The sequence below is a fragment of the Plectropomus leopardus genome, chromosome 19 (genome assembly GCF_008729295.1).
Source record: "Plectropomus leopardus isolate mb chromosome 19, YSFRI_Pleo_2.0, whole genome shotgun sequence".
Lineage (NCBI taxonomy): Eukaryota > Metazoa > Chordata > Actinopteri > Perciformes > Serranidae > Plectropomus > Plectropomus leopardus.
In genome coordinates this window covers 15,612,038-15,886,654 of record NC_056481.1, presented here as the reverse complement: position 1 = coordinate 15,886,654, position 274,617 = coordinate 15,612,038, and the positions used below count along the sequence as shown (strand labels likewise).

The 274,617-nt window shown below is 39.2% G+C and overlaps 16 protein-coding genes and 3 long non-coding RNA genes across 25 annotated transcripts; 11 read left to right on the top strand and 8 right to left on the bottom strand.

The window, feature by feature from the left end:
- Window positions 1-9,237: 9,237 nt before the first annotated feature.
- On the bottom strand, window positions 9,238-10,166 carry LOC121958445. Its single transcript, XR_006106852.1, has 3 exons — window positions 10,070-10,166; window positions 9,507-9,644; window positions 9,238-9,273 (listed from the first exon to the last, which is right to left on the bottom strand). It is a non-coding gene; the product is annotated as an uncharacterized LOC121958445 (long non-coding RNA).
- A 5,569-nt stretch (window positions 10,167-15,735) lies between these two features.
- LOC121958481 (carnitine O-palmitoyltransferase 1, liver isoform-like) lies at window positions 15,736-36,656 on the top strand. Its single transcript, XM_042507426.1, is given in 20 exon segments — window positions 15,736-15,895; window positions 21,861-22,009; window positions 23,679-23,818; window positions 24,323-24,494; window positions 25,351-25,452; window positions 25,878-26,023; window positions 26,261-26,333; window positions 27,792-27,833; window positions 27,836-27,901; window positions 28,331-28,418; window positions 29,981-30,176; window positions 30,270-30,458; window positions 31,534-31,639; window positions 31,724-31,840; window positions 32,578-32,742; window positions 32,874-33,002; window positions 33,209-33,364; window positions 34,013-34,123; window positions 35,034-35,126; window positions 35,248-36,656. Coding segments are annotated over 19 exon segments (2,361 nt in total). The 5' UTR covers window positions 15,736-15,895; window positions 21,861-21,865; the 3' UTR covers window positions 35,374-36,656.
- A 3,418-nt stretch (window positions 36,657-40,074) lies between these two features.
- On the bottom strand, window positions 40,075-58,394 carry LOC121959197 (serine/threonine-protein kinase BRSK1-like). Its single transcript, XM_042508418.1, has 19 exons — window positions 57,119-58,394; window positions 55,690-55,784; window positions 55,375-55,460; window positions 54,807-54,947; window positions 53,573-53,689; window positions 53,293-53,326; window positions 52,775-52,843; window positions 52,472-52,618; window positions 51,426-51,457; window positions 51,103-51,267; window positions 49,743-49,840; window positions 48,337-48,490; window positions 48,163-48,223; window positions 44,853-45,483; window positions 43,920-43,968; window positions 43,685-43,808; window positions 43,146-43,356; window positions 41,923-42,009; window positions 40,075-41,531 (listed from the first exon to the last, which is right to left on the bottom strand). Exons 1-19 carry the CDS (start codon window positions 57,201-57,203, stop codon window positions 41,317-41,319), a joined length of 2,601 nt encoding a protein of 866 aa, XP_042364352.1. The 5' UTR covers window positions 57,204-58,394; the 3' UTR covers window positions 40,075-41,316.
- A 3,029-nt stretch (window positions 58,395-61,423) lies between these two features.
- LOC121958416 lies at window positions 61,424-63,938 on the bottom strand. Its single transcript, XR_006106846.1, has 3 exons — window positions 63,828-63,938; window positions 62,848-62,961; window positions 61,424-61,689 (listed from the first exon to the last, which is right to left on the bottom strand). It is a non-coding gene; the product is annotated as an uncharacterized LOC121958416 (long non-coding RNA).
- Window positions 63,939-67,732: 3,794 nt separating this feature from the next.
- LOC121958415 (proline-rich protein 12-like) lies at window positions 67,733-86,980 on the top strand. The gene is made up of 15 exons (XM_042507320.1): window positions 67,733-68,923; window positions 70,695-70,852; window positions 71,293-71,454; window positions 72,076-76,814; window positions 77,800-78,027; window positions 78,176-78,866; window positions 79,075-79,568; window positions 79,888-80,004; window positions 80,640-80,773; window positions 82,209-82,681; window positions 82,782-82,901; window positions 83,482-83,579; window positions 84,211-84,342; window positions 85,864-85,959; window positions 86,730-86,980. The coding sequence occupies exons 1-15, from the start codon at window positions 68,841-68,843 to the stop codon at window positions 86,862-86,864; spliced, it is 7,860 nt and encodes a 2,619-aa protein (XP_042363254.1). The 5' UTR covers window positions 67,733-68,840; the 3' UTR covers window positions 86,865-86,980.
- A 2,205-nt stretch (window positions 86,981-89,185) lies between these two features.
- irf3 (interferon regulatory factor 3) lies at window positions 89,186-98,132 on the top strand. Of its 3 annotated transcripts, none has more exons than XM_042507754.1 (11): window positions 89,186-89,310; window positions 90,937-91,103; window positions 91,181-91,352; window positions 92,624-92,697; window positions 92,801-92,846; window positions 93,398-93,463; window positions 93,586-93,831; window positions 94,048-94,138; window positions 95,446-95,732; window positions 95,833-95,951; window positions 96,435-98,132. In XM_042507754.1, the coding sequence occupies exons 2-11, from the start codon at window positions 90,939-90,941 to the stop codon at window positions 96,546-96,548; spliced, it is 1,380 nt and encodes a 459-aa protein (XP_042363688.1). In that variant the 5' UTR covers window positions 89,186-89,310; window positions 90,937-90,938; the 3' UTR covers window positions 96,549-98,132. The 3 variants fall into 3 exon arrangements, with proteins under 3 accessions (XP_042363688.1, XP_042363689.1, XP_042363690.1); XM_042507755.1 differs by having other exon boundaries at window positions 89,186-89,314; XM_042507756.1 differs by lacking the exon at window positions 96,435-98,132 and having other exon boundaries at window positions 95,833-96,067.
- On the bottom strand, window positions 97,820-105,812 carry LOC121958670 (synembryn-A-like). Its single transcript, XM_042507753.1, is given in 14 exon segments — window positions 97,820-98,286; window positions 98,860-99,139; window positions 99,388-99,532; window positions 99,641-99,736; window positions 99,883-100,033; window positions 101,451-101,545; window positions 101,635-101,823; window positions 103,050-103,185; window positions 103,466-104,070; window positions 104,166-104,255; window positions 104,347-104,364; window positions 105,587-105,634; window positions 105,724-105,773; window positions 105,776-105,812. Coding segments are annotated over 14 exon segments (2,079 nt in total). The 3' UTR covers window positions 97,820-98,147.
- A 9,038-nt stretch (window positions 105,813-114,850) lies between these two features.
- On the top strand, window positions 114,851-135,603 carry LOC121958632 (transient receptor potential cation channel subfamily M member 4-like). Of its 3 annotated transcripts, none has more exons than XM_042507690.1 (28): window positions 114,851-115,086; window positions 117,432-117,493; window positions 117,601-117,778; window positions 118,184-118,364; window positions 120,846-121,015; window positions 121,556-121,733; window positions 122,792-122,856; window positions 122,952-123,185; window positions 124,776-124,878; window positions 125,663-125,784; window positions 125,969-126,265; window positions 126,383-126,484; window positions 126,633-126,761; window positions 127,092-127,221; window positions 127,590-127,735; window positions 128,867-128,979; window positions 129,065-129,181; window positions 129,355-129,404; window positions 129,518-129,756; window positions 129,945-130,060; window positions 130,895-131,027; window positions 131,123-131,297; window positions 132,489-132,654; window positions 132,755-132,936; window positions 133,071-133,203; window positions 133,301-133,373; window positions 134,803-134,896; window positions 135,073-135,603. In XM_042507690.1, exons 1-28 carry the CDS (start codon window positions 115,021-115,023, stop codon window positions 135,102-135,104), a joined length of 3,786 nt encoding a protein of 1,261 aa, XP_042363624.1. In that variant the 5' UTR covers window positions 114,851-115,020; the 3' UTR covers window positions 135,105-135,603. The 3 variants fall into 3 exon arrangements, with proteins under 3 accessions (XP_042363624.1, XP_042363626.1, XP_042363625.1); XM_042507691.1 differs by lacking the exon at window positions 114,851-115,086 and adding an exon at window positions 115,620-115,648; XM_042507692.1 differs by lacking the exons at window positions 129,945-130,060; window positions 132,755-132,936; window positions 133,071-133,203; ... (1 more) ...; window positions 134,803-134,896; window positions 135,073-135,603 and having other exon boundaries at window positions 132,489-132,626.
- Window positions 135,604-138,772: 3,169 nt separating this feature from the next.
- Window positions 138,773-142,317, top strand: LOC121959350 (cilia- and flagella-associated protein 251). The gene is made up of 6 exons (XM_042508619.1): window positions 138,773-139,297; window positions 139,378-139,638; window positions 141,779-141,820; window positions 141,938-142,009; window positions 142,113-142,167; window positions 142,277-142,317. Exons 1-6 carry the CDS (start codon window positions 138,773-138,775, stop codon window positions 142,315-142,317), a joined length of 996 nt encoding a protein of 331 aa, XP_042364553.1.
- Window positions 142,318-143,889: 1,572 nt separating this feature from the next.
- Window positions 143,890-163,896, top strand: LOC121959349 (carbonic anhydrase 4-like). Its single transcript, XM_042508618.1, has 18 exons — window positions 143,890-143,972; window positions 147,334-147,396; window positions 147,763-147,795; window positions 147,895-148,071; window positions 148,920-149,071; window positions 149,176-149,265; window positions 149,533-149,599; window positions 150,097-150,260; window positions 155,275-155,368; window positions 155,446-155,475; window positions 155,577-155,753; window positions 156,737-156,888; window positions 156,984-157,073; window positions 158,863-158,881; window positions 158,918-158,997; window positions 159,078-159,147; window positions 159,240-159,403; window positions 163,142-163,896. Exons 2-18 carry the CDS (start codon window positions 147,342-147,344, stop codon window positions 163,298-163,300), a joined length of 1,773 nt encoding a protein of 590 aa, XP_042364552.1. The 5' UTR covers window positions 143,890-143,972; window positions 147,334-147,341; the 3' UTR covers window positions 163,301-163,896.
- A 3,600-nt stretch (window positions 163,897-167,496) lies between these two features.
- On the top strand, window positions 167,497-170,120 carry ca15b (carbonic anhydrase XVb). Its single transcript, XM_042507861.1, has 9 exons — window positions 167,497-167,546; window positions 167,950-168,019; window positions 168,151-168,177; window positions 168,275-168,445; window positions 168,731-168,879; window positions 168,968-169,063; window positions 169,309-169,387; window positions 169,488-169,651; window positions 169,744-170,120. The coding sequence occupies exons 2-9, from the start codon at window positions 167,950-167,952 to the stop codon at window positions 169,927-169,929; spliced, it is 942 nt and encodes a 313-aa protein (XP_042363795.1). The 5' UTR covers window positions 167,497-167,546; the 3' UTR covers window positions 169,930-170,120.
- A 3,696-nt stretch (window positions 170,121-173,816) lies between these two features.
- Window positions 173,817-185,117, bottom strand: mmp25b (matrix metallopeptidase 25b). Of its 2 annotated transcripts, XM_042508228.1 has the most exons (11): window positions 185,054-185,117; window positions 184,834-184,925; window positions 182,594-182,726; window positions 182,294-182,438; window positions 179,523-179,827; window positions 179,165-179,344; window positions 178,590-178,674; window positions 178,246-178,328; window positions 177,226-177,378; window positions 176,427-176,720; window positions 173,817-174,859 (listed from the first exon to the last, which is right to left on the bottom strand). In XM_042508228.1, the coding sequence occupies exons 2-11, from the start codon at window positions 184,915-184,917 to the stop codon at window positions 174,612-174,614; spliced, it is 1,710 nt and encodes a 569-aa protein (XP_042364162.1). In that variant the 5' UTR covers window positions 184,918-184,925; window positions 185,054-185,117; the 3' UTR covers window positions 173,817-174,611. The 2 variants fall into 2 exon arrangements, with proteins under 2 accessions (XP_042364162.1, XP_042364161.1); XM_042508227.1 differs by lacking the exon at window positions 185,054-185,117 and having other exon boundaries at window positions 184,834-185,019.
- Window positions 185,118-186,506: 1,389 nt separating this feature from the next.
- Window positions 186,507-194,610, top strand: LOC121959304. The gene is made up of 4 exons (XR_006106892.1): window positions 186,507-186,611; window positions 192,420-192,494; window positions 194,086-194,228; window positions 194,505-194,610. It is a non-coding gene; the product is annotated as an uncharacterized LOC121959304 (long non-coding RNA).
- Window positions 192,115-197,600, bottom strand: pax10 (paired box 10). Its single transcript, XM_042508552.1, has 7 exons — window positions 197,495-197,600; window positions 197,127-197,321; window positions 194,824-194,906; window positions 194,565-194,721; window positions 194,128-194,201; window positions 192,430-192,562; window positions 192,115-192,299 (listed from the first exon to the last, which is right to left on the bottom strand). The coding sequence occupies exons 1-7, from the start codon at window positions 197,598-197,600 to the stop codon at window positions 192,199-192,201; spliced, it is 849 nt and encodes a 282-aa protein (XP_042364486.1). The 3' UTR covers window positions 192,115-192,198.
- Window positions 197,601-206,024: 8,424 nt separating this feature from the next.
- zgc:92313 (uncharacterized protein LOC436869 homolog) lies at window positions 206,025-212,190 on the top strand. The gene is made up of 6 exons (XM_042507281.1): window positions 206,025-206,315; window positions 206,504-206,616; window positions 206,787-206,866; window positions 209,010-209,281; window positions 210,770-210,930; window positions 211,935-212,190. The coding sequence occupies exons 1-6, from the start codon at window positions 206,270-206,272 to the stop codon at window positions 212,187-212,189; spliced, it is 927 nt and encodes a 308-aa protein (XP_042363215.1). The 5' UTR covers window positions 206,025-206,269; the 3' UTR covers window position 212,190.
- Window positions 212,191-212,905: 715 nt separating this feature from the next.
- mapk7 (mitogen-activated protein kinase 7) lies at window positions 212,906-223,311 on the bottom strand. Of its 2 annotated transcripts, none has more exons than XM_042507279.1 (7): window positions 223,223-223,311; window positions 220,886-221,166; window positions 220,572-220,737; window positions 218,108-219,660; window positions 215,941-217,052; window positions 215,292-215,422; window positions 212,906-213,072 (listed from the first exon to the last, which is right to left on the bottom strand). In XM_042507279.1, exons 2-7 carry the CDS (start codon window positions 221,160-221,162, stop codon window positions 212,925-212,927), a joined length of 3,387 nt encoding a protein of 1,128 aa, XP_042363213.1. In that variant the 5' UTR covers window positions 221,163-221,166; window positions 223,223-223,311; the 3' UTR covers window positions 212,906-212,924. The 2 variants fall into 2 exon arrangements, with proteins under 2 accessions (XP_042363213.1, XP_042363214.1); XM_042507280.1 differs by lacking the exon at window positions 223,223-223,311 and adding an exon at window positions 223,078-223,206.
- A 1,716-nt stretch (window positions 223,312-225,027) lies between these two features.
- On the top strand, window positions 225,028-226,924 carry vkorc1 (vitamin K epoxide reductase complex, subunit 1). The gene is made up of 3 exons (XM_042507283.1): window positions 225,028-225,312; window positions 226,154-226,263; window positions 226,461-226,924. Exons 1-3 carry the CDS (start codon window positions 225,143-225,145, stop codon window positions 226,670-226,672), a joined length of 492 nt encoding a protein of 163 aa, XP_042363217.1. The 5' UTR covers window positions 225,028-225,142; the 3' UTR covers window positions 226,673-226,924.
- Window positions 226,925-233,546: 6,622 nt separating this feature from the next.
- On the top strand, window positions 233,547-250,097 carry LOC121958385. Its single transcript, XM_042507278.1, is given in 32 exon segments — window positions 233,547-233,616; window positions 234,692-234,712; window positions 235,767-235,929; window positions 236,155-236,423; window positions 236,672-236,817; window positions 236,906-237,239; window positions 241,086-241,248; window positions 241,372-241,640; window positions 241,736-241,881; window positions 241,970-242,279; window positions 242,713-242,875; window positions 243,000-243,081; window positions 243,083-243,269; window positions 243,365-243,510; window positions 243,598-243,907; window positions 244,343-244,505; window positions 244,630-244,898; window positions 244,994-245,139; window positions 245,228-245,537; window positions 245,976-246,138; window positions 246,257-246,525; window positions 246,622-246,767; window positions 246,856-247,165; window positions 247,599-247,761; window positions 247,879-248,147; window positions 248,243-248,388; window positions 248,477-248,675; window positions 248,678-248,782; window positions 248,884-249,055; window positions 249,152-249,417; window positions 249,583-249,692; window positions 249,805-250,097. Coding segments are annotated over 32 exon segments (6,228 nt in total). The 5' UTR covers window positions 233,547-233,561; the 3' UTR covers window positions 250,063-250,097.
- A 1,203-nt stretch (window positions 250,098-251,300) lies between these two features.
- On the bottom strand, window positions 251,301-271,031 carry LOC121958475 (integrin alpha-X-like). Its single transcript, XM_042507419.1, has 30 exons — window positions 270,865-271,031; window positions 267,804-267,906; window positions 267,539-267,636; window positions 266,392-266,462; window positions 266,102-266,216; window positions 264,823-264,947; window positions 264,493-264,641; window positions 263,603-263,753; window positions 263,359-263,509; window positions 262,382-262,455; window positions 262,021-262,138; window positions 261,292-261,428; window positions 261,007-261,159; window positions 260,689-260,904; window positions 260,456-260,589; window positions 259,116-259,258; window positions 258,875-259,029; window positions 257,839-257,964; window positions 257,347-257,420; window positions 255,288-255,429; window positions 255,085-255,183; window positions 254,916-254,995; window positions 254,735-254,821; window positions 254,557-254,626; window positions 254,359-254,457; window positions 254,114-254,194; window positions 252,894-253,004; window positions 252,586-252,696; window positions 252,376-252,486; window positions 251,301-252,147 (listed from the first exon to the last, which is right to left on the bottom strand). The coding sequence occupies exons 1-30, from the start codon at window positions 270,899-270,901 to the stop codon at window positions 252,058-252,060; spliced, it is 3,411 nt and encodes a 1,136-aa protein (XP_042363353.1). The 5' UTR covers window positions 270,902-271,031; the 3' UTR covers window positions 251,301-252,057.
- Window positions 271,032-274,617: the final 3,586 nt, after the last annotated feature.

Genomic DNA, 274,617 nt, shown 5'->3' with positions numbered 1-274,617 from the left:
CCATGTTGGCAACTGACGCTGCCCATCTGAGTATCATACTGCCGTGGCCACTGCAACCTGGCCGTTCTATGGCGTACACAGCCCAACCCAATTACTCAAATGGTTCTGTCCAGGCTCATTCTCAGCTAATTCTGTCCAGTGGCGTATCATGCAGACACTAAAGTTGGCTTTTTGCATCGAGATCTTACACTGAGAGCACTGCAAAAGCAACAGTATGTAACTACTTTGGAATAAGAACGGGCTGTAGCGTCACAACTGTACAAGATGTTGTAACAAAATAGAGGCAGAGTTTAAAATGGACATGGTCCAAGCAAGGGAGCTGGAAGTATTGAGGGGAGCGGCATAGCCCCCCATACTTTGCGTCCAGGGCCCACATCGCTGTGTTGCAGCTGGAGTGATCCCTTCGTCAGATGGTCTCTAGTTTGTGGCGCGACATCTGGCCTTGAACAGGCTGTGTAAATGTGACTATGGTCTAAGCATAAATCAGCAGTATCTCAACTAAACATTTGACTATGCATGTAATTTAAATTACTATTTAATTCTGGAACTTCTAATAAATGTTTGCATGCCACTCCAGGTGGTTTTAATAGTTATAAAAGCCTCTGTCTCCTGATGTCAAAAAAATTAAATAGTGAGCAAATTTCATGACTTATGAGCTGTCCATTGGAGATGCATCACATATTCAATCCCGCCCAGTGCTTTTGTTCAAAGAATAAGTTAAGGCCATTTGTTAATGATCTAGGAATAGAAGAGGCCAGAGGGACTGTGGGCCGGAGCCCTGTCACCCAGGATAAGAGTGGGGTATCAGCTGGCCAATCCTTGTTTAATTCGATTTACAAGAGAGAATGTGGGATGGAGAGATTGAGCTGGTCGGCTGGCTGCTATTAACACCAGCCAAGTCCTCTATTATCATTTGATCTACTCGCAGTCTCTCTGAAGTGAAGGGTATTTAAATGTGCGTGGAGCCCCATAAATATTTTTGTATTCCTAACCATTACTCCAGCAACTTATATTTGGATTCCAGTGGGACTTGTTACAGGAGATACACTATTATAAATTTACAGAGTTCAAAGTTTGACGAGCTTCAGTTAAAAGCAAATTTAAGAGAGAAATGGGTTTTTGGGTAGACATAGCTACAATAAAACTATTTTATAAACACTATTTTCAATGCAAACAACTGGACAACCTCCCACACCGCCCGTCTTTGATCAAGCACTGAGGCCGCCCACGTCTCTCATCCCTTCATTGTTAGTTTTTAGCCGAGGTGTCAGAGCATGAGCATGTGAATCTGAACAAACACGGGCACATGGACAAAAAACAAATGAGGGATTGGGAGAGGAATTCATCACATCGCGTCACTGTTGAATGTTTCTGGCCAAAAGGACGGACGCAGACAGACAGAGAGGCCAAGGGTACTAAGAATAACTTTTCATGAGGGAGCATTCCTAATTCCAGTAATACCGCACCTTTATCAGCACCCACCTGAATTACATTATAATTTAGTGGAAATCCAGAGGTTTCTAAAGGAGCCAAATACTGCAGGCCTATAATGTGTATGAAGTGAACATAAGCCCTCAAGATATTTCTATTTGGTCTACCTGTGCATTTTGGACTTATATGTTTCTCTCATTATTAACATGGCATTAATGAGCAACTGGAACAACAACATTTTTAATATTTATGACAATGTGCAATGGAACAAATCTGAGGATGTCAGTGTTCAAACTAAAGAAAGAGCCATTTATGAATCATTGTCGAAAACAGTTTTTTGTCAGCTTCTGCCTTTATTTGGATAGTATACTATCCAATGTCATTTGTTTTAGAGCATTCATGTAATCAGCTGTTTATTTGCTATTATTCAAATCCTAAAAGTACAATTAGTTTTTTTTTCTTTTGGACACTTGCAGGCAATGGAAACAAGCTGTGAGCACTGACACCTTTTAAGCTAATATGGTGTACTTGTTAACACACAGCTGTCATTTCCACATGCAGCAGACACTGGGCAACATTATCATTTATTTGGAGTCATGTTTCAGGCCACGTAATGGCTTTAAGTCCCATATTCAGCCTTCTTTTTGCTCTGAATTTGGTCTCTACCAACTCCTGGGGGAAAATTAACTAATTTCATCTACTGTTTTCATTTTTTTTTTATTATAGCAGCTTTAAAAAGCTAATTTTACCAAAGCCATTCACGTCCTTGAAATCCACCGAACAATAAGGTAATTTAAAATGTTCACAGTTCATAAATGACATTAGTGGAAGAAGTATTCAGATATTTTACCTAAGTAACAATACAACAGTATAGAAGTGTTTTGTTACAACAAAGTACTGATAAAAGCCCTGCATTGAAAATCTTACTTAGAGTTTTTCTATCTATTTTCAGAAATGGTGTATAGTATTATTATATACACTATTGTGTTTTCATTAGTGTAAAACTACCTGAAACTAAGATCGTTGTATTTTTGTTACCTTATAATGAGCCATTATTATCTACATATGAAGCAGATCCTCTTCTACAGAGTCGAACAAACAAATCAAACATTGGCTCTACATAGGGCCGTCTGTGTTTTTGTGTCAGCAGTCATAGTTCTCCTACACACATGGCAGAAGTTTCAGTTGGTTGTAATGTGCAACTTAACCACTAGATGCCACTAAATCTTGCACAATGCTAACTTAATGCTAATATTTTTGTACTTTATGTTAAAGCTTTAGACCTTTAACTTTAAGTACAAAAATACTTGCATTGAAATATACACAAAATACAAAAAGTAAAAGTATTAGTCATGAAGACTGGCCAATTTTGGTTCTATAATATAGGCTATTGTATTACTGAATTATAATTATTGATGAATAAAAGTAAAGTATCACTCTAATTTTGTAGCTGGTAAAGGTGGGCTAATCTTTTATCATATACAGACTACTACCGACTGTGAATGTGTGAATTTCACCAAGAAATCAATTAAGTTGTGTCTTTATCCATAAAATACATCGGAATTCATTTGTTGATTATATTTGTATTCGTAATCTGAATCTGCAAAATAACTAATGTTGTCGTTTAAATGTAGTAGAGTAACAAAAGGATAATACTGGCTTCCAAAATGTAGGGGATTAGAAGTATAAAGTGGCAAAAGAAAATGAAATAATAAGGTAAAGTACCTCAGTCCAAACTTGGCTTTAACTTTTTGACTGACTGTATATATCTGTGGAGGACTGAAACTTACTAGATGGACAAATATTTCACATATTGCAGCAGGATACAAGAACAAACACCATGATTTAGAAAGAACAGTGTAGAGGAAAGGTCAAAGCACATACCTGAACAGCAAAAGGACCTTTCGGTGATGATGAAAAAAAAGCAGAGAAGTAACAACTAGAGGGGAGACAGAGCTTTATATAAGAGGTCCTTTGGGGTGATGCATGTGCGTGTGTCAAAATTTAGAAAAGAGGGACAGGGGACTGTATGTGGATTATTGGTGGCTTTTGGGAGCATAAGCTGAAGTCTGACAGGCAGGATAATGAGCGAAGGGTTTGCTGATGACCTCACAGCTGAAACAAGAGACAGGGAGACAGGTGGCCGGAGATATACAGAGACAGAGGAGGAAGAATAAGGAGGCAAAACAAATTAAGTTCAGTCAGGACACACAGACCCCTTTTACACGTGGTATTAACATGTGTTTAGGTAATTCGAAAATAAGCGGACAGCCACGACACAATACAGTTTGTACCTTTGTCTATCATGTGTCTCCAGCTGAACACTCATGCTCTGATTTTGTTACTGCCGAAAGAAAGTCAGGGAGCACAGTTATCATGTTCACTAGCTGCGCACTAGTATGATCACTAGTTGCGTTGGCAGTTATGCCGGTACATTCGAGATATTGCTGTCCCCCTCCGTAGGGCAAAAATGGACAGTCACGCAACACTTTGTCCAACCTATCATAAAATTGGCATGTTGTAGAACAGGGGCGTGTCTAGGGATTGGCCTGGGGAGGCACAGGCCACCCCTGAAATCTAATTGGCCACCCCAAATGCCAACCCATTATGACTGGCTTTCTGCCCAGTCAGTTTGAATTTTTTGAAGAGAAAAATGAATTTTTGTTTATAGGTGCAATTCACTCAAAAACTAAACTATAAACAAGAATGTAAGACACTGCAATGTTAGTAAAAGTTAAAGTAGGTATTGGTGCTGGAGACAAAAACTCTAAATTACAGCTACGCTGATATGTGTGCCCGCAGCAGAGCTCATACTTCATGTCACCCCTGCAAGTCAGCCACCACAATCACTGAAGACAAATGTTAATACCAGATATAAACAGACTCAGAGACCTGAGTTCCAGTTAAAAGGAGATTCAGTGGAGGCAACAAAAAATCATAATTATCCATGATATAGATGTTTTTATCCATCTATCTATATATTCCAGGTAACAAGAGCAGGTCATACACATAACACTAACGTCAGCCTGCTGTAACCACACAACTTCACTTGTTTCTTAAAGATATTGTGGTGAAATGCAAATATGCCCTTTGCGATGGTCAAATGCAAATAGCATTTCCATAAAGACAAATATGAAAGCCCTTTGAGGACAACTGAAACACAACAGGTGTGAAGAGTGGGCGAAAGAAACAATAACAACCTGCAGAGGTGCAGTTTATCTCTTATGAGGAAACTTCTGTGCATCAGGTAAGGAGAATTATGTGAATTTTTAGAATTGTTTACAATATCGAGACCTATTTTAGTCAAAATATCTAAATTTTAAAATATGTATATATGGAAGTGTAGATTCATTGATGATGTCAATATTTTTTAATCTTGCCTCAAACTCAGCTGTATGCTACAGATATTTTCATCCATTTGATAATAAAAGACAGTATTATGATGGAAATATTTTATTATTATTGATATCGGATTTTATTTCTGATATTTTTGATAACCTGCACTGCCTGGCAACCAGAAGGGAGGCACAGCTGGGTATCCTTGTTTTTTTGATAATATTTCTTTTTTACTAAAGACACCTACAGTCCAAAAATGTATTTTTTTAACTCATATCTTTTCTGGGAACAATAAAGTTATCCGTACACAAGATAATAATTTGTTCTCTCAAAAAGTGTCATCTTTAAAATAAAACAAAAAATTAAAATAAATAAATACCAAACTGTATCTTTTGGGACTTAAGGGGCACTGTACATTGTGGCTGAAACTTATAATTATTTTAATTATCAAACAATTTGTAGGACATTTTCTCAATAAATCTAATTTTTTCTCTTGCATCATCAAATGTCTTGGTTTGTCCTATCAGTAGTCCAAACCCCCCAAAATTTAGCTTAAAATGATATAAAGCAGCAATCTGCAGTAAATAGATATATTGGGCTAACTAGCTAGATTTTTTTGTCTATCAACTAATAGATTAAATGACTTTTTTGATGCAGCTCCTTTGCTGTCTATAAATTAATTAAAGGGACATTTAATTTCAACATTTATCCTTTTATATCCTAGAAAAAATATGCTCCATTTGGTGATTCTGCTGCTGGCTTCAGGTGAGTGTATTTGTGAAAAAATGCTGAAATTAAAATACACTGTTACAGTTATTATGCCTGCTTTATTTGATGTTTTGGTGGGTGTCCCTCCGCAGGTTGCATCTCCTTGTGTTCACACATTTATCGAGAGTATCACCTGATAGATGAGGCTAAGAGCTGGAATGAGGCCCAGAGTTACTGCAGAGAGTACTACACTGACCTGGCAACCGTTGGCAACCGTGATGACATGAAGAGGCTGGTGGAGTTGACAGAAGCCAGCGGTGTGACAGGAGAGCTCTGGATTGGTCTGAGAGAGACTGGGATGACGTCCTGGCTGTGGTCTGTGGGAGAAACCCAGCCCAGTCATGAATTAGCAGAATACACTAACTGGGCCAGTTCACCTGTTTGGTCTCACCGCTGCGGAGGCATGAGGGGTGATGGGAAATGGGTCAGTGCACTCTGCGAGACAACACTTCCTTTTGTCTGTCAGGAAGGTAAGATGACTACTTTGTCAAGCAGTGTTATATAAAGTGATGCCGCCCTCCTGATGCTCAGCTGCATACAGGTTGTTTCTTACCGAGACATTTTTGCATTTCCTGCCAAGATAGAGTGACAAAAAGCAGGGTTTTTTAAGCTAAAACATGATTTTTTTCTTAACTATAACAAATTAGCTTTTCTACACAAACCTAACCACCTGTTGACCAAAGCATTGTTAAAATAAAAAAAAAAAACTGGATATGCTTGAGTCTCTTGAGGACGTCTCATCGCTCATCCAAGAGGCGTCTTCAGTTCAAACAGGCTGGTTGAGAGTGGCAGGCTTTAAGACCTTAAGCCTCATTCCCACTACACAAAAAAAAAAACACCCTCAACCATGCTAACACCCACTAATGTCTGGCTTTTTAATGCAATACGAATGCGTGTGATGAACATTCACACCCGGTTCAAATGACTCTGCAGTAGACGCTGGTTTTCATCATCTCCGCTTTGATTGGCATCGATGAGAACGCAACATCCGGGTGATGCATTAATTTCAGCTCCTTAACCAGCGAGATGAAATAACGTCTGCCATTTATCACCTTCCGTGTCCTCCTAAGCAGCGTTAAAACACTGATCCAAACACATCTGCACCAACTTTAAAAGACAGAATGAAAAAGTAAGAGATATATAAAGAGAATAAAACCACTGAGAAGGTTTCAGAAAATCCAAGCTTTATCAAAGTGCAGTACTAAATGACTGGAGTATCTCTTCAATGCACCTTTAGGCGCACCTATTTTTCCTCTCCAGACCTTTTAATCTCGACAGTGTATTTTGCTGCATCCACAGATAACGGGTCTGGTAGGATGTATGTTGTTCTTCAAGAGAAGTCATGGCAGCAAGCCAAAGAGTACTGTCGACTGAACGATTCTGACCTGGCCAGCGTGAGGAGCCAGACCGAAAACCAGGTATTACAGGAGGTAAATAATGAAAATGTGCCATCACAGTCCTTGGTCTGGATCGGTTTGTTCAGAGATGAGTGGAGCTGGTCGGACCAGAGCGACAGCTCCTTCAGAGACTGGGAAGGCTCTCAGCCCAATGATGATGGATCCTGTGTATTGTATTCGGCCTCTAAAAAGAAGTGGTACGACAGAGGGTGCAATTACCCATTTAAGTTCTACTGCTATAAAGGTAATATAATATCTTTTACAGTCTGATTCTATCAAACACATTCTATCATTGTTTTTAAAATGTGCTCCTCAAGGTGCAAACTGAAAATGCATACTCGATGTATCGTTTCTGTTTGTTTAGCCATAGAAAAGAAAAAAAGGTGGATTGTGAGGGTGGAAATGACATCAAATTCGAACTTCGGTGACTCTGCTGTGAGCGAAGCCATTTTGGAACAAGTACGTTACTGTAATCAGGAAGTTGTCTTCTGACTATCAGTGTACACAGGTGATTGTCATAATAACACAATAACTAGCTCATGTGTATACAATGTTGTATACAATGTTTTTTTTCCTCGCTTCCATAGGTCCAAAAAGAGTATGAGGAGGTTAAACTTCAGTGGAGAGTCCAGCCAGATGGGAAGATTCTCCATAAAAAAGAAAAAAAGAACAGCAAGTAAGCCTGTTAGGTGCCACTATGTAAAGACCTGCAGTGCGAAAAAGGACATTACAACTACCCCTGAACATCTGTGTTTTGTGTATTATTCTATGTGTGTTTGACTACTTACAATTTTCTGTGCAAGTGGCTAGTGGTTGATATACATTTTGAGGCTGCCTCCATCCACGGCAGTACAGACTTTTTGATGCAGGTATGAAAAGCCAACGGGGATTGCTGCCAACAAAGGAAAGAAAATAGACATTAGTTAGAGACAGACTGTTTCCAGAAACCCAGACAGACCTGAGATGAGAGCAGCAGACAAGAGGAGACAGATGAGAGATGACAGGATGGCCTTGTACAGCAGACATACTATGACTCAGTGAATCCCGCCACCTTGTTTATTGAGACCACACACTCAAGCATACACACACACACACACACACACACACACACACACACACACACACACACACACACACACACACACACACACACACACACACACACACACACACAGACACACACAGTCTTTCACACAGTTTTCTATCCAACGCTTAAACTCCAGAGGGCTCAAACACCTTCAGTATGCCTCATCATCTCTGAAACACAGGGTGTGTTGGCATTGCTCACTTTGCTACCTGCTGCTCATGTTCAGACAATGTCATGTATCATATATCAGCACTGTGATGCCACAGTGTGTGTGTGTGTGTGTGTGTGTGTGTGCGTCTCGTTACCGGCTTCCTTTCCAGGAGTGCGTGTGGTGTTGAATGTTCTCTCACACTGAGCTGATTACAGATGGACAAATGGACAGGAAAAGACGATGGCAAGGGCACAGGGACAAGAAGGAGGAGAGCAGTGGAGGGAATCACAAAATGATTAATACAATAAATATCACAAAATGTGTTGCCATAGCAAAGAGACATGAATAATGAATGCCTCCATGTAGAAAGGGCAGCTAGGGTTGACTGGCGGCTAAACTCACAGGCTGAAGCTCTTCTTTGTTGAGTTTGCGGAGGTACTGGAAGAATCCGTAGATGCTGTTGCCCGCCCTCGCCGCCTGAATGGGTGTGGGTGTCACATACATGTAGTCCTGAGGAGAAAACGCACAGAGACAGGAAGTCAGTGATGTTTGGAGTTGTATGAATGTAGGCATGGGCATTGCTGACAACAAAGATAGATTGTTGGTTGTTAATAAAAAGGTAAAAAAACAATGTCTTAGTCTAACAGTAACATGATTATATGCATTATTTTTCTCTTATAGCAAACACGTCATCAAATTATTCACATGTATCTGTAAATATCTTAATGCCCATAAACAGAAAAAGTAACCTTGAAATGCAACAGATCTTCGTAAAATACAGATTTGCAGCTGAGAAGATGTTTTATTCCGATATCCTTGAGACTTAATCAGAAAGTATCTGAAATGTTTAGATGTATTAAATTTATTACTCCATAACTTAACAATTTTTTGAAAATAGCAATATGTTTTGTACTTTTAACCGACTGTTATGATAGTCCAGCATCAAACAGAGTCAATCCAAAGTGAGAGAACTTCAGCAGGTCAGACCAGAAATTTCTTAACCAAAAAAAGATTTTCATACCATGCCATAATAGTTACTGTTGACCATTATTGGGCTCCGTCCACGTACGTAGACAGACATACTCCTCCCACCAGTCGCTAACCTGAAAAATGAAAACACACAGAGACACAATAAAATCTTTGTGAGAGAGCTAATATTGCAGTCGACTGGCAGTCACTCACATATTCAGACAGGATAAATAATTTAAACCACAGAACCTCAAAGAAATACATAATTAATAGAATTTTAAATTTCCTTTGGCCTGCTTTGCTTTGGACATTTACGTGACGCTTAAAGTAGCCTCACTTAACCAGAGCACTGAGGTCAACCACTTACGTAGTTGGTGGCCCAGAGAGCTTTGAGCTTGAGGTACCACTGCAGGCGGTTGCCGACGCCGCTCTCAAACTCTGCCGCCAGCTTGGTCATACGTTCGTACTCTGAGTCATCCATCAGTGGACGCACAGATTCCAAGTGCTAAACAAGAGATGTGCAAAAGAGGAGAATAATAAGCATCATGAGGCAGAAATGACATAAACAATAAGATTATATAGTCCATTAAAGACAGAAACTGAGAAAAAAATTACTAAATCAATAAATCAACTTAAATTTATGTCCCTGGTTGCTGATGGGAAACCAGTTCTGCTGCTACAACACCATTTGTCTTTTCCGTGCTCTCTCCTCATATGTGTCAAATATATGTCAATCTAAAAGGGTTTACAGATATCTTGCATTTTTATACATTTCTCAACCAGCTCGCAGCCAGACAAAACAATCAGACACTAACGAAGGGAATTTGGTGCAACAGAGGCAGAAACTGATGAACATGAGAAAGTGGTCCATCTGTTTCATGGTAAGTAATCAGCGTGCTGTCATTTCCTCTGCTTCGTGTGACGTCTCACCCTCTTGACCGTGTCCTTGATGGCAGGCACAGGCAGGTTTGGCAACGAACCCTGGTAGCTGTAGAGCAGAGGCTTCCTGCCAGAGAAGATCCGCACCAGCGCCTGGCGAATAAAACACAAGCATTCAAAAACAAACACACTTAAAATATTAAAGGGACTACATACATAGGACTAATTATTTTTGTAGTTATCTACCAATAGTTGTGCAGAATTTATTTTATAAAAATAAATAAGTTATAAAAAGCCATTTTAGAATTGGGGTGATTAGACACATTATATTACTTTTCCTCTTATCATCTATTTCAAAGTAAACTCATTTTAATGTCAAAGATATGTACAATCACATTTAAGACATTTTCAGACTTTTTCAGGACCTGCAGACAACCTGAATCAAAGAATGTGAAGACAATGAAAGGTATAGTTAGTCTAGTTTGGTACAGTAGAAACTTAAACCTTGATTTAATAATGTTTAAAAGTTAATTGTTGTTGGTGCAATCCAGCCTTTTACATGGACAGCCCAACAGACCAGAATAAAGAATAAAGAAAGGAGCAAAAGCAGTAATAACAAGGAGGAGACAAATGTGATTATTATAGACCAGTTTTGGGGCACGGACACAGAGGCGTGACAGCCAGAGTGGTTTACCTTAATTCAAATAATATAAATGTTTTTTCTTGAACAATCTATCTAAACAGTCAGCCAACAACCTCAAGGGAGGTAGGCATGTGTGTTAAACACAAACTGTTTAATCTCAAACACTTAAATCAAACACAAGAATACTAAATGAACATGTAAAATAACTGGTCACAGGTGAAAATGTAAATCATGCGCAAACAATTGCATTCTTAGGCAACAAACATTTGTGAACATCTGAAAGTGGACCCACCATGATGGACAAATACGCTTGTTTAAATGCCTGCAAATATGTAAGATTAGCATACAGGCAAACACGCATATGACCCAAGGTTGCTACATGTTCTTCTTAAATTAAGAAATTTTAGACAGCTTCATCTTTTGTAACAAAAACTTCTGTCAGACAAGTAAGATATTGTTAGGATAAATGACCGCTCTTTCACAGCTGTTTAGAAATTCCTGCTTGCTTTTGGAGTTTGTGGTTTGAAAAAAAAACCCATAACACTTCCACTGAGCCTCAACTGTCACATTTAGGTAACCAGCAGGCAGATTAGGACACTAACAATTGCATGAAAGCTATAAAAGAAAGAAAAATACACAAAAAGACCATGCAAACAGCCAACAGCAACATGATGCGTCACAATTCATAGGTGCGACTGCTCTGCAGCAGCTGATGGGAAACTGAGCCCTGAAGGTGGTAGCAAGAGCTGTGAAGGGACTTTACAGATGATTCATCAAACTGATGAAGAATTGCAAAAATTGTATGTGTATTACTTTGCAAAATACATTCATCTTATGCATGAGGGTTTTTAAGAGAAGCTCAAAAAGAGACACATTATTTATGAGTCCTTTCAAATGCAAAGTCAGCTTGAAACTGAAAGTTTGATGGCAAAGCGCTGACTGGCTGCTGATATCATTGGGTACATTTGTTTAAGGCAATAACTGCTTCTCGTCACACAGGGAATCGATTTTCCTCCACAAATAGCTATGGATAATGCCCTGAGGTGGAGTCCCTCTGACACTGGACAGCACCCCTGTGGATGCTACGTCTGCACTGACTGCCAGTGTCTAAAAAATGCGAAAACACACGCAATTCCCTTAGAGAGCTTAATCTGTATCGACTGTGTAGTAATCCCGAGCATCTCTGCAACTCTGAGTCACAATTTACTTAGAGCTCATGACTTTACAGCTGTTATAAAAAAAGACTGCCAGACAATGATACAGCTTAACAATGATATTTTAATTAAGCAGCAAATATAGTATAATTTGATAGAGTCATTAATTAGGGGAACTGGCTATAAATAGTTAATTCTGTGAAAAAAATGTTTTCTGAGGAAAACCCATAACCCTGAGTTTTTAACTTGGACTAAACCGCCACTAAACAAGTTTGCATTTTGATTTTTGGAAAAAATCCAGACAGAGAGCCGGTGGATCAATGTGAGACAGTGGGTCCAAAACAGGAAGAGGACAGGGAGAGACAGGGTCAGTATAAACTAGGTGACAGATGACACTCCTCTGTGGCGTTTAGATCTCCGAAACGTAAAAGCAAAATGTGCAAAATACCATAAGAACACCCAAATAACTGAACAGATAGTAACATTTAGAGAGTTTCTGACACACTTCGTCTTGAATTTTGAGCTCTGAAAGTACTGTTTTATGTTATTTTATGTTTAAATCTGCCAAAAAAAACCCAAATATATTGCACAATCCAAACATGTGACAAACAATACTATTAGTCAAGGTTGTATGCTGGCCACTGTGGACAGAAGCTGATATCACTATCACATAAAGCAGATTTGAATGAATCACATATTGTTTAAGTTAATCTACACCATGTGTCCTTGTTTCTGAGAGATGGATGTCAAAATGTCCTTCCCAGTGCTAACTTATCATCCAAGATACTTTTCTGGGTTACCCCGTATCTTATGCTCTCTTCTTGAATGAAACTGTGAACCTGTCCTAAACTAAAGGTCCAGTGTGTAAGATTTTGGGGGATATATTGGCAGAAACAGAATACAATATAATGAGTATGTTTTTTTTTTGTGTGTTTAATCACCTGAAAATAACAACTGCTGTGTTTTTGTTTCCATAAAATGACTTCTTCATATCTACGTACAAAGCGGATCCTCGTCTGTGGAGATCACCATGTTGTTGACAGAGCCACGTGCATTTTGGCATCGGCCGCCGTCGGTCTCTGACACACTTGGCACATGAGAGAAGTTTCAGGTGGTTGCAATCTGCAAACTTAGCTGCTAGATACCAATCAGTTCTAGTCACTAGACTAGACACTCGAGATGTGGGCATGATTGTTTTGATTCTCACCTCTCCTCAAGTGACATTGGTTACACAACCAGGATGTGAACGTAACCAACATTAGGTTAATTTTTAATAATTTGCAATTTTACTATACATCTATGAGGCAATCATACGGACTCTTAGACAAACAAAACCCCATTTGAACTCAGCAGTAAACATGCAGCATTACCTGAGTGTGACCTAACCCTAACATTAGATAAAAATGTATGGAAAAACTTCCATCACCCTTGAAAATCACTTTAAATGTAATGATTGTTTAGGATCTACTGGTTTTTTATGTTGTTTAGTAAAAAAAAAAACGTTAGAATGTTGTTTTTAGGAGTAATATATATATAAAGTTATCTATCCTTTGGTTTGTAAGATCTGACAAGTTGATTTAATTTTTTTTAATCAAGGAAACCAATTAATGTGAAAATGTAAGTAAATATAACTATTAATTTTAATTTATGTTTGTTGATTTTTAAGATTACTTAAAATGTAATTATATGTACTTAATTGTGAGACACCTGATTTGGGCATGATTGTTTTGATTCTCACCTCTCCTCAAGTGACATTGGTTACACAATCAGGATGTGAACTTCACCGACATTAGGTTAATTTTTAATAATTTCCAATATTATCTATTATCTATCTATGAAACAATTATATGGACTCTTCTCATGTGCACAGTAAACAAACACAGTTTTTTTATAGGAAACAACAATCACCAAAAAAATCTAAGCAAAACAGAGAGTTGTGAAAAAAAAAAAAACACCAAAAATTTTTTTTTAAGAAAAAAACAAATCGCCTAAAGCAAAAAAATGCATAAAGAAAAACAAAAGGCCAGGAGTTTTTTTTAAAAATCTCCAAAATCTTTAAGGACAATAATTGCCAAAAAGTTTAAAAGAAGAAAAAGCCAGAATTCTTTAAAGGCCCACAGGTTTGAATGGCATTTTTTCCACATTTTATTTTCTACAGAGGTTGGTGCTAAGCCCCCAATGTCTTCAAATCCTAGAAAAGTCCCTTGTTTTAAAATTTCACTTTATTCTTGCAATATGTTTTACTTCATTCTGTTTTAAGCCTACACGTTATTTACATTTTGTCAAATCAAACTGAGTATGTGGTAATTTATCTAATGTGCAGACCTTGAAACAATAACTAAGAAGAAATCTGGACCCAGTGGCTGGAGCTTGGGAAACACTGGTATAGAGTATAACTGTCACCTCTCAGTTTTCCAGTCATACCCACTTTATGCAATTCCAGAAATGTTTAGGGAAAACAGTACGCAGAAATATCAAATACACTGTTTTGACAAATGGTAAGGAACTGTACTTTATTTATCAGAGTATTGGGTGGCTGGTGTGTGATTTTTTTTTATAACCTTGACCCTCCCCTCTCTGAGTGACTGGGGAAAAATGCATCACCATCCCCATTATAATTTACCATATTTCACATTTCTTTTTAAGAAAACACACCTTTTAAAACAGTTGCAGGTTTTGAATACACAATACAACCACTTAAAGCTGACTCTGCCTTTGCTTAACCAGTTTAAAAACACATAACTCCCTATCCAGTGTTTAAAAAAATACCTGAAGCACCTCCCCTGATTTGCACCATTCTCTCCCCTCTGATAAATAACCAAACAGTCCCTAATGCCACTCTCCCCCCCTCATAAAGCATAACTTTGGCCCCTTTCTAGACAAGATAGCATAACTTGGTTGGTACCAATGCATGCCTTAGGCCATCTAATATAACGTGATATCTGTGTCAGCTAACTAGCTTTAAAACTAAGCCTACAACAGCAGGGCTTATTTGCTAACATCAGCCTGTCTACACCTCACCTGCAGCTCCACCTGTCTTACCTGGTCCTTCTTCACATCTTTTGGGCCTTTGTCTCTGTGCTTCTTTCATTTTCTAGTTCTCTCTGCACCCTAGCTTATCTTTTGGGGATTTTTGGTGAGGCATTTTGACTTAGCTGGTCAGGCTGCAGGTCATTTTACATCTTTACTGCTGTCCTCTTCTTCTTTTCCCAGTTTACTGGCACATCGCAAACAACTTAAAGGTGCATACCGCCACCTACTGTACAAGCGTGTAACATCACATCAGTTATCATCTAAAGTCCTCCCATTACAGTTTGACTCATTTGCTTGAACAGATTTGTCCACGCAAAGGTTTTCAAAACAGTTCACACACACAGACTTAAATGGAAAGTGTCTAGCCAAAATGACACATTTCCCTCACACTCACAAAACATTAAAAATATGAAGCAAAAGCAAATATTTCAATCATAAAAACTTATGTCAAATGAGTATACAATTATGTATTATATATATATTTTAATCTAAAAATAAAAAAAGTACAAAAAAAGGCAGAATAAATACTCTGGTAAATAACATTTCCACGCTGAAATGAAATATTTAACATTTCTATCAGCATTTAAACGCATGAGTTTATGTATGTATGTATTTATTTACTTGATTTATTTTTCTTTCTTTATTAATCTTTCCTGTAAAATAAAGGCTAAAAGAAAAAAAACAGATTTGTTAATAAATTTTATCCAAAACAACCGACAGTCAGACGATCAAACAAATTGATCTCACACAGAAAGTCACATAAATTCCAAACTGTCGGATTACTCTGACATGTTTACACGGGCTTCTCTGTGTCCTTAAACACAGCGCGGGCGGCAAACAACTCGCTGCCACTTCGTGATTACCACATTCCCGACGGTCAGTGAAGGCAGCACCAGCTGTAAACGTTAGTACGGTGCTGCTGGAGGAGAGGACAGGGCCGACATAACAGACACCACAGCGACAGACAGCGGGCACCTGGACGTCGTCAGAAGTTAACTGTCGTTTTGTTGATACCCTGTGTCCGTGAAATTTCCTGAACAACAACAGGTAAGCTAACAGGGCTGTGGCAATGTTTTGGTGCGTTGCAGTGAAGACCCAAACAGTAGCATCTCTCCGAAAGCGAAAGGGAGCCCCGTCAACTGCCGTTAGTGTTTAGCTAACATCATAATGGGCTGGACGCTCGGCTAGCAAACAATAGCAACTGCTAGCGTTAATTTTCACACCTACAGTAGTTACAAGCGTTAGCTAGCGTTAGCGTGCATCTCTTGGCTTTCCACATAATTAACATAATAGGCGAGGCTGAAGTTAGTTTTCGTTTCGTAGCTTCCGATTCAGCAGTTAAGGGGGAGAGTTAAGGAGAATGTAATTAGCAATGCTAGACGAAGGATTTTAGGCTTTAATGCACCTCCTTCTGTTTTAAAAGCCTCTTAGGCGTTTAAAGTAAAGACTCAACGTTGTCTGAAACCCACTTTCAAATTTGTGAAACTATTATGTTATTTGTGTAAAATGCAAAAAAGGGGGATTTCACTGCATTTTTCCTCATGTAGACCACATTGGATCAGGTCTCTCTTGAAAACAACTACACTTAAGCGAGTCAAATCTGGACTGGAATATCCCACGGAGGCTAAAGATTGATTGACCCATCTAAGTATAGTGGAATTTCCTCTATGTGCAGTGAAATCTCCATTTCACAAATGGACTATAAATTGCAAAAATCTGAAATTGTGTTGTAAATAATCTTTAGCCTCTCTGAGATAATAAAGTCAAGATTTGGACCAACTAAATATAGTGAGAGAGACCTGGTTCAGTGTGGTCTGTGCTAGTGGAGTCTCAATTTTTGGCATTTCCTATCAATAGAATATAGGTTTCATAAATCTGAAATTGTGTTGTAAATAATCGTTAGTCTCTCTGGGATAATCTAGTCAAGATTTGAAACATGTATATTAGTGGACTTGGTTCAATGTGGTCTACGTGTAGAAAAAACGCTGTGAAATCTCCATATTTGGCATTTTCATTAATAGAATATAGGGTTCACATCTCTGGATTAATCTAGTCTAGATTCGACCTGCCTAAATATTGTGGTTTTTGATGAGGACCTGGTCCAGTGTGGTCTACATGTGAAAATTTCAGTGAAACCTCCCTTTTTTTTGGCATAAAGGTTTCACAAATCTGAAAATGGGTTACAGACAACGTTGAAGCTATACTTAAAACTTAAAACATGCTTTCACCACAGTAGGAGGTCCAATCCTGAACATTACACATTTCCCTTAACTCTCCCCTCAACTGCTGAATGGGAAGCAACCATTGGAAACGGACTTCAGAGTCGTTCATCAAAGCTAACATGAATGTGGCGTTTTCAGATATAATAATACTACGAGATTGATGCGTAAAAACAATTAATATCACTGTCACCTCTGGTGAAACAAATTCTACTTTGTGTTCACAAATAAACTGCGTTTTTTGTACTAAGCTGTAATTGCAAGCAAGTTGTAACAACCCCCTTTTCACACTTCCTGTCTGCTCTATTTGAGCTGACTTGACTGAAAGCGCTGGAGGGTCGCCTTGACAGTTAACGTTATTTGCTCAACAAAAAGTTGTTTGCTTTGCCGCATACGCACAGTTAATGATACAGTGCATGCCTTTACTAATGTTTGTCTGTAGAGTTTACACAGTAGCCAGTCAAAGGTTTTCTGTCTGTGAAACATTGAAACATGCACAGCTCTTCCCAGACCTGCCTCATAAAACACACTGACGATAACTGAGGCTGTGGTTTATGGTGGCTTTGAAGGTCTGTCAAGTTAAAATGCCTGGGTGTAAAGGGCTTTACCACTCAAAAATAATTATGCACTCAATCCATGCAAGCTTGGACTGATACACTAGTGGGCACCCTTGCATCCCTCCATCACACTGTGAAATCACACAAGTTGATCTCATTTAAAATAATCTTGATAACTGATTTCCATAAAAAAAAAGTAAAGAAAATATAAAATCTAAATTTTAATTGTTTAAGTTTTAAGTTGACGTGAAATTTATTTTATTTACATAATTTTGTGACGTTTTTGCAATGTAAAAATGACCAGTGAAATTACCTTCTTTCCAAGTGTGGCCAAATTCAGTAAACCAGGTTAGTCCGACTTAACTTAAAGAGGATTCTGCCAATTATGAAAATAGGAGATTTGAGAGTTCTGTTTTTCTAACATGTTTAAAAATATAGTAATATGCTTCACTAGTATGCAACCAGCCAATACAGATATTTAATACAGATATTCAGTGTAGCTCAGTAAACTTGACTTACGGAAGTTGCTAAAACTTCGAAAGATTGGACAACTTAAACTTCACACAGTGCTGTACATTATTAAATTTTAAGTAAACCTAACAATTAACAACATAAATTAAGATTAATGGTTATATTTACTAACATTTTCAAGACAATTGGTTTCCTTGTTTTTTTTTAAAAGCAAAATCAACTTGTCAGATTTTGCAGTACAAAAGATAGATAACTTTTTTATATATTGCTCCCAAAAACAAAGTCATTAGGGTTTTTTTTACGAGACAAGATGAAAACCAAGTAGATCCTAAACTATCATAAAGTTTGATGTAATTTAAACGGAGATGGAATTTTTCCATACATTTTTATCTAATGTTAGGGTTAGGTCAGCTCAGGTAGTGCTGCATGTTTACTGCTGAGTTCAAATGGGGTTTTGTTTATCTAAGAGAGAGTCCATGATTGCCTCATAGATGTATAGTAAATTTGCAAATTATTAAAAATTAACCTAATGTTGGTTACGTTCACATCCTGGTTGTGTAACCAATGTCACTTGAGGAGAGGTGAGAATCAAAACAATCATGCCCACATCTCGAGTGTCTAGTCTAGTGACTAGAACTGATTGGTATCTAGCAGCTAAGTTTGCAGATTGCAACCACCTGAAACTTCTCTCATGTGCCAAGTGTGTCAGAGACCGACGGCGGCCGATGCCAAAATGCACGTGGCTCTGTCAACAACATGGTGATCTCCACAGACGAGGATCCGCTTTGTACGTAGATATGAAGAAGTCATTTTAAGGAAACAAAAACACAGCAGTTGTTATTTTCAGGTGATTAAACACACAAAAAAAAACATACTCATTATATTGTATTCTATTTCTGCCAATATATCCCCCAAAATCTTACACACTGGACCTTTAGTTTAGGACAGGTTCACAGTTTCATTCAAGAAGAGAGCATAAGATACGGGGTAACCCAGAAAAGTATCTTGGATGATAAGTTAGCACTGGGAAGGACATTTTGACATCCAACTCTCAGAAAAAAGGACACATGGTGTAGATTAACTTAAACAATATTCACTCAAATCTGCTTTATGTGATAGTGATATCAGCTTCTGTCCACAGTGGCCAGCATACAACCTTGACTAATAGTATTGTTTGTCACATGTTTGGATTGTGCAAATATATTTGGTTTTTTTTTGGCAGATTTAAACATAAAATAACATAAAACAGTACTTCAGAGCTCAAAATTCAAGACGAAGTGTCAGAAACTCTCTAAATGTTACTATCTGTTCAGTTATTTGGGTGTTCTTATGGTATTTTGCACATTTTGCTTTTACGTTTCTGGAGATCTAAACGCCACAGAGGAGTGTCATCTGTCACCTAGTTTATACTGACCCCGTCTCTCCCTGTCCTCTTCCTGTTTTGGACCCACTGTCTCACATTGATCCACCGGCTCTCTGTCTGGATTTTTTCCAAAAATCAAAATGCAAACTTGTTTAGTGGCGGTTTAGTCCAAGTTAAAAATCAGGGTTATGTCAGTTCTTCAGAAAACATTTTTTTCACAGAATTAACTATTTATAGCCAGTTCCCCTAATTAATGACTCTATCAAATTATACTATATTTGCTGCTTAATTAAAATATCATTGTTAAGCTGTATCATTGTCTGGCAGTCTTTTTTTATAACAGCCGTAAGTCATGCGTTCCAAGGAAATTGTGACTCAGAGTTGCAGAGATGCTCAGGATTACTACACAGTCGATACAGATTAAGCTCTCTAAGGGAATTGCGTGTGTTTTTTCGCATTTTTTAGACACTGGCAGTCAGAGCAGACGTAGCATCCACAGGGGTGCTGTCCAGTGTCAGAGGGACTCCACCTCAGGGCATTATCCATAGCCTATTTGTGGAGGAAAATCAATTCACTGTGTGACGAGAAGCAGTTATTGCCTTAAACAAATGTACCCAATGATATCAGCAGCCAGTCAGCGCTTTGCCATCAAACTTTCAGTTCAAGCTGACTTTGCATTTGAAAGGACTCATAAATAATGTGTCTCTTTTTGAGCTTCTCTTAAAAACCCTCATGCATAAGATGAATGTATTTTGCAAAGTAATACATATACAATTTTTGTAATTCTTCATCAGTTTGATGAATCATCTGTAAGTCCCTTCACAGCTCTTGCTACCACCTTCAGGGCTCAGTTTCCCATCAGCTGCTGCAGAGCAGTCGCACCTATGAATTGTGACGCATCATGTTGCTGTTGGCTGTTTGCACTGGTCTTTTTGTGTATTTTTCTTTCTTTTATAGCTTTCATGCAATTGTGTCCTAATCTGCCTGCCGGTTACCTAAATGTGACAGTTGAGGGCTCAGTGGAGTGTTATGGGTTTTTTTTTTTTTTTTAAACCACAAACTCCAAAAGCGAGCAGTAATGAATGCGGACAACACCATCATCATCGGCTGTATTCTGGGTTGGAAATTAATTTTTTCATCCACCTGCCACTGTGGCTGGTGGCCATTGTTTTTGTGGCTGATGAGTGAAGCAAATTTAGCAGCCACTTGCATATTTTACCAGCATTTGGCTGGTGCTTATTTCCAACCCTGGCCGTATTATAACGACGAGCGTACATACGGGGAGGAAATCAACAGTCTTGCAGAGCGGTGCACAGAGGACAACCTCCTGCTCAACGTCAGCAAAACCAAGGAGCTGATTGTTGATTTTAGAAAGGAGGCGGCAAAGACACACCCCCTGTCTACGTCAGTGGAGCAGATTTGGAGCAGGTGAACAGCTATAGGTTCCTTGGAATTACCATAGCTGAAAACCTGTCTTGGTCATCACACATCACCACCACCACCACAGAAAAGGCTCCACTTCCTTCGAAAACTTAGGAAGGCTAACTTCCAGAGCAAGATCCTGGTTAACATCTGCAGAGGATTGGGAACATCACACACTCGCATGGTTCTTGCACGGCCCAGGACAGGAAGGCTCTACATCGGATGATTAAAACTACCAGAACATCACTGGTTCCTATCTACAGAGCATCAGCGTCCTCGGTGAAGTGAGATGTCTGCTCAGACTCTAAAGGATACTGAAAGACAGCAGCCACAGTCTGTTCAACCTGCTGCCATCTGGGAAAAGATGCAGAAGTGTCCGCTGCCATACCACCAGACCACGGAGCAGCTTCTTTCACCAGGCTGTGAGAATCCTGAACTCCTCCTTCGACTTTAAAAGATGAAGCAGGATTTAAGGACAAATTTTAATTTCTTTTTTTTAAATGTAGTTTTAACAAAATGACTAATAGAGCTACCTCATACCTTGAATTTCTCAACAGCTGTGAAAGAAAGACAGTAATCTTAGTGCTCTGACAGAAGTTTTTGTTCCAAAAGATGAAGCTGTCCATAATTTCTTGATTTAAGAAGAACATGTAGCGACATTGGGCCATATGTGCATTTGCCTGTATGCTAATCTTACATATTTGCAGGCATTTAAACAAGTGTATTTGTCCATCGCTTTTTAAATGTTCACAAATGTTTGTTGCCTAAGAATGCAATTGTTTGCGCATGATTTAAATTTTCACCTGAGACCAGTTATTTCACATGTTCATTTAGTATTCTTGTGTTTGACTAAAGTGTTTGAGATTAAACAGTTTGTGTTTAACACACATGCCTACCTGCCTTGAGGTTGTTGGCTGACTATTTAAAATTGAATTGAGTTGAGTTTTCCTCTTCTTCTCTCTCCTTTACGTCATGCACAGTCATCATGGCGGAGGCCCACCAGGCCGTGGCCTTCCAGTTCACCGTCACCCCAGAGGGCATTGATGTGCAGCAGCTGTCCCACCAGGCCCTCACTGAGATCTACCTCTCAGGTGTTCGCTCCTGGAAGAAGCGTATTATCGGAATCAAGGTACCTCCACTCTGGCTATCATGCCCGTGTCCATGTCCCAAAACTGCCTATAATAATCATGTTTGTCTCCTCCTTGTTATTACTGCTTTTGGTCTTTTTTGTCCTTCTTTATTATTTATTCTGTTCTGTTGGGCTGTCCATGTAAAAGCAAACAGTGACTGAAGTCGGCACACTGAATGGATTCAGTGTGCCAACTGGATTGCACCGACAAGAATTAACTTTTAAACCCGATTCATTCATGGTTTAAGTTTAAGTTCGACTGCACCAAACTTTAAAGCCTCTAGAACTTTTGTGTTTAAACATTTCATTCTGAATTTCATGTAGATTGCACAATGAAAAAACTGCATTAGCCTGGTTCCTTGGTTTGCTATTAGCCTAGCGTTCACTACGCATTTCTGCCTTCTGCCAGCACGATTTCCTGGGAAAATGAAGGGTCTATTTATGGCACAAAGGGGAGTGTGTCAAACATTGTGCAACAAAAGCAGGAAGAGAACTATTTGCTTTATGAGGTCCAGTGCTAGCTGTCTGCAGCAAAGCAGTAATTTTGCAGTAACTGAGTGATTTTACAGTAGTCATTACTGTCCACAGTAATGATGGAAATGGTAGAGGGCGGAACAAGTAATGTAACTGTGTACTGTGTATCAAGTAATGTAACTACTACCCTGCAATTTAAACCTGTATTTGAGCTGCGTTTTTTTTTTTTTTTTTTTTCATGAAGAATGTAGATAATCTGTGACGAATGAATTTCCTAGCAACAGTCAAAATCAAGTAAAGCTAGTTGACAGAAACTATTGGTTGCTCTAATTTTAAAACAAATAAAATCTAACTTTCTAAAATGATTGCCAAATTGCTTTACCTTTTCAGTGAACATATTTTTTCTTCTCTCTTTAAAGTTGTGTGTATGTTGATGTTGTTTAGTGTCACTCGTCTGCGGATAATTGCTAAGCTCAGAGGAAAACTGAAGGCTTGTCTTCGCAAAAATTGAAACGTTGACAATTTATCGCTTTCCACTTTTCAACTGTATGTTAATTGGAATATTAATGGAATTTTCATTTTCATTAGTCATGTAAACAGCTTAGTAGGAATATTGTCTTTTAGGAATATGGGCTAAAATTAGAATATTTTTTGCATGTAAACACGCTGAATGCAACAGTGTTATCTTTAAATGTAGTCTTGTAACAATTGTTATTTTATTGCATCATCATCATTGTTAATTTGAAATGTTGTGTTTTGGTTTGGGTTGTATAAGCCTGTATGCAGGGAGCTCCTGAAAAAGAGAGCGTGCTGTCAGTGAGGGTTTTTTCCTGCCGTAATGTGTCGACTTCATCATCAATCAATAATGAATGCCGCACATAATGACACACTTTTTGCATGCGGGTATCCTCATTTCTGTGTTTGATCCTCACTTGCATCACTCATCAGTTTTCAGGAAGAAGTGGATCAGAATTAAAATGATGTTTGATGTGTAGACATTTAATACCAAGTCGCATCTGCTGCAAAATCCCTAAATTAACTGCAAATTCATGAAAGCTCAAATAAGTCAAGACTTGGAGCATTTAGATGTATTACTTTGATGTGATCATTGCAGAATCAGTGTGCATGTCCATGTACTGATTGTTAACAGGAAGAATGGGATCTCAAATCAATCTCTCTTCTCTCACGTTAACAGAACAGTGTGTTAACAGGGGTGTATCCTGCCAGTCCTTCCTCCTGGCTTTTTGTGGTCATAGCAATCCTGGCTACTATGTACACGCGCTCCGACCCCTCCATGGGACTCATAGCCAAGATACAGGAGCACCTGCCAGTCAGGTAACACATCTTGTGACTCCATGAAATGGTTAACAATTAATCCTTTGATTCACCAGACAGCCCTGCAGACACTAAATTTTCCCTGTCACAGAGAGATGGGTTTACTGTATGAATCGTTTGCCCCTTCCTGTTCTTCCTTTTTCATAGTCTACAGTAATATATATATATATATATATATATATATATATATATATATGTGTGTGTGTGTATTTTTCCTTTTTCATCATTCTTACAATTTTCTAGCATCAAAGCAAGTAACCCCCCCAAAAAAAGTATGAGCCTAAAGATTTGCGTGATATGGGACCTTTAAGGGATTTAGCTCACACAGCTTGATATTAGCACTGTGAAACAGCTAGTTCTTTTAATTTAAAAGTTTAAAAAGTAGTTTTCCCACTCAGTCATCATTGTTACTCTTGTCTCTAGTTAAATTTTTTATTGTATTTTTGTCACTCACTGTTCTTTTTCCCCTCTATCCACCTGTCCATCTTCTCCCACCATTTCCAGCCAGTCTATGAGCACCCAGTGCCAGGCACTGGTGTCAGCAGTTCTCTTCAGCACCATGCTGTGGCTCCTGCTCATCTTCACCATGCGCCTGTGCCTCAAGCAGCTTCTCTCCTACCACGGCTGGATGTTCGAGAAGCACGGCAAGATGTCCCACACCACCAAAGTCTGGGTGGTGAGTGTTGTGTCACACCTTTTCCACTTGTTACTGTGGACTAACTATACCTTTCTTTGTCTTCAAAGTCTTTGATCCAGGGTGTCTGCAGGTCCTTCAAGTCCGTAAATGTCTTCAATTCAAATTCATGAACATTATGCCCATAAGTCATTAAATTGTCTTGTCGCAGTTGTTGCAAACATTTTATCAAATGTAATTCGTCCCTTTAATTTCTTTTTGTCAAAATGAGTTGAGCTCTTCTGTGTGAATGTAGATATTTCTGATGCTACAAATCTTAAGACCTCCCACTGAACCGTCTTTCTACTTTACACTTGCACTTAACTTTTGCTAAAAATGCAATTTTACCAAACTAATAATCATCCTACATAAAACTTACCTCTGCACACAGCTACATGCATACTATTTATAGTTACCTTCCTTGAATAAGAAAAAGATAATTTGTCCAAAAATCAGTCTTAAATTTGGGTTCAAATTATCTTATAAAGGTCTTTCAAAATGTGTGTGAAGCCTGTAGACATCCTGTGATCTTTTGGTCACTAAATAGTGACACTTTTAGATGCTGTTGTTAAAAATACGGTTAGTATTTTATTAGTATTAAAGGTTTACATTGTTTTTAGTGGCCAGTTAGCAACATAGTTTATTCTCAAGAAAGAAAGAAAACAATATTAACTGTACTGTAAGTGAAGAGATAAATAAGAGAAGATAGTTTTGAATATATTTTATATCTTATTTATTTAATAAGTTATATTCTACACAACTAATGAAAGTAAACTACAAAAATAATTAGTCCTATGTATGTAGTCCCTTTAATATTTTAAGTGTGTTTGTTTTTGAATGCTTGTGTTTTATTCGCCAGGCGCTGGTGCGGATCTTCTCTGGCAGGAAGCCTCTGCTCTACAGCTACCAGGGTTCGTTGCCAAACCTGCCTGTGCCTGCCATCAAGGACACGGTCAAGAGGGTGAGACGTCACACGAAGCAGAGGAAATGACAGCACGCTGATTACTTACCATGAAACAGATGGACCACTTTCTCATGTTCATCAGTTTCTGCCTCTGTTGCACCAAATTCCCTTCGTTAGTGTCTGATTGTTTTGTCTGGCTGCGAGCTGGTTGAGAAATGTATAAAAATGCAAGATATCTGTAAACCCTTTTAGACTGAGATATATTTTACACATAAGAGGAGAGAGCATGGAAAAGACAAATGGTGTTGTAGCAGCAGAACTGGTTTCCCATCAGCAACCAGGGACATAAATTTAAGTTGATTTATTGATTTAGTAATTTTTTTCTCAGTTTCTGTCTTTAATGGACTATGTAATCTTATTGTTTATGTCATTTCTGCCTCATGATGCTTATTATTCTCCTCTTTTGCACATCTCTTGTTTAGCACTTGGAATCTGTGCGTCCACTGATGGATGACTCAGAGTACGAACGTATGACCAAGCTGGCGGCAGAGTTTGAGAGCGGCGTCGGCAACCGCCTGCAGTGGTACCTCAAGCTCAAAGCTCTCTGGGCCACCAACTACGTAAGTGGGTTGACCTCAGTGCTCTGGTTAAGAGAGGCTACTTTAAGCGTCACGTAAATGTCCAAAGCAAAGCAGGCCAAAGGAAATTTAAAATTCTATTAATTATGTATTTCTTTGAGGTTCTGTGGTTTAAATTATTTATCCTGTCTGAATATGTGAGTGACTGCCAGTCGACTGCAATATTAGCTCTCTCACAAAGATTTTATTGTGTCTTTGTGTGTTTTCATTTTTCAGGTTAGCGTTAGCGACTGGTGGGAGGAGTATGTCTATCTACGTGGACGGAGCCCAATAATGGTCAACAGTAACTATTATGGCATGGTATGAAAATCTTTTTTTGGTTAAGAAATTTCTGGTCTGACCTGCTGAAGTTCTCACTTTGGATTGACTCTGTTTGATGCTGGACTTTGGTCATTCCATACCAACTCACCGAGAACCTCCCAGTTCATGTCATCCATTTTTTTCTATTAAATTTATGGGACCTTGAAAATGCTATAGCTCTACTTTTAATACTTGTTTACGTATGACTTTTTAAAGTTAAAAATAAATATCTTACTTTTCACTGGATTGGGTTGAAATTTGTACTGTGTACGTATAAATAACTTTTAAAAGAAAAATACATGGGGCAAACTATCATTACAGTTTCTCGGATGTTCAGTACAAATTTCAACCCAAGCCTCTATGGATTCTTTGAGGACTTAAAGGTAACCTTTTTCCTTTTTATGACCTTTAAGATATTTACAGATTCCTTCTGTGAATAATTTGTGGCCATGTGTTTGCCATAAAAAGAGAAAAATAATGGATATAATCGTTTTACTGCTGGTATTATTATTTTTATTATATAAAAAAAAATTAATAAAAAGGGACAAACTTCCAGAAATCATAACAAAGATACGTATTTTGAGTAGAGCTTTAGGATTTTGCAATGCAATAGACATTTTTACTTTTTTTTTTTTTCCCCATGACTTGAACCAGGAAAATTCTTGAATTTTGGTTGGACTGGCATGGAATGACCCTTATGTTGATTGTACCAAGACTTGCAGGTTACTTTATTCTGTGTATGGACTTTGAGATATTCATGAATTCATTCTGTAAATGATTTGTGGCCGTGATTTTGCTGTAAGAGGAGAAAAAATAATGGATTAATTATGTCACTGCTTGTTAGACTACGACAATTAGAATATTTTTACTTTCTATCAAAAACCAACAATTTATATTCATTGTTGACAGAGCAGCACTGTTGCCTCACAACAAGAGGGTCCCTGGTTCAATCCCGTTGGAACGGGGTTCGGTCCGGGCAGGGGCCCTTCTGTGTGGAGTTTGCATGTTCTTGTCCGCGTTTTTCCGGGGTCTCCGGCTTCCTCCCACGGTCCAAAGACATGCAGCTCAGGTTAATTGATGACTCTAAATTGCCCTTAGTGTGATTGTGAGTGTGTAATCCTCATATGTGTTGGCCCTGCGATAGTCTGGCGAACTGTCCAGGGTGTACCCCGCCTTCCGCCCGATGACAGCTGGGATTGGCTCCAGCCCCCCGCGACCCTTACGAGGACAAGCGGTTACAGAAAATGACTGATGACTGACTGTTGACAGAGCTCATGTATTTATGCATACAACCTCAAACATATTCTGATATGAATGTGACTTTTTTTTAAAGATAAGACTTATAAAAAAAACAACTAATTCATCAATTTTTTAATTGTGTAATCCCAGGTGTGCTTACGGATCATTTTGTGTGGATGACAGTCACTGACTTCCTGTCTCTGTGCGTTTTCTCCTCAGGACTACATGTATGTGACACCCACACCCATTCAGGCGGCGGCGGGGCGGGCAACAGCATCTACGGATTCTTCCAGTACCGCCGCAAACTCAACAAAGAAGAGCTTCAGCCTGTGAGTTTAACTGCCAGTCAACCCTAGCTGCCCTTTCTACATGGAGGCATTCATTATTCATGTCTCTTTGCCATGGCAACATATTTTGTGATATTTCTCTGTGTCGTGACTGTGTGAGTAACATCCATTCATCATTGTTCGAGTGTCTTGACTGATAATAGTAGACAGAGTGTGGATCTCTGTTCATTTAAGTTTTCATTTTTATATGAAGACTTTCCCTCGTGTTCTCATACCATGCTCATCTCTCCCCCCTTTCCTTTGTACTTCTTTCAACCTCTTTCGCTTTGATTTCTCTTAATTTACTTCCCTTGCTTCCTTTCACTATGAAAAAAAAACTTCCTTCTTTTGTTATATTCTACATTCCCTCCACTGCTCTCCTCCTTCTTGTCCCTGTGCCCTTGCCTTCGTCTTCTCCTGTCCATTTCCCAGACCCGTATACCAGGCACTGTAGTCCCTCTGTGTTCAGCTCAGTGTGAGAGAACATTCAACACCACACGCACTCCTGGAGAGGAGGCCGGTAAAGAGACACACACACACGCACACACTGTGGCATCACAGTGCTGATATATGATACATGACATTGTCTGAACATGAGCAGCAGGTAGCAAAGTGAGCAATGCCAACACACCACTGTTTCAGAGATGATGAGGCATACTGAAGGTGTTTGAGCCCTCTCTGGAGTTTAAGCATTGGATAGAAAACTGTGTGAAAGACTGTGTGTGTCTGTGTGTGTGTGTGTGTGTGTGTGTGTGTGTGTGTGTGTGTGTGTGTATGCATGAGTGTGTGGTCTCAATAAACAAGGTGGCGGGATTCACTGAGTCATAGTATGTCTGCTGTACAAGGCCATCCTGTCATCTCTCATCTGTCTCCTCTTGCCTGCTGCTCTCATCTCAGGTCTGTCTGGGTTTCTGGAAACAGTCTGTCTCTAACTAATGTCTATTTTTTTCTGCCCACACATTTTTTTTCTTATCTTCTCCCTCTTCTCCTCTTTGGTCCTATTTCTATTTTATCCCAACACTCCTTTATTTGGTTTCTATCATCCTTTTTTTGTTTCCTCTCTTTTTCCCCATTTCTTTTTCACACTGGCCTATCCTCCTTTATCCTGCTCAGTTGTTGTTGAGGTCTGCAGTTCCTTGCTGTTCCTATCAGTATGAGCGGATGTTTGACACTTGTCGAATCCCTGGGACACTAACAGGTAGTATTTATACTTTATACAAAACTGGCCCCATCCTAGTTTTAGATCCTTGAATGTCAAACCAACATAGAAACAATAGAAATGTAATCGACATTTTCATTATGTTTCTTTAAGAATTGAAGTCACCCTGTTAACATTTCAAAAACCACAATGAAAAGAAACACAAAATGCATCCTGTCCTTCAGTATTGCACCACTGAGCTTCATTCAGGCATGCCTCCTTCAGTGTGTCTGCCATTTGTTAAATAGTCCTTAAAGGGAAATTTAAGTGTTTTTTAAACCTCCATGCTGGTGATAGCTGAGGACGGAAGCAATATGTTATTGGGTTTTCCGTCCATGTGTCCAGCACATTCTTGTGAACGCGATATTTCAAGAACACCTGAGGGGAATTTGTTCAAATTTGACACAAGCATTCACTTGGACTCTGTGATGAGTATATTAGATTTTGCTGGTCATAGGTAAAAGGAAAAGGTCTCTTTGACCTCATCCCTCTCATTCTTGTGAGGCAGTTTAGATCAAAGCCACCAGACTCCTTTGACAAAAACTGTGATTTTACCTCCCAGAAGACTTAAGCTGCTGGTCTTCTGTTGCCTTGACTGGACCCTTTAATTAACTAAAGTCTCACAGTAGCACAAACACACAAACAAACTACTCATTTGAGGCAGCTGTAAAGTTGTCTGACTGATGGTGCTGCAATCCCAACAAAAAAACAATTTGTGAGGAATCTGAGGAAAAACCCATGTCAACAGGACAGACATTATTCAAAGCACAAGGCACACACAATTTATGTGCATCCTCTGTGACATATTTGTGTTTCTATGCCATGCCTTTGACATATATTTATTTAAATATTTACGTTTATCCCTCTTTCTTTTATGTGCAAAGATATTGTGCAACATTGGCAGGACAGTGATTACATCGCGGTTTACCACAACGGTCGCTACTTCCGCCTTAAGATGTATCACGGCGGTCGACTCCTGTCGCCCAGAGAGATTGAATTCCAGATTCAGAGGATCCTTGATGACCCTTCACCTCCTTCCAAAGGAGAGGAAAAACTGGGAGCCCTGACAGCTGGAGACAGGTCAGTTTGATGAGCTACCGCTGCTTAAATCACATAGACCACACATAGCACTGCATTGTTAATGTAATGCCATCATTGTCTTCTGTTTCCCAGAATCCCATGGGCAAAAGCCAGGACGAAGTATTTCTGCAGTGGAGTCAATAAACGCTCCCTGGACTGCATTGAGAAAGGCGCCTTCTTTGTGGTCCTGGACGATGAGGAACATTGCGTGAAAGGAGATGACCCGGCAGATAGTTTAGATCGTTACGCCAAATCCTTGTTGCATGGGAAATGTTACAACAGGTGACAAGTTTATTAATTATTAATCATTTATTAATTATTATAATTTTACAATCAGTTCATATTTGTATTTTGGGTTTCTACTAGAACATGTTTACATGCTTTAATGGTAAAAAAAAAAAAAAAAAAAAAATCTCTGTCTGAGATGCTCCATATTAGCACCTGTCTCTTTAAGCCTCCCTCCCGAAAAGCCCAGACTGCTCTGATTGGTCAGCGTTTATGTGTCTTCTGCACCTCGTCTCTTTGCACAGTCATTGCAGCCTGGGAATGACAGTATAGCTGCACTTCCTACCATGAAAAATCATTAATAAAATAATCCAAGTGACCTGAAGCCCCGACATGCCAAGTTGTTTTGAAAAACATCACTGGCGTCACGTTTTTAGCCTTGTTGAAGCCGTTAGCTCCTTGTGTGGAAGCTGTGTTCAGGTGCGCATGCTTGCGCAAGACAAATAAGAGCTCGCAGAAGCCTCCCACACACACAGAAAAAGACCTCTAATTAGCTAGCACCAAGTGTTGTTGTCAGATTTAAAACTACTGTGTTTGCGGGAGGCTTCTAGGTACGATATAAACACTGGCGTGCAGATGCTGCAAGCTCTTGTTTGGTCTTGCACGAGCATGCGTACGTGAACACAGCTCCTACACAAGGACCTTCAGACTACATGCAACGTTTTAATGTTTGAATTCTGGTCAGTATTTGCCTCAATTGTTTGGGAGATGAGAACACCTTTTTCCCCATGAACCTCCGGCAGTGTTTTTTTGGACTATAAAACTTTGGCATGAGAGGGAGTAGATAATTACTGAATTTTCATTTTGGGGTGAACTATCCCTTTAAGCCAGCCGCCTCACCACAGCAACGTTTTAAGTTGGATATTTGACCGACATTCACTCTAGACCCAGCAGCATTGTTTATTTTGACCTCCTGTGTCCCCCTGGGGGCCAACATGGACCTTCAATTGTACTATAAATATATCCCCGTCCACGAGACCGCAGCTGTCCGTGGACATTTAATGAGGAAAGTATGTCTCAGTCTTCACAGGTCCCCTTTAACTTTTTTTTTTTTTTTAATTTTGTTATGCAGGTGGTATGACAAGTCCTTACAGGTTATTTTCTACAAGAATGGAAAATCAGGCTTCAATGCAGAGCACTCGTGGGCTGATGCACCTGTGTTGGCACACTTATGGCAGGTAAGGAACCTGAAAGAAAAGTCGGTTCCACACTGTTGTCGTGCGGTTCTGAGAGGTCATTAACTGGAATTATTGTGTTTCCAGGTTCAGCTGTCCAATGATGTTTTCCAGCTCGGTTACAACGCCGAGGGTCACTGCAAAGGAGAAGTGGATTCATCACTACCACGACCACAGAAGCTGAGCTGGGAAATCCCACCTGAAGTTAGTGATCCGTTCACATGTTCCCTTTAGTTCCCTTGCTCCTCCTTCAGTTCAAGTGTTTGTGAACTCTGTCCTCTATGTTGTGTGACTAACCAGGTACAGCCGCTCTGTCTTTGGCTCCGTTAGCCATTTATTCACAGAAACCTGTGCTGAAGACTGATCACAATAAAATCACGTTAGGACAGTGGATGTAATACCTGAAAGCCATACTGGAGTAAAAGTACAGATATGATACCAGAAAATGACTTTGGTAGATGTAAAAGTCACCAGTTAAGAGTTTTACTTGAGTAAAGTCTTTAAGTATCCGATATTTACAGCATTATAGCGTAAAATATACTTAAGTTTTTAAAATAATAATAAATGCATTTAATAAAAACAAGCAAGCAATCAAAATTTTGAGAATTATGAAATGTATATATTTGTAACATGTACACAACCGGAAAAGCAGAACCTACAATATGCTTTAAGGAAAAAACTTTTTTTCTTTTTTTTTTTTTTTTACCACTTTCCCTCCCATTCCTTAATTTGTCTGTCTCATCCCTTTCTCCCTTGCTTCCCTTTGAAGTGATTTGTGTATTAAAACATAATAATTTACATTTTCCTTGTGGCTAAAGATCACAATTACTCCAAACTCCCATTATTTGTAACTCATCGCCTCATAAGTTTGAAACCACAGTGCGATGATTCCAGATATCTCGGTGTTGATGATGTTGGCTGTTTGGTTGTGTCTGTCTCAGTGTGAGGAGCAGATCTCCCAGTCTCTGGCCGTGGCCCAGGCCCTGGCTGACGATGTGGACATGCACGTTTTTCAGTTCCAAGACTTCGGCAAAGGAAAGGTCAAAAAGTGTCGAGTCAGCCCAGATGCCTTCATTCAGATGGCTCTTCAGTTAGCCTACTACAGGGTGAGCCCCCCCACCGAAGAGCCGTGTGTGTGTGTGTGTGTGTGTGTGTGTTGGACTAAACTACATTTCAACACTGGACTTGTGACTGTCGTTATTATCTGTTACATGAGAGTTTTGTTTTTGTGTTCCAGGACCAGGGGAGATTGTGTCTGACGTACGAAGCCTCCATGACCCGTCTGTTCAAGGAGGGCAGGACTGAGACAGTTCGCTCATGTACCAATGAGAGCTCTGCTATGATCAGAGCGCTGGAGGGTGGAGAGGTGTGACCATGGCAACTTTCTTGATTTTCATCATTTTTGTACAGCGTTTGAGGACACTTTATGTGGAGAATATAATAGTAACTCAAAGCGGATGATTTAAGGTTCTTTGATGAAAATGTATAGTTTTGCAAATTATAACGTAGAGCTGATAATTTTCTTCGATGAATCATACATAATCTATTTTTAATGTGTCCATTCTCCACCAGGCAACAGACGTGTGCAGGCGTTTGTTCCACGAAGCGGCAGAAAAGCACCAGAATCTGTGCCGCATGGCTATGACCGGAGCTGGCATCGACAGACACCTCTTTTGCCTCTACGTGGTGTCCAAATACCTCGGAGTGGAGTCTCCTTTCTTGAAAGAGGTTTGTTTCTTTCTTTTGTCTTTTTTTTTTTTGTATTTCTGTCAGACTATCCAGTTCAGCATGAGTGTTTATCTCTACGCTGATGATACTGTCATGAGTATCTTCAGTTTGCATTTGCTAGAGTACAAGAACAACTTTGTCAGCTGCAACCTGTCATAAATGCAGGAAAAACAAAACATGCTTGTCCCTGTGTTAAGATCAGGAAACTTTAAACTGCCTGAGAAAAATCGACAAATCCAGCTGTGAATATGAAATATGGGAATTATAATCTCTGTTCTCTGGACTTTTTGAATCTTGAGCCAAAAGTCAGAACTGAAAAAGCTTTTAGTTTCTCTGCACGCACAGCAGAGAGAAACCTGCAAAATTCTGTTAAACTTCAACACATGGTGACCTTGAATGAGTTAAAAACCATGGGGAATATTGAGTCCGGGATGTCTATGTGCAACTGTTTCATTTTACTTGAATCTATGTGTTTTTAAGTGAAATGGATTTGTTGTGAAAACTCCGTGTTGCTGCTGTTCTTGGCCACGTCTCCTTTGTAAAACACGTTTGATCTCAGTGGGACAAACCTGGTTGAATAAAATTAAAAATGAAAAAGAATGAACACAGCAGCAAACTGATGCAAAATGCTTCTTGTGGGTTTTTCAGGTGCTGTCTGAGCCCTGGCGGCTGTCCACCAGTCAGTCTCCAATGCACGTGGAGATGTTTGACTTAGTCAACTACCCAGATTACGTGTCCTGTGGAGGAGGCTTTGGACCGGTGAGTGCTGTCCTCAATGCTTCAATCACCAAGTCATTAAACGGCTTTAAGGCCGACTACATCTGAGCTCCTTTTCAGGTGTTACTAATGGGAACGGCCACTTTGCAAAATCAGTGACGTAGGTTGGAGCACGGATAATAATAATAATTATAACTGAAAGGATTGTTCAGATTTGTTTTAAGCGGTGTTTTAAGAGGCACTCATCCACAGTCAGTGTATTACACACAGTAGAAGGCGGTCAGCGCAGTTTGGAGTAGCTGGCGGGAGTACCAGCAAGGAAGCTAAATAATGTACTGCTGTGGATGGCGGCAGCAGCAAAACATATTTTTGTCACTCAGGAAAGTCCTACTTAAAAAAAAAAAGTCTATCAATTTAAGTGTATGCAATATTTAGAATTGGGGCTGCGATTAAGGTCCAAACATAATGCTTTTTTTTCCCCAGTGGCATTAATCACATGCTGCTTTTTTGTCCCTTCGTCAAACTGCAGAAGAAATCTACAAGTTAAGATCAGAAAGTAAATTTCTTTGCATTCATTTGATTGACAATCAAGACACCTTGGTAGGGTTTGTTTCTTCTTGTTAATACGGACTTGAAGTTGACTGAAGTGCAAAATAATGTAATTTTATTGGTGCAACAAAAATGGGATTTATTGTGATTAACTATTGAAATTAAGCAAATAATCATGATTTAAAAACCAGCCCTTAAGAATATTCTTACCTTTAAACAATGCTTTCTCGGTAAATTTTGAGTTTTGAGAAATTACCACTTTGCTTATCTGTTTATTGGGAAGTCTTGACACTAAAAGTATATTAGCAAATATTTTAATATTTGTTTTGGAATATTTCTTGCACATACAACACAAGTTCCTCTTTAAAAAAGCAGCAATCGATTTAAATGTTGTCTGTTTCAGGTGGCTGATGACGGTTACGGGGTTTCCTACAACATTGTGGGAGAGGAATTATTAAATTTTCACATCTCATGCAAGAAATCGTGTCCAGACACTGTGAGTTTGATGAAAGCAGCATGGGTTTTTTCTGGGCCCAAACATTTTCTCTCTCTCTTTTTTTTCTTAATCTCACAGACACATTTATTTCCTTATTCTTTATCTACGTCTTCCTTTTCAGGGTTCTCGCAAGTTTGGTACTCAGATCAGAAAAGCCCTGAACGACCTGCTCCGGCTGCTCAGCCCCAACCAAACAGAGCCCAACAAGAGAGAGCAGAAGCAGCCAGAGGTGAAGAAAAACCTGTAGGCGGTTTCTCAGGAGAAAAGGATGCTGAAGGGAAGCTGTGCAAGCAGAAATGTTACACAGTGAAATGAGAAAAGACAGCGTTTTTTTCCTCATGCATTGGGAGAATTTTATAGCCAGCCAGATGACACTAAAGGGACAGCTTTATGGGGAAATGGATAAAAAGGAGGCGATGTTTTTACTGATATGCATCTGTATTGGTGTGTGTGTGTGTGTGTGTGTGTGTGTGTGTGTGTGTGTATATTAACTGTGTGATAGGTGTGTGAGAAGGAAAAGGGTCCATAGAATAACAAATCAAAAAGTTTGTTTGTTTAGTTTTATCAAACCAATGGAAAAAAAATATATAAGTTATTAACGTGATATGTTTTCATTATTTTAAAAAAGTCTAATATAAATTGCACCAGTCAACGTTAGGGGTAGAAATGCCTCACACTTCACCTTATTGCAGGGAGTATTTCAATATGAATTCAATTGCAGTATGTTTTGACACCGTTAGCGTGCCACACTTCTGTGCCAGTAATTATCTGTCGTATTATAAGAAAGCGTGATGCATCTTGAGTTCGGGCACATTCGCACAAGAGAGAAAACATGCAGGGCTGTTGAGGTGTTTCTAGCGTCTGAATGCAACATTGCCGTAACAGTGACACCACACATTTAAAAATCTCCGAAGTCTGCGACTTCTCAGTGTTTATGTACTCAGTATGTATAAATCTGCTTTCTACAAAAATACGATTGTAACGCTGTGCTGAGAGTGCCAAGCTGTTTATACATATAGTGAAATGACATGGCTGTTAAATTCATAGGTTGGCATTTTTGTTCAACTGGTATCATACTCAGTGCCGGCTTATCCAGGATATAACTTTGATTTTATGTTTAAAAACATATTCAAAATGTAATGTAGGTCAGTTTTTCTTTCAGCTATCAGTGGCATTTCAAGTTAAAAGTGTACTGTAATGAACTCCAGTTATTTCACTGCCACCTATAAATCCGTTTTGTATTTATTTTTATGGCTGTATTATTAAAGCAGCATCATGACAATGCAAGCTACATTATAAAGATTTTGTGCTGGTAGTTAGTCTTTAGTGGTGCTGCAGGTCAGATGTGGTCAGAGTGAAGCGGTTTGATTCAAAGGATGCTGTGAACCAGTGACGCAGATTTTGTTTATCTTCATTAATTATGCCTTTTTTGTTTTCAGTTGAGCTTGGCTCGTTGTGTTACTATTGTCAGCCTTTTTAATGCATTATTACGGGGGAACATAAAGTCATTCTTAAAGAAAAAAAAAGCCACAAAAGTGTTTGTTTTTGTTGCATTTTATTTTATTTAGATTTATTTACTGATTTAGCATTGCACTACCATGACAAAAAAAAGATCAAAATTGATAGAGCATAACAAGCAATATCTCAATTATGCATTTTTTTTAAATGCCCACTCCTTCCTTGTCAAAACCTGGTGCCTACATGACCCAAAAATTCGACTCTACAGTGAACATCACATGAATATATCATATTTTTGCACAGCTCCCTCTAGAGCCCCCAAAAGGTGTTGGAATTCCCTTTCAAGATAATGCCTTTCAAACTCAAGGGTATGTTTTTAAAAAAAAAATGACTTAATTTAAGATCAGCATTAAAATATGAACAAAACACAGCCATTTAAAAGAATCAATTTCCCATAAGCCAAAATTAAAAACATAAGTCCCTCCCCACTGCTTAAAAATATAATTTGACATGCCTCCCCCTTTTTGCACCACCCCTCCCCTCAAATAAACAGTTCTTTCAAAAATATGTGAAAAAGGGCAACGAGCAACTTGGTGTGTGTCGACCGCTCTGCTCCACAAGGTGTGCTGTTTTCCCGGCTGCTCTTTGTCTTGCAGGGAGGCCGAAAGTGTCGTCGTCAGGCTCATGGGCGACACCTGGGCCCAGTGTGGTCCAGGACATAAGAGGGCACCAACTTACACCAGATCTCTCTTCCCTCTTTGACACACACACTGTTCCTTTTCCTTACCATGCACGTTTTCACACACCCATAAACGCGCACAACTGACTGGAAAATCTTTAAAAAAAATTCTTTTGAAGCTAGGGAAAAATGTCAAGGGGAGAAAAAGCTATGGAAAAGTTAAATGTTTGCCTTTTTTTTTTTTTTTTAAACTTTATCTTTTTAATTCATTTTTTTCTTTCTAAAACTAATTTTGCCTTCTATCCACTTTTTTGGAAGAAATCAAGCCAATTTGCTCAGTTTTAACTACATGTTTTTGGAACATTCACCCACTTCTCACATTCTTATATTATGGTGGTGGTGAGTTTTCTACTGAGCTCTAAAAAAAACCCAATAAATAAAAATAAAAAATAAAAAAATGAGAAAACCATGATGTGATCAAAAGCTCCTTAAAAAAGCTTGTAAGTAGACCTTCAGACAGTTTTTATGCCAAAGTACTGTTCCATAGATCAAGAATGAACTTTGGTGCTGGTCTTTTTTTTATGTATCAACCATTTAAGTTCATGTTGTGATAGTTAAAGTATTTGATATTATAGCAAACACAATAACTAATGGCATTTTAACATTAATGCGAGGTAAAATAAACAGACACCTGCAATGAACAGACACCATTTTAACCCAGAAACTAAATCGACACACACATGAATTTAGGGTTTATTATTGTAACCATAACAATAAGGTGGATCTCTCTTTATTTTGACCATCAATTCAATCATAATTGTTCTTTTTATCACAGGCAATAGTTATAATAGTGCACTTTTTATATTTAAATTATGATACAGACATTTCTTTTTTTAAACACCTTATTCTACTGACCCTTATGAATGGAGAATAGTTTACAATCTTAGCCAGAGTTGGGTCAATGAAAAGTGAAGGTGATGTGGTGATGAGAACGATGAAACTGGTGACGGTGAGCAATCAAAGAGTGTGTACGGACGGTGAGGCAAACAACTCTGTACAGTTTCTCTTGTGGTGATGGCTACACAACAGGTGAAGAGGCAGACAGACAGGTCAAAGGGACAAAGGCGTCAAAGCAAGAGATGAAGCGAATCAGCAAGCATTTAATGTGCGTGAGAAATTATGCGCCCGTTAGGGTTCGGCTATGTAAGTTAATGCAGTGTTCCTGGGTCAGTTGAAATCTCTGCACGTGAAATCAGCTCCAAATGCATCTGCTGCAAAGTTTTCAGCTCACGCTCACTCAGCCGTCATCGACCCGTCTCACACACGTTCCAGTTATCAGAGATAAGCGTGATAGATAGAAGTATAAACAAAGATGAGAGGAACTTAAAGGGGTGGTTCAGATTCTTTGAAGTGGGTTTTGAATGAGGTTCTTATCTGTATTCAGTGTGTTACCAACAGTAGATGGCGGTCGACACACCCAACAGTTTGGAGAAGCAGGCTGCAGTTGGACACAGAAACTAAGTAATCTACTGCTGTGAATGGGGGTCAACAGCAAAACGTACTTTAGCCACCAAAAAAATTGATGTCATTTTAAGTGTGCGCTATATGTTGAGTATTTTCACCGATTTACTTTCCGTCAGACAGCACATTGCGACGGAGAAGCACTTCGGTTTCCCATTTTTGGTCTCGTCAAAGCCACCAGACTCCACTGACAAAAACAGGCATTTTAGCTCGCTGACCACAGGAGCTGCTGGTGTACTGCTGCTTTGAAAAGCTACTCACTTTGTGTAATTGTGTGACTTTGGTGAATCTAAATGAATCCTTTTAAACACCAAAGTCACAAAATAACAAAGAAGCTGATCGAGGCAACAGCAGACCAGCTGCTCCTGTGTTCAGCAACGTTAAATCACTATTTTTCTTCACGGAGTCTGGCTTTGATGAGAGCGACATAACAGCTTCATTTTCCAGTTGGAAATTTAAATAAACTGCTGAAAATACTCTACATATAGCAAAGACTTGAACTTATTTTTTTTTAGGTCTGACTTTTTACAAAAATGTATTCTCTTGTCGACCCCATCCGCAGCAATACATTGTTTAGCTTCTGAGTCGGAATCCAGCCTGCTTCTCCAAACTGGGGTCGAGCCAACCGCCATCCACCGTAGTCAATAATACAACGACTATGAACAAGTACCTCATACAACCCCTTTCAAAAAATCCGAAATATCCCTTTCAGTCGTTCTTATTAGCGGAAAGAGGCGCAAAAAAAAAAAAAAAAAAAGAGTGTCAACGAGAAATGAAATAGAACAAGTCTCTTGAATAAGCTCGAAATATTTTTGTCGGCATAAAATCTAAGTAAAACACGACAAGCACGTGACCAAATAAATACATGAATAAATAAATATAAAAAAATAAAATAAATAGATGGATAGGCAATTGGACAAATATAAAAACAAAAATAAATCCCATTAAATTAAAAAAAAAAAAAAAAGAGAACTGTAGCACTGTGTATCTCTCTGAAAACATTCTGCACTTTTGTTGCATATTGTGCTGTATGGAAGACTGGTGAAAAACATCGACTAGTCTGATAGAGTGCTGGAGTGATACATGACTGTCCGAGCTGCTACGTCTGCTTGCAGAATGGTGCGACTCTCGAGCGTGGGTGCAGTGATGGACTACTTGGCTTGTTGGTGAACACTGAAGTGAGGAGCACGGGGGGGTTAGGAGACTCTTCGCTTGCTTCCCATTTTGAAGTTCAACAAGGAATTGACATCACAAGCCTTTTCAGGTCCGGCATTATGAGAATGTCCATTGATGAATTTCCTCTTTTTTTTTTTGTTGTTTTGTTTTGAGTCAGTACATGAATACTATGGCATTAGGAGACAAGCTTGACGAGAAAGGTGGCGTCTGTTTGATCCACAGGCCAGGAATGCTCTTCTCATTCAATCTGGGCACAAACAGCTGTGATGAGGTTCATGGAACTATTCACGCATAGTTTTTTTTTTTTTTTTTCTTCTTCATATAGTAATGTTCATATTTCTGTTCAAATCAAAAAATACTTTTCTCCAGAGCAACAGGGGTCCAATGCGGAAAATCGTCGGTGCATTGTTTCATATTGTCTCTGAGTAAAAAGAAAATACAAAAGAATCAAAACTTTGAAATGAACGCCTTCTTTAAAAAAAAACGAAACAAAAAAAAAAAAATCCCCTCTCCGACACTGTTTTCAGTTAGTCTTTACTGCTCATCACTGTGCTACTAACATCCTCAAAAGAAATGTGTAAACAATAAATAAAAACTAAATAAAAAAATATGTTGTTTTTTTTCACATTCACTTACTTAGCTTACTTTGTTGGTTTTCTTTACCTCGGGAGAAGACGCCGCTGGGATTCCAGGACGTCGTCTCTCCTGAGAAAATCAGGACCTTTTTGTTTCAGCTCGTCACCGCTCGGTGAAGCGGGAGCAGGTTGCTAACTCTTAGGTTTCATCTGCTGCGATACATCTATTATTTCTTTCAGTATGGATTGGCAATTGCGTGTTGATAATGATATGAGCGGTTAATTTTAATCTTGAGAACCGTCACAAGACTGTTACTTCTTTTTGGTGTCAGATACTGTATTATGATGATATGGTAGGCTAGCCTATCTGATCGTTTCAGCATCCTTTAGCAGGCTGATTTGCTAACTGGCATGCACATTAGCACTTCAAAATTCCTAGTTTGATCTGTGAAGCTGTATCTATGATGGATACCAAACTGCTCATTCACATATTTTTTGTTTTTTTCATTAAAGGGTGATTCCTTAACACTTCATCTCATTTAAGGGTAGGAATCCTGGTGATCCAAACGTTGGTAAAAAAAATAAATTAAAAATTAAAAAAAGCATGACGGGGGGGGAAGAGGGGGGAGGCTCAATCCTTGCTAGGGTCAAGCACCTTCAATAACTTAGTCAAGGAAGAATAGGAGTCGCTCATGGCTTGCAGGGATACTTGGAGATGAAGTTGCGCTGTCTTCTGTCCGGTGTGGTTCAGGCATCCTGCTGCGCGGTCTCGCTTTCTATCCTACGGTTGGGATTGGGTTCCGTTGGAGGACAGCAGTCGGGTTCTCTCTTTCGCCGAGCCTCTGCGCTGCAGAACTCCTCCGCTGCCTCCTATGCCTCCGCCATCTGCACGGTCGCCCCACTCGCACCTGTCGCCCCCACCCTCCGAGCGCCTCGAGTTTTGGCGGGTGGGGGTCCCGTGGGGTCGACCGTTCTTCTCATCTGGGAAGGGATCAGGAGAGGAGAACAGGAAAGTGAGTATCGGTGTGTACATACAGTAGTCCTCTCTCACTGACAGAAGGGAACAAGACACTGCCTCCTTCATTATTTTATGTATCAAGTCCATTTTTCATCACACATGCTTACAGGAATTTTTATCCTTTCGAGGGCACTGTAAGGAAAAAAAAAAGTTGTTTGAATATGAGTATGCATTTAGTCTGAAAGTCGGTGTGGGAGCAGCATTAGCAGCACCACCCTCTTGTGTAAATACTTTAACATGTTTCCAGCACATGAAAAAGAAGTGCTGGTTATGTGGTTATAAGACTGCACCAAGAACAAAGTCAAAGGTGAAAGTTGCTAAATGTTTCCGTCCGGTGGGTGCACAAGTGTGTGAAAGCAGTCTCACCAGATAGGGCTTGCACCATGGGTTGATCATGGGAGCTGAGAAGCTGGGCTTGAATTGTTTCCACCACTCGTCTGAACCTGCGACTCGGACCTGGAGATGCATCAAGGAAGCACGTATAACGCGATACCTTCAGAACTTTGAGTAGCAAAACCTTAATTCTGCTTTTTTAAGATATTTTTTTAAAATGTGGTCAAATAGGCCACTGACTTATCAGATGTCAGTGCTCAATTCTACATAAAGTACGGCCTTAAAATTAAAAGAAACAAATTTATGCTGTCATTTCAGAAATGTCTTGCCGAAGATTAAGAAAATGAAATCGATTCAACTCCCACATCTGTCCGTTTACTTTTGACAAGCTCAGATTGTTATTATAAGTGTCTGACAGCGTTATGTAAGGGCCCTAGACTCCTGTGTGTCTGCGGGAGTGTGATTTTTGCTTCAATTTTCCAGTCACTTTTGTGTGTTTGGTGTGTGCCTGTCGTGTTTTGGTTTGGTCTCTCCTTTGTTCTCCTCTCACCTCTTGTCTGCACTCCTTCTCTCTACACACCTGGTGGCACTGATCAATCTACACCCCTGCCTGCAATCAAGCCTGCAAGCTGCAAGAGAGCTCGACAATCATTCCCTGCCAGATTGTTTCCGAACGCGATCAGTATCGACACAGGTCCGGCTCTGTTTCAGATCTTATCCGTTTTTTGCCCGCCTGCCTGTTTGCTTTTTACTTTGCTAAGACCCATTTTGTGCTCTCTGCCTGGACTCCAGCCATCCCGTCCACACCTCCAGCCAGAGAAAACCACAGAAACACTTTTTTTGTCTAACATCTGTCTGTTTGTCTTAAGCCAGAAATCAACCTTTTTTGTTAAGGAGTAAGATCCTTTTTGTTTAAACCAGAAACGGCACCAAAATTGCCATCGCCGGTTCCACCAGACTCCATTCAAATACAGTAGTTTTAGTGCGTATAGAGCCAGCGTATTTTCACATCTAAGTGGATGAGTGAAGGGGTTGATTTCAACCTAACCACAGTTGACGATTGTTTGAATTGTACGAGTAATCAACAGCAACGTGGAATTTTCATAGCTGATGATTTCAAATCAACTAAAATGTAGTAGATTCAAGGACAAATTTCAATTTCTAAAATAAATCTACCTTCTACCTATTACCAAAATATTAATAGTTCTGGATATTAATTCAATTCCTAAATAAAATGGTTGAATCCCGGCTCTGCTTGCCTGAAATGAGGGTGAACGTCACGCTGTAGATCCCCGTCTCCCTCCTTCCCTCCCTCTCGCTCCTCTCCCTGTCTCGCTCCCTCTCGCCTTCGGAGAAAGCAATGTCCACCTGGAACTTGACGGGCTTCTGGAAGACGGAGGGGCCGCCGGAGGACTTGTACTCGGCCCGAAAGCTGGTCTGCGAGAGGACGCTGTGACTGAGCGACGGGATCTGTGTGGTGGGGAGACAGAGAAGAAGCAGAGAGACCGACAGACTTACGAGGCGGGAGAGGTACGGGGATCAACGTGAGTATAGGGAGACAAAGGGTGAGGGTGAGGAGAGGAGAGAAAGAGTGAGCCATTGGTGAAAGCAAAGTGATCCGTCAACGTGCCACGAGTGAGCAAGATTGAAATCAAGAGAAAACTGAAATAATGAAAAGAAATGAAGTGCGTACAGTATGAAAGTGAAGTCCTTACAGCTTTGACAGTGAGCGCCATGCTTTCTACGAGCCAGCTTTGACAGTGAGAGACGTGAAAGACAGAGCACATCAGATACTCACAGACAGGAAGGCGTGGACGATGTCTGCTTTGACGGAACTCAGAGGTTTGTCTCTGATCACCACGAAGATCTGCTCCTCTTTCTCCAAGCCGATGAAGTTCCCAAACCACGACTTCTTAGCCAGCCTGGTGGCCAGACAGGAAATACACAGTAGGAACAAATACAGAGAAAACATCCCAAAACACACTTCAAAACAAGTGACACCTCAGCAATTTATCTCAAGGAGTGTGACTTACTCGGGGCTGGACTCTGGTGTTAGACTGGACATGTCTTCTGACGTAGGAACTGTAAGAGACGACTCACAATTAAAGGGACAGTTCACCCCAAAATCAAAAATATATATTTTTCCTCTTACCTATAGTGCTATTTATCAATCTGGATTGTTTTGGTGTAAGATACAGAGTGTTGGAGATATCTGTAACAGTCCACCATGGACTCTGCACTTCCTGTTTTATTTTGTTATCTCTGGTGCTTCCTTAACTGTTTACGAAACCGTCCATTCACTCACTCATGATTCTCTATGCAGTGTGCATTAAAAAGCGAACTATATAGGGGAATGACTGATCGAGATTTTGGACACGACGCTGGAATTTTCTTCCTCCTGAAATACACAAATGCATTGCATTGTGGTATACGGGAGTAAAATGTAGGGTGCATCATGTAAATGAAACTGCTCACGACAACGTCTGTAGATCATCTTGAGTAACGGGTCATGATTTCTGGAAAGAGACACTGCAGATGAGTTTTTAAAATGTATTGTTGATGCCTTGAGCACCTCACGCCGAATGTGACATTTCTATGACCGATCCCGCTAACACTCTGCAGTTCACACCAAAACAATCCAGACTGATAAACAGTAATACAGGTAAGAGGATTAATATGTATTTTTGATTTTGGGGTGAACTGTCCCTTTGACATTAACATTTTTGTACAATATTAGATCTTTAGCTGTAAATCAGAGGAAAATAATCATTTAGATGTAATTCATTGTCAATACAGAGATCTGCAATACTCTATGCTGGAGAGGAAAAATATTTTTTCAGTGTTAGAACAGAAGAACATTTTTAAAACGGATAACTTTCTTTAGCTTTGTTGTTTCACACCTTTTCCAATAGATAAAATAATGGCGTAAGTCCCAATCAATAGTGAGGTAAACACACAAAACTCACCTTGCAGTTTACGGCGATGGAAACGGGGCGAACCCAACAGGTTGTTCTTGAAAGAATTGAGGCGGGTCCTCCAGTGGGCGGAGCTGCTGGCTGCCATGCCGCTTCCCCCTCCAGGACTGGAGGGCGGGGTCAGCGAGAGTGAGCCCACCCCTCCCCCTCCCTCCGCCCGCGAGGAGGACGAGGACGAGGAAGAGGAGGGCGGGGTGGAGGAGGGGTGGTGAGGGTGGTGGACAGGGGTGCCCAAAGGTGTGGGCAACGGAGAGCCCTGGGGAGTTACCTGCGGCACAGAGTGGGCAGAGTTTGGGTAGAAGCTCTTAGTCACTGACTTTAGGACAGAGGACGAGGGGAAGAAGAAACGAGGGATGGGTGACAGGAGCGGAGAGGGGGAGGGTGAGCGGGAGGATGGGTTGTGCAGAGGCAGGGATTTGATGGGCTGCAGATGGGGTCGGTCTGCCGGTCCTTTGGTGGGCAGGGTCTGGGTCTTTGGGTTGGGGGGAGCTTTAGGCTTGTCATGAGCCCGTGCTGAGCGAGGAGTGGTGGCGTTTCCCTGTTTGGGCTCCTTTGTGAGGGGGGTAGCGGTGGCAGAGGTGACGTCTGATTGGCTGAAAGTGAAGACGGGGCTTTGATAGGACTGGAGAGTGGGTTTGTGGGGTGGGGGGGGTGGGGTGGGAGAGATGGATAACAAGAAAGAGAGGGGATGGAACATGGAGAAAGGATGGAAATGAATATCATGCTTCATGACAAAAGAGTGCATCTTGTGAGCAGTGAAAGTGTTAAATGCCATATTACAAGTGCTAAAGCTTTCATTTTCGCCTTCTAGTCTTTGGCGCCATTTGTATCTTATGAGAGTGAGTGTGTAGTGGCAGCAGTGACAGGGTTAAAAATGCAGTGACAAAGGACAGTGGCAGTGAAGTTGTTACTGTTCAGTGTTTGCTGGCAGTTAAGGTTCAATAATTTACCACATATAGACAGTTTTAATGCAGTTTGGAAACACTGAGCAAATACGGAAAGCAAATTATCCCATAAACCCAAATTAATCATCTCATTTAAACATTCTATTGTACATAAAACTAGTTCATGCATGGTAAGGAAGAGAAGTGACATGAAGACAGGAGAAAAATGACACAAAAACCTCCTGCTGGGTGAGAAATTGAATCTGAGGAACTGCTGTTGTGGTGATGTGTAAGAATGACTAAGAAGCTTGATAAATGGATATTTTAGGGAATTGTGAAGTGTGGTTAGAAATTTTAAAGCATTTTAATGCCCGGGTGGGCCATACCATCAAAAACATGTTTTGTTATAATTATCACAGCATACCAAAATAGATCATTTACAATCTAATCAGCAAAACAATCCAAATTTGGCAAACAACCAACAAAAAATGATGTTTCACAGTATTTAAGATGAAATTCTTAGCAACATATTGGTAAAAAAAATAGTAATCTGGCCTTTAAGCCATATGAACTGTGGTACAACATGTTGATATAGGCATATTGCCACAAAATGTATGAAGTAAATATATTACTGAATTATTGCCTAATCCAAGATTTATGTCAGCAATACTTTAAATTATCAAACTTCAAATTGTTAACAGTACTATCAATAACCTGGCTTTGTTGTCCTTACTGTATGTCTATTTCCATATATGTACATTGAGAGCACAAAAAACAGAGTCACATTTCATAAATGTGTACGCACTTATTTGGCCTTTAAAGCTCAGTCTAATTGTGCTGATTCTAACTGTTATAATGGCCTAAATATGAGCACAACAAAGTGCCCCAGGATTGAGTCATAGCTCCAGCAAATGAGTTAGCATTTTAGCACTCCTGGAAGTCAACGGGTTTTTAAGTTAGATGCCTAAAATAAGTTCTGTTAACACAAACCGAGGAGACTTTCACTTTTTGTTCTTTTGCATTAAAAATGTCAATAAATATCCCACTTTTGAATAGAAGGCAGTTGCCATAAGGTAGTTCAATGACACTACAAAGCATCATCATGTCATGTGACCGTAGTGTAGTTAGTTTATAGCCTAATGTTAGCTTTTTAATTCTGAATTTCTGCTTCAAAATTATAAGTTTGTGAGGACAATCTTGCTGACTATAACATGTGAGTGTAACAGAGGCAGTTCACAATTGTTCAAATGTGTCTTAAAACAACAGTCAGGTCCCCATATAAACATTATACAGGCTGTCTGTCCCTTCTGTTTACCCACATTCCCCACTCCTCCTATGTCCTCCATGTCCCCACTTTGCTTCTCTGTGTAGGTGTGTGTGTCGTTCCTGACTTCACCGTCACCTGCTGGCAATCAGCTCATCACCACTGAGTATATCAACAGCAGCTCTTCTCCCACTCAGTGCCAGGTTGTTGTTTCAGTCTCAATGGTAGCTTTGTTCAGGGCTCTTCTCTAATAACTCTCCTAGTAGATACCACTTGTGTCCCTGCCTGCCAGCTCATTCCCTCTGCTTACTTTGCCACCATGCCCACCAGCCGTTCACTCACCTTGGTGATCTCCCACTTCAGTAATTTATCTACCTCCTGCTCTGCATTTAGGTTCACTTACAACAATTCTTATCAGTTTTTGCTTTCTGTAATCGTTCCTCCCATTAAGAGAGTCCCTGTTCTGTGTAAAAAATGCTGAAGTTTATCTTACATTAACATGGAGCTTCTTGGACTGTGTTTCATTGCTGAGCTGCAGTAGAGGGACAATAACACAAAGAGGGAATACTAAACTAAAAACATTGCCCATTCTAACAATAAAAACAGTGAGCGACTCATCAGGTTGTGGCGAGTGACTGCACCACACAGACACATACAGACATCATCTAATGATGTGTTTTTGCACTGTGCTCCACTAAAACATGTATTTACCAGAACAGACTGGACTAGGGCTGCTACTAAGGATTACATTCATCATGGATTACTCTGGTGACTATTTCTTTTGATGAACCAATTAGTTGTTTGGTCTGTAAAATGTAAGAAAAATGTGATCAAAGCCCAAGATAAAGTCCACACTAAACTGAAAACACTGTGAGTTTGGAGCTGCATTAGGAAGGGATCATCAGTGGCCAGCATAAACTGGTGGATAACAGCTTTCAAAGCTCATATGTTCACCTGACTATTGTTTTAAGAGGAACTGGGAAAATAAATTGAACTTTACAAGGTTACAGGGGAGAGAAAAATCATATAAATTAATGACAAAAATGCAGTTTTTTATAATGCATGCTTGCATCATATTCAAAGATAGTGCAGGTAATAAAAGCAGCACATTGTTTGTGTGCAGTTTGTTAAAAGTTGGCCATCAGGCCCTTACCCTGGGACTGCTAAGAGGGCTGGAGGACAGACCAGTTGAGGCTCCGCTGACTGAGCGAGACCTGTCGCAGAGACCAACAGGAGTATAACCAACAAGAAACCGTGTGCGACGAATGTAGTTTTGGTGTGCAATATTTAGTGTGTTCTGCATATGTGTAAGCACAATATAGTGTACCTCTGGCTGTGTGCAGCTGTGTCCAGGGCCCTGCGAGGCGGGGTGGGTGACCCCTGTTCGGTGACACTCAGCACCTCCAGGCTTTTCCTCTCGGGGCGACAACGGCCGTGGCGCGTCAGCATAGGAGAGTCAACACGCTTTCGAGGAGGGTCTGCTGTTAAACACCAACATACAGGTGCGAGGATTCACCAACATCAGTTCAAAGCTTATGTTATAGCTACATGTTTTAAACAGCGTTACATATGATGAGGTGCTACCATAAAGAAACAGGACCACTCCCAAAAAGATTTCTTTCTCCTGAAAATATTGTGTAATGAATAGTTTTGATGCAAACATTATTTACTTCATAATGAATCTGTATAGTATTTAATTTGTATTGTGTTTTTTTCTCCTGTAATTAATTACAAATATTTCTGTATCTTTTTATTGCTTTTTTATTGCTATTATTTTTTATCTATACCTTTTTTAACCATTATTATTTTTATTTAATTATGTATGAATTGGGGTTTTTTTTTACACTTTGATAAATGTGCCTTAAATTGCCCTGACACACAGTATGTAACATATGTAGCTACTGTGGAGGCGGAATCACAGGGATATACATGTATCCTCTTGTGTGAATGTATTTTGTTTATTCCTTACATTTTTTTTGTTTTTTCTATATTTTAATTTTCTGTTTTTTTGTTGAATAATTTGTTCTTTAATATACTTTTACCATCTTATCCTCTTTCATAATATCTACATGTAACTCATGAAACTGTATTTTAGTTTTTTACAGTTTTTTTTCTTATGGACACCATAAAAAGCATGATTGGAAAAAAAAAAAGTCTTCGTCCTGGAAGCGGTATTAAAATGTTTCTCAAACCAAAAAACATTTATCTTATAAACTCTACTGCTTCCTGTTAGTAAGACATGCTGCTGTGTCTTCATCACCCTGCTCCCTGTTGTCACTCTGTCACTATGCATTAATTCTATTTATTTATTTTTTTTGCGTTATGTTGAAAGTGATTTTTTCCACAGGCCTTTGGCTCACTGCACCATCTGTGACTGTGATAAACTTAGCTGGATTTGCACAGACAGAATAGCTGCCCTCTCTCAATCTTGTCCCACAGAGATATCTCGCAGATGTCCTGTGAAGTCTGGTTTGATTATCGTACAAGGCTATTATGAATTACTGTTGGTAAAATGTTGCATGTAGTTCCAGTTAAATACCATCATTTTCTATAACTTTCAGACAAGACTGGAAAGGTTTTTTGCTTACAAAGCCATAATCCCAAAATCCTGGCAGAGGTAATAGGTCCCTGTGTTTAGCACCAGATTTACAGACCGGTACAATCTCAGAATTTGGGGCTGGGAGAAGCGGCTCCCTCCCGTGAGTGGATCCCTCCTGCCCCCTAAAGACTGACCTACGTCATTGCGCGGAGGCAAGTCCTCATCCTCATAGCTGGGGTAGCGCTCTTTTCTGTCCAGCAGTAGGTAATAGATCATCTTCTCCTGGTTTTCCCTGAGACAAACAGAGAGAGAATGACACTCATCAGATGAGTTGTCAAAATTTGGGAATATTTAGAACAATGCAGAAAGGAGTCATTTGATTAGAGTACGTTACCCTGCTAAGAAAGATTTGCAGGTTGTGGCACCACACACACACACACACACACACACACACACACACACACACACACACATCTTCAGATGATGATGAGTTTGTCCACTGCTCCCTACTACAACATATATTAGTCATATATATAAACATATATAGACTGGACTATGGCCGCATCTTCTGATTACATTCACTGCGGATTAATCTGTTGATTATTTCATTTCTATTTTAATTGAATTCTGAAGTTTTTTTTTTCTTGAAGTTCTTTGGTCTATAAAATGTCAGAAAGTTTTGAATAATGTGATCACTGTTTCCCAAAGCTCAAGATAATGTCCACAAATGTCTTGTTTTGTCCATAATCCAAATATGTTCTGTTTACTGCCAAAGAGGATGAAAGAAACCAGAAAATATTCGCAAATAATAAGCTGGAATCACAGATTTTATTGGCTTTTTTGTCTGTTTTTTGAGTTATGATGTATAAATCGCTGCAGAACTTAAAATGGGCACCTAAACACATACTGACTCCTTTCAATACCATCTTCACTACTGTATGTTCAGGAGCTGAATCCTCCAAAGGCTGCAGTAAACTGAATATGTCATAATAACAAACTCAGACGTTTTTGTTTTTTTTTTAGCAAAAACCAGCACGTCATTCGAAGTCCTCAGTACTACTTTGTTGTGACAAGGAGCACCTGACTGCATTACGCCTTTGATATTTGCAAGGCTAGATCACACAGATTTAGTCGATCCACCATCTTGCATGCGTTAACCCTGTGGTGAGTGACTCAGAACAGGAGTTTTACATCGTGGCACGATGGAGAGAAAGCCATATCCTCTCACTGCTTTCAGACGGCACTCAAAATGTCTGTCCACAATACACAGGGGTCAATAAAAATAGGATGCTGAAACTCATTAAGTGCATGACTGAGTGACCAAAATAAACACTAACTCCTGTACACGGCCCTAAACAACAGTCCTGAAATAAATGCATTTGTACAACATATAATATAATATGATTTCTATATGATTCAGTTTTCAGTTCATATCGTCTCATAGCGTGTTTATTGCATAGCTATTTCATTGCATTATTTGTAAGTATTTCTATCTTCTCTGTGACTCTGTGCACTGTGAAACACAGTCATGCTAGGAGTTGAGAAAGTACTTACTCTTCGCATTGCAAATCACGCGTGAGCTTGCCTCGGTCTCGGAAACAACCCAGCGAGTGCATGCTGTCCAACACATCTGGGTCCAGCTCAGTCAGGGACAAGATTCGCCTCACACACACTCGCCTGGGAGGAGGCTGCTCGGGACATGGCTCATTACGACCACCCCTGGGAGCCACACACACACACACACAACAACAATGAAATACAACACAATGAAACACACATGGATGACACAGATAGACTGTACATGATTACTATGCAGCATCACTTTAAATTAGTATTCCATTCAGCAGTCAAGTATGTAAAAATGAACGTATACTCACAGATACCAGGCGTGTTTCTGGATGGCCTCTAGCTGCAAAGGGTGACAGGGCAGATGGGGCCATTAGTGTCTACAGTCTGTTAACAGCCAGATGGCCGCAGAGCTGCGCAGTATAAACACTTCGCACCAGACACTTTTCTTAGCACGCACGACACAGTTCTGAATATTGCACATTAAAATAACATTTTTTTTGCGATGTTTCTGTGTTTTTGTGAAAATAATAGAAAGTTGTGTATCATTATGTGTGCTGAAGAAATGTCATTGAACCAGTAATTAACGTTATTCTGGCAGTTAACACTGAAATTGTCCCAAATACATGAAAAACTTCTCCACATGTGACATTAAAGGGGCTTCATGTGATAGTCAGAGCATTAATATGGCCGAAAACAACTATTTGCTATGATAAAGTTGAGTAATGCTGCTCTGAGCAGAGGATGGAGCCACACTCCCTCTGTGTGTTATAATGCGAGCTTCTCTGTTCTTTGTTGTGGTGTGCCATACATGCATGTTAGTGCATGTGAGTCCCCGTGTGTGTATCCAATTGCTTAGCAGACCCATTTTACCATCAAGATTTGATCTATTTGGTCTGATAACATTTAGAGAGTCTACAGGAGAAATCATAATATCTAAATCCAAATTAGCAGAGGGCTAAAGTGGAAGTTAGCTGCTGGGCTGGCAAAAGTCTCTAGTGCGCTTGCTCTAAGGACCCAACGATGGAGAAGATCCGGGTAATTTCATACTGGGGAAGTTAAACTTTTTCTCAGCGTCCTGTGTCACTGAGGAACTTTGATAGAGATGAACAGTCTCCAACACTGTATCCAGTTCTCTTTAGACATCCATGGACCCACGGCAATAAAATTCACCGTTGCATAGTGTAAGTGCGTGCGGATTCTCTTAGCATTGCAGTTGTCTTTTCTTAAGTCCTCATGAATTTTCCCTCACACCTTTCACAAAAGTGTTTAAAAAAAGGCATATGCTGACTATTCGACCGTAGCCCAGGTGTTTAGTCTGCATTCCAATCCCCCGTGTACAAGCACTCTCTCATACCGTGAGCCTCTTTTCAGGGTTGACCTCAATCATGCCCTTGAGCAGGGACTGGCAGTCCGGGGGGATGAAGTGGGGCATGTGGAACACCCCGCTCTTCACCTTCTCCAGGAGCTGGCGTAAATTGTCATGGTCAAAGGGCAGGGCACCCTGTAGGAGAGCAAGAGAGTGAGGAGGGGGAGGAAAAACAGCCATGATGAAAAATAAACTTGGCTTGAAAAGGGGGAATTAAGACCTGCAAATGCATGAAGGGGAATTGATAAAAGACCCAAACTGTAATTGTGAAAACAGGAATGAAAGACTTACCACCAGTAGAGCAAAAAGGATGACCCCACAGCTCCACACATCTGCTCTCCGCCCATCATATTTCTCCCCCTGCCGAAGACACAATCCGCAACAATAACACACTGACTATACAAAAACACAAATGAGCCACGCTGATTGATTAAATTCCCTTAGATACTTTCATTTTATTCAAGTCTTATCCAAGAAACACTTGATAAACACTGTAATCCATTCTAATCCAGCTCTTAGTCAATCTCAGTCCAAAACACAGTGAAACCATAATTTTTAATTGATAAAACTGAATAATATCCTGTAGTGCCTGCATTAATCACTATAGATGAATGTGCTTTCTCAAAAACAGACTGGTGTCAGACTGTATATCCCAGTAAAGGATCTTAAAATCATTTTTATGACTTTGAAACAATTAGTGATATCTTGGTGTTTAGCTCAAGTAACGATGTATTTGCCACTAAATGAATAATTAATTGACATCATTTGCTCATTGATATTTCAGGTACCAACATTTGAAGAGCACTTACCCGTATAACTTCAGGACAAGCATAATGTGGGGATCTATAAATGAAAAAAATGAAAGAAACATCACTATCCATACAATTCTGGAAGATTTAGCAGTAATAGTTGTTATAGTCAAACTTGATGCTGTTTAAAGTCTAGTTTCTGTGGCAACTAATGCACTTTTTATCGTGAAGAAACATATGTAATATGCATAGATTTACATTATTCTTGAAATGCAAAATATGAGCCTTTTTTATGTGTGTGCACATTATTCATGAATGCACTCACGGATTCCGTACTCACCCACAGCTGGTCTCTAACAGACTGTCTCCCACCTGTAGGGAGGCCATGCCAAAGTCTGCGATACGGATGTTATTCTTTTCATCCAGGAGCAAGTTCTCAGGCTTCAGGTCTCTGTGACTGCACAAATAAAACACATACTGTGAGACAAAGCTGGTGCTTCAGCTTAATTTACACCTAAGGTCACGTGTAGGATTTGCAGGGATATATTGGCAGATATGAAATATGATATAATAAGTATACTTTAGTGTATAATCACAAGAAAATAAGAATTGTGTTTTCATTACCTTAAAGTTTATATCTGTGAGTTTATATTTGTGAAAGATATATATTGTTTATGTCTACATAAGGAGTGGGTCCTCGTTGGCGGGGTCCGTTACATTGCACCGCTGTGTTTCTACAATAGCCCAGAACAGACAAACCAAACACCGGCTCTAGATTTTTCCATTGGCCACCATAGTTAGCCGCCCCTTTGCGACATGCTCAACACCATTGAAAAAACACTGATGTCTAATATGAAACCGCTTTATTCAGTGTTTTGCTGGTTTAAATCGCAAAGTGTGTTTGTTTTAGAGAGGAAAAGACCTCAGTGTATAATTCAGCTCTCAGTAACAACCTCCTGAATGTCTGGATCTCAAGTTATCACAGAAAAATGGTGAGCCCAATAATAGGTGCTGGGCTAGCGGCACATATGTGAGGAGCCGAACAGCATCAGGAAACACTGATGTTTTCATATGAAATGGCTTCATACAGTGTTTTTACTGGTTTAAATCATCTGATGTGTTTGTTTTGGAGATGAAGAGACCTCTGCGAATAATTTGGGTCCTGGTACAAACATCCTGAACAATGAACACTGAGTGTATCCTAACCAGGAGTTAATGCTTGGTGCATGGGAGAACTTTCAGCTTGCTGCAATGTATGATCTTAACCACTAGATGCCGCTAAATCGTATGCACTGCTAATTTAACTGTGGCTTTAATATTGGTTAATGCGACACAACAAGTTTTGCTACTCGTTACTTGACACACTGTCACAAAAAGGCAATTAGTCCACATAAAAAGTGAGGACGTGCCTGCAAACATCAAGTCAGTATTGAAGAGGAGTGTTTAGGATACATTTTGATGTTACTGACTAAGGCAGCTTGTGACTTATTCTGCCATGACACATCAAATTCGCATCGATTCTTCATTGTTTAAAGAGTTTAATTTAAGAACCACTGCTCTCTGCAAAAACCAACCAGATGGAATGACTGTGGCAGAAATCCAAAGCCGAGATGATCTGCCTGAAGAACTTCCTGGCCTCTTTCGGAGTCAGCCGGCCCTTCTTTACCAGGTAGTCAAAAAGCTCTCCTCCTGACACATGCTCCAACACCAGGTACCTGTCCACACACGGGGACAACAGTGTGATTGAAAACGTTTACCTAAATTGAGAAAAGGCCAGTCTTAAAAGTGTGAGATATTAATTTAGGATGTTGGATTCTAGCATTGCAATACTGAGATTTTGTAATTTCTTTTTAGTATGTTGTCACTTTCAACCTGCCTGTCTACTCTGACAGCTGCTTTACATCAGCGTTAAAGCATTTTGGCAAGTATTTTCCCTCAAGATAGATCAAAAACTTTTCAGAATAATTGCAGGAGATGGAGTGAAAGTGAGAATTAGAATGATGAGAGCAGATTAATATAGTTCTTAGAGTAATATTTATACCCATCCTGCTCCAAAGTTCAGTATTCAGCACCAAAGAAAGAGAGCATGCAGACTGCACTCAGCCCGACTATGAGGCTCTTTTGAATGCAGAGGGAACTCACAGGTATTTGTTATTCTCGTAAACATCATGCAGCTTCAACACATGCGGATGCTCAATCAGTTTCAGAATGGCAATCTCCCTTTCAACCTGGTTAAAGAGAAGAAACAGATGTACGGAAAAAGAGATGAAGATAGTAAAGCAGAGCACACAAGCCACTCAGTCATTTCTGAAGCAACAGAACGGGGATTAATATCTGAACTAATACAGAAGTTATATATAGAGAATATGGAGCAGTTTGTGTACAGCATAGCACATCTTGCTATGTACAAAATTAGCATTATCGTGACTGCAACAACCGCGACGCGTCACACTGTACCTTCATCAGGACTGACTCAGACAGCTTCTCTCTGTTGACTATTTTGATCGCTACCTTCTGACCCGTAATACAATGGACCCCGAGCTTGACCAGTCCTGAAAGACGCAATGAATGAGACAAAAATAAGAGACAGACAGGCATGACAGAGGCATCTACAACAGTGGCTCTCAACAACAGGGGGTCCTGAGAAAATGAGGATTAGTTTATTTTCACAATTTCAAAGTCCGTTATTATTCTCATTTTCAGGGTCATACTTGTATTTTGTGTTTTTACAAAAAACACAGTATTTTTCTTATGTTGTCTGCCTGGATGTATCTGTATTCACCCTCTTTTCACCCTCGTATAACTGTGACATCACAAATTCACAGAAATCCAGATGGCTCATTTAAAGGCACCAGTTTCTGAATACGGACTGTTTACATTTCTCAGTAGAGTATTTTGATACTTTCACAGTATTTATATAGCCCTTCTAAATGTTTAATATTAAATAAGACATGGAACTCTGACTTTTTACAATATGGGACCTTTAATTCATTATAAAAGGGAGCTCAATGTAAGTAAGAGTCATAAATGTTACTATTTCTTCTCAACTGTAATTTTTATTTTTATTAATCTATCCTTTATTTTCTAGATTATTGATTAATTATTTTGTCAACAAAATGTCATAAAGTATTATATATATTAAAATATTTCTGAGCCTATGTCAGGGTTGGAAATTAAACCAGCCACAAACAAGATGCTGGTAAAATATGCAAGTGGCTACTAGATTTGCTCTTCTTACCAGAAAAAAGAAACAACAACAAAAAACAAATGGCAATCTACTGAGTGGCTGGTAAATTTTGGAATCCACCTGCCACTGTGTTCATTTCCAACCCTGAAGGTGTCGTCTTTAAATGGTATGCTTTATCTGACCAACAGTCCAAAAATCCAGATCAGTTCAATTTATTATCATGTATGAAAAAGATATCCATTAAAATATCTTACAAAACTGAACCAGATTTAAAAATATCAAAAATTATACTATTTATCATGACCAGAAACTGTGAAATATTGTTATTTTGAGTGAAGGGAGGGTCATGCATGTTCAAGAAAAACATTTGTAGCTATGGAGAGGGTCATGATATATCGAAAAAAACAAAACATATCACACCCCAGAACCCCCTCCCTCTCTGATAAATACAGTACAGTCCCTAATGAACATCTTGTTGTGGCTCTAGATTGAAGCTACAGAATACTAATCTTAATCATATCATTCAACTAAAATCTTTTCCGATGAGGGTCCCTGACTGAAATCTTGTAAAAATGGGGCTCCATGACCTCATGTGTATCAAATGTAGGGGTCCTTGACATGACAAAGGTTGACAGATCTACATGATACATTTCCACATGAAACGGGCTAATAGTTTAAAATCCAGTTTGGTGTACTCACCTGTCTGTCCCTTCCCCAGAGTTTTTTCCAGTCGGTAGGGCCCAACATATTGAGCTGACTGACTCAGAGACAGTTCCTTACTCATACTGCTCTTACTGAAGGCTAATACACTACTACTACTACTACTACTACTACTACTACTGCACAGTTGTTATTGCAATTACTGTGATATTATACAGCTTATACAGTTATTGTGGAATATAAGATGGTGCTGAACTTAGAAGGAGGACTGCCTTTTTATTTCAGTGACAACACTGAAGGTGTAAAAAAAAAAAAGCACTGGTGCTGATTTACAACATCTGGATGATAAATAAACATTCTTCACCTAAACCTGGTTAATACACTAAATATTTATGTTCTGAAGCGCATTAAACATGTATAACGTTGTTATTTAACAAAAAAAACAACAACAGCTTGCTAGTGATGGATTAAAGCAGAGAAACTGAGATGACAGCAAGTTACTAGGTGGTTTTATGCGTTAAATACTGACCCTAAAGATAAACATGACAAGCTAGGCTAACTAAACTCCTGTACATTAGCTTATTTGTACGTGTATGACGTTAACTATATATGACGGTTAGTAAGAAAATTATCGCGGAGTAACGTTATATAGCAAAGTGTTTTCACGCCTGCTGCAAAGATTTATGTCCTTTGCTGGTTGTGTCCACCGACAAAACGTCAAATACGTCAAGTGGATGTTAGCACTGGAAATTAAATCAGTTTTATTCTCTCTGTCAGGCCTGTTTTACAGGTGCAACAACATGCTATTTTAGCCTCGCCGCCGCTCTCCCACACAGCAGCGAGGCTAGCTTTAGCTTCAACGCCTGGACCAACGGCCGTCTCGCTCGCGCCGCCTGTCAAAAAAACCGACACCTCCTGAAGTTTCTGGGCATCGCCAAACGGTAAGATTCATCACACGGCCGCCGCATTCTCGCAATATTTCGAGGTGAAACGCGTATTCTTAGCAAAACAACCATCTTTAGCGTAGACCTCCCCCTCCCTGTCTCTCCCCGTCTCTCTACATCCCTGCAAGTAGCGGATCACAGCATCTTCTCCTCCTCTCTCCTTTGGCGTGTCCTCCTCCCTCACCGGCGGATACACAGGTAAAAAAAAACACAGATATCCGCAGATCAGCCCGCACTATTATCGACTGCCTGATTCCCCTCCTCACTTCTGATAATAGTTCACGCAGGGTAAAGGCCCCCTGTATTATACTCCCTTCGGTTTTCTTGCCGTAAATCGATATTTTCTCTCTCCTCTTCCTTCCTTCGTCTCACTCGCATCAGCATCCGGGTCCCACTCTCTCTCCATCCACTCTCCTCTCGCCTCTCCTCCTCCGCCCTCCTCCTCCTGCTCCTGCTGATCATCTTCCTCAAAATACGCTTATCTCTGCATTCACCTCAACACTGTGGCCACAGTGTGGGCCCCGAGAGCTGCTGCGGACACCCCCCTCTCTGTTTTTATGGGAGACATTTGTAAACATGGCCAGAGGCAGCGGATGGGACGCTGCTTGACACAGAGGATGCCTCTGGCCTTTTGGAGCCACTGGTTCCCACAGGTGTAATTTATCTTTAGTTAGATTCAATTTAAGGTGCAGCTGGGGAAACTGGGAGCACGCAGCCGTGAAAGAATCATTTGGATCTTTTACCTTAGTGGCAGTAGCAGATAAAAACACAAAATGCACCGTAATTGATGTGTGGAAGTTACTTAAATTAACCCAAATACTTTGCTTAATCCTTTGAAACCTGAGCAAATTGGCTTCAATTCTTTCATAAGCATGGGGAAAAAGCAACGAGCAACTTAAAAATGGCCAAAGAAATAGCAAGAAATAGTAAAAAGTCAAAAAGATTGCATAAATAAACAAGAAAATGACCAAGAAAATGAAAAAGCATATTTTCATTCAGTCCATTTTCCTTTTGTAATATACATTTTAAAGATGATATTTTTAACAAACAGATTTAAAGGTATCCTTTTCTCTTTATTTGTTTGTTTGTTTGTTTTTAAAATAATATGTAATAACCCCAAAGCTATTTTAGGGTATTTTATAGTCACTTTTTTATTTATTTATTTATTTTCATTCGCAGCACCGTTGTTGCAAAGTTGCCCACTGCATTTCCCCCCATGCATTCAAAAAAATAAACTTAATAAGAAATGACCCAGAAATTAGCAAGGAATTGAATGACCTCAAGAAAGTGTTAAAAAAAGTAAATATATATGTTTTTCTGTAACATAATTTTATGTATATAATTAACAGTATTATGAATATTGTTTCTGGACGAAGTTGCTCATTATGTTTTTTCCCTGTGTTAAACCAGTTTCCTCAAGTTTTAAAGGTTTAAATGCTGGTTAAAGGTGTCTGAACGTTGCACAAGAAAACCAATCTCAATCCAGATGTTTAAGAGATACGTAGCTATCATTTTGAGGTATTTGCAGTACTTTTCAAATTAGTATTTTGCACATAAAACGCACAATCAACCCATAGTACATGTATGTAACCTATTGTTATATAGATTAAACTACCCAGCAGTGTGTAATATATTTTAAATTTGCTCCACCTTGACCAGCTATTACATAAACACATGGGCATTCATATGCAATGCATTCATAATAATGAAACAGTAATACAATGAATATTGCACTGTGAAAGGAACCATTTGAGTAGCTTTATTTCTGTACATTTTACTGATAAAATTCTAGGTTTTCTTGTGGGAAGGGCTTTTACTTGAAATGTAGTAGCCTATTTTTGCATTCTGTGTTGATTGAGGGGGTTAATCTAATAAAAGACACATTTTTTCATGTGTGCAGCAAAAGCCAAAGCTGTGCTGTGCTGTAAAATCATAATTGACTTTTTTCATAGCAGACATTTTGTCGTTTCTTAGCAGAAAAGGCACAGGTGACTTTTATAACATTAATGATTTCTGCAGTCAACTGAGCCATCGTTAATGTTATTACTTTCACGTGTGCTTTTCATGCTATGACAAGTCAAAATGTCTGCTGTAAAAAAACATAGTTTAAAGCACATATTTTGCATAGGATGTCTCAGCTCTATTCATTTATTAATAGTTTGTGTTTTTGTAAATTAAATACCTTATGACACAAGATGATACCTCATAGCAGCAATGTCCCGGAAAGTCTCACCAGCAGGCAAGGCTCGTGGGACATTTAAATCTAATTTTTTTTTAAAAATCTGACCATTACACCTAATCATCCAGAGAGGAAATGGAAAATTGTTGGGTGCTGATTTAAACGAATCAAGCAGGGATGACAGTTTTATTTTTTAAAAAAAGAGTAAGTAGGACATTTGAATGTATCATCTGTAAAGTGCCTTGAAAAATCTCTAAAATCTCAATTTGAAATGTTGTGTGTGGGCGGATAATTCCCCAAAGCCCATCTTCATCTGCGCCTAGCTGGTTGATTTACACGCAGCCAGAAGGATTTGTATCCAACTACGGAGCAGAAATAGAAACGGGAAAAACATGCTCATCCTAATATTCTCTGGTTTGTTTGGATGGGACACACATATGAGATCAAGGTACCATCAGCGCAATAATTTTGTGAATCAGTGAATGATATAGTCCATCTACCCTGATGGAAGATAAACAACATTTAAGACAGATACACTCTGAAAAAAAAAATTCTTTGTTTGGTTTTCCCACAAGCGGAAGTTGAAATAAAAGAAGTGAGGCACCAAGGGAGTCCGAGAAGCAAAGCTGCATGGGGGAAGAAAAAGTAGGACGAAATGTCTCAGTCTGCAGCTGTTTTGAGGACATAATAAAGTTTGCCTTATCCATAAACCTTCAATGTACATATACACTTAAGTTTTCTTTTAAAACTGAATATCTGACAACTAACTGTGCTCCTTCATGTTGAATTCTGTCTCCCCAGAGCTCAATCCTGAACCTCTCCGTCAGCCAAAAGCACCAGGTTCTGCTCTACACAGGAGATTATTTTGCAGCATCCGGTTAGTGAGTCAATTCCTTTTTTCCTCCTATCTCAACTAAAAACAAGGAACTCCAGAAAAAAACTACTCTTCCAGGTTCTTTTTTCGGATTCCCATAATCCTCACACTCATTGCAAGAGCTCAGAATGGAAAAGTGACATTAGACTGCTCAGTGCAAGCACTAATGTGAGGATTAAGCAGAGATTAACAAGCTCTTCTTGATTCCATTAAGAGTGGCTATTCCACACTGAAGCTTTTGCTCAGCCAGCAGAGAGATTTCAGCAGCCAGCACATCTAATAGTTTATAACAAAAAATATGGCAGACATACTAACATCTGTGATAACCAAGAAAAATACATACTGTGTGTGGTAAATGGACAAGCTTTGTGTTTATTGCATTTTGGATCTTGTGCATAAAAATGTTACAGTGCACATGTAATCTGTGTTATTGTAGAGTTCATATTGAGATTAAAACATTTCTGAATGAAAAAAAAGTTTCACATTGACAGAGGAATACAGTATCACAAGCTCAGTGCCATCGCCCCCCTCTTCAGTTTTACAGGTGGTTCAGTCCAGTGCAATAGGCATCGAAGGGAATGCTGGGAAAGTGGAGGTCTTTGATAAAGTGAAGCTGTGGTTTAAAAAAATAAAAACAATCAGATGGTTCATGTTATTATAATTCAACTCATCCACAGACAATACAATAAAATTTGGCTTCAAATGTATATTCACCCTAAAACACACAAACACAACATGGAAAATAAAAGCTCAAACACTCCTTCATAAAGCTAGTATATTTTATAAATGGAGCAACTTATAATTTTCACATCGCCATTTCACAGTATCCATTCGTTTTCAGTTTTCTGTTATGACCTGATTTTCCCGAGTTATATGAGGCTGATAGTATTTTTTATTCATGGTCTGCCTCTGAGTAAAATCATCCTCCATAAGCTTTAGCATTCAACCTAATGAATTCACTGGTGGCTTTTCTGGGTATCTGCTTGTGAAAATTATGTAATAAAATTAGGGATGCAACAACAGGACACTGATATCAGCTGATGCTGACTCAAATAACTGGATCAGGTACAGTGACAATGGGCTGATCTATTAGATTGAATTCTGTGTTTATAGCTACTGTATTGCTTTATACTGGTATTAATTTCCTATTTTCCTGACTGTTTAGACTTTTGCTTCCCGTCTGCTTTAAATATTTAGTATTTAGTATTTTAGTGTTTTATTTAATTTGTTTTACTGGTTTAAATCAATGAGTCTGTTTGTTTTGGAGAGAAAGAGACCTCTGTGGATAATTTGGATAGGCACACATTAGCAGGTGCTAGGCTAGCGGCCCATCTAAGACATGCCGAACAGCATCAGATACACACTGACTTGGAACCTGAAGATGCTTTATTCAGTGGTTTTACCTGCTTTGTTTTGGAGAGGAGGAGACCTCTCCTCATTAGATGCTAAATCTTATTGCTCCTTTAAACACTGGTATCAGATTGGTACTCTGTATTGGTTGATACCCAAAGCTGAGGCATCTGTTTCAGGACTGGAAAAGTCCAATTGACGCATCCCTAAACAAAATGGCAAAAAAAAAACCACAGAAAAATCCCAGAGAAGTAGCACCCCACTATACGAACAGACAGTGAGTGCCTGATGAACTGTTTTGTTGCTCTAAAAGATAGTTACTGTGGTTTACAAGCACTTATTGTGTGAGACCACAGGACTTTTGACTAATTATTCAGGAAAAATCAATAATAGTGGTTTGTTGTTATTTATGGGAACTTACATTTTTATTAAGATGTACTTCCTTATGTATCATGATCCCTCAGACAGGGTTTTTATACAGGCCTGGAAGGCATCTATCAGATCTTTACAGTCCTCCGCTCCCTTCTCTCTGACACTGAAACACAAAGCAACACATTTAACAGTCACATGAAGCTGGGTTATCCTCTTTGGCAAATAACATTATTTTGTGCCAATATGCATGACGTAAATGTGGAGACATGTAAAAGAACACATAAGAAGTTACCTGAAACTGCAGAGTACATAAATCTCTAAATTTAGCCTCCACATGCATCAAAGAGATTATTACAGTGAGCCTGATAATCAAGTGTTTCAGCTCAAACCCGTACAGCTGCTTTTATCTGCATGTGCTGAAGTACGGGAAGAAGATTGAGTAATCTGTGCAGCAGCTCCGCGAACACTAATCACAGCTGCACGTGGACACACACCAAACGTCTGTCGCTCCTTCATGTAACATGAACCAGCAGCCTGGTATGTGCCGATCCTCTGCAATAGGTCATACTTGTTGAAGCCTATTTTAAACCTCAGGTCTATTTGTGCTTCTCAAGACATTCGTGTTACTGTGAGGACGATGTAAATGTCATGACACTTTGTCCTGTGATGTAGAGGGGATTCAATGAAAGTTGAGAACAAGTATTACTACATTCACTTTAATTAGACTTAATGATCACCCCCATGGGCGCTTTTACAAGTTGAGATGTTAATATGAATCCACTGGATGTCATGCATATAACTCAGAAATGATGAATGGCCGACAGGATGTTATAAAAAGTATTTCGCTGGAACCCAAACACGGTTAATAAATCTTCCTTGAACTTAAACAGAGACACTCTGCACAGGCACTTACACATCAAAAATGGTCACACTGGCTAGAGAAAATGTAGTGTATCCATATTTGTTTAAATACCATTTTCAATATCTATAATTAATCTATAATTACACATAATTCCAGACAGAACTCACCATTTATCAACGTCCTCTTTGATAACCTGGCACGGTGCTGGCACAGCTTCATTAGAGTCTGGCATTTTGATAGTGGAGAGCTGGAGTTTGTGGTGGTTCACTGCTACAGGAGCTGCAGTCAAGTATGGTTACAGATTAGTTACAGAGATGGAGGGAAAGACATGAAGGGAGGGGGGGACAGTGACTGTGTGGTGACCACTGAAGAAATGTATCACATGCAAGAGAGTACTCAGTCTGATTTGAAATTCTTAGTTTAATTTACTGTATAGTCTTTCTATTTATTCTATGATTAAATGTCCTATAGTGTGAAAAGTCAGATTTCAATGTTTTGTTTTATATAAATCAGGAACAGGTTTTATACAAATACTGTGAAAGTATCAAAACACTCAAACCACAAAGAAATGCAAACAGTATTCAGATACCATGCCCTTAAATGAGCTGTCAGGATTTCTGAGTATTTGTGATGTCACAACTAAAGGAGTTTCAGACAGAGGGTGAATACAGGTATATTCAGGCAGACAGTGAAATAATATGTTTTTTGAACATTTAAGCTAGTAAACATGTACTAGTAGAAACACAGAATACATGTATGAACCTGAAATGAACATAATGTGAGACCTTTAAGTAAGTTCTGTGTCTTTGCTTCCTTATCTGATATTCTTTCCCATTAATGAACATCAACCTGTAAAATAAAATAAAATAAGACAATCCTTCATTAGTCCCACAATATGGAAATTTGCAGGTAATCCTGAATGCTTTCATCCCTGTTCTTTGTTTTACGTGTTTCTAATAAATATGCAGATAGCTGACCTTTTCAGTGAAGCGTTATGCATTACAAAGACCTCATAATGCATCTAAAAAACTCACTACAGGAGAGGCCCTTTTCCTCAAAAGACACTGGAGAGCCTTGCTTTGTTTGACAGCATTTTGTTGGCTTAAGAGGCTGAGAGTTGTAGCAGTTGTTTAACCAATAAAATGTCGAGTTTGCAATGAACGTGCCTTTAGAAGTCATGCAACTAACATGCTGAGAGAAAAACAAAAGAATTTCAAGGTTTTTAAAGATGAAAATAAAAACAAGTGGATAGCATTATTGAGGTTAATCCCTACAGGGAGCATACATTTCTTTCTTACTTTGAACATCCAGCTGATCTTGTCATGATTATGTTGCACTTAAGTATATATTTAAGTAGTCTGAGGTTTATTAAACAATGTAACTTTTCATCACACGTTTTTCATCAGCCACTCACAAGCACACAGGCTATACTAGTTCATTTACAAGCATGTGTCTTTTTACTAAAGACAAAAACAAAAAGGAATACAACTGCCCATTGCTAATTATCAAAATGTATTGTGCTTCTAATGATCCTCTCCCAAAATTTGACATAGTACAACAAAAACATACCCCTTCATCTCCCTCTTACAACAATAGCATCTGGATCATGGTTTTAAACACATTCTCTTTATTCTGGATGGGTAAAAAAGGATAGAAATGATTCATCCACAAAGCAATAAAATAAAATCCAGTTTTCTTCCATCAGAATTAATACCATCAACTCAGAAAATATATTAAAAAATAGGTATTGTTTGCTTCTTAAACAAAATAATGACCTTAAAGTAAAGTGAAAAATGTAAAACTGTGTAAATTTGAGACAAAAATGACTATTGATTATTGATTATATGATTATTTAATGGTAGTGACAGTAAATCAGAACAATAACAACATGTATTATATCCCATTTAAAACATGTATTGTCAGATATGCCACTGCATCACTTAATTCTCTACAATTACTGCTCATTCATAATGATTCAAGGGAAAAGTGAAGTCTTTTTGTTACATTTTGCTTTTTTAGTGCTTACTTATTATATTGCTTATATCCTGATCTGTGTGGATTTTTTTTGTTTTTTACTGATATGTACTTATTATATGGCGTTGTGCTTTTTTACTCATGCTTCCTGTTTGCACCATCCCTTGGCTGCTGTAGTGTTGTAAATTTCCATGCTGTGGGATGCATAAAAGATTATCTTATCTTATCTTATCTTATCTTATCTTATCTTAAGTGTTTTGAATATTTTCGTCAAGGTACCGCAAGATGTCTCTACTGTGCATGATATCAATATTATCTGAGAAAACATGCTTTCCCAAAATATAGGAGATAATTTGTCTACTATGTTTTTGCAAAAATGACAGTATACCTTAAAGAGTGCAAAAGCTGAAATAGAATAAAATTGGTGGTGTGGTGGTAGGTATACACACACATATACAGGATATACCCACTTCTTTTTCTGGATATTTACAGTATACCCACTGATTATAGGACAAAACATGGGATGATAAAACATAGGAAATACTTTGTCCCCTATATTTTGCACTTATGACCACAGTACCTCAAATAGTAAAAAAAAAGTTGAAATTGATAACCCACTTATCAGCCAAAAAGTCACTGGAAAATACAGGAGAATATACCTAGTTTCTAGGTCACCTACCCACCGACCTAGAAGTATATCTATCTTGTCAACTACCACCACGCCACTGGATAAAATGTTACAGTCACAAAGTATTTACAGTATTGTAGTTAAAGAATATAATTTCCCCACTAGAGGGCAACAAACACTCATACACCACAATCATACACACAAAGATTTCCTGGACAAATAGGCCTCCAGAGTGTGTGTGTTATTGTTACCTGTAAACAAAAGAGATCACATTTACATCGGAATCAGAATCACAAATACTTAATTGATCCATGCGGAAAACTGTAGTCCATTACAGTCGTTTTGATGCCAAGCATAGAGAAATATAGAGAAATGAAATAAGTACCAGCACAATGTTAAAATGTAAAATACAAAACAGTAATAATAGTACTAGTATGTGAGTATTCCTAAATAAAAAGATTAAACATATAGAATTTGCTGAGTGTGTAAAAATATAAAATATAAATACAGTAATAATAACAGACAACTAGCGCTCGTATGTGAATATTTAAAATGATAAATATGTATAATGTACTGAGTGTGCAAAAACATGCTACGATACACTGCATAAAACCAGTATGTCTATGCTCTTTTTAGTAGTACTGCTATTAATTTTGAAGTGTATTAAATGTTTTGCAAGACTTTTTGATTGCAGCGAGGATAATTGTTGTCGCTGTAATTGTTGTCATCCTTTTGTTTATTTTTTGTTGATTGCTGATTTTTTTTTTTGTTTTCCTGTTTTCTTGTTATTACTTCCTTTTTGCTTTGTATTTTAAATTATAGCCTACATTTGTTTTATTTTTATGATGCAATGTTTGCTTGTGTGGACCCCAGTAAGAGTAGTTGATACCCTGGTAGTGGGGATTGGGGTCCCAATAAATAATTTAATGTTAAGTTAGAAATATAAAAATGTGTGTGATGCTATAATGTACAACAGATATATATATGTGTGTGTGTTGTGTGTGTGTGTGTGTGTATGTATATTTTTATTTATTTATTTATTATATATGTATTATAATATTATCTTGGTTGGTGTATGCAATTGGAAATAGTGACAAGTTAATGTGGTGGTAAAGCCAATTACAGTGTATCAGAGAACCCTGGTTAAAATATGAAATATGAGAAAAAGCATCTTTCTGTGTCAGCTGCCACTGATGTGGCCTCCTTTATTATAACCATAAAATCCAGTATGCCATCTGCTGGCGTGCAAATCAAGTGCGCGCGAGATCTGTCAGACAGGTTCTCCAAAAAATATAATTAGCAAACAAAAAAAAGGCTTAAAATAAATCTTGGTATCTTTAATTTTAACACACGTACAGAAGAAAACAGCTCTATTTGCATGGCAGTGCTCATAGGCAAACTGCAGCCTAATTAAGCATCTGACTGGAGGCAGGAAATGCCACTGTCTCTCAAACAGGCTGCACATTTCGGATGTGAATTTGCAAAGCTGCTGAAGGCCTATTTAAATCTGGCTTTTACTGGAAATATTTTTGCACTCGGATGCGTCTCAGCCAATCGCAGCGTGCAGGACAGACAGCTGACTATTTTTGTTCGCGTAAAATGTAGACTAAATTAATAATTAGCCTCTCGGTGCGATGAAAATCTGGAAAAGCATGCAGGGCTGGTTTGCAGACTGAGGGCCGGTGAATGGAGGTCACCGCAGACACTGAGTGAGTCTCGGCGGTGAGACACAGAGGGGGAGAGGGAGGACGGACAGCGGCCAGCCGCCTTCAAAAATGGCGTCTCCGGAGGAAAATGAGTAAAAAATATTAAAACGCGGCCTTCTTTCTTTACACTTCCTCGTTCGGTATTCATTTGTTTTCGCACGCTAGTTGTATTTTTCCCGGTGCGGGTAAACTCGTCGTCGCTTTTACTTTAACAGCCAAAGAAAGCAGAAATCAAGGCAGCGAGCATTTGGGGAAATAAAGGCAGCCCTGTTTTATTTTGATGCGTCGTTACTGACAGCTAGCATCTGCTGCTAGCCTACAGCTCTGCTCCGGAGGGGGGGTGGGAACGATTTGCATTGAAAGGAAAAAAAAAAGATTTTGAATTTTGGGATTTGTGCTCGTCTATGGGGAGTGATTGCAACCAACGTGGCCCGTCGATTGCAATCTTTTCTGATGCTAGCATCGTAGCAAAGACTAGCCTAAAGAAAGGGGAGGAGAGACGGTGAAAAAGGACGCATTCAAATCAAATGTTTATCAGCAATTCCTCCATTACCGGCGGCACCTTCATCATGACCATGACTGATTTTGGACTAAATCTGCATTCGTGGAAATGATAAACGTTAAAGGAAAAGGAGAAAGACTGGTTTTTTTGGAGGTGGTTGGATTATAACCCCGTAGACCCCCCTCTTTTTTCATCCAGCTTTCTCCTCCTCCCCTCCATTTCTCTTTCAATATGCTGTTTTCCACTCCTGAGGACTTGCTTATGAAACCGGGGAAAATAGCCTGAAACCGAGAACGGGAAAGACTGGATTTTTTTTTCTGCGACGATCTCGTTGCTTTCGTCCTCATCGCACACATTGTACACCATATAAATGGATAGAAATTACCCGGGAACAGGATTTGGCGATTTGGGCGCAGGAGCAGGATGGAGTTACGAGAGATCGGCAAAAGCAAGGTATGCATTGGATTCAGACAATGTGCATGCATCACTGGTACTTTGCAGGACACCGTGTGGCCCATGTAAACAAATTGTCGCCATTGGGTTCATATATAGTGCCATGCCTTACCATTATGTGCAGTGCATTGTCATCCAAACAGTTGCATAGTAATAATATTATAAACAGGGGAAAGGAGCAGTGTGCGTGTCGTGGGGGTGGGCGGGGTGGAGAAAGGAAAGGTTGGCAATATGAATTGAATGTGATTGACAGACGTGGGTTTTAGTGGACCTGGCGGGGTGGAGGTGGAGGTGGGGGTATGTCTGGAGCATCCATAGGAATTATTGTTCCCTGTGTGTGCAGGCCTGGACACAGCCCCTGATAGATAAATTTATTGGATTGATGGCAACTGCGAAGAGTGCAGACGCAGCAAACCCCCTCATAGCAAACCCCCCCTGACAGACATCAACAAGAAGAACTGATGCATTTAATAAAAAAGCTATTAATTGTTACGTTTTAAAGAAAACAGGACATAAAAATCTCGAAGTGGAGGTAATGCCATGCTCATATAAAATTGAGATTTCTAATGCATTTCATCCATGATCTAAATAATTGGTGATAGTTTTTGGGTGTTCATTTGCATATTGAAATGTGGAATATTCCCACTGCATCAAATTTGCAAATTGCTGTTTGTCAAAAATGAAAAAAACAACAACGCCTGGTTGATTTTATAAGATGATGAAAATTGCCTGGGCTGTGCAAGATAGCCCTGTGTTTTAGCTTTAGCCTGCAAGCTAGCGTTATGTTGCATGCAAGTGAGTCGAGGCCTGTACTCGCAAGCTTATTTAGTTGCACATATTTAAGATATTTGGACATTAGTTTGCTGCTTTATCAGTGTCAAAAACCACCGTGCTCGTATTGGAAGTGATATATGGCTAAACAAACCTGGGTAGTTGCTGGTGTTTGCATGCAGTTTAGCATGCATTTGCGTCGACTTGCACCATCCAGCTGTTAGCAACATCAACATAATCAATGGCTGCAGACACATTTAATGTTTGTCGTCGGTTTATATTGAAGAAACCGATTTTTTCACTTGGTTATGAATCTCAACATTGGGTACAAACGGCGTATTTACACGTAAAATACTGGCCTAGCAGTTTGGGCCTACTCTCTGCATTTTTGCCAAAGCTATTTGCTTCTAGGCGGTGCTAGCAGCTAAAATGCTAGCATGCTATCTGCTCAGCCAGGCAGCCACGCATTTCATCTATCTTTTGTAAAGCAAAGTTCTGCAACTGGAAAATCACCTGCGTTGAATTAGAATCTTATTTATTTTCTAATTATGTAAATCATGTAATGTTTGAGTCCTGTGGGTCAATTACAATAATTGCAAATTAAATATCAATTACTTTTGCTTGACACATACATTGCAGGTTTGACTTATTTGCATCTACTGCATTACACTTTGGTGTCATGCCCTAAATTGTAATTCTGTTTGGATATTGATTGGAAAAATACAGATCAGACTCATCTGGGATTTTTACATGGAGGCTACTATTGAGAAGTTACACATGGACACCAATCAAGTGATCATCCTTGAATTGACATGTGATGTGTAGATTTTCAATTAAAGAACAATTTGTATGCTGGGTTTTATGGGGTTTTTTTTATAAGTGACCCAAGTATAGGCAGTTTTTTTTTTTCAAGGGTCACATATTTGGGTCCAGATTAAGTTTATGCAAATGTGCTCAGTAATTAATGACACTTCACAATCCCTCACTTCCCTTTCTCCAGTCTTGTATATGGGAGTTCCAGATCATCCCACCCTGAGTCTGAGCTCCTTCACCGACAAGCCTACGCCACCCCACACCCTCTGCAGGGCTATGCCACCAATCACCACCCAGGGAGCTCTGGCCAAGGCGGGGCTTGGGGAGCAGCTGGACGGAGTTTGGGTGAGATAAATGTCATACCTTCCATGTCACCACCATAAGGGGCCCCGGCAATGAATTGTTATGTCTCCCCATCTCTCCATGGTAGATTGTCATTGAAAAATGTGCACATTATACCTCAATTGAGTGGGGGCACAAGGTGTTGAAGCCTGTAGTCACAACATTCATTCGCATACACTTTAATGATATTTTAGGGGTTGTTTTAGGCATCAGAGGTTGATGTACGTATATTTAAACTCGTTACTAGTGATGAGCTGATTTAAAGGTGTGACAGTACACATGCCAAATAATATAGATCCTGAAATTCCTTTTTTTTTTTTTTAAAGATTTTTTATTTACTGATTATGTATTGTAATTTTATTATCATGTTAATCTCTGCAACTAGCTGCTAATATTTGCATTGCTTGTCAATTAATCAATTTTTCTGTATTTCCTTCCCAAAGGTCTGTCGGGGCTCTTTGACACTGGCCTTCACCACGCCAGCCCCTCTGCCCCCGATGCCTCCGTCATGAATCTGATTTCTGCCCTGGAGTCTCGGGGTCCCCAGCCTCCGCCCTCGGCCTCCTCCCTTCTTTCCCAGTTCCGCACGCCATCCTGGCAGACAGGTGGGGCTGTGTTAGATCCTCCCTCATGTGTTGACATTCAAACAGGCCCCACTGTCAATATGACATTTAAAGATCCTCCCAATGTTTGGCTGCATTATTATTCTGACAGTGTTGCTGTTTGAGTTTTTTTTTTCTAAATTTAAGCATTTTGCTGTGTTTGTTAATAGTTTTACAGGGTTCCCACTGTCATGAAAAACCTCAAACTCATGGAATTTCATGATGACATTTTCCATCCTGTGAAAGTCATGGATTAGTAGAGTCAATAACCTCTCATGTAATGTAAAATAGTTTTTATTTTTTGTAGCTGACAATTTAATGTAGCTTTAATATTTGTCAATTTTTGACATCTTGTCTAATGTTTCTTCATTGTCTCCTCATGTTCCCCCGTGTTTGCAAGGTAGCTGCAGTTATGTTTGAATAGAGTTTGATGTTGGGGAAAAACACCAGGCAAGTGGGGCAAGAAAAAAAAAAGGATGTCTGAAAAGTTTTGAAATATTGTCCATAAAAATGTGTGGGAACCCTGGTTTTACTCTTGATTTTTTTTTTTACATTTTCAATGATTAAAATAATATTTTAATGCATATTGAGTAACTTTGCAATATGTCTTCCTTTTCCTAACAGCGATGCACACGCCTGCTCCTCCTGAACTTTTCATCTCCGGAGCTCTTCCTGGCTCTGGCTCCTTCCCCTCCTCCTCAGCTCTCTCAGCCTATCAGCATCCAGCATCCTTCTCCAGCCGCTCTTTCCCCACAGCCTCCCTATCCCTCCAGGACACACCCACGTTCAGTCCCACATCCAACGGCCTGCTCTCCCCACATGACCCCCTACTACACATCAAGGCCCCTTCCCAGTCCAGCCTGGGTTTTGACAGACTCCTGTCCTCGCAGGGTGCTGCAGCAGCCGCCTACAGGGGCAGCCAGGACCCTACGAGCGCCACATCCGCCCAGGCATCCTCTGCTCGGCACCTGCAGTCGCACCAGTTCAACCTGCTGTCATCACAGCTCCAGGACCAGTCGTCCCAGCTGTACAATGCATCAGTCTTCTCCTCAGCCCAGCCCCAGCCTCAGTCCCAATCCCAGTCCAATTCGGCTCAGGAACGGGCTGTTCCCCGGCAGGACAGCGTTATCAAGCACTACCAGCGGCCTACACCGGCTCAGTCGCAGCTCTCATCATCTGCTGCCCACTCCCTTCAGCACTACCTCAGCTGTGGAGGGGCAGGGTACCAGCAGATCGCCACCCATCACAGGCACGCTGGCCTTTCTTGCAGCCCTCTGGGCGACCAGAGCCCCTCATCTGACCACAAGCCCACCTCTCGCACTGAGCAGTATCGGCCAATCATCCAGCCTCCTTATTCCTCCTCCTCCTCATCATCATCTTCCTCTTCAGCTGGGAAAGGTACCAAAAGCAGCTCCAGCAGTGGCTATTCTTCTGCCAGCTCAGCATCATCCTCAAGAACGCCCCACACACCTCCATCTGCTTCCTCCACCTCCTCTTCTTCATCCTCTTCTTCTGCCACTTCTGGGGCTCATCCCTCCAACTCGATCCCCACCTCCAGCTCAAGTGCAGCTCCCTCCAGGCAGCAGCCTCCCCCGCAGCCAGCTCCTCCTCCCCCGGCCCCGCAGCAGCAGCAGCCCCCTGCCACCTCCTCGTCAGCGCCTCAGTCTCTCCCCAAATCCTGCCTCTCAGGCTATGGCTCTCCTGTGCCCCCAGTGAAGACCCCCACCTCTGCTCTTACTGGTCAGACTCCACCCCAACAACAGACGCAGTCATATTCCCCCAATCAGCCTCCTACGTCCCACCTGGCTCAGTCCTACGGAGGTTTCAGTTCACCACAAGCTCAAGATCTGAGCTCAGGTACAGGCGGGAAAGGCTATGGGAGTTTAGGAGGGCGAAGCCAGTCATACCCCACTGATATATACGGGGCTGACTCTGCTTATGGATCACTTCCATCCTCGCTGGGTGGAGCTGGAAGCCCATCACTCGGCTACGGAGCCCCAGGTCACTCCCCTGCCCTTTTAAGGTCAAGCGGTTCATCAGGCAGTGGAGCATCTGGGGGAGGAAGCAGTAGCGGCACAGGAAGCGGGAACTCTGGGTCAGGAGGAGGAGCGGGGAATAGTATGACTAATGAGAGAGGTGGAGGTGGTAGTGGTGGAGGGTCTTATCATATTCCCGACTCCAGCCCCTCTCCATCAGGCAACTCAGGCATCATCCGTCCAGGGTTGCACTCCCCGGTGCCCACTTGCCCCACACAATCTCCAGGAGGCGCAGGCTCCAATAAATACATTTCCTCAGTTCTCTCCCCCACCTTCCTAGCCTCCCCTCAGGGCTACCCAGACACAAGAGGCCCCAGCACCCAACCTCAGTCCTATCATTCCACCTCCTCTAAAACGAAGGCGGACACTTCCATGCTCGGAGTGGGCACGCAGAGATCCCAAGAGGAAGTAGACGACGACGACGAGTTCTTGATCCAGCACCTGCTGCAAGCTCAAGCAAGTCCCGCTCCCCAGGCTGCTCATCATCATCAGCAACAACAGCCCCAACAGACATCCCAACAAACACAGCCGCAGCCCCAGTCAGTGCCCCCGACCACTGATTCAGGCAAAGGGCTGAGCTATGACATGGGTAAGAGCTCTGAGGAGAGGTACCACCCTCAGAGTGTCATACGTACCCACAGTGCCACATCCACTGGTAACGCAGGGTCAGGAGGATCCATCTCAGGGCTGGACAACCAGCTGGAGATGTCACTCAAGAAACAACAGCAACAGCATCAACAGCACCATCACCAACAGCAGCAGCAGCAGCAGCAGCAGCAGCAGCAGCAGAGGAACGAGAGGTCTGTTGGAAGCAGCAGGAGCAGCGGAGGGAGAGGCAGCGCTGAACAAGTGCACTCCCATCTCCATCACCATGACAACCTAGGCTCTGTAGTCCACTATGGGCGGGGTGACCCATATAGTCAACACTCCCTTGCTCCCCAACACTCCTCACACAGTCAGCACGTGTCCTCACACTCCCAGATCCCGTCCCACACCCAAATGGAGCTCCAAAAGAAACCACCGGAGCGCGCCGAGATTCCTTACCCTCGGAAAACACCGGAAGTCCAGCAGCAGCACTCCCAGTCTCAAGCTGCCGCTTCCCTCATGGATTCTCCTACTGATCAATCCCGTCAGCCGCCGCACATGCTGCAGTCTGTGCTGTCCCACACCACCCGCAACAAGCTGGAGCCACATCAACAGCACCACAAGATGGACTCTCACCGGCAACACCAACAGCATCACAAGATGGACTCCCACCAACCGCATCAGCAGCACCCAAAAATGGACTCCCACTCTCAGCACCAACAGCACCAGAAGATGGACTCCCATCAGCATCAGCAGCACCACAAAATTGATTCTCATTCGCAGCATCAACAGCACCATAAAATGGACTCGCATCCCCAACAGCAGCAGCACTCGATTAACCAACAGCAAGCTGTGATGGAAAGTGCCGGCGGGACGCTCGGCTCGAGTAAACATCAGGCTCAGTCTCAGTCGCAAACCACCCAGCTCCAGCTTCAACTCCAGTCGCAGGCTTTGGAGGTGGCGGCGGCTCACTACAACCACGGGCCTCCTCCGCATCAGCACGAGCAGAGCCAGGTGAAACAAAGCTCAGTGGTGTCTTCGTTGGACATGCTGGAGCGTTCCCTCTCTCAGACCTCCAGCACGGACGTAGCTGTCGCAGAGGACAGGCGCGGCGGAGCAGGCAGCGGCGGGAGGAGCGGAGGCAGCAGTGAGCGCCACAGACAGCAGCAGGAGCAACAGCAGAGGCAGCACCCATCCCACCATCACTCCCAGCAGCACTCAGCCTCTGAGCTCCACTCCTTCCTCTCCGAGCCGGACATCGGCTTGTCCACCCCGCCTCACATGCACCATCTTTCCCAGCACCACCCGCAGCAGCAACAGCAGCAGCACCCCAGCTCGCAACACCAACAAACCCACTCTCACCACCCTCACCCTCAGCAGCAGCCTCAGCACCCTCACCACATACCCCCGCCGTCCGCCTCAGCCCACTCGCAGCCTCAGCCCGACCCGCAGCAGCTCACCCCTCAGCAGAGCCAGCTGGACCAGCAGCGCTCGGAGCAGCACCAGTTCGACACCGTCAGCCCGGTGGAGAAAGCAGACCAGAATCAACAAAGTAACCGCTTTGTGCCCCTAACTTCCATCTGCTTCCCGGACTCCCTCCTCCAGGATGAGGATCGCTCCTTTTTTCCAGGAATGGAGGATATGTTTTGCGCAGAGGACTACAAGTCAAGCTGTGCTGGAGGTGCCGGACCGGGACAGGAGGAGATGAATGAAAGCCACACGGGGCAGGAGGGAATGGATTCAATGAAAGCGGGACAGGGTGCAGGTGGAGCAGGGGGAAGTGGTGGAGCTAGCTATGACATAATGGGTCACCATGGTGGAGATCAGGGTTATGAACCATACTGCCATGGCCTGGAGGAACCCAGCAACAACACCATGACTCTGGATCTAGACTCCCTTAAAACCCACGAGCTCCCATCCACTGTGAACACTGAACAGCTGGGACTGATACAGTCCCAGGCTCCAGCTATGGGTATGGGATCCAATACTGCTGGTCCAAACAACGCCGGAGCCAAACTGTCCTCTGGGCCTGGAGGAGCGAGCCAAGGATCTGGCACTGGAGGCCTCCAATCTCCTATTTTCTGCTCATCCCGTCCCAAGAAGCTCCTCAAGTCCAGCTCTTTCCACCTGTTAAAGGAGCGGCGGGACCCCAACACACTGCCTAAAAAAAGTTACGCTCAAGAATATGAGTTTGAAGATGATGAGGATAAAGCCGACCAGCCGGCTGACATCCGGTTGAACAGCCGGAGGCTCCCGGACCTATTGCCCGACTTGGTGTCCAGTTGCAGAAAAGGAGGAGGAGGAAGTGGGTCCCTCAGCCCTTTAATGGGCGACATTGACTTCTACCACTCCTCTGGCTACTCCTCTATGGGCTCACACTCTCTCATGCCTCAAGATGGACCCAAGAAAAGGGGCCGAAAGCCAACAAGACCCAAGAGAGAGGGTCCCCCTAGGCCAAGAGGCAGGCCTCGCATCCGCCCGATGCCTGAGCCCTACACTCCGCGAGGGATGATGGGGGAGATGGGCGGAACAACGGCAGGAGGGGGATTCAGCGTGGAGGGGCGAGGCAGGGGTAGGGGCCGCGGGAGCCGAGGTAGAGGGCAAAGGAGGGAGGATATGTACATGGAAATGAGCGGGAAGGAGCAGGATCAGATGCACCACCATCACCTCCATCAGCAGCAGCCACAGCCGCTCCATCACCAGCCCCAACAGCAGATACACGAGCCGATTCCTCCTCTCAAGGTCAGTGGCGTTCAGTCTAGAAAAGGCTTACCATTTCGGAACAGGTGCATTTGGAATAAATGTAAATCAAATAGATGTTTTTCAAGCTAAATACTGTGCCTTGGGCCACACAAAAACACAGATACAACAAGAGAAGGGTTATCAGGGATCCTTAAAAAGTCTTAAGAGGCATTGATCCATTAATCTAAAAAATAAGGCCTTAATTGGTATTAAAATAAATAGTCTTTCAAAAGGCTTTATAAGTGCTCTGACATGGGGGAAGGGGATTTTATGATTTTGTTTTTCTGATGCTGCATTGTAAAATTTCAAAATGAGTATTATCATCTCCTTTTTTTAAATTAGTATTTTTTCAAAATATATACAGTATCAAATTCTCCTTACATGAACCTGTAACACTAAATTATGTTTTATGTCACAATAAATATTGGGCAAAATCGTGTCTAACCCTAAGTAATTGATATGTTTTATTTTTCTTCAGTTTTGGTTTTTGTAAAATTGCTCTTAAATTTAGTGCCGAGTGGCAATAAAAAGTCTCAAGTCGTAAATCTAAGTTGACTAAAGCTGTAGGATCCCTGGAGAGGCTCACATAGGAGCCCTTTTTTTTAAATAAGTGAGGTCTGCTTAATTAAATCCTAATGAATCAAAAATTCCCATCCTGGTTTCCTAGTTTTTATAAAAGATAGTTTGAATTGGGGATGTTCCTAACAACTAATTTCCCCAATGTTTAAACTGAAGTTTACATTAAGAGTCGACTCGGCTAAAAGTTAGAAAACACACAGAAAACAGTCAAAAGTGAAGTCAATCTATGAGGTTAAACTGTGTCTGAAAAGCATTGTGTACATGACAAAAGCTATTTTACATCGTTAATCACATTTTTCAATAACAAAATTGCATTTAAAAAGCGGCTGAAATGTGTGACACTTTGCAACATGTATTATGTGTAAACAGTGCATCATTATCTTTTTTTTTTTTTTTTTTTTTTTAGATAAAGTTACCAATTGGTACTCTGTCCTCCTCGGATGCCCTGCTGAGGACGGACTCTCTGTCTGGCACGGACCCTGCTTTGTCGGACGGCTCAGTGGGCTCTGCTCCCTCGCTTGGTTTGAGTCCCGGACCCCCGTGCAGCACAGAAAGCAACAGAAGTCAGGACAAGAATAAACAGAAGAGTCAGCTGATGAGTGAAGGAGTGGATGACGAGGGGCTGGAGGAAAGGGTAAGATAAGCAGAAAATGCTAAAAAAAAAAAAAAAAAAGTTTCATATAAACTGTCGCATTTAAACTGATTTAATTCAAGTTAGTAGCAGTTGTGCAGTTCATGACTTCAGTGGACGTACGTCTCTCTCTTTTGTTTTTTACTTCCAGGGCGATGAGAAGGACTCTGAGTCCAAGGCTGGCTTTGTGGCTTCATTCCTGGACTTCCTCAAGACCGGGAAGAGACCTCCAGGCTTGGACATCTCACCAGGAATGGAACCTGACAACGGTGAAACCTCACCTTGTAAATCTGGGGGTCTGCGCCCACTGTCTCCCGCACCTCCCCCTCCACCGCCGCCACCTCCTTTCGGGGACAGTGAAGGGAACGGGGGTCTTGCTCTGGGAAACTGCCCCAGCCCCAAGCGCTTGGAGGACGAGCTGAAGAGGAACCTGGAGACCTTGCCTTCGTTCTCCTCCGACGAGGAGGACTCGGTGGGAAAGAACCAGGACCTCCAGAAGAGCATCTCCTCAGCCATTTCCGCTCTGTACGACACTCCTCAGCTAAGTAACATCCAGCCCCAGCTACCTCCTCCACCTCCCCAGCCTCAGCCTCAGGCTGCCCAGTCCCCACTTACTCCCACACTGCCGCCCCCCACGCTTAGCCCACAGCCCACCATGCATACGCCACACAACCTGCCCCAGTCCAACGAACCCGACGTCCTCCAGCCGGAGGACGGAGACATGGATGAGAACAAAGAGGAGGAGAATGAGGAGGAGAGGAGCACAGGAGGAGATGAAGAGAGTGATATGACAGAGGAGAGAGAGCCACAGCTGGAAACTCTGGGTGCCCCGAATCTCGATGGTGAGACTTTTTATTCCTCTCATGTCCCGTTTTCTTGCCCATTAATTTTTCTGCAGCGTAGCTCAAATTTTTTTAAAAAATAATTTTCTCCCCTGGAGCTATTGCTGTTTTTTTGTCATATAAGATGTTCCATTATGTATTTGTTAAAAATGAATTTGATTAAATTCTTGTGACTGTTGACATTGATCTCAACCTTCTTTCCTCCCAGAGCCCCTCCCCGAGATTCCTCCAGAGCCAGAAACTCCTGAACCTCCCTCTGTCCCTCCATCTCCCGCCTCATCCTCCTCTCCGTCTCACTCACCCCTCCCTCCCCTTTCACTCCCCTCACCCCTGCCTCCACCAGAGGAACAGCAGGAGAATTCCCAGCCTCCAAGCCCTGTCGCTCCCACATCCCCCTCCTCCCCGTCACCTCCCCCACCTGCCTCTCTCCCTCAGCCTGCCGCTTCTCCTCCTCCTCCTCCAACCTCCCCTCCTCCCCCACCTTCAATTCAGAAGGAGTCTCCAATGCCATCTCCAGAGTCCCCAGCCTCCCCTGAGGAGCCCCCAGCTCCTAAGATCACCTCCCTGCACCTCGCCCAGAAGCAAGAGGACGCTGCCATCGCTGGGGAGAGTGAGGAGGATGAGAGCGAGAGCGGAGGCGAGGGCATCTTCAGAGAAAGGGACGAGTTTGTGGTACGAGTGGAGGACATTCGAACTCTCAAGGTATTTGTGTTGAAAATTTGTGTTGTTTAGTGTGTTTTTGACAGGATTATACATACTTTGGCTGAAAATAGAAAAATGCGCTTGCTTTCTTTTAGAGGGGCAACAAAGTGAATACATTATTTTAACTAGAACCAAATCTTTACACTCATAGGTAGGTGACAGGACAGGCTAAATATAGTTAAAGATGTTGTGAAGTTGAAGGAATAACCAGAAAGGAAAATCGCTTTAATTAGTCAAATGAGTTCAAACTTGAATCCTTCAGTAGCTGCCAAATTACAGAGACAGTTTAGACTTACCTGTGTGTCATGTGTTTGCACAGCTGGCGTTGCAGATGGGCCGTGAGCCTCCACCCATATGGAGGGTGCAGAAAGCGCTGCTGCAGAAGTTCAGCCCCGAGATCAAAGATGGACAGAGACAGTTCTGCGCCACAAGCAACGTGAGTTTCCCCCCCAAGGCGTGAAAGATTTAACCACACATGCAAACCGTCATGTTGATTTAGAAACTTCACACAGTCACAGCTACATCTCAGCATATGATGAAAATCCTGTAGTATATGATAGATTCTTACACACAATACTGTCATTAGTCAAATTAACCCTTTAAAACCATGGCACATTGGATATATTTTTTTTTGAAAAATACAGGAAGAAAGCAATGAGCGACTTAGGAAGAATTTACTCTCAAATTATGAAGAAATTAGTAAAAAGTACTAGAAAATTATCTGAATATTAGAACACAAAACACCCCCCCACCCAAAAAAAAAAACAATACAGCAAATAAAAAACAAAGAAATCACCTTTAAAAGAGGTGCATAGAAATTATTATTTTCTGAACACGTTTCCTTAGCTTTTTTAGAAATATATTTTTATATATAATGTTTTTTGTCAAGTTGCTCAATGCCTTTTTCCCCACGTTTTCAAAAGAAATAAAGCCAATTTGCTCAGGATTTAAAGTTTTAAATACCTGTGAAAGGCATCTGAACACAGCACAAGAAAAGTGATCCAGGTTTCAAAGGGTTAAGTAAGCTGAAAGTCGTGCTACTGTGAAATAAAATCTTCTCTTATCTCACAGTATCTTGGCTACTTTGGAGATGCCAAGAGGCGATACCAGCGAATCTACGTCAAGTTCCTGGAGAACGTCAACAAGAAGGACTACGTCAGAGTTTGCTCCCGGAGACCATGGCGCAGAGCCACACCTGCTCTCAGGTACCAATATTTGAAATGGGATTAAATCGCTCTACCCAGATCAGGGAATAAAAGTAGCTCCTCTTAGAGCCAGGCCTGGGAGAGCAACTCCCAGCTGAGTGCCTGGAGGCCTGGACTCCTGGGGACAGGTTGTTCTTATTTCAAGTATTTTTACTGAGCCAAAAAGAAAGGTTATTATCTCACAACATCAGTGCTTGTTTCAATTTGTACTGAAGGATTTCAAATAATAATTCACGAATAACAAAACAACATGAAACACATTCAGTAGACAAGTATAAAATAAGTGGAAAAAAGAAAAACAAACTAACAAAAAACATAAATGAGAACCAAGTCAAATACTCCCTTTGTTCCCCTATCCCTTAGCCAGGTTGTTCTTTACCCAAAAAGCACTATATAATAAATATGTGGATGAATGAGGGGGCCTTGGTTGACTGCACCTTAGCAATGGAAATAGGCTTTTGATACTTGAAACATCCCCATTAAGGGGTGAGAAGGAGTCTGAAAGTACAACTGTCAACAGTAAACTGCCAAGAATATTTGACCAGTTACATGTCAGTCTATCGGTTAACTCTGCTACTCTTCAGTTTACTGCGTTGTAATATTTTAATATGCTGACAGACACTGCCAAATACCCACCCTCGAGTTTCCACTGGTTAGATAGCTTTGGCCGCTCTGAAAGGTGCACCAGTCGGCTCAAATAATAGACTTTATTATTATTATTATTATTATTATTATTATTATCGCCCTGGTGAGTAAGTGGCTCAAACCTCCTTTAGCATCACCGTTAGCAGTCAGCGTAGCTGTGGTTAACCATGCTAAAGGGGTTTTGCGGCTCAAAATGTAGCTGCCGACACACCGGGACGACCTGAGGGGATAGCAGCGGGTGACCACCATGTTTCCACAAGCGGTAATCGCCAAATGAGTGGCGCCGCCAGCTAACGAAGCTCCTAAACCGGCTGGTGCGCAGTGCCGGAGAACCGGGGCTAACCTTTGAAGACCAGAGAGTGGGCACTGGGCTCTGCGTGTCCGAATGATAACACACTCAGGTGGCTGTCTGTCAGCAAAGCCAACAGAAAATAAAATACAAGGCAATACATTTTCATTACAAAACATTAAAAATTCACCACCTCTAAATGGATAGAGCTTTAAAATGCAGCGCAGAAGCTCAGAGTCGGTGGAGCGCCGGACCAAAAGGAAAGGCCTCTTGTACTTCACGTCCCTCTGCATTTTTTGTTAAGTTACAATTGGGGTTGAGAAGCAAAATTGACAGAAACTTGCATCTCTACATTAAATGTTTTGCAAAAAAAAAAAAATCATTTGGTGACCTTTCTAAGGGCTTGTGCGTTTGTAATCATAGATATTCTGCAAAATACTAACATTCAGTTCAACTCTCATATGGTTTCCATCTCTAAAATATTTCCTTTCTGTGTCACAGACGCCAGTCCCTCCCCAGAATGGCCTCCCCTCCTGCCACCCAGGCGCCACCCAGAGTAGAGAAAGAGGAGAGAGTGGCTCCGCCGGTCCAGCGCGAACAGAGGGAGAGAACAAGAACCACGACAGCAACAACAAGAGAACCACGAGAGAAGAAGGAGGTTCCAGCTGCTGTGCCCAAAGCGAAGGAGAAGGAGAGGGAGAGGGAGCCGGAGAAGGAGAGGGAGAGGGAGAAGCGAGTACAGCCGCAGCAGGACAAAGTGGAGAAACGCGCCGCAGCAGCGGAACGAAGTAGAGCGAAGGAAGAGAAGAAAGCGGTGGAGAGGAAGGAAAAGGAAAAGGCTGAGCGCCCACCCAAGTCCAAACCAGCCAAAGTGAAGGCGGAGCCGCCACCCAAGAAGAGGAAGAAGTGGCTGAAGGAGATACCCTCATCATCTGACTCAGACTCATCGGAGGAGGCAGCTAGTGAGAACGAAAGTGAGATGTCGTTTCGATTTTGATGCTGCTATTATAAGTCATCGTAGTGGAGTTAGAGGTAGAAGAAGACTGAGGTTTAAACTTTTTTTTGTTCACTCAGTGCCAGTGAAAGGCGGAGTGAACAACCGTGCCATGAGGGAAATGTTCAGGAGCTACGTGGAGATGCTGGTCAGCACAGCCCTGGACCCCGACATGATCCAAGCCCTGGAGGACACTGACGGTGAGAACTGCACACACACACACACACACACACACACACACACACACACACACACACACACACACACACCACACACACACACACACACACACACACACACACACACACACACACATACTGCCTCCTCAGCAACATTTAAAAGCTCCGTTTAAAAATCTCCTGACATGTAGGAGACAAAAAAAGAGCTGTGTGATGGCATGTTTTCTGCACGTGAAATGTCAGCATTGACACACCTGTACTGAGGTACTGTTATGGAAATTTTCAAAAGTGGATTCAAGTATCCGTGTGCAGTTTGGGCAGGTTGCATAAACATCCATGCCACTGACAAGCAGCAGCTGCCAAGTCTCCATCCAGCTGGACGAAGCGATCCCCTGACAGCAGGCGAATCGTTCTGCCGCACACACATTCAGATGAATCTTTTAACGGTTTTCCGTATAAACAGGGTGTGACAGTTTGGAAGGGAAGCCCCGGGAATGCTGATAGCCAGAAAGAGCTGCTTTGAATCTGCCCTTGGTATTAAAATGATTGGCAGCTACATGAATGATGACTAATGATACTCTTTACCTTGACTGGCCACCAGATGAGCTGTACCTCCCACCGATGAGGAAGATTGACAGCATCCTCAGCGAGCAGAAGAGGAGGTTGTTGAGGAGAGTCAGCATGAGCTCTCAGCACCAGGTAATCTGTCCTCATTGTGCCGCTTCTCTCTCCGTCCCCCCATGACTGAAATAATGTCACGGATACCAGCACTGAGCCAATCAATATACACATGAAGGAAATTTAAGACAATAATTGACTAATCAGTTATGTCATTAATCTTACATAAATGTCAATTTTTTTTTTTGTTTCCAGCTTTTTCGTGCATGAGTATTAGCTGAGTTTTTAATTTCAAGTCATTGTTTTTTTTTTTTTGTAAATAGACTTTTGATTGTTTAACTTGAAGGCACAGTTCTTTCCACAAACAGACAAAAAATAATAATAAAAAAATTGTAATAATAATAGTAATAGTAAAAATGATAATGATGATGATTATTATTAACAATAATAATAATAATAATAATTTGACAATTATTAAAATAGGGAAAATAAGGGTGGGGGGCAAAAAAAAAAAAACATCTATATCAAATAAGGAAGCTACATTAAGAAAAAAAGTTCTTTCAGGTCGTTTCAGACATTTCTAGATGAAAATTTGAAAAACTGATTTTTTTACTTAAAAATGAATTACATCTGTCCTACAATATCTTGTCCATCTTGCCCTGTATCAGTGTCTGACCCGTTTTTATTTTTTTTAACGTCTCTCCTCTGACAGGAGGTCCTGCATGCGTACCCCCAGATCATTGTAGACCCCCTGGACTCAGGAGTGGTGAGGGTGCGGCTAAGCGGGGATGCTTACAACCGCAAGACCCTCAACAGAGTCAAAAAGACCCTGCCTAAACCACAGGTAGGTGTGAGTGTGTGTGTGTTTTGACAGTTAGGGAGTGTTTGTAGGCCATTGAATTCACAGTAAGACATTTCTGTCGTTAGGGATCTCTCAATCAAAACAAGAACAAAAGACGGGCTTTGATGATGATGATGATGATGATGATGATGATGATGATGATGATGATGGGGGATTATGGGAGTTGTTGTCTTCACTGTTAAACAAACAGCATCAAATATGAAAATCTATCTGCTGTAATTCAGGCAGAATTTAGTGACGTGTAAACAAGTTTTATTCACATGAAGTTTAGTCACATGACATTTCATTCTTGTGAAATAATCATTAGTAACATTAGGTAACGGAACGTGAATTTGCAAACTAACCATTGGATGCAACTACATGTACCAAAGCTGTTGCTGTTGTTATGTGGAAAATTCAATTTCAATTTGTCATCCTCGGCCAAATAAATTACACTAAAAACTTAATGAGGGTGTTGAATGTCTGCGTAACTACCTTTTTTTTTTTTTTTTTTTTTTTTTTTTTTTACCCGTACTTCAATTTGTAAGTTATGAAAAAATGTTTTTTCAGCCAAAAAAAAATTCTGTTTCAATTCCTTTAAGGGTATTGTAACTGATAAAAATAATTATTATTATGGCAATAATAGAATAATAATAATAATAATAATAATAATAATAATAATAATAATAATAATAATAATAGTAATAATAATAATGATGATAATGATAATGATAATAATAACAAAACACTGCATATCATAAAACCTTGATATTTTCTGATACTGTTATCGTGTGGCAGTTATAACGTCACTGAATGCATTATCTTAGCGTACGCATTAGTCTCTATTGGATTACTGTGTTGCATTATGACAGAAAAATGTGGCAGAAAAAAAACACTGCATTGATGTTATTGAATAAAACTGTGTGACACTGTGTTATTTACAGTGATTTATTATCTGTCGTTTCCTGTGTTGCACGGAAGTTAAAGCAGCTACGGCGAGGGACACCAACGACAGGCGGCCAAATGACTTTAACTTGAAATAAAAATTGCAGTTTCTCTGGGGTTGAATTGTTGGAAACACCTGGGATAAAAGAAACACAACACTCGACAAAATATGTCATTTTATGTAATATATTATGTCTTTAATAGATATTTCAATGTGTGTTAAAGAAACTGAGGAGTACCTTTTTCAGCATTTTATTTGGGTTATAAAATATTTATACACTACTTGGACCTTTATGGACCCTCATAGACTTTTAGCCTATAAGCAGGTGAACCTTTCTGGTTTCTGGGTGACACTGAAACTATGGCATCAACAAAATTAACCATTGCCGTAAAAAGCTCCACATTGAGGGCTAGGTGGCAGACTGAGGGCACACAGGGTAAAACAGCTTCCCCTCTGACACCTGCTGCCAGTTTCCGAACCTATTTCCCTACCTATCTTAGTATTCACTATCGATTTGTATATATATTCTATGGAATGTGTTTAAAACGATTTTAATTTGATTTCCTTTTTATTTTTAGGACCTTAAACTGTCAGGAGAGACGTATCGGATCTACAGTCTCTACCACTCCCTGCATCACTATAAATACCACACCTTCTTACAGTGCAAGAAAGAGGTAAGCAAACACGTTTCTAGACGGGGTCAGCAGATAATCCGGTTGGCCAATTATCGGGGCAGATTTTTGGCATTTTGGCAGTTTTCTGTGTCGGCATTATATTTTAATGTTTGCTGATAAAATTTATCAATGAAAAAGGCAGTGTTAAATACACACAAAGAAAGTGTCAACGCGGAAGGAACTTTTACAAAACCTCAGGGAGATATTTTTTAATGTATTTTTTTTTTATTTCGATTTTCACTGAACATTATAAAAAGAAAAGTTGCAGGAAGTTTGCTGTATATGATGTTTAAATTTTTTTTGTTTTGATTTTTTTTTATTTGAAAATTTGCTAAAGGCATTTTAAACAGAGTTTTGTGTTGGAGTTTGTTATATTCAGAATTCTAAATTTTGATCTAAATATTTTCATTTTTATTGTAAATATATATTGGATCGAAATATTTGTTATCGGTCTCATTAAGTACTAATAATCGATATTTTTTATCAGTCCTGAGAAACCAGTATCGGTCGACTCCTAGTTTTAGTATTAGTGTACACTTCAGCCATGTTAGACAAGTTAAGATTTTGCCATTTTTGGATGTGGAGCTGTGACTAAAAACATGCCTGAAACATTAGTGCTGTACACTCCCTCAAATAAACTGTTGTAAAACAAAAAAATCTCACTAGAAAGGCGAAATAGAAAGCATATTCAGGCTTGCTCTGTCCTCTCTAAGTCCCCTGGTTTGAGTCTTGGCGTCACAACTGTCTGTGTCTCCGTCCCACTTTTCCAGACCAACACCATTGAGCAGGCAGCTGAGGACCCGGGCCAAGAGGAGGTGGTGCAGCAGTGCATGGCCAACCAGAGCTGGCTGGACACCCTCTTCAGCTCCTTCATCGAGCTGCTCACGCTCAGCACCAAAGCCTGAGTCCACCACAAAGACGCAGAGAGAGCGGAAATGGATTAAAGCAAGAGGATTTAAAAACAAAAATAAAACAAAATGAAGATACAAAAACGGAAAGAGATGGATCCCAGTGTACAGCCCCCCCCGACCCTCTTCAAATCTGTTCAGATCTGAGGATGAATTTTTAAGGCCCTTGACGAACACAAGGGGGTCTGTTCATGTGACCTCGGACAATGGCCTCTGTTCTTTTTCTTGTTGTTGATCACTGACTAAAGAAATGTCTTACTCTGCAAGATGTGAGGACCCCCCCCCCCCCCCCCCCCTCTGGATCAGGGGTCACCGGCGGGGTCAAGAGGGAATTGACCGTTGGTGAAAAAGGGAGCGAAGTCTTGGGACAAAGAGGAGGAGCCGTCACGCCAAGTCAACGGAGGAGCCACTGACATCTTGTTAACTGTGTGTCATGAAGACGATAGTTCAAAGAGAAACTATTACCACTTAGTTTTTACATAAATTATTTTTTTGAAGACTAACATCAGCTGTTGGCTTTTGAAAAGAGTGGAAGAGGGTGAGAATGCTTTTTAAAAACTGCGTGCAGAGTGTGCCGTGAGCAGCGTGAACATGGACTCGTCCACGGATAGAAACATGAAATGTGTTAATAAACGCTCTCTCTCTCTCTCTCTCTCTCTCTCTCTCTCTCATCCTGTGCTATGTGAAGGGCAGCACCAGTCCGCTGTGTGATAATATATAAACACATTTTTATTATTTATATGAGGAGGTTTTTAACTTAAACTCTACACAAGCGCTGGGTTGCTGCCCTAACATTTTAAATACCTTTTTATTTTCCACAGGATCAGTATACAATCGTAACCCACATATCCAAGCCGTCTTCCCCTCTATACAAAAGAACAGACGATGAGACAGAAATATTGTATCAAATACAGTGGGTGTAAAATAACGATTTAAAAAAAAAAAAAGGAAGAAAAGAAAAAAGAGAATGGGAAAATCTATTTGAAACTTAACATTGTTGTGCTTCAGTTCAATCATCAGTCATGCAGGTGCAAAGAAAAAGAAGTAAACTATCCGTTTCCCATGTGGGAAGGAGTATAAATAAGTAATATTTAAAGAGGAAATAGTCATTTCATTTTTATCATTTTGATGTTTGTGCATACTATGACTTATTTTGAAAACAATCTAATTTTCCATAAAAAAAAGGAAAAAAAAGGCGTGTAAATATTGTACAGTTCTTGATGAAATTCTTTGTCCTTCTGTACATTAACTCTCCTGTATTTGAGAAACAAATAAAATCTGCAAAGAACAAATGGTGTTTCATTTCTCTACAACGTGTGTGTTCTTTTACATCCATCTTTGTGGGGATATTTTGCCGGTCCTTACTTATTCAAAAGACTTTTTTAAGGGTTAAGATGTGGTTTTTGTTCCTTGACTTGGATGTTTGAGCCTCTATGTGCAGTTTGACACCTGAAGTGTTTTTCACATTCATCTCCTGAAGGAGGAAAGTTTCTTCGTGCTCACTTTAAGTCTAGTTTTTTAAAGTTTTGAGATACTAAGTCATTATTTTCAGATAAGTTAATCATTATTTTGAAAAAGTTAATTATTTTGTGACACTAAGTTATCACTTTGCTGAAGTTATTATTTTTCAGTTTTTTTTTATTTTGTGAATCTGGTAATAACTTAAGATGCTAAGTCTTTTTTTTTTTTTTTTTTTTAGATAAGTTATTATTTTCAGAAAAGTTAATTATTTTGAAAAAGCTCATTATTTTGTGACATTAAGTCCTCATTTTGCTAAAGTTTAGGATCATTATCTTTGAAAAAGTTTATCATTATTTTGTTGAACTAAGTAATTATTTTCAGATACTCAGTCATTATTTTGAGGGAGTTTCACATTAAAATGAGTTACATAATTTTTTGTTTTATCACTTTTGCATACATTAACTTCCATACTGTTAACTGCAACCTGGAGGTTAAACATAAAAAATATAAATAAAAAAAGATATATATATATATAATAATAAAAAATAAAACGAGTAAAAATTGAAAATTAACGTGGTAGTGCGAGTGGATATGCTTTAAGGATTTCTAACTAGTTGACTTTTTTCTGTGGGAAAAAAATAGAAAAATTTTAGAAAAAGTATTACTCAAAGCAGAGTTGTGTTTTTTCTCAGTGTGTGTGTGTGTGTGTGTGTGTGTGTGTGTGTGTGTTGTGTGTGTGTGACCCCATCTAGCGGGCCCGGCTGGTATGAAGCTGTCGCTGACGTCATATCTGGAAAACGAAACTGACGATTTGGAGTTTCCCGAGAAAACCTCAACACTTCCGGGCTGCAGTCTGACGGTACTTAAAGAATAAACAGCTGGGGCTGAATCACACACATCAGCTCTTAGTGACAGCGCGAAAACGATCTGCACGTCAACTCGACGCACCTGCAGCGGCTGAAACCTCGCCACGAGCCTACAGGTAGGTAAGCCGTTATTAAAAGAGCTGTCAGCGCTGTTTACACATTTAACGTGAGCTTTATCGCTCTGTTGTAAAGTTGTTTGCAAACGTAAGTCCACAGCTGTTGGTTTACAGCCTTTCTGTCACACAGTCACAGGGAAATGTAGTAACTGGCTACTGCATCTATTGACAGAGGGGGGAAGTAATTATATAACGGCTACTTACTGTATAATATATAGTATAGTATAGCCACATGCTGTAGCATGTTAAATTTCAGAGTTGATGTGGTTGCAACTGAGTATTTCCACTTTTTGATAGTTAACTTTTACTTTAACCCTTTGAAATCCGGACATATTGGCTTGATTTCTTTCACAAATACCAGAAGAAAGCAACTGCAAATGACCCATAAATTCACAAGAAATTAGAAGAAAAAAACCTGAAAATTAGCACAAACAAACAGTTAAACAACAAAAGTAAAAAAAAAAAAAAAAAAAAAAGGAAATGACTTGGGGAAAAAATGCTTGATAGTTATAATAATTCTGTAAAATAATTCTAATATTTATAAATATAATTCTTAAGAAAATTTTCTCTAGCATTTAAGTAAATTTTCTAAATCTACTAAAAGTGATGTTGATCCATGTTTCAAAGGGATAAATGCAACATTACAAAAACAATTACTGTATCTAGTATTAATATTCAACTCTTGAAGGATGTTACTGTGATAATTAGATATTAAATTACCTTTTATTATTCATATAATTTTTTCATTATTGTTTTTATCATACACGTATTTTTGGTATTGCATGTTGAACCACATCTGGCCTCACATTGGCTTGCTTCCTCTTTCTTGCACCTTAGAAATTGCAAATATGAACAGAGTTTCCCAGCTGCACCGTGGCACTGTTGACGTCAGGATATCAATGCTGAGATACTGTGTGTTGCTTAATATATCGTATACCTTTTATAAATGTAATGCAGGTGGGAAAAGAAAAAAGTAATCCTCCATTCTAAAAAAGTACACTATGTCAACATACAGAAGTGATTTTTATATTATTTACTCCTGTTTACTTATACTATTATGTAAAACCTCAGGGAGCTATTTTTATTAATTCATTTTTATATTTAAATTTTTCTGGACAGTATCAGTAGTAACCCTGAAAAAACACTATCAGCCGAACCCTAATCTTTAGGTAGATAAGTTTCACATAGATAAGTTGCTGCAAAAGGCAAAATATTATTGATTCAAGGTAATGTGTATTTTAATTTTTGAAATAAATCAAACAATAATTTGGTGCCAACTCTGCGGTAACTATGACAACCCCTGAGGGGTTTCAGACACCATGTTGAATACCAAGGTTCTTTTTAATATAAACCTATAAATATAGATAAATAATTATGGTTATAAAACATCCAGCTTGGCCCAATGCTTCAATAAAGCAACATTGCTGATTTGGATAGGCTTCAGACTTTTAAATTTAATAAATATTATTAAAAGATCACAAAACTTGTATGAAACTAAAAAGCAACGACAGAATTTTTTAAAATTGTCTTTATTATAGATGATCTGAGAATCAATTTACCAATGATTAGGGATGCCAAATGGAGCAGCGATGATGCTGCTGACATGACACTCTTTCTCCGCCACAGAAATGTCTCATTCTAGACCACTGCTCATCCCGTGGCTGCGGGCCCAGATTGACAGCGAGAGGTATCCCGGTGTCCACTGGACAAACCCGGAGCGAACAGAGTTCTGTGTCCCGTGGAAACATGCTTTAAGACAGGACTCCTCTGACGTTGACATCCTCATCTTTAAGGTAATACACAAAGTCATCATGAATAACATAATATTAAAAAAAAAACTTCCGGCCGTCAACCTGCGTTCTCCCTGCAGGCCTGGGCAGAAGTGAGTGGCAATGGGCGGGCTCACGGGGACTCGTCAGTCTGGAAAAGGAACTTCCGCAGCGCCCTCCGAGCCAAAGGCTTCAAAATGGTCAGCGACAGCAAGAATGATTCTGCTAACCCCCATAAAGTGTTTCACTGGCCGGATGAGCTAGCTTCAGGAGGTGAGGATCTACCAGGGCGTCCGTAGACCACCACCATTTGGTCTTTTATCGCAAGGGCGTAGGTTTGGTTTTAACACTGGGAGGGACACATGAAACGGGGGTCCCCTGCCAGAAATTTCTGAGCATTAAAAACTCAAAGGACAACTTTGGCATTTTCAACATGGACCCTATATTCCCATGTATATGTGTCTGAGAGACTGATGTGAGCAACAGTTTTTTTGAAGCAGCAGACAGCCGTGCAACAGACTGCAATGTAAACAAATAGAGCAACTGAACACTGTCATTGTATCGTAATTAAAGTGGTTATTTTTTCTGCAGACAGGCTCAGATTGTTTTTATGTGTGGCTGAAGTGTCTCTTTACCTTGCGCTTGATGCAGTCTATTTGCTATTTTCTTGTCAAGTGTCTCACAAATCTCAAAAGATGTGACTTGTTGCATGAAGACATGCAGAAATGTAAGTGCGAGTTGGAAAGAGCAGTTTCTCTTCCTGTGAGCTGAGCTGAACAGCCAATCAGAGTAATTTCATTCACCAAATGGCTCCAGGGCCGCTGCCACTAATTCAACATGCTGATTCAGCCGAAAAAAAAAAAGCAGACCAGGGTCAATGAGGACCAAGGAGGGCGGATGGCTGATTATCAGCTTGGTGTGTCACGGCCTTAAGATTTCAGAAAATAGGGTCCAGGTTGAAAAATGCTGATTATCCTTTAATTTCCTGAATTCTGGGGAATTTTTATGCACCAATTTGTGCATTTTCACCATCAATTTATGGTTAACATAGAGGTTCTCTTGCTACTTTCATTTATTGTTTGGCAAATAAACATATTCTTACTATTGAGGGGGATGTGTCCCCTGAGTCCCCCCTGAAATCTACACCTATGCTTTACTGTAGTGGATAGCAGGCATGTTAAAAAAGGACTGTTCCCTCTGATAAATTGTAAAAACAATGTAATGAGATGTGTATGTGACATGTCATTAAAATGACTTGAAAACAACAGAGCAGCTTTTTCCTGATGTGGTCACATATAGCACATATCTGATCACCTCCTTACCTGATTTGGATGATCATTTTACTGTCTAATTTACATACATCCATGTCTGGATTTATTTCTCTGTAGTCGAGATTTATCAAGGTAGTATGCAAATGCAGAGCCTATACCATTTGTAAAGGGGATTAGAGAGGAGATTAAAAGGGTGTTTTTGAGGCGAATAAATGATAAAAAAGATAGCGAGCTGCAGATGTTAACTAAGCTCCTTTGCTTTCGCTCTCAAAGCTAACTCTTCTGCTGGATCCCAGGACCAAGATGACCTCAATTTGCTTGAGGATATCGGCCTTCCAACACCAGAGGTAAGTGCTTGTGGGTAGTAAAATGTAAATGATATGAAATTAAGACACATTATTCAATAGATTTCATGTGGACTCATTAAGATGTGTATCTTTGATATCTTAGAGCCATGCCATCCCATGCTTAGATGACCTTCTCTATCTGCCAGAAGGTAAGGAACTGGAACCCAGTGAATGCATTTTATATCTCTGAAATTTCCTTTACCCTGCTGAAACCTCCTGAGCAAATAGGCTTGATTTCTTGCAAAAACATTGGAAGAAGGCAATGGGCATCTTAAGAGAAAATGACCTAAAAATTAGCACAATAAAAAAGAGTAAAAAGACAATTACTCAAAAATTAGACAAAAAAAAAAAAAAAAAACAAAGAAAAAAAAGAAAATGTAATGGACAATTACTCAAAAATAATAGAATAGAATAATTTGAAATATACAATAATGATAGTTATTTCATTTTTTGAACATTTTTTCCCAAATCTATTAATTTCCTCTACTTACTTAAGTGCTCAGTGCCTTTTTCCCATGTTTTCAAGAGAAAGCTAAACAGTTTGCAGGGTTCAAAGGTTTAAATACTTGTGAAGGCGTCTGAACACAGCACAAAAAAGTAATGTCGATCCAAGTTTCAAAGTGTTAACATTCCCAGAAATGGCTGTTAATTTGGAATCGTATTTATGAATATTTCTTAACTCATGGATATTTGCCAACAGACCCCTCTGCCAACCAGGATATTCTCCAGAAGTGTCTGAAGGGACTGAACATTGGCCCTGAAGCAGGTAGGACTTATCAGCTCTGCTCGTCATTTCCTCCTCACTGCTGCAGTGAGCACAAAACCAGAGTATCCAAGTTACTTTTTTTCCTACAGACAGTTTTTTCAGTTTCTCCAACTTTTCCACAGAGGGCACCGCAGGCTTTGAGCCTCCTCCTGAGCAACAACAGCTCCAAAACGCGATTGTGATTGGTGGACATGCGTTGCCTGGGCAACAGCAGTATCCAGTAACGTTTGAGGGTGCAGTCGGTGAAGCTGGGTTGCCTGAGCAACCGGCACGTCCAATGGAGGGAGCCGTGGGAGGGGCCTGTGATGGGCAGTTGGTGGAGCAGTTCCTTCATACCATCACCAAGACCAGTGATGGAGATACTTTCAGTAAGTTGGATTTCACTGTGAACACGAAAAGGAGACTTTACACAGACACTCAGAAAATATGAGCGTAGAATATCTTCAAAAAGGCCGTTAAAACAGTATGACCTGTCAATGTGAATAATATCAGTCATAATTTGCAGCTTGAATAACAGGTTTTAAACAGAAATATAGCTAATAATTTCCTTTTGTCATACAGTTCTCCTCTTTTTGAATCCACAGAGACTCAGTTCAGGATAACAGTGTACTACAGAGGGGTGAAGGTGTCTGAGCAGCTGGTGGAGAATGAAGTGGGAATCCGCCTAGTTTACAGGTAACATCAAAATAAAGCTTTCATCAAAGGAAACACATCTCACAAATGTTCCCAAGTTAAGTTTAATTAAAAGAATAGTTTAGTGTTTTGGGAAAACATAATTTTGTTACTTGCCAAGAGTTAGTTGAGAAGATTGATACCAGCCCCCAATGTCTGTGAGGTGAATATGTAGCTGGAGGGAGCAGCCATTTAGCTTAGCTTAGCATAACAGAGGAAACAGAGGCAAACAGCTAGCCTGCCTCTGTCCTAAGGTGCAAAATCTGTTTACCATGAAGTTCATTGACTAACACCAGACTAGATGTTTCCCCCTGTTTCCAACATCGACGACCTCGAAGGCTAAAAAATGAAACCAAAGTGCCAAAAATTGCAGTTCCTTGAATGGCCACTTGAGGCTGATTTCAAGAGTGAGTCCATCCTCATAAACCACCATGATAAAATGCCCAACTCTACAGCAGAAATGAACACGTGTACAGCCTACAAACAGTTTTGGTCTCTACAGCTAACTTTTAATAGTCTTGACAACTGTACAGGGATACATTTTTATATAACTCACTCATTTAAATTTAAATAAGGCGTAGAGTTATGCATAATCAAGGGCTAGGTCGATTTAAATGACAGTCAGTGACAGCACAGTCAGTTGTTAAGTCACAGCTACAGTGGTAATGATAGTCAGGTAATGTAACCATGGTGTATCCCCAGATTCATAGCGTATAGGCATAGCCGTAGCTGTCGCTATTTCTGTTTGTTTTCAGTTCATAAAAGCTGTAACACTGTAACATTTTGGTTTGCCTGAAAACTGAAAAATGCTCCAAAGAGTCAGATATTAAGTTTCTCCAAAAGTACATTTTGTTTAATAGCTTTAGGTCTGTTTCTTGCAAGCAAAAATTAGCATTAGCATGAGTTAACCATCACTGTAAATGCAGGTTGCAGATTGGTAGCTAGTGTAAGGGTTAGCTCCACGTTCTTGTCCAAATATGATTGCTTTTGGCTTCAAAAATCCAAGATGGCGACAGTCAAACTTGAGGCTTCGAAATAGGAGTTTACAAAGCAATGGTGTCATGGTGGCTATGTCCTTTGTTTTATACAGTCTCTGGTCTCCAGTCTTTATGCTAAGCTAAGCTAACAAGCTTCTAGCTCTAGCTACGTATTTATCTTACAGATATGAGAGTGGTATCGATCTTATCTAACTCTCGGCGTGAAAGCATATAAGCGTATTTTCCAAAACGTTAATGTTGTCAGGGCTCTGCCGTGCACATAATCGGCCTTTCATCTTAAAATCTACTCACTAAATGTTGTCTTCACAACAGGCCCGAGCTCACTGGGACAGTTTTGGATCACGACTCAGGCCTGTCGGTGGTCTCTCTGCCAAGTCCAGGAGTCATGCTGGATCAAACCCAAGCCAACCTGACCCAACGCATCCTGGACAGGCTGGAGGGTTTGGATGTGGGTGTGTCGGGCCATGTGGTGTATGGACAGCGATGGGGTGAAAGCAGAGCATTTTGGAGCTTCTCCAAGTTTGACAGCAGCAGACAGCCTCAGGAGATTTCTAAACTGCAGCCTCAACCGCTGTACCAGTTCAAGGATTTTGTGCGAGGTCGGTGAAAGGAATAATGTAGCTTTTAGTTCAGCCTGTGAATATGTGCCGTATCGTGCCTGTTGGCTTGATGCAGTGATTTATTGTCCTTTCCCTCCAGGAATATTGGACTTCATTGATGGGAGAGACTGCCCTCCCTGCTCCCTGTTCTTCTGCCTCGGGGAGAAGTGGCCTGACCCAGACAACAGGCCTTGGGAGAAGAAACTCATCACGGTGGAGGTGAGAGCACCTTTGAATTATTAAAGGGCGCAGACAGTGTTGTGCTCTCACAGACCTTAAAGCAGTATTTCAGTTTGGCAGAAAAGGGTTTTTTTTTTTTTAGCTGCACACACCTCTATCAAATTTCATGAGTGATCAAACCCCCTAAATTGCCCACTCAAGGGAGCTGTAGTCAGCGGCACTTTTCAAAAGGCAATTTTGTCTCAGTATTGATTAATAGCAGTGAGAGAACAAAGCCTCAATACCGGTGGTGACAGCGGATCCCTTGGGTGTAAAAGGTTTTTCTGCTCCTGAGTGTCCACAGAGGAGTGCATGCTGAGAAATGATCAGCTTAGACAAAAAGTTGCTTTAGAGACAGCAGCTTGACACGTCTCATTGCGCTGGCTTTCTCGGATTTCACGGCTTCTGTCGAGCTCTAATTTGCCATCTCGCTCTTGTCATTGTTGTCATTGTATCTTTTTTTTCTTTTCTTTTCTGTCTCAGGTGGTCCTGACTTCAATGGAGGTACTGAAGGACATGGCTGTTGTAGGCGGTGCCTCCTCCCTGCAGTCTGTGGAGCTGCAGATGTCCCTCGAAGAGATGATGGAGATGTACTGACACATTCTGCTGTGCAAAAGGAAAGTCCTTGATAACCTTTTGGGTTTCTTAACCTTGACAAAAATGTCTCAGAAATAATTATGTTTACATGAATGTTAAAGTCTCTGAATGTTAAGCTCTGGATTTGCTGATACTGCACAAAGGTGACACTTGTACCACATTTAAACATGAATGTGTGCTTTTAAATCCATTTATACGTCATATTTTAGCATAAAATCACTCTGGTCATAATAAGACTATGACCAGAGTGTTCAAACTGGATCTTTTTTACATGTTTAGTAATATTATTGGTGCTAGTGATTCTGAGAATTAAAACACATTTCTGAGACAGCATGCTGCTTTCTGATGTGAAGAAACTGAGCTACATAATAGATCTGTCTCTGAGTGAGAGGTAAGCAGGAACTCTTTTCAGAGGCCTGTCACTCTTCCTACACTCTGGCCTTGTAAGTAATGTGTTTATGCCGAAATAAACTGATTTTTTAATATAAAACTCATCAGAAATACAATGTTGTGAGTTAGTGCTGGGTGGTATACCGATTTATCCAATATAGCGTTTGTGAAGTTTTCATATGAAATGGATATATCAGATACGGCATACTGCTGCATTGCAGAAAACACTTGCTGCGACTCTTCAATGCAAATGACAGCTGTCATAAAATGAAACAGATGATTTGGCGATCCTTACAGACCAACTCTTGATAGTCAAACAAAAAATGTTTAAGTCAGATCACATTGTATCATGATGTTTCAATCAAAAGTCTAATTAAATCATGGATTTAGAGAATCATGCGTGAACTCCTGACAGTTAAATAAGCCACTCTAAATCTATATATGGGGGGGGGGGGATGCTCCAATATACCATAAAACCACCAGAATCTATAAAATAAAATACAGTGATACAAATTTTAGGTCATACTGCCCAGCACTACTGTGAGTACAGTGAAATGATTATACTGTAAGAATACTTAAAACATCCAGTAAACAAATAATAGTAAAGCCTTGAAGTCAACTGTTTAGCCAAAGCTACAATGTGTAAGTTGATTTAAGAGCGCAGATGTGATCAGAACATCTGTCTCTGATCTTTTATCATATGAGAGAGTTTTAGCACAGTATACACCTGAGCACAATCTAATTCACTTACTGTATGTGCTGAAACACACCAGAGACTCTTTCGGAAAAAAGCAAATACACTGTGCAGATGTTTATTTTGTTTTTGTGTATCAGATGGAGCCTAAATCAAACTGTGTTGAAATGCACATGATATATATACATACAAAATGCCTTCAAGACTTTATTAAAATATTGGATAATATTATCATGTTTTTACTATGAAATCATTTCCTTCTTACTTTATACTCAGTTCAACTTAAACCAGTGTGACCTTGTAGCTGCTCTATATTGTTAGTCTTAATTCAAATAAGAAAAGATAAGAATTAATAATGGAAAAAAAGCTTTTCATATCCTTTTTTGAGTACGCTGACTTTTGTGACTTGTTGCTTCACTTCCGTGCATTTACAACACATACTGCACTGTCAAACTTTAGAAATTACATATTTGAAAAATAAAATCAGCACACTGAATGAATTGATTTGATGTGTTTCAGTTCTTCTCTCCTTCTGCTTCTCTATCGTTATCTGACTCAGACTTCCTCTCCTCAGCGAGGGAGTTTTCTCCCAGTCCTGACATCGGCACCAGTTTACCCTCTGAATCCACTCCCATTGGCTGGATGATGCTGTCTCTGCAAAGCAAATGAGAGTGAAAAACATTTTATTAATTAAAATTGATCTTTTTTGTTCTCATTTAATCCTGGGTTTTCTGTTTGTAGTCCTCTCTTGTGGGCTTTATTTAGGGGGTTTTCCGTTTGTTTTTCCTTGTTTTATATATTCAGTCATATTTAGTTTATACCCTTTTTTGTTATGAAAGTCACACTCCTCATGTGCAATGACTTGTGTTACTTCCTGCCTGTGTCTTTTGTTTTCTGTCACACCTGTCCTCTATCAGTCTTGTTAGACTTTCCCTGCACACCTGCTCAGCGTTGTTTGCTCCACCCTAATGGTCCCCACCACACCCTTGTTAGCCAATCCCTGTGTCTTCCTCCTTTTGCCTGTGCCCATCTACCTCAGCTGTGTCTCGTTCTTGTGATTAGTTGTGTAGTTGTCTTTCCCCCTCTCACAGGGGAAAGTCCTGTGTTTGTTTAAACCATCCACTTTCCCAACCTAAGTCCTTATGCAAAGCTCTTAATACTACTTCCTCCTTCTCTACTCCTAAGTGAGTGAATGCGTCCTGAATGAGTCTTTGTCACTTCACTGACCTGGACAGCTTGTTGAAGAGCATGATGAGCCTCCTGGCCTCCTCCTCCTTCTCCTCCTCTGTCATGCCCTCCATGGGGTCTGGCTGCTCCGCTTCCACCCGCCCTGTCACCGGGTTGATGCGATCTTTGACCTGTCGGTACTCCTCAGTGTCCGAGTCAGAGTCGCTGGAGTACTGGGCGTCAGAGGTGAGGGGCGTGGACACCTGGCCGCCTAGCAGACCCCTGGTGGCCAGCAGGCCTGCTGCGTTACCGTAGCCTGTGTACTTGACAAAACGGCCCACTGGTAGAAGTGAAAGTGATGATCAAAAATTTATATTGGGGAAAAAAACTTAATTTTCGTGTGTTAGCTATGTACACAGAATAGAAAGATTATAATTAGAAAAACTAAACAACATTTTCAACACAACACAAGGAGCCACTGAGACATGGTGTGCAGGCAATCATGGCTTAAAAACCATTTAAGTGTATTTTTAATTTTAGCAAGGAGCCCAAAGTTTCCAAACAGAGCGTGATAATGTTTAGTTGTACCATTTTCCTTGCAGAGGACAAAGATGAGGTCAGCGGCGCAGTGTTTGAGGTCTGTATCCAGGTGAGTCATGAGACGGATCAGACGACTCTTCACTGTGGAGCCCTCCTCTGGCCTGTGTGACGCGTCTCTCAGAGGCGGCAGGATCTAATCACAGGGAGAAATTATGGCTTCACTTGTCTAGTTTCAAAAATAACCCAAATATTGTGAGAGGCAAACCACACTCAGAGGTGTCATGATTTTGGGGGGTTTTACATGTTTCCTGATGTAATGGCGCGTTTCTCTGTGGGCCCGGCAGCTCTCTGTCAGCAGATTAAGGATTGGTGTCAGCTTCTCTTTCATCTTCTCACCCTGAGAGGCAGGAGAAGACAGGGAAGACTCCTTCAGGTTATTCCACTATCAGCTAACAGTCGCACCTTTAAACTCAACATTTTTAGGCACAATATTAAAGCTTGGCCACTTTAACATTTAACTCTGCATATGACTTTCTTCCTCACCGACTCCAGCCGTCTCTCCATGAACAGCACCAGGGTTTGGACACAGTCCATGTTGACCCCCTGGCACTGCTCCGAGTTTGGCTCCAGAGGAACCATCAGCAGCACATCCAGACACTGCAGAGGCAGCGCTGACAGCAGGTTCACTGTGTGACTGAGGGATTGAGATTACAGGAACAGAGAGCCGATAAAAGAGAGCACTCAGTGTTTGGTTCAGTTTAGCATCATGGATCATTGAGTAAATGCAAGAAGCAGTAAAAGAAACATATACAACAAATACATTTTTTGTGTGTGTCACTGTTTTACTACTTCAGATTTAGTTTTTTTTTAAACATTTTCTTTGTGCTGTTACCTTGTCAATTACCTCTTATTTACAATTTGTGTATTTCACTTAGTTGTCCTGTATTGTTACTATAAGCATTTTATCTATTTATTTATTTGTTTATTTATTTTATCTCTACATTTATAGGTTTTATTTTGCCCCTGGTGTTCCCTCACTCATAGTAGCATCTTCGTAAAAAAAGAAATAAATAAATAACATTAATATCCCAGCCCAAATATTAAAACCATTTCTAGCAAGCCTTTGTAATGTCCAATTTTTTTTTAGGATCACTTGAATGCATCACCTGACCTGGTATCTTGCCATTGTCTCATTTAAGGCAGGTGTGTGAAATTAGTCAATGAGGAAGACACTGAAGCGGATTCAGTCTTTAACTGCCGTGTTTTTTGGTCAAATCGGGTTTTATTGTTTGTAAAATCACTGTTTTTTTGTTTGTTTGTTTTTTATGCCCTTAACTTTGTTTACCTCCAATCATCGTTCAGTCAATCAACACCCAGAGAACCAAAGATCATCAGAAACAGTGAGTAACCAAAATACAGGGCATTTGGATAGCTGTGTTCAGTCTCTGTGATTAAAACATAACTGGAAGTCCAGCTCTGAAATTGTTCTGTGAATATTTCTCTAATATTCAATACATATTGCAACTTCTGATCAAACCATTTTAATCTTTATGCTTAAAATAACTGGTTAGATCTTGACCATTTCCAGTTTAAGTCAAACACACTTCCGCTTTAGTGCAGATTCAGATAATTTAGTTGTTTCAACAGCAACAGATATACTGTAGATGGAAATTATGGTGCACTCAGTCATTCCTTGATTTTGCAATGTGGGATTACAGTTGGAGTGAAGTTGGACTTCATAAAACTCCTGATGGAAATCCAGGGTGCATGTACCCACCTCATACATTAAAATGAATTACTTACATTTAATATCTTATGAATAAAAATCTAAATAATAACATTTAAATGTTTCTCTTATTTACATAATTTGTGCCTGTATTGTATATACTGTAAAATTCTACACCATAATACCTTAATCATTCTAAAATTTTATTTTGCCATATATACCAGTAGAGCTCAAAAAAGTGAGAGATTTGATGCAAAAATATGCATGATATTATATTAAAAAAATAACAATGTGACACCAGCATCTTCAAATGCATCTGCTTCCTCATCAGTGATACTGATTGTCACTGCAATTTCCTTCCTATCCAACTTTGATTCATGCTCACCCCTGCAGAGCATCAGTGTCATCAGGAAGTAAACACTTCCTCATCAGGCAGAGGCGAAGGATTGCCACAAGGTGTCGGTAAAGAGCTGCATCATCCTGAGGGAAGAGAAACAAACCTGCTGATCATTTTTCTCATATTTTATCTTGATGGCTGACAGCTTTATCCTGGACTCATAGTCACTGACCTCACTTGGCTCCTGCCTGTGGGAGCTGTATGTGATGTTGAAGAGGATTTTGAGGATTTCTGTGATACACTGAGCAGCGTCCGGTGAGATGGGTGCTGCTGCTGCGTCCAGCACACACTCATACTGGTCCTTCCACTGAACCTCCAGGCAGCTCTCCAGAGCCGCTGTGAGGATGGACACACCTCCCTCCTGGACAAGCAACATAATGAGAGTGAGAGCAGGAAGGAATCCAGTTCAGAGGTGGAAAACATTAATCATTATTAGAATAAACTAAATGTTACATAATAAACAAAAGGAAATACACTTTAGGGGATTGTCATTGTAACAAGAAACTTATATAGTAAATATTTAGTACAGCAACTAGATCTATCACAAGTATTGAGTTATCAACTTATTGAGGTCAAAAAACATTATTTAGGTTATTTACATATATCGAACAATCTCACACAAGTGTTTGAATGTGTGTTTGTTATGAGAATGTCATTTATGTTTTAGCCAAAATGATGCTGGAATAAACAGAAGGGTTTCATAGTTTATTCCTTATTAAGGAATGACTCTCTGTATCCCCGTACCAAATATTTAATATTTATTTGAGTGCAATTTTTCCTCAAAAAAGCCCTAACGTCTATTTTAGTTTTGCTGTTGTTTTATTTCATGTCTATTTTGTTTATGTTTATTTGATTAATTTACAAAGCCGACTATCACAAATCACAATTAAAAAAATCATTTAGATATTGTTATATCATTATATGGTTGATCGGGATTTTATCTGTTACCTTAAAGTGATGCTCTTTTCTCATCTAATCCGACAGTTTAACTAGTTTTAAAACTTGCATATGCCCTCTTAGTCATTATATCTACGTTATTATTGATTATTGATCGAATATTGAATCCTGTTAATATTTGTCCAAAGTATACAAATAGTTATTCCTACAATATTGTCACATCCAAGAGGGAATTTGGTTAGAAAAAAAAATAAATGTTCGATTCTGTCTCCTCGGTTTAGCATTGATGACGTGATTTTGAAGAGATTTAAAAATATCAAGATATATATTGTGTATCTTGATGTAGCCAAAAAAAATATTGCAATATAATTTTCAGCCCATATCGCCCAGCCCTAATCACAATATGCCCCAGAGAACTATACAGCATATGACATCCCTCTGTCCTTGGACCCTTACAGCAGATAAAGAAAAACAAAAATCCCTTTAACGCTGGGATTTAACACTTTAATGCATGAATATTCTTAAGACTTATAAGATCATTGCTTTTATATTATCATTACATAATAAAAATGGTATAAAAAAGTCAGAAAGTGACAATAATAATGTTTATTGAGGTTATTTCAGTGACATCATGTCATCAAACAGAACTAATACCATAACAGGCCTAAGAGAAAATATAAGTGACGTTACCTGTTGAAGCTGAGTGCTGAGCTCTCGCCTTAGTGCAGTAATGAGGAACATGAGACGTAGTTCATAGAACTGAACACTGGAGGGCGATGAGCCACTGACACTGGACGACAGGCGCTCTGTGAGGCCACACATGAGCCTGATGGAAAGAAATAACAAGAAGTTAAGCGTCTGGAAACATGTCGATTTGCACAAAAGCCAAATGAAGGTTGTGACAAAGTAGTGTCACGGTGATTAGCCATACATTATTTTGTCTCAGCTGCAGTGGAAATACCCTAAGGTCACATAGGACTGTCTACATTTGACCATAATGTGCAGGAAAAAATGACTAAATGAACATGCAAGTTACAGATCCAGCAGCTGCGTTGAGCAGCAGTTTGGATTGTTTGTGTTTTTGTGTGTCCTGTGAGTGAGCACACCTGAGAGCACTGAACCTCTCCTGCGCCCAGGTGCTGTTGTACACCACATTACACAGCACTTTCATGGCCTCTTTTCTCTGCGCCTCCTCTCCTGAATTCCCCTCGTCCTCCTCTTCCTCCCCCTCTATCTTGCTCTCCCTGCGGTCCCTCCTTCCTCGCTCCAGCATCTTGTGATGGACGCCGCCTCTGTGCATTTCGTTGATGCTGGTCCTGTGGCTGCCGAACCAGCTGAGGCTGTCCAGATCTCTGTCGCTGTTGGCGATGCTGATGTCACTCTTTGCGTCCTCGTCGAAGCACTCTTCGTTTTGGTCACTGGCTTCAACATTGCCTTCGTCGTCCTCAGTGCGAGAACGCAATGCTTTGGCCTGGGCAAGAGAAGCGATGATGTGATCGTAGAATTCACAGTCAGGGTCGCTGGATTCGTCGCTTGCATCGGTTGTGGTCAGCCCGGCTAGTTTGGCCAGTGTCAGGAGAGCGCTGTCTGTCACCAAGGGGCCCAGGACCTTTTTGTCTCTGGAGAGGATCCTCAGAGTGCGTAGAGACACTCTCAACAGACGACATTTAACTCCTGTTCTTATGAACCGCACCAGGACAACAGCTAAATTCTGAAGATGTGAAAATAGACATTTAGATTAAGAACTTATTCAAAGGAACAACGAACAATCCCTCCGGACAAGAAGAAAGTGAGTGTGTGAGGCACCTGTCTGAGGAGGAGGCCTTGATTCTCCTGGTCGTAGTCGTCACAGTCAGAGTCAGAATCAGTGTAATCCCTCACTTTATTCTTCCTGAACTGGTACAACAGAGTAAAGAAGAAATAAAATCAAATACAGTTTATAAAAAAAGGTTTAACTAAGTAAGTCTAAACTGTGGCAGCACTGTACCTCTTCTAATTTTCTTTGCTTCAGGAGGTGGACAGTCAATTCAATGAAGAGTGCAGCAGCAAAGGGAGGAAATATACAATACATATTTGTGTCATCACTGTCAGTATGGGGCAATATATCATCAAGTGTCATATGCAACCATTGGGAGTTCACCCATTTGTTCCTGGCAAAGACTTTACAAAGAGCTTCTCTGTTACTGAGGGACTGACAGACAAAGGGCAGGGTTGACCCCGATGTTATGGATCACATTAGTCAAATAGTTAACTCATTGTTCATCAGTAGGTTGAAAGATGAGTCAGTGTTTGTGAATCTAAAAAAAAATATTTTTATCAGAACATAAAAGTGTGAAAAGGCACTACACTGTGTAAGCTTAAATTAATATAACAATAAACACAATTTAAAAATAATTTAAATACATTTTGAAATCTAATTAAATAAATCAAATAAAAAAAGTAAATTGAATTAAATAGAAAAATGTATATAAGTTCACTCAAATATAATCAAATAAAAAGGTTTAAATTCCAAATTAAATAAAGTAAAAAAAACCAAGCTATATTAAAATGGTTGCAATTGATTTGCTGCAATTAGATGAACAATTAAATTCCTTATAATTAAATTAAACCATAAATTAAACTGAAAACAAATAAAATGTCCTAGTTATTTTTAAATATTGATATTTGTTATTCAATATTTAATTAAATAAAAACTAAACTAAATTGTACATTTAAAAATTAAATATTGAATTCAATCAAATTATTGCATTGAAATAAAAAAAATACATAAAAAATAGGATTAAATTAAAGTTCAACTAAAACACAAGAAACTTGTGCTTCTGAAGCACAGGTTTCTTGTGTTTTATTTGAACTTTAATTTAATCCTATTTTTTATGTATTTTTTTATATATTATAATAAAAGTTAATTGATATCAATACAAATTATCATAAAACAATTAGATTGAAGGGGTTGAATAGATTAATGTGCAGTATGCTGTTATTTAACCGCTCTGCCTGGGCTCAATCTGCCTAAGCATGCTGTGAGAGAGGATCAGGAATAACTGATACAGCACAATTACTAATCACAGACAGACTGTGGAGTGGGGGTGGGGAAGAGTGGATGAGATGGAGGCCTCGGGTGAGGGGGGTTAAACAAAGGTGAGGTTTAAGAAACACAGGAAGTTATGTGATGCGATAGTTAACTTTCTCTCAGTGCATCACGAGTGCATTACCAAAAACAAACTTACTTTCCTTCGGTCCCTCTCCTCTGCATCAAAGAAGAAGCACTGGGCATACTGTAGGAGAGAAACAATGACAAAATAATGGTCTAAGCACCAGTGTATCATCCAAACACAAGTATGTGTCAGCGTCTGTGTGCTGTTACCTTTTTGTTGAACTCCTGCAGCTGCGTCTGTACACCTTTCTCATCCCCTGCTTGATGCACTGGATAATCCCCTCCAGGTCCACGTCCATGCTTCCTGCATATACACACACACACACACACACACACACACACACACACACACACACACACACACACACACACACGGGCGAGGAATAATCATTCAGGCTATAACAAAATTAAAGTTACACAACAGCAATAATGATGAAAATGGTGGGTGACAGAGGTTATGCATGATTAAGCACATAGGTACAAAAGAACACATCATGGCACAGTATATGCTGGGTCTGATATTCACCATGAATGTGGAAATAAAAGCCAATAAATGTGACATTCAAGAGCAAAAATGACAGACTTTCAGTTAAAAAAAAAAAACAAACAAACAAAAAAAATCCTCATTCTACCATCATATTGTCACAACAACTACATTATTTCGATCACTGATAAATGCTCCGTGGCTAATAAAAACTGAATTTGTATCTTTTACAGATTTAGTTGTCCATGCTGAGATGTGTTTAAACAGACATAAAAAAAAGACTAGAGACATTATGCAAGTTTAAATCCATGTGTTTCTAAAAACTTACCTTAATCAGCCAGGTATTATAAGACAGATTGATGATAAAATACGTTATTTGTGCCAAAATCACCTCAAGTCTGCAAACCCAAAGTGCTGTGACCGCTTCGACTTTACTCCAACTCGCCTCCCAGTGTTTCTCAGTCCACGTTTGCACGGTACACAACGCTCTGCCTTTGCATTTGCTCAATTCACTTGCTTTCCAGAAACCCTCATCCACTCAGCATATCTCTGCATCACTCTCTCTCTCTCTCTCCCTGTCTCTCCCTCTCTCTCTTTAATCCAAGAGAGATGCCGGAGCCATGGCGTGGTTATGCTTATAATCCACTAATGGACTCTAAGCTTATATCTCTCAGTGTTGACCCTCCAACCTACAGGTTTTCCAGACTTGTGTTGCACGCTCTCTCTGTTTGGCTTTAACACACTCTTTCACTCAAATCTCTTAATAGCGCGGGAATCACTGAAATAACCATTAAGAGTTGTTGTTTTTTTTTTTTTTTTTATCACGCCTCTCCAGCTGTTGCATAACCACACGGGTACTATTGATGGCTGAACAAAACATGACTGAGAAAGGTATCTGCTAATCTGCAGTAAACTATGAAAACATTAATATTTCTCAGCTGATGGTTTATAGGCCGGGAGCCAGGTCTGGACCTCAGGATGTTTTCAGCTTTTCTTTTCTTTTTTTTTTTACTATAACTTCCTGTTTGCCTGTACTTTGGGCTATCAAAAGCTATGACCCAGAGTATGACAAACGGTGAGGTCAGGTGGGGGCAGCCTCACTGATACAACCCCCTCTTGCAAGATGGCAACGCTGGTATCTTGGATATTTTAACCTCACTTAAGCATAGCAGGGGTAATTTGGGATGTGTCATCCATGTTTATATACAGTCTATGGTCTGTGCACATCAGATAATTAGTAACACCGGTGAAATAAAGTTTATTAGTGTGTGATTTTGATATGGGAATCTTGTTTTCAACTAGCCAATACTTTGACAGCAGCATCAGATTCAGAGTCAGACAAGGTTACAATCTCTTGCATAATATGTGTTTGCATAATGTGTCCATTGACAGCCACCTTTAAAATGTCACTCTACTCATAAACTACAGATGGTATCGAGCTACATGAGATCAGCTGCGACAGAAATTAATCTGCAGTTAGGGATGACAGCAAAAATATTGTTCAAATTCAGATTTTATCCCAATAAATCTGCTGTATTTGTTTTCAGCTTAGCTAACCTACATTCACCTGTTATTCACACGGTACTGTGAAGATAAAGTACAACTTTGCACGCTTGTTGCAAAGCGTCTTGAGTGCCCTGAAAGACGAGCTGTGTGAGAAGATGACATACGAGTGAATGACAGGCTTTCCTGGCAGGATGCTCACTCTTGTGCCCAGTGGGTAAAGGAAACAGGGCCACTGAAGTGGCCGGCTGGTGGCTGCAGGCCTACAACAACAGGATGCTCGCTACGTCAGCGAGAGCAGGAGAAAAGTCAGAGGACTCTTGACAAAGTGCTTGCATGAAAGTCAACGCATATTCCTTCAAGATGAATAGACACTTGAGATGTGGGATATCAACAAGTCAGCGCTGAAAGAGACTGATGACCCTTTGTGACTTTTACAGTAACTTGGGAAAAACAACCATTTTTACTGACGTACACAATCTGGGATTCTATGCTTTAATCATCCTGACACATACTGACATCACAAAGAAGTCATAACTGCTGGGATACTGCATGTAGCCTACAATAAACTGAACTCCGCAATCTTTCAAGGGTCAATGCACTTTAAGGGGAATAGATTTTGGTAATATTATGAATCTATTTTTTTTTTTTTTTTTTTGTTAAGCGTATGCTTGTAAGACATAAATCCTTTGTTAGATGTTTATTTGCTTATGAGTGTTAAATAGGGGTTAAATAAAGTGTGTTACCATTTAGGTAAATGAAAAAAGCACAATTGTTCATAGATTATGGATTTTTCAATAGGTTAGGAGAGAAAAATATATATCTGTTTTAGAAATATTTGTATTAATATTTCTTTTTTATTCCAAGATTTTTTAAAAAATATTTCTTTAGAAAATTGCTGGAAGGGACTTTTATTTAAAAAAGCGTTGATCTACAGGAAAGATCTTTTCATTTGGCTGCCTATGCAGAGAGACACAAACATTTATTACAATGGTGCTACCTGACCAGAGAAAACATCAGAAAAGGGCTGTGGAATTTGCTTTTGTTCAAGAGGTAGAAACCTCCCAAAACTCCCAGAATGCACTGTGCTGTACCAGACCAATAAATATTCACAGTGGTGGGTGACATAATGCAAGTTTGCTCGTCCAAAAAACAATATGACAGCCAACAAACAATTGCATATTACAGTTAAACAGTGAGCTAAAACATGTTTCTGAAAATGTTTTTTGTAGGATATCATTTTGCTGTTTGAACTGAGTTTGAGACATAGAGAGAGACACCCCTCTCGCTCTCTCTTGATCCGCTTCTATACTCTTTTTGTCCATGGTTATGGCAAGCATATAAAAATTCGGTACAATCTCTAGTTTGAGCAGCAGCCTTAGAGCCAGCAAGAATCACAGATGTTTCGCGTCATCCAGTGGAGTAAACGACAAAATGTATAAGAGCGTGACAGTTAATTTACAAATACAGCCAACACTGTTATGATGTAAAGCTGGTTGAAAATCAGCAAAGTATCCTTTTCATTGCAAAATGTGATATTTACATAAATTCTCAATATGGATTCATAATCACCTTTAAATTTAATTGCAGACAGCAAAAAAAAAAAAAAGATCCTGATACTCTTCAAGTAGTAACAGTATTGCAGGAATGCAACTCACACATTTTCAACATTGGGTAATTTGATCATTTTCTTGATTAATTAAATAATCATTTGGTGTATATACTGTCAGAAAATAAAATGCCCATCACAGTTTACTAAAGCACAAAATTATGTCAATAAATAAAACTAGAAAAGTTTACTTTTTGCTCAAAAAAGGACAAACAATTATCAAAACTGCTGCTCATAATTTTCTCTCTGTTTTGTTTTCACCCTTATTGGTAATAACGTTCTTTTTTTTTAATTCAGGTTTAAAATGAATGTGCCCATGTTTTTGTAAGCAATTCCCAATCTACTCAAAGCTTGGCTGCAGATGTACAGGAAGTGATTTACATGAGAGTCCAGACAATGCTCTCTTTTGGCACGTAATCCCAGCCGTCCTGCAAATTGTAGGAGGGAATCAACAACATTTGGAGTAATTCATAGCTTAATTGTGAAATCACAAGACTCCCTCAACATTTCACTGCTACTGCTCTCATATGCACGCGCGCCACTGATGACTCAGTGCACTGCTGACAACACAACCTGCCCAGATGGTTGTCACAGGAAAGGTTCACAATAGAGCCGAGAGGGGAAGTTGTGATTCACAGAGGCTGGGAGAAACAGAGTGTGGAGCTTGGAAAAAACGTGACTCTGACTCCCTATGGATTTACTGTATTATTAAAAGATTAGGAATAACTAGATAATTTCCTAGAGAGATGATAGGATGTTTGGCTGTGTGCCAAACCTGAAAAAAATCACAATTTCTTATTTCTGTGGCCATTTTTAAATGTAGAGAGCTTTAAACAATATCTAATTGCACCACATATTTGAAAAAAATCTTATCTTTGAGGAAAGGTCGTAACATCAAGAAGTTGTTTTTGAAACACTGTACGTAGCGGGATGTGAGTGAAGGACATTTCAGGAATAAACACGTTGACGGCAAAAGTGACTCAAGGGAAAAAGGCACAGGAAAAATGGGGCGATAAAGAAAAGCCTGGAGGAGAATTGGGGTTATTTTGGGCTCTGCGGGCTTCCTGCAGGTGATGGAAATGAAAGAACGATTTCTAGAACAATTGCTCAGCAGCAAGTGGAGTGAAGGAGGAGAGGGATGGAGGAGGATGTGGATGAGGAGGGGAAGGGGGTCAGTGTAGCAAAGAGGGAACATCGAAAATCAATGTAAACATCACAGAAGGGACGAGGTCACCTCAAATATAAGTACAATCTTGGTGGTTTGTTGTTTAAAGGTTGTTTGTGTAAGAATTACAGCTCATGTAAATAGACAATAAAACTGCCATCCTGACTGATTAATTATAAGTGTGGGAGTTGGTGTGACTGTATAATGACTTGGTTACAGACACACCCCCTCACCCTGCCATCAACCTATAAAGGACCAGGAGCACAGAGAGGTGACAGACTTGGGCATCCAACAATCAAGAGACTACGATTGGTTTACTCAAAAAGCCACAGCGGGTTTTGGAATTTACTTGTTTGTAAGTTTGCTCTATTTTCATCTAGTTACTCTATTTTGAACAGGTGTCTAATTATTTTTTTGTCTTGTTTTGTCTTTTCACAATTTCTTTTGTCTTTTTGATGATGACTGCTATTGATTTGTGTAGACCATTTGTTAGGAATAACAGATGTTTTCCTCAGCATCACTCATGGTTTTTCTGCCACAGGCCAGTGCGGTATGGAGATAGCTGTTCTGCTGCTGCTGACTGTGCCTTTGAGTGCTGCCACACCACTTAGAGCAACTCACAGGTCAGTGAAAAACATCAGTAAATATACAGCTAATGATGGTGGGGGAATACTTACAGTAACCATAATGATGTGCCACCCACTAATCTATAAATGGAATATCACAACTGCCTAAAAAAAGAGGAATATGGAAAGAAAGAAGGAAAACCTAGACTAAATATTAGTTTTTCTATATAATATTGAAAATAAGATTTGGTTGGTTCATGCAATGCATATATTAATAAATTCCATTGTTCTAATGCATCTACAGGTCAGACGCTGTCCTCCCAGAGGACGCTGTCCAGGTTTCAGAGGTGAAAACATCAGAAGACACACAAGAGCAGCATGCTCAAGCACTGAAGATCATCCCGTTTCATTCAGAAGACAATCATCCAGACCTGGAGGCTCTGAAACGCAGGTATGAGAGAGGATATATATTCAGAAATCAGCCATACCCGTTACACTCACTCTGATGTGTGGCATAGAGAGTTCTAATAAAGTAGAGATAAAAAATATGAAAACAAGACATATGTAAAATTGTAAATATATTAAACATGTGCATTTTGCTATACCCTTTAAACACCAGTACATAAAATATTCAAAAATTTAAAAATATGTATGATATGATAAGCAAGTACATTTTTTAAAAGTGCATTATGCCAAATAGCAATGTAGTATGTTAAGAAGTTCCGGTACAAGGAAAAGTTGAAAACTCTATTAAAATAAAGACACTATTTGTTGCTGATGCAGAATAATGCAGCATAACTAGTGTTTTCAGTTCTATTAATTCTGGCTGTTTGCAAAACCTAAATTGTGGGTTTTGGATTTATTTGGAAACTGGACATTATTTTATAAATGTATGTTATTTTTTAAAAGTCTGAACTTGAGCTAAAGAGCTGAAAACATAAGCTTTCATACATCTTTAATATTTCATATCTCAACGCACTCTCTGTAGAAAGTTAATGGTGCAGGATTAATGCAGCATAAATACTGTGGTGTTAATTTCAGCTCCACTAATTATAGCTGTAAGCAAAACCTAAAGTGTAGGTTTCTGATTTTCATTTGTGAATTCATATGTTTAAAAAGCCTGAACTTTAATTTTATTTTCTCCTCTCCATCACTGCAGCATGCCAGTTAAGCTTCGTCCCCGGCGTGCACCTCAGCGTGGGTGCCAGCTCGGCACATGCCAGCTCCACAACCTGGCCAGTGACTTATACCACATCAGCAAAACAGAAGGCAAAGATGAGTCTAAAAATGCCAATGACCCGCAGGGTTACGGCAAATAGAGCCAAGAAGGATGATGGCACTTAAGGACTGAGGAGGTTGAGAGTTCTCAACATGGTCTCCATCTATTAGCAACCAAATATCTCTGTGTATGTTCTGACTGACTGGTACTTATTATTATGGATTTATGCTAATGAAACACATAGATTGTGTTAATACCGTGTGGAATGTTTAATCATATAATTTTATAAAATGGAAATGTATCTATATTTAAATGCATTGTACAATAAATATTTAATATAAAAGAGTGTGTAGAGTTCTAGTTTATGCATGTCTGGACTGAATTGCAAGACTTCTGCAGCTTGAATGCTACTAACATTGGCACTTTCCATGGATCATTAGCTCCATTGTCTTTTAGGAGATGGTAGAAGGGCCCTGAATAATTAAGACTCAGAAACTGCCTCATATGCACAGGCGAAGATTTTAGAGGGGACACAGGGGACATTTCCTCCTTGATATTTAAAACATGTGCATATATATATCAATAGAAACTACAAGAGCCTAGAATGATATCAGTTTTCTTGTGCTGTGCAAAGATTGTGTACACCTTTTACAAGTATTTAAACCTTTGAGCCCGGAGCAAATTAGTTTTATTTCATTTGATAACATAGGGGGAGAGGCACTGAACAACTTAACAGGAAATGTCCTGCAAATTCCAAGATTTAATATATTCATAAAATTCTTTTTTAAAAAGCAAAGAAAAAATGTTTAAAAATATATATAAATAATTCTGTATTTAAAATTATATTAGAAAATCATTATTATTTGTAAGCACTTTTCAAATAAATTCGTTGTTTTTCATTCTTTGTCTTCTTTTTCTTCTTCTTCTTATTTTATTTTATTTTAATTTTTGCAAATTTGCAGGAATTTTTTAAAAACTTTTAACTAATTTCTTGCTAATTTGGGGTCATGTCTTCTTAAACTACTTACTATCTTCCTTCCATGTTTTGGAAAGAAATCAAGCCAATTTCAAAGGGTTAACCCTTAAAAACCTGAATCTACATCACTTTTCTTGTGCCGCTTTCAGACATCTTTCACAAGCTATTTGACCCTTTGAACCCTGATAAAACTGGTTTGATTCTTTCTAAAACACGTGGAACAAAGGCAATGAGCAGGTTGGCGAGACGTATCCCACAAATTGCAAGAAATTTGTAAAAGGTGACAAGAAAATTACCTGAAATTAGTTTTAAAAAGAGAGCATTATAAGAAAATTATCCAAAAAATGAGGGAAATGTCCAGAAATCTATGTTTATATTTATAATAATTTAATATTTAAATGATGTTACAGAAAAAATAAAATGAAATATAAAAAAATAAAAACATATTTTTGTATTATCAGCACTTTTTAGGACATTTTCTTTCCTTGATTTTCCTTTTTCTTCTTTTTTACATGCTTATTTTCAGGTAATTTTTTGTGACGTTTTTACTAATATTTTGCTATGGGTCATGTCTTGTTAAGTTGCTTATTGCATTTTCTCTATGTTTTTTTCTTAAGAAAAAAGGCTTAAACAAGGTACATTGTTGTCATGTTTATTCAACCTGAATGACAACATATTCTGATTGCAATTTGATGCTGAAAAATGTCCCAGCATGCAAAATAATCTGGCCTTGATTGCCCTTGGTGATGTGGGAGCTAATTGAGGCATGTGCCCCCCTTGCCATGGTGTAAATCCGGACCTGACTGTGTGATATTTTTAGGGAACTATAACAGCCGCAAATTGCTCAGCATAAGTTTGCTTCAGTTGCTCTGTCTGCTACAGTGGTGTCAAAATGTGTGTCATCAGTGGCATTTTCCCTCTGACCTCACCACATCTGATATGACTCAATCAGAGATTGGGGGCTTTGTGGGAAAATTGACACATACTGTAATGGGATTACAATCAGCATTGGCCCATATCAAACACCAGGGCCCGGCTGTTCAAAGGTAATCTGATCTGATTTCAGCTATCAAATTGGATTAAATCTTGAAAAAAAAAGGATTCTGAAATTGGACTAGATCACGTAATCCAGTCTTGGTTTTGATCGGAATAAATCCCCAAAATTTGTAGCAGGATTGGTAAACCTCTGATTCAAACAACTAGAATTTTTTTGTTTCCAGCAGAAGGGTCGATTCAGTATGGATTTCAGACAAAATGTAACAAAACTTTTTTTTTTTTGAACTTACTTTTTTTTTTATTTTACACATACAAACATACATACACACATAAATTTAACAAACACCAAGGAGATGTATATTATATAAAACTGCACTTGCTTGAGATCCTTGAAACTGAAAGTCTTTTCCTTACAGAGTAGGTGTACTTTACAAAATAAAACAACTGTACATATTACAGATACTTTTCAAAACTTTTCAAACGTAACAAAACTTTTAAACTGGTCGATACAATCATGTATATAAACATTTATTCATATTTTGCATTTGATTTGTTTGAGCTTTACACTGATAAATTAAGCAGACATTAGACATTATGCTACTTATTATGTTTGTGTGTGCATACACATCTGCTACAGCTGTAAAATGGATCAGCAAAACACTGGATTCCCAAATCCGGATCATTTTGATCCAGATTGAAATTTTCTAAACAACTGGGCCCAGGTGTGAGGGATCTGTGGTTTTGACTGGCCCCTCCTGTTTTAAGACGGTGTGTGCCTCTTTTAAAAAAAAAAAAAACCACACCTTCACCTGTGTGATGTGTCAGCTCTACACCTTGTTTCCTCTCCGGCTGCGAGGAAACTTTCGGGACATGGCATTTCTATAAGCTTATTCAAATTGCTGCAATCCAGGAAATAAGCTTTGTCACTGGAAATGATCAGAGAGGTCGTTTCCTCCACTATCTCTCACTGAGGCGAACAGAAAAATAACATGAGAGACGCAGGAGGAGAAGGAGGAGGCGGCGGAGACAAAATCTGCAAATCTGAGAAGGATCAGGTGGGTTGGCTTTTTCCTGTTGGGATATCACGGCGGTGTTTTCTCGGAGACTTCAGTTTGCTTAAACTGGAAATTACAAAGTGGAAGTTGGGGTTAAAGTTGTGGCTGGCAGTTATCCCCCGAGGATCTGAGTCACAATGACTCGTCATTGCACTCGATGCACAAACAGCTCCGGACAGCACGTATCAAATGGTGGTCGTGTATATGATACTCACAGTATAGGGTCGGTTAATGGAAAACAAAAGCCGGTGTAGCGGTGTAATTGTGTGCCTGAACAGACCTGCATTTGGTCTCAATTGCAGCTAAGTCGAGTTAGTGTCTGCTCGTGTCTGTTGACACTGTTTGCATGTCAAACCGGCGGAAGTTAAGCTAGCATTTAGTTGCGGAAAAGACACACAGTCGACCGTTTTACAATGTTAAACACTAAAGGCTAACTTTCCGGTCATTGTCATTAACCGAAGAAAAGCTACGGTGAGACATTTTCTGCTTTAACAGCTACTTTAACGTTTACTTATGTTATCTCTGACTGTAAAAACAAAGGCGAAAGCACGCCCATTGTATGGTAAGTACTGCCCAGCGTTTCACAAGCTAACTTTAACGACATTTAAGCTAACCTAGCACTCCATAACTTCATTAGGTTTGTGTTTGAGGTTAAAGTTGTAGGGGAGACCGGGGGCAGTTGTAACACTTATTGATTTTTATGTCATTATTCAAAATCTTCTTGAGCTATTTGGATACAATTTTATGTATCTGTGCACTACTTATTGACAGTCATCAAGTGTTTTTTCAAGCAATGTTTGAGTGACAGTATTGATTGAAACACTGGAAGACCAATGTTGCATCTACCCCCATGTGCAGGGGCGATTGTAACAGCATACGGGGGCAACTGAGCACACACTTGTATCTTCTTCATTTTTGATTATGATTAAAATTAAGGGTCGACCGATATTGTTTTTTCAGGGCCAATACCAATTATTTGTTAATGAGAACAATAACTGACATGTGGAACCAATATGCATTTACTATGAAAATTAAAATCTTTCTGTCAATATTTAGAATTTGGATTATAACAAACTCCAACTCAAAACGTTGTTTACATTTCTTGAGCAAATGTTAAATCGAAGTGTAAACATTCAGCACCATGTACAGCAAGTTTCCAGCAACTTTTTTATAAAGTTAAGTGAAAATTAAAATTAAAAATGATAAAAGTTCCTACCATGCTGACACTTCAGTTGCCCTTTTTAATAAATTAATTTTATCAGGGATTATAAAAATAAAATGCTAAAATAGACAATATGCAAAATAAATAGCTGAAGAGCTCTACTTTACTATACAGTAGAAAAAATGAAGAAAAATTAAACACAGGATGGGTCACTCTTCCTCAAACACACAGTGACCCAAAACCACTTTGGGACAGGTGAAACACATTCAATTTTTATTCAAATGGAGGCCTATTGAATTAAATACGCAATAGCAGGCTAACATAAACAACAACAACAACAACTGGCTTGCTACAAGTAAATATTTGTTCCTGACAGTTTATATACTTCTTTAATAGTTTAAATGTTTAGATACTTAACGCATTAAAACAGCATTGTTTTGGAACTTGAAATGTTAACTGTACTGGTATTAGTCTATGCATGTCAGATAATTAGTAATATTAACTGTAAAATAAGAAATCAAAGCATATCTGTATGTGATTCCTTAACTCTCTATATTGTCATAGTTTTCATGTCATATATATATTAACTTTATACTTAATCAGGGTAAGTGAATTCCTTAAATTCAGTAATGGCTTTTGGTTTTGGTGTTCCACGACAAGGTTTTCAGTGGTGCTATGTGGCCACCCCTAATGTGGGGGGTGCCACTGAACATGTTTTAATAAAAAAAATCTCTTTATAGTGTAACTAGAAATTCAAAGTTGTAAAGAGAGTCCAGTCCAGTTTCAAATTGTAAAAAAAAACATCCAGTGGGGCTCCTGTGTTTGATTAGTAGGTTTGCAGTTGTGCTCCGAAATTTACTGTATGCACTCAAGAAACCTGCATACAGGAATAGCTTACATGCTCATCACACACTCACTTACACACTCTCTGTCTTACACACATACCTAGAAACTCAACTAACTCTACAGCACCATGTCAGAAGTCACAGCCAGGTGTTTAGGCACAGCATATCTCACCAGCGTACCACCTTTTCCGAGCCAAAGTCAATGTTTCTCATTTTAACAGTTTCCTTCACCTCTGCAGCAACATGAGTTCCAAGCGTAGAAGGGTAATGATGGAGTTAAGCTTTTTCAACAGCCTGTTTTTAATTGCAGTGTATTAACCATTTGGAAATCTTTGCAGAGTTGGATCCCCAAAATCATCAAGAAAAGAGTGTGCACCACCTTTGTAGAAGATTCTTTCAGGTACTGTGAACTCACATTCCTCTGATGGTGATGCATCGCTGTTTACTGTTGCGATGCGTCAAAGGATGATCATGTTTTCACATGTATTATCTTCTCACCTCTTTCAGTAATGGAGCCCTGTGTCAGTGCGGGGGGGCGAGAGATGCACATGGCTCTGTGGCTCTCGGTGACTATTTCAGCACAGCGATTGTCAACCACTGGGACAGCGCCCAGCACTCCTCTGAATACCCGACGGATGCTTTTGGAGAGTTGCAGTTTGCAGGAGCCAGCAAGAGGCATAGCTATGTGGGTGGCCTCTCTGTTGGCTCATTGAGTGCTTTATTATCTCTATAGTTTCAGAGTTTATGATCAAACCTGTAGCAATTTGGCATTGTTTTAAAGAAAAATGCCTGTGAAGGTGAACCAAATAATGATTCTAATGCACCAAGAGCTCAAGTAGTAGAAGTAGTAGTGGGACATTTGCTTTTTATAATCTTTGACCTACTGCTACACCTGGATAAACAAACACAATGCACTAACAGTGAAGTCACATGTCTGTACCGAGAAGCTCCTCTGCTTTATCATAACTAGTCTGAGACACCTGTAGTATAATTAGCATGTGTGTTGAGACTAAAATTTTTTTTCAAATATTCTTAAATATGTTCCTTTTTAACAATCAATTGTCCCTTTTGTTTCTCCATGGGTCCTCAGTTTCTGCGTCTGTCATGGGACACACCCCCGTCTATGGTCTACACCCTAATGACCGCCCACTGGGGTCTTCCTGCCCCCAACTTGGTGGTTTCTGTAGTGGGTGGAGAAGGCAGGACAAAGGTGAAGACTTGGGTACGGGAGGTGATCAGACAGGGACTGGTGAAAGCCTCACAAAGCACAGGTAAACACATAACTTGGAAGCAGCTAAATCCCCACTTCAAGTACTGCCATGAATGTGGGTCACAGGTTCAATTCCAGTTGCGAAACCCATATACACTGTTTACATTGTGCCAGTTAGCTTCAGCTTGTGTAGCAGTTTGTCAGTAGTCAGTATATAATGTCATGATTTCACACACTGTTTCCTTTTTAACTATAAACTAAACGTTTTGACTGATGTGCCTTATTATCTGCAGGCCTTTTAAAATCTTAAAGGAACAGTGCACCCCAAAATGAAAAATACATATTTTTTCCTCTTACCTGTAGTGCTATTTATTAATTTAAATTTTTTTGAATTGAGTTGCAGACAGTTGGAGATAATGGTCGTAGCAATGTCTGCCTTCTCTCAAATATAAGGGAACTAGATGGCTAATCTGCAATGACCCAAAAATAAATAAATAAGTAAAATAATAATAAAAATAATTATATATATATATATATATATATATATATATATATATATATATATATATATATATATATATATATATATATATGTGTATATATATATATATATATATATATATGTGTGTGTGTGTGTGTGTGTGTGTGTGTGTGTATGTATATACATACATACATACATACATACATACATACATACATATACATATATATATATATACATATATATATATATATATATATATATATATATATATATATATATATATATATATATATATATATATATATATGTTGACAGTAATTTTTTCCATTTTGTGCAATCATGAGCACGAGCCTCTTATCCATAAGTAGATGATGCCATATGGTGATAATATTGGCAGGTGTCATTTGGTAGAAAGAAAAAGTTTCTACGTTAAACTGCTCACAACAAAGTCTGTGTATTATTTTAAGTGACTGGGTCATGATTCCTGGAAAGACACATTGCTGTTGAGTTTTTCAAATTATTTGTTTTGGCACTTTGAGCACCACAAGTCAAGTGCCATCTAGTTTCCATGATATTGTAGAGAAGGCAGACATCTCTACGGCCGATATCTCCAACACTCGACAACTCACACATAAACTAACTACGCTGATAAATAGCATGACAGGTAAGAGGAAAAGCACGTATTTTTGATTTTGGGGTCAATTGTCCCTTCAAGAAGCATAGACACAGGTACTTCTGTCTCTTTGAAACTATAATTGTTTCCTTATATTGATTTCTTCTCTTCCAACATATTAAATGGTGATTTACAGTCCTCTTATACAGCTGACAAACGCAACTACGATGACTGATATTTTAGCTCCATGTGAGCTTCTTAGCCTTCATAGCAATATTTGTGACTGTGACTTAGTCACAGCAGATTAATTACCTCCTTCTTTCCCCTCAAGGGGATTATGTCATGTTGCCTCCCCGTTGTATGTTTTAAACTCAGGATTTTCATTATAGATCAAGACAACAGCATTTTTTCATCAGAAATAATCATGTAAACCTGGAATTTTTGTAATGTAGGTCAGAATCTTAAGACTGACACACATTTTAGTTTTGTATATTTTAGCATGTGTAGGAATTTCCCACATGAATTCAGATTGTTTTGAAATTTGTAAACATTACTTAGTAACTGACTAATGACAAAAAATGATGAATTGACATTTTCTTGGAAGACACAGAACCTCATGGTGTTTTTTGCAGGAAAAATACAGCTGTTGTAAGCTGTTGCACCAGCACACTATATGACTCCCAGGGGTCCGATCCTAATTCGGTATTACAATGGCCATTTTCTCCTGACTGCCGTGCCAAGTGCAGGTGGCACAAGGCGATACAGATCTCCCGTCATCTGAGGTCACTTTCACAAGCTGTTCTCTCAACGGCTCAAGATTAAAGCAAAGATAATAAAACACTTGTAAAAACATGCTGTACTGATTATACACTGTAGAAGAACAGTGTATATCTCGGCAGACATTATGAAAATGTTACATCATTGACTTTGTTTTAGACATTTAAATCTAGATGGGTAAACTGAATTTCAAGAGATGAGTGACTAAGTGATTTACTTGATTGGGCAAAGTTAACATCCATTTTTCAATGCAAGAATAAAAAAAAAAGATCCAAACATTGACTAAAAACTTGCAGTAAATTTTAATTCTGCAACATTTTGATCAGAGATCTTCGTCAGTCATTTAATTTTTTTTTTTTTAAAAAGTGCCCTAATGCTCCCCAAAATGTCTGCCGAAGATATCTGATCGATACATTGCAGAATTAAAATTTACTGGGCGCTTTTAGTACAGTGTGCGGCTCTTTTGTTTGATTCTTGCCTTGGTTTGATTTTTTTGATCCTGCACCTGTAGAAGCCCTCCTACCTTGTTTATATCAGCCATTTTTCAGGCATCAAAATCCAGCTCTGAACTGCAAAACTCTGTCATGACATTTCTCTTTTTCTCAATAAGCTATCACAACCAAACAGTTTGTCTTTTTTCTTACATTCACTTTGATTGTCGCATCCAGGGGCATGGATCCTGACCGCGGGCTTGCGTGAAGGCATTGGTAGGTGTGTAGGAGAGGCAGTTAGGGATCATGCCACTGCAGCCTCGTCGGTGTCCCTCAACAAGGTGGTGGCGCTGGGTATCGCTCCGTGGGGGCTGGTGCACAACCGACAGCAGCTGGTCAACCCTCAGGTAATACAGGCACTCACATATTGTATTTACAAATGTATTGATGTCCTAAAAAATATCTTGACTTGCATCATGCAACAACCTACATACTAGGAGTATCTTTAGATTCACCAAACCCAGGTCCCATTGACCTTCACTGAAAGTTTTTCCCTCCGCAACCTTCTCTGTTTTAGTTACGGCAGTTAGCAGCCACACTCCTCCAAATGTTTGCTTTAAAATCTTTCGTTAAAGATCTTAACTGCACCTTTGGCATGGAATAATCTGTGAAAAATATCTCAAATCAGAAAATTTTAGAACCATTGATTAATTTAATGGCATCATTAAGAATGTGGTGATTTTTTTTCTGAGAGGCCACTATGTTTAATAGCTGTTCTTTCATTTTATTGTGTTTTTTTGTTTTGTTAATCGTTTTATATTCTAATATGTTGTGATTTTGCATGGCTGCTACCTCAGCCAGGTCTCTCTCATAAGAGATTTATTTATTTTTTTATCTGAGTGGTACTTCCTGGTAAAATAGGTTAAAATAAATAATATTCCTTGCAGGGTAGCTTTCCCGCTAAGTACTATGTCCAGAACACGTCCCGAGACTCCTGCTGCCTGGACAACAACTACCAGGCCTTTCTGCTGGTGGACGACGGCAGCGTGGGACGCAGAGGAGGAGAGACGGGGTTCAGGGCTAAACTGGAGGACTACATTTCCCACCAGCGCACAGGAATCTGGGGTGAGAAATGGATCAATATGAAATAATGTTTTGCAATGTCAGTTGCTTCATTTGTTTTGTTATTCCGTTATTAGAACTTCTGGTAAAAATGTGTAAGGGAAACCACTGATAATGTGCAAAGAATGATAACACTATCTTGACTGATTTTGCCTTAAAGGTCCAATATTGTAAAAAGTCAGATTTTAATTTCATTTTTATTATCACGTTATAGGTGCTGTATAAATACTGCAAGACTATCAAAAGACTCAATCCACAGAGATTATACACAGTCTGTATTCAGAGACTGCGCCTTTAAATGAGCCATCAGGACTTCTGTGAAGTTGTGATGTCTCAGCTATACTATATAAAGATAGAAAAAGCAGTTATAGTGTTGTTACAGTCAGTCAGTTGCAATGACTAATGACTAATCAGTTAGAGCAGACTTTTTTTGTTTTTCTGGAAGGACAGACAAACGCCAAAACATAATTATGCAGACAGAGGGTGTATACAAAAAAACACTGTGTCTTTTGAATATTAAAGCATGTAGACATGTTTTAGTAGAAACCCTAAATACAGTGTAGACCTGAAAATGATAGTAATATAGGGCATTTATTGAACAGACTTGAACTTTATTCTGCTTCTATGTTGTCTCATTCCCCTCTACTAATATTCCAATAATGTATCTATTTTATAACTTCATGTCAGGAAAGCTGAGATATGTCTGAACTGTAAAATGCTCCCACAGCCATCATCATGCAATTTGGCCCTCTTGTGGTGATCTTTGGTTAATGCATGTAACGATAAGATGATCCTTTGGTATTTGAGGGATGAGAGCCGCTGCATGCCATTGCAGGAATTTCAGACACGGCTCTTCAACATGTCAAATCAAGCAGAGATTTGTCAAAAATTTACCAGGGTGCTCTGTCTGTGTCTTTGCCATCTCTAAGCTCCTGTGTTATTAGAACAATATGCAGTGTGATTGGTCTAGGTCTGTAAATATGATCATATTATCTGCATTAAAGTGAACTCTGTAAAAAGTACCAACTTTAGGGATTAACTGTAAAATATTTATTTTGTAGGCAGCGGCAGCATTGACATCCCTGTCCTTTGTATGCTGGTATCAGGACACGCCAACATGCTGGAGGTACAGTCACTTATAACAAAATCCCTGGCATTTGTTTTTCAATATTATGCCGTTGTATACAGAAGCATCTTTTCTCTTTTTCTATTTTCTGTCAGAGAGTTGATCTCTCTCTGAAAAACTCCATGCCCTGGCTGGTGCTGGCTGGCTCAGGAGGCCTCGCTGACTTCTTGAGCGACGTCTTGGAGAATCTGTCATCAGCGCCGGTTGTCCAGTGTTCTGGCGAGGGAGAGAGCGAGACGGGCCCCAGTGTGGATCTGAAAGACAGAGTTGCAGAACGGGTTAAGAGGCACTTTCCCTCTGAAGCGGAGTCAGACAAACTAGTTGAACGGGTAAGTTCTGTTCCGTCGTCGTGTGGCTTTTGACACAGAACAGGAAGAAGCTGTATGTTCAGCAGCTGCTGGCTTAGATTGCCGTGACATTTAACATTGAAATGTATAATCTCAGAGGCTTTGAAATGTTCTTGCTGACATCCTGACCTTTCTTTTAATGCTCTAAGGTCAAGATTTCAATTTTACTCATTCAGGATATTTCATAATATAATGGGCAGATTGCCAATAAACTTGGTGTACTTAGTGTATATTTATGGCATCCCATGTGGATGAAGTCTTTGTTTCTTCTACCCTCAGGATACACTCACATGTTTGGCCTTGCTGCTGCTGCTAAGGCTCTAAGAACAACAACATTATTAGTATGTTGCTTATCTCATCCAACACTGCTTAATAATTGCATTTAATGAACATTTACTAAGCCTCTGCTGGGCCCGTAGACTTCATGCTACTCCTTATCTCAGTTTGTCCCACATTCCTGAAACTGCTGGCTGTTATTTAATTGTTCCTGCTGCTGTTTAGCAATAATTCACTCAAGCTGTGGTTCAGAAGTCAGTGTCAGTGACATAGGGAATAACATGATTATTTTTGTAGCACAACAGATTTGTTGTAGTCAGTAATAGTCACATTTAAAAATGGCCCTACTGATCCTACAGATCTCCTGAGGACATCTGTTGTCAAATGGACTTTCTCCAAACATCCTCAACGTACCCCCTTTACCCCATTCATGCAGAGGGTCTGCCACATTAAATTAGCCTTAATAAAAAGTTTCTTTTTAAATTTTTGAAACCAACCTTCAAGTTGTTAAAGGTATGCTATGCAGGATAGTCAGTTAATATGTTGTATCCATACTTGCTAGCGGAATTGAAAGTAAAGCCAACCCCAGGTGCACTCTCACTCAGCATTTCACCTTGCTGTTTTTCTGTTTCTTTTCAGGGCTGTGTCTCTTAGATGTCTGTATCTTACAGTGTGGTACCTGGACGTTATGTTTTTATAAATCCCTGACCTCGCCTGAGAGCTGTGACCATAAATGTCCTGAGCACAGAAAATTATCAAATACTGGTAGAGGGCAGAAAAATACACTGCCATGCACGTAAAGTGGGTCATAAGTGATGATGTAGAAGGATTATGTCTCTATGAGGCATACATTGTTTCTCCATATTAATGAAGACGACTACAAACAGAGCTACACTCTGTGATAGCGTGGGAGTGACGAGAGTCTGACACCATCTGCAAAGCATGCTGCCTTTGTAAGAGTCTGGCTGGTGACTCACTCATTTGTCAGTGGCCTAATGATTATTAGATGAGTAATGTAATCAGTGGTGTGATTTGCTTTCTGTTGAACTAGTGAGTGGCTGAATAAACACTTGCTCTACTCACTGAACAATTATTACTGTTGGTGCTTAACTTCAGATGCCCTGATAAAATCTTTAAATGCTTACTCAGCAGAGGAGGGCCGTGCCCTTAATGATATCACGGATTTGATGACACACTTTGTCACCAAATCTTTTTTCTTATCTCTGTTTGTCTGCTCTTCTCTTTTTCAGTATCACCAAGTAATATGTTAAAAATTCCTGTTTTTCTTGTGCCCAGGCTCTGAGCATCTACCAGAACAGAGACTTTATAACAATCTACCATGGAGAGCAGGAGGGCCCGAATGACTTTGATACAGTGCTGCTCAAGGCCTTGGTGGGAGGTACGACTGATTTCTGTTATAAAAGATGCTGATTTGATTCACCAACTATTGCATACACATGTAGACAATATGGACATACTAACAAATACATAAAGGTAATAACAGATTCACAGATGTTATTGATTTACAAATGTAAAAGGACACAGATGAGTAACAGTGGTTAGCATGTGAAGAAAAAAAATACTATACCAATACTTATACTACTAAACCGTATAAGTAGATGTTTGGAGTGACTAACATGACAGATATCAATGGAACAATAATCAGTTCAATTTACAGTTTTTACATAAACATTTTTAAAAATGTTATTAAAATATTGGTCAGAATTTTATTACATTATTGGTTGAGTTATTGAATTATTGGGTTGTTATTACATTTTCAAACAGGTTACATGCACATTTTATTACATTGTCAGACATTATTACATGTCCAGGAAATTATTTCATGTTTAGGTGCTACATGCTTTGCTAAAAACAACTTGAGCAGTTCAGTTCAATAAAAACAACAATTCTAAGATCTGCTGCCGGTGAGCTAATGCCACAACTCAAGTACGAATGTAAATGTGAGCATGTAACTGGGTAACGTGCAAATGTTTTTGTGCATTTATAGAAAAATAATTATAAAAAATACTTAACCAAATCCATCCTGTAAGGATTGCCTGAAATTCATTGAAACCCATTAGTTCATTCCCTCTGATTATCTATTTTTATTTCTTCTCTCCCTCCGCTGTTCCTTTTGCCTTAACCTTGTCTTCGAATTTCTTTTCTGTTTTTTTGTTTTTCAGCAAGTAAGCAGCGAGCATCAGTTGATTCCAGCCCTTACAATGACGAGCTGAAGCTAGCGGTCACATGGAACAGGGTTGACATTGCCAAGAGCGAGCTCTTCAATGGAGACATTCAGTGGAGGGTGAGGGGAGAGAGAAAATATTACCACTTTAAAGTAGATGCATCAAGTGTGGTGTATTGTGCTACTTCTGTCAAATAAAACACGTTTTAGTCCTGCTCTGCATTGGCATTGTTGGCATGAAATAAGTGAAAATGTCATTTTAAAATGATTGACCTTATACTGAAACTTTTATCCATTCACACAGTATGAAGACTTGGAAGACTCCATGACAGACGCCTTGGTCAACGACAAGCCTCAGTTTGTGCGTCTTTTCACTGAGAATGGCCTCAACATCCTGGACTACCTGACTTACGGCAGGCTGGAAAGTCTCTACCGCTCAGTGGCTGATGGGACGATGCTTTACCAGCTGCTTCAGCGCTGTCTGGTGGAGCGGCAAGGAAGTGCAGCCCCCGCGCCAATATCAAACCTGTCAGACTCACCTTCCAACGCGGCAGCAGAGAACATGCAGAGGGGCCCAGTGACAGAGATCAGCCTTTTTGAGGTGTGTTTTTTTTTTCTGATGAGGGAGACTTCTATGCCTCTGCAATCAAAAATGATCTGAAGAAAACTGGTGTTTACACTTTTGTTTTCTACTCTACGCTCTTTTTTTTGTCCTCAGGTTGCTGGAGTGCTGGAACTTTTAATGGGTGATGTCTGCCAGCCATTTTACTACGATGCTTTGGACTTAGAACAGATATCATCCAAGAGGAGAGCTCTGAGGGTACTTTTCTTTAAATGTGGATATTTATTAAGCTGAAGAACTGATGTGGAGTTTTAGAAGACAGGAGGGAATGAAATGCCACCTGTCACTGTTGCTTCCTCAATATCAATCTGAAACGCCCTCTCCTGCTTCTTTCCATCCATGCCAGCGTGTCAGTAAGCTGCTGCGTGGAGACTGCTTGTATCGGGAGAAGCGCTGCCTCTTCCCCTGGGCTTCACTCTTCATCTGGGCCGTCCTCCAGAACCGCAGCGAGATGTCCACTTTCTTCTGGGAGATGGTAAAACTTCAGAGGCTTACCCGATGTATTTTGAACACTGAATTTATCATGCATGCAAAGTTTTTTTGTGTCAATTAATCAAACATTGAATCACAGGATTCTTCTCATGAAATTATGTGTAAGTGTTCTAATTGTTGATCCTTTATAGAATTAATAGACAAAAATACTTGACTGCCACAGTGTCAGGCAGTTGAAAAAGTTAATTTCAGACTCTGAGTGGCACATCTGTTTTTTTTAAACCAGTTGTCTGACATGATAAAATAATAGTCATGACCATCAGCTTCATTACAAAATACTGTACCTATATGCTTCCCTTGCTGTTTCTTTCAGGCCGGGGAGTCAGTGCTGAGCGCTCTGGCCGGCTGTAAGATACTGAGAGAAATGTCCAAGCTGGAGGTGGAGACTGAGACTAAACTGTCGATGAAAGAGCTGGCCCAGAGGTTTGAGAACCTGGCACACGGTGAGACCATGCACACACCATCCACCAGTGTTCAATTAAACAAAAAACTGATAAACAAATGTGCAGAAATGATAATCAGATGATAAATTTCACAGCCTAATTGCTCTAGTGTCATTTAGCCACTCCTTGTTTGTAAGTTATGTAAAACACAATGCATTCTGCTGTTTTATGAGTCTTCTGTTGCTTTCATTTAATAGGTAGTTATTAAAACGGAAGCAACATCCATTGTATGAGGGTTAATTCATTTTAAGAATAAGTCGAGTCATGTCACAGTTTTTTCACAGAGCACATTAAAAAACAAGAAACATTCACCAAAGTGCTTCAGTAAGAAGCAAACTCAAACTGCACTGGTCTCTCCCTCTCCTCAGACGTCTTCAGCTCTTGCTATCGCAGCAATGAAACTCGCTCTTTCACCCTGCTGATCAGGAAGTCTCCAGTTTGGGGTGGAACCACCTGCCTACAGATGGGCATGGGCGCTGATGCCCGACTTTTCTTCAGCCATGACGGAGTACAGGTGTGTCACTATTTTCACACCCGTGTGACTCACATATCACAAAACAGCAATGGAACCAAGTAACCTTGTCAAACATATAAAACTGTATCTCATTTTTATAAACCAGATTTTAGGCTTTTTTTTTTATAATCTTAGAAAACAGCAAAATAAATGAAACTCTACCTTAATACTGAAATTCATGCCAATAGTTAACCTGTAATGTGGAGCTCAGATAGGCTATGTTCACACCGCAAGCCTTAAAGTTCAATATAGATTTATTACTCTGAGTTGATTTTCATACCTCTGTGCGAGCAGTAGCTGGAGGCATTATGCTTTGAAGTTATACATCCGTTATCTTGAATGCAATATTTACAGAACGCCTCAAAGGAATTCCTCCAGATTGCTAGAGATGTCCGCTTCGACTCAGCGATGACCTGAGTTAAATTTTCATTGTCAAAGGTCAAGGTCACTCTGACCTCACAGGGGAAATGTGTGTGAGGCATCCATGTTTCCACAGACATGGATGTAAACTGTAAGTGCAACTTGTCTGATGTAAGTAGGCATACAGTGGCAAGGCAGTAATTCTAGTTTTTTGTATAAAATATATTCCATCTCAAGCACACTGCAGATGCTTCAGATTAATCATTCTCATGTTTTATTATAGTGTGCTAGCTATTGAGCCTTTTGGCAAGTGCAAACCAGACTTTACGGTGCATGTGTTTGACCCCAGTGATATGATGCTATATGATGCTGTGACTTCTCCTCGTGTTAATCTCTTTGATAGCAATGAGGATAAGGAGAAAAAGAGTGGGGCTTTTTTATGTTGGGTTTTTTGTGGAGCAATGGCTGCTAAATAGCACTTTGCTGAGTCAGAGCAAGGAGTGGTGTGATCATGGCATGAATGTCACACTGACGATCTGAGTCACTCATGAGCAAAACAAACAAAAAAACCAAAACATATTTGGGCCACTTTTGCTTGCAGTCTGAACATAGTCTTTCTTTTTTCAATCAATTTGCTACTGTAACTGCAAGTAACAGCACATGGGTATAATTGAGGGATAATGATTTTACTGCACATGAAACACTGCCCACTGATATTGAGCAAGTGAATTTTCGTTGGTGAGAATTGTCTAATTTTGTCCTCTTCTTCAGTCTCTGTTGTCGCAGATCTGGTGGGGGGACATGAAGAGAAACACAGAGGTTTGGAAGCTCCTGCTCACTTTCTTTTGCCCCGTCCTCTGCTACACCAACCTCATCTCATTCAGGTCAAATTCACATTAGTGTTATTTTTTTTTCAGCATTCAGAAGATTCAGATTTCAGCTCTGATACTTAAAATACTCACCTCACAGGGAACAAGATGACCAGCATCAAGAGGAGGAGGGGAAGCCTAACGAGGACGGGCCTGGCAGGGACAGTGACAGCCTCTATGGCACCACCATCTTCTCTTTCTCGGACATCAAGCACATGTAAAAAAAGAGATTTGATTTGTCAAGCGGCGAGGTTCTGCCTTTGTCTTATCTTGTTAATTCAAGTTAAAAGGATACACTGGTCTTATAGTTTTTAATAGACATTTATTTTGTGCAAAGTGTCTTTCTAATGTGTGGATTTATAAAAAAAAAAAATGTTATTGTATTACCAGTGAAGCTGATGCACAAGGATCCCACACTCCCAGGACAGCAACCATCAAAGGTGAGTCCTCTTTAAATGAGGCACCTCCTGATAAAGATGTGTGAATAATCATTTTAAGCATCCCTAATGACTGTAAGAAGCTGCTAATACATGTCCAATAACTTTCCTTACAGGCATACCCCACTCTCACAGACCACCAAAACGTCCGTTTATAGTGTCAAGATGGCGTGAGTTCTGGTTTGCACCCGTTACTTCATTTTTGGGCAACGTCCTGATGTACTTCCTCTTCCTGCTGCTGTTTGCGTACGTGCTGCTGGTGGACTTCAAGCCCTGGCCGCCTGCTGGTCCGGCCATCACTGAGTATGTGCTGTACTTTTGGGTATTCACCATCGTGTGTGAGGAGATCCGAGAGGTGAGTGCAGAGACACAACATACAGAAAATCACTTGGCATGAAATCTTACGCCGACAGCTTTTTGAAGGTGATCTCACACATCTGAACACTGAAAGAGCTTTTCAGTACTCAGCTGTATCTGATGTTCTGTTCATAGTTGTGCTTCATCTCTGGATCTGTCAATTGAACTGATGTTTTCTTCTCGAAGACGTTCTTTCTGGGGACAAAGAGTTGGCGTCAGAGGATCAGAGTGTACATTCAGGATGTGTGGAACAAGTGTGACCTTACTGCTATCTCGCTGTTCATCATAGGAGTAATCTGCAGGTACAGACTGCAAATACACGCAGGGATAATATGCAGTATATATTACCACAGGGTTATGTCAAAAAGCTTCCACAATAATAACTCAGTGTTCAATGAGGTTCTCATATTGCAGAATTAAAAAAAACTTATGAGATTGCATTTTTATTGTCATGTTTGTGTTGTGAGGCTCTTTTTCTTTTTCTACCTCTGTCACACAGTTTAAACTTACTGAGATTTAAAGGGGCAGTTAACCCCTAAAATCCAAAATACTAACAATACACATATTAATATATACAAGGTCTATGGATTGTTTTTAGAAATCGGGTCACGATTCCTGAAAAGATACATTGCTGTTGAGTTTTGCAAATTTATTTTTTGGTGCTTTGAGCACCACAAAGTGATTGTCATCTTGTTCTATTATATTGGAGAAAAGGCAGACATCTCTATAGCTGATTTCTCCAGCACTTGACAGCCTAAACCAGATAAATTTAGACTGATAAATAGCAGTACAAGTAAAAGAAAAAAACACATATTTTTGATTTGGGAATGAACTGACCCTTTAAGTTTGTAGTTTGATTTGATCACTGTAATTGTCAGGGAATATGCTGCCATTTTACTACCAGAAAATCATACAAAGATAAGATGATGATGATGAAAAATGACACACATACATGCCAATATGTCCTAACTAGCTCATAAATAATCTCATATATCTTGTCCCGAGTCCTGCAAATTCAAAGTATGCAGACTCAGTAAGATTGCAAATCCAGCTGAGAACCTTTAAAGTGCAGTTATATGAAATAACCACTGGGCGGTGCTGCTGTCACAACCTTCACACTTCACTCTGCGTTTCAGGATGTTCGAATTGACATACAGTTTTGGCCGCGATATCCTGTGTGTGGACTACATGGTCTTCACCCTCCGTCTCATTCACATCTTTGCCATTCACAAACAGCTGGGACCAAAAATCATCATAGTTGGCAAGATGGTGAGAAACATTATTAGAAGTTGACATGACACCAATGATGCATAGCAGAATGTTTGTATTATAATAATGCAAGTTTTTTTTTCTCCCTTTTACAGATGAAGGATGTCTTCTTCTTCCTTTTCTTCCTGATGATTTGGCTCATGGCATACGGAGTCGCCAATCAGGCTTTGCTGTACTCCTACGACCCCAGCTTAGATCGCATCTTTCGCCGGGTTTTCTACAGACCATACTTGCACATCTTTGGACAGATCCCCGTGGAAGAGATGGATGGTATACATTTTTGCAGCCATCTAAAGAAATGAATACTAACACTTTTAACCTAGTCTTAGAATAATGTCGCAGCATGCATTGGACGTTTTCCAATCCCATTGCAGATTTTGTAAAAGTCACTGCAGTATTAAATTCAAATTCACTGATAGCAGATGATATATGATAATATATTGAAATATACACTATAAAAGGCAGGACATGAAGAATAGTGTGCTGCACTGGCTCAAGAAACTATGTGTTGGCGACAGTCAAAAATTAGGTGCTCAAATAAGAATAAAAATGCAATTACTGACTTAACCCTTTAAGAACCCAAACATGTTTCAAACACAAAAAATACTGTAATGGTGGATTCCTTCTCTAAATGCAATCATCATTAGAATTATTTTTACCATTTGGATATTTTATTATGTTTTTGTCTGTCCGTTCCAATGGACTAAGAACTTTAGCATAGATATTATCTAATAGTAAAAACAACAATAAATGGTATTACCAGACCTTTTTTCAACAAAAAATGTGAGATTTGTATCTGTCATCATGACACAAAATATCCTCAATTTCTAAAGTATCTCCTGAAAACAATGTGTTGAAAACCTCCCTGAGATCAGTATTCTATAGCAATATGACCATATTCATGATCTAGACATCCTGGAAAAGTTATGTCCATTGGAATGGACATGGGAACTGAATGGGTTAAGGGAGAAGTACATGTTATCGGTTGGCAGTCTGAAAAGCATCCAAGGTACTCTGATTAAGTTTAAGTACAAAGTCTTTATTATACAAGGATGACCAAAGCGTTTTGACGTAAAAAAGCCTTCATCATGGTAACAAATTCATTGAGGACATATGTTTAATTCAAATCATAAAGAGGTCATGTGATGTGGGTCACATGGCATGTTAGTAGTGCCCTTTTGGAAGAAAAACCACTACAGAAGACACAACAGAGAAAATGTGAACATTTACTGTGACTGATTGCCATATATAATAGCAGAAAAAGAAAAACAACTAATAAAAATCAAAGGTCAAACTCACAATGACAGTGAAAATAAAAATGAAATAAGAGCTAATGTATGCTGAAACACACCAATCCATAATGACAGAAACAGAAAAATAAATCAAAAATGAAAAGACAAAAAATCAAGATAAAGACAAGACATATTTTAGTTTTCTTTATTTTTTCTCTTCGTACTGCAGTGGGGAAGACGTGGGACATGCCCTGCACAGACAACGTGACATTGATTGAGGAGGGTGGGGAGCCGTGCAGGACAATGGAAAGCAACTGGCTGGTGGTCATTCTGCTGATTGTTTATCTGCTGGTCACCAATATCCTGCTCATCAACCTGCTCATCGCCATGTTTAGGTAAAGAACCGGATGAGTATTCATCAGTCTGTCTCTGCGGCCTCACCGACATGTCCTCTGAAGCTCACCACAGCACTCTTTACTCTGTGTTTTCGCCCAGCTACACCTTCTCTGAAGTGCAAGCTAACAGTGATATCTACTGGAAGTTCCAGCGCTACAACCTGATTGTCCAGTACCACTCCCGTCCCTCCCTGGCTCCTCCTTTCATCATCCTCTCTCACATCAATCTCTTTATTAAGAGGCAGATCCGCAAGGTGCCGTCCATCAAAATCCACCACTTTGGTCAGTATTTGAAAAGTCATGAGTGAATCTAATAAATGTTATATTAAGCACATGGGCTTCAACTCAGCCATAGTGGTTCCTGCTTGGTCCAAAAAAACATTGGGTCTTTTGAAAACCTATGCCTTCTCTATTAGTATTGCAGTTGAGAGGGAAAGCAGCTAACCGGCTAATGACGTGGGAAACCATTCAGAAGGAGGACTTCCTCACCGCCCAGAACAAGATCCAGAAAAGCAGCGACTCAGAGAGGCTCAAACGGATGTCTGCCAAGTGAGCACGTCTTCCGAAACTAACGCAGCACCAGTAAAATTACTTATTCTTTGGTTCCATCATACTGAGGTGAATGTGTCCTTGTTTTTTTTAAAAGAGTGGATGGTGTGCTCAAACACATGACTGAAAGCAGAGACGTTGACCACAGGCTGAGGGCTCTGGAGAATGAGGTAAATTTAAAGCACACTTTTCAACGCATCTCCCTGAGTTCATCATTCTGAACCATTTGTGTCCTTTTTGATACATTGTGCCGTAGAACAGCCTGTCTGCTCAGGAGACCTCTCCTGTATAAAGGTCACACATCCAGATATAGCAGAGCTGGGTGACAGGCATCATGACAACGAGAACACTGTGTTCTGATATTTATTTCACAATAAGTGTTTATTTTGGGAAAAATCACACATATTTGTTATAGGAACAGTTTAGCAATTCGGTGTTTTCCACAGAATTAGAATCTATGTATGGTGCTAGCTGACGACAAGGGTGGGGGGGATTTTTGGGAGTGTCGGCAAACTGTTTTTTACCGTGTGTGTGTGTGTCCCTTTTTCTATCACTCTGCTTCCCCTCTCTATATTTGGATGTTTTTGCGGGTCCATGAATGCAGCAGAGGCACTCAGACAAAGGCAAACTTCATTTCATTTATTTTATTTTATTCATAAGGACAACAAACATTGATCGACATTTCTTTAAATGTGCTAGTGCTAGCCAGCTGGCTAATTTTCAACTCTAGTCCTTTGGCAAGACGTTGTGAAACCTATAAAAAGATAAAATTCACAGAACAAAGACAGCAGCCATGCAAAACAAACTTGTCATGAGTACTTTTTATTTTCAGCAGCAGTTTGAGGGGTTTGCGGGGTGGATTACTAATCTGATGATCTGGTCAGAGCTGATCAGATTGATGGATGAGGGGAGCAGCTGCTATAGAGATGAGTGAAAGTAATCTTTTAGACCCAGCACAAAAAAATGGTTAGGTTTCACTTTCACTGTGTGCAGAGTATCAGCACTGCTGTGATTGAATAACCAAACGTTATATATTCCAGTAATGTAATTCCTAATAACGTTTTCAGCTACAAAAACATAAAATCAATACCTGGCAGAAAATGTTTTAATAGTGGCAATGTGCAAAAATAGATACTGCCCAAGCCTCTTTAATTAGTTTATTGGTCAGATTTTCAGGTGGTGATATCTGGATTTTGTGAATGTTAGACAGAGCAAAGCCAGATGTTTTCACCTGGTATCAGTCGGTCTCATCTAATTCTGCGCCAGAAAGCAACTAAGTGTTCCAAAAATGATAAACTAATCCTGTAGCTTAATGTTAAAAAGGAACTATGTGATATTGATTGGTCAAATAAGAAACCCCACTTTCAGCTCCATTCTGAAGTATTTTTAAAAAGCATCTGCTCGTAGCCTGAAGACAAACTCTCACAGTATGACTGCAAAGATTGGGAAATGTCAACAGAAAGCCCGAGCCGACTGCACGGTGTTCCCACAATACTGATCATTCCTTCATTAGTTACTGAATTTTCCGACTGAGTTTACATTAGTTACTGAATTACTCTTTTCTGACACACAGCGTTTTTCTCTTTTGACCCTTCTCAGATGGAGTACTGCTCAACTGCTCTCAGCTGGATCGTCGATACTTTGGCTCAAGGCGGCACATTCAAACCTCCACGGCCTCCACCTACACTGAGAGGTACAAAATCAGAACATACGTGTTTCTTTACAAACTTAAAAAACTGCACGTTGGAAAGTCAGAGGTTGTCTTTGTTGAGCTTGCTTGACTAGTTTATTTTATACGTAGTAGTTTTTGCCTCGAGTCATTTATACTAAACATGCCTTTGAACGTATTCTGCCTCTTCTCCTTTGCAGATGCGTTTCCCTCCTCTTCCAGTTCCACCTGATTTACTAGGTGATGCCTTCACTTGCTCTGGGTCGGGAAAAGGACAAGGTTTAAGTGCTTTTACTACTGCAGCTCCCACGATATGCTCACTATAATCTTACTGTTTGCCAGCCATGGTCATCACTAGACTCAAATAGTTTCATTTATTTTGAATTTAAAAAAAACCAAACCCAAACATGTAGCAGCCGTCACTACTTGTTACAGTATTGATTAAATCCGAAAGCTGATATTTTAGGAGTGCAATCAATCTTATTCAAATGCCAAAGTCAAGTCTATGTATTTATGATGTGGCATGATATATTTTATGTGTTTTATATGACAGTGCTATCATGTCTTTATTGCTGTATTTTATAAGGTTTTTATAGGTTATAACTGCTATATTGACACTATGATATTGTTTACAGGGTTTACAGTCAATGCACATTGTAATACTCAGTGTTCAGTTACTTAATATTGTTACATTATTGTATTCTATTCAATAAACTGTATATACAGTATAATGAATGAAATCTTTACTGCTGAACAGGGTTCACGCAGATCCTTAAAAAGTCTTAAAAGGCATTGAATTAATTCATCTAAAATCAAGGCCTTGACTGGTATTAAAATCTTAAATTAATCTTTCAAAAGTCTTAAAAATGCTCTGACATAGGGGATTTGATGATTTTTTTTGGCTCAGACGAATATCTGTCACCTGGAATATTAATACAGCTAATTGACTATATGTTTCATTAGGACTTGATAATTAACCTCACCATAATGTTAAAGTGTTTTACAATGATTTATCTATCAGGGTTAACAGGCTATCATTCACGCTGTTGTCGATGATTTATCTTCGCCAACAGTATGTTGGATTTTTGTGATCTTGTATTTTCAGACGTATCTTAATTTAAAAAAGTAAACATAAATTTAACTATCAAATGCTAATTTGGTGGCTCCCCGCAATACATGTAAGGGCCCCCTTGGGTTCCCAGAAGATTCTTAACTGTCAGGCTCTTGTTCAGCTTATCTGAAACACTGCAGGCGAGAAAGAAAAGAAAGGTGGTGCTAACATTCTTTAAGGGAAAAAAAAAAGTGCCTTTAGGGGTAAAGGTGTTTTCATGGCTTTGGATGATGAAACATTTTAAAGTTGGTACAAAGACACTAAGGAAACCACACCTGATGTGTAATTAGATTATGACGGTTCAACGAAAGAAACACTGACGGAAAGTGTGACTAAAACATAGCAGTGAGATAGCTGTATATACTGTAAAGAGAAGGGGATAGAGTATGGATAGTGTTAAAGGAGCACCATGGTGCTGAGTTTCAGTTTGCCAGAGCTCTATTGAAGGTCAAATAGTGGGGCAGAGCTATTGAAGGAGCCTTGACTGTAAATAGCCAGTGCGGCCACCTGTCAATTGCAGCAGCAGCTTAAACCGAGAGAGGCGGTGTCATCACTTTCTGCCCTCTGGCAGCATGATGGCTGCATGTGCAAATATGTGCCCATGAAAGTGAGCATGTGTGTCTTTCAAGTAGCGTCTCAGTTTCTGAGTTAATTTCAATTTAAACATTCCTCATTACACACAACCTGCCATGCCAGTGTGTCTCACTCCCAACTTCATAATGAAAACTCTGTGCTGAAAACATTCTGTACTTCAGAAGTAAAGTGTCAGTTGCTGCACATGTGCAGACCGACATCATCTCCATTTCCTTCTATTTACATCCATTCCATACATCATCCTGACATGTTCTCCTCTGCTTTGGGATTGCCAAGCAAATAATACCATTGCTGTTGAGACTGTGTCTGAGAGGTGTTGGTTTAACCCCATGGTCATATTTAAAGTCATTAAATTGTGTATGACTTACTAATAATACACTTTGTAAATATTTCTATTGTATTTGTCTTCAGCAAGGGCTCTAGTTAAATGGATCTGCTTTCAAATGTGCAGTAGAGTTGTGTTTACACGCAGTCCTGACCTGAAGTCTGGTTTAATAATTGACTCAATTAAAGAAAAGGTGTAAGGTGTGTTGTTGCATCTGATTACACCCTAAATAACATTATTAAGAAGAAATATAAAAGTAAAATGTAAGGCTGATGGAGTGTGTGATTACCCTCTCTCTTTTTTTATGAGTCACATATAGAATTTCTTAAAGGTGCAGTATGCGATTGTGGACAGGGATTCGTTAATTGATTCCCAGGTTGTCAAATAAAGCACTTGGTTGATAGTCAGACCACACTGCTCACCCAGAACATCAGAATTTGACGACCGAGGACTGAATCAACAATCCTATTCCTACAGAGTTAGACTGCACCTTTAACTGTAGAATAATCTGTTCTGTCTTTATTTTATATGATTCTATTATATGATGTTTGCTCTTTATTAGGGACTGTTCTTTATCAGTTTTATATATATATATATATATATATATATATATATATATATATTATATATATATATATATTTATATAGTTATTACCCACCCTCCTATATAAATAACCATATATTACAGTTTTTGGCTATGGTAAATTCTGTAATTTGGTGATTATTTTTTTTTTTATTTTAAAAGCAAACCTGGCTTTCAAATAAATAAAATACAAAACTCGACCATTAAAGGTGAGTGTCCTAAGCCAATTCAGAACTTTTTTTTTTTATGAAGTTGTTACACCATAAAAATGACATCTGGAATTACCTTGTTCTTTCTAAGTGGTAGCAGCGTTTTACTTAACTCGATCATGACAAAGGTTTTTGCCAAATGATGAAGTTAGGAGATCTGCCAGTTCTGTTTTGTTAACATGTTTAAGAAAATACAAATATGAATGACTAGTTTGCAACCAGTCGGATACAGATATAGACAACTTGGTTTGCTGATTTTGGAAAAAAAACTGAAAAATATTGATTCAATTAAACTTGTCAGTTTTAAGTTGCAAAAACTTCACGAAATCAAGTAAATATGGCTAAATTTTAAATAAATTTAACAATCAGATAGAAACATAAATTCAGATTAATAGTTATATTTACTTACAATGTTTTTTTAAAGGCAGTCCGTTTCCTAGATTTTTTCAAAGTAAAATCAATGTGGCAGATTTTATAGTGTATATACATGTTTTATGTATCCATACATGTATATAAAGTGTAGCATCTATGACAACAAAGGTTATATCAAATTAAACCTTACACTGGAGTTATTTAATGGCTGTAATTGAACGTCTCCCTCCCTCTCATCTCCATATGTTCTTTGACCTCTCTTTTCCCTCCCTCCTGCCGTCTGAGCCCCCCCCCACCCCCGGCCATAAGCACACACCCACCTCTCTAATACACTGGGTTAAGGGCATCAGGAGCATTCTTCCCGGACATGTGCCCCTGTCACTCATACACGTACAGGCACACAACTACACTGCACACACAGTTGTGTTTCCACTGTGTCCTCTGTGTTCTCGGCACAAGGCTGGCACACTGCTCTGTTGGTCCTGTGAACGTGGCCCTCCTCCCCCGTCTCTCTGCAGCTCCGAGCAAAGACTGAAACAATATCACTGAATCACCTGCAGCTCTGCTATGTTGTCTGTGGATTTAATTTTTTTGTTTTTTAAGTGTTAAAAAACTCTTTTGTTTTTGGTGGAAGAAACAGATTAGAGACAATCATCAGTGTGGATTTGTATTTCAGAGGAGATACTCAGCTGTTTAAGTTTTCAAAATGGCAGCTGTGAAAGGCTGGTTGGTGGGACTCCTGCTGGTTCTCTTGTCCCCGTCCCCAGTCCCACTCTCTGGACTTGTGAGCGCCCAGGATGTGGCTGATGCAGACGAAGGCCTCCATGTCAGAGATGCCGATGAGGTTGTAGCTGAGGAGGGTGAAACCGCTGAAGGTGATGATGACACAGGCGAGGAAGAGGAACAGGTAGAAGAGGATGATGAGAATGAATCAGATGAAGACGCAGAAGAAACTGATGAACAGGAGGAGGAAGAGGAGGCTGAGGAGGAAAATGCCGAGGAGGAGGAGGAGGAGGAGGAGGAGGAGGAGGAAGAGGAGACTGCTGAGGAGGAAGAAGATGCTGTTGAGGAGGAAGAAGATGCTGAGGAGGAGGAAGAAGATGCTGAAGAGGAGGAAGAAGATGCTGAGGAGGAAGCCGAAGAAGAGGCTGCTGAGGCTGAGGAGGAAGAGGAGGAGGAAGAGGCTGCTGAGGAGGAGGCGAAAGAAGAAGAGGAAGAGGCTGCTGATGAGGTAGAGGCTGTTGAGGAGGAGGCGAAAGAAGAAGAAGAAGAAGAGAAGAAGAAGAGGAAGAGGCGGCCGATGAGGAAGAGGAGGAGGATGAGGAGGAGGATGAAGAAGAGGCTGGCGAGGCAGCAGCTGAGGAAGATGAGGAGGAAGAAGGGGAAGAGGCTGCGGATGAGGAGGAGGAGGAGGAGGAGGAGGAGGATGAAGAAGAGGTAGCAGAAGAGGAGGATGATGAGGCAAATGAGGTAGAAGAGTTACCTGAAGAGGAGAAGGAGGAGGAGGAAGAGGGTGATGATGCTGAGGAGGACGAAGAAGAGGAAGAGGAGGATGACTCTGAGGAAGAGGATGTAGCTGAAGCAGAAGAAGATGACGGTATAGCCACTTTTTATATATTTAGGGTTTATTTGGGGGGGGGGGGTTCAGTAAATTTGTGAGCTCATTAATAAGCAGTAATTGATTATTGTAAAACATAAAGTTAGAATAATAGGAATAGGAATATCTCTGTGACCGTTTCCAAACTCTACACTGGCCTTTTAACATTGTTGGGCTTGTTGCAGCCACCTTAGAAACACTGTCGCACATATCAGTCCTAAAATAGACAGCTTATCTGTGAGGTTGCAGGCTCCCAGCAGAATCTAAAACCATTCATGCCTTTTGTTGAACCAAAGTGGCTATTTTGAGACCCTGAAACAGGTACTGACAATGTGTGAGTGTTCAGAGAAACATTTAGGTACAAACATGTTCCAAAGTAGAGCTTCCAAAGAAAAAAATATTCCAAGAACGATATTCTAAAGAAGAGATTTTGGCGTAATGCTGATCTCATTTTTTGCTGTGCAAACACAATGTTATTCAGCAAGGTTTGCTCATGGGCTTACTTTTGATCTGTCTTTTCCTCTATAAAGACTATTGCCCTCAAACAAAACAAAAGTCACATCCTCAGTGCTTTGCTTTCACAGCCGAATTATGGAAAATATTACTGTGTAAGCCTACTTAACATGCTGCTGTCCACAACCTGATACTTATACTTATACTTAATATTTCATTGCACTTGAGCTAAATTCTCACATCAGTGTGCTAACTTGTGACGGTGATAATAACCAGTTACTGTTTAGCATGTGAGCATGCTATCACTTGCTAATTAGCACTCAATGCAAAATACAGCTGAGGCTGATGAGAATGTCACTAGTGTTGCTTTAGTTATAAACCAAAGTCATCAAGGGGTTGGCAGTTAAGGTTGGGCAAAACAAACTACTTAGTTACAGTGGTCTGTTCAGACTTTTTTTACTGGGAAGGTCAAGGTGGGGCACTGACTTATGCAGGGTGGAGTGAAGTACGTCATAGCTTTACTGACTGGTTTTTGTTTACTCTACCCATACCTACTTTAATTACTGGCACTGCAGTGCCTGACATTCCTGTTTATACTAGTTCATATAACAGGTCAAACTGACCAATGGGGTGACGCCTGTCCAGGCCACTGAAAAGACTAAGGAGCGACTAACAACTCATGATTATTATGTTGGATTAACGTGTGCACGCTATCACTTGCTAAACGGATGATGAGAATTTCACTAGTGTTGCAGGTATTTGATCGTAAACCAAAGTGATCAAAGTTATTACAATGCATCCTCTGAGGGCCATGAATGTCTAAATGAACAATCACAACGTTGTTGAGATATTTCAGTTGGAATCAAAGTCGTGAAGGAAATATGTAATGGCGGCACTGTTTCTAAATGACCTCTGACATAGTAAGGCTTTTCTGTCCTCTCCTGCAGTTTCTTGTTACTTCAGCTAATTATGTCAGCTGACATAAACCAAATTACAATGTTTACAATAATTTATGCATAGGAAGCCCCTGCATCACAAACATGAAATCAAAATGAAGCTGAGCAAACACAAACATTTTGAGTGTATGCTATATTTGTAATATTTTTACCACCAGCAGTTTCTGAAGAGTAATTTTACCGAGTAGAACACAGGAGTTGCTGGTCTAACGTTGCCTCAATTACTTAGAGTGTGAGATAAAGATGTGAAAATATTACAAATGTAGCATATAATTAAAGTGATACTGATTTTATACTAAATTTGCTGTTGTGCCCTAACTACTGCATTGGTAGATTTGTTAATCAAAGACATAAGCAAAGCAACAACAACAACAAAAAAAAGCACAGGTCGGACCACTATGTTTAACTGTATATCTTTAAATGTTATGGCTGAAAATGACGAGAGATGAACACATTTTCAGATTACGCACATCTCAATTAAAATCAATTGTCAGTTGTCTACAGGGAAATAACTGCTGTTGTTAGCACAGTGTTCTTCTGTTTCTGTACACTGAGATACAGATGTATTGCCGACAAGCTGGTATGGACCATGCTGACGTACGGGTCTATAAGCCTAATTTGTTGCTGACTCTGTTGATGTTATACAGATGAGCTTGACACAGCAAATGACACAGTTGAAGAGGAGCACGGCGCTGACATCCTGCAGTTCCGCTCTGGCTCTTTGTGTAGCGTTTGCACCATCTGTGAGGTAAAAATTAAGAGTACATGTCACTGATGGTGTAATGTATTTACTTCAAATGAATTCTTCCAGAGATGGAAAGACTAATGCTGACTGTGCATTTTGTGACCCCTCTTCCTCTTTTAGTACTGCTCTAAAAACTGTGACAACTGCCCCTGTGAAGAGGGAGATGACTCTGATCACTGTGAGCTCTGCCAAGTAAGCACCAGCACTGTCCCAAACCCTGTCAACAACACATGTTTTACTGTTTCAATGAGACAAGAGCCTTCTCATTTTGACTGTTTTTAAAAATGTCTTTCAGGACTGTTCATCCTGCTACATTTGCCCTATACTGTGTGACACAATTTGCACACCAGGTAAATGTTGGAAGTAATTATTCATACGGTGCATACAAAATTGTTTTTAATATATAGATTTAGTCAACGTTTGGTGTTAAATTTTGTATTTCTTCCTTTTTTTTTACAGGTGGCCTTGTTGATGAGCTCACCGGTTCTATCTTTCAGTAAGACTTTACACAACATATTGATATTTAATTGTTTTTTTTCTACAGTGAAATTTAATTTAAATCAGTACCACAGACTGTATATATCACAGCAGTTAAGGGCACAAATTGGGAGGTCAATGATGGTTTTATTCTTGCCTTGGCTTTTGTTTTGCAGGACTGTTGCCTCTCTACTCTGAGCAACCCGGAGGCTTTGCCCCTTAATGTCACCCTGTGGGTGTGTGAGGTACTGTGCCCAGGAGTGGCGCTGTCCGGCTGTTCATACCTCTCCAGCAACATGAAAACCCCCACAGGAGCCTGTCATGAGTCTGACAGCTGACACAAAACACATTTAGATTCAATTCATGTTTAGAAATGATTTTTAACTTGTCATGAGAGCTTGAAAAAGCACCAGTTTGTGCCAGTCTTCTCTTTTATTGAATGAACTGCCTACTGTAATTTTTTTTCAATACAAATGGGTGATGCATTGCTAAGGCTATGATATAACTTGTTAACACTCTTGTTTTGTAGAAGCATTTTTCTAAAAAAAAGTTTTAGTGAATCAAAAATGTTAACAACTCCATGTTAATGGCAGGAATGTGTAAAAAAGCACTAGAAAAATAAAAATCTACTGCTGCTTATGCAACGGCATAACTTGTATAACATGTGGCGGGGCGGTACAACATCAGATAAAAAACATTGAGATTTGCTTCCCATTTCCTGCATTTCTACATATATTTATCAGACTATGGTAACTGGAGCAAATTGCTATCATGCTATATTCTACCAGAATAGTACAAAATATGGTGAATATGATGCTCTGTGTGGCATTTTTTGGAGTTTACCAGAGCAGCTCAATTCACACTCTCAGCCAGAATATGACAGCTGGCCAAACAGTAGCAAACAACAGATTTTTGTGGTTAGAAAAACATAACTTTTAAATGCGATCGTTGTTAAGCCCATTGATTTTTAAAAAATATAAAATTTCACACATACTCATACAATGTTTACGTTAGTTTTCTATGACCTTTGAGATATTACTAGATTTAGTTTTGTGCATATTGTCATGACTTTAATTAAACTCTAAAGCTACAGTTGATGTTGAAAAAAAAAGTCAATGACTTTGGTAAACAAGCCTATATCTCACAACTGTGCCGGTAACTTTAGCTTATGAAATACTCAGTAACTATATGATGTAAATTTGGAATGATTCATAATGATAAAATGGGTTTAGACAGAACAGATAAGTAACTCTTAGTCCAGAGTATAAATACATTTTAGTATAGTATACTCAGACATGAAGGATAGAAAAGTTGCAGTAATTACATGTGTTGCTGTTTCTTAAATAAATCATTACTGTTCACCCTTTCACCTACTTATTCTTTTCTTTTCTCTCTACAATATGACATAAGCCTTTTATATTTCCCGTTATCAGCTGATTTTATGCAATGCTGTTCAATAAGAAACATCTACAAACAAATTGAACACACTGACACTTGTGTTTTCTGAAGTGCTGCTTAAAAAGATTCGTGACCTCCACAACTTGACAGAATACCATGAAGTCAAATGTCCAGCCAATCACACGCTGATTAATAAATGAGCTCCAGCTGCTGCTCAGGTGAAGCAAAGTGTGTGAGCAAACTCTCTGAGCTCTTCAACAGCCTGCAGGGAGGATTTCTGGTGAGTTTCTGTCTTGTGTCAAGATAAAACAAAGTTCTTCCTCAGTGACTTGACAAAAAAAAAAGAGGAAAAATCAATTGAGCGTGTTGTTGAATCAACACAGACAGAGACAGAGCTTTGTGCTGGTGAAATTTTGACCTTATGATAGTAAAATAGTGCCAATTGACTTTATGTAGTAATATCATGAAGCCATTATCCTCTTCTTAATGCATCTTACCGCTAACCTTCTGAACTTGTAGAAGATATGAAGTAAAAGGACATTCCATCCTCTGTGAATAATGTTGACTGTTCTCATATAAATGTCTCCTGTCAATTCATCCATACACACTGCATTCCTCTTAAACCACACTGCCATACTCTTATGTCAATCAACATACCATTAACTTGTCCGTCAACTCATCTTTGTTGTTGTTTTGTAACGTGGAAGGTGAGAGATGTATGTTATTTTTTGAGAAGTATCAACACAGATAAGGCTTCCTGTACTGAGGTATGGTGGTGTGCGTGAGGATGCGGTACAGGGCAGGAAACCTGTTGTGTCAGTTCATTTAGGTCATGTGTATGTGTGTGTGTGTGCGTAAACACATTGACAATTACAATAAATATTGCCAGGTAAAAAGACATTTGGCTCTCGGTCAAGAAAAAGCGATTGTCCTAAGTGTCAATATTTCATGGTAAACTTACATCTGCCAGAAGTCAGTCAGTTTAAAGTCCCTCCTCAATGGACCTTGTTTTTAAAAAAAAACAAGAAAAAAACGAAGTAAACAACAAGAAACATTTTTGATCCTGCTTGAATTGCGCCTTGAATTAAGCATTTGACAATTGTCAATTTAAAAGAAACTGAAACTTGGTTTATCTTAAAACCATTTTAATTTTTTGTGAAACTGCCTCATAAACAAAACCTCATAAACAACCCCAACGTAGCTGTTACCATGGCATATTTCAGTTCATTTGCTATGGTTAAGATTAACAAATGACTAACAGCTCCTTTGATTATGACTCCCGTTAAAATACCTCAACACTGACTTTTAGTTTTACAAGGGACACAAACACCGGCCTCCTCTGTCAAAGTCCTGTGCTTGTTGGACCCCATCCACTTCCCCAAAGCCTTGGTAGATGAAGTATCTGAAAGGCATAATCGAGTAAAAGTATCTGACCAGAAAATAACTTTGGTAGAAGTTAACGTCACCTATCAGAATATTACTTGAGTAAAAGTCTTAAAGTATCTGATATTTAATGTAATTAAGTATCAAAAAGTAATTTTATGATATTAAATGTACTTAAATATTGAAAGTAAAAGCACAAATATATGTTAGTGTTTGAGATGTATGAAGCTTATTTCTCAGTATTTCTTCTCGCATACACCATCTTAAAACTGAGTGTACATTTCACTTGATGAGAAACAAGGTCTTTATACTACTTTACTACTTTATAAAGGATATAAAAAATCAAATTCTAGTTTTTCTTTCCCTCCCATTCCTTCATTCATACATCTGTCCCTTCCCTTTCTTCCTTCATTTCTAGTATGTAAATAAAATACTTTGGGGAAATGTAGTAGAGTGAAAAGGAAAGTTGACTGAAATGTAAAAACTCAGGCAAAGTACAGATACTCTAAAAAAATATTATTAGTTCGGTACATTATACCACTGACCCTATGTGAACTTTTAATGCTCTTTATACTCCGTCTGTTGTGCTGAATGTCTAATAATGACATAAATGGCTTCACATAAGTGTTGGTTGAAAGCCCTGTGCGTCTCATAAAGACGCTAAAGGGTGCCCCGTATTTTGATGCCCTGGGAGACCAGGCTGCATACCCAATACAAAAAAAAAGGTGTTTCGCCAGTGTCTAATGTATATAAGTCTTTTTTTCCAAGGATAGTGGTGTCATGACTTGTCCTAATCTGCCACTGATTACCAAATCCAAATTTTCCATTCAAAATTGTCACACATTTAAAAATGAATATGACCTCATATTGCATGTTTGCACACTGACTGAAAAACTTTAATCTGTCTTAAAAGATTTCAGAACAGGTTTCATTTTCTGCTTTATTTTTTATCCATCAAAGGCCTTTCGAAAATTGCTAAACAAAGAAGTAAGGATATATGTCCATCTTGTCTTATAATATGAATTGAACAATTTGAGTGAAACATGTCAAACTTGGGATGCAAGGTTCTGTTTTTATGATTTTTATCAGATGACGGATTAAAAAACTGCATAGGGCTACAAAAAATACTGACTTGGTGTGCAAAGGGCAAACATGTTATTTTTTTTGAAGAAATGCTCCAGAAAATCTGTCAAAAAATAAACATTTTACAGTATTTTGTTGCATAAGTAAAATGAAGTTTTTTAGTTTTAGTTTTTGGCTGATACTGATGATGTGCAAATATTATCATACATCCTTGAAAATGTTGGGGTTTTTTTTGGCTAACATGTAAAGTCCATACACAATATAATTGGAGATGTGATCTTAAAGTGTTGAAAAGTTTTAATTTCATCTTGACTTTCAATTTTATATCAAAATAAGGCTTGGAATATAAACCAAGATTATTTTTTTTAGTATGTATGGAACATTTAGCTGTCTAACACCCTCTCAAACACGCACACATGCATACACACACACACACACACACACACACACACACACACACACACACACACACACACACACACACACACACACACATTTTTCCAGCTCATTGGCTCTAGACACCTGTATTTTGATTGGAATTCCATGCAAAGACACCTTTAGTCATGTTACACGTCTCCTCCACACTTAGTGTTGTTTACTCAGTTAGCCCCCCTTTCATTGAATGTCCCTCCCACTCTATATGACTGACCAGATGCACACTCGGTCACTTTTTCACCTTCTGCTCATTGAGGTGCTCGTTTGGGAATTGACATTTTTTTTAGCATGACACCTCCATTGTAACTATTTTTTAATTCTCAAGGACATCAGGTCTGGACAGTAAGGTAGGCTGATTTATCAAACGTTGACACATGAATTATCATGGCATTCTTTTCTCCACAATTGGACACTTTTGCTTCCACATTATATAAGATAAAGTTTCCAACCAGTCAGTATCACACATTTTTTGATGGTATTACTTCGGTTTATTTCGCTGCTTACTGCACTAAAATGGATTTCAAGTCAGTGTCTGACTCATGTTAATGGGTTGGATGACTCAGTTTTCAGACCAGAGGCTCCAGAATTCATATTGATATTCTTCTCTATTCCTTTCATTATAAAGTATCTAGATATCACTGAGGTTTGTATAGAGAGGTTTCCTCTGTTTCAAGATGCTGTGAAATTACTATTAATCCATGCAAGAACTTATGGTTAATGACCGCTTTCCTTTTTTGAAGGAAGAAGCATGCATCTCTCCTCTCTTTTGCTGTGCCTGAGTTTGGGTGCTTTGGTAAAATGTGGTGAGTAGAATAAATGTGTGTTTGTACTGATAAGGTTTATTCATTTCTGCTTCCACTGTGTGTTGATACAAGCCACAATGTGAAAAAAACTACTTTCTGATATTTATGATGAAGTTGTAGCCTTACATGTTCACAATCACGAGTTACATTAAGATGGAACCTGTGACCCACTGCTGTATACTAAACAGAAATATGGACATAAAAAAAACCCTCTAAAAAACTGGAGAGGAAACATAATGTTTTTATATTTACGTGAGTAAAGTTTTAACCAATATTTCCCCGACAGGGCAGTCTTTCATTAGGCTACATTATGCTAATAAAGCCACATTTGATGTCACTGTTGTATTGACTGTAATTCTGTTTCAGCTGCTGAAAGTGAATGGTGCTATACTCGCTGCGGTAAGTACAGAAGGACGCCTCGCTTATTGAATGATTTAGATCAAACCATCATCAATCTGCATTAGTGTGTGACATTAAGAGCTCCTCTAACTTTCACAGAGCACACCCCGAGCCACTGGGGAGACATCTCTGGTGCTTTCTGTGGAGAAAAAAGGCAGTCTCCTATTAATATAGACACCCACTATGTTCAGATTGACCCTCACCTGCAAAACTTTACCTTCGTCAGCTTCTCCTCTCCAAATGCCATTGAGTACATCACAAACAATGGACATACAGGTACACAAACTGAAACTTCTGAATACTGAAACCCTACTATATTTGAAATCAAGTACTTTTTTTTTTTTTACAAGTGTTAAAACTAAATTAGGAAAGTACTTTACGTGTAACAGTAAGCCTACTACAATACACTTTTAGAAAAATGAATTTCATAAGTATACTAAATAACCACTGGAAATTTTTGCAATTTATCATACTTTTCCAAAGTGGAACTACACTCAACACACTTCTAATAATGTTAAAATCAAAGTCAACTTTGATAAATCACGTTAATAGTGCATTACAAAGGACTTGAAGATTTTTTTTTTTTTCAAAAGTTAACTTGATTATAAGTGTTTGCCGTTTAGTATACTTTTTAAAAATACATTGAAATACAGCTTAAAAGAAACTCAATAAAATAAATTGCACCTTTTGTAATTATATTTAGATACACAAAAATAGTACATGATAGTACATTACAAACAACTTCAAAACATTGGATGATTTAACTAAGATACATTTTACAATACACTTCTAATAAAGTAGCCTACACTTTTTATTAGTACATTGGAAGACCTCTTCTAGTTTTGTAGAACTAGTATATTTAGTTTTAGTACACTGAGGTATAACTTAATGATTTTAAAGTGCACTTTTTAAAAGAATTGTTAGGCTTAAATTCTCTTTAAGGTGATCACAAATAAGTCACAGTTTACTAGTAACAACTTTTGATGGTCATGAGAGGAACTGCAGTTCTGACACTTGTATTAGCTTAATTTTTCAGCGCTGCAGCTTTTTGCTTGGCGCAAAGCAATTGTTTAACTTCTATTTTAGCGCACTGTAACTACATAAGCACACCTCTCCATCTTTAGTGAAATGCGTTTTGAAGGACAATGAAGTTGAAGTGAGTGGAGGTGGACTGAATGGAACATACTCTACAATTCAATTTCACTTTCATTGGGGAGACACAGAATATCAGCCTGGTTCAGAGCACACCATTGATGGCCAAAGATATCCAATGGAGGTGCAGTATTTTTTTTTCATTCACTATAGACAACATGCATCTCATCTTTATGAACTCCTTTGTTTTACCTTGCTTTTATCTCACCAAGTCATGTAATCTTGCAGATGCACATTGTCAGTCTGAAGAAAGGCCTTAACGTGACGCAGGCCAAAGCGGATCCAGAGGGACTTGCTGTTCTTGGGTTTTTCATAAATGTATGCCCCACACTTGAAATGATTAGCTTACTGAAAAGTGTTAAAATCGCTAACCAATTCTCACTAAAACAGATTTTTTTGGCCAAAATTTGAGAAAAAATATATCTACGGAGTGTATGAAAAGTGTTTTTTAATTTGAACTTCTGAAACATGGGAGCAAAACACAAAATGTGTTGCACTTAAATTTGTGTACATTACCAGTGAAGGAGAGTTAATTTGCATATGACAAACTGGTATTGTAAGTGTAATTATGTCCTCTCCCTAAAGGCAACCGATGATGAGGACACATCAGAAGCGTGGAGCAAACTTACATCTACCATAACACAAGAAATAGGTGGGTGTTTGTCTCTTGTATTGTTATTGCAATGCAGCAAGTTGACACCTTGGCATCAACAAGTGATCTCACCTGCTTTGCACTTTGTTCTCATGGCACGAAAGCATAAACATAAGTTGCCACACCTTAATGCTTAAAATATTTTATACAATGAGAAACATCAAATGTCATGCCATTCAGAGCATGTGCATTTTGAAGAAGCACTTGAGTCAGTGCCAACATATATTTATGTAAGAGTAATTTTTGTGACCTTCCTTCAGTCTGTGTGCTTTTGTTTTGAAGGTCACATTCTAATTGTAAAGTTATTTAGGACAGTAACTGAGGTAGGTGTGGTTTAGTTGAGGTAAACAATATTTTTTACCGAGTAGTTGAAATGGTGAATAATGCACATTCCCTTTATCATACAGATGGCATCACACCATATGTTACCATTTTGGGGCATTTAAATCCACAACACTTAAATTTAATTAGTGTTTTCTTTTTGTTGATTTTCACAGACACTGAAGTTCCTGTCAGCCATGACATATCTATTAACGACCTCATTGGAAATGTGGACCTCACAAAGTTCTATCGGTACATGGGCTCCCTGACCACCCCCATGTGCAACGAAGCGGTCGTGTGGACCATCTTTCAAGAGCCAATCATCATCAACAAAAATCTGGTGAGTTGGCCATGTTTAGTCAACATGTTCCTCTCAAGCACAGAGAGGAATGTGAGGGCCTTTCAACTATTTAAAGTGCATAGATTTGCAGTGTAACAGCAGCCAGATTACATAAACTCAAAAACAAAGAAAGTTAAGAACAAAATGCAATGCAACAGAGTTCATTTTGGGTCTCTTAATACATTTCAACATAAAGAAAAACATTTTTTTAAACTTAACTCCTGTGATACTTGACTTGTCATAACCCACCTGCTTCCAGCTGATTAAGGCAATTGCTGCATGCACATTGAAATTATAGGATACATTTCATCTTCTTTTGATGACAAGCCTTGTCTCCTCAAACTTTATGACAAACTGCAAGTGACTGACGAAAAATAGATGCACATGGATGAAGTAGTAAACAGCAAGAAACATTGTTTGATCCTGCTTGAATTGTGCCTTGAATTAAGCATTTGACAATCGTCAATTTAAAAGATAATTTTGCAACTCAAACTTGGTTTATCTTAGAACCATTTAGTTTTATGTGAAACTGGCAAGTGAATTACATCTCATTTTGCAAAAAAACCCCTAAAACTTAACCTTAACCCCAAAGTATCTTTTACCATGGCATATTTTAGTTTGTTTGCTAGGGTTAGGATAAGATTAACAAATGACTAACAGCTCCTTGATTTTGACTCCCTCTAAAATAACTCAACATTGACTTTTAGTTTTACAAGGGACACAAACACCGGCTTCCTGGGTGAAAGTCCTGTGCTTGTTGGACCCCATCCACCTCCCCAAAGCCTTGATGGATGAAGTATCTGAAAGGCATAATCAAGTAAAAGTATCTGACCGGAAAATAACTTTAGTAGAAGTTAAAATCACCTATCAGTATATTACTTAAGCAAAAGTCTTAAAGTATCTGATATTTAATGTAATTAAGGATCAAAAGTAATTTATGATACTGATGAGTGACCTGTACCTTTGGTTGTGGTTATCAAGTAGATTGATAATGCCCCATGTAATACTATCATGCCACACATTAATTTATATTTATGTAATAAATATACAAATATCAATGATAAATGATTTTTTTTCAAACAAATTTTCTCAGTCAATAACTAAAAAAGGAATAAGCTGAATCCTAAGGCTTATTTTTTCCTATCCTATATCGACCTAAGGCATAACCCAGAATAACAACAATACTAAAGAAAGAAAATAAATGAGTTGAATAAAAATATATGTACTATAAATGAGGTTCCCCAATTAATACTTTGATAAATCGTCAATTATAGTAATCATTTTACATTTTAAGGCCTTTTAAAAACTCAACAGGGAGCAACAAAGTTTCAACTCAGCACTAAACCCATTTCTCAGTTTAATTCCCAAAAATGAATAATAATAATAATAATAATAATAATAATAATAATAATAATAATAATAATAATAATAATAATAATAATAATAATAATAATAATAATAAATAATTAATAAACAACCCCTCTTAAGTTATAATTTCATTCTCTTAATTTTATTTAAAAAAAATAAAATTAAAATACAGACAGGAAGGCTTTCTTTTACATCTTAAAGTATTTCCAATGTTTTTAAATACACAATGCCTACATATTTTAAGGTGTAGGACCCTACAAAAAAGTATTAGTAGATTTACAATAGGCTGAATTTGTTTTATATTTGTTTTATATTATTTCCCAAAACTTGGCCTGCCAGATGTTTCAGGGTTTCACTCACATTCATTGTTTTGTGGTAGATCGGCATAGTCAAAACATCTGCCACAATGAATACATTTTCTATTTTTGGAGCTGAACCATTAATTATGAGTGCTATTATATATACCTTTTAGTTACTAATTGCTCCACACTCTTGGAGTGCAGAGTATTGTAACACACAAAGTAGTAAAACATCAGGTGCAGTGGGAGTGAATCTGTTTATTGTGCTGAGTCTAAGAGTTTGCATTCACTCACTTTGCACTCTGCTCCTCCTCTTGCACATCAATCTGATCAGCTCTGACCGGATTAACTGATCAATTATCCACGCCATGACTTTAGCTGCTGCTGAGCGATAAAAACTTCTCATGAGTTTTGCCTGCACTGCATTCACAGAATTTAGAGAGAGATCACAAGATGTTAAAAGGAGGGCCACCGCCACGCATAGATTCTGATTCTGTGGAAAACACTGTTTCTAATGAAAATGTTTTCAAACTTTATATTGAAAACTTAGGATGTAATTTATTACTTAAGCTGTTTTATTCTTCGTGAGGTAAATGTGCTCTTTAATGTCTGGTAAAGCTAGATCAAGTACCTCTTTTTGAACACATTATAAATGTTAGAAAATTCCTTTTGAAAACATGTCGAAAGACTGGGAACTGTGTAATACTGCATTCCGAAGTTGGACTGATGACCTGTTTTTCATCATTTCTCTGTCCAGAATATTTTGGGAGAACCAAAAAGCATCATCTTTGATGCATTTGAGCCATCCTCACAGAATCCCTCCTCCACACTAAAAAGGCGAACGAGCTGCAACGAAGTACAGACTCTTGTTAGCAGCTAACTCGGTAGCACAAAGCGTACATGTTCCTTGAGCCACATAATTAGCAGAAGAGTAAACATATTTAGAGTGACAATCTGTGCAGGGAGTCAGTAAGTGACATAACAAAAAACACGCAGGCAGAGACAGCGGCATGTGGACAAAGGCAATTCAGTTCAGGAAGCTGTAGATCCTAGAACCATTTTCTATCTTAACAATACAACACAATAGCTCTTGCTTTTGGCCGGTGGCCAATACATTTTTCTATAAACCTGGCAAGTTGAAAAGATGTTGAAAGTGGCCATAACAACCACATCTTTACTGACAAAAAATGTTATGTTCACTTTATCTTGTTTGTTAACATTTAACTAAAGCCTTGATCTTTCCCTATTGTCTTATCCAAAGAACTTTTGTTGTTATAAACCAAAGAAGAGTTTGGACACAAACAAGGTTTTGGAGTCACAGTCCAAGCTAATCCAGTGTGTTACATAAATGTTACTTTAACTCAGTTACATTTTCTCTGAATATAATCCAGGCAGCAACTGATTTGTCACAACAGAATTATCAATACAATTTAGCAACAATCCCTAACCCTAACCATAACCAATATTAATAAAATATTAAAATAACCAAACTGCATTACAGAGGTGAATTTCATGAGTGAAAATTTTCCTTAGTTTTCTACTAGAGGAGCTGAATAAAAGTATCCATCTTCATTCAATACTCGTTCTTTGAAGGTAACTCACCGATACTCCTGCAGGTGTGGCCTCAACCAATCTAGAAATGAAAGACTGAGCCATCTTTCTAAAACTGGGACAAGGCCAAGTCAAATGGCCTTTAAAGACCTGTGACATGTGATTTTAAGACCCACACCGAATTCGACAAACCCAGGCCGATTGTATTCTTTTTTATACCTCAAAAGGCCATAAGGGTTCAGCTCATATTTTGATCAGTAAGCACAGAGTAAACTTTTATTATCATTGAATTCTCACGATAGCAAATCTGTCAATAGAGGTTATGATGTGTTGCTGGCAGTGTTTTCGTGTTGTCAGCCTGTGTGCCCTAAGGCATTTAAAAGTGTAATTAAAGTCTCCCTCTGCCTTTTACCATAGGTGTGGCCAATCAGAGTTGTGTAAGAAATACTGGACAGGAAGCTTCTTACGTATAACTGTGCATTCCTTGGTGTATGGATGAGAGAAGAATGTAGACAGAATGTACATTGCTTACTGACTCTGTACACCTGTATCAGTAAAAAATGCCCTGATGTATTGCAAATGGAATCACAAACAGCGGCCAGTGATAGATGCAGGCAAATGTCACCAGCGAACATTGTGCCTGGAAATACTGGTACATGCTGGCGTCCTGTTTTGATAATCGTGTTTGATAATCGTGTTGATTTATATTCTGTTGACTCAACAAGAGAAAATGTGGGCAAGCTACATGTGACTGTAGGGAAGAAAAGAGTCAAATATATGCTGCAGAATGAAACATGTAATCTTTCTCCGTCTTATCTACCTGACAGCCATCGGCATTCGGTGATAGACAGGTCGATCTGTCTGTGTGTCAGGTGGCTCAGCAGGTGCATGACTCTTTCACCTGAACTTCAGGCATACTAGACTGTAAAACACCTAAAACAGGTAGAAAGTGAACAGAAAGAATTCTGTTTGAATACATGTTAAATGTGCCAAAAGTATATCAGGAAATAAAATGGAGTGGCAACGACAGCTTTTTGACAGATTTGAAAGAATTAACCTATTCATTCAAGAAGAATTTATTGTAGCACTGATTATGTTTGCATTGTTATTCCATTTTTTACAGTGTGAATTAATAATCTTTATGGTTTTTAACTTAATTTATCCTCAGAAAACCCTTGAGGTACCTTGCAAGTTCGGTACACACGTTTTTGTTTTTTTTTTGCATTTCTATTGTGAAAAGTTGTAGATGCTACCTTTTTGTACCTTTTTTAAAACCATCTCCACACACAGATATGGTACTAAGAGGTGGCGCTAGGAACACTGCAGTCCATTCACTGGTCAGCAGAAAACACTGTGTGCTCAGGGCAGAGCTGTCGCTGGTTTTAACCACTGTCCTCTAATCATAAAGGAAATGATTTTTTTTGCAGCCTCTAGCAGCAGTTGTAGACTGAGAAAAAATACTTTAATTCACTGGCAACTCCTCGCAACTCTTCAGGTAGAACATTTAGTTGTAAAGTTACTCAATGCATGAGCTGATGACCTAAATTGGTCAGCACACCTTAAATTTAATATAAAAGTGCCTAAAATGTCAACTTGATTCTGCATTAGTTGGGTTTGAATGCTAAAAATTTAAAGCATTAAGATAATTTGCAGGCGTGGTGTCTGAAAGAAGTGACTTTTCCAGACTATTGTAGGACACTTGAGAGCTGTGCTTGAGGCTACATTAGCAACAAATAGCTTAACACACCCAAGTCTGACTGCATGGCAATAATTCTTGAAATTCGCTCTGTTCTTAGATTCGACACTTTTCCATGAAGACAGGATTCAGCGATGTTTATCGGCCCATACAAAATACAAATGGACGTCCTGTGTTTGCTTCCCCTGCAACTAGTGAGTTGGAAAATCACTTGCACATATGACTCATAATATTTATGGCACATTAAATATGACTGTTTTTCTATTCTTAGGTCCTCCGTGGTGCTATGATGATCACTGTTGTAAGTATCAGTGAACTTATACATAAAAATCTGATGACCGTTTCAAAGTGATGGTGTTGTAGGATTTTGTCTGAAACTTTGGTTTTTCTCTCTACCATCAGTCTACAATCAGTCATTTTGGCCTGTCCTGCCTAACTCCAGCTGTGCCGGGGAACGTCAGTCACCCATCAACATTGAGACAGAAAAAGCTGAAGTTGATGAGCATCTTGTTAACTTCGCCTTTAAGAAGTTTGACGACAAACATGCCTTCAAATACTGCACTAACACAGGCCACACAGGTTTGATATTTCATATTATGGACTGTTTCTGTAAAATTACTTAAACTGACTTAGATTTATTTAGCTACGGCTAATATTATTGATTATTATAATAATCTTAAGACAAATCTAAAGCTTTAAGGGGCACTATTATACTGTCAAATATTTTCACTTTCATGCTTGTATTTTGGGTTCCTACTGGATCTGTTAATTATTTTTACTGTTCAAAAAACACTTCTACTGTCCTCCTACTGTCTGTGTTGAAACACCTGTTTTCACCCTCTCTCTGAGACACTCTTTTTTAGTGCCTGTGTCTTTAATTCCCCCTCTCAAAAAAGCCCAGTCTACTTTGATTGGTTAGTTTTTTTGGGTATCTATTACTCTACTCTGCTACACACCATTATTGCAGCTGAGGAAATGACTGACAGTGTGTAGCCACACTTTCTACAGTGAAAGATCGTAAATAAAAACTTCTAAACCAAGATTTTCACAACCTGACATGTTCCCACAGGAATCTGATCCAAAATCAGGGAAAAATTAACAACACTGGCAACCAAGATTACATTTTCCCCTGATGTTAGCATGTCTGAATAAATGCAAGATGGATTTGAGGGAGTTTCCTCAAATTTGGTGCAAACATCCACTTGGATAAGAGAATTAAATTATTAGAGTCTGGTGATTAAAGGTCAAAGGTTAAGGTCACTGTGGCCTTGTAAAACATGTTTTTGTTTGATACTCAAGAGCGTTGGTTGCCCACCTTGAAATTGTGCTGACTATATAGATCCTCTGCGCTGCTGGGGGAAAGATATGTGTGAAGCATCCATTTTTTTAGACATGGATGTAAACTGTAAGTGCAACTTGACTGTTGCATGAAGGCATACAACCACATGGCACTATATCTAGTTTTGTTTTTTTTATATATATATATTTGCTTCTTACCTAATTAATTAAATTAATCTGTAAAAAGCAATTGACATCTTTTTCTGTTCTCTCTCAACTCCCAGTGAAATGTGTACTGAAGGACGGTGTGGTGGAGGTCTCAGAAGGAGGTTTGGGATACGTTTACTCCACCCTTCAGCTCCACTTTCATTGGGGAATGTCGCATAACTCTGATGGCTCAGAGCACACAATGAATTCAAAGAGATTCCCAATGGAGGTTGTTAAAACTACTGTGCTGTATTGAAAGCATTCTTATCTATTATAATATAATTTTGTCTGGGTGTACTAAATGTCATTATTGTGTCTGTCCAGATGCACATAGTGAACAAGAGGAAGGACTTAACTCTGGATGAGGCAAAGCAGACTCCTACTGGTCTGGCAGTGCTGGGATTCTTTATTGAGGTAACATTTGGTTCATAAGATCCAAATGCCTACTGTATAACAACTAGAACAGTGCATTCAGTAGATCTCCACAAGGCAGCCAGTCGGCCACCCTGGCTAATTGCTGCCACTTAATTTTTCTGCACAATTCTTGTAAGTCAAGCAGATGTGACACACAGAGTTTTTGAAAAGTGTCTCAGAAACTAAAAATAATTTATACACCTCATCATTTTTTTAAAGGAGCCAAGGTATGTTGCACAGAGCACCAAATGTTTCTGCTAACAGGCACTGTATGTGAAATATAGATAGAATTTAATTATGAGGATAAAGGTAAGCTGTATTTTTAGCTAATAAAACAGTCAGAAATCTTTTATCCGTGTTATTCGTAACTTGACTGGATTTAATAGTATTAACTCTGTCTGTACTTTACACACAAGAAAGTAGAAAATAACAATAAACACAAAATCATCCACCTACAAAGGCTTCCTACTGAAGGTACAAGCACAAATATTAAGAATATTAAGGAAAAATGACCAAATTAACCAAATGTGTAAGTCTACAAAATTGGACAAGCAAAAAGCTCCACTTATCAATGTCAGTTTTTGAGCCATGACAAAGGCCAAAATGTGGCCTGCAACAGAGAAGGTATGGCTTGATGTCAGATGATCCCAGAAAACTTATTTCCCCTAACCAGAAGAATACAGTCATGCACACAAAATACAAGACTGAATGGTGTAGTACTTTGCAAGATTAGCTGCAGACAGACAGACACACACACACACGCACACACACACACGACACAATGCATGGTCTCCTCTAGCCTTTTATCTGGTGGAGATAATTATATAGTATACGTACTATACACGTACATAGTTCATATATTTTAGCTACATGAAAAGTAGGTTAAAGTCGTTTTACTACCTGTCATCATGACTAACAATTGACTGGAATACAATTGTTTCTGCTTTGAGTGACAGCCTCGGGGCATGTGAAGCTGTAAATAAGTGGGACAAAAGTTGTGAAAATTTGTTCACTTGAGTCGGATCATGATATGCAGGAATGTTACCCATCAACACAGTATGACATTTGACACTTGACAGACAGTAGTCAAGGCAAAGTCTACAATGCACTGAAAAGTAGCACAGTTATGAAAGGGAGTAAAATGGGTGCTAAGATAGTTAGTCAGTCACTCGGCAGGTGATGTTACATTCTGCAACATATCGGCACTTCACCTGAGAGATAAGAATGTCAGTAGGTGCTTTAAGTCATCACTAAGAATTTTATGCCAATAATATCTCTGCACAGATGTATACCTGTCATGCCTAATGTTATAGGACAATAAAAATGCTTAATCACTACTTTTTTCACCATACAGGTCAGATACAGATACAGTCATAACTGTACATGACAGTTTACTATTCCGTTTGCACATGCACAATTGCACTGTTCAAATTTGCACTGTACTGTTTTATTTGCACTGTTCTTTCTACTTCTATTGTAAATTTCTAAATTTCTTCTATTGTACATTTTTAAATTTTTTAAATTTCTATTTCATATTTCTTTTATATTTGCTAAATGTTTTTTAGGCATTCTGTGGCAAAGAAAAGTAAGAATTTCATTGCACAGGGAAACATGTTTCCATACTGTGCATATGACAATAAACACTTTGAATCTTTGAATCTTTGAATCTTGAATACAACCCTATGTATCATGTTTCACGGCGCAAATGGCTCTCTCCAGTCTAAATTTGATGTTGTTAAGAAATTGCCCTGTTGTGTAAACAGCTTTTTTCTTTTTGTCTTTTTTCCAGCCTACAGTTGACCAGAAAAGCAGTTTAGGAGGCCATTCAGGAGGCCATTCGGGAGGCAGTTCAGGAGGCCATTCGGGAGGCAGTTCAGGAGGCCATTCGGGGGGCAGTTCAGGAGGAAGTTCAGGACATCAAGAGGTAAGTGATGTAGATCTCCTAAACCAGATGATTGTATTGCTCCATAGTCAAGTGTTCCTAAAACTTGGCTGTCTCTGTAGACACCTTCCACGTCTGACATGGATGCCTGGAAAAAACTGACCAACTACTTTTCAGCTCTTCAGAAGATCAGTGAGTGCACACTTGTTTTGTTGTCTGTAACATTAAAAACGCAGCAAACATCTGTGTTTTTTTTTTTGTTTTTTTTTTATGCATCGATCTAGGCTCAAAAGTTAATGTCACAGAAGAGATCTCCATTGATGACCTGCTTGGCAAAGTGAACCGAGCTGCTTACTACCGCTATAATGGCTCCTTAACCACCCCAACATGTGACGAAGTGGTGGTTTGGACAGTCTTTAAAGAGTCTGTCAGGATGGACAATAACCTGGTATGTAGTACTCATCATCCTTGTGTTTATGTGGTATGGCTTAATTGAATACAGTTGAATATAAAAGTATATTAGCATTGCTCACGACAATGCTATTCAAATGTCCACTGATCTTCAACAACATTAAAACCACTCAGTATGTTTACATGCACAGTTTAGTCTAGCTACCATTAAAGCTCAATTAGGCTGTTTAATTGGACTACAGTTCTTGTCCAAGTATACAAGCACCGTGAGAGAATCAATTTAGGACAAAAATATGCCCGACTCTCCCATGGTAGGTGTCAATATGCCCCCTTTAAGCCAGCTGCTACGGAACCTTTTCCCAGTAGACTTTTTACATCACATACCAAACGAGTTAGGAAGCAAATGGGTTGCATGTCGAATCTTAAAAACATAGATAACTTTTTGGCGCTGTACATTTTGAATGTACTCTTTGCTTTACTTTAGCTGACACAGCATAAATTGTGTCACCTTGTCATCCAAAAGGTGTGGCATTCGCCATGTTGATACCTTTGTCTTGTTTTATTTTCTTCCCTTCTTCTTCCGGTCAAAGCCTGGCATGGGAACTATAGAGCATGCGCAAAATGCCTAGGCCAGTTCAAGTCTAGTTATGGCATAAACATGAAAGATTGAATTGACCCCCAACCACATTATCTAGGTGTTTTACTTTGCTTTAAGAAATACGATTAGTACAATTTCAGTCAGACGTCCATGTTTACGTGTATTTTAAGATTCTAGTTTTAGTTATGCAATAATTCGACTCTTTCTAATGCCATGTAATTGTACTGACTGGTGAAGTGAAAAACATTATTCATCCCATTCCAATGCAATGTCCTGCAGGGAAATTTTAAGGTCCTGGCATTCATGTGGTTACCACTTAACACACAATACCCACCCAAACACTGTTACAGACCAAAGTCCACAATCTCATAGCAACTGCCCTCCCTGATGGCATTTACCCTCCCAGTGGGTCAATGAGCCATGCCACATTTCAAAAATTACATAAGAAGGTCCTGAGTAAAGTGAACAAGAGCTCAAGGCAACAACCTGGTTTCCAAATTCTTCAGAAGCCAAAGTTATTAAGCATCCATGTGCTGTGCCAGCTTGCAACCAACCAAAATCCTCTGCCAGTGCCCTGGAGCCAGACACCATAGGACACCACCTGAGGTCCCTTGTCCACAGGTTGTCTTGATATGCCTCTCCTACCCCTTTTCCACCAAATTATCTCTGGTTCTTGAATCTGTGACATTCAGGATTCTTGGAACCGTGGTGCTATCTATCAAACCAGCCTGCCTTTCCACCAGTTTTGAGTGGAAATGGTAGTAGTAGTAGTAGTAGTAGTAGTAGTAGTAGTAGTAGTAGTAGTAGTAGTAGTAGTAAAGGAAAAAAAAGGAAAAACAGTAGTAGTAAAATTGTAGATTACATTGGTTACCTGCAAACAAATCAAATAAATAAATTCAAATAAATTCAATAAATTCAAATATATTTCTTTTTACTCAAAAACTATGCAACAAATAATTATTAGTCAGACCACTGCATGTTCTTCTCCTTTATTGCATTTTAGGTCAAGGAAAACCTTTTGTTTTTCAGTTACAACTGACAACCACCGTTTCAGGTTCAAAAACCAATGTATTCTTAAAAATACACTGAATGGTTCAAAACTCGGTGCAGGAACCAGAACTGAACAGGTTACATGTCTGTGGAAAAGGGATAACTATGAATCGGACTTGGCTGTGACCTGTTGAGGCATGGATGCAGGACCTCTGGGGTACAAGCACATCCCACAGATGCCAATTCAAACTGGGATCTCGAAAATTTTAAAGGAACCAAAGTTTCCTGGCAGAGCATTGCGCTGAAATGAGATGATCAATGGTATTCATTTCACCTGCCAGGTGTTTTGATGTTGTGGCTGTTTGGTGTTATTCTAAACAGTCACTGCCAGCTTACGTCTATGGGTCAAACATCACTGCCAGACACTTTGTATCTTCCTTGTTAATGCTATGCTAGATCTCCATCTTTACCTCTCACTTGTGCTTCAGGCTTTGTTGCTTTCAGTCTGGATTATTGGACAAGTTTAGTTTGATTAATATCAGAAAAGTCTAGAACATTTAACTCTGGCCCTGCAAAAAAATAATCCTTGGTGGTGGTTGTGTTAGTATATCTACCACAGAGGGTTCTGTTGATTATGGATGTGAGAAAAACCAGAAGTCACCCCTAAACATCAGAAATTGTTTGATTTCAAATTCTGGGGTTCAAAGCAAAAACATTTAAACTTATCAGTATATGTGTACCTTTTGAGAATGCGGACGATTCCCCTGCGTTGATTAAAATAGCTGTTATCAGTTAAATCAGCTGCTGTTGGCTCCCGGTATGATTGTTTTAAGGATAGAGGTAGAGGAGATAAACATGTGACTACGTGACTTAAAAAATGCAGTTCAGCAGAAACACTGGAGGTTTACCTGACTCATGATGGATTGCGTAATAAGCCGCAGAGACATATTTTATCTCTCTAAATTAAATGTTGGCACTGGTGTTAACCCCCATGTTCTCAATGCCAATATGTCACAGCAAAGAGTATCTTACAGTAATAATGATAATAATGATAATAATGACCTTGGGCAGGGGGGCTGTTCTGTGCGGAGTTTGCATGTTCTCCCTGTACCTGCGTGGATTCTCTCCGGGTTCTCCGGCTTCCTCCCACAGTCCAAAGACAAGCAAGTCAGGTTAACTGGTGACTCTAAATTGCCCATAGGTGTGTGATACTCTGGTGTCCTGAGTGTACCCATCCTCTCTCCCAATGGCAGCTGGCATAGGCTCCAGCCCCCCCGCTACCCTTACGAGGACAAGCAGTTACAGCAATATTTTGAAAGCAATGGACTATTTATTTGAAAATGTTGGGACTCCATTGCTCGATTGGTCAAGTCACCTGACTTGTCTCGCCAGTTGCTTTGTTAAATATGTAAGGTTATACAGAAGTTAGCCCACTACAAAGTTTGCAATGACTGCTGCGCTGATTTGATTGGGAATGTATGTTCTACTCTAATTCTGTTTCTATCTGGTTCTACACCCTTAACTTTGACTGGCTAAATTACACTGATAGCCTAATTTGCAAGCAGCCTAATGACATTTTTTTTTTTTCAAATGACACCATGCCACAAAAAAAATAAGACATACCAAACCTGTACATTGCCATTGATAATAACAAATGTTGCAATATACAATATTGCGATATTTAGTGGATCTTTTTGAAAAGTTCCTAATTGTAGGTGTTTTCTCTTGGTAACGCATGTTATGTGTGCATGACTGCCTTTACCATCACACGAGGTTATACTGCTAAAACAGGTTAAGGAGTGCAGGGATGTAATTTTCAAATAAAGCAGTAAAATTTAATTGGATATTTGAAGTCATAGCTCGGGATATTTTAAGTGCACGAGGTACTTATGTTAATGTATTAAATTCAGTTGCTGGCTGTCAGCACACTCCCTGTTTGCAGAAACCCCATAGAGGTTAACATCAAAACATATTTTAGCCATATGTTTTGATATCACTCCCTTTATACAGCACAACAATGAGCTGTGGGGTGTCTGCTGACCACCAGCTACTGTATGTGAATATACTGACTATACATATCTCATACAGACCCACTTCAAAATCCACACACAATCACTTTAAGTAAAAAAAATAGATCTTAGTTAAATCTGTCTAAATGAGAGCTAATATTGTCTTTAACCCCATCAGATGGTGAAGTTCCCACAATACGCCGGATATCAGAATGTGTTTCGGTCTACACAGTCTCTTCACAGCAGGAAAGTCTACACCACCAAATCAGCATCCAGTGCCTCTGGTCCCATCATACGAGTTCTGCTGCTGGCGTCTCTCTGTGCCCTTTTCATCTAACTTGCCCTTGTGAGAAGCTTAGCTAATTGCTTTAAAGAAGTATATTGCACTAATGACTGGTCTTGCACTGTTCAGATTATCATTTCAATATGTTCGCAAAATACTTGGTAATAGGTACATCGTTGGGGATTTAATTTACATTACATTTTTAGTCTGGATTCATACTGTATAATCTCATGAATCAAGGTTTTGGTAACTATAGACTGTCAAGGGAAGTTTTATTTTCCAATTGAATCTGTTTAATTAAACTATAGAGTGTTATCAGGCACTTTGTCAACCGTGCAGCAGTTTTAATAATGTTGTTTTGACTATTCTTCCATGTAAAATTCAACTACAATGGTAGAATTCATAACAGTGGCAAGATTTCAAAGATATAGAGTGAGTCCAAATCGATTGTGTAAAGCAGTACTTAAAACAATCAGTTAAATCTCAGGTTGTGCAAGATTGTATGCTATGCAAAACCACTAATTATGCTAAAAAGAATAGGCAAAAAGAAATTTCACTAATTTATTTCAGTGAGTGTTCTTGTGCTTTGATTGGTTGAGTGTGTACTGTATATAACCACTTAAATTTAAAAATAAATAATTGTATTAGTACTGTTTGAGTGTGAAATGCTTGCATGAATTGTTACTTTGTGTCACTTTCTCATTGTTACGCAGCAGTAAATCACTCAGGATAAGAAAATCAAACAGCACCGCCACATAACATGGTGCTGTACAATAAAATCTGTTACAGTAAATAAAATTTCTAAAAAGAAATGTATCTTTTTTTTTTTTTTTTTTTACACTTTTAAAGTTGTTAGTGAGGTTTTTAAATGGTACAATTACTTTGAGTGAAGTACTTTTCAGTATAAGCTAAGACTAACACCTTTTAAGAGTAAAAAATGTATAAGAATCTATAATCCAGACAGTTAGTACAGTTGAAGTTAAGTCCAGTGCACTTGTTGCTTTAGACAAAAGATTAATGTAAAATTATAAAACCTTCACCAATCTCTGTGCAACTTCTTAGCCCCTTTTAGCTTAATGTGCATTTTGTTTTATAGTCAAATGAAGAGGGTATGAGTCTGTGTCAGATGCAATACTCAATGTTTATATACTGTTTCTAACAAACAAGCTCTTAATACCAGCTGTACGATACCTGCCGAACACTGAGCATTTTCTAAAGTTAGCAGCTGACCAGCTGAAAAACAAAAAACATCTACTACAGCAAGCTTAAGAAGACTACACTGAATATTGGATTTTCATCAGGTAGCCAGAGACTGATTAAATCTGAATGTTACTTTACTTCCGCTGTTTGTGTAAAAGTCGGAATTTGTTAGCTGACGTGTTTGCCATTGATAAGCACGTGATATGATGGTAGATGTTGATCTGTCAGCTTGTGTTGATGTTTTTCTGCCACCACGTGATCAAAAATAAATCTGTTTACAGCAGATTAACACTCGACATGGGCAAGGCTTCGGGTAGCTCACGTGTGACCGGAGTTAACTTGACGCCACAAGTGAACAGAAAAAAAACATGACGCATGGTTGGCCCAACCGTTTTCTGATTCAAATCATTTTCATGTTTTTTACACAGACTATATGGTCTGCATCTAAAAAAAAATCCCAAAACACTGAAACACAATCCCGATCTGATTAAAGCCCAGGGGAATTTTAAGAAATTACAGCCCGGCTTGTATCCGGCAGGACATATCAGGTCCAATTGGGTTCAGGCAGAGAATCAAAGCTCTATGGCCCACCACATTCAAAAATGTTGTTTTTCATTGAGAGACTATTGAGATCAAAGTAACCTTTCAGCCAGGTGGTCAGCTCTGCATCACACTCTTCCCTGTATTTTAGAAGCTGGCTGAAATTTCCAGTCCCCTTCACACTTCAAAAAGCCAGACATTGCTGCTCAAAGTACTTCACACCCTCAACAACCTTCAGAACATTTCTCCTCGCTTGTTGCTGCTGTCTTTCAATATCACATGAAAGTGGCACGTCCCACCAACCAGGGTTTCCACAAGCCCTTGAGTTATACTTTTTGTCATATCTCACGAATGCTTCATTTATTCCAATTTTTCAGGACTTTGTCTATCAATTCCACTCAGTTTCTGTGAAAGTTGTTCAGCAGGGCAGGAAGCAAAAAAAAACTGATGTCCATGTAAGAAATCCAAAGGGTGTGGCTGATTCAGCAGAATAACAACTCATAAGAAGTGCCTCAGGCAGTTTTAATGAATCATCGTTGTCATCATTGTGATTGTGGTTTTACTCCATGTCTCTGATCAGAAATTGATTGTAGGTTTAGTGTTGGAGCTGGAGGAAGTGAATGTTGTCTTCTGGCTAATGTTTTAAAGCTCCAAACACTCTTCAGTTGGATGAATGAAGCCCTTGCCTTGTTGATTCTGGCTCTGACATCTTCATCCATGTCACGCTGCTCCAGGGAATTATGAAAAATAACAAAAACTTCACAAATTGCAGTTTAGTGACTTTTTGTAACTGTCAATCACATGAGCAAAAATATACTAAAATATATACTGCAAACATTGCCGCTTCTAGCTCTGATGCAGCATCATGACACTTTCATCTTTATTTTTACTTCAATTATCACACCTATGACTGTGTATTCAACTGAGAATCATATGTGTTTATAATTGCTTCCAGCCTAATTTCAAGTGAAATGTGATAATTAAATAGAGTTTCCCAGAAATGACAGTGATAATACTTCTTCTCAAACCTAGGCAAATTAGACTACACTTTGCCCACTCGGGAGTCATGTTATGGACTCAAAATGGGACTTTCTGCTCCTCATTGAAGAGCAGCCAGGTTTATTGACTTCGTGAGAAAATAGTTGCAACAGGGTGCCTTAACAAAAACATCAATGGGCTGGGCTGATGCAGCCTGAAAAAACAAGGAAGGACATCTTAAGATATAATTATGCAGCCAGTGTGACTGGTTTTAAAGAAAAAAATAGGAAATACTGAAGAAGCATACCATCCAAATGACATCAACGACTGTCTGGTCCAGATCTCCCTTACAGGATTCTGCTGGCCTTACTATGGACATATCCATCAATCGGTTTTACGGGTGTCCATTTATGTAAGCATTTAAAACAACTATGTCAAACACGCTAGGTCACATGCTTTGAACACCAATCCAGCTACCCCAGTCCCCTTCCTTAAGACAGTTTTCAACATTACATCACAACGCTTCAACCTTTGCTACTGAGAGAGCAGGAATTATTCAAACATCCTCAAGAGGTTACTTGACAACAAAAAAATGTTGAAACATTTGTGCAAGTGACAGATGTGGGATTTTGGTGAGGACAATCTCCCGAGACAGTCTGTGTGGAAATGTTTCTGTTTGGTCTTTGCAGTTTTAATCATCCTTTGGCAAACATAGTCCTCAGACCTGCAACATAAAATACTGCAAACTCAGTAAAGTATTGCCCTTTTTATGTTCCCATTTTTTTCTGATGTTAGTTCTTTCACCATGTCATGCGATAGTAAATAAACGCAACAGCTGTTTGTGGTATCAGCAAAGAATCAGGAAAGTGGCCTTTTTCAAGGATATTACTGACAATGAATTAACCCTTTGAAACCTGAAATGACATCACTCTCTTGTGCTGCTTTCAGAGGACTTTCACAAATATCTCAACCTTTGAATCCTGAGCATATTGGAGCGATTTCTCTCAAAAACATAGGAAAAAAGCCAATGAGCAACGTAAATTGCAATAAATAAGTAGATTAAGAAAAAGATTTTTAAAAAGCTAGAGAAAAAAATATATTCATAATGATCACAATTACATGTTTAAAGTTATTCTACTTTTTTCACTTATGTTACATATGAGGTGGTTCTATTTTTTAATTGGCTGCCGTTTTATTTAACCATATCTTCACATATTACATTTAACAGCAATGATTATATCTCATGTTCATTGATCAAACAATTTCCCAGCATAACTCTTAAATATAGCTGACCTGCAGTTTCATTTAACCATGTCTTTTTTATTCATATGATACATTTAACAGCAATAATTATATTTCCTGTTCCCAGCATAAGTATTTTTAGAAATCCCCAAGAACAAACAGTGCTCCTCTACTTATCTATTAGTACATTCTTTGACGGAGGTGAAGCCCTAAGGACCCACTGAGGTGTCACCTATAGGCGGTGTCAGAGCAGCTATCTGATGGGTTGAGCGAATATAAAGCGGGAAAATGAGACTCCACAGTTGTTTTCTGACACAGAGGAGGTACAGGTGCGTCAAAGGTAAGACACTCTGCTGCTCCGGTCGACTGGATTCAGCTGCGTCCAATATATCTAATTGTCAGAAAGGGACTGTGCTTTGCGCACTTGGGGATCTTTGTTGTCTAGGCGGTATCACTCTTAAATTCTGCATTACATTGTGATAATTTTAATTGAAATATTATTTGCTGCTATTATTTAAAAAGTGGATGTGATATTTAAAAATGTTTGCGTAATTGGCGAATTCACTGCATTTGGCATGTTGTGCCAATTTGAAACCCACTAAAATTCAATGAAACTAAGCATTTATTTTCATATTTAGATAATTGCGAGATTATAGGGGCATTTTCTTGACGAGACCTTAATGTGGATGTCATTTCTTTGGTTGAAAAAGCTGTTTGGATTTTTTGTGTGTGCGCAATTTTAGATGAAGTGGTTTGTAGCTGCCCTCGCGCTGTGCGCAATCGTGCCAAGCGCCCACTGTGCCTCCAGAGTCGGTAGGTATTTTAACCTTCTTTTTGGGAAAAAAAAAAATTCTTGAATCTATAATGACTCAGTACGCCTCTTTGTAGACTGTTTTCATGAGTGAGAGTAACTTAATCCTTTTTTTTCCACCCTCCTTTTCCAGCCTGGTGTTATCACCTCCCAACCTGCAGTGAGTAATCTTCCTTCATCTCTATAATAGTCACTATCATCTTCAAACCGCTGCTCCTTCTCAGCAACTGAAAGTCTTTTTTTCCCCCTATTTCTAGATGACACTCAATGGGCAACCATTGCTCCTAGGTTTTGCAATGGTAGCCGACAGTCGCCCATTGACATTGTGACAGCAAACGCCAAAGCTGACTCCAGCCTGACTGCATTCACCTTTCATAACTACAGCAGCAATTCCTCCCTTGTAGAAATCAAAAACACTGGCAAGACAGGTGAGCAGTGGGTGTGGGCAGAAACTCATCTTTAAAAGGTGTCAGATGCTCTAATTGTATTTGGTAATGTGAAAAGGAAGTGTTGTTTTTAAAGGATTTGCCTGGAAGTTAATATTTTCTTGAGGTTTTTGAAAATGGCAGTTAGATTTCCTTTTGTCACAAACCAAGACTTTGTACAACAAAAATGATTATGCCAGTGATAACAACATTTCATTGATGAATCCATTTTCTCCTTTTCTCCACAATCTTGATTTAAATCCAGTCTTTTGTTCCATCCTCTTCCAGTCAAAGTCACCCTCGCCAGTGGTCTTGGGGTTACAGGAGGAGGTCTGAAAGAGCGCTACGACAGCCTGCAGTTCCACTTGCACTGGGGTAATGGTACCTCTGTCCCCGGGTCCGAGCACACTGTGAATGGCAAGCGCTACCCCATGGAGGTAGTATACAGTCTTAATCTCATTTTCAGTTATAGGTTTTACCTTTAAATTCAAATTACAATGTATTTTCTTTACTTCCCTCCCCCAGTTACACATTGTAAACAGCGCGTCATCCTTCAATGGAAACACAACTCTAGCTATCGCAAACTCTACAGGACTTGCTGCTCTTGGTTTCCTAATTGAGGTGAAAAAAATGCATGTCAAGTTTTTATAAAGCAAAAAAGCTCTTTCTCTCTAACCTCATTGCTCTATCTATCTATTGCAGAAAGTCAAACAAGCTTTTTAAGAACTTTTTGTTTGCAATCTGCTTCTTGCAACTGTTCTTATAGTTAAATTTGTCACTACATTGTTGTCAAATGAAGCATTTGTTCCTCCACAGAGCTGGAAAACAAATTTGAGCGTAATGAAACCAGTATGTATGCTTTTCAGGTTATGCCAGGCACTGCAACAGGTCAACCCGCAAGCTGGAAAACTTTGAGCTCCTACCTGGCCAACATCACTACCAGCAGTAAGCAGATATTTTATTTGTTTTCTTGCAGAGAATTTAATGTTTTTGAATAAAAAAGCAAGTGCTACAGTCCCTTTAGAGGTTGTGTTTTTGCACTCAGACACCTCCGTTCCAGTGAAAGCTGGTATCTCACTACAAGATCTCCTGGTTGGAGTGAATACCACCAACTATTACCGCTACCTTGGCTCTTTGACCACCCCCAATTGCAATGAGGCTGTGGTTTGGACTGTGTTTAAGGACACAATCAAAGTCAGCGAAGATGTGGTAAGTTTTCATTTTGGTGGTGCATCTTCAGTTACAATGGCCAGAACTGTCAACACAAATGCCCTTAACAGTGCTTCAAATTTTGTTTTCAGATTAACAGCTTCAGCCGCACCGTACGTATTGGCAACAGTTCATCAGAATATATGACCAATGTCTTCAGGAACGTCCAGCCAGCACAAAGAGTGACAACCCAGCCTAGCAGCTCATCCGCCAGCGCTCCCAAGAGCTGCTACTCTCTGGGGCTGATGGCTCTAAGCTTTCTTCTGGGGAGGAGTTAGAGCCAAAAAAGTTTGACACTGTGACATCTCAGCCACTTAAACCTGTTTGCAAGGAGGATACACCCCTTTCGCTATCATTCATATCATTCCCATCTGTGAAGCTTGAACAGTGAATTAGTTTTAGCAGAAAAATAAAGTTTAGTATTGATCAAGGAGACTGGCACTGAAAAAAATCCCCAGAAAAATAATGGGCAATAAAACCTATTTTTTTTCAATGACAATCTAGTTTTTTTTTGTTCATGACACTTTTTTCAGTGTCAGTTTAGACACAGGCTAAAATGTAAATCACACCATCTTCCTCTTTGCCCTTCCATGCCAAAATGGACTGAGTTTATAAGGGAAAAAAACAAAATTGGAAAAAGAAATTAACAATACTGTCACTGAAAAGAGTAACATGGAGGAAAAGATAGATTTGTCATTGATTATTTTGATAGGTTTTTCATTTTTAATGCCCATTTTATTTTTTCAGTGGATGTTTTTCACTGCCAGTGTTTGTTTTCAATGCCAAATTTAATTTTCAATGCCAAAACTTATGTTCTATCTCCATACCCCCCTCCTATATGGTTTGTCTGACTTAAACACTGTCTATACTTTTTTTACATAAAGTATGCACTGACCTTCTCATCATTTGCGCGTCAGATTCAGTATGTAAGTCGCAGTATGGATATAACACCATCTAAGCAAAATTGGGCCTTAACGCTACAAAAACTGTGTTTCTTTCCAATGTAGCTCTTATGTGGCTGTCTGTCATATTGCCTCTAGCTGTAAACAATATTTATCAATAATCAGATTTTAATCTGTTGCGTGTCTCACTTGATCGATTTATGTGAAAATGTGTTACATATAAGAATTTAGCATGTTGTGGTGAGAAATTGAAGTATATGTCATGTCTCTTTCTGAGCTGCCAAAGCTACATTCAGGAGCCTGAGAAAGGAATGCACTTGCACTATACATGTTTACTGGAAAGATGTAGTTTTGTCACCTTAGAAATCCTGCAGTGTGTCAGTATTTTGTCTACCTGATGCTTTTATTTTGTTCTCAGTGATTACATAGATAACATTGGCAGATAAAATGTAGCTGCATTGCCAAGCTGAACACTTAAATGACACCGTGCTGCTTAAACATAGTGAGTGTGATGAAGGATTGCTGTATCGCTCAATCAAATGAACACCATTAATTATCACAGTGATATGCGTACGTTACTTTATTTTTCCCTTTGGCCTTGAGTTGCACTACTTGTACATGTAACAGAACTGTGACCTCTTGATCATATGCCTTTCTAAAATAAAATGGTATTGTGTCAAACTCGGTTGTTCATTTATCTTGCTCTGAAGAAAAAAAGCTTGAAATGAATGTTAGAAAAGTGGAAAACTTCTGGGTATATTTTTTTTTAATGGCATCGTCTAACAGTATTAAATTTAATCCCTATTGTTGCTGAACTTGAGCTTGACACTCAAGACAAAGCTTTGAGAATGCTTAACCTTATATTTCACAAAACATTAGATGGCATAAAGGCCTGCCATCAAAGAGGGTGTACTCTTACTTCAAAGATCGCACTTTGAATCATGTCATGTTATTTCCTCATAACTGAAATCTGTGAGGATGTTAGTGTAGTGCTTTTTGACCTCATCAAATGACGCAAGCCACTTAAGAGCTTACCTGAACATTTACCTGTTGAAATACAGAGTAAACACAACTGTCCAAACTTCCTCGAAGAACTACAATGTGCTTCAAGCAAGAGATTAAATGCTCAACTAGACGTATTGTCAATAACATATACTATGTTCAGAAGAGAAAGAAAAGATGAAGGTCTTTGAAGTGAGCGTGCACAGTTTTTCATTTTAGTGTGAATGTAAAGGCAAAGACATCGAAACAAGAAACAGATTTTCATTTTAAAACTCAAGCTTTCACATGTGCATCACTTAACCTTTAAATATGGTGTTTACTGTAGAATCTCAGATCAAGCCATCTGACGGGAGTCCGATGAAAAATGTGAACCAGCAGTGAGAAACAACAGACACTCATTCATCAGGCTAAACAGCCGTCAGATACTTTATCATTCCACTCCACTTCCTCCTCTATATTTTTACCACATATTTCTGAGATAATATCTCACGAGGCAGGGGGAGGGGAGGTCCTAATGAAGATACAAATCAATGATCCAGAACGGCCCATACCGGACTGTCACTGGAAAATGATCAGCATGCTCGCTATTGTAAAAACTGATCATATCATGTGAGTTATGTGGGTGCACTGTGAGATAGGTGTGTAACAAAAAAACAGCTTCTGAAGGTGCTGAGATCAGGAGGTAAAGTTTAAAGACACAACACACAAAGAGAAAACTAATATTAAGAAGTCCAACATTTTAATAATGATATATTCCAACAGTCACTTAAAATTGATCCCATTTGTTGATTTCTTGCATACAGACTTGCAGCTAGAGTGCAAATAACAATTTTATAATAGCTACATCTGACTTCACCTGAAAAAAAAAAACAACACATTTTAATTAAACCATAACTTTAAGCATAAAATGATTTACTGCATTACATCTGCAGAGCTTAGCTCCACCTTAGCTGGATCAAAGTGACAGAAAGTTTAAATAATCAAATGCAAGAATAAAAACATTTCTTTTTACATGATAAGTAATTATATCTGTAAAAAAGAAATGAAATGTGAAAAAAAACAAAGTTTAAATGTGTTTGATTGTTACAACAGCTACATCTGTGAAGTCATTTTGCAATCTTTAGTCTTCATCCATTTTTTTTAAAGTCATTAACATCTCCTGAATAGAAAACTATGTAAGTATGAAGAGTTAAGGAATCAAATACTGATATAATTTTCTTTCTTATTTTACAGATAATGTTACTAATTATCTTTTGTGCATGGACTAATACCGACTCAGTTTGAGTTCCACAATAATCTTGTTTGAATGTGTTATGCATCTGTACATTTGCTATTTCATTGCTCATCACATAGGTTGGTTGTCCTTTAATTTGATTAATTTGAAGGAGTACATTGATTGTAAGGAACAAAACATTTCCTGGGAACAAGCTTTCTCAAGTTTAAAAAGGACTAGTGAGTACCCATCGCACTCACTCTCATTCAGCTTTCTTAGGGTGAAAGGTCAAGGAACCCCCCTTACCCTCACTGAAATTTAGCCAAGATTTGGAGCATTATTTAGCCCTGTTAATGGCAAACTATGCCAACACAGCTGGTACAAATGGATGCTTTCGGTTTTTTAAAGTTTCACAAGATACCCCTCCCTTTGTGTTAGTTAGCCTGGTAAAACTATTCTGATGACTTGAGCTCAACATTCTGTTTCTCTCTGTATCAGTCTGCACTTACTGCCACCCCAAACACCTTCCAGAGCACAAAATCAGGCCGGGCCAATCAGGCATCCCCACTATGGCTGAAAATATAGGCAGCAAATCAGGGACTACATTATAGGTGATGATGTGGCATGAAGGCAGCTGCTTGCAGAACAGTAATGGCTGCTCCTGGAGCAAAAGTGCTAACTCTAACATTAGCAGAGTAAACGCGCAATAAGTGAAGTTAATTCAGTGATAGAGTTGATTACAACAATTAAACAAGAGCAAGAGGATGCAGTCGCAGAGATTTGGCAAAAGCTTGATTTATCAACTGGCTCTGTTGGTGATGAAGAAGATGTTCCCCGGTACAAATCCATGTTCATTGTTGTTTCACCGCTTACAATGTATTTGTGTAGAGGAGGCGAGTTCTAACGTCGGGATTGGCTGAAGATGTTTGTCTTCCAAAACCATTACTGAGAGTATTTTGGGCGGCAGAGAGTTTAGAATGACAAAGGAAAAGAAACAGAATATTGAGCTCATGTTGTCGGGATGGTTTTCCCAGGTGACTGCCAATGCCCTTTGTGCTGAGTTTGACTGAGTTCCTGTTCGGTGCTTTGAACTCTTACCAAGTAAACGACTGATTGCTTTTAACTGAGTCCACATCTCCGTTGGCAGAACCGATGCAATAACTCTTTTAATAAGCATAAACATTTTATCCGCTCAACTTTCAAGAAAAAGTTATTTTTTCTTCTTGCTCATCCCAGTGTCCATGAGTAAAAGTTATGTACAACATAAAGCTGTAAAACAAACGGGGCAACAACAAACCACAACACAATCTGCAAGTTTATTTTACCATATTTCTCTTTGTACTGCATATCTTTAAAAATCTGCTTTGAATTTTAAAAAATGACCTTTGATAAAGAATCTGACTGTGGCACTTCAGTGTTTTTGTGTGGTCTGTTTATTGTCCAAACACTAGGTGTTTGGGTAAGGCCCCATTATGAGGGAGTAGCCCTCAGTGTCACATTTCCATGCATTCTCCTATAGAGGCTCTACAAAATTCAATACTTAGTTTCGAAAAAGGAGGGGTTGAAATTCAATAGCTAGATGGAGGGAGGACACAAAATGTACTCTTTTCACGGTCAGCAATATGCTCTGATAAGGTAAATTATTTACAGTAATACAGGCCTTATGCTAAAGTAAAAGGCAGATATTTAACATTTTTATGACACTAGGGTGTAACTTGAAACCAGCTTGTGGGTTGTAATGTACTGTGAGTGTTTGATTATTTAAAGAGCCTCTATTACACTCCATTAGAATAAGGGAAGTGATACAAAAACAGCCTGCCTCCACTACTAGAAACTCTGGTATCTATTTTCTAATCAATTCGTAAATGACCAATAAAACAGAGATCAGGAGGACACAGCTGCCTCTTAAAAATGATGAAGATCCCTTCAAGTCACAGTTGCACTGCTTTGGGATTTTAGGAGTGGAGGTTGCAGGCGGAGCTGGACATCTGAGCCAGTCCACAGCAGTGGATTTAGGAATGACGACCTCCTGGTTCAGCCCTCCATTCTTTAGCACCCAGTAAAGGTTGTCCTTGAAGAAGTAGGCATCTCCTAAAGAGCAGCAGATACAGTGTGACTCGCAAATCTTTTTTTTTCCTCATCTCACAATGAATAAAACAGCCTGATAACTCAAATACTTCACTGCTCTTGTTGGCACATTGGTATATTTGTTAGTGCATCACCGCCACCAATTGTTGATCAGCAGAATAGTGTGAAGATGTGAATCATGCTGTCTGTGTGAATAAATAGGAAGCCACTTGTAAAAAAAAAACAAAAAAAAAAAACATGGCTCCATTTTGCCAACTTGTGGGTAAAAATTTTTTTTTTTTTTTTTTTTTAAATCTACAGAGTCACTTTATTAAGCAGGGGATCTGGATACTTTCTTCACCACTGCACAAATAGTAATGAAATACATTGTTCTTTTCCATGCTATGACACCTCATACCTTCCATATCAGAATGTCATCACCCTAAAAACAAACTCTGTTATGGTTTTGTTTATTATTATTATTATTATTGGCATCTGGTGGCATTTTAAACAAGTGAATGTTTCTATTGGCATGATAGATACCTATGGAAGCCGAGGACGGCCATTAATGATTTTTAATTTTTAATTTTTTAATCATATTGAGATTATGAGTTAATAATTTGGCTATCCTGAGAAAACAAGCCTTGTCATCTCATGATCATGAAATTAACCCGTTATCACGAGAAAACCGAAGGTTGTTTTATTTTGTTATTTTGAAATAAAGGTTGTTTTGTCTTTCTGTCTTGTTTTTTTTTTTTTTTTTTTTTTTTTTTTTTTTTTTTTTTTTTTTTTTTATTATTATAATATTGTTTATTGAAAACAAATATATCAATGCACACAAGAGGACACTGTTATGACCTTTTTGAAACATCTCGTTATCTTGAAATAAAAAAGCTCCTTTTCTTGAGCAGGGGAGTGTCTAGGGCAGTGGTCTGGGGTGGCACAGGTCACCCCTAAAATCTGATCGGCCACCCCGGGTGATACCCCGTAATGATTGGCTATCTGCCCAGTCAGTTTCAACTGTTCAATGAATAATACTGAATTTTTGTTTATAGCTGCAATTCAGTGTTAATCCTGAGAGGCAGCAGTGTGCTTGAGTAGTGTCTAGACTGCCAAATAGCCACAAGAGGAAGATGACCTGTTTGGCTTTGGAGTAGAGCTGCCATAAACTTCAGTAATTCCATTTGTTTGGTGTCACTCTGTTGTGGTGTGATTGGTAAGTATATTTATCTTTTAAACTAGATTGCAAACAGGAATGCAAGACACTGCAGTGTTAGTAAATAAAGTAGATATGGGTAGTTAAGACAGAAATGGTAAATTAATGCTATACGGACATGCCTGCAGTAGAGGTGGTACTTCATGCCACCACTGAAAATTTCAGTGCCCCACTTGGGTCACCCGAGTAAAAAAAGTCTGGACACAGCAATGTTTGTGCGATAACAAAGTAATCAACTTGTAATCTTGAGATAACGGAGTTAAAAAAAAGGTATCAAATAAAGTAATATATTGGTATTATTTTAAGTGTACTGGTATTTATACTGGTATCATTTTTTTTAACTAAAACCCAGCCCTGCTCTGAACACAATGTTACCTTCTCCCCAGCTGATGATGTCATCCATGTGGGTGGGCACTCCTCCCCAAAGGCTGTTGTCCCGTGGGTAGCCTGGCTCCAGCTGCCTGGTCACCTGTTCACCCCTACGGCCCTCATCAAACCGCCAAAACTCCCCGCTGCTGAACAGGTAGGTCTTGCCATTGTGGGCCCAGATGAAGGCTGCATCTACCCTCTCCACCAGCTGCCCGCTTCTTGTCCTCATGCCCCATTCGGAGAGGGGCCGAGGGTAGCCGCTCATAGCAACCGTGTCCTTGAAGACCCAGTACTGAGGTCCTGGACACATAGTGGAAAGTGTGAGGATTCAGAATTTATTTGTGCAAACTGGAGTCAAAGAGAAGTTTGTAATGTTTAAAGTCATCTGTAAATATTACCATGCACAGTTGATGATTCACTAGATCAACGTAATTATAGAATACTGTTTTTTGTGGATATTTATTTAAAGTTTATTGTAAAAATTAAATAAATCCCCTGGCTACAAATTTTCCTGTCTTAACGTGACAAAAACTAGGAAGATGTTTTCAGGTTTCTTTCAAGTGTGTTTGTTATTGCAATGCAATGTGTTTAATATTTGTGCTGTTTTGAGATTATTAGTTTATTGAAGCTCTTGTTCTGCAGGGACCTTGCTCACATTTCACCTTTCGTCAAAACCACCACATTAAAAATAACATACAAGATGTGAGAAAGAACCAACTGCATTCACACCTTTAACCACTGACTCAGACTTGTCAAAAAATAGATTCTGCAAAACCACACAAGAGCGCATAATTTTCTTTCTCACCGATAAAGAAGATGATCCTGCTGTCACTCTTCCTCTCATACACGGCATCAATTTTGTTGGTTCCTGGCGGGAGGCCAATCCAGAAGTTTTTGATCTGAGCCGGATTAAGGGACACCAAAGATCCATCCCGCTTAGTTCTCCAGAAGTGTGCACCTTTCCAAGAAAGAGAGTAACATGAACAATGTAGACATGGGCAGATTATGAGACAATGGGTCTGTGGGCAAAGACACATAAAAGCGACCACAACATCTCCTATGTCGGACTGGAAACACACACGGACTTTGTGGTGATTTTGCCTCTTTTTAGTTGTTGTTGTAGTCATTGTGTGTCTGCAAAGTCAGTTTGTGTCTAATTGTAGTCATTTTTAGTCTCTTTAGGGTAAGTTTGTGGCTTTTCTGTTTGCTTCATGCCTTTTTATAATAATTTTGTGTTTCTCTTTGTTATTTTGCCCCTAGTTGTACTTATTTTGTGTCTCTTTGTGGTCATTTAATGTTTTTCTGGTTGTTTTGTATGTCTTTGTAGTCATTTTGTGTCTCTTTATGTCTGTTTTTCCCTTTTGTAGTTATTTTGTGTCTTTTTGAAGTAATATTGTGTCTTTTTGAGGTATTTTTGTGTCTTTTCTGGTCATTTGCGACTCTTTGTAGTCATAATCTGTCTCTTCATGTTTGTTTTGCCTCATTTGTAGTTATTTTGTGTCTCAGAGATCATTTTCAGTCCATTTTAAGTCATTTTGTGGCTCTTTTTTTCTCCTTTTGGTCATTTTGTTTGAGCCTGTTGGCAGTTGCTTTGCATCTCTTTGGGGTCTTTTGAAGTCTTTTCCTGCTTGGTACATGTTAATATGAGTGACATTTTGCAGGCAAAGGCCAGGGGAGGCCCTGACACTGTGATGTGCCAGTCTGGTGCCCAGAAGGCCCGTTTAAAAATTGATCCGTGAATGTAGAAATGATTTGGGAGATTCTGAAGTACATTTTTCTTTGAGTGAAATATCTATTTTGTGCATTCTTGAGGATTTCTTCTTACCTTTGAAAAAGAAGACCTCTCCTCTTATATTTGCCACTGCGTCAAAACCTCCCTGACAGCGCTCGTGGAATGAGGGGTCAGACCTAAGACAAAAATGTTTAGTCAAATTATATTTCACAGGATGCAGTTTGATAAAGATTCACTAGAGGGTACAACAAGTCCAAACATTGTCACAGTGAGGATCAATCAGAAAGCTTTTATCTGCATCCACTGTTCTTAAATTACTCATCATCATTCATGAGTACACTGAGTGCATAGGGAGAATATTCATAGTTTGTAAATGCAAATGATAAGTGCTTATTGTCTGGATGGATGTACAGTGGTTTTCCTCTGGCTTTACTCACGGCTGTGTTGGCCTTGGAGGAGGTGGGCTGGGCAGGCGTGGGTTGACAGGATCACCACCTCCTGGTGGTCTGCCATCCTTCACACCTACAACAGAATGGTGACAGCAGACAACATTGAAGAAGCAGTGAAAGCTGATGACAGCGTTAGAAAAATTGTGCAAACGACCCACATTCTCCTCAGTGGCCAGGGGAGTTTTACAAACAGGATGCAAATGCTTTTGTAACAAGGAAGGAAACTGTTGAAATCCCCTTTGAGTGTGAGAGCACCTTTACATACATTATTACCAAACAAATACAGTATCTTTATCAGAGGGCAGTTTCTGGCCCCTTGATTGGATATTTATGGCTTTTTATAATGTTGTGGATAACATAATACTCTATTTTTTTTATTTAATTGTAATTTGTTATTAAAGCCATCCTCACATAGACAACAATGAACAGTTGTCTACTAGGGCGACTTCTGCAATTTTGGAGAAAATCACAAACCAGTGGTCATGTTTATATGGACATTATGCGATTTTTGCCACTATAATAAATGTAAAAATCCCAGGCACTCTATCCAACTGGTTACTGACCATAAAGCTGTTGGATGGCCAGCTTGTCGTCCAGGGCCAGCTGGAAGTTGGGGATATCTCCCACAGGACCCTGGTAATACGGTCTCATGATGGACGGATCAGAGGAGGAATGGGACAGGCCGAGAGCGTGGCCAAACTCGTGCACTGCAACTGTGAACAAGTCTGTGGTGCTGCTCTGACCTGGGGAGGTGTGAAGAAGAAGTGTTACTGGATCACATAAACAACCATGATTTGATGTCACTGAATAAGTAGTCTGCTTTTCTTCTTTTGCTCAAAGATTCCTTTTTTTTATTACTATACGTCGGTAGACTAACAACATCTAACAACATCATCCATCAAGATTTCTATCAGTCAGTACCTCCATAGCTCCAGATCTCATGATCGTCAAAGTGTGTGTCACCCGCCACTTCATCCCTGCCAGGGAAGAAGGCGTGGGCCAGGGTGCCACCCTGCCCGTCAAAAGGGTACCCGTCGTCGTGAAGCAAGCGGGCAAAAGTCACTCTGATGTCGCCTCCGGTTGCCGCCCCCCTGCTGTCAATCTTCAGCTGACGGAAAGTCAAGGGGGCCGCATCACTCCAGGCTTTGAAGGCGTAAGTCAGGATGCTGTCCACTAAAGTGTTAGGCAGGCCGGGTGAGAGGGAGGGCGATGGGTAGCTGTGGACACTGAAGACAAGGAGAGATTTTTTATTATTTAACAACATTGTAGACGGACCTATTCACTGTGCATTGTTTTATTTTGTTCTAATAATTTGACCCTTTTTTTGTTTATTACCAAATTCCGTATGCAATTCAATAAAACCAATCAATCAATCATTGTGTTTTAGATAAAATTTCCACAATTTTTTGTTGGATTTTCTGCTCATATTGTTCCTTTGTGGCTTTCCTGGTGATTGTTTCTGCCTGTTTGCCTGCCCACCTGGTATTCATCTCATCTGCCTGTAAGCCTGTTACCTTTAATCAAACTGTCTTTTCTGAATCCACCTTCCTGCTGTTCTGCTTTTGGGACATCCCTGCTTGAGCTGCTTCGATAAGTTTTAACAGACAAATGCTCATCTTTGTAGCAAATCAGCCTGTTGTGCAGCCTTTGGGGCCAATCATGCCAAGACACATTGCTAGAAAAGAGCTGCCAGCAAAATCCTTGTTTCCCTACGGTACAGCGCACCTGTTGGGTGCTTCTTTCTTGCTGCTGCAAGACACATTTTTCTGGCAGTTTTTGGGTGGGCATATAAGCTAAAATATTTTCATCTTTTCAGGTCAAGGTGTGAAATCGCACTGTTCTTAAGTGTCACTTTTGGCCAAGTGCAAGCAGCCCCAGCCCACAGGCGCTCCCAGCTGTTTTTCTGGATGCGCTTCAATGCGTTTTTGGAGCGGTCGCACCTGGCATGATGCACCTTGTGTGATTGGCCCCTTAAGCATCTCTGTGAGACGCACTGGAATTTCAGCTACTCCAGTGTAAACTGTCCATGGCAACACCTGACGATTAGTCCGACTGATGTTATATAAAGAATAAGAGACTCCTTGTAGGGCAGAGGGCAGAGGGGAGGGGAGGTGTATGGTCAGACAAAACTGGACTTTCAGCCAGGAGATCACACTTCGTGTCCATTTTAAAACCAAAAGTCAGTGTTGTTGTAACATTAGGCATCTTATGTTTGGTAGTCACGTACTGATATCACTCACATGTGACATCTTTGCATCCTGTTATGCATTTGTTTTAACCCAAAACATGATCTTTTTTCCCACCGCGCTGAGCAGTTTTGTTGCTAAACCTAACCAATCATTTTACAACATTAACCACATGTTACAGTGTGTTTCAGGTGTGTGAAACTGTTCTTGATGACTTCACAGGAGAAAAAAGAACGCTAATAAAACGGTTCAGTATTTGGCTGCGTCCATTTTTAAAAACATTTTTTTACTTTTTATTTTTTTGTATAAGGTGCAATATTTTCCGTATTTAATTTTGAAATAATCCAAAGTGTTCATATTAGATTGCATTGTTTTGTAATTCAATTAACTAATGACAAAAATTTCCATGTGTTTTGTAGTTAGTAACTAACCTCATTTCGAAGTAATCTGACCCGACTCTGTCAACAAATGTTGACCATGTAGCCTAAACCTGATAAAGAGTACAGTACAGTACAAATACAGAGCTGCATTTTTGTCTAAATGTTATTACAACACATCAGTGACTGGATTACACAGGGTGACATGCCACATTCATAACTATGAACATGGGCATTGTAGTTTATTTTAAATTGATTCTGCACACATTCTGTTTTTGTGTGTAACTTCTGTATTAATCCGCAGCTGGAAATAGCTCCTTTCCCCAGAAAATGCACTATTTACTCCTGTTTGAGTAATGTTTGGTAAAAACTTAACTGCCCAGCTTTTTAAGGAAATTCATGAGCCCTTATTAAAATGAAACTATTTACGTGGCCAAATGTTTTTCATCTTTAGAAGGGACTGAGTGCCACAGACAAGACAGTGACAAGAAGTTAAGAGATAGCACTTTTTACCAAAAGAAAAATACAGACTAACTTAAGCCTTGTTTTAATTTACAATTTTAAATCCTATTTAAATGTTTTGTCGTTTTTCCTAATGCCATTCACTTAAGACATTATTTATGTCTTATGTGAAGGACTTTGAATTGCCTTGTAGTTGATGTTGTTATTGTTTTTAACATACAACCAAAAATCCATCCTTCTATTTTTTCCTTGTATACTGAAAAGTACTAATTTGACCATAACTTAAGAATTCACAAATGTACAATGGGCATGCAGCTCTAACATGCCCATAGCTAAATTTGTGGAAGCAATACAAACATTTTGTATCTACTTGTGTCTATATTTGTTAGGATAGATTGTTGTACTAACACACAAGTTTCCAGTTTTTGATATAATCTTGTAAGTAGAGACACAAAAAAGTTGAAACACTACTGATAAGCTTGTGTGACTCCTCAAATAATTTAATTAAATTTGCTTTTGTTGAACTGTATTTAAATCTTGTTTGGCACCCAATTTTCATCTGTAACTTTATAAAGAAAAATCTGAAGCAGTTGTGGGCGATGCATGTGGCTCTGTGATTCATACAGGGATGAGAAAAAGCCACAATGTAACATGACAGGAAACACACCTCCATGTGAGGTCAGTCTTATGCCACTTTAGGCCTGACAGGGCGTATCTCCTCCTCCTCCTCCTCCTCTTCAGCATGTCCTCACTTCCAACGATGTCGGGGAGAGAGCAACGAGGCGTAGACATGAGCTTGAGAGTTTCATTGTCTGGAAGAGAAGTTGATCACATAGTGTATAATGAAACTAAAGAGCAGATTACAGGAAGTTTGAGACCTCATGTGAACCCGGACATGTGAAGTCTTAAATATATAAATATTTCTATCATATATTGTACTGATAGATCCAAGTTGAGAGGTTCTTACCGAGCTGCCCCGTTTCTGGGACCCCGCCAAATCTCTGCATGACACGAATGGCTTTCTCCATCCCCTCTTTGGTCTGCAGTTTACTTGTGCGTGGGTCAGGAGGAGGAAGGTAGCCATACCTGCTTAACCAATCCTGCACAAAAAAACCCCCAAGAAAACAGAAAAAATGTGTTGTCTCATAAAATGATGACCACAGCACAGGATGATTGGCCAGAACAAAATAAAACATGGATTTCCTTTAATGGTGAATTATTTCTCGAAAATACACCAGCAAAATAACCTAATGTCAGTTAGTCATGACGTGTTCCCTTGAATTCATGATTTTTTTTTTAACTTATCACTGCTCTCTTCAAAGCCAGACTTCAGTGACTTGGATTAGACTTTACTAGTTGTGTGAGAGTCAAGCGGCAACCTCCTGGGCTGAAAAATGAAGCTCCAAAAATTGACGTTCCTTGACTGGTGACTTGAGGCCTGTCAGTCCTCATAGACCCTCAAAATACCCAACTTTACAACAGAAATAAACAGGTTTTAGTTTTTGGTCTCTATAGCTAATTTTGACTTTCATGACTTGAAAGGGGGTTGAATTTTTTATCAACTCACATGTTTCCATTCTGTTCTGCATGACCAATTGGCATAAAAGTGGTCATTTTTCAGACAAAGTATTCCTTTAATGTATCAATTAAGTCAGTCCGAACCACTGTGAACCAACAATTTCACTGAAATCCATCTTTTACATGAGTCAACTTAAAGATTACGGGCAAAAGCTGATGTCACAGAGGATATTCATTACTATAGATCAGAACTATGATCATCTCACTGCATTGTGTCAGCTTTTTCCTCATTAATATTTTATCATCCTGTTTATGTTGAGTGAGATGCTTAAGAACAGCATACAACTGACAGTTTGCGTACCGCAAGTTCTGTTCAGAATAACTGAACGGAGGGTGGAACGCAGGTGGAATGAACTGATAAATCTGGTGTGGTATCTCTGTCAAAACGGGCAAAATCTGTTTCTGAGATGGTTGTGAAACCTCCGCTTCCTCCTGCTTCACAACCACCTTTCTACTGTAGTTGCAGTTCAAGGGTTTTGCCTCACTTGCCAAGAGATGTCTTTTGGTGGTTATACACTGCAAGAAATGTCCACATTAAGTAGCAAAATGTTCTCCAAAATACTTACATTTTATTTCCAAAAATAAACAATCAGCATTTTTAACTGACAATATTTTTGAAATACTCAAGTCATCTTACTACGAACAAGCTGTATTATTTCACCTGGGAGCTTCTTTGACTCTATGCAGACTTTAATGCAAGTAGAGACGCAGACAGCTGCAGCATCATACAGGATGCAGTATAAATATGGCAATTGTTATGGTGACAGAAGTGAAACTCTTATTTCTCATACACATGACACACTGACGTTCATTCATGCGAAGTTGCACAAAAAAAAAAAAAAAAGCAGTATATATGTTGTTTTTTGAGGAACTGGACATAGGAAGCTTGCAGATTTCCAGAATATGTTGCCTACCATGGTTCAAAATACTTGGTAATCACTGAAAATGTGCATCATCTTATTGTATTGTCTTGAATACAGCGTGAATTCTCAGTACACTGCAAAAATTAATAGTAACAACCTAGTGTTTAAATTTTACTTTTACGTCTACTTTTTCCTGAAAATAGGCATAAAAAATAGTCTAAATGCACTACAGAATATGGATCTAATGTATTGTCTGTCTTTCTTTCATTTTAAAACCCTCATGAGTCATGTGGAAACTTCCTGTGCACCTCTTTGCCATATTTTACTGGCTCTATACGATGCTCTACTTCAAATATTAATCAGAGAGACATCGGCATACGCCTGGTGCACCTCACACATTTAAATAATAACATATGCAGGTAAGTATACAATGGGATATTTCCCCCAAATCTGGCGATGGTTTAAAGAAATCATCCTCACTGTTTGTATTTTAAGTATCATTAAACTGACATGATTTAAAATGATTCTTTAGCACAAAATTTAAAATGTAATAATAAAACCTAGAATCACACCAAATAATAAATATGATATAGAAAAACATGTTGCTTCATTAGAAAATTAAACAATAATGAGGCCAAGTAGCACTAAATCACACAAAATACTTACATAACGAATCAATAATTGAAAAGCAGTTACACACACTGAACAGTTGTAGTATAATTTTTTTTTCTCACTTTTTTTTTTTTTTTTTTTTTTTTTTACCCACCACTGCTCTACTGAACTGATCAGGCACAGCTGATGTGTTTCCCGTTAAGGTCAGAAGCATCAACAGCAGAAGACCCAACTCCATCCCCGTCACTGCAAAAAAACGCTCCATCATTATCACAACATTTGGAGGAAAACTGAGACATGTCTTGTTTCTAACTGCATCAGTTTCCTCCAAACCATCCCAACAAACAGCCAACAGCAACTGAAACAAAGCTCACCGTTGTTTCTCCTCTGAAGCTTCAGGCTCTCTCGGGACTAGGCTGGGCTGATCGATCAGTAACTCTGTGCTGCTCTGCCCTCCCCCCCTCCGTCCCCCCCTCCGTCCCTCCCTCACAGCACAGTCTCGCTGGCTGTGGTTTATCTTTTTTTTTTATCCGCGTGCACCATACAGATGTTTGAAGGGGGGAGCAGTGGCGCGAGTCACTATAGGTACAGGCGAATTATCATTATCATATTATGATTAGAAAATTATCATATTTTCTCCCCCAGTTGGTGCACTGTTTTTCAAGCTCCAAATTACATCAAATTAAAACTAGATTTGTTTCCAATTTCCAGTGTTTGATATGATTTGATTTACATATCTCGAACATGTACAAAAAAGGAAATTAAATTATTATACAAAAGCAGACAGAGAAAAAAGTAATAATAACAGACAATGGAAAAAGATAAATCAAAAGAAATCGTCAAATACATAATGACTTTCTTTCTTTTTCTTTCTTTCTTTTTTTTTATTTGTAATTGTACTGGTAGAGATTTTATGTAGGACTCTGAGACAAAAACGTTAAAAAGTATCTTAAACATTCTTTTTTTCCCCATTTTCCCTGTTAATAGATAAATACATTCAATGAGAAAAAGTTCGATCAATGTTTTGAAACAAAACCTTCACCCTTTAAGGGTTTATTGTTCTTGCAAACTACTACATATACCTGACAGTTATAAACAACTCTGCAAATTCAGATTAATAATACAAAATATACTCAAAAACTACATTATGATGTATTATTATGGATAAAGATGCCTTCGCCATATTTGAGACCCAGAAGCCAAACAGTACAGTCCCATTTTAGAGTATCACAGGGTCCATGGTTTTCTATGTTAGATTGCAGTCATTTGATGCAACAAACCATGTGTGTCACATTTTGCTCATTTGTCCCTCCCTACAGCCACAGTCTCACTTCCCTAAACCTGTGGGCAGATTACGAGACTAGAGGCTCCTGGAAACAAATATTCCAAAGGCCCCACGCAGGAGCATGACACACAGACTTCGAGGTGGTTTTTGCTTCTATTTTTATTTAATGCACTGTTTTGCATCCCTATATTTCTAGGCATCTTTTTTTGTTTGTTCGTTTTGTGTCACTTTGTGGTCATTTTATATGTGGTTGTTTTGTGTCTCTCAGAAATCATTAAGTGTTTTTTTTCTGTTGGTATTTTTGTGTCTCTTTGTGGTCATTTTGAATCTCTTGATTGGTATGTGTTAATTTGAAAGCCTTTAAATTAATCCATCCATGCTTGAGCCCATTAATTGCAATCCTCTCCCTCTCCACCAGATGCCCTCCGACTTTTCCACCTGCTTCAGTCACCTGACTCCCTCATCCACCTGCTCAGCTGTTTCCACTTTGTCAAGCTACCATGTGTCTCTTGCATTGGTAGCTTCTGTTATATTGAAACTGGAAGTTTGTTACCTGCCTGGTCTGAACAGCCTGACTTTGAATGTCCTGCCTCCCTGTCTGGATTTGTTTGCATTTTAGACTGGTTCTGACACTTCCCTGGCTGCCGGTAAGCTTATATACACCTTCACTTTGCTATTAGATCACTGAATTGATCCTGTCTGCCTTCCTTGTCTGCATTCAGTTTCAATCAGGCCTTTCCTAATTTGTAATTATGTGAGCACATAATAAATCAAAATTATAAAGTTGTAAGAACCAGATTTTCAGACAGTTGCCTCTCTATAAGAAAAAGACACAAAATGATGTAAGAATGCCATATATCGTTGATATTGTGTTAATGTCAGTGATGTGAATTCCCAAACAAATGTTGTAATTGAACTATTAAACAGCAAATGACACATGTATGTCAGCTAATAAGTAATACAAAATGTTGCACTTATCACATTTCAAGCTCATAATTCTTAAAAAAGGGCACAAACAGAAACATAACATAATAATATACAACCTAATTAAACTGGGTTCCACATATCTGTTCACTTGCTTTCCTTAGACCACACCGCTTCATGCCTGGTGTATCACCTGTGTCAGTCACCTTTGACCCAGCATGCTTTGCAACCACGATATCCTGCCTTTAGCTTTTGAGTGTAGATGTCTTTCAAGACCTGTTTGTTTCTCACACTTGTCTTTCTGATCCTCTCTCACATTTGGGCTTGGAGGCTTCTGTGATCACCACAGTTGCACTCTTCCTTTGGTTTGTTGTTGCCTCAGTGTTTGAGTCAAAAGTCAACTCAGTCAGACGGCCTCGCCCATGTGGTGCAACGGATTGTTGCATTGTCGACAATAAAAACACACAACAAAAACCTCTGTAATGTAATCTTACTGACATTTTGAGTGTGAAACTGTTTAATCAAGGCTTTTAATGAATGTAAAGGAGCTTTTGTAGAATATTTTTTATTGTCTCAAGTTAATTATTACAGGGTCTGAGAAAAAGTTTGCACTGAATTTGGTTTTTGTGTCCTGCGAGATTATGCAGTGAAGATACTTTCTGTTACTGTTAGTCATGTGTTCTGTTGATATGGAAGTTATGATCTGACATGCTTTCATGGTGTTTCGTCGTTTCATCGTATTTAAATTTTGAAATGTAAAAAAAAAAAAAAAAATTATAATAATGTAATAAAACGTAAACATTCAAACAAAAAGAAAAAATAAATAAATTTGCTTATATTGTACCACATAGACATAGTATCCCTGAATCAGAGCAGTAAAATGTAACCTATTCTCCACCTACCTCTATAATTTATATTCAAATCCCAGTTTCCAATTTCATTTCCAGTTTAAGTTTGCACATTGTTTTCCAATTTGGAAATTAAAAAATAAGGTCTGTTTTATATCTAAATACATAATAATTTTAGTCTTGGGCTTTGGATTAAGCGGAAGATTATTGTTCAGTGGAGTTTTATTTTAATTTTAGCAGAAATTTTCAAGCACACCACTGAACATGAAAATGTGATTATTAGATTAGATTTTTTTATTAAATTGAAATTGAAAATGAGATTTCAAATTAGTTATTAACAAATTGTTGTATTGGCCCTACTTGACTTCCATAGCCTATTAATCATCATAGGGCAAAAGATGTGAGTCTATCACATTTGTCCTCTATTTTTAATCAAGCTTGACAGGTAGTTATGGTTTTCCACAGGAACTGTTTTGCCAGTGTTATTCAACACAAAGTAAAAATACAACTGGGGTAAATTGATGACACAGCATTAGGCAGGAGTGCATCGGCATCTTACATCTCATCTTAGAGTCCCATGATGTCCACGGATCTGTGTTCATTCCCTCTGCAGAGCATATTATCTTTCCTTCCCCCACCCCGTCTTCCTCCTCACCCGTCTTTCATTTCTGTTCATCCTCCAGGGCCCAAGTGAGTCATGCCATTAGCACAAAATGCTGCCCTGCTAATGGTTGTCCAGTTTCCGCCATGTCCACTTCATGTCGAACGCCCCATTTATGCTGCTTCCCCTTTGAAGGCATGTGGATAATGTTTTAAGGGTTGGATCATCTCACTCATCCACACTGACACTCAGATGCAAACCATTTCCAAGCTAAAAAAAAAAAACATTTCTGGCCTACATAACCTTCCCTCTTTGTCTTTATCCTAACCAAATAAAATATTATAATATTTATTTTTAATTTAGTATATATTTCGGCCACTTGGGGGCATCACTCTCTATCAACTCCTGAGAGCAGGGGTAAGAGTAGATTAAAGTTCTACCCCATGCTTGATCACATTATATTGTTGTCTTCATATATATATATATATATATATATATATTGCTAACTTTCTTTATCATTTGGTGTTGGACAGGCAGTGTGTATAGTGGGTTTTGGGTGCAAAGTGTGTATGTGTATGTATATGTTGCTATTAAAGGAAGTCACTCTTGATTTCAGGCCACAAATGCCAGTCTCTTGTGTGAAAGTCTTGTGATTGTTTGGCATCCACCCTCTATGGACTTCTATTTTATACATCTTTTTCTTCTGCTCATGTAATAGTTTCTACAGCCACTAGAGGGCCTCACCTCACAATAGTGTGGATCATGGTAGTCTTTTAGTGGTACGGTGTACTGAACCAATCAGCCTACTTTTCTGAATATTCACTGATGTTCACCAGATAGCTGCTAACTTTCTTTATCATTTGGTGTTGGACAGGCAGTGTGTATAGTGGGTTTTGGGTGCAAACTAGCTGGAAAAAGCTGTCTCTGGCTGTTATCGATGCTGAAGAGAGCCATGAGAGTGAACCAAAAAAGTTAAGTTTCAGGATGGAAAACCAAAACAATAAGCTAAAGTGCTTCGTAGAAATGAGGGGAACTACAGAGATGGAAAATAATCCTTTGTGCGTTCATGAGCAACCACCCTCACAGTCAAGCAGTCATATGATCTATTGTTAATATAAAAAATACTGATTATAGCAGCTTTAATTGGACTAGATCTAATAATATTCTGTGTTGATTAAAGTTATTACTGCCCCAGTCATCATTATAATGATGTTTATATTTAACAGTTAAGTTTAACATGAATATAATTTACACCAAATATTTTTTTGTTTTTTATAGATATTTTTTTGTTTTCTCTTTTTCTTATCTTAAAACACACATCAGAAACAAAGACCTTTGAATATATATTCATTACACACCGTTTTATTTTCATTAAAGGGATCCAAGGCCTTCACAAAAGGGTTGACTCTTGGTAGCTATACAGTACTAACACAACACACGACGACAACAGAAACAACACAGAGGACTTGTGTGAACGAGTGAGAAAGACAAATAAATAAGAGTAGACATTTCATATGAGATTAAACCGAGATGCATCAACAGAACCAATAGCCAGAGGAAAGTGAGCAGAGCTTAAAACCCTGCAAAGTACAGTAACGCTTTTGTACAATACTCGATTCATTTCTGCAAGTAGCTGATTGTCTATAGGCTTTATTTTTGGTCATGCATGGTTGATGATGGCACAGTTGATGATGTCATCGCTATTGTATTGACAGTGTTGCAATAATTTCACAGTTTTACCTTTTTTTTTTAACCTCTACCTACAGCTTTGATTGTCAGTCTCTGAAGTATTTGCATTAGATGGTTTGAAGGCTTTATGTTTGCTGTGTAATGATGCTTGATTGTCACTGGTCAATGGATATGGTTCATTACAAAAAAATCCCTGCCAATCCATAGTTTCTATCACTGCTAAATCTGTTACTGAATTGTTTTTGTTTTTTTGATAGATAGGATAAAATATATATATAAAACAAACAGAAAATCTAATTGCTTTACCATAGTTTTTGGCAGATATATGTAATATTTTTATGTTCAGAGTAGTATCAGAATAACTCTGACACAAATATTGACATGGCACATCCCTAATGATACTGTGTTTTTGTGCTTTGAGATTGATTTGAGTCCACAACATGCTACATTCTTCCCTCCAATAACTTCTGACAATATTCCACAGTTATCTTCCTCATACACGCATGTCTGTACAAAAATATGCAGTATCAGTCTTCGTGTAATGTTGCTGGCAGGGTAGGCAGGATTTACTTGGTTTTTTTTCATGGTACATTTTTTAAGTTTTAATAAAAGTGATTGCCATACGCAAGTCTGAAATCTTCACAGTAGCCTCACACAGCTTATGCTTCGGGAACAAGCTTGCTATCACAATATCATTGAGCTGCTCAAGTAACAAGAAACTGTGGTTACACTTCACAATACAGACATCTGCTGGCATTTACTTAGTAACACTGCATCACTTAGCATTTTTGTGTGGTAGAATTATAATTATAATCCTGCCAAACATTCCTCCTTTTTCCACTTTTGATATTTGAAAATTTCAAGAAGGCTACAGTTTATTAAGCTGTTTTTAAATTATTTTGAAATAAACATTTAAAGGAACAGTTTGAGGGATTTAGTGACATCTAGCGTTGAGGGCTGCAGATTGCAACCAGTACTAAAATCCAGACTCTCAGTAAGTTTTAACCTTAAGCCAAATTGTTTGCAGAGGTCACCTCATCTCAAAAACAAATGGACCTGGTTTAAACTGGTAAAAGCACAGAATCAACTTTTTTTTGTCAAAAATCAATGTTTATCCAATGCTGTTTGGCTAGTAGCAGAGAGGCTGCTAACTACAGTGGCCAACGTTAAAATGAGAATGGCTTTATCTGTTTAGTTGGTCTGTTCTGGGCTACTGTAGAAACAAGCCAGTGCGACATGGCCATCTCTTTCGATGAGAACCCGCTCCCTATGTAGATATAAAAATTCTAGAAAAACATGACAATTCTTTTTTTGTTTTTTACAGGTGATTATACACTAAAGAAAACATACTAATTATAAAATATTCAATTTCTGCCAACATATCCCCCTAAATTTTACACACTGAACCTTTAAATTTTATAGGCTGAAAGCTTGAAGTAACATCAGGCCAACTTTCTGAACTGTTTATACGTAGTTCAAATCTCAAAGCAGTCTTCTGTCACCTCTAGGCATAAAATTTGTTGAAAAATATAAACTCAGAAGTCTCCTTACTGGTTTTTCAGAGTTTTAAACCACATCTCACAACGTATGTAGAGGTTTATAAAGACAGGTTTTCAGTTATTAGTATATTAGTCTATTTTTTCCCTTGTTTTTAGATCATAAATCTTTCATTCTAAGCCAAAATGTAACACAATAAAATACGATACAACTTTCTAATGATTCAATGCTAAATCTCAATAAACAGGTTATAAAAAATTGTTGCAAAAAAAAAAATGTTGCAACTCCACAGCATTACCTCAACTCTAACTAAAGCCTGACCCTAATTCTGACTCTATTTTTAATCGTAAACACCCCTTAAACTGATCCTATTTCTAATCCTGACCTCAGTCCTATGACGGAACCATTAACCAATCAAAAAAAGTGCAACCTGATAATACTAAGCAAATACCAGAGTGACCAGAGTACTGTCAAGTGCAACCAAAGCTGCTCTTGGCTGAATTTGTAAACATTTAATGCATTTTGGGGTCTGCAACTCATTGAGGCCCCCTCTATAACTCAGTCCTGTGCTTCTTTAAAACCCGTGTGTCCCCATATTGTTTTCTTGACACTTTTTTGTTACATGCCCTTTTTTTCCTTCTTCTTTTGTTTTGCCGGTTGGCAGCGATTGTCTGTTTACTGTAATCTGGCCCAATACTGACCCAGGTTATGACTCATGCTCTGCTGCTCAGTTCCTGGGACCTGGACCGGCACTGAAACACCAGGCGATATGAGCCCTGGATGAGAAGACAGGGAGAATGAAACACTTAGTGAAGTTTTATTTACTTTGCATTTCAGCAGGCAAACATAACAGCAAATGTCTTCATCCCTGTTAAATAACCTCCTATCTTCCTCAGATACACTCACCAGTGTTGGAGTTGGCCGAGGACGGAGTCTGCAAATGAGGGGAGGAGTACGCCGATGAGTCAAAGGTGCGTGGTGCAGAGGGGGATGGAGGTAACATGCAGGAGTAGGAGGAGGCTGACTGGGGTGGAATAGACTGAGTGGAGGAGAGAGAAAGGGAAAAGATTTGGGTTAGATTTGTAATGAAACATCAATATTATTTAAGAAAACCTCAGTTGTATATAACCATGGCTGATCCCTACACTGTGTACTGGAAAGACAAAGCTTAAAGTAGTGACAGCAATTTAACCACATGGAGGTGCTATAGAGTAGGGTTGTTTGGTGGCAGTCTTAAGCATGCAAAGTAATTTCATTTTTCTCTGATCTTCATGTTTGACTTGTGCTGATTTTTTCTAACTCTGCTGATACTGTGTTATTTTAGAAGTTTTTACTATAATTATTATTATAATTATTATTGTTTTGTGCAAACCCTGGAAGACTACCATGATGAGTTTTCAAATAAAAGAGACAAACTAAAAAGAGTGCTCACAGTGACTTTGCAGAAAAGGCTGATTAAATGCACAAATGTTAAAATATTCTATTTCTAATGTTCATTTTTGAACATTAGAAATGCAGTCATTAATGCATAAGCATGTGTCTTAACATTTAATAATAATTTAAATAAGACACAAAAATAAATTGTGTGTATTTCCATGCTGCTCTTGAGGCTATGATGATAATTACAATATACAGATACAATCAAAGAAATGACAACAATGAACGCTGTCATGTTTGCTTTTTTAAAATTGTATCTTGATTAGGGAGCTTTTCTAAGTGTTACTTCTGTCAAAGAAAAGTTTCAAATGTATTTAATTACTACACACTTGGAAGATACCATGAAAATGTTGCATAGATTGTTGAAAAATCTGCTTGAAAATTTTAACACTAAAATTTCTTTTCAACATCTTCCACTTTATTTAATGCATTCTAGTGAATTTTAAGCACCAATTTCTGCATTTTCTGTATAAGTTTATGATGTAAATTAATTTGCCAAAATAAAAGTCCTCTGCTATTTTTGTGTTTTTATTAGGGGGGGCAAAGCACATGTTCTATATATTGAGGAAGATGTGCCCCCACTATTATTATTATTATTATTGTTATTATTGTTGTTGTTGTTGTTGCTGTTATTGTTGGTAGTAGTAGCAGTAATAGTAATAGTAGTGGTAGTATTATAATTGTCATTATTTTTATTAAGGGGAGTCTAGTAGTAGAAGTAGTAGTTTAATTAGTAGATACCATCATAAGACTTCCCCCTCTTGATGCAATTATTTTTGTAATGAAATTTGGTAAAATGTCATGTTTTAATGTGCAAATGAGGCTTTATTTTATAAAATATGCACTGATTTATGTACATTTCCTGTTGTTGTCCTGCCTTAAAATTTGTATTTGTATTGAATTTGTATTTTGGCTTAGATAACCGTGTTAAAATATCCTAAGAGTTGTGATAAGAGGAATAAATATTGTTATTTATATAAAGAAATAGTAGTCATAGCACCAGTATTAATATCTGCAGTAGTCTTTTTTGATGTATTTATTTTCATTATCCCATGTTTTATACTCTTTATATAACCGAGTTAACGAACGCTTTCTGCTCTGTGACGATGACCTGCTTTGCTAAAGTTTGAAAGGTGCTGATGAATGATGAATGATGAATAGTCCAACCTGGACTCCCGATGAGAAAACTGACAGGGAGCTGTAGCTGGGCAGGGACGACTCAGCCTGACTCAACATGGACCCTGGAGAGAGACACACAGAGCGCAAAGGTAAGCACACACACACACACACACACACACACACACACACACATTTACACACAAGTGATGGGAACATCTCGCAGTGGAAATGTTGTAATATAGATGTGCTCTAATGGAGAAACTCTAATGGTTTGCCTGCCTCCAAATGTCACTCTGAGGTTTGTAATTATAAACTAGTAAAATATGTCAGTCTGCAAATGCATAAATCATCCAGAGCAAATGTAAACTCTTGCTTAAGTATGTCTGATGTGCTCCATGAATTAACAGATTAATATGATTCATTAGAGAGAGTAATTACGACAAGATTTAAGCGGAAGCCTTGCAGCAGAGTGACCTGGAGTTTACCTGAACTGCTGCCGTGCTGCTGATGATAGACGGACGTGTTGAAGGAAGTGGTCAGAGGGGCTTGGCTCTGTGAACAGGAAGTCACACCCCCTGACCTCCTTTGATTGCGCAGCTTCTCTTCCCTCCTCCACTTGGCTCTTCGGTTTGAGAACCACACCTGTCAGTCATAGACTTCTGTTAGACTTTATCATGACAGTCTGCATGTTGTTACATGTTGAGCATCAGACGTATGACAATGATAAAGACAGAGTTTTCTCACCTGTATCCTGGCCTCTGGTAAATCAATCTTGTTTGCCAATCTCTCCCTTGCAAAGACATCTGGGTAATGTGTCCTTTCAAACTCTGTGGACGATATTAACTAACATCAAACACAGTGGGAGTCTTAATCAAGGATGACAGGACTATTGGGGAGCAGCTCGTCTGATCGCCTTTGCTGGGGAGTGTTAACATACTTTTTAATTTATCTGTTTATGTGCATAGATATTTATATTTATTTACATAGATTTAAAATAAAATTAATTTAGCATATGGTAATTTATTTCGGTCCGTGTTAAAAATTTCCAAAAGGGATGCACATAATAAAGAATAAATAACAAAAAGGCATTTTGTTGAACCCTTTGAAACATAGATGGACATTTTTTCTTGTGCTGCATTTAGACGCCTTTCACATGTATTTCAACCTTTGAAATCTGAGCAAAAAGGTTTAATTCTCTTCAAAAACATGGGAAAAGGAAATGTGCAAAATGTAAGAAATTGGTGAAAAGGTGCTAAAAAACAACCTGAAAATTAATGGAGAGAGGGGGGTTAGAAAACTAGCCAAAAAACGGGGAAACGATTCCATGATTATGAGTTACATATTCAATATGTAACAAGAAAAAATATATATATATATGTATTTTTAGCACTAGGCAATTTCCTTGTTTGTTTTTGTTTATTACTTTCCATTTTCATGCTAAAAGGTAATTTTCTTGTAACTTCTTTTTTACTAAATTGTTGCAAATTTTTGGGTCAGTCAAGTCAACTTGCTTCAGGTTTCAAAGGTTTAAGTAAACACCAAAATTTAGACCGCAAAGGTGTAATCTTAAACTGATTATGCCTAATCATTTTTACTTAATCTGAATCAACAATCAATTATCAGATTTTTTGGGCGGATAAGAAACTGCATCTAATTACTGCTTAAGATCGGCTAATTATCTTGTCATGGAATACACACAAATCCAGGACGCTGAGATGTATCCTTACAACCATATTTGAAATATTTATCTGTTGCACTTTGTATAAATAATTTACTATTATGGAACACGCATAAAGTTCAAATGAAAGGATTCATGTTGAGGAGCTGCCTAAGCGCTTTATTTCAAAATAGTCTGACTAAAATGAAGCTGAGGAAAAATCCTTAGAGGTTTTCATTTTGTCATAATTTCTTCTTTAAATCTAAATTTGGCATTGTGTCTTACTTATCGGCAGAGGCATGGACCATATATAACAGAGGCTTGATGTGAGTTGATTCCTGACTCAGCAGTGAGTGTGTACCAATGAGACTTTCTCAATTAGACTATCATTTCTCATTTTGGCAGTTAATTTAACGTTGACAAACGGCTGACATTTTTGTTGTTGACAAGTACAAACAAGAATATGCCTCACCCCATAACTGACAGTCTGAGTCATCCTGATCAACTCTGAAGTTTCACGTCTGGTAATGGAGATGTCTTTATGGATTTAATATCTGTATTAATGATGCTTAACTTTAGCATGTCAATAAAATGTCATCAGAGGAAACAAATGTTAATGTTTTCTTTTGAATAGATATCTTGCTGGGAATATAATATTAACAGGTTACCAGTGTTGTAAATAGCTGCACATTAAAGTTCCCACTGGTAACACATGGTTAATAAACCCATATTGCCCAGAGAATACAAAGATGGCTCTATAAATTAAGTCTGTCTTCACAAATTGTTCTAATTGGCTTGGTTATAATTGGCGTCTGTGTCAACACATGATTGTTATTGTGCCTTGGCCGTGCACTGAGGTCAGTGTACCTCATTAATGTCATTTGCACAGAGTGACCACAGTGATACTGTTCCACTTGGCTGCACAGTGGACATTGCGTCCTTATTTAGCTCAAGGGCCCCGCTGCAGCCATATCCAGTCAAGGGTGCCTTTCTGATCCCTCTCAGCGGATATCGGGCCACGAGGGCCGGATCTCGCTGCATAACACAGCCACAGTAATGATGCATTATCTGCTGTGCACACTGCCCGAGGCTTTTTTGGAGCAGATCAGGAATATTTGTGGAGTTAAGATTCTGGATAATTTGCATCTTTTAATGGGTCATGAGTGACTTTTCATGCAGGGATTGCCAATCTCATATTTATGTCCCTTGGCGTTTACCAAAAAGCTGTAAACAAGGTGTAAAGATTAGAATCCAGTAACAAAGGTGTTGGCAGAGAGAAAAAACACAGTAGGACAAGCTGCGTCATGACACACTCTAGTCTGGCTCCATGGAGGGCTGCGATTGGCTGAGAAAGCAGGGAGAGAGCTGTGCGTGCTTGAATATGCCTGACCTTTCTCCAGAGCCTCGATCTGCTCCTGCGTGAAGCTGGTCCTGTTCCTCTGCAGCTTCCTCTTGAGCTGCAGCCTCAGCTGAGACTCCTCGCCCTCGTCCCTCTCCACAGGGACTCCTCCCCCTCTGCCCGTGCCCCCTCCCCCTGCCTCCCCACCCATGCTGCCCTCCGTGTCCAGGAGACAGCCCTCGGACACTGGTCAGGCAGGAAAGGTGACAAAAGAGATGTGGGAGCGTCAGGAAAATACAACAGGCCGTCACATTTAAGAATAATGTGCAGATTCATGCATTAAGATAACAGGAAGTTGGTGAGACAATCCATTTAAATTTGGGGTCATTAAAGTGATCTGTGACAGGCTGGTCCCTCACCTGTGCTGTGTTGTGTCTGAACGCCAGTGGGGTCATGGTACCAGTTGTTAGGCCCGCTCCAGTTTGAGCCGCTCTGCAGGTTCAGCATGGTTAACTTCTCATACATACTACGAGTGTCCAAACCACCATGAAGAGAAATGAAGGAGTCCTGCCCTGTGTGTGTCCGCCCCTGATTACTGTCACCTTTTGGCTCCTCTTTTCTCCCTCCTTCTATCCTCCAATCCTTCCTTCTGGAGGGTGGTGGTGGTGTGTGGGGGGTTAGGGGAAGAGGAGAAGAAGAAGAAGGAGGGGTTCATATCGCATGAGTTCACACATGGTCGGCATTGTGGCGAATTAGCCTCATGATGACAGACAGAAATGGAGTTAGTTACATGCCCGCTGTCGTAACGTGTGTGTGTTATACATTGGTATGCTAGTATACCATGGGGAGCAAAGGTACATTAGTACCCACTCTGAAAGCAATGACATTTATTATGCTACTTGCTTTTAGCTCTATCTTTTGCATGCACACACACATCCACACATGTATGCCACATTTACATGTAACCACAAGCTGGCATCGCGTAGCAGCTTTATGGGCGAGATCTCCCATAAAACGTTCAAACCGAGCCCGTGTTCAACTTTCAGTGCACAAGTATGTCCATAAACAACATTATCTGCCTAAATAAATATATGTCTATGTCTGAGATGAAAAAAAGCTCTTCTCTTCTCCTCTTATCTTATTTACATTCCTTTTTTTGGAGGGAAATTTCCTCTTTGGAGAGTCAAAAAGGAATGCAAATGTATGTCAATACTGAGCCAAATCTGCAGCAGCACAATGTCAAAGGTCAAACTTCATTCATTTGAATGAGCAGCCCAGAAACAACAATTCAATCATTTTCAGTTAAGATACAGAAATTATTCTATTTTGGCAAAGTACCTTGTCGTCGGTCCCAAAGCCAAAGAAGTGATCTCCTACACAAAAAAATTCTTAAAAAAACTCGATTTTTTTTTTTTTTTTTTGGAAACTTACCAAATGTCCAGGTGAAATGATGCTGTGCGTCCTGTGTGTTACTTCCCTCCGCTGTGGACCTTTATTCCCCTGTTCCCCGTACGTCCCTTGTTCTCCAGCTTTGTTGACAATAACTGTGTGTGTGTGTAAAGCAGAGAGTAGGAGAGAGATGGAGAGAGTTAGACAGGGTGAGAGAGAGTGAGAGAGGGAGAGGGGGGGCTCTGGAGAGAAATGCGTCTGCGGGCACTCTTGTCCTCCAAGCGATGGAGAGAGAGAGAGAGAGAGAGAGAGAGAGAGAGAGAGAGAGGGTGAAAGAGAGAAAGAGAGAGAGAGGAAGAAGAGAGAAAGAGAGAGAGAGAGAGGGAGCCACCGAGGGGTGACAAAGTGAGTCAACATCAGTGTCAAGTTTGAACTTAATGCCAGCGAGAGGAGGAGGGGAGGCCGAGAGAGTGGAGCATAAAGCACAGATAATGGAGAGATAGTGAACGATAAATAGATGATGGAATTCAATTTTAACCATAAATTTCACATAAATACAGAGAATAATCGGCAGTTTGGCACATTACTTTTTTTACACAGACACATGTGCAACCAGACAGGTGATATTTTTAGGTTAAACTCAATGTTCACACGAGCACAGACTCATTTTCACTTATCTTTATTTGGGTGTTTTAAACTTTGATAAACACTTGACATGTCCACATTTATCTGTTATTGTATTGTACTTCTATTATAAAATACAGTGTTCTGTAATATTAATATATTGCCAAAAAAAGGTAATTATTGGCATGTGTAACAAACACATTTTTATGTTGATTTTTCTGGCACTGAAGTGACATGTAATGTGATACATCATGGTAAAACAACTGTATCTAATAAGATACGTATTTCCATAATTATAAGCAGCAAACTCAGGCTTAATAATAAATGGCTTGACTGATGTTTCTAACTGTTTCAGCCACTGATATGAGGTAAAACATTAAATGCATCATAAAAGCATTTCATGTAATTAAGACATTTTTCTAGATGAGAATAAGTAATATTATTAGGCTTAACAACACATTATAGCATTTTTCCAAACACAGATATGGCAAAATTGAAAAAAAAAAAAATCATGTTTAGGTTAAATAAAAACACATTTAAACTTCTTTATAACTACAAGATAAGATGAGTATATTCAGATTATTGATAACTTGTCTAAAACATTTATCTCTAGTAAATGAAAATATTTGATTAAGACAAGAGATATATCTGTTTAACTTTTAACTGATTTATTAAGATAAAAAACTAAATTTTTTATAATATAGTGATTGCAATTGTTTTCATTACTGACAAATCTGCAGATTTCTCTCTTAATTAAGTGATTAATGCTCTGGCCCATTATTTGATAGAAAATATTAAAAATGTCAAAATTTCTTTTTTGTGATGGTCAAAACACAAAACTAGCCAAAGTTTTAATTGACAATAAATGTAAGAAATAGCAGTACATTCTCAGATTTGTTAAAATAGTGAATCAATTATCAAAAGATTTGATTATCCATTATTTGACAAACTAAAGTTTCAGCTCTACGCTTAGCTGCAGCTTCTTTTCTTATCTCGCTATTTGATGTTTTGCTCATATGGATTGAGTTACTTAATTGCAGCACCTGTGTTTCAGACCCACAGCACTGTAAGGTGCTATAGATGGGCAGGTAAAGTAATGCAAGAGCTTAAAAATGCACAGAAGTTGAGTAACAGCTTTTCCCAGAGCAAATGGGTATTGTTCCCTGACTCCAGAGGTATTGTTCTCCTGCTTTAACACTGAGCTTCAAGCTATGGGACAATAAACAAAGGCATTGCGTGGCCCCAGAGCAGGTTAAAGGAGCACCATACAGAAACCCTTGGCGGCAGACACACAAGGTCTGATGTGAGGCGTAAGTAATGACGCAGGTATGACGGTATGTATGGTCGAGTCAAAGAGCCAGAGTAGAACCGGGGGTTTAAATATATCTCTTTGCAGTGGAGAGAAGAAGAGAGAGATGGAAGATGGAAGCAGGGAGGCAGAGGAGAGAGATAGAGAGAGTGAAGAGGAAGTATGTGACTTTGGGGTGGGTGTTGGGGCTCGGGGATGGGGAGGGTGCCAGCTTGTTTTATTTCCGGTTGACAAGACTTTGCGCTCCCTTTCTCTCTGTCGCTCCCTCTCTCTTTCATACTATGCTATTCTTTCTCCGCTGCCCCCATTGCTCTGTCCCCCCCTCCCCTCACTCCCTCCCCTCTTTCTCTGTTACTTTCCTCTGAGACGTGCCTCAGAGAAAGGAAAGGACTTGACAAGTTCAAAGGTAAAAAGGAGTAAGAATAGTGGTGGAAGAAGCATTAAGATCCTTTAGTTAAGTAGAAGTACTGATGAAAACTCAATTAAGAGTTAAAGTCCTAAACTCAACATTTCAGTGAAGCAAAAGTGCAAAAATCGTATCAGAAAAATAAAATATCAAAATTTGTGCCCATTATGCAGAATGACTACATATAATTACATTGGCAGAATCCACAAAAGCTTTTACGGGCCTCCTCAAAATGCACTTCTACAAGAATATTATTCTTTGATGGTGTCTGTTGTCATTACATTTCTGGGCAGTCTGGTTTTAGTTTCCACATATCACTGTTTTTATATGCACTTCCATATACTCTGCCCTTTTATCATTTTAAATTCAAGAGTTTGTTGTTTCATCAACATTCTACCTGCTTTATATGAGCTCAACTCCTTTAATTTATTTACTTATGTATATGATTATTTCTTTCACTCTTAATTTTATCTGCTTATATAGGTTTAATTCTCTTATCCACTTTTTACTTATTTATATATGGAATTGTATTTTTGCACTCGCACCCCATCTGTTCATGTGTGGGCGCAGTGTTGTTTAATATTTGTGCTCTAATGTTCTAAACTTTCTTCATTTCGGTATGTCAAAGGCTGGGAGCTACATGGGTTTCTGATATTTAATTATATTCTGTAAATCTTTCAATCTGTAGAGCACTATATGCTTAAACTTGAAAAGTACTATATATGTGTGTGTGTGTATATATAAATATATATTATTGCATAATTATAGGTGATGCATTAACATATATGCAACCCTTAAATGTTTAAAGCTGACTGATGTGGAGCTCATTTAAGCTGCTTTACCCAATGTTATAACTTAACCTTTTAAAATGCTTCGTATTTTAGCATATGTTTTGTGTGAAATTAAAATCTGCATAGCAACTACATCAAATAAATGTAGTGGAGCAAAACAAATACAATATTTGCTTCTATATTTGGTGTAGCAGGTGTATAAAGTATAAGAAAATGGAAATACTCATGTACAAGTACCTTTTTCTGGTATTTTAGCAAATGTTTTGTCAACATGGAACTGAAAGGTAAGTGAGGGAAAGCTGGGTAAAATATCAGGTTCATTTAAAGTTCATTTAAAGTGGAAAGCGATAACTTTTCAACATTTCAATTCTATCCCACCTTAATGTCTCCAAGTGGTATTATTGTTTACCCCACTGTTGCAAAGACTAGCAGGATTGTTTTCTGCTTTCCCCAGAGCTTAGCAACTATCTACCGACGAGCAACATCATAAATACAAACAACACTTGAAAAGAGAAGGAAAAAAATGTTTACTGAGGAGGTTAAGTAATTTTCCATTGCTATGGACTCTTTTTTGCAGATCACCTACATTCATTTGCTTTGAGAAATAACTCAGGCAAAATATAGGTTTAAATTGTAGGGTAGAGGTTTTACGCAAGATGGTTGCAATATTTTAGCTATGTGGCAGCTTTTCACCTAACTTTGCCAACACTCATGGCATATATTATAAAAACAAACCGATAGACCTATAAATCAATCAATCTACAACTACTGTGGATAATTATGACAACTGCAAAATCTCTTGTTCATTGCAAAATGTACTCCTTTTGCTGCAAATAGCTATAAACCTGAGAAAACAAACAGCACAGTTCTCTTCCTGCTTTTGTTGCACAATGGTTGATGCATTTCCATCATTTTTCCCGGGAGATCGTATCGGGAGGCAGGCAGAATTGCATAGTGATAGCTAGCAAACCAATTTTAATACAATTTTTCCATTGTTCTATAGCCACTACATTTTGCAATCAACTAAATTCAAAATTAAATGTTCAAACAAAAAGTTATCTCTGGAGGCTTTAAAAGTAAACCTAACTTTTAATTGTGTAATCAGGTGAAAACAGTGCGAGTGAAGACAAGTAGGTTATTCAGGGATATGAAAAGCCTAAAGAGATTATATAAAGTAATACAGAGACATACGATAACAATGAAAGGGGACAAAGTAAAAACGTGGTATAGCCCCCTTTCACACACACACACACACACACACACACAAACACACCCCTCCCATAACACTCCTCCGATTTCCAGCTGGTATGTTTTTCTTTTACCCCCAAATCATTTTTGCATCTTATTGTGTTCCAGTTGTTGGAATGTGGCTTAACCTATGTGATCCCTATGTGCTGAGTGCAATAACGTGTGTGTGTGTGTGTGTGTGTGTGTGTGTGTGTGTGTGTGTGAGAGTAAGTGTGTGTGTGTGTGTGTGTGTGAGAGTGAGTGTGTGTGTGAGAGGCCGCGCGTGCTTCACTGCAAAGATTCATGTAGCTCCAGGACATGCATTTTTTTTAGTGCATCTTGTTAGTTCATTCCTGTCACCTCTCTCTCTCCCTCTCTCTCGCCATCCCTCGCTTTTTCAGCGCTGAAGGGGGGATGGGGAAGGGGTGGTGGACGGGCCTGGAAGGGGAGGGCAGGGGGAGGTGGCGGCGGTGGAGGCAGTCACCATGGTTACAATGCCACGACAAATATTCATCAAGTCGTTAAAATAAAAACAAACTGGAGTGCATTATAATTGCTCTTACTGACTGGATCCTATAATGCGTTCATATATTATGAGTGAGACGAGCGGAGTGGAAGGGACTCGCACACATAAAGACACTGGAAGTGATTTTTAAAAAAGTGATTATCAGCTGACCTGTGGGCATATGTGACACACACTTACACACATGTCAACTCTTTGGTGTATAACTTTATATTTCCATTACCTGTTTATGGAATTCCCTTTGAATACTTTCGTGAGTCTCTCCTCTCCTTTCTCTTTGTCCCTCCATCTCTCGCTCTTCCTCTACTGTTGTGTAGCCCGAGGCGATACTGTGATGTGTCCTCCCTCTGTCCCTCCCTCCCTCTCCCTCTCTCTCTGTCCCTGTCACCTTCAATTGCTCTGTGAAACTAGACACACTGCCTGGGGCAGGGAGGCAGGGAGGGAGGGAAGAGAGGAAAAGAGAGAGAAGGAAAAAGAGAGACAGACAGCTTTATAGACAGACAGACAGAAGGAATAAACATTTGGTGTCATGTAAAAAAAAAAAAACAGTAACCACAGCCTATATATGTGGCACGCTTTGTCAATTTTCACAATCCACACAAAAAAAACTCAAATGATTTAGAGCTGGAAACCATGGAAACATATAATCAATTAATGCACAATTTAGGACAGTGTTTGACCTTTGACCCGGGTGGTTTATTGTCTAATCCTGTGGTTGTAACACAGTTACGTGTACCTGAACCCATATCTGTCAAACCGGTTTCTATTTTCCACCTGGAGCAAGAAACATGGAGTACAGCTTGTCCCCACAGCTTGTCAGTGCAACTTCAGAACAGTTTTAACCCTTAAAAACCTGAGCAAATTAGCTTGATTTGATTTCAAAGAAATGACCCAAAGATTTGCTAGAAATTAATTAAAAGTACAAGACAATTACCTGAAAATTAGTAAATAAGTAAAATACCTGGAAAATGTGTTTAAAGATTATTATAATTCTGTAACATTATATGCAATTATGATAATTAGCTATAACTATAGTTTTCCATGTAGTGTTTTCCTTTTCCCCCAAAGACATTTTTTTAAAGAAATCAATACAATTCTGTCAGAGTCCAGAGGTTTAAATACTTGTTAAAGGCATCTGTAAGCAGCACAAGGAAAGTGATGTTGCTCCAGGTTTCAAAAGGTTAAGCCAGGTCTAAAGAACAGAGTTTAATATCTGAAATTAATGTAAGGCCTGTTCTCGTAGGTACAATATCACATAACTTTAAAAAAAAATGTAAAACACATGACCTAATGCCACAATAATTGAACACTGTTTACATCGGTAGTTGTTTTTAAGCAATAAATTGCTCATAAATATTGAGTGCATGAGTCCATTGTGTCAGTTTTCACAAAGAAATTGCAGATGTTAGGACAGCACAAGGACAGAAATATTGGCCTATCGATATTTTAGGGAAAATGAAAGAATTAATAATAAGAGGTACATGAAAAATTAAACTGAAATAATAATTGTGGTGGAAAAAATATTACAAATAAAAGTATGTGAATGTAATAATGAATAATTGTATAAAGATGGATGATTCACCTATGTTATTGATTTAGATATTTTAGAGGACCTTAGAGTTCTTCACTGACTATAGGGTGTCTGAACGTTAATATACTGTAAAAGCAAGACCTTGTAGATATTTAAACTAGCATGACAGACAGAGCTGTATGATGTGTGAAATGTACTGTTTAAGGGTGAATGATTCATCTGTTACTGTAAGTTCCTGGTAGGCTATATTTCATTCATGCACATGTGTTGTGCCAAAAGCTTCTGTTGTTTGTGTTGTAATAAATATATATTCCAGTAAGTACAATTAATGCTCAGTGAGGTTATTTTATTATTCATACTAGTATTCATCAAAGTGACAGACCGGATTTTCCACAATGATAATAATATTGATATAAAAATGAAAATTTGTCAGTTCTTTACAAGCACTTATAAAGACAAAAATAGCAAGGTGTGGAAAAAAAAGTGAAATTGATATGGTTTAAGTGATAGAGTTGCTCTTGGATCTTGGATAAAGATTTTACATGTCTGCATGTATCTGTTAATATAATGTTAATATAAAGGAAAAATAAGAATATGCTATGTTTTAATAAGGTAAAACAACACATTATTATATTGATATATCTAATATTTGCTTGAGTCATTGATATGATTAATGTGTGAAATTCCCAAAAACTTATAGGCCTATTTATTAGTGAAACATAGGCTACATAGCTCAAATAGCATACTTCTAGGAGTACTCCTTATTCTACAAATACTCCAATGCAGGATCAAACCAGTTATCCTATAGGATATGTAGGCTCGTAATATTAAAAACACATGTGCTAACTGCATGTTATCACTTACCAATATCTGAAATTGAGGCCTACACAAGAATTGTAGGCTATATTTTCTCGTAAGAAAAGGTGAAAAGAATCATTGTATTCAGAAAAACAAACGGAAAATACAGTTGACCCGTGACCAAATCAGGAGGAGAATCTGATTTGTCCGCGGGTACATTCCTTTAATATAATTGGCCCAGGTGGATCGGGAGGGCGGGATAAGAGTTTTGATTGGCTGAGGTTGGGGGCACAGGTATCCATTTGTTTGTGGTCGAGGCGTTTACCTGGAATGCACTCAAAACCTTATTCAGCGAGCTTGGATCCGTTACGGGAGTTTGTCGACAGTAAAACGTGCGGAGACAGGATTTTAACAAAGGAGATGTAAATTTCCTTTTACCTTTAGCTCGAGTTTCACTCTCAACAGAAGAACAGTTGTGAAAGTGGATAAAACGAATTTGGGATTAAAAAAAAAGATTTTTCGTGACTTCAGAAACTGGTTGTTGGCTCTGTTCTTGCAGTTGCTGTTACATCATTTGTAGCGCGAAACCTCTTAAAATGTCGCCGACTTTACTTTTTTGTGCAGTTTTTTGTTGCGTAACAGGTGAGTGTGAACCGTCATACCCCCGCTGAAACCCCCTACCTGCTCTCGCCATGTCTGTTGTTCTTTGTCCACCTGTAAAACACAACCTACTGAGCCAGCCACTAAATGTTTGTGTCCTCAAGTAAAAGAAACCACCTGCATCGTTGAGAGTAAAAAAAAAATGAAATATATTTTGTGTTTACATGCAGGTGTTTTAGTTTCTTACGCCCAAGAATGTGGCCGACCGACGGTGGTGGAGAACAGGATAGTGGGGGGGGTGGACGCCATAGACGGGGCTTGGCCGTGGCAGGTGGATATTCAGGTAGGTCCCTCTGAAACACCTTAAGTCATATTATCGTCTTCAGTTTTGCCAGTGGGTAGTTATATGTGTGGTTTACGCTGGGTCTTGTTTATCTAACTGACCTGCTGAAAGAGGGATTTGCCTTTGATGCTGAGGTGACTCACTCTTTTTCTCCCCCCTTTGGCCTCCAGACAGTCACTGCTGGTCATATCTGTGGAGGCTCCATCATCTCAGAGTCCTGGGTCCTCTCAGCCGCTCATTGTTTCCCCAAGTAAGAAAAGTCTCCTTACACAATGCAGAGGCTCTCAGCTTTGTTTGCATGCTGGCATTTTGTTGGAATTCTTAGCAATGGCACCTACAGTATTGTTAAAGCCCTTTGGGATTTTCTTTTTTTATATTATTATTTTTATTTTATCTATTTGTTTTTGCAGATTCTTGGTCATCATCACTCATCGATTTGTAGTTTTACATATATATTGCATACATTTCTGATATGTTATTATTTTTATTATTGTTGTTGCATTGATTTGAAATGTTTCTTTCATAAAGATTGCAGATGCACTAAGGGTATTTTCAGTCTTTTGCTTTAGTATATTAGTAAACATAGAACTTTTTTTACAACAGATTTGCACTTAAAAGTTTAAAAAAAAAAAAAAAAGATTAACAGCCACAAAATTATAAGTCCAGTCTGGGGACGCACAATAATATCAGCATGTCGTTTGTTATTGGCAGATATTGATTATAACATACACTAACATACAGCCAACATGTGGATTTCTCCAGATATCACAAACCAATATTTTTTTTTATTTTGGCAAAGTGAACATTTACAAAACTTCAACCCTACAAGTTAAAGTGTTTTTCTTATTTTGTACAATGACAAAGTATTACATACACCAAAAAGCTTTGTATTTCATGCCTCCATCTGTTGGTGGGCCATCACGATGGAGATGACCATCAAGTCTCCACTACATAATGGTCAATAAAATGAAGTGGTTTAAAAAGTGGATATATCTATTGATTAGCAAAAAGAGCTGTTATATATCGGCATGTCGCATATCAGCAAAAAATCTGTGGATCCCTAGTCTAGTCTGTATACTTTATTTTTTATTTTTTGCAGATTATCGGTCATTCATTTGATTCATTAAGTTTTATGTGGTGGCTGTCTAAGGCAGTAGTTCAACCTTTTTTGTGTCGAGGACCCTTATATTGACACACTAGGTCACTGACGCCCATTTAATAAATTTCTCTTCCGGGACCTCTATCTGAAAAGATAAGGGATGCACGATAATACTGGCACGTAATCGCAATCGGCAGATATCTGCTTTAAAATCAAATGTTGAAATTGTCTGACATGCTGATTTCTGCCGATATCACAAACCTCTTTTTTAAATGTATTTTTTTTAATGTTATTGACAAAGGGAACATGTGCAAAACATCAACACTAAGTCAAAGTATTTTTCTTGTATTGCACAATGAATGAATATAACATACATTAAAAGGTGTTGTATTTCATGTCTCCATCTGCTGGTGGGCCATCATGACAAGAGTATGCATGATGTTTATTCCACTACAGAAGAGACTTGATCACTACGATAAAATCTGGCCATTTAACTGAGATTTTGTAGCATGGCTGAAACCATTGCAAGCCAGTGCCTACAAGACTATGGGTAGTTTTTCAAACTCAGAGTGTAAAGTGAGAAATACAAAATCAGCAAAAAACTCACCAATAAATGCCTGTCATTCCTCTGTTCTACCCTCATCTCTGCCATGAGACAAAAAAGTGAGGTTTTAGCTTACAATAAACATTGCTATTGTTTCTATTTTTTTCCTTAAGTTGTGTGTATTGTCATTTTTTTAAAATATAATTCTAAGCAGTCCTCAGAAAGCCCCCAGTCCTTCAGACTTTTGCTCATTTATTCGATTCATTAAAGGTATATTACTCAAAATTATGGGTTGCGCTGTGTCTCTTGGATGCCCGCTTCTTATAGTCTGGCACCTGGTTGCTACCTTCTATAAATCCCCAAATTCACCTGGACACTGCTGAGTTACACACCTATAAATGTCCCAAACACAGTAAAATAAGAAAGTAAGGAATACAGGTGGAGGGCAGAGTATTTAGAGACAAATGGACCGCCACATGCTTATAGTGGTTCATTGGTGATGATTGAGAGGGACTGAGTTGTTTTTGTTGCAAAAATTTTACTAGATGGCTGTTACAGGATCAAAATGTTGTAATGTGGGTGCAAGAGTGCAGGACCTCTATTTTTTTATACATTATGGTAAACATCAAACCTTTTTCAAGGAGCTTCTTCCTGGCATAACTTGCCATTCAATATCATTTGTGTCATATTTGAAATCACCCTTGATTTCCAGTCTAGCAGGAGTCATCCGTGTCCCTCTGTCTCTTTCAGTCCATCTGATGTGAGCTCCTACATCATCTACGCTGGCCGGTACCAGCTGAATGGCTTCAACCCGCACCAGTCAACGCATCGTGTGAGCCGGGTGGTAATCCCGTCCGGTTACAGTGAGCCTCACAACGGGAAGGATTTGGCGCTGGTGCAGCTGTCCACCCCAGTAACCTGGTCAGATTATATCCGTCCCGTCTGCTTGCCCGCCTCTGGCACCCTGTTTCCAAGTGGCACGCAGTGCTACGTCACCGGCTGGGGGAACATCCGGGATGATGGTAAGGCTCGCTAAATTCTTCACACCAGCTTTATCATTTGTGCAGATAACTTTGATTTGGCAGTAAAATGTTCTCCCTCTGGCATGCAAATACATGCTAATGAATGATCCTCTTCAAGTATGCAAAAGATAAGAACATGAAGGATTTAAAGAAAGAGGACAAAGTGTAGGTCCAGGTATCAGGAGGGACATGGTAGGCAGAAATAAATTTTGAATGAGTTACGCTTGTTTTCCTATAGGTATCATTTACAGTTTTTCTTTAGCATGGAACAGATGGGTTACGTAAGCCAGTCCTCTACAAGCTAAGCCAAGTCATAATTGAATTCATTTATTGACTGTCAGTGCAATCACGACATGATGAGACTGTGTAAGTAAATGTTGTATAATTGAGGGCCATTTGCTGGTGGAGATGGTGTGTAATATCCATGTTTTCATTAGTATATAAATGCCTGAAACAAAGAATTGCTGTGTTTTCATTACCTTCAAATGAGCCATTTGTATCTACAAATGGAGCGAGTCCTCTTCTGCAGAGTCCACCATGTTGTTGTACAGTATCCCAAAATGAACTATTTTAAAAAACAGCTCTTAGCTCATAGGACCATTTTTGTATACACATTTCACGTCAGCCACCATCTCCTACTTTAAATGCTGAAATGCTCCTGATGTGTATGATGCCATGCAGTGGTCAGAGGAAAACCCGGATCGCAGTCAGACCACAGAAAGATGCACCTGGTTGAACTGTCCATCCTGGCTCCCGTACGGTTTAGATGACAAAAATGCAAATGTATTGATCTTGTATCGTGCCCAACTTTAAAGGATCATAACATACCAGGTGTGGAATTAAAATGCAAATGCTCTGGTTCAAAATGAGACCAAACTTTTCCGTGGATGTCAATTTTTGAGCCACAACAAATATGCCAATATGCGTACGTACAGCCTCTACCAGTCAGTTTAGAGGCGTGAGCAACCAATGACAGTCAACAAAACAGGTTTTTCAACAATTGTGAATCACTGCAAAAAAGAGAGGTCCTTGAGCATACAGTCATAAATTTGCACACTGAATTGCTCCAGTAGTATGCTAAAGTAGCTGTGGACAGAGTGACACACACACACACACACACACACACACACACACACACACACACACACACACACACACACACACGCATGATCCCCTCTGGGCTTAAGCCTGATGGAGAGAACAACGTTTACATATTTGCAAACTTACACAAAGAATACACAGTAAACATTTACACAAAGGCAAAATACACAAAGCAATAAACATTGGAAAGAGACAATAAATAGCATAAAACACAGACAATATGTCTGTTTCAATGCTTAACTGGACAAAGCTTTCAAAAATGAGCACATCTTTTGAACATAACCACTGTAGATATTGGGGGAAAAAAACTCACTGTCCACCTGTTCAGTTACAGCAAGTCTCACACTCCTTTTGTTCTTCATCCTCCATCTGTCGTATTTCCCTCAGTCCCTCTGCAAGGGGTCGGGACTCTGCAGGAAGTGCAGGTGCCAATCATCTCCCAGAGTTCATGTCAGGAGATGTACCAGACGAACCCGACGGAGCAGGTGGACATCCTGTATGACATGATCTGTGCTGGATTCCAGAAGGGCGGCAAGGACTCCTGCCAGGTACTGTTGGATCAGCTGTTTGTGCTGCTGTGTTTACATTCACAATGCGGCTGCACACCGCGAGGGAAATATGTGATAACTTTGTTGAATAACACAATAAAGATATTGACCACAGAGTTTAAAGCAGGGCAAGCATCAGACAAAATTGCATCCACAGACAGACTGCAATTTAATACAGGGTTTCCAAAGCTGTGTGAAATCCTTTAAGGCACTTAATTCATTAATATAAAAATGAGTTTAATTGGTATTAAAATGTCTTCAGTCAATTTGTCAAAGTCTTAAAGACTTAGTCTTAAAGTGTGTGTGTGTGTATATATGTGTGTGTGTGTGTATATATATACTGATGTTGCATTGTAAAATCTCAAAATAATCAGTGACTTTTAATTAATAGAAAACCAACAACACCAACTTTTTCATCAAGGCAAACTAAAGGCATACTTTTATGATAATATGTTTTCCAGTAGATTATCCAACTTTTTAACTTGACCATAGACGTTGCGTTCATTTTAACATAAACATTTGGACAAAATTGTTCCTGGCCCTAGGTAATTGATTTGGGTTCAAATTCAAGTTCCTTCTTGAATTTTTGTTTTTGTAAAATTGGTCTTAAATTTAATTCTGAGTGGCATTAAAAACTCTTAAATATAACTTGGCTTAAGCTGTAGGGACCCTGTAATATGGTGTTACCATATCCAAGGTGCAATATTGCAGTCTTTTGTTATGTGCTTATTATGCAAGTTGGGACATCAAGATGAAGATTAATATATATATATATATATGTGTGTGTGTGTGTGTGTGTGTGTGTGTGTGTGTGTGTGTGTGTGTGTGTGTGTGTGTGTGTGTAAATTGTGCTGTAATTCACTATTAAGTTCATATAAACCTGCATTGAAAATACTTTATTGCTGCTGTTTTAGGTCTAGTTTTGAAGACCTTCCTTGCGAGCACTTTGATACCTCCCAGTGGTAAAAGCTACAAGTCTGTGTGTGTTTGTGTCGTCTTTTCAGGGTGACTCAGGAGGGCCTCTTGTCTGCCCGATGATAAATGGGAGCTGGGTGCAGGCTGGGGTGGTGAGTTTTGGACTGGGCTGCGCTCACACAAACCGGCCCGGTGTGTATGCCAGAGTGACGAGCTTCTCGAGCTTCATCAGCAACACAGTGCCAGGGATCCGGCTGTACGGTCGAGCTAACCAGAACTGGTGTGGGAGTGCCGCCATGTTGATCAGCTGTCTGTCCTCTCTGCTGATCCTGCTTCAGAGGTAGAACACTTGAGAAGCGGAACACAAACCAGGCCAAATGAAGGAGACTAAATATATGTCTGATATATATATATATAAGTTATCCTGCATAGTAAAACTACACGACCGTACCTAACATGCACATGAAGCCGCATCAAACATGAAATGTAATATAATCAACCTTTTTTTTAGAACTATAACTCTGAATTATTATCTTTCAGTAAAAGCAGTTTTGATAGATTTGTTTTTTAAATCAGAATAATGAGCTAAATAAATTATGTGTTCTGTATTTGAAATAAATTGTTAATTTGATTCTTAAAATCAGGTCTCTTCAACATCTCATAGCTGAGTTTGGAAATGTTTTACAAGTATATTTTTTATGGATCAAAGCTGTACTGTAAAACTGTTAATTTTAGAGCTTTTAGACAAGTAACATCCATTTTTATGGAACACATATTACCCCATTCTCAGTACATATTTCTGAAATGCAAATTATTGTTGTTTAAAATGTCTTTTAAATCTGTTAAGGTAATTGTATAGTGACAACCAGCTTAATCACAGAAACAGGTGATGACACAGATTTCTTTATTGTAAAGAAAGCGCAGCATGTCATTATGGTAAAAAAGACTGCTTGATAGTGCCCATTAAAAAAAAAAGCTAGCTTTTAAATTAATTTGGTAAGTCTTCACTCAAGGTTTTCATGCTAAAAAAAATCTAACATTTACACAAAATCCGACTGTTGAATTCCAGGAAGGGAAAGTCAGGCATCAGGGGGAATGGTATCAGAGAGGATCATGGGAGAGCCGAGTTGCAACTCCTGCTGCAGCGATTCAAGATCAGCTGGAGTCATGCGGTGAACCTCGCTCCAATCAGATAACAGGGAGGCCGAGAGGGGGGCCGAGTCGTAGCTGACGGAGGAGAGAGACAATATATCAAAAGCATTAAGGGGGCTCTCTGTTGATCATACGAAACTGAGAGTGCCAACACTCGCTGCGATTACATATCGGAAAATGCTCCAATTCCAACTGAACTGTTTACATGGAAGCTAATTAAAGTCATCAGATAGGATGTGCATTTACATTCCCCAAAGCAGTCAATTAGAATATACAGTTTTTGACTTGCACAGTGGTTCTGCTAGCTGTGATGCATTTCATCTGCTGGAAATCTAAGCAAATTAGGTTTTTTTCCATATTTACTAAAAAATTAAATTTATTCAAAACATAAAGTATAGAGGGAGAAAAAGTGATTCCACCTGATAATACAATTTAGTAAAAGTAATTTAAATGTATTACACTTGGATTGGATTAAACCCAGGTTATTTTCAGTTGCTACAAACTAGAGATGTCTACTTAACACCTCACAATAAATTTTACTGATTGTTCCCTAAACATTTCATATGCAGGCTACTGTTATTAGTAGTGATAGCTGATTGTTACTTCCAGTGACTCAATAATTCAGCCTGTAGCAACAATGTTAAATAAATTCAAAATCAAAGATATGTAAATTAATCAGAGCACTCACATTAGAATGTAGCAGAGCACTAAATATTTTTTTTAATTTATGAATGATGCTCATTCATAATGAGCAGACAGATTCATAAAGACAGCTGTTGCCACATATCAACACACATACACCCTCTACATCACCTAATGTTACCCCCACATAGGGCACACATGCAGAAAGAATATATTTATTCCAGCCAGAGAAACAATTAAATTAAACATTTACATGGTTATTAGGCGCTTATATTTTCCTATTATTATTTATACCAGCCCTCTGGATTGAATATTCCTTCACTTTAGGCCAGTCTGATTGGGCTTTTATTCTGTGATTATTTTCAATGGAACATTAGGTTCCATGTAAATGCACCTACTGACAGTCATCTCTTAAATTTGAGCTCATCTTGAATCTGAGTTTAAAACATGTACATGAAAGAGAATTTTCACGACTAGATTTTAAGCCAATCATGGTCCAGAATGTAACTCACAAATGAGTGAACTTGAAATCTCTTGTGCAAATACACAGAAAGGTCTTTTCAAGGAAGTAGGAGACACAAGTAATCATATCAAGCCTTATCTATATCGAATGCATTTTCAGATCTTGTAACATGTCTGGCAGGGGATTTTATGAGAAGGCCGCTCAAATTAGGACAGGGCAACAATCAATATTATATTGATTATTGTGATATGAGACTAGATATTTTCTTAGATTTTGGACATCATGATACTGTAAGTGTTGTCTTTTCCTGGTTTTAAAGACTGCATTATAGTGATGTGATGTCAATTTCTGAACTTACCAAACTGTTCTAGCTGTTCTACACTTAATCTCATTGTGGGAATATTAAGTGAGAGCTTCAATACAGTATCGCTGCACTATTGATATTGAGGTATTGAGACAATAACATGATATTTGATTGTCTAGTTTAAATTTTAACCAGCTATTGTGCAGTGCTTGGTCACAGCCAATAAAGTACACTTTACACTTTGCTCCCAGAAGTAATTTAAAGTGTAACTTATAATAAGGAAGAAATTGATGAATACATTTTTACTAAAACATCAAATGGCAAACATGAAGCAGGTTGGACTTAACTCGAATTGCACTGTACTGTAGGATTACTGTCAAATCTTCTATTTGCACTTGGTGGGTCAGCATGCGTCATCCAACTCAAGAAACAATTACAAAAACAAACCGTTCTCTGAATATAGATATGGGCACAGTGCTTGAGCACTTGGAGGAAAATCGAACCTACTATTTGAGTTAACTCCTTTTGTTGCAGAATTATAGAATTATAAGGTTCTAGCTGACATTTTCGTCAAAGTCGAGAAATTCATATAATCTTATTCTGTGAAAACATTATGCAGGTTTTTGGTTTTTTTTTTAAGTTTTATGCATTTTGGGTCTTTTTATGTGGAAAACAAAAAGGTGTATATTATTTATAAATTTTTCGAATGCAAAACTCTAAGGTGGTTATTTATCACAGAAAATCTGGTGTGAAAACATCACAAATTTACCTGATTTAAGCACAGCTAAATTCTGGCAAAATGCATGTACTGGTCCAGTATTATTACACTGGGTTTATTCATGGAAGCAGAATTAAGAACAAAGCTCGCTCTGTGTTAGACCTTACCTGTCCCGGTCACAGTGTTGCAGGTCTGTGAGAGACTGGTTGAGAAGGTCATCCAGGTCAAAGCCCACGCCGTACCCAGCCCCGCTGCCTTTAGGGGTGACCGAGAACACTGGAGGTAGAACGTCCTCTACCTGACAGGAGAAACGGTGAAACATTGGGTCAAGTGAACTTTATATCCTTAATATCAGTCCAAGGCAAGCACGAGATTGTGACATTTAAGCCTTGTATGTATGCATAGGACGTTTTTTGTAGAAAGACAAGTGCTTGGTCAAATAGCTTCTTGTGATATACTGTTTTCAAGGTAAACCTGGATATGAAAGTGACAATTATCATACCCTGTACATTTACTCATCTATTTATTTAAAAAAGGGAGACTTTTTAACACATACTTATATTTAAAAAAATGTTTCAAGTCTTATTGTGGTAAAACATTGTTCAATCAAAAATAACCCCTCTGTTTTCATCCCTTAATGGGTCATTTTGACTGATAAAAATAACAATTCTGTAAAACTGTGATACCATAAAACCGCAACATTTTCTGAGATGTTTATCGTATTCTGAAAATCTCATACCATTGCAACCCTAATAGGTAAAATGCCACCTGCAAAAAGACTATTTCACAAGGAGGAGAAATAAACCTGAGACACACCTGGGACTTTGACAGCTGCAGTGTTACTGTATGGATATCAGGGGCGACGGAGGGCCCTTGCTGTCCAGTATCTGTGAATCCCAAACTGGGATGAGGCTGTGAGGGGACCCCTAGAGCCCCACAGAGCGGGTTTGTGGTCTGTGGCCCAGATTTCTCCCCCACAGAGGGACACAGCTTCTCCATCGGCCCGGCACTTGCAGTCGAGGCATTGGGGTGGGAGTTGAGGTTATTTTGGCGTCCGATATCCCCGTTTGTCTCTCTGGTGGTTAGTGTTGGAGCTTTAGTCAAAAAAGTCTCCAGTGGCAGCAGTTGTGACCGGGGTGGAGGGTCAGGCTGGGTTTGACTCTGAGGTTGGAGCTGGGGCTGAAGAAAGGCCGACGGTGGAGGCTGTGGCTTCCTGTTTGATTGTGGTTGTGGTAGCCTCGTCTCTAATTGCGGCCCGTTCCAATTCCCCAAACAGTTAAAACCACTTTGTCCATTGGTCTCACTGTGAGGTTTGAGAGTTGTGTTCTTAACAAAGCCACTAGTGACAGTCATTACATCCATCCCTCCGCTTACAGCAACAACTATATCCGCTGCAGGTTTTCTCTGGCTCATGGAGAAAAGTACTGACGGTTGCTGGGTGCTTGGAGGCTGAAACAAGCCCGGCTGGTTTGGTTTAACTTGAGAAATTAACTGGTCATGTGACTGAATCTTTCTTGCCTCTTTGCCCGGTTTACTGTTCGGTGCTCCTTGAGTGTTGTCGCTGATGGCTACACCTCGGTGCGAGTTCACATTACAGTCCTTATTCTTTGCAGCGTCGTTATTAGGAGTCTGAGATTTCTCATTGCGGCTGACCATCATCTGTGTCCAACGCTGCAAAAGGCTTTTGTCGTCGTCGCTCAGCAGAACCCCACCCAGCGAGTCCCCCTGCTTCCCCTCTCTTCTCTCCTTTTCCTTTATTTTCCTCTCCCTCTCTCTGGCTCGCTCCTGCCTCTTCCTTCTTTTCTCCTCTCTTTCTCGCTGACGCTCCTGAGCAGTGACAGGCCGACGGGACTCGGGAACAGAAGACAGGAAGGACGATACACCTACTCCTGCAGCAGCCTCAACGCCCAGCGCAGAGTTGACTCCATCTGCAGTGAAGATATAAAATTCTGATTAAAGTCGTCTTCAGAATGACATACCCGTAATATACACCCATCCCCCACAACCTTAAAACCCACAGACAGATGAAGTGAAAAACAGATCATCTCTTTATGTTGTGATGTCCTGCTGGAAAACGTTTGTTCCTGGCATTCATGTGGATGCCACTTGACACTCCTAACCCACCTTAACACACCGCAGACCCAGCACACCTACTCATGGCAACGGCATTCCTCTGTAGCAGTGCCATAGATGTTTGATCAGATTATAATCTTTAGAATTTGGAGGCCAAATTGCCACCATTAACTCTTTGCTATGTTCTTGGGGCCATTCCTGAGCAGGTTTTGAGATGTGGCATGGAATATTATCCTCCTAGGAGGGACACTGCTCTTGGAGAGTGCTGTTGCCATGAGATGCAGGGTTCCCACGTTCATGGAAAACAAAAAGTCATGTGATTTCAAAATAACGTTCTCCAGGTCTGAAAAAGTTGAGGAATAAGTCAAATTCACTGAAAGTTTTGGAAAAGCCATGGAATTTTGTTGGGAGTAATGAAATTGTCAGTAAGTAATCTTCTGTGGATAACCTTCCACGTAAGTCAATGAAGTGGCAAATTTACATTCTGTAGCTGTTAATGTAATAAAGCTTTAATCTGTTTGCCGCCACGTACGTTTCCTTATTTCGTCTTTGCGTTTTGCCTCTCCCTCTATGTATGCAGGCTACCTAAACTAATGTTTAAATTGATTGAATCTGATGTTTTAAAAACTGCAGGGCAAGGAACAAAATTATTACGGGCCCTTGAAAAGTCATGATAAGTTTTGAAATTTCATCTTTGAAAATGTATAGGAACCCTGGAGGTGGTGTTGTTTGTCTGCAACGGTGTTGGAGTGGGTGGTGTTTGTCACGTGGCATCCACATGAATGCCAAGACCCAAGGGTTTCCCAGCAGAATGTAGCACTGTAATGAGATGATCAGTGTTATTCACTTGTCTGTGCTTCTAATTTTGTGGCTGATTGGCGCAATTGGATGTGGAAAAAGATGCACTTACCACCCCTGGCTTTATTTCTGAGAGCTGATTTCAATAAAGCCGCTTTCAGTGCGGCTTTAGTATCCTCTGAAATGGCTCCCTCTTTTCTGGTTCCCTCCCCCGGACCTGGAGGAGGCCTGGCACCCTTGGACAGTGACTGTGAAAGGGACTGAGACAGTGACTGGGCCTGTGCCACAGAGAGACAAAGGGAAGGCACAGCGGTGGGCAGCGGTGTCATGGTCTGTGCTGGCGTTGCAGGAATAGAGGTAGGAGCCGGGGTCATGGACTGGCTCTGGGTGGGCTGAGTCAGAGGAGCCTGACTTCCGCTTAGCTGCTCCTGCACCTCACTGTCTCTCATTGTTTCGGACAAAGCGTCCTGACTCGACACCGGTGTTGTTAAATCTATAGTCTCTGGCTGGCCGCTGTCTGAGTTGGCACTGGGCATGTCTACATCGACTGGGCCACTTTCGCTTTTAGAAAGTGGAGGCAAATTGTGGGTCACATGAGGCGGGGCGACTTCTAAAAGAGACGCTGGCTTATTAAAGGTTTGCATCTGATCTGTAAAGGCGTGGTTCCTTTCTGCTGGTGTGTGATCTTGTTGCTGTTGAGATTTCACTTCTCTCATTTGCTGTTGCTGTATTTGTGCTGCTTGTGGGTGTTGTGCCATTGGAACCAGTGTCGATTTGCTCAGGTTAACAGTCGAGGGCTGAGCATTACACTGGGTACTGCTTTGTGCTGCAGCTCTGCTGCTGGCCCTCGCCAAGGGCCTGAACTGAAGCCTTTGACGACAGCCCTGCTTGTTTCGATGAAAGTCCTGGATCTCCATCAGAATCGCCTCTTTAATTTGTTCTTTGTTCATCGGCAGCTTGTCAAACTCAAAGTCAAAAGCTGGCACGCAAACTGGCTCATCATCTTGGTCGTGGTATTTGGAGAGGTAAGGATGCTCCAGCGCTTGTGTAACACTGATTCTTTCACGAGGGTCAAAGCGCAACATGGCGACCAGCAGGTCCAAAGCGTCCGGTTCAGCTTGTGGGTACAGTTTGGCCAAAGGCACAGCAGAACGTGATGGAAGACTCTGAACATAAGAACGCACTCTGTCAGCCCTAATAGCACTAATTAACCCCTCAGGAGGAGTGCCCAACACAGACAAAATGAGCTGGAGCTGGTGGACGTAGTGCTTCCCAGGAAAGAGCTGCTTACGCCCCAGCATTTCTGCAAAGATGCAGCCTACAGACCACAGGTCAATGGCCAAGCTGTAGTGATTCAGAGACAGTAGGAGTTCAGGAGCACGGTACCATCGAGTCGCCACATATTCAGTCATGAAGGAATGAGACTCCTCAGGGTGTGAACTTAGGCCCCTCGCCATACCAAAGTCACCAATTTTTAGCTCACAGTTCTCGTTCACCAACAGGTTGGAGGGTTTGAGGTCACGATGGATGACGTTGGCAGAATGCACATACTTAAGGCCACGGAGGAGCTGGTACAGAAAGTAGCGTGTGTGCTCTGAGGTAAGCGTCTGGGCAGAGTGTATAATCTGGTGCAAGTCGCTTTCCATGAGGTCGAGCACCACGTACCTGCAAACACAGGAAGGGAAAACGTGAGATGTGAGAAGTGTGAGCCGTAAAGTATATCTTAATAAAAATAACAATCTACGACTGTGAGTGTATGCAGGTAGAACAGTGATAGTAAGTTTTGGCATTAAAAAACTGGTTTTGAAAAAGGAAACACTGGCTGACAAAGATCCACTAAAAAGTATAATTCAGGCATTAATAATCTTATTTAGATTTTTCTTCACTCTAATGTGTTTTTTAGTGACAATCTTCTATTTTTTTTCTTTGTCACTTTTTTCAGTGTCAGTTGAAATGGAAATGGAAATCACTCTGTCCTTGATCCTCCCCTTAAATTCCTTCCGCCAAAGACAATGACAGAAAGTTTAAAATGAAAACAAATAAACTAAAAATTATCATTAAAAGTCATTGATAAATAAATAAATGACACTGGAAAAAGACTTTCATAAAGGAAAAAAAAATGTAATGCTTGTTTTATTTTCCAATGGATTTTTTTCAGTGCCAGTGATTTTCAATGCCAAATTTTATTTTTCGATACCAAAACGTACTGTCACTGTTATAGTTTCATATAAGCACAACTGCCTCTAATAAAATTATGTTAAGTATTAACTAAATTTTAGTGATTTTGTTTTACTTGCCCCTAGAAATGGCCAAAATTTCAATATCCAAAATGCACAGGTTTTGTTTTTTTCAGGTCAACATTTTTGTAATTATAAACGGGCATTTGTGTTAAACAGTAAGACAAAGGTGAAAACTGGCTGAGTTATATAACTTGATGGAGTGTATAGATGTGTATAAATGGGTTGACTGATTTCTGACACTCCAAAGTTTCCAGATGCTTGTTTTGTCAATACAGTCAGAGCTCTACAGATGTGTTGTCTGCTACCAAAGTTACCATGAAAGTAAAAAGTACATACACAGACTTGAAGGCAGAGTGAGGCAGGTTAGGCTGCAGGATGTCTTTGATGGCGATAATGTTGTCGTGTTTGAAGTGCTTGAGAATCTTGAGCTCTCGCAGAGTGCGTTTGGCATTTGTCACCACTTCAAAAGCATTGGAGATCTTCTTTATCGCCACCTGCTGGCCTGTAAATACACCCCATTTAAAAAACACATCAGGACAGGGTGCTCAACTGAGATGGAGAGACACTGATGCATTTCCACATTTAACATTAAGCATTGTAGTACACACAGAATAAGTTATGCATTATTTCTTTATCAAAAAAAGCCCTACCATTGTCCCTTCTCCTGGCAGAAGAGACGACGCCATAAGCCCCTGTGCCGATGGTTTCTATGACATCATACTCCTCGCCGACGTCGAACTTCACATCCAGTGAGTGTGCTTTAAGCAAAGCCAGGTTTTTTGCTGTTGTGCTGGTGTCTGTGGTTCCTCCTGTTGCCTCGACTTCACGCTGGTTCTGGCTTTCTCTGCTTTTGTCGGTGGCCATTCTTTCAGGCGACATGGCCACAGGTTGACCATTTTTTCCTTCTTCTCCCTCCTTAGTTGACATTTTTCTATAAAGGATTGAAAACACCAAAGTGAGATTACTGTGAGTATCTGTGGTCTTACACGCTGTTAATTGTGTTAGAAACTGTATGCTTGCGCTTTATGCCTTCGCGAACCAGTAAAGTCACTTTTACATTTTACATCCATGTCTGTGAAAACACGGATGCTGTTTTTGTAAGACATTATGTCATGGTGAAGTTGATGTTTTAACTTGTGGACATCCTTTTGGACATTTGTGTGGAATTTTGTCATAACTGGTGAATTAATAATTTTGTTATTGCCACGTGTTTTTTGAGATCACAGTGAAGTTGACTTCTGACCGCCAAATTCCTGTTCATTCTTGATTACAGGTGAGCGTTTCTGCCAAATTTAAGTTAACTGTGTTGTTCACAAGACTAAGACTGATGAAAGGTCACAATGACCTTGACCTGTGACATGCCAACAACATAATGACCTTGAAAGAAGAGCTTAAACAGTTAGCCAATTCATTTTGTAGGTGATCAACAAATAAAATAATCTGCAACTATTTTGATAATTATGTAAGTTTTCGATAGGGCTGCAGCTAATGATTATTTTCATCACTGATTAATCTGATGATTATCTTCACTATTAACTGATTAATTGGTTAGTCTATAAAATGTCAGAGAAATTAAAAAAAAAAAATGCTCATCACAATTACCCACATCCCAACACTGCCACTTTTTTCCAACCACCAATCCAAAGCCTTAAGCTTATTAATTTGGTATCCTAAATGACAAAAACCAGCAGCAAACTCTCACATTTAAGAAGGTGGAACCAGCAAATGTTTGACATTTTTGCTTGAAAAATGACTTAAACTATTAATCAGATTTTAAATTAGTTTTTGATTAACTCTTTTGATTAACTAATCAATTGATTGACTAATCATTTCAGCTTTATTGTTGTACACTTTTCAATCAAAAATACAAAAAAAACAGTCTCTCAAATGTGCGCATTTGCTTTCTATGTTCTACATGACATTAAACTGAATAAATTCTGAATAGTCTTCAGGTTTTGACCTGTTGGTCCAACAAAAAGGCAATTTAAGTGTATTTATTTATACTAAACATTATCATTATTATTATTATTATTCTGCTTTGATATTTTCTGACTAATGACAAACAAATGATTTTTTTAAAAAAAAAAAAAATAGGCAGATTAATAATAATGAAAATAATTTTAGTTGCAGTATTAAATAAGTGCCATTGTTTTCCACAAAACATTAAATAACCGCTTCTATACCAAAAGTCTTGCAAAACTAGACATTAGTCTTATCTGTTAGGGTGGGGAAATGTGTAAAAAGCTTTAAAAAAAAAAACATACTGGTCCATTGCTAACAGCTGGTCACTAAAATTTTAAAGTGTGTCCACGCAAAATGAATCATTGTTTGGACAGCTACAGTGAAACAATCAGGTAACATGAGGGAAAGTGATCATCTTAAACCTTAAAACCTGAGCTGAGGGCCTCTGATGTGAATCAAACAGGTAATATTTCAATGTCTTTGAAAGTTAAACTCCGCAGGAAAACCTCCCCTCTCTGCCAGGGCCCCTAGGAGCCACTCTTTCTCAATAGGTCAGTTAGTGGTCATTTTGTTCAGATAAGCAGACACAATGTCGAGATTAAAATAATTATTTGCTGTTTCTATAGTCACAATATTAACTAAACAGAGGGATTGTATGCGATCAGACAGCAAGCTGCCCAGCAACTTCTCATCCATGAGGCCCGTCTGTGTCAAGTGGCTAAAACCTGTAGCTCTCAGTCAAAAGACGACTTTCTAGATTACAGCTGGATTTTGTTTAGAAACAGATAGACAGAGAACAAATCTACTTGAGCGTTTTTCTACGGTTTGTTTCACAGCATGGTTAAAATGAGCTAATTACATGATAAAGACGTAGCCTTACCCACTTTTGACGCAGGGGCGTAGGCTAGTTACCTGAAGCTCAGGCTTTCTAGGAACTCACACCGTTATACCATGTCGTTATCGGTTTATACAACCAAACGGAGCGACACGGAGACGTTGTCCTAAGTGAGGGGACAGACTCTCACCTTGTGAGCTGCCCACAACATCCGTAATTGTGTTTTTTAATCCCGTAGTAGCACGGCTATCTCTTGTTTTTGTCTGCCGCTTCCTCGTATAGTTCCGTATTGGGTTTGAGTGCCATGTGGCGGGCAAATGAGGTGGGGCGACGTCCAACTGACCGTCCAATCAAAGCAGAGAACGGGATGGGAGGCGGGACCTTACAGTAGACAGTAGGGTCTCTGTTTTTGGGTGGTGGTGACGCCGTTTTCTAGAATTGGGTAATTTGAGAGGGGCCATATTAGGACAAATTTACCTGCACTTAAACCTCTTTGTATGTATGACAGACTTAACTCATAATGAGTAAAGTAATATAAAAGTTGTGTAGATGTAAACTAGTAGTACTACTTAAATGAATACTACTTAATCACAAGAATAGACTTCAATAGATTTCCAATTTCTATAACAACACTAAAGTGTATAGATAGATAGATAGATAGATTAGACTAGATAGATTTAAAAATCTTTTAAATAAAGAGAGTTATTGGAAGTATCCACATTTAGTCAAGCACATTTAGTACACTTATGAGATACTACACAAAATAGCTGCAAAAGGGGCAAGACAAACACAGAGAGACACAAAACAACTAAAAAAAGACATAAAATTATCTCAAAGCGACAAAAACAGCTACAAGGAGACACAACATTATCGGACACAATATTACCACTGAGACACAAAACCACAAAAGATGCATGGTGACTACAAAGACATGCAAAACAACCAAAAAGGGGACAAAACCCACCAAAAGTCTGTGTGTCTTGCTTCTTTGTACCAGAGATGGTGGGGACTTAAGCATATAATAATGTGCCCAGGGGCCCATTGTCCCATAATCCACTGTTATCTAGTGGTCCAGATAAGTAATACGTATTATGTAGTAAGAATTAGTTCTATCGACCAACTATATTAAAAAAACAGTCAAAAATAATCTGATAATATAATGTGTAAGGAGTATTTTTATTTTTGTTACTTTATGTACATTTTGTTTATAATACTTTTGATCTTTTACCTGACTAAAAATTGAATGCAAACCTGAGTATTAGTATTTCTTTCAGTTTACACTGACTCGCCAATAGTCATTTCATGTGATGTCCAGAGTCTGGTCCGGGGGCTAATTGTGGCCCTCAGATCTATTTTAAATGGCCTTCTGCTTGTCTTTCAAAATAGCTTACATGATTAAAGGGATAATTTGCCAATTTACAACCAGCTTTGTATCAAAATAATATAGGTAGTATGTGTAGACAAATTGTGGTAAACTTTCCTCCATCTAACCAGGGCTTCAAAATCCCTCCTACCTCCTCCTTGTCATTTGGAGGTGTTTCACTGGTTCTTGGGGCTGGTGCTCAAACTACAGGCTGCACCTCCGCATTTTTCATACTGCCTGCCAACCCTGCTGCCGCCACCGAGCAAACCAAGGTTTACCAGACATAGCCTGTATGGTAACAGTTTTGGCCACTTCGATGGGGAGGGCCGCCGCCTTCAGGAGAGTTGGAAAGTTTTTTTGTTAAAAGATGAAACATTTGCATTTATGTCATTTGTATGTGATTTTTATAACCTGTATGACGCAAGAAGCAGATGGTCCCCTGGTATTTTTACATTATGTAATCTGGCCCCCTCTCAAAAAAGTTTCTACACCCCTGCCTAGACTGAAGTCCACAGTAAACACGCAGTAAACACCCCTTAATCTGGTCCAACATCTGCGCCCGGCTGTCCAATGAACGGCAGTTTCAAAAATCACCAGAACCAATCAAACGCGAGTATTTGGTTTTCAACACGTCGCCTTGACTGAAGGTTGAAATAAGACTGGAGCGGAGTTTTCCTCATCTTTTCCTCATATTTTAGTCATTTCAATTGCACTTAGAGTGTCAGCAAAACGTGTCCAGAAACAAACATGACGTTGCCGAAGTGGGAGCGAAAAGTGCGCATACTTCTGTGCGTTTTCGGTTTGTTTTTGTCTGTTTATGCGCTTCACGTCGAGCTGTCCCGAGAGAGCGACCCAGATTACAGGGCGATGTGTGACCTGGGGGAGTCTGTGAGCTGCTCCAAAGTCTTCACCTCCAGGTATGTTTTTAATTCTTTGTGTGACTGTCTCAGCTCCCCCCTGCCTTGTTGTACAGAAACATTAGACTTTTTCGACTTTTAGGCATTTTTTTAGTGACTACTGAGTCATTCGGGTTCTTGTATTTGCATGTAAAGTCTGAATATTTACTTGCAGGTCCATTCATTGCCACGTGTTAAAAGCCTCTGGAAGCAGAGGCGTACATTTCAGGGGGGCAAAGGGGGACACATTCCCCTCAATATTTAGCTAGAGCATGTGTGTTTGTCAAACCCAACAAAACCATAAAGTAGCTTTTGACTAAATTAAAGACATTAACGCCATAAACTGATGCAGAAAATGCACCCATTTGTGTTTAAAATGTCACCAGAAAGCAGGTTATAAAGTGCTGGGTGCTAGAAATTTTCTGGCCGAGTTCCCCAAAAACCCCTCATTTTAAACAGTAAGCAAATTCTCACATTTGTGTTAAAACAAAATTAAATTAAACTGAATAGCAGGTCCGACCCCTTAATTGCAACATGAAACATGAAACATAGCAGAAGACTTTTATTTTGACAAAATTCATGACATTTAAACTGATGCACTGATGCATAAATGGACACATTAAATGTCACCAGAAATGAGGAGATTAAGTGTTTCACGCCTCCCCCCGATCTATGCCCTTGTATAAAAGTGCTTAAAATCCACTTCTGTTTTACATTTTGTGATTGTAAATATTTGTCTTTTGACATGTCCTGCTCTCATCAGAAAATCTGCAGACCCATTTTTACATGAATTATATACCATTATGTAGGTTTTCTTTTCAATAATGTGTTCTGACTGTGTTTCTTTTCCTTTTTTTGGCAGATGGGGACGTGGTTTTGGTTTGGTCCAGTTCTTTGTTGCCAAAGATAGCCCTCTGAACCAGCCCAACAGTGTGCTTGGCATCATATTTTACACTCTGCAGATGGGCCTTGGTCAGTCTGCCATTGTCTTCAGCAAATTATAGTGCAGTGCTGAGTGTTTTGAGGCAGAAGAGTTTGCATTCCAGCATGTTAGCGAACCATGGCAGCGTACATTTCAGCTAAATTCACTACTGCACAGTCAAATTAACTGAAGTGAAGATTTATTTATTTATTGTACGGGCTGATCTCTTTATTTGTCTTTATTGCAGGACTGTCGCTCTCCAAAAAAGCAGCCATGTTTTTGGTCTTCTCCTCCTGGGTGTCTGTGGCCGGCTCAATCTATCTTGCATGCATTCTGGCCTTTGTTCTGGGGGATTTCTGCATGGTCTGCGTGTCAACATATATCGTTAACTTTGCGTTGCTCTACACCAACCTAAAAAGAAGGAGAGCAATTGAAGGAATGAAGGAAAAGGCAAGATAGAAAGTTCCACATGCGAAATTCAACACCTTTTTTTGTGCTGAGCTGAAGCCACACTGGATCTGAAAAGCAAATTCTCTCCCACAGTATTTTGGCGATGTTTAAGCCTGTTAAGACTTTTCAGAGAAACAGGACTGGAGATGAATCTCAGAGGATATATAAGATGATTTTTAGTACAGAAACCTCCTGAAGCAGCAGTCATATTTTGTATATCAATGTGTATTTGTGATACTGATTACACACTTTTGAATACTACCTCTTGTCTCGTGTGATTTAAGCCTGACTTGTGAATACAACAAAAGTCCCAAAAGTTGATTTGCATTAGTCCACTGTAAATTACTAGTCGGGAAAAGAAATGCATAGACCTGCAATTACTCAGTCTAACCAAAAGATGGAGCCACATGCAGGATTATCATGGCCAGTGTGGCTGCAAGTGAAGCTTTGTGTGATATTTCAAGAACACACAGAAACTACATTATTTGCCTTGCATGTGAGACTGAAAGTATCATGGGTAACACAAAAAGTCTTGTGAAATTCAAATTTATTGTCAAATCTTTAGACAATTGCACAACCTGTGCCACCCACCAACTGCCACAGGTGGGTAGACAAGTAGACCAAAGCCACACCTGCTCACTCCAGAAAACGTGTGGTTTTAGTGGTATTGAGAAATAAAGAAATTAATGTAATTCTGGATTAATACCTTTAACTAAAAACTACATTCATTAAAAAAAATTAAAGACAATATTTAAAACCAATAATTCATTAATGCATGCGCTTATGATTCCTTGTCATTTTCATCAGTTATTGTCATAATTAAAATATATGACTTTGTAAAAACAGTATCCTAGTCCCAGTCTAATGAACAATTGCCTTGTGGGAAAATGGTTGGCAACAGAACAAAACAAAAAAGTAATAGATAGACTTTTTAAATTATATCGTTTATAATAATAATAATAGTTGAAAGAAATATTTCAGTGCTGGAAAGATGGTATTTTCATAACACTAGGTTATGTGCAGAAGAAGGACACAAATACTTTTGAAGCTGGTACTATATCACCAGAGAAAACAGAGAAAAGGGGCTGCAGCCTTTGATTAAGCTCAAGTAGTAGAAAACATTAAACAACCAGAATACACTGTGCCACACTAAAACAAGAAACAAAAATGAAGAAAAAAAGTTGAATAGAAAATCATTACAAAAATGCATTCACATACATAGACAGAGGGAAAAAATTGAATAAAATGAAAAGACAAAAACTGAGCAAACAGAAAAATAATTACATTAACATCTCATAATGCCAGGTTATATCATATTATAATCATACAATAAACCAAATGTATTCATAGCTTTTTTTGTTCTTAACTTTAGCTAACAAGGTGCTATACTGTTGAAATTATTAAAACAATGCAGGAAAGTTGGTTTAATATCAGTATTAATAATAGTATAGTTTTTAATAATAGTTTTTTTCCGTCTCTGTTATTCAAAACAAAGGAAAAAGTCGACCTGTGGTGCAGGTTCTCAAACTCCTGTTACAGCCAAAGGTGCATTAAGATATGTAAATACAAAACAGACAATACAGAAACAGAATCTTGGTTTATATTTGACCAGTGCTGCCTGGTTGTATCATGAGTAGGGAAATCTGGGCGCTGGTCAAATGAGGTTGAAGTTTACCACAGTTGAGTATGAGAGATCAAAATCCAACTCAAACACTGTGAATGTGGGGCCTGCCACTATGCAACAGTTGCTGTATGTTTTAAAACTGTGTATTAACTGTAAAATAAGACAACTCAGAAAACTAAAGTAGTATGCAATTATTTGGCATAGTTTTCACATACTACTAAAACGGCATAATGGATGTCTGAAATTAGGGGGGGGGGGGGGGGGGCATGACTTTATATTATATTTATGTTATATTTTCCCTTGAGCCTCCCTGAGTGACTGGAGGAAAGTGCATGACACTCCTTGCACCATTTATAACCATATTTGTCAATAACCATATATGTCATGTATGCAGGAGCACATAATTTATTGTTTTTACATGACTGGTTTAGTGCAAATTGTTACATGTTACATTTCCTTACTGAGGTGTTTGCAGCACATGCTTTATTCGTGGAAAAATAATAATTTCTGTTATAACAGTTTTTGGCTATGATAAATGCTGATATTGTGACAATTTTCAGAAAAAAACATGTCTTTAAAACCCACCACCTCTGAACCACAGGGTTTTGGAGTTCAGAGGGTACTTTAAAATAAAAATTTAAAAAAGCCTTTAAAATTGTATGTCGCTCCCTTCAGACAAATTAAAAAACAACGTCCACCTAGTTCTTTAAACATAATTTGACACTTCTATCCCGTGTTGAAGTTTTTTAGTGACTCACCCCTCTTATCATTACTTTGGAAATCTACTGGGGAGGCCACTGAAATTAGCAACTGTTAATTCAACACTTTTCTGTAAATCGTCATTGTGGTTAAATCTCAGTCATTGTTATTATTAAAGGTCAAAAGAATGATCAATGATTCATCCATTGCGCTTTTGTTGAAGATGACTCTACAAAGTGCTTCACAATTCAGGATTAAACAGTAGCTGACAGGGGGATAATTTCTTAAATGTAAATAAAACAATTTTGAAAGTCAACACCTATAAATAAATTGAAAATGATTTTATATCAGGAGATTTTTTTAATGAAAAAAAAAAACACTGCAGATATGTAAAGGAGCTTTAATTAACTAAAATTTTATCCATCAATTAGCTTTATCACAGACTCGTGGTCCAAATAAAAGACAAGACATTACATCAAATAAGTTCCACACAAAAGCACATTAAAAACCTGATAAAAAAAAAAAGAATAAAAGTCTGTATCCTACAAACATGCAACTATAACAGTGTTTGTTCACACACCTGGAACTGTCAGCTTGGAGTGCTAAAACATATGTTTGAGAGGCCCAAGCTGATGTAAGTTCTATAGACATTAAGCAAGCAAATACACATATACATGAGAATTCACAGAACAGCTTATGTTTTAATAACTACTATAATACTATGTAATTACATTTGACTAATGATATGGATAATATAAATAAAAAGTACTTTGTGTAAGAAAGTATTTTATAAAAGTTCAAATAAAGTGCTCATGTCTAGTGTTTTTCTGATATTTGCAATGAATTAATGGCTGAATACGCTGTCACAATACGCCCTTTAAGACTTTAGTGGAGGTGAAGAGAGAAATGTGTCAGCAGCTTTTGTCAGTGTTCCTCATACCAGTTGACTTTCAGTGTGAACAGACTGCGTCACAGCAAAGCCAAAGTGACATTCTTGTCAATTTTTAGCTTCTTTTCTTATCGTCACTCATAATCCCAACCCCTCACCTAATTATTTACTCTTTCTTGTAAACTTTACAGTTTCCTTTCCAGTAAGGGAGACAATATCCCGATTAAGAACTGGTGACTCAGTTGTTTATACCATCACATCACTTTGATAAATAAAAATGATGACCAAAGACAGTGTATTAAAGGTTGAAAATGCACACATCTATAAGACATTGAAGAGGGTGCTGGAAACATAATAATGCAGGCAAATAACAGAGGAAGGTCCCCACACTTCAGCTTCCCTTGCAGCTTTTTATTGAGCTACTCACACAAGTGTTGTTTCAAGCTACTACATGCTCCTCTTCAGACTTAAAGTCTGAACATCTAAAAAAATAATTATACAGTTTATTAGTTGCTTTGGGCTGTTATTGTTACGTGTTGAATGAAATATAAAATATCCATAAAATATGTCAAATAGTCTGGGGTTGACAGTTTATTCCATGATAGAAAAGGGGTGGGAACAACTTATGAACATCTTTCCCAATTTATTGTCTATGGAGCAATTCCAGACATTATACAGTTTTGACACTCTAGTTTTGGGATATGGGGAGATTGCTCATATCAACTAATGAGCAACTTTTTGGACTGTCTTAGACCTCAGGAGTAATAAGTATAAATTGTGAAAAAAGGTGTAGTTCTCCTTTAAAGCTGGTTTTCCAGCACGGGATATGAAACAGCAGGATACATCCTGGACGTCCTTCAGTTGATGTTTTTTATGTTATTTTAATTTAAGTATCAGTTGTAAGAGATTCAAGATTTTTGCGACATTAAAATTCTTAAGTTACTGCTAAACTCACAATCTTTTCTCACTTTCTCTGTCTCTGTTATCACTTTCTCAGGTGAATCAAGATCAACAGTAGTGTAAACGTGAATCACCACAGTTCCGTAAATTATCGACTTGACCAGCACCCAGACAGGTTTCTAAGGTACGTGTGTCAATACTCTATTTAAGACAACAAAAATGTGAAATCAAATTATGCTTTAAGTATCAACAATAACCCTACACTAATTAAAACAGTGACTAACTAACTGTAGTTACAGCTCTTTGGATCCTCTCTGCTATGATTGACCACAGTTCAGGAAGTGGGAAAGTATTAAAAATTGGACGGGTGGCTTTTTTTTCTTAATGTCTAACTCTGGCCTGCTGCCCATTTAATGCACTGGAGAGCATCTGTGACAACAAAGTGCTTAAGTTGTCATTATTTAGTAACTATGAAGTATAATTCACCTTGTGCCAATATTTAACATCTTTTGATTCTGTGATTTCTTTAATTTGTCCATCTTTTGAATTTAGTATCAATTAGAAAATATGCATATTGTGCCAATTCAGCAGACAGAACACAACCTCTTCTTATTGTATTTTGCATTTTTCTTCTGTTATTGGAGACTCAATCTGGAGACCTTTAATCTTTTTTTTGTACCAAATGATAAAGAAAGTTAATCTTACATCCTGACATGACCAGTTAGTAAGCTGACACTTAATCAAAATTTTACTGAGAGCAAGGGTAGAAAACATTAACCAAGCAAACCCATGCTCTGTTGTTTTGAAACCTTATATAACCGCATTTCAAAAGGCCTTTCTCCTTACTGTCACAATGCCTATTCCATTATAAGAATAGACGTAAAAATGATGGATGTTGTGTAAAGATTGCAGCCATAATGTGAACATATGTGTACCTGTGTTGTATTGTTTCTTGTTATGTAAGCATTTCATCAGCATGTCAACAATAGCTATTCATCACTCTCTGGTTGAGTTCTTTACCTTTAAAGTTTTTTTTGGAATTGCACTGAAAGACAAGAACAGTTGTTATCAGTGATGGGTTTCAGTGTCAAGGTGCTTGTGTTAAGTGATTTTGTTTATTTGGGAATGACGTCCCTCTTTGACATGTTTGTTTCCGAGATGACAACAGAACTCATCCACCCTGCTTGCCCAGCAAACGCCCATAAGGACTGTTATTTTTATGTTACGTTTTTTGAATGATGCCTGTGGTTTATGTTATAAGTTTGCAATAGATGTCTTTGAATTACTCAGAAACTAAGATGAAAGCGGCAAAAACCAGTTTAATCAGCTGACACCGTACTGTAGATAAATTCTCTTAAATCTGAGTCAGATGTGGGACCAAGTCATTGACAGGTTACTGCTCTTTGTGCAACTTCAAACGTCAAAGTTGTTGCATCTCTATCTGTAACCAGCTCATTTTGCATACCGCAAATCCTGTGTGTGTGTATGTGTGTGTTTGTGTGTGTGTGTGTGTGTGTGTGTGTGTGTGTGTTCTTTTTTGTCATTCTGTGTCACTCTCTAAATTTGAACATTTGCGGCATCATGAAGGAAGTGCAGCAGTTAGAGGAGATTGAGTTGAGTGAATAATTGATCTGCAGATCCGGTCAGAGCTGATCAGATCAGTGGATGAGAGGAGCAGCTGCTGCACAGGAAAGTGAAAACAAACTTTAAGACCCAGCACAGTGAATGGTTAAGTGTTACTTTCACTGCACCTGATGTTCTGCTACTCCGTCTGTGCCCAGAGTGCACTCTGCACCCCATGCTCCGACAGTGTGGCGCAATCCATAACCGAACAGTAAATATATTTATGTAACGCTCCTTATGAACGGTCCGGCTCCGAAAATAGAAAATCAATTTGTAGTGGCAGATGTTTTGATCGTGTTTGGCTGTGAGGGAAACCCTGTTCATGTTAAAGTCCTTGTTGAGTCAAGTCTAAATTCATTAAATTTGTGACTTGAGGGTAAGTCATGTGACTGGAGTCATAAATACCTGTCATGAGTAGTGTCAAGATTATGTCCCGTCACATCGGCATGATAATAGCTAGCCTGTAAGACGGCAGTGACATAACCAGACGGTGTTTTGTCTCTGAAATGCTATTTTTATCTCTACAGAGACAGCCAAGGTGCTGACATACACGATTCTTCCACAAACAATGACCACTACAACTTTTGTCACATCTTCAGAAATGTTCCACTGCTGGCTGTTTCTCAACTGCTGGACATGTCAGGTATGTGCACTGGGTTTGCAAAAGTCCCAAATGTGACTGGTTTGTCCACTCCTTCAGTGTGGCCATGGAAGAAATTAAGTTCAGCCATAAAAGTTATGCATTAATGGAGTCCTATTAAGCTCTATTTAGACTGTGAAACAGGCAATTCTCTGTCATTAAACCAGCTATAATAATCAAATTTTTCATCCAGATATCACATTGAAAAAAATGAAAATCAAAAGTATTTTCTATCTAGATTTTTAAAAAGTCCAGCTGTCCATGTGATTAGCCAGCTATCCTCATTACATCTTTAATTCTTACAATGAAAGGGCTTCCACCTTAAACAGTGGTTTCTAATATGAGTACTATGACATGACATCACTGGATAACTGGAGGCTTTTTTCCAGAAATTAAGCAAAAGTAACAAGGAAACTGCTCAGATTTTAGGTGGGGTGCCTCGTGGGAGGAGCACTCCTAGTGGCAGGTGACAGGTCAAACCAGGCATATAAAGAGTGACAAACGTGAACCGTGTAGTCACACAATGGCTGTGCACAAGTGGATCTGCGTGTTGACTTTAGCAAGCCTTTTATCTGCAGGTAAGTCACACTTAGATTTGACTAACAAAATAGTTAGCAACTAGCAAAATAGTTTAATATACAGGTGTAGGCTGAGTTTAAGATGAACTTTTTGTTTTATTTTAAATAATCTTCCTGCCCATTAATGTTACTTTTAAGGCTGTTTGATCTTGACCTTGGCTTGCTGGCATTGTCTTGTGATCATGGAACATGAAAGTGGTTGAATGTTGTTTGTGAGGCATGATTTCAATGGGAAACCTGTACATTTTAATCTAATAAAGTCTAATATATATTTGAGCTCAGTGGTAGGCAACCTGCAGCTCTGGAGCCACATGCGGCTCTTAAGCTCCTCTCCAGTGGCCTCATGTGGCTTTGACAGAAAATGAAATAAAGGTTATTTTTATAAGATCATAATTTTGACACATCACTGTTGTAAGATCTAAAGTGATTTCACATTCTGTCATTGCAAAAATGATCAGCCTACACACAGAATAAAAACTGTTATTAATGTTTCATTAACCAAAGAATGCATCATACATATGAAGCTTGGCACTTATTACTTTAAATTTGTTGCCGTTTCCTCTAAATTTTGTTGGACATCAATAGTGTTGGTTAGTCTCCCAAGGCTAACTATGGAATCCAAATCCAAAAATGGACAAGGCTTGGAGGAAAACAAAGAATTTAATAGTGTGTGGACAGATTTGTTTGCTTTCACCACCAACGCTGCAAAGTTTCAGTATCAAATAATCATAAATAGCCCACTGCAGAGCAGACACTTTTTGGTAAAACAATAATGAATGCCCATTATCAGCTCAGATATGCTTTGTGGCTCCATACAGATTTAATTTTTTAAAATTTTTTCATTAATTTATTTAGCCAAAATAGGTCTTTAGATATCAAAGATTGCCGATCCTTAGCAAGCCGAATGCTATGATGAAATAACATAGATTTTGTTTCAAGTTTAATTGTTCAAATAGGGTATGTTTTTGAAAAACAGGTATGTAATATGTTTCTTTTCTATTGGGGTGTTGCCCTTAAAAAATACCTCAGACTACTCAGATTGATTTTCTAACCCATTTGTTTGTCTTTTTCCTAGAGTCACATGCTCAACTTGATGGTGAGTTGAAAACATTGAATATCAATTTAAATGTCTAGGTTCCATATTGCTTTTACATTTCACTGTTTTCCAAGTGAAGAAAAATGTGTTTTTTTTTATGCCAGTAACAACCAGGGCCAAACTGATCAAAAAAATAATCTGGATGAGAAGAGAGATTAGGATTTGGAAAGATCATGGTTTGCTATCCAGGATCAGATGATCCATTTTACTTTTGAGCTGCGTTTTTAAAGCAACATTGAACTGGATGAACCTGATCCAGACACAAACTTTTCAAGACCAAATTCCAATAACCAGTTCTGTAAATGGGACTAAATATTACAATGTAGGCTACTGACCATGGAAAGAACAACAGGTAGAATAGCCAGCACGGGGATACTTTTTGTGTTTGTAATTGACGAGGGAAAACAGCACAGGTGTGCAGTTGTTCAAACTACTTTTGACTGTGTTATTGTAATTATTATAAAATGTTTAACTTATTTTTATATCTGTATTTCTTTTATGATTTTGCCTGCTATTTGGGGATTGTTTTATGGGGACTAAATCCCTTTTTTGTTTAAACATAACTCTACTGAAAGGCATTATAGGTAGCCCAAGGTCTATATTCTTTATCACTGTAATGGTTCATCAAATCAGGTGCATAACATAAATAAGTATACATTTACTAACCAATTGAAAATCTTTTTTTCATTTTAAAGTTGTATTATTTTTTTCCTAATTCTGAATCCATGCTTTTGCTGGGATCAGGATCAGGAGTTTTTGTTTGTTTTTAATCCCAATCTTACTAAAAGTTTTGAACAATACATACTGAAGGTTTTATCCATATCAAAATTAACACCAGATTACTTTATCTAATCCAGTTTTAGAATCTTGTTTTTTCTTTTAAACAACCAATTTTAAATTGTTGATAAACTCTGATGAAAAACCTGAACAACTGGGTCCTGCGGAGGCCTGACATGTCAGCATACTTAATTAATTTAAAATGTTTTCACTGATTTAGCTTCTAAAATTTGTTCTGTAATCTATCTAATCTAATCTATTCTGATGTTTTTTTCAGTATGTGGCACTGCTCCCTTGAACAACAGGATAGTCGGAGGTCAAGATGCACAACCTGGAAGTTGGCCATGGCAAGCGAGTGTGCAGATATTTGGTGGCCATTTTTGTGGTGGTTCCCTTATAAACAAAGAGTGGGTGATGTCTGCTGCTCACTGCTTCTCCAGGTGAGTGATACAAGCCTCAACATGGTCTTTATCATTAAAATGATTCAGTCAGGACTGGCATTTGACCAATATTTGTCTAAGAAGGAGTATCAGGGGGGAAATTTCTAAATACTGAAATACTTGACATTCCTGGAAGCAGGGTGAACCAGTACATATACACACATTTCTATGCCAGCTTGTGCCCTAATTCCACTATTAATATTTCTTATTATATTTTACCTTCAGCTCAGAGCCAGGAGGATGGAGCATATCGTTAGGTCGTCAGAACCTGCAGGGCAACAACCCAAACGAAGTGTCCATAACTGTTGCTGAGATCGTGCTACACCCAGGTTATGACAGTTCCACCAGCGACAACGACATTGCTCTGCTCAGACTCTCCTCAGCAGTCACATTCACAGACTACATCAGACCTGTGTGTCTGGCAGCCAGTGACAGTGTGTTCAACAACGGGACTGATAGCTGGGTCACTGGCTGGGGCGCGGTCCAGGAGGGAGGTGAGGATGTAAACATGTATAGGTGATTTAGACTTGTAGCAGCTGCACAGTTACGCACATGCTTAAATATCCAATATTTACACAGTCGATTCAGCCATGTTGTTTTTACAGTCTTTTTTTTTTCTTTTTTTTTGTTTTCAGGAGAGAGTTGTATAAGTCAAGGTTTAAGAGATTTTTCCTGCCTTTTTGCTACATGACACAGTCCAATAAGATCCTGTATATACATACATATTTTTCTTATGTTTCAGTACCCCTTCCCTTCCCTGGAACTCTGCAAGAAGTGGAGGTGCCAGTTCTGGGGAACAGACAGTGTAACTGTCTCAATGGAGTCGGCACAGTCACAGACAACATGATCTGTGCTGGTGTTCTGGCAGGAGGCAAAGACTCATGTCAGGTAGGCTGCTTCATTCAATCCGTCACTTGTTGGTAAATGTGTTTAGGACTTAGTGAAATCCTCAGACGTGTCCTCCCCATCTCCTCAGGGTGACTCAGGAGGTCCGATGGTGAACAAGCAGGGCCCCGTCTGGATCCAGTCTGGAATAGTTAGTTTTGGGTTTGGCTGTGCTCGGCCCAATCTGCCGGGAGTGTACGCCAGAGTGTCCAGATACCAGTCCTGGATCGACTCCCACATCAGCTCTGACAAGCCAGGCTTTGTCCGCTTCACCTCCAGTGGGCTGGATGCTGACAGCAGCTACACCTGTCCTGGTCTGCCAGCTCCTGCTGTTACTCTTCCTGCTACTGCAGGACCAGATGTTACAGCCACAGAGCCAGTATCCGAAACCACAGTTCATGCATATACCACACCCAGTGCTGAATGTAAGTAAGCAGAACACCACAGTATGTTGAATATGCATGATTATTTGTGTGTTATTCTTTCAGTATTAGAAGCAGTGTAATATTTCTAAAATCTGTAAATTTATTCTCTCTTAGCCCCCCAGCGGTAAAATAAAGAATGATGCTGACACACAACTGTGGAAAATAGTGGTTTTGAATTGAAGTTACTTCATGCTTTAGCTGTTTTTTATTAATGATATATATATATTTGTAATAATCTTCTCTTAATAGCTTTTTGTAAGAAAAAGATGACAATCCTGTTAAAAATAGTCACGCTCTTTATGTAGTGAAAGAATGAATGGTCAAGGTTAACACTTCTGTTTGGCAATCTGTCTTGTTTGATGCTGCCAGTAGGAGTCACCAAAGACAGAAAAATGCAAATCTCTCATACACGCTTGAACTACTGATCAGCGTGCTTAGTTTGAATTCTAGACTTCAAGTGTACTTAGAAATCCATGTTTATTAGTGCTGTACCGTTTTTTATGTTGCATTTATCACTTAATTTACTTTCTATGTTTGGGTTAGCACACTTAATTTAAGATCAACACTTATTAGAGGACCTTTGTTTGCAGTGTGTGGCATCACTCCCTGAACAACAGGATAGTTGGAGGTGAAGACGCTCCAGCTGGAAGTTGGCCCTGGCAGGTTAGTCTGCAGAGATTTGGCAGCCATGTTTGTGGTGGTTCCCTCATCAACAGAGAGTGGGTGATGTCTGCTGCTCACTGCTTCTCCAGGTGAGAAACTGAAATATAAAAAAAAAAAAAAAAAAAAAAACTGTTAAGTGTCTCATTCCTTAGTTTTACTTTTGGTTCATGTTAACACTAAAACTAAAAACATTTTTGTCATTTCTGCCTCAGCACAAGTACTTCTAGATGGCAGGTTTCTCTGGGTCGTCAGAACCTGCAGGGCAACAACCCAAACGAAGTGTCCAGAAGTGTTGCTGAGATCGTGCTACACCCAGGTTATGACAGTTCCACCAGCGACAACGACATTGCTCTGCTCAGACTCTCCTCAGCAGTCACATTCACAGACTACATCAGACCTGTGTGTCTGGCAGCCAGTGACAGTGTGTTCAACAACGGGACTGATAGCTGGGTCACTGGCTTTGGTGCAGTCCAGGAGGGAGGTGAGTCTGCTTGTTGCTGACAAACAGTTCAGTTTCAGTGTCCTATAAACAGCTGATGGATGTGTGAATTGTCTCTCTTCTCGTTGCTCCCTCAGTGTCATTACCGTTCCCTGAAACTCTGCAAGAAGTGGAGGTGCCAGTTCTGGGGAACAGACAGTGTAACTGTCTCAATGGAGTCGGTACAGTCACAGACAACATGATCTGTGCTGGTGTTCTGGCAGGAGGCAAAGACTCATGTCAGGTAGGCTGCTTCATTCAATCTCTCACTTGTTGGTAAATGTGTTTAGGACTTAGTGAAATCCTCAGACGTGTCCTCCCCGTCTCCTCAGGGTGACTCAGGAGGTCCGATGGTGAACCAGCAGGGCCCCGTCTGGATCCAGTCTGGAATAGTTAGTTTTGGGTTTGGCTGTGCTCGGCCCAATCTGCCGGGAGTGTACGCCAGAGTGTCCAGATACCAGTCCTGGATCGACTCCCACATCAGCTCTGATAAGCCAGGCTTTGTCCGCTTCACCTCCAGTGGGCTGGATGCTGACAGCAGCTACACCTGTCCTGGTCTGCCAGCTCCTGCTGTTACTCTTCCTGCTACTGCAGGACCAGACACGACTATAGATTCAGGATCCACAGCATCAAGTGCTGAATGTAAGTATCCTGATTACAGCAGTCCTCTGAATATGCATTTATAGTTGTCTCTTGTTTGTAGAGTGATAGTTCAGGGAACAATTGTCAGTATATATATGTTGATGTCAGTCCTCTCATATTAGCATGTGTGTCATGCTGTGCACCCCAGTGTCTGCTCTGATGCTCCCATTGAGTGTCTCCATTATCAGAAATGTACAAACCATACTGATATGAAGCTAATAATCATCATAGTGTCTGTGTCTGATTGGTTCTGCATGTCCATGATGCTTTGAAATGCATTCAGCTTTCAGCCTTCATGTTGCATTTTCTGCAGGAAATACATTCTTGTTGTCACCGCTGCTCCCAGTTGCATTTAGTTTCATAAGTTCTTAAATTATTGTGAGTGTTTTTGTGCTAGTTTACAGTTGTATTTCTGTGCCTTGTTGTTTGCAGTGTGTGGCATCACTCCCTGAACAACAAGATAGTTGGAGGTGAAGACGCTCCAGCTGGAAGTTGGCCCTGGCAGGTTAGTCTGCAGAGATTTGGCAGCCATGTTTGTGGTGGTTCCCTCATCAACACAGAGAGTGGGTGATGTCTGCTGCTCACTGCTTCTCCAGGTGAGAAACTGAAATATGAAAAAAAAAAAAAAAAAAAACCTGTTAAGTGTTTCAGTCCTTAGTTTTGCTTTTGGGTCATGTTTACCCTAAAACTAAAACTTTTTTTGTCATTTCTACCTCAGCACAAGTACTTCTAGATGGCAGGTTTCTCTGGGTCGTCAGAACCTGCAGGGCAACAACCCAAACGAAGTGTCCATAAGTGTTGCTGAGATCGTGCTACACCCAGGTTATGACAGTTCCACCAGCGACAACGACATTGCTCTGCTCAGACTCTCCTCAGCAGTCACATTCACAGACTACATCAGACCTGTGTGTCTGGCAGCCAGTGACAGTGTGTTCAACAACGGGACTGATAGCTGGGTCACTGGCTTTGGTGCAGTCCAGGAGGGAGGTGAGTCTGCTTGTTGCTGACAAACAGTTCAGTTTCAGTGTCCTATAAACAGCTGATGGATGTGTGAATTGTCTCTCTTCTCGTTGCTCCCTCAGTGTCATTACCGTTCCCTGAAACTCTGCAAGAAGTGGAGGTGCCAGTTCTGGGGAACAGACAGTGTAACTGTCTCAATGGAGTCGGTACAGTCACAGACAACATGATCTGTGCTGGTGTTCTGGCAGGAGGCAAAGACTCATGTCAGGTAGGCTGCTTCATTCAATCTCTCACTTGTTGGTAAATGTGTTTAGGACTTAGTGAAATCCTCAGACGTGTCCTCCCCGTCTCCTCAGGGTGACTCAGGAGGTCCGATGGTGAACAAGCAGGGCCCCGTCTGGATCCAGTCTGGAATAGTTAGTTTTGGTTTTGGCTGCGCTCGGCCCAATCTGCCGGGAGTGTACGCCAGAGTGTCCAGATACCAGTCCTGGATCAACTCCCACATCAGCTCTGATAAGCCAGGCTTTGTCCGCTTCACCTCCAGTGGGCTGGATGCTGACAGCAGCTACACCTGTCCTGGTCTGCCAGCTCCTGCTGTTACTCTCCTGCTACTGCAGGACCAGACACAACTATAGATTCAGGATCCACAGCATCAAGTGCTGAATGTAAGTATCCTGATTACAGCAGTCCTCTCAATATGCATTTATAGTTGACTCTTGTTTGTAGAGTGACAGTTCAGGGAACAATTTGTTCAGTATACTGTATATGTTGATTTCAGTCCTCTCATATTAGCATGTGGTGTCATGCTGTGCACCCCAGTGTCTGCTCTGATGCTCCCATTGAGTGTCTCCATGATCAGAAATGTACAAACCATACTGATATGAAGCTAATAATCATCATAGTGTCTGTGTCTGATTGGTTCTGCATGTCCATGATGCTTTGAAATGCATTCAGCTTTCAGCATTCACGTTGCATTTTCTGCAGGAAATACATTCTTGTTATCACCGCTGCTCCCAGTTGCATTTAGTTTCATAAGTTCTTAAATTATTGTGAGTGTTTTTGTGCTAATTCACAGTTGTATTTCTGTGCCTTGTTGTTTGCAGTGTGTGGCATCACTCCCCTGAACAACAGGATAGTTGGAGGTGAAGACGCTCCAGCTGGAAGTTGGCCCTGGCAGGTTAGTCTGCAGAGATTTGGCAGCCATGTTTGTGGTGGTTCCCTCATCAACAGAGAGTGGGTGATGTCTGCTGCTCACTGCTTCTCCAGGTGAGAAACTGAAATATGAAAAAAAAAATAATAATAAAACGTGTTAAGTGTCTCATTCCTTAGTTTTACTTTTGGTCCATGTTAACCCTAAAACTAAAACTTTTTTTGCCATTTCTACCTCAGCACAAGTACTTCTAGATGGCAGGTTTCTCTGGGTCGTCAGAACCTGCAGGGCAACAACCCAAACGAAGTGTCCAGAAGTGTTGCTGAGATCGTGCTACACCCAGGTTATGACAGTTCCACCAGCGACAACGACATTGCTCTGCTCAGACTCTCCTCAGCAGTCACATTCACAGACTACATCAGACCTGTGTGTCTGGCAGCCAGTGACAGTGTGTTCAACAACGGGACTGATAGCTGGGTCACTGGCTTTGGCGCTGTCCAGGAGGGAGGTGAGTCTGCTTGTTGCTGACAAACAGTTCAGTTTCAGTGTCCTATAAACAGTCGATGGATGTGTGAACTGTCTCTCTTCTCATTTCTCCCTCAGTGTCATTACCGTTCCCTGAAACTCTGCAAGAAGTGGAGGTGCCAGTTCTGGGGAACAGACAGTGTAACTGTCTCAATGGAGTCGGTACAGTCACAGACAACATGATCTGTGCTGGTGTTCTGGCAGGAGGCAAAGACTCATGTCAGGTAGGCTGCTTCATTCAGTCTGTCACTTGTTGGTAAATGTGTTTAGGACTTAGTGAAATCCTCAGACGTGTCCTCTCTGTCTCCTCAGGGTGACTCAGGAGGTCCGATGGTGAACCAGCAGGGCCCCGTCTGGATCCAGTCTGGAATAGTTAGTTTTGGTTTTGGCTGTGCTCGGCCCAATCTGCCGGGAGTGTACGCCAGAGTGTCCAGATACCAGTCCTGGATCGACTCCCACATCAGTTCTGATAAGCCAGGCTTTGTCCGCTTCACCTCCAGTGGGCTGGATGCTGACAGCAGCTACACCTGTCCTGGTCTGCCAGCTCCTGCTGTTACTCTTCCTGCTACTGCAGGACCAGACACAACTATAGATTCAGGATCCACAGCATCAAGTGCTGAATGTAAGTATCCTGATTACAGCAGTCCTCTGAATATGCATTTATAGTTGTCTCTTGTTTGTAGAGTGACAGTTCAGGGAACAATTTGTTCAGTATATATGTTGATTTCAGCCCTCTCATATTAGCATGTGGTGTCATGCTGTGCACCCCAGTGTCTGCTCTGATGCTCCCATTGAGTGTCTCCATGATCAGAAATGTACAAACCATACTGATATGAAGCTAATAATCATCATAGTGTCTGTGTCTGATTGGTTCTGCATGTCCATGATGCTTTGAAATGCGTTCAGCTTTCAGCATTCACGTTGCATTTTCTGGGGAAATACATTCTTGTTATCACCACTGCTCCCAGTTGCATTTGGTTTCATAAGTTCTTAAATTATTGTGAGTGTTTTTGTGCTAGTTTCACAGTTGTATTTCTGTGCCTTGTTGTTTGCAGTGTGTGGCATCACTCCTCTGAACAACAGGATAGTTGGAGGTGAAGACGCTCCAGCTGGAAGTTGGCCCTGGCAGGTTAGTCTGCAGAGATTTGGCAGCCATGTTTGTGGTGGTTCCCTCATCAACAGAGAGTGGGTGATGTCTGCTGCTCACTGCTTCTCCAGGTGAGAAACTGAAATATGAAAAAAAATAATAAAATAAAACGTGTTAAGTGTCTCATTCTTTAGTTTTACTTTTGGTCCATGATTTCCCCTAAAACTAAAACTTTTTTTGCCATTTCTACCTCAGCACAAGTACTTCTAGATGGCAGGTTTCTCTGGGTCGTCAGAACCTGCAGGGCAACAACCCAAACGAAGTGTCCAGAAGTGTTTGCTGAGATCGTGCTACACCCAGGTTATGACAGTTCCACCAGCGACAACGACATTGCTCTGCTCAGACTCTCCTCAGCAGTCACATTCACAGACTACATCAGACCTGTGTGTCTGGCAGCCAGTGACAGTGTGTTCAACAACGGGACTGATAGCTGGGTCACTGGCTTTGGTGCAGTCCAGGAGGGAGGTGAGTCTGCTTGTTGCTGACAAACAGTTTAGTTTCAGTGTCCTATAAACAGCTGATGGATGTGTGAATTGTCTCTCTTCTCGTTGCTCCCTCAGTGTCATTACCGTTCCCTGAAACTCTGCAAGAAGTGGAGGTGCCAGTTCTGGGGAACAGACAGTGTAACTGTCTCAATGGAGTCGGCACAGTCACAGACAACATGATCTGTGCTGGTGTTCTGGCAGGAGGCAAAGACTCATGTCAGGTAGGCTGCTTCATTCAATCTCTCACTTGTTGGTAAATGTGTTTAGGACTTAGTGAAATCCTCAGACGTGTCCTCCCATCTCCTCAGGGTGACTCAGGAGGTCCGATGGTGAACCAGCAGGGCCCCGTCTGGATCCAGTCTGGAATAGTTAGTTTTGGTTTTGGCTGTGCTCGGCCCAATCTGCCGGGAGTGTACGCCAGAGTGTCCAGATACCAGTCCTGGATCGACTCCCACATCAGCTCTGATAAGCCAGGCTTTGTCCGCTTCACCTCCAGTGGGCTGGATGCTGACAGCAGCTACACCTGTCCTGGTCTGCCAGCTCCTGCTGTTACTCTTCCTGCTACTGCAGGACCAGACACGACTATAGATTCAGGATCCACAGCATCAAGTGCTGAATGTAAGTATCCTGATTACAGCAGTCCTCTGAATATGCATTTATAGTTGTCTCTGGTTTGTAGAGTGACAGTTCAGGGAACAATTTCAGTATACTGTATATGTTGATGTCAGTCTTCTCATATTAGCATGTGGTGTCATGCTGTGCACCCCAGTGTCTGCTCTGATGCTCCCATTGAGTGTCTCCATTATCAGAAATGTACAAACCATACTGATATGAAGCTAATAATCATCATAGTGTCTGTGTCTGATTGGTTCTGCATGTCCATGATGCTTTGAAATGCATTCAGCTTTCAGCATTCACGTTGCATTTTCTGCAGGAAATACATTCTTGTTATCACCGCTGCTCCCAGTTGCATTTGGTTTCATAAGTTCTTAAATTATTGTGAGTGTTTTTGTGCTAGTTTACAGTTGTATTTCTGTGCCTTGTTGTTTGCAGTGTGTGGCATCACTCCTCTGAACAACAGGATAGTTGGAGGTGAAGACGCTCCAGCTGGAAGTTGGCCCTGGCAGGTTAGTCTGCAGAGATTTGGCAGCCATGTTTGTGGTGGTTCCCTCATCAACAGAGAGTGGGTGATGTCTGCTGCTCACTGCTTCTCCAGGTGAGAAACTGAAATATGAAAAAAAAAAAAAATATAATAAAACGTGTTAAGTGTCTCATTCCTTAGTTTTACTTTTGGTCCATGTTAACCCTAAAACTAAAACGTTTTGTCATTTCTACCTCAGCACAAGTACTTCTAGATGGCAGGTTTCTCTGGGTCGTCAGAACCTGCAGGGCAACAACCCAAACGAAGTGTCCAGAAGTGTTGCTGAGATCGTGCTACACCCAGGTTATGACAGTTCCACCAGCGACAACGACATTGCTCTGCTCAGACTCTCCTCAGCAGTCACATTCACAGACTACATCAGACCTGTGTGTCTGGCAGCCAGTGACAGTGTGTTCAACAACGGGACTGATAGCTGGGTCACTGGCTTTGGTGCAGTCCAGGAGGGAGGTGAGTCTGCTTGTTGCTGACAAACAGTTCAGTTTCAGTGTCCTATAAACAGCTGATGGATGTGTGAATTGTCTCTCTTCTCGTTGCTCCCTCAGTGTCATTACCGTTCCCTGAAACTCTGCAAGAAGTGGAGGTGCCAGTTCTGGGGAACAGACAGTGTAACTGTCTCAATGGAGTCGGCACAGTCACAGACAACATGATCTGTGCTGGTGTTCTGGCAGGAGGCAAAGACTCATGTCAGGTAGGCTGCTTCATTCAATCTCTCACTTGTTGGTAAATGTGTTTAGGACTTAGTGAAATCCTCAGACGTGTCCTCCCCGTCTCCTCAGGGTGACTCAGGAGGTCCGATGGTGAACCAGCAGGGCCCCGTCTGGATCCAGTCTGGAATAGTTAGTTTTGGGTTTGGCTGTGCTCGGCCCAATCTGCCGGGAGTGTACGCCAGAGTGTCCAGATACCAGTCCTGGATCGACTCCCACATCAGCTCTGATAAGCCAGGCTTTGTCCGCTTCACCTCCAGTGGGCTGGATGCTGACAGCAGCTACACCTGTCCTGGTCTGCCAGCTCCTGCTGTTACTCTTCCTGCTACTGCAGGACCAGACACGACTATAGATTCAGGATCCACAGCATCAAGTGCTGAATGTAAGTATCCTGATTACAGCAGTCCTCTGAATATGCATTTATAGTTGTCTCTTGTTTGTAGAGTGACAGTTCAGGGAACAATTTGTCAGTATACTGTATATGTTGATGTCAGTCTTCTCATATTAGCATGTGACGTCATGCTGTGCACCCCAGTGTCTGCTCTGATGCTCCCATTTAGTGTCTCCATTATCAGAAATGTACAAACCATTACTGATATGAAGCTAATAATCATCATAGTGTCTGTGTCTGATTGGTTCTGCATGTCCATAATGCTTTGAAATGCATTCAGCTTTCAGCATTCACGTTGCATTTTCTGTAGGAAATACATTCTTGTTATCACCGCTGCTCCCAGTTGCATTTAGTTTCATAAGTTCTTAAATTATTGTGAGTGTTTTTGTGCTAGTTCACAGTTGTATTTCTGTGCCTTGTTGTTTGCAGTGTGTGGCATCACTCCCCTGAACAACAGGATAGTTGGAGGTGAAGACGCTCCAGCTGGAAGTTGGCCCTGGCAGGTTAGTCTGCAGAGATTTGGCAGCCATGTTTGTGGTGGTTCCCTCATCAACAGAGAGTGGGTGATGTCTGCTGCTCACTGCTTCTCCAGGTGAGAAACTGAAATATGAAAAAAAAAAAAAAACATGTTAAGTGTCTCATTCTTTAGTTTTACTTTTGGTTCATGTTAACACTAAAACTAAAAACTTTTTTTGTCATTTCTACCTCAGCACAAGTACTTCTAGATGGCAGGTTTCTCTGGGTCGTCAGAACCTGCAGGGCAACAACCCAAACGAAGTGTCCAGAAGTGTTGCTGAGATCGTGCTACACCCAGGTTATGACAGTTCCACCAGCGACAACGACATTGCTCTGCTCAGACTCTCCTCAGCAGTCACATTCACAGACTACATCAGACCTGTGTGTCTGGCAGCCAGTGACAGTGTGTTCAACAACGGGACTGATAGCTGGGTCACTGGCTTTGGTGCAGTCCAGGAGGGAGGTGAGTCTGCTTGTTGCTGACAAACAGTTCAGTTTCAGTGTCCTATGAAACAGCTGATGGATGTGTGAATTGTCTCTCTTCTCGTTGCTCCCTCAGTGTCATTACCGTTCCCTGAAACTCTGCAAGAAGTGGAGGTGCCAGTTCTGGGGAACAGACAGTGTAACTGTCTCAATGGAGTCGGTACAGTCACAGACAACATGATCTGTGCTGGTGTTCTGGCAGGAGGCAAAGACTCATGTCAGGTAGGCTGCTTCATTCAATCTCTCACTTGTTGGTAAATGTGTTTAGGACTTAGTGAAATCCTCAGACGTGTCCTCCCCATCTCCTCAGGGTGACTCAGGAGGTCCGATGGTGAACCAGCAGGGCCCCGTCTGGATCCAGTCTGGAATAGTTAGTTTTGGTTTTGGCTGTGCTCGGCCCAATCTGCCGGGAGTGTACGCCAGAGTGTCCAGATACCAGTCCTGGATCGACTCCCACATCAGCTCTGATAAGCCAGGCTTTGTCCGCTTCACCTCCAGTGGGCTGGATGCTGACAGCAGCTACACCTGTCCTGGTCTGCCAGCTCCTGCTGTTACTCTTCCTGCTACTGCAGGACCAGACACGACTATAGATTCAGGATCCACAGCATCAAGTGCTGAATGTAAGTATCCTGATTACAGCAGTCCTCTGAATATGCATTTATAGTTGTCTCTTGTTTGTAGAGTGACAGTTCAGGGAACAATTTGTTCAGTATATATGTTGATTTCAGCCCTCTCATATTAGCATGTGGTGTCATGCTGTGCACCCCAATGTCTGCTCTGATGCTCCTATTAAGTGTCTCCATTATCAGAAATGTACAAACCATACTGATATGAAGCTAATAATCATCATAGTGTCTGTGTCTGATTGGTTCTGCATGTCCATGATGCTTTGAAATGCATTCAGCTTTCAGCATTCACGTTGCATTTTCTGCAGGAAATACATTCTTGTTATCACCGCTGCTCCCAGTTGCATTTGGTTTCATAAGTTCTTAAATTATTGTGAGTGTTTTTGTGCTAGTTCACAGTTGTATTTCTGTGCCTTGTTGTTTGCAGTGTGTGGCATCACTCCTCTGAACAACAGGATAGTTGGAGGTGAAGACGCTCCAGCTGGAAGTTGGCCCTGGCAGGTTAGTCTGCAGAGATTTGGCAGCCATGTTTGTGGTGGTTCCCTCATCAACAGAGAGTGGGTGATGTCTGCTGCTCACTGCTTCTCCAGGTGAGAAACTGAAATATGAAAAAAAAAAAAAAACCTGTTAAGTGTCTCATTCCTTAGTTTTACTTTTGGTCCATATTAACCCTAAAACTAAAACTTTTTTTGTCATTTCTACCTCAGCACAAGTACTTCTAGATGGCAGGTTTCTCTGGGTCGTCAGAACCTGCAGGGCAACAACCCAAACGAAGTGTCCAGAAGTGTTGCTGAGATCGTGCTACACCCAGGTTATGACAGTTCCACCAGCGACAACGACATTGCTCTGCTCAGACTCTCCTCAGCAGTCACATTCACAGACTACATCAGACCTGTGTGTCTGGCAGCCAGTGACAGTGTGTTCAACAACGGGACTGATAGCTGGGTCACTGGCTTTGGTGCAGTCCAGGAGGGAGGTGAGTCTGCTTGTTGCTGACAAACAGTTCAGTTTCAGTGTCCTATAAACAGCTGATAGATGTGTGAACTGTCTCTCTTCTCGTTGCTCCCTCAGTGTCATTACCGTTCCCTGAAACTCTGCAAGAAGTGGAGGTGCCAGTTCTGGGGAACAGACAGTGTAACTGTCTCAATGGAGTCGGCACAGTCACAGACAACATGATCTGTGCTGGTGTTCTGGCAGGAGGCAAAGACTCATGTCAGGTAGGCTGCTTCATTCAATCTCTCACTTGTTGGTAAATGTGTTTAGGACTTAGTGAAATCCTCAGACGTGTCCTCTCCGTCTCCTCAGGGTGACTCAGGAGGTCCGATGGTGAACAAGCAGGGCCCCGTCTGGATCCAGTCTGGAATAGTTAGTTTTGGTTTTGGCTGTGCTCGGCCCAATCTGCCGGGAGTGTACGCCAGAGTGTCCAGATACCAGTCCTGGATCGACTCCCACATCAGCTCTGATAAGCCAGGCTTTGTCCGCTTCACCTCCAGTGGGCTGGATGCTGAAGTAGCTACACCTGTCCTGGTCTGCCAGTTGCCACAACACCAACGACAAAACCAATTACGGCAAAACCAAGTACTACTACCCAAAGTGCAACAACCCCTGCAAGTGAGTGTACTGAGGATAAATATTTAGGTGAAATTTCCTTGAATTTTTTCTTTTTATCTGTTATATATATCTGCGTCTTTTTTTTCTTTTTATCTATTTAGGGGAAGTGTGTGGCAGAGCACCCATGAACAGCCGCGCTATCGGTGACAGTGGTGTTGCGCCTGGAGGGATGTGGCCCTGGATGGTTAGTCTCCACAAAAACGGCGTCTACACTTGTGGGGGAACCCTCATCTCTCGTAGGTTTGTCCTCACCTCTGCGCAGTGTTTCTCTAGGTAAGTACAGGTTTTTTGGGTTGTTTTTTTTTTCATTCATTAATTATGTAAGACATTTAGGACTGAAATCACTGAACATTTTTATCCTTGTTACAGCTCCAAACCAGATGCCAGTGAGTGGAGAGTGTTTGTGGGTCAGCGACCTGTGAACGGCTCTGACGAGTTTGAGATGTCTGTGGGTGTAAAGAGGATTTTAGTTAGCCAGTTGCCAGGTATCAATATTGCGTTGCTGAGGCTGAGTAAGCGGGTCAATCTCCAGGATTATATCCAGCCTGTGTGTACAGATGTCAGCAATTCCAGATCCTTCCCCATTGGCACGAAATGCTGGGTGGCAGGATGGGGCAAGGGCAGCAAGAGCACAGGTAAGCCTTTATTATTAAGCTTTTGTGTTTGTTGCCTGTATGATATTTAATTTATTTATATTTATTTTATTTAATATCTGTAGGATTTTAATAGTTGCCTGATCATATACAGGCATAATGTGATGATGGCAGTTGTATTTATGTGAGTTTATGTGATTTTTCCAGGCACTGCTAAAGCTGGCTCAAGCCTTCGAGACCTTGAAACTCAAGTTGCAAGTTGTGGGAGCGATTCTGATGCAGAGAACATTTGCACTTATGCTATGGACCTTCAACAGGTAAAATGAAGTTTTCCCATCTACCACAGTTCGTATAATCTGCTCACCTTGTCATCAGAGCGTAGGCTTGTCAACCTCACTTACAATGAATCCTGTGTTTTTATTTCTGCAGGAGGATCAAGGCAGCCCTCTGCTGTGTAAGTCAGACTCATCTTGGTTCCAAGTGGCCATTGTAACAATGAGTCAAAGTAAATCAGCCCGCGCTGATATCCAGGTCTTTGCCAAAACCTCAAAATTCGGGTCCTTCCTAAGGGAGACAGTTGACGACATGCCGACTCCCACAACAGGAAATGCAGCAGGTTTCTCAGTTTCCATTTTTCTCTCTTTCATTGTCCCCATCCTTTCATTGTTTCTGTGGTCAGGCTGTTAGGTGTGCTGTCACTTGGGGTGGTTGAAGGAGTTCATCATGCACCTAAATGCTTTCTGTAAAGGCAGATGCTATTTGCACCTGGGTGTCCATATTTAACAATGCCGTTTGCACCCAGGAGATTATTCCTGGATGTCTCAGCAATGGTGAAATTTGTAGTTAACACAAACAAGTCTGTCGAGTTGTTCTGCTGAAGTGTATTGACAGAGTGTGTATTCAGCAGCTCTGCTATCATATACATTGAAAATAAATAGTCAACATTTCTCATTTCATGTTACATGGGATTCAACCCTTTGTCTCCTGTTTGAAAGTTCTGTGCTTGAACCACTTCATAATCCCCCCTATGGGTGTGACAGTGTTTTTCTTATAGATTTACCCCTTTAATCTCAGAGAAAATCTGATGTTGGCTAATATTCGCCCTAACAATGATCTCTTTGTGCTCATCCTAAATGCATATGACTTCAACGTGTCAACATGACGAGTACTAGCCAATAACAGGATGCAATGAGATCCATAATAAAAACTCATAGGGCTGCATGTAAATAGCTCAATAGCTTCGGTGTGATTCTCCTCACCCAGGTGCAAAAAGACACTCTGTTGTGTAAATGCACTGACGATACTCAGGTCGCTTTTTAGGCACTTCCAAAGAAGTTTATATTTTTGTAAAAAGCTATTTTACTGTTTTATGGTGATGTTTTTTTTCTATACATGAATTGTACAAGGAAATGTCTTTTTCACAATGTGTTTCTCTGAAGTTAAATGAAGGACAACTTGTTTGTTATTTATTCTATATTTCGTTATAAACTGCTGTCACCATTCTACTTAATAATGTGATGAATCTTGGATAGGGAAATCTTTTAAATTAGAACAAATGGTAAGTGATTTTAATCACACATATAATAAATACTGATGAAGCATAAAACAAAGTCTCAATGTTGCAGTTTTAATTCCAGCAGTTTTTACAGGACAGTATGTTGTGAACACTAGAGACCAGTTGATCATATAGCATTTTTAAACACACAGCAGATTCCACAAATTAGCTTGCAGAACATATAAAAGCAGAAATGTTTCATTGTAGAGTAGGACTGCACAATAATATCGGCGCTGCATCAGAATCAGCAGATAATGGCTTTAAAATTAAATATCTGAATTGGGCCAACAAGCTAATTTCTGCTAATATATACATTTTTTTATTGAAATAGCAAACATTTGCAAAACATAAACCCCAAGTTGATGTATTTTTCTTATTTTCCTCAAATAATAAATATTATATACATTGAAAAGCATTGTATTTTATGTCTCCATCTGCTGGTGGGCTATCATAATGAGAGTTTGCATAATATGATATTAATTCCACTACAGAGGAGACTTGATGATCCCTAAAAGTGGGTGGGGAAAAAGTGGATGTATTGATATTGGTATCAGCTATTAGGCAAATTAATTATTATACATTGACATATTTGATATCTGCAAAAAGTTCAATATCGTGCATCCCTATTATAGACCAACAGTGAGCTATTCAGTTGAAAATTTGGATACGAAAAATTTATAGCCATTTTGAGAAGCCTCCTGCCACATTACATCATATGATCTGTGTCCAAAATCCTGCTCTATGTGCTATAACCTTTAGTGCACAGCATTTACACTCCACTATTTAAACATTTTTATTTTCTAGGAATCATTTCAGGACTTCTTAGAAAAAAAAGCAGTGAATGAGTGAGTGAGGGAGTGATTTCAGACACAGCCAAGCTTTTAGTTTAAAAAATCAAGAGTGGTCTTCAACAAAAGTCATGTAGATTTCTGAAAATGGCAGAACGTTATAAAAACTGAACAACTCTGATTAATGGCGCAGATGAACCAATCAGCAATAACAGCGCCATTTAACAGTTTTGTTGTTTTGCAGTCAGCTGCAAAATCAGCTGGCCAGCTCTATTGTATGTATATATTGGATCTGGAACAATTTGGGTTTCTGTGGGGCATCAGGTGACTTCATGCTTGTTATTCTGGTGTGAGTCCACCATCGTCACCCTCCATATCTGCTGGTTCATCAGTAATCATTTGCTTGTATTTGCTCTTGAAAAACCCAGCCTGAAAGAACAAAACAAAGTTTAAGATTTAAAAAAAAAAAAAAAGCATAATAAATAAATGACAAGAGCCAAACTTGCTGATAAAATAACCATGATATTTGTATGATATTATACGTAAATGTACCATATCAATTTATTTAGCAGAAATTGACACCTAGTAACACACTTCAAAATAGTTTACATGACTCCTTAAATCTGTATAATAAACTGAAAGTGTTCAGTGTCTCACCTTATACAAGCCAGCAGTGAGTAAAGCGAGGAAAGCCAACCCTCCGAGGGATCCTCCGATAATCTCTTTGGTGAAGTCTGGGTCAGTATACACTTCTACCTCCACCTCAATCTGAGAGATGAAATGACAGAATGTGGATCAAATCTTAAACTCATAAAAACTCACTTAAACTCGTAAAATCATAAAAAGGTAAAAACAACGTGTCATCACCTTGCGAACAGGAGGGTTATTAGACCCTGCTGAGGTGAAGATGTACTGGTTTCTGTCATACTCCAGAGTGGCTGTGCTGGTCAAGAGGAACTTGGCAGATTTAAGTCCAATCTGTTTGAGAAAAAAAATTGGATCAAATTGATTCTATCTTTAGTGTTGTTAAATCTCATTGCAAAGTCATTATCTGTGAAGATATTTACCACAGTGTAGTCAGGGACCAGTTTTAATATAAAAAAATTTAAAATGCAGCAGTTAAATGTACATAAAATAAATCAGTTTGCTCTATATTATACACACACATCAGTTACCTGCTCTATCCATCCAGAGCTGAGGTTGGCAGAGATGTTGTATGTTTTACTCTCCAGTCTTTCCATGAACCTGCTGCACCTCAACACACTACACCGAGCTACAGAACAGTCCTGTTCATGATTCAAAGAGGGCAGAAAACGTTACATTCAGGCCTGCACACTCCAATTGGATGAAATTACAGTAGTCAGCGACTGTTAGTTTCTTTTGCAGGAGGAGGTTTGGTGCAAAACAAGGGGGGCATGTCAAATCATTTATTTAAGCACCGGGGAGGGAATTGTGTTTTCTTAAACTGGCTGAGGTGGAGGAGGGATATGCATCTTTATGTGTTTGTGTTTTGTATTTATTTTAAATACCACTGGAACACCAAAACCCAACAGCGAGTTTAAATCACAACATTTATCATGGGCAGAAACTGAAAAAGATCTGATTTTCACATTTCTGGCTGTCCTTAAACACATCATATGTGCCAAATGCTTTCATTAAGAAACATAACCAAATCTAAGCTTATAGCGATCTTATAGCGTAGATTTCATGCTACACGTGGCATTTAAAATTATGCCAGAACTGGAACGTTTAGATTGTGTTAAAAAAAAAAAAACAATTTCTATGCTCCTGCATGCATGGAAATATTGAATAGATTATTAAATTTTCAAGGAGAGGCACTTCTTGCAAGTTCTTATAATTTCCCATTTTTGGAGAGTCACTTGAATGCATCACCTAACCAGACATTTCAGATCCTCTCATTTAAGGCAGGTGTGTAAAATTAATCAATAAGGAAGAGGATACAGACTTCATCTGAGTTGGTCATATCCAATGGCGTCTGGGTGGCTGTTTCAAGTTAATTTAGAAGCCACAATAGGTAAGTATTTTCCTAAACTTTTTTAATGTTGCAGTGTCCTCACTTCTTTTATGAAAACGTTTTATTCCTGCTCTATTGAATCTGTTCTAAGCTTTTCTTTTGTCAGCTGGTACAGTTCATGTTCTGTCAAACAGAAAAATCCCCTGCAGAGTGTTGGAAAAGTGTGCAGCAAAATTGCTGGTACATGTTTTTTTGTTGTATTTATTTGTTTCGTTGTGTATTTATTACAGCTGGCTGTGAACTCGTCTAATCTAATCTAATTTAATTACATACACTGTGCCAAGTATTAAAAAAAAAATATTTGTAGCTTTTTAAAAAATCTAGCAAGGTAGTAGTAGTAATAGTATGTGTCAAACTTACCACTAACTTATTTTTCTGTATCTTGGCAACAAAATCTGTGACAGTAGGTTCTTCATCTGGGTATCTTTGGCAGTCTGGAAGCTGAAATAGAGTCGGTTCATGTCAGTTTAAGACAGAACTAGATGTGGTTCTCATAAAAACCACAGTCATCCCTGCATGACATTGCATAAATAAAGGTTGCATAAAAACGGCTACATGTGAGACATTTTTGGGGATTTCGGGAAGTAGGAGTTCCTAAACGTTACCTGCAAACTGTCAGAATCCACCCAGATGTCTTTATCACCGAGCTTCACCGGCACCTTAATCACTACAGTGAAATTTAATGCTCTGATGTCATTTGTAACCTAAGAGAAGGACAGAAAACAAAGGGTCTTAATGAGCATCAGTGTAAGAAAAGTCTAAATGAACTTTGAATTAATTACTGATATTTTAAGATATTTTACCACAATTGGTTGATGGACCGGTTTCTGCAAATCATTCTTTCCGAAAGAGAAATTGCTGTACCTGAGAAAACTAATGAGACAAATTAAATGTTTTACATTTCATGTTAGCAAATGCCAGTTTAAAATTATATTACTTTTTAAAGACAATTGATCTTGTTTCACATGGAACAACACAAACCTTTCAATTGTTGCAAAAATGCTGTACTTCACATCAATCTCCTTCCTTTTGTAGAGCTGGCTTTGGCTGGAGTGTGCCTGATTCCCACTAACAGAGAGGTAAAATCATTTGTAAGTGTACAATTATCCATTTGCCATTTGCACATATTGTTGTACACATCCTGCAGGCGGCTGCACTGTACCTGGTAGCATTTGCAGTGATAAAAATCCTCCTGTCAAGTTGACTATTGGTTTCGAACCCATAGGAGACGATGAATAAAACCTAAAATCAAGTGAACAAGATTGAAGAAGTCAAGATTGTCTCTCCTGTTTGCAGCTGTGAGAAGAAATCCTTCTGTTCAAAGAACAAACCTTTGTGTTCGCTTTAAAAATAGGCTTTTCTATGCTGCAGTCTGTCTTTCCTCGCGTTACAGCATCTTCACTGTCCAAGGAGTTGCACACAATTCTTCCCTTTATTAAAAAAGAGGATTAAAAAAACAACCAGAATCCCTCAGTGACCCGAGAGAGCAGCTGACTAGAGATAAACTGAAGCCAACTCGATCCGGATGCCTTACCTGTAGGATTGTAAACTTCCTGTAGGAGAACCCAGCTGGGTATGTGAGAATGACGCGGCTGTTGTAGGAGTTTTCGTCGCTGTTCTCCACTGAGACGGTAACATCCAACAGTTCATCAATACCCACTTTAACCTCTGAGGAGCTGTCAGATTAGGAGGAAAGAGAAAAGTGAAGAGGTAAAGAGGAGCCTTGCTCTCCAGTGTCGATATAGCGAATCATCAATAGCATGCACCTCTATTTTAAACAGCCCCCTGGGTACAGTTATAAAAAATAAGGCCCCACCTGCTATCTTACACAGGAGCACGACAGAGTTTGTGATGCTTTTGCATCTCTTTGTAGTCATTTTTCATTTGAATGTGCACTGTGAAATCTGACAAGTTGATTTTACTTTTTTTAAAATCTAGGAAACCAACTGCCCTGGATAATGTAAGCAAATGTAACTCGTGACTTTAATTTTTTTTTTTTCTATCTAATTGTTAAGTTTACTCAAAAATTAGACTTAAAGTCAAATCAATATTTGTGGTTATATTTACTTTCCTTTTTAAGGCGATCAGTTTCCAAGATTATTTTAAAGATACATTTTGGGAGTCTTTTTCAGTGCCTTTATTTGATAGGACAGATATAACCTGAAAGAGGGAGAGAGAGGAGGGATGATATCCAGCAAAGGGCCGAAGCCGAACCCAAACCTGGGGCTGCTGCAGCAAGTTCACAGCCTCTGAACATAGTAAACCAGCTCTACCAACTGAGCCAACAGGTTCCCCAATTTCCAGCATTATCTGAAGTAAGATCAACTTGTCAGATTTTACAGTGTGGTTTTGTGCCTTTTTGTGATAATTTTGTGTCTTTTTTGGTTGTAGTGTGTCTCTTGTTTGACAGCACACTATCCTATTGGCTGAATGGCTGTCAGGTTAGGTAGGTGGGGCTTACGGGGGTGTAGTGCCTGTGTATGAAAAGGAAGTGATCAAGAGAGAGGATTTGGACCAGGTGTGGGACTGGAGTTGTTGTGAGGGAGACAAAGGGTGGAATCATCTCCTTTTCCTAATGAAGTTTTGTTTCAAGTTATTGTTTGTGTGTTTAATGTCCACACATAAACTATCAGTGGAGGACCAAGGAAGGACCAAAACAACCAGCTGACTGTGTGTTTGCAGTGTGTCAACAGGAAGGCAACAGGTAGGCCTTCATCCCTTACCTTTAGCCTTGCAGCCTAATGCTCACCCTCCAGTAATATCTGTACAGGCCACTAAAAACCCTCAAGAGTTGGCCCTAAGTACTAGAATTAAGGGTTTAGGATTGTGTCACCTTGTGGTTGTTTTGTGTCTCTTTGTATTTGTTTTGTGCCCCTTAGGTCATTTTGTGTCTTTTTGAGGTACTTATGTGATTTTGTTTTTTTGTTTTCTTTCTGTTTGCTCTTAATGTTTGTCTTCTTGTGGTTGTTTTGTGTCTGTTGCTGTTTTGCCCATTTTTATGGTAACTTATTGTGTCCACATAGTTCCCTTTCTTCTCTTTGTAGTAGTTTTGAGCCTCTTTCCTTTCAGTACATGGTAATTTTTAGTGACTTTTTGGGGGTTGCTGTGGGGAGTTGCTGATATTTTAGGCCCCTGAGTCTGTGCCTAGTAGGCCTGTTTAGTAATTCATTCATGCCACATGATAAAATACACACTTGACCTTATTATGCTGCTATACAAAAAGTAAAGGGATCACAGAAGTGATTACAATTCATCCTGCAATGAAGACAAAAGCCTCAAGGTTTTGCTAAAGGGGCAATAAATCTCTAAAGTCCAGGATACATTATCTGGGAAACATGAACGTCTGCACAAAATCTGGTGCCATTCTATATAGTATTGAAGGTGTTGAGATATTTCAAAGAAAACTTTGACCAGTTGATGGAGGTAGATTAAAAGTTGAAGTACAGTATCACATCACACACGTCATCGATTAATCCTCTGTGCACAACAGATAGATCCATCGAATCGATTTTGTCAAAACCTTTGATGGTTGTGTTTTTTTGACTTGCAGAAAAGTGAACATGTGAACGTTAGGCTTCGTTTTTGTGACTCACCCAGTAAAGTTGAAATCCACTTTCAGGTTATCTGTACATTCATTGTCTGTGCCGCAGTTGATCTCAAACTCTAACTGTGGAAGAGAGTGTAACAGAAACAGTGCTGGTTAAGACAGTAGATGTGGCTGTCATTTAGAAGGCATGACATGCCACAGAAAGTGGAAACTATGGCATTAATTCACAAAAAGTGGGGGCCAAAGTGAAGCTGTTTAAGGGCCCGACACACCAAGCTGATGATCAGCTGTTGGTCAACGTTGGCTGTTTGGTGAGAATCTGTCATCCTAGTTTTGGCAGTTTGTCCTAAATCGCTGGCACCAGCCAGCCTTTGTGTGCTTTTTCCCCCGGACACTTCAGAATTCATGTTGTGTTGTTAATGTGCGAACAGAAAAACTCATGTCTTCAATTAGTTGTGTTGTCTTCTAGATTCCCCTTTTGATTGAGGACCTCAAATAAGTGAGACATGTCAGCAAGTTCTTTAAAGATATTACTCACAGGATGAAAGGTTGTTGTCTGCGCCTGCTGGGCGAGACTCGGAGATAGATTTTGGTCAGAGGGAACTCCTTCAAAGGTGAATTTGAGTTCATTGTAAAGTGCATTGAGAGCATCTTCTGGACAAGCCTGCAAGAAGAGTGTGCTATTGAGCAATATTTTATACAAAGGTTGTGAGGGTTGAACACTTGTACACAACATGAGTGTTCTGAGGCAAGGTCCGTCCCCTTCTGCTGTCCCCCATGGGACCTTATATTAGAAAAATATGTTCAGTTATGAACAACAAGAGACAAATCATTTTTTGATTACATTTGAATTGTGCCAGGATTTACACTGATGATATTTGTCAATTTAAAACATAATGCACAAGTTAACATAGTGGCAGTTTGTTCTATGTTTGTAATTTGTGCTTTTTAGTTTTTTTGTGAAAACGCTGCATAATTACAGCTCTTGCCTTGTACTTAATATGTCACCTGTACAGAAACCTTTATAGGAAAGTTAACTACATTCCACACAAATGAAACATTATCTTCCCTGATGCATTTTATCCAGTGACTCCTGGTGTTTTTATCAGCTGGGAAGCGAAAGAATGAGCAAAAGCTGTTTATCTCTGCACACACAGGAATCATAGCTTCAGCGAGAGAGAATACTTAGACGTCACTTATGCAACTTGTGTCATCTTTGTAATTATGTTGGGGATTTTTTTTTTTGCAGTCTTATACTTTAACAGTTTTACAGCAAACTGCAACTTCTTTGACTTACAAAATTATATTTTAAAATGACAGTCATGTAATCTATGGCACAATTCAAACAGGATTTAAATTTTTTTGTCTTTTTCTATTGAGATTGAATACTGTCAATATTTTTTTAAAACAGGTCCTCTTGGTGGTCTACTGGAACAGGAGGGACTTTGCCTCTCTACTAAACATGGGGCTTTTCTGTATGAGAGCCTGTTGTTTTCCAATTAAATGGGTTCTCTAAAAGCCAGAAAACTACAGAATTTATCGGATTTCAAAGTTGTGTATGTCTAACAGCTCACCTGGACAAAGAATTTCACCATGGCGCATTGTGGCTGCTTTAAGTCGAGAGCAACTTCTCCTGTCTGTTCTCGTTGTTTCGCACTAATGTAAGCTCGGTTGTTTGGGACTTTGCGGGTGGCATCCAGTGTTAAAGTATATTTAATCTGTGCTCGTGCTGAAACAGATTAGAGTGTCAATAAGAGGTTACTCATGTACTGGCATACAATTATTTAAATATATGGACGGTGGAGAATAAGGAACCTTGTTCTACTGTAGAGTGCCTGGTCATGGTAAAGCAGATTGTAGCTGTGTTCTCCAGTGGTGTCAAGCAGTCTGAGTTTTGAGTCGGGATTTGGTTTGGACTGAACGACACTTCACCTTCAACCATCACTATTGGTTTTGATCTGGAAATGGACAGAGCAGGAAATACATGTGAATAGCTTTTGGCTTTGTGATCAGTAATCCACCAGAAAACCAAACCGGTATAGACCAATCACTGTGACCTTGCATTAACTCTTCTAGGTACACTTTTTTTTTTATTTCTGCTGTCATTTTCAACCATAACGGAAAGTTTTAAAGGTACTTGTTGAAAAACAGTGATTCGATCAATGTTACATTTCTGCTTTGAAATCAAATCTACCTGCATGTAAGCTAAGCATTGTACTGCTGTGGACGGTTAGCCACTTGAAAAGACTTAGGCCTCCTTAACAAAAATATCCATATCAGTAGGTCACTATTACTAGCCTAAGGCATTTTTATAGAATGGATGTATAAAACCTAAAGCATGTAACCACTAGCTCCAAATTTCTAGTGCTACAGGACAGCAGTGCAGTCTGGGGATGTTGTTGCACCCAGTTTGCAGGGCTGTAAGAGGGGGCGGCGAAAGGGCAGTGCCTTGGTTGGTGATGAAAACCTGCATGCTGTGAACCGGTCAGCCGAATTTCAATTGCAATAGGTTTCAACCTTTAGATGGCAGTCTGTATGCATTTTTAGACACAACATGCAGAATTTTAATACTTTGCACTCAAATGTCAAGATTTAGGACATGAATCAATCAACAACAACACTAAATATCCATGTATATTGCCTTTCAACTGAAAGAAGTAGTCTGGAGGTTTGGTTACACATTAAGTGAACATTTTCACCGCTTTACCTTACACATTAACTGATTGAGACAACAGTAGATCGACAACTTCCATGCTTTAAAATGACTGTTTTGTCAGTGAAATTGAAAAACCGACTCCAGTTTCCTTTCAGGAAGATCTGTCTGGCAGTAAGGTAAAGCAGTAAAAATATTCTAAGTGAACACCTTAACTGATATTGCTTTTTAGGTGGCTAATAACTAACCCAGTGAGGCAGCGTTTGCTCAGTGTCGTTTCACTGTATGTCATGACACAAAGTTTTTCTATCCATGGGTTATTGTAAACAAACCTTGGGATTCTGTCTATATTTTAGCTGCTGGACACAATCCATCATTGGTGAAGAATGCACTCTTAAATTAGTACAAAGGGACTGAATGACTGCACACATGGCAAAAGTAATGTTTGACACTAGAATTACAACTGAGAGTAATATGAATAACAGGAGCAGCTTGGACTTACCTAAGTAAAACAACCGTGCCCTTTGAACCCACCGCTAAGTCGGGCAGATTGTCCCTATTGTGGTCATAAGATGACTGACTGATCGACATGCCGAAGAACTTTAGTCCTGGCGAGACTTCAGATCCAGTAATTCTCTATGAAAATGGAAATTTTTTTTAGCCAACTAAATTGTATTGTATTGAATATAGTGTTAAAGCAATACATAGTGGATCTGTTTAATCTTTCACATTCACCTGTGAGTGATCAAGACTGATTTTTCCTCTTCCTTCGCCGTGGAATATGTAGATGCTGCCTTGACCGTCATTCTCCAAAGGAGCGCCAACCGCCAAGTCATTGAAACCATCTGTGTTAAGATCAGGCAGTACAGCAAGAGATGACCCAAACCTTCCTTTGTCAGATGCCACCCCTCTCAGTACTGACGGAAAGCCATCTAATCGACACTCGACAATCTGGTGAAAATATAAGTATGAGAGACAATGTTTGCGCGGCCGTAAAAAACAAACACAAAACAAATGATTCTTGTAATGGCACCAGATAAAACTGTCATTTACCAAACCAGTCAGGCTGCAAACGTAAACTCTTCCCTCTCTGTCAGTGTCCATGAACATTGGGGAAGCTATCAGGATTAGATCAGTGTAGCTGTCACGATCACGATCCACATCCATGGCACAAACAACAGCCCCAAAATATTCACCACTCTGAGACTGTGCAAGAAACAAATTATTAACGAAAAGAACTGCATAACAGAGGTAAACTATTTCTTTTCGTCTTTAAAAAAAATGCTTTACATTGTATATCAGGATCATTAGTTCTCCTTAATAATACATAACACAAACCTGCCATTGAGGGAGCTCGATATTTTGGCGATTCCAGTTTTGGGAAATGACCATCACAGCTCCTTGGTGATGATATCGTGGAGCACCAGCAATTGTCAATGTGCCTTGCCTTGTTCTCGCGACTGCCATGGAGTAACCTGGAATTAACACCCATCAGTTAAAAGTCTGGGCAACTATAAGCAAACTGTCTATTTTTGCAGATTCACGTTAGTTATTACCATTACCTCCCCAGCAAACAAAGATGAACATTGCATAATTCAGAGACCATTTTTATCTTAAATATATCTATATATTTTAAAAATCGCTATTCAACTGGACGATATATAATATTTGTAGTTCTGAATATTTTGGTATGTTTGAGGTTTCTATAATATTCAAGTCCTCAAACTGCAAATATTTATATTCATTTTTCTGGAAAGGTCAAGTGTGTAGGATATATTGGCAAAAATGGAATATAATATTAAGTATGTTTTCTTCCATTTATAATCACCTGCAAATAAGAATTTTTGTTACCTAATAATGAGTCATTTATATTTGCAAAGGGGAGAAATGTGTAGCGGCAGACACACTCTGTGTTTGGCGCACAAACAAGTAACACAAAACACAAAATTAAATACTTACTCTAGTATAATATACAATATCTAAAAACTTGTAAAATTCAGACAGAAGAGAAAAAATTGCCATGCAGCAGTGCAAATAAATGATGTACATTTGTATATCTATTCTTACCCAGATAACTGTCCGTGTCTATACTCGGCTCGTAGGAGATGGGCCGCTGGCCTTGAAGTGAGTATTGCTGGAAGCCTCCCTTCCACACATTAGCACCAACCATAGCCATCTGAATTCCCTTCAGTTTAAACAGATGAAATAGGCTTTCCAAATTAAATTTTTCATACATTTTCATTAAATCCTAACCATAGTTATGAAAATAAAAAAAGAAAGCAATAACAGTAAATAAACGTGTTATATAAAACCTTGTCCAAAGAAAATGTGTGTTACATATTTTATAAATCCATCAAATTCTGTCATTGTCTGCTTTCCATCAACAAAAGGTGTTGACATTGTTCAGTTAATTTTTGGAGATAATTACCTCAGGCACAAAAGCTGCACTGAATCCCTCTTGAGCCATTTCCATTTTCAGTGACTCCCCACCTGTTTGTGATCCTGTAACAGTAACACAAATGAGCACAATAATCTGTCAGTGCAGCATCATATAATGGCCTGTACCACATCCTAATAAAGACTAATATACACTGTTAAAATGTTGGGTTTTTTTTAAATCAGTTGTTTTTACAGAAAAAAACCTGACAGCTGTGATTGCCAGGATAAACCTAAAAAAACAGTTAATAGGTAGATAACTTTACAGAAAATATTTTAATATTTAAAACTGTTTTGAACTGTAAAAAATTCCACTGTCCACATGGAAGACAAAGTAACATTTCTCTAAATCCATCAACAGTCACATTATGAGTAAAAACTTTTGAATTAAATTACTAATTGACAATTTACACATTAGAAAATTACAATTATTTTTCTGTCAATTTCATATGGCTGTTATTGGCAGGTAAACTAACTTTTTTGGTCAATTTCCTCGTATTTATGCCAAAAAAATGTTTTATTATTTATTTTTTACAATGAACATCAATAAGAAAGTTTAAGTTTTAAGTAACATTCAAATATAACACTCAGATGTTTTAAAATCCATTGTAAAATCCATTTGTAGGGCACATGTTTATCTGTAAAGCATAACATATGAATTTGTAAAATGTAATATGCTTTCTTTCCGTAAAAAGAAAACTACAGTAATCTGTAAATTCTATTAAGAAATATCATTATTTCAACATATTTTTACTTCAAAATTAACAGTTTTGTTTTATTCAATGCTTAATGTTTAGTTTTATGATATCATGATTTTACAAACATTTTTTTAGCGTAATCACAAAGAGCAAACTCAACAAAAACCAGACTGATTCACAAACAGAACATATTGAAACTGAAGTTGTTTCCAAGTTGAAATTTGATATAAAGATTTTGCAATGATTTGGGTTTTTTCCAAGACAACTATACCTTCAATAGAGAAGATTTTGGCCTGCAAACTCTGCCTTATTTTTTCAAGTGCTTCAAAGTTTTCCACTTGAAACACCTGATTGTCTTTGGGAGATGATGCAATGGTGTACAGTTCATCTAATGCACGAGGATCCGTAAATGCATCCCCCACCTACGGATGTTAAAAACAAGTGTTTGAGGTCTTGTGTGGTGCAACAGAGTTAATAGGCTGCTTGAATTCAGTGAGTGGAAATTAAGAACTTACTCCAATAGCAAATCGAACAATGTTTTCTGCCTCAGCTTTAGCTGCTGCTTCTGGCAATGAACGCCGGTCATTAGATGCTCCATCGGTAATGACTATCAAGACCTTCTTCACATTAGGTCTGGCACCTGCTGTTGATGTGAAAACATTTTGGCTGGCAAAAGAAAGATGCAATTTCAATACACCTTTTTGTAACGCATTTTGTTGTATCTTGTGGTTAACCCTTTGAAATCTGAGCAAACTGGCTTTCAGAAACATGGTATGAAGCTTCAAAGTTTTGGCAAGGAAGTTATCTGAAATTTAGCAAAAAGAATATAATTTTTAAGTTTAAAAGAAATAGTAATAATAGTCACAATAACATCCTAATCATAAACCTGCCAAATGTAAACAAATGCACATAAATGAATTTATGTCTATTTTAACAAATGTAATGAAAACTTAATTGTTAATTGTACAGAATAGACACAGTAACAGTTGTTAACAGTTGTAAAACAAATGTGATCAAAATCAGATTCACTGTAAATCAGTCAGATTGGATTATCATTAGTAACCCCGGGTTACTTGAGGGTAAATTTAGCTTCAGGCACATCTCTGTCTAAAAGGGCAAAAGTACTAGATTTACCAAGTTTAACTGCATGCCCCCCTCAATATTTAGAACATGTGCATTTGTCAACCCCGACAAAAACATTAGTAGCAGATTTTTACTGCTAAAATTAATTTGCACCATAAACTGATTCACACATGCATATGAATTCACCATAATGCAGGTAATGAATTGTATCATCTTCACATCCTGTTTTGGCAGATTCAGTATATTTTGGCATTTAACTTAGATAAACAATTCCTATGAACTTCCTGTGTAAACTGGATGTCAACATAGTGTCAGCACTTACACCACAAACTCGATGGCTTCAGCTGTGTAAGTTGATCCCCTTAGTTGCGTAATTTCATCAACTTTTTTTTCCCATGATTGAGTTCCGGAGAAAAAGGTATTGAAGAAATATTCTACTTTGGGATTTGCAGAGAACTGGGCAATAGCAAACTGCAAATATAGGAGAAAAATAAAAACAAGGGACAGTCAAATTCAACAGTCTGTTAGTAATTTAATGGTTGACTCTTACATTTGAAAATTTAACCGTCAGATGTTTCGTAGAAACAATAAAGAACTGTGGCACTTTTATTCAACACTAATGAACTAAGCGGCAGCGTGACTGCAACATTACCTTTGTATCTAGAGGCAGAAGCGAACGGACCAGATTTTTCACAAAATCCTTCATTGTTTTAAAATCCAATCTGGATACGCTGCCTGAACCATCCAACAGGAATGCAATGTCTGCTGATCGGCACTCTGTCAAACAGATTTCAAGTCATTAATAAGTTAGTTAAAACATTATTTCACACAATACATATCCCAAAAACGCAGCAAACAGACTACATAAAATGTAATTTGATACATAAAATGCATAAAATGTAATTTAATGTCTTTCAGTGTACCTGCATTATCTGAGTGACTATACATGTCTAATAGCATTTAGTATTGTTCGTTTTTTAGTTTATTAGGTATTCATATTTTTATGCGGTGCAAGTTCATTACGTGATGTATGCATTGTGCTGAAACCATCTTTTTTCACTCAATAATCCTATAGGAAAACTGATTGTGGTATTCATTATTTCCTTTTAAAGGAGACATGTCCGTGCTTACATAATGTCACGTTATTGCACATTATGTCTCTCGAGTCAGCTATGACGAATTGAGTCATGATGACAAGATTTCAATCAGATACTGTGTGTCTGTATGACAGAGACAGAGGAGGCTGGAGCTGACTTAGTTCTCAATGACTCAGTGTCCAACGCTGCATATTCATAGTTCCACTTCCCCTCTTTCACTTAAAGTAACAGCATGCATTGCACGAAAAGCCATTTGGTGGGCAGAGGGAAAATGGGCAGGAGGTTGAATTAGAACACACCTCCGCTTTTTTGCTTCCAGTCTAAAATGTCATGATCCACCGCCATTTGTTGGCTTTTACTTAAACACCTGCAAAATCATTTAAATGAGGCCGAGGCGTCTTCTTTGTTCTTATTCCGCTGCATCAGTTTCTGATTAAGTATTTTCTCTTTTGGTCTGCATCATGATTATCTTAACCCCTATCGATACACGTTTATGGTATTCCTCCAGACCCCCCTGGAAAGTGTTGATTTAAAATGGTCCCCCAAATGTTAAAAAGGTGATGACGGCTCTGTGTCCATGCGTTTACTTAACTATGTTTTCAGAGCATGTTGTATGGTGTTGTATGGTATATCTCCTTGTTCCAGTGTTTGGGCAGGTAAAGAGATGAATTCAGGGGTCATCACTCCAGAAAAGTCTTTTGGCCAGGTGCTACACTGCAACAAATCCTATGCACATCCTGTGTGTGTGTGTGTGTGTGTGTGTGCGTGCGTGCGTGCGTGCGTGCGTGCGTGCGTGCGTGCGTGCGTGTGTGTCTTTTTTTATTCCATATTTACCTTTATTAGAAGAGGGTATAGGCTTTGAAACTTTGTTAGAACGGTCTATCTGCAAACACACACCACTGTACATGGTGATACTTTTGCAGTCCTTTGGGATGGTCGGACCACATGCCTGAAAGGAGAGAGAGAATAACCAAAAAAAAAAAAGACAGAGCCCTGATTAGTGAAAAATATCTTTTCATTTTTGTGTTTTAATTATAATAAAATTATCTCACTAGAGAGACAAAAAAAAGTTTACAAGGATTCTCCCACAGTGAGTTGTAAATATCTGCAGTTTACCGACTCACCATAGTGTTTTGCGTGGCGGGATCACTTATCATTGTCAAACCCAGAGACATGTTCACTGCAAATTCTGGCACTGCATTGAAAACATTTTTCGGTCAGGTTAAAAAAGAAAAAATAATTCAAGACACTTTGGGATAGTAACACAATTACAGTCTCAGTGACCACTACAAACATCCGCTCCCACTAATATGTACTGCCTTATACTTCCCTTCATTGTCTGATAACTATCAGCAACAGCTATGTCCCACAAGTGTTTGTGCCCTATGACCATACTCCCAAAATTCTTTTAACCAAGTCAGTTATCAAATGACTTTTTTGTCTTACCATTTTCAGCAGCATTTATTAGTACCTATTTCCACCCAAATGAGTCATTTTCATCTATGATTGAGTCTTTAAGTATGCAAAATCAAAAAGAACTGTAGTAGGAACGAGTGATACTTCTTGTTTTACCTAATCTGATTACTACTTCAACACCAATTTTAGGAAAGTTATCTCTAAATCTTTCTATGGCCATATCTGTACATTAATCCACATAAGATCTGTTAAAAACTGCTCTAAAGATCTTGTCAAGCCAGTGTTTTCCACAGTGTTTTTGTGGCAGGCCGCCATGATTAAAATATCTGCCACAGATTTTCTGTTTTCATTAGGTGCACTATAGCATTCAGTTATTTAACAGCACACTGTCAGAGTGCAGGGTTTACTCGAAGCAGCAGAACAAGAGCAGTGAAAATGAAACTTAACAGTTCATTGAGCTGGATCTAAAAGACCATATCAACTGATCAACTGTCCACACCACTCAAACTGCTGTTGAGAAATAAAAATTACTCATAAGTTATGCCTATGCTATGTTCACAGACCTGCTAAAACATGTAAAATAAAAAGAAAGAAAGAAAGAAACACATGCAAACTCATTTCAGTGAGGCAGAGGCATCTTCTTTGTACTTAGCTGCGTCATAAAAAAACAGGAAGGTTGCTGACTCCCTCTCTCCATTGTCAGCCACCACCACACATAGATTATAATTCGATGGGAAACATTGCAAATGCTTGTAATTTTAAAAGCAATAATTTTTATTACAAGAATCTTTTAACGTGGCTTTCATTGTTTAAGTTTAGTTTTGATGACACAGATGGTAATAAGAGGTTGCTTACATGGAACTGAAAGTCTACTGCAGCGTTCAGTGGAGCACTGGTATATCTGCCCCCTTCCTTCTTGTGAATATTGTTCAAGAGGAGCACTGACAAGCAAACTGAGAAAACACAAGCAGAGAAACATGCAAAAGAACAATAGGCCAAATGAATCCAACAATTTTTTTCCCTATATTAAATTAAATGCTGCATTCTTGATTAAATATAAGTATTAAACACAGACACAACTGGAAAACAAAAAAAAAAAAACATCCATGCTTTGACTTACCTGCTTCGTCTCTGCACCACCTGGTATCCAAAACCTGCAGCAGGGTTTGTCAGGACCTTCCAAGCCGCAGGATCAATATTAAAACAAAGGGCGGCTTTTAACACTGAGGAATAAAGAAGAAAGAATCACAACGTTTTTATCTGATCTTCTGATTTAAAGGCACACTAGTGTGACTACAAAATTACTCTGCATTAGGATGTGTTCTTATTTTGCTGGATAATGTATTCTCTACGTGCTGCTTTTAGTGCCAATATAGGGTCGAGCGGTGTGATACCACAGTGCCTTTTTTGATAAAACCACTAGGGAGCACAATCGGAAATTTTCCAATTCTAAACGCAACAGCAGTAAAGAATTATTAATCATTAAAACATAATGATGTCATATTTGATCCATTTTTCTGTATTCCTGTTTCCTCAATCATTTAAAGCTACAGCTGGTAACTTTCAACAGGAAAAATATTTGCTGAAATTATCACTTCATACACACAGCACTAAATAAGTAAGATAACCTGTGAAAAATATCATACTCCTCTGCCTGCTTGAAGAACTTAGGATGGCTCGACTGAACAAAAGCAACCAATTAGAGTCGAGGAGTCTCAAACGCAGCTATCAATCCAACACATTCTCACTCCCAACTCGTCACACGCGGTCAGCGGCCCTAAACTTCAAACAATGATGCTCTAATTACGCCTCCATCGTCAGTTCTGGATGTTCAGGGACAATGTGTCACTTTGCCTTTGTTACATGATTTGCATCTTTTCATAATAAACATCTGATGTACAGTTCCCCATTAAATGCATGTAGTCTCTTTTCAAAAGTAAACTCTGGATGTTTGTAGCAGTTCATTTTTAAGTTTTCCTCTCAACGTTTATGTAAGAAAAGCAGGTTTAGGAAAAAAAACATCATAGTTTTGCCTAAAATAACCAATGTAATGTGGCGTCACGTGACATGCATTAGTAGTTGCATTGTGTTATTATTGAAATAACTGGATTTACTTTTGGTTTTACACAAAGTTTCGTGGGTAAAAGTCCAGAGTTTGTTGGCCTTGATGGGTGGGGCTTCTTGACTCGACTCAACTGTTTTCAACATGGCAGACAGAGCAAATGTTCTTATTTAACAGCTAAACAATGCACTAAAATATATTTCTGAAAACTTTTGAGGTGAGAAATGAGCGATGCAGTAACAGAAACTTTATTCATATTTGATGAGCACTGCATTATCATTGACCGTTTGATCACAGGTCACGTGCAATGATTGAAAGGACTGACAGCTGCATTAAAGACGCCTCAGCTCTAATTGGTTGTTGTCAGTGGAGGATTTTTTCACAGACTGTCCGTCTAATGTATTTCTTCTAAATTATAGTGACAGTTTCAGTAAATATGACACTTTTTTTTCCTAAAAGTCCCCAACTGCAGCCCTAAAAGCAGAAATGAAAACTGTTTTTACAATTAAAAAAAATACTGGTACTAGCTTGAAATAGAATACAACTCATGGCATCACATAGGAAGTCTTCTATTTGTGCCTTCATGGGGTATTTCCAGACAAACTGTTTTTGTTGTATAACGTCTTCCCATCTTTTTCTTTTTTGGCCATAACATGATATTTTTTAAAAAAAAAAATGTTTAAAAAAGTTAGTGTGATTCAAACAGCAAATGACTTGAGAAAAGTATTTCCTCATAGTTCCTTAAAGTTTCAAGAGATGTGAATTATGTTAGCAGCTTCCTTCCTTGTGTTGACACTGGCCTCACATCTTTGTTGGATATTCATGAATTTTGGTATTTTGTTTGTTTTATTTGATAGTTTTGCCATTGTCTCTCTCAAGAAATGTAGAAAATTAATTTAACCTAATAAGACTAACATCCTCAGGTTCTGCTTTTACAGCACAGCTGTAGTTTGGGAACTGTCATCTCTATTTCTGTTGTGTTTGGTTGCGGTCTTGATTGTGAGTCAGTAACTGTACACTGACCTAAACTTAACCGTCTATGGCAGATAATATCACAAAGGTGGCTTCAGCAAGTCTGTCAGTGCAATCTAAAAGTGGCGCTGATAAATAGGATTTGAGATGCTGTTCCTTATATGTCTCTGTTTAATTCACAGGTTGACTAGGTTGGCAAACACGCCTATATTAACCAACAAGTGATGTCTGTTTTCGGTCAACTTTAATCCAAGCATGGAAATAATTTAGGATGTTGGCCTGTCTGAAGCCCCCAGGCCCCCTGCGACCCTGCACAGACTAAGCAGATATACATAATGAATGGATAGATTGATTGGAATTTAGAGTCTTCCATCAGTTACACAGGTGGTTGCAGGACAAGGAAGTTGCATTTAGTTTGGTGAGTTTAACAGTGAGTCTGAGAACACACCCACTTTTTTTGTGCCTTTTTGATTAAAAAATTGTGGTGATAATAATAATAATAATTTGCGTTCCTTCTTTAATGTTCACCAGATTTGGTACATGACATGTTTGGATGACCCTGACAAAATGTCATGAACTAGTTGATCTGTAACATGTAACTGGACTCTTTTTGTGGTAAAGTGACACAATTCTTGCAAACATCTTCTGAGTGCAAATGTTTGACGTCACAACAATGAAAGATGCTGCTACAACTTCGGTTTAGATGGTCAGAAAAATAGTGGTCATCAGCCTGTTGATTTTTTTTTTGTACTAAAACTTTTTTTAATTCTAATTGTACAACTTCCAAATGTTCGAAGACAATTTAAACATTTTCTGCTACTGATATGAAAAAATTCGAGTTTATTTAGATGGTCACATATTGGCAAGGTGAGTTGGATTAACAAAGTATTCAATACAAATATGGAATTGATAATCTTTTTTTTCCTACATGTTGTTACAGTTATTCATTTTTTTAGCCCTGATATTTTCTTTTTGTTTGTTTGCCGTTTGTTTTAAACATACTGCATGTTAATAATATGCTTTCAGTATGCTGTATAGGAGCTTAAACGAGTGATATAAATTGACAAAATCAAATGACAGGATCCTATTCTCTAAAGGCACAAATATTAATAAAGAGACAAAATCAGGAGGTATAAAGCCGTCTTACCTGACAAAAATATTGCAGTCGTAATTATCCGGTCCATTGTGTCTCTCCCATGAAAAGCACTACTAGCGTGATGTATTCTCTGAGCTCACACGAATGTATTTGGTAACTCTGCTTTCTGGCGCCCTAGTTAACTATTTGCACTGCAGAAACTGTCAAGGAGGGGGATGTCGAAAGCAAAATGCAGAAATCAAAAGGTGACTGCTCAAAGCTGAGGCAGCCAGTCAGAGGAACTCTTGTGTAGGAGGAGTTGCAACACTTTGTGTTTTATATGAGCAAACTGTTGTCGCTTGATTTCACAAAGCATGGGTGTAATTTTTTTTTTTATCTGATAATTCGAGCACACAATTTTCAAAGACTCAAACATTAACACCTGCAGTTATTTTCAGAACAATCATATACCCAAAATGGTGAAGTTGATGCTATTCTGGATGTGAGGCTGATAAATAATGACTAAGAAAAATAACTAAATACGTATAACCTGCTCTAGGTGGGTGTGGTGCCAATTGTTAAATATAGAGGAAGTTTTGTTTGTTTTGTTTGTTTTGTTTTTTCATATAACTGTAAAAATTTACACCACCTAAAATTTGCGACACCATCCAAGACAGTAAGATGACCTCTTAGCCGTCAGCTATAATATGTATTGAGGTACAGTTTGTTTGCTTTGCTTGAGATATTAACAAGGTCTCTTTTGTGCTGTTTGTGTCTTCAGTGAGAGAGGAAGTTAATTTTTTATGTCACATCAGAATTATTATCTGGCCCAACTTCATCATTGTTAACTGAACAAACAAAATCACTGTTTGAATAAAACTCCTCAGGAAAAGAAGAACTAAAAATAGAAAGGTCCATTTCTCTTTTTTGCCTGACTTCCTCCCACACTGTCTCATTTCATCTCTGAGTGTACTGCTAAGATAAGAGGCAGGCACAATGAGTTAGAGTGAGGAGTCAACACGTTTGCATGTTTGCATCGTACATTTCTGCAAAAAATGAGATGTGTTACATTACAAAGTTTCATATGAAGCGGTTATGTTGAAACTTTACATTTCAATTTTATATTGTGCAAACACCCTGGTTAATGTTTGGCTGGATTTAAGTGCAAAAACTACTTAGTGAGGGTTAGCAAAGGTTATGTTTTTGTGTAAAAAACTTTTGCGGCAACAAATTCAACCTGAAATTTCTTTTAGTGTTACTAAAAAATATTCGCTTCTGTTGCAGCAAACATGACTGGAAATGTCCCAACGTGTCATTAAATGTATTTGCTTTTTAAACACCAAACGTGGCTGAAAATACCCAAGTGTTTTGTCAAAAAGACCCACTTTTGTTGATTGTTGGTCTCGAGCACAGGCCTGCTACTGTTTACAGTTTGGAAGTGGTCTCGCCACTAGATGTCACGCCGTCCAACATCCCCTTTGTCCTCTCGAAGAGACACTAAGCTCATATAAATGTAATCTGAACTACATGCCTTTAGAAATGTTGATATGATACATAGGAAATGTATAAATGTATCCTTTGCAGAAATGTACAATACCAACTTTTTATTTTGGCATGGTATGCTTTTTTTTAAAAAAATGTGTTACTTCTAGCTATTTAGCATTTTTACGAGACAATGGGTTTATATTTAATCATCCCAAGTGTGTAACCAAATAAAACAAATAGGCCAACAGATTAGCAGGGCGATTAAATGAAACATGCTTGACGATATGTTGCGATGGTGATGCAGTATCGTCTACAAAGGATGGGATAAAATACATAAAATGAAATCATTTTGTGTTTATTATCACCTGTGTTTACTCCTTTTGTGAAGGAGCTATGTACCATAAGGTTGTTAATCCTGCTGCGTCAACTGAAAAAAGTGAAAACATTTTCAACTTTGACCGACAGTGCTCTCCTCCATAGCTGTTGCCAGCATTCTCTGCCAGCCTCAACTAATTTTTCCACTCTGTTTTTGTCCACTAAAATGACATCCAGTTTGCCGTCTTCTACCTCCCTGGTTCCTCACAACAAAATAGCAAAGCATGCAACATTAATTCATTGTTTTGTAAATCTTAGGGTTAGGGGTCAGTGTTTAAGTCTAAAACTCTTCAAAACTGTTCATTTCAATGCCTGAACATGGCTGTGCGAAAACAAGATAGCAAAGGATGCAACATATCTAAAACCCTTTTGACTTTCTTCTCTTCTCTGTACGAATTTTCCTTGCTTCATACTCCAAGTCAGGAATACCCCATTTGTCTGTTATGCCTAATTTAACTTTGTGAAATGCTGCCATCAAACAATAATAAACTCCCAGTGTCCCCAAATGAGTACTTTGTAAATAAAAGCAGTTTAGCTTGTAGCTAATCCTCAAATGTGTCAAATTTCTATGCCATATCAAACTACAACTGTTATTAAGCATCAATAAAGGAGTTTTAATCATAAAATGTGATCCAATTTTGAACTTTGTCCATTTTTGATCTACTGTAGAGTGACTTGGCAGAGATGTCTACCATCTTCTTCTTACACCAATTGGTATGTTGTGTTTTTGTTACACTAGATGGCACAGAGACAAAAAAAATGCCCACAAATAAGGACAATGTTTTTAAGTTAAACCCAAGTATAAAGTGCAGCAAGCCCAGAAGGAAATGTCCTAATATGAAGATGCAACAATTAAATACATGTTTATTGTCGCCCATTCATATATGATTTTGAAATAGCGAAATTATTGTAGGTGGTATCTACTGTGAATTTTGAACCATCAACATCATGTACTTCAACTTAAAGTATGATGTTATGGGTATTTCACAAGGCCCCAAATAAGGAGAAAAAAATAAGTAATATTGTTTATCCTCTATATCTTATTATTATTATTATTATTATTATTATTATTATTATTATTATTATTATTAGATACTATTCAGCATTACTTTATACATGGCTTCATCCAAAAAAAAAATCACACTAATAATTTCTGGGCCCTGCCTGCCTGATAGATGACAAATGACAAAGTGACCCCTCTAGTTTGCGCGCAAACCACCAATTTTGCATGTTATCAATGCAGCCCACAGTTTCTGTTCAGGAAATTGCCCTCTTTTACTATCATAGCTCACCAAAAATAAAGTGCTGTCTCTATTGTCAGCAACGCTCTGACCAACTCATCGGTGCAAACGGTCTCTTCCTTTCAAAAGTGTGACTTGTGCGCTCTGGCAACCTATCTGAGTGAGAAAATGAAACAAGTATAAACTGCCGTGCTGCTTGACTTTGTGCAACCTTTGCCATTAAGCTCACCTGTTGACCCTTTCCTGACAAGTAAAGACCATTGAGAAAGGTCACAAAAAAGGTCAAGGATCAGTGCACCAAGTAGTTGGTCTGGATCTGATTTCTAAGGGCAGGTTGGCGATGTTGTCACATGCTCTTCAAGCCTCTGTGTGAGCGTGCATGTGTGCCTGTGTGTGCCATAAGTACAGTCTGCATATAAGTTATCTCCCTCCACATACCCTTTAAATTGACCTCTGCGTTCTGAGATGCTCACTTAAGACAACGCACTTTGATCCAGCTGCAGCTAAATCGTGCATGAAATCTTTTATTTGTTGGACATAAAAATCATTTAAAAAACAAGAATATAGAGAGATGTGTTTGGAGGATGCATTTTTTAAGGACAATGTAGGGAACATGTAAACATGTGGCTAATTCCTTCATGCCATTCTATGTCAAAAAAAAAAAAATTCTACCCATTTGCCTGCCTAGTCATATTATACCTTCACACAATATTTCTACTCATGC

Bases quoted from the DNA above. Each gene is read 5' to 3' on its own strand.
- LOC121958475 (XM_042507419.1), bottom strand. From the start codon at position 270,901: ATGGACCGGATAATTACGACTGCAATATTTTTGTCAG. The intron at 262,139-262,381 runs GTAATTATCTCC...TTTAAACTGAAG, and splicing joins GTGCAGCTTTTGTGCCTGAG to GGAATTCAGATGGCTATGGT. The intron at 257,421-257,838 runs GTGAGTAATATC...TCTCTTCCACAG, and splicing joins AGACAACAACCTTTCATCCT to TTAGAGTTTGAGATCAACTG.
- LOC121959349 (XM_042508618.1), top strand. From the start codon at position 147,342: ATGCATCTCTCCTCTCTTTTGCTGTGCCTGAGTTTGGGTGCTTTGGTA. The intron at 149,072-149,175 runs GTGCAGTATTTT...GTAATCTTGCAG, and splicing joins GCCAAAGATATCCAATGGAG to ATGCACATTGTCAGTCTGAA. The intron at 155,754-156,736 runs GTTTGATATTTC...CTCAACTCCCAG, and splicing joins CACTAACACAGGCCACACAG to TGAAATGTGTACTGAAGGAC.
- vkorc1 (XM_042507283.1), top strand. From the start codon at position 225,143: ATGACGTTGCCGAAGTGGGAGCGAAAAGTGCGCATACTTCTGTGCGTT. The intron at 225,313-226,153 runs GTATGTTTTTAA...TTTTTTTGGCAG, and splicing joins TCCAAAGTCTTCACCTCCAG to ATGGGGACGTGGTTTTGGTT. The intron at 226,264-226,460 runs GTCAGTCTGCCA...TCTTTATTGCAG, and splicing joins CACTCTGCAGATGGGCCTTG to GACTGTCGCTCTCCAAAAAA.
- mapk7 (XM_042507279.1), bottom strand. From the start codon at position 221,162: ATGTCAACTAAGGAGGGAGAAGAAGGAAAAAATGGTCAACCTGTGGCC. The intron at 220,738-220,885 runs GTAGGGCTTTTT...GTGTATTTACAG, and splicing joins TGCCAGGAGAAGGGACAATG to GCCAGCAGGTGGCGATAAAG. The intron at 215,423-215,940 runs GTGTGTCTCAGG...TTCTCCTGTCAG, and splicing joins TGCAGCTGTCAAAGTCCCAG to GTAGAGGACGTTCTACCTCC.
- ca15b (XM_042507861.1), top strand. From the start codon at position 167,950: ATGAAGTGGTTTGTAGCTGCCCTCGCGCTGTGCGCAATCGTGCCAAGC. The intron at 168,020-168,150 runs GTAGGTATTTTA...CTCCTTTTCCAG, and splicing joins CCACTGTGCCTCCAGAGTCG to CCTGGTGTTATCACCTCCCA. The intron at 168,880-168,967 runs GTAGTATACAGT...TCCCTCCCCCAG, and splicing joins GCAAGCGCTACCCCATGGAG to TTACACATTGTAAACAGCGC.
- pax10 (XM_042508552.1), bottom strand. From the start codon at position 197,600: ATGTATGAGAAGTTAACCATGCTGAACCTGCAGAGCGGCTCAAACTGG. The intron at 197,322-197,494 runs GTGAGGGACCAG...CTGCCTGACCAG, and splicing joins TCAGACACAACACAGCACAG to TGTCCGAGGGCTGTCTCCTG. The intron at 194,722-194,823 runs GTGAGAAAACTC...TATGACTGACAG, and splicing joins TACCAGAGGCCAGGATACAG to GTGTGGTTCTCAAACCGAAG.
- LOC121959350 (XM_042508619.1), top strand. From the start codon at position 138,773: ATGGCAGCTGTGAAAGGCTGGTTGGTGGGACTCCTGCTGGTTCTCTTG. The intron at 141,821-141,937 runs GTAAAAATTAAG...TTCCTCTTTTAG, and splicing joins GCGTTTGCACCATCTGTGAG to TACTGCTCTAAAAACTGTGA. The intron at 142,010-142,112 runs GTAAGCACCAGC...AATGTCTTTCAG, and splicing joins ATCACTGTGAGCTCTGCCAA to GACTGTTCATCCTGCTACAT.
- zgc:92313 (XM_042507281.1), top strand. From the start codon at position 206,270: ATGTCGCCGACTTTACTTTTTTGTGCAGTTTTTTGTTGCGTAACAG. The intron at 206,867-209,009 runs GTAAGAAAAGTC...TGTCTCTTTCAG, and splicing joins GCCGCTCATTGTTTCCCCAA to TCCATCTGATGTGAGCTCCT. The intron at 210,931-211,934 runs GTACTGTTGGAT...TCGTCTTTTCAG, and splicing joins GCGGCAAGGACTCCTGCCAG to GGTGACTCAGGAGGGCCTCT.
- LOC121958415 (XM_042507320.1), top strand. From the start codon at position 68,841: ATGGATAGAAATTACCCGGGAACAGGATTTGGCGATTTGGGCGCAGGA. The intron at 76,815-77,799 runs GTCAGTGGCGTT...TTTTTTTTTTAG, and splicing joins AGCCGATTCCTCCTCTCAAG to ATAAAGTTACCAATTGGTAC. The intron at 80,774-82,208 runs GTACCAATATTT...TCTGTGTCACAG, and splicing joins AGAGCCACACCTGCTCTCAG to ACGCCAGTCCCTCCCCAGAA.
- LOC121959197 (XM_042508418.1), bottom strand. From the start codon at position 57,203: ATGAGTAAGGAACTGTCTCTGAGTCAGTCAGCTCAATATGTTGGGCCC. The intron at 51,458-52,471 runs GTATGAGAGAGT...CACCCTTTGCAG, and splicing joins ACCCTGAAAAGAGGCTCACG to CTAGAGGCCATCCAGAAACA. The intron at 49,841-51,102 runs GTAAGTACTTTC...TGTTTGTCTCAG, and splicing joins CGTGATTTGCAATGCGAAGA to GGAAAACCAGGAGAAGATGA.
- irf3 (XM_042507754.1), top strand. From the start codon at position 90,939: ATGTCTCATTCTAGACCACTGCTCATCCCGTGGCTGCGGGCCCAGATT. The intron at 91,353-92,623 runs GTGAGGATCTAC...TCGCTCTCAAAG, and splicing joins GGATGAGCTAGCTTCAGGAG to CTAACTCTTCTGCTGGATCC. The intron at 92,698-92,800 runs GTAAGTGCTTGT...TTGATATCTTAG, and splicing joins TCGGCCTTCCAACACCAGAG to AGCCATGCCATCCCATGCTT.
- LOC121958632 (XM_042507690.1), top strand. From the start codon at position 115,021: ATGAGAGACGCAGGAGGAGAAGGAGGAGGCGGCGGAGACAAAATCTGC. The intron at 117,779-118,183 runs GTGGGTGGCCTC...ATGGGTCCTCAG, and splicing joins CCAGCAAGAGGCATAGCTAT to TTTCTGCGTCTGTCATGGGA. The intron at 129,182-129,354 runs GTAAAAAAAGAG...TTGTATTACCAG, and splicing joins TTCTCGGACATCAAGCACAT to TGAAGCTGATGCACAAGGAT.
- mmp25b (XM_042508227.1), bottom strand. From the start codon at position 184,947: ATGATGGAGCGTTTTTTTGCAGTGACGGGGATGGAGTTGGGTCTTCTG. The intron at 182,439-182,593 runs GTAAGAACCTCT...CTTCTCTTCCAG, and splicing joins CCCAGAAACGGGGCAGCTCG to ACAATGAAACTCTCAAGCTC. The intron at 179,345-179,522 runs GTACTGACTGAT...ACACCTCCCCAG, and splicing joins TGAGATCTGGAGCTATGGAG to GTCAGAGCAGCACCACAGAC.